Genomic DNA, 288,358 nt, shown 5'->3' with positions numbered 1-288,358 from the left:
TGCTTTCACCTCCATGCCTTGTTCCTGAGATAAGCCTAGACTGTTTGGTATCCTGAAAGATGTTGCAGTATTTTGATTCATGACTAGAATGTGATGCTGTGTTCCTATATTGACTTTCTTCATACAGAAAAATCCAGTCTTCTAGTCCTGAGTTTGCTTCTTTGTTTGGGAGCTAGGACAATTTTAAGGCAATAGAATATGTAGCTTCCAAGTTCAGAGCAGTATACGCCACTGGATATTAGCTCCTGGGCCCAGGAAAGGGCTATTGCACTCATGTCCTGCTTGTGGGCTTTCTGGTGGCATCCTGTTGGCCACTGTGGAAACAGGATGCTGGACTAGACAAGTGTTTGGTCTGACCCAGCAGGGCTATTCTTATGGTTTAATTTTTTTTATCATTATTTTATTTAATAAGATTTATATATTGCTTAATCAAAAAAGCCTCTATGTAGTTTACATAAAGCATTTCCAATATGAGGACCCCACCTTTTAGATACAAATAGTTCCATTCTACTTTCTGGCCAGTCACTTTCCCACTTCTTACCAGCCAAGACTCACCTCTTAACAGGATGGTTTTGATGAAGAACGTTGAGAGGGAAGGGAGTGGACATGCCTTTCCTCACCAGGGATCACTCACTATTTCATGTCTGCTGAGAGGCATTTGACATAGTGGTGGTGATTAAGGGCTATGGAGAAGGACTGCTTAACTCTGCAGCTTCTCTTTCCCCAGACCTTTCTTCTACCACTCCAAGTAGGCTCTTCAGGGCCCTGTAAGCTCAAAGTTACTCCTTCTGTGATAGTAATGGAGCAAGTCTGGCACTAGTGGGTGGACAGATTGGACACCGGCTGAGGACCCTGCAGATGACCAAGGGCCCCTGCCACTGGGGCTGGGAGGGTGGAGCTCCTGCTCTGCATTCCCCACCAGCTTTGAGTCACAGGGCATGATTGCAAATTGCAACTGGAAGGTGGTGCAGATTGCAGAGCGGGAGCTCCACTCTCCCAAGCAACAAAACCCCCGGACATGCATGTAGCTGGCATGTGTTGAATTACACCTGGTCACACCACCTCTTTTGTTGCCACAACATGCCATCACCCAAAATGGCAGGTATGTGCAGTGACATGGCAGTGCAAAAGGTGGTGCAACCAGGTGTATTTAAGCATGCACATGCAGGAGATACCAGGGGCCCATTGTGGTCTGGTGCTGGCCCTGCCATGAAGGGTCAGCTCTGAAGGAAAACATGGCAAAGTAGACCCAAGCTAGGTTCTGGGAGCTGCATGTTTGGACTGACTTTTCTTTCTCTGGCTGCTGCCATGAGCCATGAGCTGACCTCTGACCTTCCTCCAACTCAGCCTGCGTTTCAAATTTCTTAATCCAACTTGGGCCTATATACATCCATATGCTCTCTTTGGACCCTAACTGCATGCCTTTTATCTTTCTTCTCTATTACCTCCATCACCTCCCTACTTTTGGGATGGTAAGAAATGTAGGCCCCATCTGCATGATTCATTTAAAGTATCATACCAGTCATGGCTCTCCCCCCCCCCCGATCCTGGGAACTGTATCTTGTGAAGAGTGCTGAGAGTTGTTAGGAGACTCTTTCTCCCCTCACAGGACTACAATTCCCAGAATGATTTAAAATTCAACTCCTCTTCCCAGTGAACTCTAGGATTGTAGCTCTGTGCAGGGAAAGCTACAGTTTCCAGGATGCTTTGGGGAAAACCATGACTGTTTAAAATGGTACAACACTGCTTTAAATGTATAGTGTAGATGGGGTCCTAGAAAATACATCCCATCAATATCAGAAAACCATAGAACACTATCTCCCCCTTTGCCCCCAGTTGTCAAAAACAGCTACCCAAAGTTTCTGCAGCCGTCCTTGGCTTTCAAGATCAACAGGAGTGCCCATCAGCAAGCTGTTTATTGGCTTCCACAAGGTCAGTGCCTGAGACAAATGCCCAATTTGTCCTATTAACCAATTTGGTCCTGCTCGTCTCATTTCTGAAACATGCAGCATTTGGGACTGTGTGTTCACCCTCATGAAGAGGGCAGCAAAAAGGCTAAGGAGCTTCTGCAAACATTACTAGGATTAGGTATAAACATTTCAGGATTTCATGTTACTGCCACTGGACAGAGTTGCTTCACTTACAATAAGCTGTTCAGCTCTATGGATCATGACATTGTTCCCTGCAAGCAGGACAGTCCTGCAGTTTTGTGTTTCTTAAAGATAAATGTTTCTAAATTTAGAAAATCTGCAGCTGCTAATAAAAATCAATAAAGAGTGTCACAAAGTAATTTTTATCTACTGATTGCAACTTGAATTGAGAACCATGGCACTTTACCCTCGTTTTTCCTTTTATTTCCACAGTATTTCATCAATTAATGGCCTGATTGCACATGTGCTGTTCTGCCCCTGAAACACACACACACCCTGCTAGAACAGCAGCTTCCTTTTCCACTTTATTTCTCTCACTCCCCCCCCTTTTGTATTATCTTAAAGGAAGGTTGCCAAATGTGTTCTTTGTCTTCACTTTCCTTGCCCTTGCACAACACTCCTGCTAAACTAAGCATATTTTCCGAACTCCCTTGCTGCAGCTGATGAAACAAAGCCTAGATGACAAGCTGTGTGTCAGTATATCCTCTTGCTGCATTGTCATTGCAGATAAGGCTGTTAGCTAGTGTGGATGTATGACAAAGATCAAGATCCTTGCAACTCACTGAAATAATAGGAAGGCAATGAGCACAGGGCTTCCTTCAGGCAAACAGAGAGGGTATGTATGGTGAGTACTAAGGCTGCAGTCTTATGCCTATTTACTTAATAGGAATTAGTCCTGGTGAGTTCAGTGGCTTGCAAGTTTTTTTGCAGCACCCATATGACTTCATTCTCATCAAAATGCCATCTCATCTTTCCCCCAACCCCCATTTAATCTGGATTTAGCATTTCCATGTGTTGATGCTGTGAAAAACATGCATGCATGAGCAGCAAGTTCACAACAAGCTGGCGTGTGGAGATTCCCTTACGTAGGAGTCAGTCCTTGTGAGCTCACCCGAAGCTTCATTCTGAGTAAACATGCCTGGGATCAAGCTGTAAGCAAGTGACCCAATCAACTTGATGGTTATGGCTAGTGGTTGATCATTCAGTTTTAAGACAGAATGTGGTTGTTAGACTAGAATGGTTGGCTGCTGGGAGCTAAGAGTTAGAAAACAGTCGGGAATCTGTCCAGGTTTTTGAATTAGATGCCCATCAAAACTTGGAGAAGGTGCCTTTCACCCAGCTAAGAGGAGGAGACAGGTATATGTGAAACAAAGATGGAGAGGCAGGGAGAGGGAGCTGAAGTTGGCTGAGGGAATGTTAGGGGCTTAGGCCTCTCTCCCCATCCCTCCCCCCTTACTCTGAGAATCTGGGGTGGAATAGCACGCCTAATGCCTTGAGAAGACCCTCTTTTTCTCCTCAAGACCACCATCCTGTGTAATGGGGGGTGCTGTGAGGGAGAAGATTTCTTTCCAAACTTCAAATATGGTGAGCAGTGACCTGAACACAAAAGCAAAGGTCTTTGTGTCAAAGCTTCTCAACACTAACGTCAACTAAGCTGCCTGGTATTCCCCAGCCAAAATGGAGCTCTAGCTATCGCAGAATTATCTGGGAGCTTCTTGTTGTGAATTCACTGACCTCTGGATTGGTGCCATCAGCAGTACATTTTTACTACCTCTGGTATCCCATTTTAAACTGTGGCCATCTCAGAGAGTTTTCATTAGAGAGGATAATCTCTTCCTGGCTCTGGCCAAAATACCACTGCCAGGAGAACGGCATCACACAGAAAAAGAGTTGAAGGTACATCTGTGTTGGGAGTGAGGAAGACAACCTTGCTGATCCAATTTTCACAACAACAACAACAAAATAATGCAATCACTGATGACAAGGAAATTGCTCCAAAGTGTGACTAAACTGTGCTTAGGGAGCAGGAAAATCCCAAGGTGCAATCTGTGGCTGAAGCAAAGCATCTCGTATGCCTTGTCTAACTCATTGTTCTTTGCTGGTATGTTGTAACTGCAATTGCTATTGAGAAAGCAATTTATTGTGTTCAGGGCAGAGTAACCTCATATGTTTGGAGACCTGCGTTGTTGAATGAACATTGAAAGTCGGTGAGGATGACAAATGGGGAAACTGTGGTTTAAACTAAGTGGCAAGGCATTTCAAATAGTTTGGCTAGCTTGCGGTTGCTCAGTTTGTAGTCGTTAAACGAAGCTATTCTCCGGGCCAAACTACTGGGCTCCTTCTGGGAGGAAGGGAAGGATATAAATAAAATAAAATAAAAATAAATAAATTGAAACGTTACATACAGTCGTGTGTTTCTTTATCTCAACAGTTGTCTTTTTACTGGAAAGCATCCTCAGAGGCTTCAGCTGAGAGCGGCAGAGGAAGAAGGGTTGTGTAACCCTTTCCTTGCCTTCCATTTGTCAAAATCACTGCTTCCTGAAGCAACTTCTTCCCCATCCCACTGGCTGGAAAAAAGATACAGCATCATGTCTATTTTTCATCATGGTCATCATCAAAAACAGCCGGGGGAAAGAAACCCCAAACATGTAGTTGGCACTCATTTGGAATCTTAGTCCTGCAAATGCCAGTGTGAGATGGCAGGGTTAGGTCTGATAGGGCTAATTTTAATAAAAGTACCTTTTGCAGAAAAATATGCATGGAAGTGTAAAACCAACTTCCATAAAAAGGTGTTTTTGATCACAGTGAGGTAATACAGGGACCTACATAGTTACAACTGATGCTGATGCACTTATTTTTAAGTTTTAAGGTCTTATTTTTAAGTTTCAGTTTTTAAAAATGTCAACAGATTTCAGGGGAGATCCTGCAAAAAGCATAGGCAGTGTCATCTGAAAAGTGAACAACCAGAGAAGATGTTGATGGGACATTTTAATGATCAGCAGACTGGATTCATGTAGTTAGTCACATCTCCCCAGGTTCCCATACTGCTCTCAGCCCACCAATTCCTTGCACCAACAGAGGGGTTCAGATGGATGCAAAGCACACAGGCTAGCACCGCACACAATGCCGAAGAACATAAAAAAGCCCTGCTGGATCAGCCCAATGACCTACCTAGTAAAGCATCCTGTTCTTAGAGTGGCCAACCAGATGTCAATGGCCAACTCACAAGTTCCTGAGCACAACAGCTCTCTCCCCACTTGCCTCCAATAGTAGAGGCAGAACATAGCCATCGTGGCTAGTGGCCATTGATATGCATTCTAGTGGCCATTGATAGCCTTATCCTTTATGAAGTTATCTAATCTTCTTAAAATCATCCAAGTTAGGAGCCATCATTGCCTCTTGTGAGAGCAAGTTCCACAGTTCAACTATGCACTGTGTGAAGAAATACTTTCTTTTGTCTGTCCCAAATCTTTCATTAGTCAGCTTGATTGGATGCCCGAGTTCTAGAGTTACGACAGAGCAAGAACAACTTTATCCATATTCTGCGTAATGTGCATAGTTGTATACACCTCTGTTGTGTGTCCCCATATCTTTTTTCTAAACTAAAGCATAGCAGTTATGTCACTCACCATCCGCTTGTACAGCTGTCCTATGAAGGGGCGCTATGCACATGTATGGAGCGCCTCCATGCAAGAGGGGACTCCAACTAGGTCAGGGTCTTCTCACATTGAGGCGTTCTACATGTGTTCACTGATATATGCATTTATATGCTGACTGAACAAACAGATGGTGAAGAAGTTAGTGCCTGTGGCCTTGCAACCTCCTCACATGATTTAACAGTGCATGGGGGGGGGAAGATCTTCTAAACTTCCCTCATGTCATCATTGCTCCCCAACAATTCTTCTGTCATCATCTCAAACCTGACCTTGGAGCATATGTGGATTGGCCTATTTGCATGAATCATCTTGAGCCATTTCCTCTTTCTACACCATTCCGCAGTGTGTGTTGTACTTTCTGTTCTGAAATAAATCCTATTTCCAGCACCTGGTTTCCCCCCTCTCTTTTTTTGCCTGGACCTCTGTTTGGGACAGACTGTTAGGATTGCACAGGATGATTTGCAGGAAGCTGGTGAAGGGTCCTGCCTTGTGCTGAGCATTTAGTTGGCCTTTTGGACTTTTCCAGCTCTGTGATTCTATGGAATCCAAAATTCTTCAAAACTGATTTTATCACTGAAATAATATGCATGCGTGAGGCGGGGGGGATCTGTCTGTTGTCATGCTTTATTCAGACAGTATTTGCTTGCAAAATTTGTAAAGCTTTTAAAAATGAATAAAGCCCAGAGTTGAAATCTTCTGTTCTCCGATGGATTCCCAGAAGAAGAGGGTTCTTCTTTTTCATTTATCTTGTATACAGTCTCAATCTTTCGTGTAAACTCTTTTAGCAATAGTTAATAATTTTGCAAATCCACAACTTTAAATAAGACCTTCAGGCCTATTGTCCAGAAACATATTGCAAATGCCTACCATAATACCATTGCATCCTTCATGTTCTGACACAAACCTTTCCAGAATGCCTGCATAACATTTAGGCCAAATTCATCACTCAGTATAGCTCCAATGGCCAGTTTAGCTCCACTGTGGCCAGTTTTGTGTGCACATGTGTAGGAGAATTGTAGTCATTGATCTCTCAGTGGATTTGGTCTCATGCACTGTAACACATTTCTTAGGTATTATCAACAGATTGTTCCTTCAGGGGTCTTTCTTTCTCTCTTTCTCTCTTTAAGATGCTTTCTAGGCTGATGTTTTCACATGAGGATTTGGACATTTAATCCAGTTAAAATTAGTAGGAATTGGGCAACCAACTTCCTTAGGTTTGGAAAAAATTTCAGCAATGTACACTGATTGCTATTTAGTTCCACCAAACAACGCACTGTCCTGGAACAGTTGACTCAGTTCATTGAGCTGGAACACTGACTCTCCATTGCTGTCTTGTTTGGACCCCATAATTGGTTAGAAGATTTTTCATTTTAACCAGAGCGCTCATGCAGTACACTTATACTAATCTGTTTTTAAAAATAAATTACCCCCCCAACAACTTATTTTTTGTTTGCTCGATACTCTTTCTCAGTATTGTATATTGGGAGTTTGCATCTACTAAAGATAAGATAAATAAGGAAGATACTGTTGAAGGAGTAACGTCCCACTGTGATGTGCAGAACACCAAGTGTGAAGCCATGGAGTGTCCAGAACATTGTTCTCCTAGAGAGAGGTCTCTTCAGATGGGCCCACGCTTCAGCAACATCACATTGGAGACCAAAGGTAACAACAAAATAAATGACATTTGTGAACTGTGAAAGACCTGAAAGTTGACAGAGGGTTGCTTCCTGCTCTGTGAGTACATGATTAAATATTAAGGGTTGTAGTCAGTTAACATCTACTCAGAGTAGACACACTGAAATTAATGGAACGAACTTGGCCATGGCCATTAATTTCAATAGGTCTACTCTGAGAAAAAGTTAGTTTACCACAATCCTAAATGTTGTTATGTACAAACGTATTATTGATTTGAACACATATATCCCAACCAGTGGTGGCTGGTCTGTTATGTCAAATGGGGCAGTTCCCCACCAATCCCAGTCTGCCCTCATCCAGCCCCCACCTGCCTGCCTTCTTTCTTGCAACCAGTCCTGGGGGATGCTGCTGCCTGTCAACTTCCTCCTCCTTAGTCTTAGAGTTGCCCTTGTAATACTCAGCAAGGGGAAGGATGTGGACAAAACCAGAATTACCTCTCATTCGCTCTGGCAACAATTACTGTTTGGATTCCCTGCCTTCTGCCCCACCAGTCCCAATGGGCACCAGCCACATCTAATCTCAACTTTCTTCAGATTTTTTTTTTTTTAGCATTCAAGGCAGCTAACATATAAACACAAACCACTATATAAAGCAACAATACAAAAATCAATCAAATACGAGAAAGGACCAGCCACCAATCCCTCCCCAAATATATTCCTATAAGTGTCCGGCAACATCTACTTTGTGATCCCCTTGATCCAGGTCCATTTTTTGTTTTGTTATGTAGAAATTGCTATTGTGCCACTACCGGTGGTTATTTTGTCTGTGTGAAACTTTCACTCTCTTAAAGATGTATTAATCCCTGCACCACCTTTGTGAAAATAAGCCTAACACATTGGTTGTAGGAAGAGGCTCCAAACAAAGTTAGGTGATGGTAGAAACCTTTTAGGGTTGTTAAAAAAATATTGGAGGCAAGAGGCTGAGTCTCCCATTTGCATTACATTGCACTGCACTTCTAGTCTTCCAGTCTGTCCCATCTGCTAACATATGTGTTTGCCAGCTGGAGGCTGGTAGTTGGCAGAGCTGGCCCTACTGTTAGTCAGAGTGAGGCAACTGTCTCAGGCAGAAGATGCTGGGTAGGGGTGTGGGGAAAAAGAATGGTGGTGAGAACAGATCTGTGCGTGCCATGTGGCCTGCCTTGCACCCCATAAGCTACACCCAGTGTAGGATGCTGTCCAGTTGCCACTGTTGAAGTAAGGTTCAGCTGCCAGTCCAGTTAGCTTCTCTACGCGGAATGCAGGGAGTAGGGACGGGCCAATCTGTCAATTCTGGTTTCTCTCTGTTTCTTTTTTTTTCAGTCTTAAGTTCAATTCAACACATTTCCACATCAGCTTACGATTTTTTTTTTTACAAAAAGCAAAGCCTCATGAAAATTCATTAGCATTTTAGTGTGAATTTCTCTTAATTTACACATTTTTGTATGCAATTCTGCCTAATATAAGCATTTTTGGAAAGCAATGTTCCCTAATATAGTAGGTTGTTAAATGTTATTGTAACAAATATATGTATTTTTATGCACACTTTACCCTAGTGTATGCATTTGTGTATACGTTATTTGGCTGGAGAACTGCACAGCAAAATTCGGAGAACAATCAATCTTGATGGATGGCTGTGTTTTGGTTTGTATATTGTTTCAGAAAGTGCAAATTAGGTAGGCTCACCTTTAAATGCAAACTGAATCAAATTCCCCCTCATCATTAGCAGCCTTGTACAGCAAAATGTATTGGGCTTACCCTGCAGTGGAATCTGCTTGCTGAAGGGGAACCCCTAGAAAGAGATGGGCAAGGAGAAGGAAGTCAAGAACAGGATGAAAACCATTCCTCCATTCACCCTGCCCCTTCTAACCCCAGTATGAATTCTCACAAGTTTTAGACACAAAATGTATTCTTACTTTAAAATAAAAAAATAAAAAATTGCAATAAGCATAAGAGCAACAACATTTTAAGACGTTTCAAAAGGTCTGTTAAAATGACGTCTGCAACGCCCCCGCCTCTGAACTAATAATTTCTCAGTAGTATGGGTCTTGTGCTGGAAAGGACATTTCCATATTTGGATAGGATGCTTGTTGTTGTACTAAAATCGGTGCTGAAATTGCCCATTTCTTTGCTATACAACAAGAGTAGAGAAGGCGAACCCTTTTCAGCTGAAGGGCCTTGTTCCCATCTGGCGGCCACATGCCAGTGGTGGGCGGGACCAGAAGGAAAGCTGGGCAGAGCAATAAATGTGAACTTTTCCTTTGTACAGTAGGCTAGTTTCTTCACACTCACATGCCCCTTTCTATCCTCCATCCAGATGAGCAAGAAGCATGATCAGAATTCAGTGACACATTCCAGCCAGGCAAAAACAGTCAAGGCAGTTTCAAAGTAGGGCAGCTAATGGGTAAGGCTCAGGAGAATGTGTGGCCTAGGAGGAGTCCTAAGGGATAGATAGACAGGCCTGGAGGGCCGCATCTGGCCCCCAGCCTTTAGGCTCATCTTCCCTACTGCCCAAGTTTATTTCCTCCCTGCCATATCTTAAGAGAGAAGCAGCAGCTCTTTCATCATGAGGAGCTGCTTCTTGTCTTACTATTTCAGTTATATGTCCTAGCAGTCATCTAGGGCAGCCTTTTCCAAGCAGTGTGCCTCCAGATGTTGTTGGACCACAACTCCCATCAGCCTCAGCCAGCGTTGCCAATGGTCAGGAAAGATGGGAATTGTGGTCCAACAACATCTGGAGGCACACTGGTTGGGAAAGGCTGATCTAGGGTCTCAACAAGTCTTAGACCCCTTATTTTTGGGGGAGCAGGGTCCCAGCTGGGTCCCTATGTCTCCAGCGACCTATGAGCCAATCAGCATGAAAGGGGTATGTCAGCCACAGAGAAGAAACATCTAACATTCTTCTTTGTCCTTTCCTGCTGATTGGAGCCAATCAGAGTGAAAGGAGGTAAGTCAGCCACTGAGAAGACTCTGCTCAGTAGCTAACACACTCTTTTCATGCTGATTGGCTGTTGTTGTGGGAGAAGGCATGCATGGGAAGGACTGAGGAATGTGATGATGACAATGGAGAGCAACTGAAGGGACATGGCATGACTATCATGAAGGGACTCTGCATTACTGAAGCTGCCCCTATACTACTCTACCTCACTGATGCTCTGAATATATACAAACTCTGCCGTAATACAAAATCAACAGGGCCTTGTGGCACCTTAAAGATTAAGCACATTTTATTATGGAATAAGCCTTTGTGAACTAGAGTTCACCTCATCAGAAATGCTATATAACAATAAACAACAGTGGCTGTATACTATAGCCAGCATGGATTTTTGGCATTCCACAATGTTAAATTGAAAATACCCCCCACAGAATAGTAGAGTTGGAATCAGCCTATAAGGCTATCAAGTCCAACCCCCTGCTCAATGCAGGAATCCAAATCAAAGCATTCCCAACAGATGGCTGTCCAGATGCCTCTTGAATGCCTCCAGTGTTGGACAGCCCACTACCTCTCTAGGCAATTGGTTCCATTGTCGTATGGCTTTAACAGTTAGGAAGTTTTTCCTGTCCAGTTGAAATCTGGCTTCCTGCAACTTGAGCCCATTATTCTGTGTCCTGCACTCTGGGACAATCGGGAAGAGATCCTGGCCCTCCTCTATGTGACAACCTTTCATGTACTTGAAGAGTGCTATCATATCTCCCCTCAGTCTTCTCTTCTCCAGGCTAGACATGCCCAGTTCTTTCAATCTCTCCTCAGAGGACTTTGTTTCCAGTCCCCTGATCATCCGTGTTGCCCTCTTTGGAAACTGTTCCAGTTTGTCTGCATTCTTGTTGAAGTGCGGAGACCAGAACTGGATGCAGTATTCAAGATGAGGCCTAACCAGTGCTGAAGAGAGGGGAACTAATACTTCACGCGATTTGGAAACTATACTTCTGTTAATGCAGCCTAATACAGCATTTGCCTTTTTTGCAGCCACATCACACTGTTGGCTCATATTCAGCTTGTGATCAACGACAATTCCAAGATCTTTCTCACATGTCAGATTGCTGAGCCAAGTATCCCCCATCTTATAACTGTGCATTTGGTTTCTTTTCCCCAAGTGTAGAACTTTCCATTTATCCCTATTGAATTTCATTCTGTTGTTTTCAGTCCTATGCTCCAGGCTATCAAGGTCCCTTTGAATTTTGTTTCTGTCTTCCATGGTATTAGCTGTGCCCCCCAATTTTGTCTCATCTGCAAATTTGATAAGCATGCTCTGTACCTCCTCATCCAAGTCGTTAATAAAATTGTTGAAGAGCACTGGGCCCAGGACCAAGCCCTGAGGTACCCCACTCACTACTTCTGCCCAGTTTGAAAAGGAACAATTGATATGATAAGCACTCTTTGAGTATGATTCTGGAGCCAACTGTGGATCCACCTGATAGTTGTTCCATCCAGCCCACATTTAGCTAGTTTGCTAATCAGAATATCATGGGGCACTTTGTCAAAAGCTTTGCTGAAGTCGAGATATATTATGCCCACAGCATTCCCACAGTCTACAGGGGAGGTTACCCGATCAAAAAATGAGATAAGATTAGTTTGGCAGGATTTGTTCTTCATAAAGCAATGTTGGCTCATAGTAATCACTGCATTGCTTTCAAGGTGCTTACAGATTGGCTGCTTTATAATCTGATCCAGAGTTAGGCTGACTGGTCTGTAGTTCCCTGCTTCCTCCTTTCTGCCCTTTTTGAAGATAGGGATGTTAGCTCTCCTCCAGTCATCTGACACTTCACCAGTCCTCCACAATTTCGCAAAGATAATAGACAGTGGTTCTAGGAGTTCTTCAGCCAGTTCCTTCAATACTCTAGGATGCAGTTTGTCAGGCCCTGCCGATTTGAACTCATTCAAAGTGATTAGGTATTCCTTGACCGTTTAATCTATCAATCTCAAGCTCCAATCCTGCCCCTTCTACTTCATGTTTCCCGGGAGGGTCATAGACCCTTTTTTGGGAGAAGACTGAGACAAAGTAGGACTTGAGCACTTCTGCCTTTTCTTTGTCATCTGTTATCATTTTGCCATCCTCACTGAGTAGCTGTGCCACCATTTCCTTTCTCTGTCTTTTACTATGGTTGTACCTGAAGAAGGCCTTTTTGTTGCTTTTAGCATCCCTTGCTAACCTCAGCTCATTCTCAGCTTTAGCCTTCCTGACACCATCCCTGAAATTCCGTGATACCTGCCTGTACTGTCCTTTGTGGCCTGGCCTTCTTTCCACTTCCTGTATGTCTCCTTTTTTGTTTTCAGGTCCTCTCTAAGCTTTTTGTGAAGCCACATTGGCTTGTTCTGCTGTTTCCCCCCTTTTTTCCTTGTTGGAATTGCTTGCCATTGCACTTTTAGAACTTCCTTTTTTAGAAACTCCCACCCATCTTGAACTCCATTTCTTATCAGGGTCACTTGCCATGGAACCGTACTTACCATTGTTCTGAGTTTATTATAATCAGCTTTCCTGAAGTCCAGAGTGCGCGTATGGCTACTCTCAGCTTTTGCTTCTGTTAAAATCAAGAATTCAAGTATAGTGTGGTCACTTTCTCCCAGAGTTCCCGTAACTGCCACTTCATCCACCAAATCATCTCTATTGGTTAGAATCAAGTCCAGGATAGCTGATCCCCTGGTTGCTTCCTTCACTTTCTGTAGGAGAAAGTTGTTTCCAACACAATACAGAAATTTCTTGGAGGGGCCGTGTTTGGCAGAATATGTCTCCTAACAGACATCAGGATAATTGAAGTCCCCCATTACTACTAAACAAAGCTTGGAAAAGTTACTATTTTGAACTACAACTCCCATCAGCCCAATCCAGTGGCCATGCTGGTTGGGGCTTATGGGAGTTGTTGTTTTAAAAAGTAACTTTTCCAAGCTCTGCTACTACATCATGTCTCTTTGAAACATTAGCAATTTGCTTTTCAAAAGTTACATTCTTGTCTTCTCCTTGATTGGGTGGTTGGTAGTAGACTCCAAGCACCACGTTCCTTTTATTACTTGCCCTATTAATTTTAATCCAGATACCCTCAGTGGAGCCACCAACCTCGTCTTCCTGTATTTCTGTGCAGGGTTATATATTTTTAATATATAGTGTGACTCCACCTCCCTTTTTATTCCTTCTGTTCTTTTTGAACAAGTTATATCCTTCAATTGCTGTACTGTATTCCAGTTATGGGAGTCATCCCACCAAGTTTCAGTTATACCTATCAAGTCATAATTACCCTCCTGTATTAAGAGTTCAAGTTCGTCCTGCTTGTTTCCCATGCTCTGTGCATTAGTATACAGACATTGAAGACAATGTGATTTGTGGTCTGGCTTCCTTACTACATTTTTCTGAGGACTGTTACTGGGCCCTATTAGAGCCAATCTCTCTGTTCATGTTACTGTGCAGAAGACTTCATCAGTTGTTACCACCAAGTTTACGTCTTGCTCCCCTTTAGCCTTCAGTTTAAAGCCCGCCTGATGAACTTCTCCATGCTGTGGCCAAACACTTTTTTCCTAGTCCTTGTGAGATGCAACCCATCACTTGCCAGCAGTCCATCTTCCAGGAAGCATAGCCCGTGGTCCCAGAATCCAAATCACTCACGTCGGCACCACCTTTGTAGCCATTCATTCACACGGAGTATTTTTCTTTCCCTTTCTACTCCTCTTCTAAGTACTGGAAGGATGGATGAAAAAACTATCTGGACCCCAAAATCCTTGAGTTTCCTCCCAGAGCTTCAAAGTCTGATGTGATTTCTTCATAGCTTTGGCAGTATCATTTGTTCGCACATGGATGAGGAGAAAGGGATACCTGTCAATGGGCTTGATGAGTGATGGCAACCTTTCTGTCACATTTCTAATCTGTCCTCCTGGTAGACAGCATACCTGGTGAGTCTACGGATCTTCTTGGCATACTTGGGTTTCGATCCCACGCAGTAGGGAGTCTCCCACTACTAGTACTCTTCTCTTCTTGTTGTGAGGCATGGTTTCATTGCCCCTGCTTGATCAAGCTTCAGCCTCTTGCTTATTGTTGCACGGGATCTCCTGTAATTTTTCCACCACAGGCTGTCCTCCAGTCTCATCCTTGAGTGGTTGAAAGCGGTTCCATAGTTCCACTGGTGAAGGGTGTGTTATAGCTATTCCATGCTATTCTGCTGTTTCCCATAAGATCATTTCAAAACAAAACCTTACAAAACCTGTAGTCCTGAACTCAGAAACACTTGCTTAACAACCTTTAAGTTTTCACAGCAATACAGAAAACATTCAGAGAGAAGCAAGAGTTCAACGTGTAAAACAAGAAAGAAAAAATCCAGATCTCTGTTGGACTTTTCTCTCTGTGTTCTCAGAATTTGTTGAAATTAATTAAAAATCAGCCATGTTCACAGAGTACCTGTAATCCTATTACTGACCTTGCCCCATACTCTGACCTTCATCTTCTGCAGTTTAAAAGTTTAAAAAATGCCTGGCTGGTTTTTAATTCATTTAAGAAATTTAACATTGGAGTCAGTGATAAGCCTGGGCATGCTCAGTAAGAAATAACTGTCACTGTTCTAAAAGCCAGACTCACAGCTGTTTGGCTTGGCTAATCAGGGAGCTACACCAATGCCAGATTCCACTTGAAACAGTCATGGCTTCCCCCAAAGAATCCTGGGAAGGGGAGTATGTGAAGGGTGCTGAGAGTTGTTAGGAGACTCCTGTTCCCTTGGCAGAGCTCCAGTGGTCAGAGTGGTTCTTCCTTTAGGATGCACACCTTAACTTGGTGAGGGGGTTTGAGAGAGTCGAAGAGGCTGAGATCAATGCTGTCAGGAGTCTAGACCAAGAGGGTAGACTCCTAGCAGGATCAGCCAAGGTAGAATGGTCAAAGCTGTGATACCAGACTAAGATGCATCCAAACTCAGAGGAAGGCAATGGTAAACCACCTCGAATACCTCTTACCATGAAAACCCTATGAACAGAGTATCCAAAAACCAACATGAGATAGTGCTAAAAGATGAGACCCCCAGGTCAGATGGCACTCAACGAGCTACTGGGGAAGTACAACGGACAAGCACAAGTAGCACTGTGACTAATGATGCAACCAGGTCAAAGCCGAGTGGAAGCCCAGAGGCTGATGCGCACAAATGCAAAAGGAGAGTCCGGAGTTGTATGATGTACACAATAGGAACATGGAATGTGAGAAACATGAACCAGGGAAAGTTAGAAATTGTCAAGCAAGAAATGGAACGCATCAACCAATCAATACTTGGCTTGAGTGAGTTAAAATGGGTGGGAATAGGACACTTTCAATCAGGCAACTTCAAAATATTTTATGCAGGAAATGAGAAATTAAGAAGGGGTTGCTTTAATAGTAAGAAGTGATTTAGCAAAAGCAATTAGGAGCTTTAACACAAGGTCTGTGCGAGTGATATCAATGAGATTTAATGGGAAACCTATTAACATAACCATCATCCATGTCTACACTCCAACGGCAAACACAGAAGAAGAGGAATTGGAGAGATCTTACACAAAAGTGCAGGAGGAAATTGATCACACACCAAAACAGGATGTTCTGATAATCATTGGGGACTAGAATGCAAAAGTAGAGAACAGAGAAGAACTAGAAATTGTGGGAAAATGGGGTTTAGGAGACAGAAATGAAGCTGGAGAGAGACTTATTGAATTCTGTGAAGCCAACAATTTGTTTCTTGCAAACACATTTTTTGAGCAACCGAAGTGACAACTGTACATGTGGACATCACCAGATGGCCAACATAGGAATCAAATTGATTATATAATTGGTAGCAGAAGGTGGAGAAGTTCCATACTTTCTGCAAAAACAAGACCAGGAGCAGACTGCGGTACAGATCATGAACTGGTAATATCAAAAATCAGAAGCTAAAGCTAAAGAAGAACAACAAAGCAATCATAATGCCAAAATACAATTTAAATAGCATCCCAGTAGAATATAAAGATCAAATAAGGAACAGATTTGAGGCTTTAAACTTAGTTGATAGAGAACCAGAAGAACTATGGAATGAAGTCAGAGACGTTATCAGGGAAGAATGCAAAAAGACAATACCTCTAGTTAAAAAGAGAGAAAGACCTCAATGGATGACTGATGAAACTCGTAAAATGGTTAAAATAGTTAAAGAGAGAAGGAAAGCAAAAGCAAAAGGAGATAGAAACACGGTCAGAACCCTAAATGCAATAATATGGCAACTAGTATGTAGGGACAAAGAGAACTATTATTTATTTATTTATTTAAAATATTTCTATCCTGCCCTTCTACCCTATAATAGGGCACTCAGGGCAGCTTACAATAAAATCAAGCCCATATATAATAAAATTGTACACAATAAAAATCACAAAAACATTAAAATAAATTAAAATACATAAAATGCAATTGAAATACATAAAATAATATATATACATATACACACATATATGCATACATGGGGATTAGTACTAAAGGGACTACAAAGGTAAAATTTAATGTAGAAGGCATAAAATCAGTGTCAGGCTCTACCTTCAGTCCCTCCCAAAGGCTCTCCGGAACAAGATCATTTTCAGAAGTCTCTGGAAAACCAACAGGAAGGGAGCAGAGCAAACTTCTTGGGGTAGAGTATTCCAAAGCTTGGGGGCCACAGCTGAAAAAGCTCTCTCCCGCGTGCCTGTCGATCTAACATCTTTCACTCCAGGCATGCAAAGGAGACCAGAGGCAGATGATCTTAAATACCGGGCAGGTACATATGGGCGTAAGCAGTCCCTCAGGTACATTGGTCCAAGGCCGTTTAGGGCTTTAATGGTCAGAACCAGCACTTTGAATTGGGCCCGGAAACAAATTGGGAGCCAGTGGAGTTGATAAAGCACAGGGGTGATATGCTCCCTGCGCCATGCTCCAGTTAACATTCTGGCAGCTGCAATTTGAACCAACTGCAATTTCCGAACCATTTTCAAAGGCAGCCCCACATAGAGTGCGTTACAGTAATCAAGCCTCAATGTCACCGATGCATGTGTCACTGTGGCCAAATCAACTGTTTCCAGGAAAGGATGCAGTGGTAGACCAATTTGAGTTGGCCAAAGCACTCCTGGCTACTACAGCCACCTGATATTCAAACAGCAGGGCAGGATCCAGGAGGACTCCCAAACTGCTGGCCTGCTCCTTCAAGGGGAGTGCATCCCCATCCAGAATAAGTTGCAACCCTATCCCTGGCGCAGCTTTCCCCTTGACCAGCAACACTTCCGTCTTGTCTGGATTAAGTTTCCGTTGTTTTGCCCACATCCAGCCCTTCACAGCCTCCAGGCACTGGTTTAGGATGAACACTCCCTCTCTGCAATCAGGTGGTAGGAAGAGATAGAGTTGAGTGTCATCAGCATATTGATGACATTGTACTCCAAATCTCCAGATGACCTCTCCCAGCAGTTTCATTTAAATGTTAAAGAGCATGGGAGACATAATTGAACCCTGCAGTACCCTGTAGGCCTATGATCAGGGGGACGAGCAGTAGTCTCCCAGCACCACTTTCTGGGTCCTGTCCATCAGGTAGGACTGGAGCCACCATAAAACAGTGCCTCCCAATCCCATCCCAGCCAGACAGCCCAGAAGGATATCATGGTCAATTGTATCAAAGGCCGCCGAGATGTCTAGCAGCACCAACAGGGATGCACTCCCCCTGTCTGATGCCTGGCATAAATCATCAAGCAAGGCGACCAAGGCACTCTCTGTCCCATGATTGGGACTGATGCCCAATTGAAAAGGGTCTAGATAGTCCAATTCATCCAGGAAAACTTGGAGCTGATCAGCCACTACCCTCTCATCACCTTGCCCAAAAAGGGGAGATTAGAGACTGGGCGGAAGTTGTTAAGATCCGCAGAGTCTAATGAAGGCTTTTTTAACAAAGGTCTTATCACAGCCTCCTTCAACAATGTTGGCATAGAATGTTAAATAAATATGCCAACCAGTCAACCACTTCCACTCTGGCAGATTTGATTAACCAGGATGGGCAAGGGTCAACAGAACAAGTAGTAGCCCTCGATCCTCCCAGAATCCTGTCCACATCCTCAGGCTTTCAAGCTGAAACATATCCAGAGAAAAATGACCAGAGGAAACCTCAGGGACATCTGGCACACTGTAGTTAGTGAGGAGTCCAAGTCAGTCCGAATACAAGCAATTTTGTCTGCAAAGTGCCTTGCAAACATGTCACAATGAGCAACTGAGGACTCAGGGTCTAATGTAGGGCCAGAACCCAAAGGACCCCGGACCACCCAGAAAAGCATCGCTGGACAACACTGAGCAGACACAATATTGGCAGAGAAGTGCACTTTCTTCACTGCCATCACCGCAGCCATGATAGGCTCGAAAATGAGCTCTAGCCTGTGTTTGATCAGAAGCAGATTGAGTTTTTCTCCATCGTTGCTCTAGCCGTAGTCCCTGCCACTTCATCATGCCCAAGGTTTGAGTAAACCAAGGTGTATTACAAGCCTTCCCTGATGGGAGAGGGCGCTTTCACCAGAGCTTCGGCAGTATGACCAGCCATGCTGGGAATATCCCCCAGAGCATTCAGGAAACCATCTGGATCCATGAGTCTCCAGACCATCTTAATCTGCCCTTCACCCCTGCAATGGTTACTGGGGGCACAAAGTCTAGACCTTGTCAGGTGGTGATCTGTCCATGACAATGGAGTCACTAAGAACCCCTCCACCCTCAGATCACCTTCTTCCTGTCCCAAATGAAACACAAGATCAAGTGTGTGTCCTGCCACATGTGTTGGTCCAGATGATATTAGAGACAGCTCCATGGTTGTTATGGCAGCCATGAAGTCCTGAGCCGGGCCTGTGAGTCTACCCTCAGCATGTATGTTGAAGTCACCCAGGACAATCAGCCTGGGGAACCTCAACACCAATGCCGAGACCAGCTCCACCAGCTCAGGGAGGTAGATTGTTGGGCAACGGGGTGGACAGTACACCAACAGAATCCTCACTCTGTCTCCCTGACCCAACACCAGGCACACACACTCAAAGCTGGAGGTGTTAAGGACAGGGTACCTGACAGGGGAGATAGATTCCCTGCAGACAATTGCGACCCCACCTCTCCGTCCCCTGGATCTAGGCTGCTGGAGTGCCACAAAACCTGGTGGGCAAAGCTAAGAGAGACCTACTCCACTCTAATCATTTAGCCAGGTTTCGGTTATACAAGCAAGGTCAGCGCATTCATCCAGGAATTAAATCCTGAATTAAAGTGGTTTTATTAGTCACTGACCTTGCATTCATCAGCAGAACAGTAAGATCCAGGGAGTTCCCAGCATAGCTACCAGTGTCCCAAGGGTTGGAAGGGGGACCAGAAGGGATGCAAGCACGAAGATGTCTTGTATTCCTTCCCCTGAAACGGCCAGTCTACCTCCCACCGCTATTACAACCCCTGCCCAATATAACCTCAATGGCAGGCCCCCGACTACTCCTACCCTGACACATATTGAAAGCAGCCTGATGCTGAATTTTTTTCTAAAAAAAGTTAAGCAAATGAATAAAACCCTCTTATATAGTTCCCAATAGCAAACCAAATTCCCACCTCCCCTCTCTCTCCTGCCCCCAGAAATTTATGTAACTTCACTTACTATCTTAGTAAACCTCTCAACAGCACTTTGACTATTTCCGTGTCAGTTCTTATAGACAAAAGAGAGTTCCACAACTGACTGCTTTGCTTTGGCCGTGGCAGCTGTTCTCTCCCTCGTTAGCCCAACTAGCTTCAGCCGGCACCCAAGGCCTTGCAGGGAATGGCAGTTGACACCTGAGGAAGCCTGCCGATGGAGTTGTGCAGGAGGCCACAGCAGCAAGGTGTAGGTTCTGCTGGATTTGTCTCACCTTCCTCCAACAATAGTTATTGTATAGAAAGAGAAGAGGACAACAAAAAAGGTAGAACAAGAGCACTATTCCAAAAGATGAGAGAAATGAAAGGGAAACTTTAACCAAGAGTAGGGATGTTGAATAATCAACAGGGAAACACACTGACTGACCGAGATGAAATAAAAGGAAAACGGAAGCAAAACACTAAAGAATTCTATAAAAGAGATGCAAGATACCAGATTCTTCCAAGCTACACAGGAAGTGGATTGGACTGTGAAAGACCAACCCAGCTTGTGTTTGCATTTTTACAAATTTGTAGGGCAGTACAATATCTCAGAGACGAGGTCAGGTCTCCTGCTCCCCTGGTGCATTCACTATACAGTAGCTGCCCAATTTACCTGCTTGTTAAAGTTTGATAGAAATATCTGTTGGCCATAGGTACGGTCTTAAACCGCAATAGTTTTTTTTGCCTTTCAGTGAATTTCTCTGCTTTTGCTGAGAATGGATTGATCATTCGCATGCTTACTGAGTTCAATGGGATTTACTCCCCCTGCAATCATGCTTAGGATAGGTGAAACTGAGCATGGGGGGGAGGAGGGAGGGCAGAGAGAGGGGAGGAGGATGGAGGGCAGGGGGAGGGGAGGAGGATGGAGGGGAGGAGAAAGGGCAGAGGGGAGGATGGGGAGGGTAGCAGGTGGGAGGGGGTGGGGAGGAGGAGGGCAGGTTTGATCATTTGCATGCTTATTGAGTTCAGTGGGATTTACTCCCATGCAATCAAGCACAGGATAGATGAAACTGACCCTGGGGGAGGGGGGAGGGGGGAGGCTGGATTGGTTAGGGGAGGGGGAAGAAGGAAGAGGGAGATAAAAGGAAGAAGGGGAGAGGAGAGGGGAGAGGGGGAAACGGAGGGGAAAGATAGGTCTGATCATTTGCATGCCTATTGTATTCAATGGGATTTACTCCTGTGCAATCATGCTTAGGATCAGAGCTTGGAAAAGTTACTTTTTTGAACTTCAACTCCCATCAGCCCCAGCCAGCATGGCCACTGGATTGGGCTGATGGGCATTGTAGTTCAAAAAAGTAACTTTTCCAAGCTCTGCAGGATGTATCACTATGAAAACTTACAGCGTTGTTAAGCAACCGTTTCTGAGTTCAGTACTATATTTTTTGTAAGATTTTGTTTTGAAATGAGCTTATGGGAAGCAGCAGAATGGCATGAGAGTATTTTCAATTTAACATGGCAGAATGGGAAAAATCCACGCTGGCTATAGTATATAGCCGCTCATGCAGCTATAAAATCACAGTTCAACGACACATTTCAGCCAGTCAAAAGTTCTAGAGGAGGGAGTGGTCCTGTGGCAGTGTGGCCTCAGGAGAGACCCAAGAGGCAGGTGAAAGTTCTGAAGGTTCTTACTGCTGGAACAAATAGGACTGTTGGATCCCCAGCCCAGTATATGCCCACAACAAATGTCCTTGGGCCAATATCTAATCCAAGACCCAGTGCAGGATTGTCCTAGCCCCAGGCTTGTCACAGAGAAGAGATGCTCATCTTTACTGGATCTGGGATTTTTGTTTAGAAATCTGATGCCGTCTGTGGCTTCCTTCTTTCCTTCTATTGACACCTTTGGATGTTATTCTAACTACAAACAGCTGCTGCATTTTGGTTTTGGCATAATATCACACAAGTTGCTCCTCAACTTGTGGCATCCCTTGACAGTGCTGCAAAACAAGCCTCCTGGGTTGTAAAAGAAAAGGAGCATGTCAGCAACAAGGGCATTGACGTAATGCCTTTTCTGCTGTAAGAGGCTCTGAAAATTGCACTGTGATGATATTCCAGAGACTCTCTTATTGTGGTCTATCATGCTGAAGAAGATGAAAAACTGCCTTCCCTTTCTGGAACATCTTCCTCTTTTCCTAGAAATAAGCCCTAAGTCACATGTCCTTGTTTTGCTGCTCTTCAGGAATTCCAGTTCCTACTTTGGATGGATTGTAAACAAGGAAACCTGATCCCTCAAGGACATAAACAGAGAGGGAACAAGATGTCCATAGAAAGATACAGGAGTGGATTCAAAAACCACACTGCTTTGTATTTGTATATACCGTAATTTTGTGCATAGCTGCATTCCTAAATGACTTACAGAGGGAGGGAGGGAGAGTCTTTAAAGCAGAAGACAGAATTCACTTTTCAAGGCACTGAAAATAAATGGTATGCTTCTCTACTCATGCCTTTAAAAATATTTATATATGTATTTTTGCAGGCATAACATAGCTATCACTGCTGCTACAAAAGTTATTTATTTGATTTGGTCAGTTTGTAGCCTGCCTTTCAACACATAAGCAGTTCCATAGCAGCTGACAAACTTAAAAATAACACAGTAATGTTCAAGATCATATCCAAACCGAAGAAAGAACAGGCAAAAACACAACAGATAGAACATAATGGCTGATTAAAAGGACAGGAAAAGTCTTTGCCTGGTGTTGACCCCAGAGTAGGCACAAGGCAAGCCTCTTTCAGGAGGGCTTTCTATAAATGGGAAACAGCAGCTGAAAAGATGCTCTCCCCTTTCCTCAACAGAGCAGACACCAAGAGGAGTGCCTGCAATTAACTCTGTGCCTGAGTGTTTAAGTAGACAACCCCGGTCTTGAGTATGAATGTGTGAGAATTTTAATTCAGTTTGCATTTCAAGCCGAATCTATCAAATTCACACTACCTGAAACAATATGAGAACCGAAGTACAGCCATCCTTGAAAATTTGCACTTATTCAAATTTTGCAATGCGGTTTGCCAACCAACCAATGTTTACAAAAATACATATATCGGGGGGAAAGTGTGCATAAAAATGAATATATGAGTGAAAATGACATGCAAAAATGCATTATATCATGAGAAATGGTTTGCAAATATATGTACATTAGTCAAAACTGCCTGTAGCACTGTGTTTTTTAGGAGAAATTCATACTAAAATGCTGGAGAATTTTCATGATTTTTAAAAAAACGCAAATTCCTGCAGAAATGTGGAGTACCAAATTTTAATACTGGAAAAATGAGAAACGGAGAGAACCAAAATTTTCATCCCTAGGCCCAATCATACCAGCTTTACGTGTAAGCAGACTGGGAGCCAGTGAAACAGTTTGAGCATGGGCACAATATGGTCTCTCACTTCTACTTCCAGTTAGTAGCCTATTAGCTGAATGAACAACCATTACATTTTTGTGGTTCAGTTCTACTTCAGTTTCAGCTGCAACTGAAGTTGTTCCACTTTTCTTTCTAGTTCGGTCAACATAGATTCAGCTACCAAGTCAGCATACAACAACCCACCAGTTCAGTGCCAGTACATCTAAGAACATTTAAACATGAAATTTAAGGCACATTATAATGATCACTTGCATAGTGGGCCTGTGAGAGTGATCAGGTCTAAAAACTATCCCTGCCTCATGCTTCCTAGGCCCAGCCCTCCTAAAGAGGGCAGAAAACAGAAATGGTATAGGTGCCTCTGAGGACATGGAGGCTCCATATGAGGAGGAGGAGGAGGAGGAGGAGGAGGAGACTTCAGTCGCAGTCTCTCACACTCTCTCATATAACAAAATCAGAGACTTTTCCAACAAAACTGTTTTTTTTTTAAAAAAATCAGAAACTTTTGAAACTGAATGCAAATTGTGTCATTGTTAAATGGTAGGAGCCTATCCGAAGAAGGAAGAAAGGATTTGGAGGTAGAAGTGAAGAAGGGATGACTATATGGAAAGAACTCAGTACTACAGGAAATCTAAAGATTGGCATGTCCATAGTTATGTTACAAATTATGGAATATGGTCTCTATGGTCTGCATCTCATTCTCCCTTTAACCTAATATGCCAGAAAGGCTTAAAAGCCTTCTCCCTGTGCACTGTGACCCTGATTCTGCTTGCCTCTCTCCATCGTGGCTATTTACATTTTTAATACTATGCACATGAATTGCTCACATTGCAAATAACATTGCATCTAGTTTGGCCCTGTGAGGATGTCCGGAGGAATGTTGTGTTTCTGACCCCCTTGACACATTCACACACATACAGAGACCATTGTGTGAGTGTTGCTTCACCAGAAGGATGGGATATAAGTATTCCAATAAATGAAATCTATATAAATACAGAAACCACATTGTAGCCAACTGTGCGGGACTTTCCCAGCCCTATACACATACAGTAGCATGGGAGCCACTTCCCCATGGTGTGATCCCATATCACTGGGGTGTATGTGAACATAGAGCAGCCACATTATAAACTGGGTAGCACTTTCAGGTTTCATCCACTGTCCCCAATGGTGTGGAATCACATCATGTGAAAGCAACTTGTGTGTGTGTGTATTTGTGCAGCAGCCCCCTAAACCATGACAAATGTAGTACAGAATGATTCAACTCCAGCATTCCCTAAACCTCTCATAGATCATTTTGCACATCAGTACTTAACTGATACACAACCAACCTTCAAAGAATGTCAGTCACTGTAAAGATACTGCATAACTGATCTTGTACCAGGTCTTCACTGATGCAGAAACAAGGGATATTAGTTTATTTAAAGGGATGCGTATTTAGCAGTCCAAGTTGCAGAGAAAAACATGTAGGCAGTTTGTGCTAAAGGCCTACAAAAACCACAGGAATTCTGGGTGGGTTTTCATGTTTCTGTTGCCCTGTCAATCTATTAAAGTTTACAACACGTTGTGGGATCAAATTTCCTAGACTACAATCCAGTGGCAAGAGTCACATAATGACTACAGTTACCAGGTCTCTGTTTTTCAGCCAGAGTCTCCGGTTTTGGGGGGGGGCTGTGGTTCTCTGGCTAGCACCCCTTAATCTCCAGACTCTCAACTTCAATACAAAAAAATATTAAGTTTCTAGGTGGCCTGATTCCCGAGATATACACCAAAACGTCAACCCCCATGCTACTGTTAAATCTGTTTTACAGATCTTTATAACAGCTCCTAGCTCTAACTTCAACTCCCATCAGCCCAATCCAGTGGCCATGCTGGCTGGGGCTGATGGGAGTTGTAATTTAAAAAAGCTCTGGCTCTAACCCCACCGTTTCAGGATTGTAGCCAATAAATGAAGCCAGGGTTGTGACTTGTTGATCCAGGCATGCCTAGGCTTAATTTCAATGTCAGAAAATGGTGGCTTTGAGATTTTGCAGTTTGCGTATGTAATATGGCTTAACTTTTTTTCTCTCTCTTGTGTGCAAGAGTCAGACCCCCTGGGCTATGAAATATGAAAGTATTTAATCCAATACTTGCTTTCCATGTACCTGGAGTAAACCCCATTGAACTCCATTAGGACTTACTTTTGAGTAGACATGGTTAGGATTGTGCTGTAAATTAATGGGACTTTTGAGTAAACATAGCACAGACTTGTGTTTATGTTGTAAATCTTTCTCTCCCTCTCCAATCCTATTTTTAAAGCAATTAGGCAGGGTTTACCTAGGTATCACAGTTCTTATTATGTAGGAAACTAATACTGATTTTTTTTAAAAAATGTTCCTCAGTGACCAACTGGTTTGACAATAAACTATTATATGGGGTGTATTTTTACACCTGCAAGTGTGTGTGTGTGGGGGGGGGGCTTTCCAACAACCCTGTGAGGTAGGGTTGGTGATTGGAAACCAAGGCAGCTCACAATAAGAAATAAATCCCTTTAAAAACCAATAACCATAAAACAAGTATAAACAGTTGCAAAACAGCTTAAAGTGGCATGATTCCAAATTTTGGGTTGGGTGAATGAAGTTTATTTATTTATTTATTTATTATTTGATTTATATCCCACCTTTCTTCCCAGTAGGAGCTCAAGACAGCAAACAAAAGCACTAAAAACACTTTAAAAATCATAAAACAGACTTTAAAATATATTAAAGCATCTTTAAAAACATTTTTAAAAGCTTTAAAAACATTTTTTTAAAGAAAAGGTTTAAAAACATATTAAAAAGCAATTCCAACACAGACACAGACTGGGATAAGGTCTCAACTTAAAAGGCTTGTTAAAAGAACAAGTTCCTTATCACGTGAGGGTACAGTTTTCCCTGGTTGAGTAAGCCCCATTGAATACATTGGGACTTGCTTCTGAGTAAACAAACATAGGATTGCACTATAAATTTCTTTACAGGTTGTGTAAATAATAAACATATCTGATAGTCATGCTCATATAAATATTTTGTCATACTGTGTCCCAATAAGTATCCGATTTCACATTATGGTTGTACAATACTTCCTCTACATTTTAAGTATGCCTTGGGGTAGTCATGGTTCTCCATTGTTTTCATCCTGAGGGGCAGATAGGCTGAGAGATGGTGAGTAGCCCATGGTCACCCACTACAGTTTATAGCTCATTTCCATTTTGAAAAATTAATTAAAACAATTTACATGCAGGCAAAATTTATTAAGTGGATTCACACAATATATTTAAAGCACATCCAACTCGCATTTAAAGCACACAACTTCCTCTAAAGAATCCTAGGAAGTGTCGTTTCCCCCTCACAGTTATAGTTCTCACCACTCTTAACAAACTGCAGTTCCCATCATTCTGTGGTGGGATTCATGTGCTTCAAATGGGTGTTGAATGTGCTTTAAATGAATGGTGTGGATCTGCCCTAGGTATGATGTGCATTCAAGAGTGAGTTGAAAAGAACAATTTTAAAAGATACTTCTTACTCTTATTCATTTCTCAGACCTCTTTCTGAAGGGTCAAATCTGTAAAGATGTTTAGAGCAGCCATATTAAAAGATAAGGGCAGGGCATTCCAGGCAGGGGGTTGCCAACCCTGCTTGGAGATGGATGTCTTTGCAGAGGATCCCTAGTCAAGGTTTACCAACAGCACAATCCAAACTATATCTACTCAGAAGTCAGTCCTGTTGAGTTCTACGGGGCTTAATCCCTTAGTAAGTGTGTTTAGAATTGTAGCCTTCAGGAGCATCCATCTTTACTCCTGAGTGCTCCCATCTAACATCTCCACAACACTAGGCTCCTTTGTCCCTGCAGTGGCCTTCTGGTGACTGGCCTGGCCTGAAGGCACTTAAACTCTTTTTGCCGTAGGCTAGATTAAATGTTCCCTACCCAGGCTCCATCTTTTAGCTAAGATTTCTATTTTAATTTCCAATCAGATATTTTTTTAATTGTATGCTCCAAGCAACTGTGATTGATGCTTAATGTATCAAGCTTAATGACATCACATGGGCCCACCCCATGACATCATTCAGGCCCACCCATGACATCACTTGGGCCTGCCCCATGACATCACTTGGGCCCGCCTCCATGATATCACTAGGGCCCACCCTCAAATCTCAGGTTTTGGGATGCTTCTGAGCTAGCAACCCTAATAATGACAAATACAAAATTAATATCTAACTTTCCTGTTGAGATTACATTATTTATCACATTTTCTTACATAGACTTAGCCTTACATGATTTCCATATAGAAACTTTAGATCACAGCTGAGAAGCTGGAAAAAAAGCATGGAAGACTAGCGACATTCAGGGGCAAGAATGGAAATCTCTTCCCCATGCCAACCTTATGGAATAATGGCACCTGATAGAATGAAGCTCTGGGACCTTTCTTGCATGGCAGTTGTGTTATGGATATGTGGCAAGACTTCAAGCCACACTGATAACAACTGAGACAGAAAGAAGGGACAGATGATGTGATTACAGTCCAGCGCAAGTGCCACTAGTCCTCCTGGGCTGCTAGAGGCAAAGGACAAAATGCTCTCCCTGTTCCACATATAGAAGGCAACTGGACTGGCAGTGGAATCTTAGTTCAACACTGGCAATGTGACAGTATCCTGTACTGCCTCTGAGGAAAACAGACTGGTTTAGGAGTCACAGAACAGGACATGTGGACAGTGGCCTCCACCCTCTGAAATTCTTTGCCCTATGATCTTCGCCATCCCCTCCCTGCAAAGTTTCCATCAAGCCTTGAAAACCTGGCTATTCAGGCAGGCCTACAAAATCCCTGGGGTAGATTAATCTTTTCTTGCTGCAGTTGTGGGTGGTTTTAGATTAATTTTAGATTGGAGTTGTTGGGTTGTATGTGTATTTTATATGATGTATTAATTGTATTTAATTCTAATTGTACGTCGCCTAGAGTGGCCACTGACCCGGCCAGATAGGCGACCTAGAAATAAAATTTTATTATTATTATTATTATAGTTCTGTCTTCCTCCAACACATCACCACCATTCCCTGTCTTGCAGAATCTCCTGCTTGAGGCACCCGCTTCATCTGTCTAGCGGTAGGGCTGGCCCTGTGCAAGAACTCATGGTATGAATTTAGCAGCGGTTCAGACCTGCCCTCTCAGCCACAGCAAAGAATCTAGCCTCTATAGAGGGTCAATGGAAAGTTTTATGTTGTATATGAATTGTTCACCATTAGTATGATCTCTCCAACATATGACTGTACACCTTTTGCTGGCAAGTGCCCATTTGCCCTTCAGAGTAGGGCTAGATCACTTGAGCTGATTGCTGCAATACAGTTGTGATGGATGATGATGCAACACTGCTGAGTTAAGACATCTGTGAGTTCTTAATTGCCTCGCCTTCCCATCTGGGCCATTATTTTTCTCTGGATCAGGAATTTGTTTTCTGGAGAGCATTTCTTCTGCTCTTTCTGCAACTTCAGTTCATTAGCTGTGTCGGCGCTACCATCCAGATCAGGAGATGAAGACATAGATTTTTGATTACTCAAACACCAGTAATGGAAATAACTTTCTAAACACAGACAGACAAGCCAGGGAAAAGATTTAGGACTTAGTTTTGTACATTTATTTTTAAATATTTTTTCTCTACCTTCAGGATATTGTAGAGCTGGAAAAGGTTCAGATCAAGAGGATGAAGCGACTCCCCTATGAGGAAAGGTTACTTTCCTCAGGGTATGGTGGGAGGTCAGAAGCTGAACAGAAAACCTGGGAGAATGATTTGATCCTGACACCATATATATGTCCCACAAAAAGTGAGTGAACGAAGTGTAGCTATTCTACAGTAAATGCGTTATGCCCTCCAGATGTTGTTCGATGACAACTCCCATCATTCCTGATCACTGGGCATGCTGGCTGGAGTTGATGGGAGCTGTAATCCAACAGCATTTGGAGGGCACCATGTTGACTACCTCAGACTTAGATAGACTCGCTCTCAAACCATGCATTCCCTATTATTGTCCATTTAAATCAAATCAAATGCAGGATTATTGCCGCTCTTGTAACTTCCACCCTCACAGTACAGTTGCAGCACAAACCTTTATGATGTGAACTGGGTAGCAAATTGTCTTGTCTAGTGTTGAGAAGTGACTCATGACCTGCCCATTTGACATGTCTAGTGGTGTGTCCCATAATTCTGCTCTTCTACATTATGTGCCTCCCCACTCATTAACTTAATTGACTCTTCTCTCCATTCTCAGTTTTCTGGTAAAACTGTTGAGGTGGGAGGGGGAAGTTTTGCCAGTTTCACAACTGCCTTGTAACTTTTTAAAAAAAGTTATCACTATGTAGTCCACCACTGATGTGCACATATGCATGTGTGTGTGTGTGTTCAGCATCAAGCAAAAGGGGCGCAGGAGGGCCATTTGGGCTGAGACAAGATCAAAGGGGTCCTGGATTTAGACACTTATTAATTTTTTGGCATTTGATAAATTTTGCAACTTGTTTTTATGCACATTGAACCAAAATATGGCACACACACTGAACCTAGAGCTGCAGATTTAAGCAAATAAGAGATGTGCTTTAGTAACGGACACATTTTTAAACTGACAGATTTTGTTGTATCGAAGAGTTTAAAATTTTCACAAACATTAATAAATTTATCAGTTTTGATGGCATAAGTTTGGACCATGGTGAATATATCTTCCCAGACCAGCTGATTATATAAACCAGAGCTGGGGAACCTTTGGTCCTCCAAATGTTGTTGGACTACAGCTCCCATCATTTGCAACCATTGGCCATGCTGGCTGATGGGGATTGTATTTCAACCTTACCTGGAGAGCCAAATGTTCCCCCAACCTTCATATAAACAAATCACAACTAGTGGTTGTTGCTGGATCTAGTGCCGGTTGAAAGGCAGAAGATTGTTACATTTCAATGTCTTTAGTGCCTACTTTTGTTTTCATATGTCAAAAACGGGAAGCGGCCCAGGACTCTCTGGACCACCGAGAAGGAGGGAATATGTGTGTTTAAAGACTTTCCTCAGCCACCAGCAGCAATGGCACTCAGGAAATAAGTAGATGGCTGCCAAGGTGAAGGGTTGCCTAATCCTCCCTTTCTTCCTCCTGCCCCAGTGGCTGGACTCTGCCAACTACGTCTTTACATGCATGCCTATGGAGATGTAAATCCCAAGCAAGGTAATATAGATTGCAGATTAAATCCCCTTGAACAGAGCAGGACTTTTTTCTGAGTAAACATGTTTAGGATCACACTACAGAAGAGATATTAAGTTCTTGGATACAGCTTTATAGCATAAACATCTAGTTGCCATGGAGGTATATGTGAAGCCAAGCATATAGCAGGAGTGACTGGGGAGGGCAGAAGGGGGATAATTGAGCCAAAGTTAAGCACTTTATAATCCATCTGATTTTTGGTGAGGTAAGCATGTCCCATTGAAATTAATGGGCCTTAAAATGCTTAACTTTGCATCATATCTGAAGCAAGAATAAGCCTGAATTGAGAGAGCCAAATTTAGGCTCTGGAGCAAAACTGGCAAAGTTTGCAGTGTTTGTTTAAAGTCTTGCATGGTATTTCAAGTCTCACTGAAAATATCAAACAACGCGGCAGAAAACTGGAAGAGATTCAAGCAGGTGTTTGACTTGTTCATAAAAGCATGTGGTTGTAATGGAAAAAACATGTACAAAATATGGTAATATTTTAAACTGTAGCTGGCCCTGTAAGCTTTTAATTGCTTTTAGATCATTTTCACAAGACTGCTAAGAATTTGTATTGGCATGTTTGTATGTGTAGCTCTTGGTACAGCCTGTTCTTCTAAGCCTTTATGTGTTGTTGGTGCAGCAAATATTAAGATCAGGCCGTAAGATCATTGGAGGAGGAAAAGCAATGTTTTGAAGTAATTGGTCCATCCCCATTAAGAAGGCCAGAAACTAATGAGGCATTTGAAGGTGTGGAATTTCATTCAAGAAATCTGACTGATGGGCTGATGAAGAGGAGTTAACAGGGTGAAAAGCCGTTGATCAAATTTATAAGTGCAACAGTCTCACACATTCTTTTATCAGAGATCAAATTGCATTTGGCATTAGGAAAGTGCATGAGGCTAGGGCGGGGGCGGATTATGTAAGAATTTAATTTGAATTTGGAAAAGTCATTCAGAATCTGCCATTCTGCAGGGCTGAGTCAGCAAAAGCTTGAGATCGGTGAAGGAAAAGAGGTAACTACCAATGAGTGAGGACTGAAACCTGCAGTGTCCCCACGCCTGGGACCTTAGGGGTGTCCGGCAGGATGTCATCCTGAGTGTTTCTGTATAGTAAACCACAAGAGTTCATTCCAGCTGAAGATTTGTTGTGACGTGGTTAAACTGCCAGAACTCAGGTGGGGAACCATGTCAAGCAAAGCAATTTGTCACACAGAGCTGCCTTCCACACAGTTATATACTCCTGTCCTTGGGAGTCTTGAGAAATACACTTCGCTCTTCACACTTAGGAAACACTCGTGTAAATGTGGTGCACATGCCTGCTGCCCTCAAGTATGTACCATTTCATCTGATAAATTACACATAATAAGCACTAGAAGTCATACATTCAGTGTTGCTGCCCCAAACTCTCGTGGCTGTATAATAAATGCCTTAAATAAATAAATAAGCACTGCTGCTGATAGAGTATTTTTTTAAAACACATGTGTTATGCTGTGCATTGCGTCAGCTGAGCTTGACACTTCAGTGCATTTGTACCTGGAAGTAAGTCACATTATTTACTTCATACTTCTATGCATTTCGATCTGGAAGTCAGTATAAAACATTTTTATATCTCTCTTCATTAAAAATAAATAAATCCAAGGCAGTTTACAACACATAAATACCAATACGATAAAAAAGGCCATTAAATCCAATTCACTAATAGGCAAAAAAGGCCATTATTCCACCATTGTTTTTGGAGGTTTTTTTAGTGTAAATTATGCAAAGTGTTGCTGTACTTCACATATTCACAGAAACAGAAGCAAAAGAAAATGATTTGCTATAGGAAGCTTCACTAAATTGCAAAGTAAATTGCAAAGTATATATAGTGACTGATTTATATCAACTGCAAAAGCAGCAAAACAAGGACATGTGACTTAGGGCTTATTTCTAGGAAAAGAGGAAGTGGTTTCAGAAAGGGAAAGCAATGTTTCATCTTCTTCAGCATGATAGACCATATTAAGAGTGTCTCTGGAATATCATCACAGTGCAATTTTCAGAGCCTCTTACAGCAGAAAAGGCATTACGTCAATGCCCTTGTTGCTGACATGCTCCTTTTCTTTTACAACCAAGAAGGCTTGTTTTGCAGCACTGTCAAGAATTTGCACGGCACTTCGCAGACAAAATCGTTCAGATTCGTTCCGACTTCGATGCTATAGTTGATACAGGCTCAGTGGATGTAACTCTGGCTCCTGCCTGTCCAATAATAATGGATTCTTTTCAACTTGTACAACCTGAGGATGTGGACAGGATCCTTGGAGAGGTGAAGCCCACCACATGTCTGTTAGACCCTTGCCCTTCCTGGCTTATTAAAAGTGCCAGAGGGGGCCTGGCCAAGTGGGTGAAGGAAGTGGTCAATGCCTCCCTACAACAAGGCAGAGTTCCAATGTGCCTAAAGGAGGCACTTGTAAGGCCTTGGCTGAAAAAGCCCTCCCTGGACCCCTCTATTATGGATAACTATCAGCCAGTGTCTAATATCCCATTTCTGGGCAAGGTAATATAGCGTGTGGTGGCCCCTCAGCTACAGGGATTCCTGGATGAAACGGATTATCTAGATCCATTTCAGTCTGGTTTCAGACCTGGTTATGGGATGAAGGTGGCTTTGGTCGCCTTGGTAGATGACCTACGCAGAGAACTGGACAGGGGGAGTGTGTCCCTGTTGGTTCTGTTGGACTTCTCAGCTTTGATACCATCGACCATGGTATCCTTCTGGATCGCCTTGCCGGGATGGGACTTGGGGGCACCGTTTTATGATGGTTCCATTCCTTCCTGGACGGGCAAACCCAGAAGGTGGTGCTGGGGGATTCTTGTTCGACTCCTTGGCCGTTGGCCTGTGGGGTCCCTCAGGGTTCAGTTTGTCCCCCATGCTATTTAATATCTACATGAAACCGCTGGGAGAGGTTGTCTGGAGGTTTGGGGGTCGGTGCCATCAGTATGCAGATGACACCCAACTCTACTTCTCCTTTCCACCTAATTCCAAGGAAACTGTCTTAGTTCTAAACCAGTGGCTGACAGCAGTGGTGGACTGGATGAGGGTGAACAAGCTGAAGCTTAATCCAGACAAGACAGAGGTGCTCCTAGTCAGTCGAAAGGCGGATCAGGGAATAGGGGTTCAGCCTGTGCTGGATGGGGTTAAACTCCCCCTGAAGACGCAGGTTCGCAGTTTGGGTGTGCTCCTGGAATCAGCCTTAAATCTGGAGGCCCAGGTTTCTGCAGTGGCCAGGAGTGCTTTTGCACAGTTAAGACTAGTGCGCCAACTGCGCCCGTTCCTGGAGTCGTCTGATCTGGCCATGGTGACACATGCCTTAGTTACATCCCACTTAGACTACTGTAATGTGCTCTATGTGGGGCTGCCTCTGAAGACTGTTTGGAAACTCCAGTTGGTGCAACGAGCTGCAGCCAGAATGTTAACTGGGGCTGGTTACAGGGACCATACAACTTCCCTGCTGAAACAGCTCCACTGGCTGCCAGTCAGAGCTTGGAAGATTACTTTTAAAAAGTAATAAATTACAGTTACAATTACTTGGCCCAAAAAAGTAGTAATTACTGTTACAATTACAATCGCTCTGAAAGTAACTGATTACTTTGCTTTTTCTCAAAAGTAATCACTACAATTACATTTCAGTTACTTTTTTAAAAAAAATCCTACAAGGTGCTGGCCTTGGCTGCTGCACATCTAAGAAGCCTAAAACAATATTAAAAATAAACACACACACACAGGGGGTAGTAGAATAAAAAAATTTATCCATAAGATTAACATAATGGCATAACAGAATCTCACATCCCCCCAAGCAATGAAGATACCCCAACTCTTGAAATCAAATTTTACACTTGAAATGCTTTTATAATATGTTTCTGTTATGTCTCAAAAGAACAAGATGCTCAAAGAGCATGTCAGACAAGGAATGTCTTTTTACAGTCATTACGTTGCCACCAGTACTGAACAGGCGTTCTACTGCGGCGCTTGAAGGCATGCCTGTGTTGTGCTGCAAAAAACACCGCAGCACACGTGGAAAGCCATGGAGTGATGACACTTCCCTGCTGGGAGACCTCAGGTACCTCACCAGTTCCTCCTCAGCAGTGTCCACTGCTGACTTCTTGCCCTGGGGCAGAAAGTTAAAGAAGTCATCTTCTAAGTCATCTCCTTCCTGGTCTTTATCTGAAGACTGATCACTGTCCTCATTAAGTACACCCATCTTTATTTCAGCTTTCAACAAGGCTTCCATTGTGTATCTAAGAAAGAGAGAGGATATGTTAACACATATATGTTAGGAAACCATCATCTGCTCTTCATTTCCTGATGCTTGTCATGTCCCCTGGTTCAGGGTCCAGCCTGAGCCTGTGGATGATGACATGGAAGGTAGGAAGGTGACCAAGTCACCACACTCATGGGGCAGCACAGCAGACCCTTAAGGATTACCTGCAGCAACCCAAGGTTGTGATGAGGAGCCCCAGGAAGAAAAGGCCCAGCCCCTGCCTACCACCTTAAGCCCTCTGATGCCTCCCTTGAGACAACATTTCCCTTGGAGTAATCCACCCAAAGGGCTTCCCTAATGTTCTTACTTGTTGGTATGGGTGGTGGCCTGACACGATTCCAGCCAATCTAGTTTGAAGCGAGGGTGTACGCAGGCTGCCAGAAGAAGCCTCTTGTCCTCCCAGATAGCTGCAAACCGCTTTCTTAGGGCTTCGCGCACACCTCTCAGCAGATGAAAACAGTATGTGTACCTCTCAGGTTTGTTTTCCAGTCCTTCTAACTTGCGGTCCAGATTGCAGAGCATTGGTAGCAAATACCCCATGAACATGCCGTTCTCCCGTTGCAGGATATCTAGGGACTGGGCTAGTGGCTCCATAATCTCTGTGTATTCCTGTACCACTTCAATCTCAGCAGCTGTGATCCTGGACAGGGAGCAGTGGTCCATTATGGCATGCATTTTTAGTGGCACAGTTGACAGGAGCTCATGTAGTTGCTTCAACGCATCTAAGGTGGAATTCCACCTGGTCTTATTCGGTACCTTCAGATACACACCACATTGCGCACGGATATACTCAGCAATCTGGGCTGACTGGTTCTGCTTGGACCACAACTTGCTGCACTTTCCCAACAAGGAACGAAACTGTTTCTTGAAAGGACCAAGAAGACTACCTTTGGAGGAGTCAGAAAGCATGGCCTCTATGTCTTGTGTTGCCACAAGGTTGAGGGTGTGGCTAGCACATCTCTGGTGTGGTGGTAAAACAAAATCCTCTCCTGAGTCTGCAGCTTCTTCCTCTGCCTCAGGTCCTGTGTCCAGGATCTCACAGATAGGCACAAACTCCACCTCAGCCTCCTCCTCCTCCTGGTTATCACCATCATCGTCACTGGTGCCTGCAGCTTCCACTGGTTCTTTGGCCATGAAAACTCTGAACGCTTTCACAAAGTTGGAGCCATTGTCTGTAGTAGTGCACATAACTTGGTTGTGGATCCTGTACTGCACATGTACATCATGCAGTGCTTTTGAAAGGACATCGTATGTATGGCGCCCCTTCAGACGCTTACAAGCCAAGGCCCCAACCTCACATTTCAGGGTAGTTGGGTTGATCCAGCGGGCTGTTACCCCAAAGTAACTCTTCTTGCCATTGGTCCAACAATCTGCAGTGGTTGCTATATATGCCACAGCACCCATTCAGTTTGCAAGAGTTTCTCTCATGTGGCATGCTCTCTTTTCAATTCTGTCTCTCAGAGTCTTGGCACATATGATGGTGAGATCTTTGGGGAGTCCAATGCGAACCAGATTAATGAATGATGGTTTGTCCACAGTCTGAAGTGGTTATGTCTCCTCTACAATGAAATCAATGATTCTACTGTCGAGATTGCTCTGGGTGACAGGCTCCCTGCCAGATCCCCACCTCTCAAGGGTTGTCTGCTGCTGCTTCAGCATTTTGGGAGGAGGGGTGTCATGCATTGGTTCAGGAAGGCCACGTCTCCTTGCCTTTATTGCTTCTTCAATTGCTCTCAGCTTCTCAGGGTGTGCCCTCTGAGGAAGAAGAACAAAGCATGAATCCAAGAAAAAATGGAAGAGGAACTTCACAATTTAAACATAAATAGACAATGGACACTCTTTGAGGACCAGTATGACAAAGGCTTACCTCAAAATGTTTCTTCACATTGGATGAGGAGGAAACAGCTGATCTCAGATTTTTGATCCTTGGAAGGCAGTAATTGCATCGTACAACAACATTTTTCTCACTCTGGCTCAGAAATGTACAAGCTTTCTCAAAGCCAAACCATGGTACTTGCTGTTCTGCAGATGTGGCTGTGGGCAACTGGCACTGCTTCATGCCCTCCTCCTCCTCGTGCACAGGGCCTCCTTTCTGAACCTCACTTTCTAGTTTTGCCTCCTCAGGATCAACAAGCTGTGACTCAAGTGGCCGCACTAACTGACTGCTGCTCTCAGCAGCAAAACCTGCAACAGGCGTCTCTGTAATAAACAAGAGATAATGCTCCTATATGGGTGAACTTCATCTGTGATGTGCCCCCATCTCTTCCCCATGCTGCAAGATCCCCTAGTCAGAGTGGAAGTAAGCAGGTCAATAACACAATTAAAAGAGATCCTATTTGCATCATTTTTGCTCACTGAATAACCCTGCCTGGGCCAGTCTAACCTACTATCTCACAGGGTTGTTGTGAGAACAAAATGAGACTAGGGTTCAAATCCCCACATAGCCATGAAGCTCACTGTGTGACCTTGGGCCAGTCACTGCCTCTCAGCCTCATGAAAACCCTATTCATAGGGTCACCATAAGTTGGAATCAACTTGAAGGCAGTACATATATTTTTTATTTTGAATATGATGATTATGATAATAAATATGCAGCATTTCAAATTAATTCTGTATGAGAAGCATTCCATGCCAAGCTTGGAAAACCAAGGATGAGGTATAAAATGTAGACAAAAATACTTTTGACAAAATGCCGTTTATCTTTTATATCTATATCTATAATTAGCAATACAGCTGAATGATGTATGTAAAGTATTTTTTCTTTCCCTTTTCTTTTTTATTAATATTTTAGTACTACTGCTAAATTCTGATGAAAGAATAAAGCATTCATTAGCCAAATTCAAATGATTAGAACACATCACATAAATTCCACTGAAGTTGGAGTTTTTGCCATAGAAAATGAAAAAAACATATAACCTATGATAGCCCAATAGACAATCAGAACTAATATAAAACCCTATTGCTTCTCACTTGCAAATCTTGCAAGATCTAAGGTAACTCTAGATCATGTGAGTTCAGGTGATGCATGTTATGTACATTTGTATAGATATTAGCAGAGATTGTCAACAGTCTATCTCTCTCTGGGACTGGGAATCTCTTTCTTTCTCACAGAACATGAGTTTGAGAGCTGGGGGACTGAGAGGAGGAGCTGCAAGGACCCTACTTCTCACCTCATCTCTGCCAAGAACAAAAAAAATCAGCCTTAAGCCATTTATTATACGCCTAATGATTTTTTATTTTTACTATTATTATTATTATTATTATTATTATTATTATTATTATTATTATTATTATTACTGAGACAGTTTTTGTCCCACATACAATTCAGTCTTGTGATTAAACAGGACAAAAATACAAATAAAAAGAAAGATGGAGTTCAAATAAATATACAATAAAAAGCTAGCCGGCATTTTAAAAGGCAGGAGTGCTCTGTCTGGATAAATACAGCACACAGGTATGCATAGGAACAAGGGGGAGAGTTCAAAAAGGGGGGGAAGGAAGAGAAGTAGGCCAGAGCTTGGAAAAGTTACTTTTTTGAACTACAGCTCCCATCAGCCTAATCCAGTGGCCATGTTGCCTAGGGCTGATGGGAGTTGTAGTTCAAAAAAGTAACTTTTCCAACCTCTGAGTAGGCCGAAGTTTCAGAAGTGCCTTGTGATTGATGGGGGGGTGGCAGCAAGGCAAGGAGAGGCAGTGGGAGGGGCAGAAGGGGCCGCAGGGGGTGGGGGGGGCAAAAATGCCACGGGGGCAGAAGGGGCCACGGGGGGGCACACACACACACACACACACACACACACACACACACACACACACAAATCATCGTCACTCACCTCCACAGCTCTTTGCCATTCTGCTGCTGCCTTCTCCTCTGTTGTCCTTGCCCTGGCTTTTTCCTCCGGCGTCCATTTTTTCCTCTCAGACGCTAGCAGGCCCTGCCTATTCACCTCTTCCCTTGTGCCTCCTAACACAGATCACGAGGGAAGAGAGAGTCTGCGCAGAGGTCCAATCAGTGTGAGGCACATGTCTTGTGTTAACCAATCACAGCCAGGAGCTGACTTCCCCTTGTTTCTGCCCCCAAGTAATGTCCAACCTAACGTGGAAACGTTACAGTTGCAGCTGAAAAGTAGGGAAATTACTAGTCGTTCCGTTACTTGCCAAATGTAATGGAATTACCCACTCGTTATTTAAAATTGTAACTAATTACAAGTAACTCATTAAAAATAACGAGTTACTTCCAAGCTCTGCTGCCAGTCTGTTTCCGGACACAATTCAAAGTGCTGGTTATGACCTATAAAGCCCTATACGGCTTAGGTCCAGGCTATTTGTCAGACCGTATCTCCCTATATGAACCTGCCCAGGCCCTGAGATCTTCAGGAGAGACCCTTCTCACGATCCCAACACCTTCACAAGTACGACTGGTTGGGATACGAGATAGGGCCTTTTCGGTGGCTGTCCCTAGGTTCTGGAACTCCCTCCCTAGGGAGGCAAGAATGGCTTCCTCTGTGCAGTCCTTCCGCCGACAGCTAAATACCTTTTCCTTCCGGCAGGTCTTTGGAACTGAAGGCTTTAAGGGTAGTGATTGAAGAGGGTGCTGTATGTTATTGTTTTATTTATATGCTCATAAACTGGGTTGCAGTATTTTTAGTGTATATCTAATTGGTTTTAACATCTCAATAGTTTAATCCTGTTTTAATGCTGATTTTATATGTTTATATGTTTTATATGTTTATATGTTCTTAATGATATGTACTTATTTTTATCTGGAAGCCGCCTTGAGTTCCAGTTTGGAAAAAGGGCGGGGTATAAATAAAGACAACAACAACAACAATAATAATTCTATACTATCTGTAGGAATGGCAAGTGGAACTGAAATCTACAAAGTTGTTAAGTACTGACAGCACAGTGCTTTTGAAGGCAATGTGTGGCAAACCAGGTGTCAAGCAGGAAGCCAAGGATTAAAGTACTCCAGCCACCCTCCGTTTCTGCAAGCCTATAGATGAATATACTTGCATGGAGAAGGCCACCCTGTAAAGACCTGTCTTTCTGCCTGTCAGTATTTCAGGGGTCAGTGATGGAGCTGCAGGAAGAAGAAGAAAAAGGATCAGTAATAAATATGCTGTGAGTGCACTACAGCTTTATTGCTGTAAAGTGGGAACTCTCGGTACTGCATGCTCCACTGCGCATTCTGACAGTAAGTTATTTCTGGGTTGTGGAGCAAGTCCAGATCCCTAAAATGTACTATGGGGAAGCAGTTCCTCTCAATGTAGTCATTAGAGACACTTTGTACCAATTGTAGGATGAATCTAGTTTCTAAATGAAGGATTAATTCCCACTGAGATAGAAAGAAGATATATACTGTATACTACAGGAAAAAGAAAAGATGTGCTGGGGGACTGATCTGCTGTGGTGTAGGCAACAACCTATTTCCACTGTATGCATGAAGGGGACTGGAACAGTGGTCAGTCTGTCCATTTTGGTTTCTTTCCGTTTTGCCTTATTCTACTCTTAAGATCAGTTCTCCACATTTCCATATCAGTTCGTGATGTTTTTTAAAGTCCTCATGAAAATTCATCAGGATTTCAGTGAGAATTTCTTCTAATATACAAGTTTTTGTTTGAAGTTTTGCCTAATAGATATATTTTTGCAAAACAATGTTCCCTTATATAATGCATTTTGTATGCTAATTTCACAAGTATATTATTTCTTATTAATATTTTAATGCAAACTTTAACAAAGTGTATGCATTTTTGTACATATTACTTGGCTGCTCTGCAAAATTCAGGGAAGTGTGAATTTCAAAGGATGGCTATATTTTGGTTTGTGTATTGTTTTGGAAAGTGCAAATTAGGTATTATTGCCTTTAAATGTGAACTGAATTGAATGTTTCTTCCATCCCTAGCCAAGAGTCAGCAGAAAATAAACAGCTTTAAGAAAGGTAAGAACCAAAGACAATAGGAATGCAAAACTCATAGCCTGATAGATGGGCTATACAGGAATTCAGTACATAATATAACCATTTCCTAGAGCACTAGAGTATGACTCAACAAATGCAACAGTAACTAGGAGGCAATTACTTTTGTAGTCGCAAACCAATTAATGAATTCTAGATCAGCTAGGAATGGAAGCATCTATCAATTTCAGTTTTCTCAGTTTCTCATTTTTCAAATCAGTTTTACAGGTTTCTGCAACAATTTGCATTTTTTGTAAAAAAAAATCCACATGGAAATTCTTCAGCATTTTAATGTGAATTTCTATGAATAGACACATTTTTGTATGCAGTTTTGTCTTATACACATTTTTGCAAGCAAATTCTCGTTATACAATGCATTTTATATGTTATGTTCACTTATTCATTTCAATACACATTTCCCCTGATATATGCATTTTTGTAAATATTGTTTGGTTGGAGAAACGCATAGCAAAATCTGTCTATGTGTGAATTCCATAGTTTAACAATGCACTGTGTAAAGTATTTTTAATCTTCCACTATTCAGCTTCATTGGATGACCCTGGGTTCTAGCATTATGAGAGAGGGAGAAAAACTTCTCCCTAGCCACTTTCTCCACACCACACATAATTTTAAACACCTCGGTCATGTCTCCTCTTTCTCACCTTTTTTCTAAACTAAACAAGTTCAAAATGCTGCAACCTTTACTCAAAGGGAAGTCACTCTATCCCCTTGATAATTACAATATCCTTTTTGAGGTGAAGCAACAGAACAGAGCACAGCATTCCATATATGGTTGCAGATCTGAATAACAGCATTAGGATAATATTTTCAATGCCTTTCTTAATTATACATAACAATGAATTTGCCTTTTTTCACAGCTGCCATACACTGGGTAAATATTTTCTTTGAGCTGTCTATCATGACCCCAAGAGTTTCTTCCTGGTCAGTCACTGCCAATTCTCATCCCATTAGTGTGTATGTGAAGTTAGGATTTTTTGCCCCAATATGCATCACTTTACACTTCCTTACATTAAAACACCCATTCACTCAATTTGAAATGATCTTTTTGGAACTTCATTTAACAATAGCTACAACTATACCTGTTATCTTTTAGGTGCCTATTGAAGACCTTCCTCTTTCAACAAGCCTTTTAAATAGAGGCCTTACCCCAGTCTGCGTCTGTGCTGGAATTGCTTTTTAAGATATTTTTAAAGCTTTTTTGAAAAGATGTTTTGTTTAAAGAGGTTTTGTTTGAATATGTTTTAAAGTCTTTTGTTTTTTAAGATTTTTAAAGTGCTTCTAGTGTTTTTGTTTGCTGCCCTGGGCTCCCTCTGGGAGGAAGGGTGGGATATAAATCCAATAAATAAATAAATAAACTAGCATAAGGGGGGTGCGCATTTAAAAGTCAGCCAACAAATAATACTGAATAGCTAATATGCCAGGTATGGGGATGTTTGGCCCTCCAGATGGTGCTGAGCTACACCTCCCATCAGCCCCAACAAGCATGGGCAATGGACAGGGATGATGGGAGTTCAGCAACAACTGGAGGGCCAAACGTTCCCCACACTTGTTATACACTAAGTTAGAAGGCTGCCAAAAGAGAAAAGTCTTTCACTAAGTTGTTATATGCTACTTTCAAAGCCCAACTATGAGATTTAGTCAATGCAGATAGAGTGCTTTCACTTTGTTTTTCTTGGCTTTCCATGACAAAGTCTAGGCCACAATCCAGCATGATGGATCAATGGCGGGCATGACGCTGCAGATATGTGTTTTCAGTTGCCTTGATAAGCCAGTGTTGCAAGATACCCGGTCTTAGCTTGGCATTTGGCGAAGCTATGATTATGAAATTTCCAAAAGCAAAAAGTAAAGGCCATTTTGCAATTGCCACTGGAACTGTCTGCAGAACAGTAATTCTCTAAGTTCATTAACACTGGACACACTGATTCATTTGCAACGGTGGGGTCCGTGGAAAGTTGTTTCTAAATATATCAGCTAGACGTCTGACCCAAAGGTTGGAGCAAAGAAAAAGTGCTTACATGAGGTCTCAAAAATGTGAAGTTTTGGCTATAAGGCTAAGTTTTGTCCTTGGCTAATAAGGATTTTGAAACTGTGGCAAACGACTGGATGGTGGGTAGACAAAGAGTGGCTCTGAAGACTATGTAAGCTTAAAACTGAGCAGACAATTCCAACTGTAACAAGAACAGGACCAGCTGATTAATGATCACTACTCAACTGAGAATTCTTGCTCCAGAGACTTTGCTTGGTGCTGCAAAGCATTCCATGTCAGTACCTTGAGAAGCTATGGTTGCTTTGTGTTATAGATTGCCCATTTAGCATTTTCTAGCATTTCATTCATGCTTTTTAGCTCGTAACAGCAGCACGTGTAGCCTAACATTTCTGGTTGCTGTATAGTGCCATTTTAGTTTCTCTTTCTAACAGGTTCTCTCAGTGATGGCTCCATGTCAGCGGAGCAGTGGAATCCACTCTAGGTTTTAGTCTGAACTTTCAAGGCAATGTCCAAGGTGCTGAAGCACAATTCAGAGACATCACTGGGAACATCATTCCCCAAGGTGGAATCAAAATGTCCCCTGTGAAACAGAGGGTGCAGTTTTGCCACATTATTTTCCACAATTTTCTGGAAATTAAACAAAGTTCCAGTGTCCATGCTATTCCAGTTGAACTTTCAACTGTGCGCCCATGTGCAGCACAACACATAGAGGAGGGTCGTAGCTCAGTGGGTAGAGCATCTGCCTTGCATACAGAAGGTTCCAGGTTCGATTCTTGGCATCTCCAGGTAGAGCTGGGAAAGACTCTCTGTCTGAAGCCCTGGAGAGCCACTGCTAGTCATTGCAGACAACACTGTGGTAGACAGACCAATGGTCTGACTTGGTACAAGGCAGCTTCCTTCATTAGTTAATGTATTACATTTATATCCTGTGCCACCCTCCAAAGAAGCACTTAATGAAAATAATATCATTGTGTTAATGGCATAATTGTCCCATCCCACAACATAATAATATGAACCAGTTGCTATCTTATATCTGTCTCTCAGAACCCCAGTTGTAATTCCCCAGGAACCTAACAGGGGACTACATAATAAAATGGAAATGATTGCTATGTCTCCATTTTCACATCTGAATGGCTTAATTTCAAGGGCATCATCATGTATCAAAATGCAAAGCTGGGATAGTGCAATGGCCATGAGATGGAAGCTTACCACACGTTGTTGTTGTTATGTACCTTCAAGTTGATTATGACTTATGGCTACCCTATGAAACAGCAACCTCCAGCAGCATCTGTCATGAACCACCCTGTTCAGATCTTGTGTGTTCAGGTCTGTGGCTTCCTTTATGGAATCAATCCATCTCTTGTTTGGCCTTCCTCTTTTTCTACTCCCTTCTGTTTTTCCCAGCATTATGGTCTTTTCTAGTGAATCATGTCTTCTCATTATGTGTCCAAAGTATGATAACCTCAGTTTCATCACTTTAGCTTCTAGTGATAGTTCTGGTTGAATTTGTTCTAACACCCAATTATTTGTCTTTTTTGCAATCCATGGTATGCGCAAAGCTCTCCTCCAATACCACATTTCAAATGATACATAAACACCTAGATTTCATACATTCCATCCCAAACTGCAGCTGGAATGCCTCTTTTGAACAGCGTTATTTCCTTCCTTGGTCCTGAGGTAGTATGTATTTTATCTATTACATTTGTATCATGAACTTTCCTCGAGGGAACTCAAAATGGCTTGCACTAGCAATCTCAGGCAATCTCCCATTCAGATTATGAACAGAGCCAGACCTGCATAGTTTCAGAAAGATTGTTCCATCATCCGCCATCCTTGCCCTATCCTTGCCCTATCAGATCCTTGCCCTATCAGTGAACCCACAATACATTTGTGGGCAGGGCACTGCATGAACCTATGCAGGTCTAGCAAGCCATCAATATCTCTGAGTTTTCAGTCTTCATACCAGGTATGCTGCAGACAGATCACTAGTTCCGTCTTCCCTGTTCAGATGATACAAACCATTCCCTTCTTGCAGCATTTCAGAAGTAGAAACTTTATTTTGCTTTGGGAGCAAGAAGAAGATAGTACTGTCGTAATCCCAAACTCTCTCTCTCTCTCTCTCTCTCTCTCTCTCTCTCTCTCTCTCCCCCATTTCTTTCTTTCTTTCTTTCTTTCTTTCTTTCTTTCTTTCTTTCTTTCTTTCTTTCTTTCTTTCTTTCTTTCTTCAAGTGCCTTTGTGCCTTAGAGAAATCTGCGACAACTCAAAAAACAGCAATAAAATACTTCATATAAAATATACCACACAATAGTTTACAACCACAATCAAAGAGTTGAACTAAAACACATGTCTTTTTTCCTCTGTGATTGGGTGACAGATCCACATTTAAACCTACAGCCATCATGACAAAGATGAGTCTGACTTTCAGATACAGTCCTTTCCCAGAATAGTGAGATTCAAACATTTTCTTTGCATCTTGTTGAGCAGATTCATTCTGGTTGCGTTGATGTTCACTGGTCTTTGCCCTTTGTAAGTGATGTATTAGTTTTGGTAGGAACCCAAGGTCAAAGCCATATGTGAAATGCTCAAGCAGCTCTAGATGGACTTTACATCTCACACAAATAGTGGGATGGCCTGCTGTGGGATACTGTGTTAAATGCTGAACATAGCATGACCATTATGAACATTTAAATCTGATGCATAGAAAACATCCCAGTAGAACCCATAATGCATTTTCCCCCTTGCAATGGGCCTGGAGATTTTCTGGTTGCTTCACCTCAAAAAAGATATTATAAAGTTGGAAAATGTTCCAAAAAGGGCAATCAAAATGAACAAGGCGATGGAGTGACTCCCCTACGAGGAAATGTTATAGCATTTGGGGCTTTTTACTTTAGAGAAAAGATGAGTAAGAAGTGACATGACATTATGTGTGGCGTGGAGAAAGAAGTTAGAGAAAATCTTTTCTCCCTCTCTGATAACACTAGAACTTGTGGACATCAAATGAAGCTGAATATTGGAAGATTCAGGACAGACAAAAGAAATAGCGCACAGTTAAACTATGGGATTCACTCCCACAAGAGGCAGTGATAGCCACCAACTTGGATGGCTTTAAAAGAGGATTAGAAAAATTCATGAAGGATAAGGCTATCAATGGCTACTAGCCATGATGACTTTGCTCTGTCTCAGTCAGAGGCAGTATGTTTCCAAATACCAGTTGCTGGAAAATGCAGGAGGGGAGAGTGCTTTTGCACTCAGGTGTTGCTTATGGGCTTCCCATGGGCAACTGGTTGGCTACTGTTAAGAACAGCATGCTGGACTAGATGGGCCATTGGCCTGACCCAGCAGGCTCTTCTTAGGGTAGAGATCATGATAGGGCAATTCCTGCTACTAGCATACAGAAGGTTCCAGGTTTGATCTCTGGCATCTCCAGGTAGAGCTGGGATGTAAAAGAGGAACGAGCTTACACATCTTTAATGGTCATGCAGAAGAGGGAATTTCAGTGGGTGTAGCTTGTCACACTAGAACTTATCTCACTGGTTCTTCAGTATCTTCAGCAGTTACCTGTTTGCTTCTGCTAGTACTTAAGATTCACAGCCTTGAAGTACCTGAAGAAACACCTGCTGTCATTCGTACTGTCTTGCCTGTGCACTAAGATCATCATTAAGATTCTCCTGTGGGTACTCCCATCTTCTGAGGTGTAGTAGGAAGTGCTCAGGGAGAGCATCTTCCCCCCTGGAATTCTCTCCCTAGAGAGGCTCACCTGGTGGCCTACTTTTTTTGAGGACCCAGGTGAAGTCCTTTTTATTCCCCAAGACTTTTTATTTTTAAGCTGTAATTTTTTAAAACTGGTGATGTTTTTACAGTTTATAATTTTTAGACCATTTGTGGTTATTTTAATGTTTTCTACTGGTTATATTATATTATTTTTAGTACATTTGTATCCCACCTTTCTTCCAACTGATCCAGCTTGGTATACATGACTCTCCCCACTCTCCATGTTATTCTTGGAACAATGGTGCAGGTTAGGCTGAGAGTCTGTGACTGGCCCAAGGCCACCCAGTGAATTTCATAGCTAAGGGAGGACTTGAACTCTGGTCTCTCAGGTCCTAGTCCAACATTCTAAACACTACATCAAACTGGTTCTCTTTGTGAGCTGCCCTAGGAATATTTATATTGAAAGGCAGCAGAGAAATGAATATAAATAAATAACTCTTTCCAGTTTTGTAGCTGACCAAGGATTTCACTGCACCAGCTGTTCCAGTGGGAGCACCCACCTAATGGATGAACTTAAGTTTCACACGGACAATGAGCAGTTTGTTAAGAGGCACCAGGGATTTCCAGTGGCAGCCAGTTACAGAAAGTGATTGATCACACTGCTTCTATGCCTTCTTTAACTTAAAAACAATATTTCTGTTCCAGAGAAGGAGTCTCTAAGGCCCCATATAGATTATTTTGTGCTTCTGCAGCCACAGTGTCTAGCTGAGAAGATGTGGTAAAGTGGCAGCCTCAAGCACTGGAACAGAGCAACGCTTTGTATTTTAGCGGACATCAGGCCACTCTTGCCTCCATGTCAGAAGACTCAGGAGATATGACCCTTGGTTAGGCCCTGCTGTACGTAGAGGGAGTGTATCTCTGGATGTTATGTGGACTCTACAACCAGTAACAACAGACAAATAAATAATTTCAAAAGAACTTGACCCAAAGGGAACAAAAAAAACACAAAACAGCCTCTTGCAAAGGCTGATACTCCTCACACGTAGACGGGTGTCTGCCACTTCACTTGAACTGGCAAGGCAGAATCCCAGAAGGCAGTTTAAACTAACTTGCGTAAGGCCTTGGCTGCTCTACTGTAGGAATACAGGGCCTCTTCTCTGAATCTTAGCCACAGCTGCTTAAGATTTTGAAGGAATTATCTGTGGTTCTGTGAAACATCAGCTTAACAAGCAAATTAAGAGAATAAAGAAAGCCTTTCAGTGCACACAAGTTACTGTAACTGAAGGAGACAGAGACAGGATTTATCAGGCAGTCTTTGGAAACATTAAGTTACAGTGCAATCCTTCCTGTGCAGGTCTATTCAGAAGTAATTCCCACTGAGTTCCATGGGACTTACTCCTAAGCAAGTGTTTAAAGCAGGGATTTGTGTGCAAAGCAACAGATGCTGTTGGAGTCCAGCTCCCATCAGCCCCAGCCAGCATGGCCAATGGCCAGGGATGATGGGGGAGATCAACAACACTGGAAGGCCACAGGTTTCCCCATCCCTGGTTGCATCTTTAATATGTCTTTTGTGACTTTGACTGGCAAACTGATTGTCATGATGAGCATTCCAAAAATCAAAGGTTTGAGCCTTTCCAAGCATGAATAGAACCAGTCTGGCATCTCTCACCTGTCTCGGTTGCTGGGGCAACAGCTCACCAACACATGCCTAAAGATCTCAAAAGGAGGAACCCAAGGAATCACATATCTATAAATCTAATGGCCAGGATGTGACAATCATGTGGGTGCACAGAATATGTACAGCTCAATCATTGCTAGGACAGTGAGCTGAGATGTCATTTACAGGTCACTTGCCTGGTTCGAGTGGGATCCACTTCTCATGAAAATAGCTCCTGCCTATATGGCTTGAGTACTGTTTAGACAACTAGTACTCAAGCAGGGCTGATAATGTGTGGCTCTTTCCCATTCATGATGGGATGCCAATTTTGTGCTCAAGGACCAGTGAGAACAGCCCCCCATGCATATCATTTGGTCATATGTTCTCCTACCTATGTGAGAGCTGCTGGGCAGAAAAGTGTCCCCAACAAAGAATGTTTAAAGGGCCTCTCAGTCTGTGCTATTGTACTTATAGAATAAACAAATTCATAATAATGCTTTGCATTTGTATAAGGCTTTCAAGTGTTCAAAGTGCTTCATGTGCATTATCTGGTTATAACATAACTGAAACATAATTTCAGTTTTCTGACACTTTTATAGAGTGGAGAGGGTGGCTTACGGGCTTCCCTTGGTGAATTCTGACTTTTATACTGTGTTTATGTATATGGATATGTATATGGATATTGTTTATGTATTTTGCTTTGTAAATTAATTTGATTTTATTGTACCTTGTGTATTCTGTTGTAAACTGCTTTGAGATCTTTTAGATAGTAAGCGGTCTATAAATGGAAATAATAATAATAATAATCCTTTCAACAATTCTATAAGATAAGTAAGGCTGTAAAACAATAACAAAACTTTTGTAACCTAACTGATTGTCTATTTGGCCTCAGTATCAGATTTGTCAAGCGCTTTTTATAACTGTAGAAGAATTAAGCCCTTGTCTGTATTTATGATACAATATATATTCCTCTCATAATACTGGAACCAGAGAGCATCAAATGAATCTGAATGTTGAGGGATTCAGTACAGACAAAAGGAGACACAACACATAAACTATGGAATTTGCTACCACAAGATGTTATAAACCCACCAACTTGAATGGCTTTAAAAGGGGATTAGACCAATCCATGGAGGAGAAATCTGTCAGTGGCTATTAGTTACCATGGCTATATATTACCTCCAGGATCAGAGGCAGTGTGCCTCTGAATACCGGTTGCTGGGAATCACAAGTGGGGAGAATGCTGTTGCACTCAAGTCTTGCTCGTAGGCTTTCCAAAGGCATCTGTCTGACAACTGTGAAAACAGGATCTATTCTAGATGGGCCTTTAATCTGATCTAGGGCTATTCTTATGTTAACAGCTGAAATGTTCTGTCTGTTCTGACTCATCTCCATCCCACAGTATGTAATAGTTTTGGGGGGTGGGTAATAATAGTGACATATCCACAGAAATTTATTTATTTATTTATTACATTTATTTACCACCTTTCCTCCAAGGAGCTCAAAGTAGTGCGCATGGTTCTCTCTCTCTCCATTTCATCCTCGCAAGTACCCTGTCAGCTAGGTTAGATTGAGAGATGGTGACTGGCCCAAGAACACCCAGTGAGCTTCATGGCTGCATGGGGATTCGAACCCTGGTCTCCCAGGTCATAGTCCAACATTCTAACCATTATACCATAGTGGCTCTCAAATGAGATGAAAGAAACATTGATTGGGCATTGAGAAGAAGACTATTCTGTAATGTGTTTCTTCTCATTCTCTTCCTCTTCTTCCTCAGGGGCAGTCTGTCCACATAGGCAAACTACACGGGCACCTAGGGTGCCAAGTCAAAGGGGGACACCAAATTTGAGGTAAAAAATACAAATTAAAAATATAAATAAAATAATGAAGATGTCATTATTTCAACTCTATGTAGCACTAATGAGATTGCTCTGTCAGCACAAACATTTCTGCTTGCCTGACAGAGCTATCTCCTCTCTCCTCCCTGATGCGCTGTGGGGCTGATTGTGGGGGCGCAAGGGGAGGAGAAGGGTCATGTTCTACTAGCAGGAATCTTTTGCAGTGGTTCCTGCTAGTGGGACGGTTAGTTGAATCTGTCATTATTTCAATTCCTGTGCACATACAGAGGGAATTTGAATTATAATTATAAAAATAAGGTGGTCCATAAAAGAAAAGTAACAGTGTTAACCAGGGCCTTTTTAGGGGGGGCACAGAGGGCAATTGCCCCAAGCCTCACATATAAGGGGGGGCTTACACATGGAGGGGGCCATATGAATGTTGGCATTGCTTCATCATTGCCCACTCTTCTTTCAGAATCCCACTAACTCAAGCACCATAAACCCAATAGAAAAAAATCACAAAACAGACTCTATGGGTGGTAGTGTCCTTTCGTCATAACAGCATGAGCAAGATGGTTGCAGCCATCAGTGCTAATAGTAGCAACTCAGCCCAACCATTGTCCGGTTTATTAAAATTAGTATATTTATATCATGCCTTTTTTCCTCCAAGAAACCCAAGGCGGCTTACATGATCCTCCTTCTCCTTTCCAACAACAACCTGTGAAGTAGGTTAGGCTGAGAGTCAGTGACTGGCCCAAAGTCACCCAGTGAGTTTCATGGCTAAGCAGGGAATAGAACCTGGATTTTCCCAGTCCAACCACTACACCACACTGACCCCACATACAGTACAAGCCCAGGGTCCTAATGCAGAGCCTAAAGGCACCTGTGTACTCATAGAGACCTATCAGAGTGCCCTCCAAGGTCTCTGCTCCCTTCATTGCATAATTACATACAACTTATAATGACCACCAGCTTTTCTTAATTCTCACTGACACAGTTGTCTTATTTATTTAAAATATTTCTATCCTGCCCTTGTACCCTATAATAGGGCACTCAGGGCAGCTTACAAAAATAAAATCAAACATGTACATAATAAAATTGTAAACAGTAAAATCACAAAAACATTAATACACACACACACACACACACACACACAGGGATTAGTACTAAAGGGACTACAAAGGTAAAATTTAATGTAGAAGGCATAAAATCAGTGTCAGGCTCTACCTTCAGTCCCTCCCAAAGGCTCTCCGGAACAAGATCATTTTCAGAAGTCTCCGGAAAACCAACAGGAAGGGAGCAGAGTGAACTTCTTGGGGTAGAGTATTCCAAAGCTTGGGGGCCACAGCTGAAAAAGCTCTCTCCCGCGTGCCTGTCAATCTAACATCTTTCACTCCAGGCATGCAAAGGAGACCAGAGGCAGATGATCTTAAATACCGGGCAGGTACATATGGTTGTAAGCAGTCCCTCAGGTACATTGGTCCAAGGCCGTTTAGGGCTTTAATGGTCAGAACCAGCACTTTGAGTTGGGCCCAGAAACAAACTGGGAGCCAGTAAAGTCAATAAAGCACAGGGGTGATATGCTCCCTGCGCCGTGCTCCAGTTAACATTCTGGCAGCTGCATTTTGAACCAACTGCAATTTCCGAACCATTTTCAAAGGCAGCCCCACATAGAGTGTGTTACAGTAATCAAGCCTCGATGTCACCAATGCATGTGTCACTGTGGCCAAGTCAACTGCCTCCAGGAACAGACGCAGCTGGTAGACCACTTTGAGTTGGCCCAAAGCACTCCTGGCTACTACAGCCACCTGATATTCAAACAGCAGGGCAGGATCCAGGAGGACTCCCAAACTGCAGCCCTGCTCCTTCAAGAGGAGTGCATCCCCATCCAGAACAGGTTGCAACCCCGTCCCTGATGCAGTTTTCCCCTTGACCAACAACACTTCTGTCTTGTCTCGATTAAGTTTCAGTTTGTTAGCCCACATCCAGCCCTTCACAGCCTCCAGGCACCGGTTTAGGATGAGCACTCCCTCCCTGCAATCAGGTGGTAGGGAGAGATAGAGCTGAGTGTCATCAGCATACCTTAGGTCCTCTACCAAAACTGTTCCCTTTCTTCCCCAACGAGAACACTAATTAGAACCGAGAGAAGAGTTCTAATTGTACAAGACCTGCAGAGAGGAGAAAATAGTTTTAACCGGACACTATCAGAGGGACAGTATGTGGATTCCAAGGAAAGGAGAGGAGTGGACATAGCCAGTGAGCAGCTGTACTTATGCCTCAGTGGAAGAAGGAAAGGTAGTTACTGTGGGGGGAGAAAAAATGGAGGATCTAGGCTAGGGGCTGGGGGGATGAAGAAAAAATGGAAGACCCAGAGCCTGTGTGGGAGAGAAAAGGTGTGCACGTGCGTATGGGTGATTATGAGGAAATGACTTGCCTTCTGTGAAATGGATGTTATGGTGGAGCTGAAGGCGGTAGATTCAAAGGAGTGGCTTTATGTTTGGGGCTCATATGCCCCACCTCAGCCTTTTACTAAGGTTCTTGGGCAAGTTACTTGTCTTTAGGCCCTCTGTGAAATGAATATTTTGTTTGCAGTAGTAAATATTGGGATTGTTCACACCCCCATGGCAGCGATTTTGTGCCTGGCCCTGCCCTGCCTATGGCAGCATTCACACAGTCAAGACAACTTAAGAAAAAATCCATTCCTGAAGAATGAAGTTTGTCAAAATAAACTCACAGTTACCCAAAGATTTTTATAGCTCTACGGATTCTTTTAACTTCCAGTTTCCATAGCTAGTGGGGAATGTAGCTTCTCAAAGTTAAAACTGATAAAAACATATCTGCACTCAACAATGATGCAAGAGTTAGACTTGCCACAACGCCAATGGAACACGAAATAGTTGGACAACTGGAACTAAAAGAACTAATGACTGAATTTTCAAAGGTTCAAGCAAGAAAAGTCATGTTTTAAAAGTGTTTTTGATCCAGGGCTTATCAACACAGTGGTTTACTGTGTGTACTCACATCTCCTTTAAATTTGCATGGTTCACATGACATTACTGACAAACAGAAGCTATCACACAGTTTCCTCCCTGTAAGTCCATACTAACTCAATCCACTGATAATGTGTATAGGGGAGAAAAATATGTGTCAGCTTTGCTTCCCTCCTTCATGTAGGCACTTTGCTTTGCTTTTTTAGGTGGGTGTGTCAATCGTTCCCCTCTCCATGCCCACTATCTCCTCCTCCCTTCTTTCATTTTCTTTCCTGTGGGCTGACAAGCAACTTCCAGCCGCTCTCCTCCGTTCTGCTGGCCTTTTTTATTCTGCTGCAAATGGTGCCTGTATTTTCTTTTCCCCCTAACTCGTGTGCAAAAGCGTAACACTGCTCAAACAAATATTTTTATTTCCGTTGTATCCTATCAACCATAGGCAGGGAAAACAGATATTTGCACTTCTGGTGTTTTTATTAAAAGGAACCTACTGTAGCTGGTAGAACAGACTGAGCATGCTTAGTCACCTGGCAACCAGAGGGAGTGGAAATGTATAATTAGAGGACAGGGCCGCAAGGAAACAGTGAGACTAATTCTTCCCAGAGGAATGCTAATTTTTGTGAATGGGAAAAACCAATTGGAAACTATCATTGAGCAGGAACTGCGGACCTGGCCAATCAATAACGAAGGTAAAAGCAGTGGTTACAAAGAAATGCTCCCATGTAGATGAGCCCCTAGAGTATTTTTAATTATAGGTTAAAGTTCACTGAAGAGTTTTCTTAGTTCTTCCGACATTGGATAGAGCGATAGCAGCAGTTAAAGTAGGATAGTGTAATAGAAAATTTTGGATTTGTAATAGTAAAAATTATAATCAACATTTTAATGCATTTTTATTTGAAATGGGACTGAAATATCTAGCAGTTGTGTACAAATCTATTCTGAAATTTTCATATCTCTGTTTTATCTGATCTCAGAAACATTGGTTGGACAGACGGATGGATGGACAAACCAAATAATTATGCTTAAAAACATTAAATGGAGTATAGGGGCAATATGTAACCCAGTTTACCAAAAACCTCAGCCTAGATCTGCCCTTAAGATTTGGGGTGAGCATTAATTGCATGGTTTGCCTAGGGCATCTGTTGCTGGCAGCTAGTCTAGGATCACCCCTGTTCCTCCTCCTTCTTGAAGTGGAGAAGTGGAATATGTTCTCCTGTGTCTTCTTGAGCTGTTTATCCACTCCTCTTTTTGAAAGTTAGCTTAAATGACGCAGCTACTCTTTTTTATTTATATATATATATATATAATCAAAGATAAACAACTGAGATTGCCAAATCAGATCTCTGTGTGCCAAGGGGTAACTGACGTTCAAGGCACCTCTCCCTGAGATAGCAACTTCAGCTACATTTCTTCTGAACAAAATGACCTCATGTGATATCCAGAAGCATGATCCAGCAGAAAGAAAAGCCCATGCACAAAGCTTGGTGTACGTGTAGAGTCATTTAGCCTTGAACCTCCTTCCTCCTGCCATGAGTGGTATTTGACAAACGAGTTTTAAAGAAAACAATTGTTTCATATTTAGCTGAGATATATCAGACTATTCCCCTACCCCACCCCAGATCCAGGTATCCGAGCACAGTCCACCAGATCCCTTACTAGATTTGAAATTGTAATATTAAATCTAATTTCAAGTAGTAAAGGCCTGGTCTCAGAAATTTAGAAGGAGCTACTGAAATTGCAGCAGGACCCTTTGTGGCTTTGAACACTGCCTGAGAGATAGACATTGGTTGTGAAGCTGATGAAATAAATTGCAGAAATCTGTGGAGTAATAAAGCAGCAAAGTCAATTTCTGCTTATATAAGGGAGAATACCCTCATGGCTTGTCACAGATTATAAAGATTATAGACCTCCAGTCTTCCAGCTTTACCCCAGACTGTTGGCGGGGTTATGGTAATTGGGCTTTGTGCTACCACCTCCGGTGGGACTGCCCATTTGTAAGAGATTTTTAGACTGTAGCTTTCCAGGAAATTTCTATTATACAATATCCCATGCAATTATACCACAATTGTCATGATTGATTGTTTTTGGATATAAATATGGCTATTAAATCCAAAGGATTTGTTAATTTTTTTCTCTAACTACTGCAAGACTGTCAATTGCACAGAAATGAAAAACTTTACAGGGAAGTCTTTCTCTTTGATATAGTAACATCTGAAGCATTGCCATTTCTGACATTACACATCAACTACGAGTCTTACAAGATATTGAAACATTAGAAGCTTTCCATGCTCTTTGATGGAACTTTATTACATATGTTAATAGTGCCAATCTGCAAAATCAGTCACCAGCAACATCTTTTGAAATCTGAAATTCTTGAAAACCTAGTTAGACAAACTGAGTTAGTATAACATATTGTTGTGCGCCATCCCAGTCTCCGAGTGGTAAGAAATCTCCAGGGGTCCCTGCACTTGCCTAGGGTTTGGTTTCCTTGGAAAGAAGGTCAGCGGAGACTGTGGTGTCTTTTAGGAGATACAGTTTTGATATACACATATTCCAACCTAGGCTTAAGATGGAGGGGTTCAAAGCATTAGAAGTCCAATAGATCTTGCTTTTCCATCAAGCTTACAGGAGGAATCCTGAAGCCATGGTGTAGGGAACCAGCTTCTCTGCGTGTCTCCAGTTCCCAGCCTTTCTTCAGACTCTAAAAACACAAGCCTCTCTTTTGCACTGGGGGGGGGCATTGAAGAGTTTCAATAACAATAGGATCTGCCCCATTTGCCAGTTAATGGGCACTTGATAGACACATTAGCCCACCTGGCTCCTCTATTAGACTAACAAAAGAGACTCATCTGACCAACAGAGCAGGTTTCTCAGCTGCACAGCCCACTTTCAGGTGCTGGGTCCCAAATCAGAGGCTGTAAAGGGGACTCACAGAAATCTTCTATCTCAACCCCAAATCCCAAACAATATGATGGAATATGGAGACATTACTTTCTTGTGGTTTGATAACATATTCAAACAGAACATCTTTAAAAACCTTTTTTTAAAAAAACAACAACAGCTTTTAAAACATCTTAAAATGTAATTCAAATCCATAGGCAGACTGGAATAAGGTCTGTACCTAAAAGGCTTGTTGAAAGAGGAAGGTTTTCAGTAAGCTTTTTCAGTAGCAGCAAAAAAAGAAGTGTCAGTACTCTGTACCAGTGAGCACTATTGTACTCTTGATACCTGGAAGTTCGTTTGTTTGTAATTTTCCTTATGCACCCATCAGTGTAAGGTCCCAGAGTGGGCTGAAGGTGGTGGCTGGTGGCTTCATGTCAGCAGGGCAGTGGAATCCACTTTGGGTTTTAGTCAGAAGTTTCAAGGTGTCCAAGGAGCTGTCCAGTTTGGACTAAAACCTGGAGCGGATTTCACTGCCTCACTGACATGGAGCCACCAGCCATCACTTGTATGAATTGATTCATAGCAAGCTGTCTTTTATTGAGCTAGACCATTAGTTTATCTAGCTCAGTGTTGCCTACACTGACTGGAAGCAACTCTCCCGGGTTTCAAGCAGAGGTCTCTCCCAGCCCTATCCAGAAATGCTGGGAATTGAACCTGGGACCTTCACTGAAAACTACTATATTTGAGGTATATAAACATTTTTTATTTGTGGCATTATATATCTGTGAAGACCTACTCATAAATTTATTGTATTTATTATTTTGTTTAACAAAATGTATATACTTCTTGCAGTAATAAAACCTCAACGCGTTTTACAAAAAATAAAACAATAAATTGCATACATTAAAATTTAATAATGTTAAAATAAAACATTAAAAATAGCAATAAAAGACAGTTAAAACCAGTATTTAAAAACATTCAAAAATTAATTAAAATCAACAACAAGCTAAAAACAGATTAAAACACATGTAACTTCTACATGTCTAGATAGATTAATCAGAAATGCTCTTCATCGCCAAATACTTCAGTCATCAAGTGATGAATGAGCCAGTAGGAACTGAACCAGGTCTTGCTGACTGGCCACTGAATGTTTGGCATGACTCCACTAGACAACTTTGTGCTTGAGAAGAGGTCAAACAACAGTTCCTTTCACACATTACAACATGAAGGGGCATTTTGCAAAGAATAAGGGGCTTTGGGGGCTAGTTGCTGGCCCCACCCCAGAGGTGGTGTGACTTGCCCTTAAGGATGGGTTTCATTCAGCTTGGTTCGTACTTCCCAGAACAAAATGTGAATCAAAACACACCTATCCTTTAAAATTTGCACTTCTCTGAACAACTGCAGCACTAGGGGACTGAAGAAGACTTGCCCTGGGAGTATCTGAGCATCTGGGTGCTTGCTGCTTGCTCCTTTGGGGTGCTGTCTCTCAAGACAGCTGAAGTTCATGGTAAGTGCTGCAAGGACTGGGACCCCCTGCCTGACCCTGGCTCCAGAGAGAGGCTGCAGTTAATCTTGCAGCCTCTTGCATCAGCGGCTGGCTGGGTCAGGAGGCATAAAAGCCCAGCTGCCCTTGGGCGGTGGGTCTGCCACTGGCGGGGTTGTCTCCTGGGGAGCCCCATAGGGAGTCCCGAGGGTGAGGGCACTACCCCCCTTCTATTACCTTTCTTTCTGTTTGCTTTAATTTTCTTTTAAACCAATCTAGAGAAGATTGGTGGTGGGGAGGGCGTGTGGTGTAGGCTTGCCAGGTCTCCGGCAATCTACCGGAGAGTCCGGCAAAAGGGGGCCGTGTCCGGCCTCCAGCTATACTTCAATTTAAAAGGTGGATCTCCAGCTTTTTATTGGCCCCCTCAGCCACGCATGCGCGATTGACCACGCATATGTTGGGCTGCGGCTGGCCGACTTCCGCTCTTTACAATTTCAGGCAGGCAGGCCGCAGGCAGGACTTGAGCAGCCGACACAGTGAGGGAGGGACTCCTCCAGCAGCAGCCCCTGCCCGCTCCCGCCACCACCCACAGAGAGAACATACAGGTGGCCGGGGCCCGGGCGTGTGAGGGTGATCTGATGGCCCATGGGTGGGTGGAGGCGAGTGGTGGCAGCAGCGGAGGCTAGGCTGGGCCGGCCTGGCTCCGTCTTTCTTAGCCCCGGCCGGCCCGGAGCCAGTTCCCCGCCCTGGGGCTCAGGCTGCTGAAGTCTCTGGTGGGGGGGGGATCACGATCGCGGCCGCGGCCGCAGCCGCTGCCGTGGGTGGACTGAGGCGAGTGGTGGGGTGGCAGTGGAGCCCAGGCTGGGCCGGCTCCCTCTTAGCCCCGGCCAAGACGGGGGCCGGGGCCCATCCCATGCGGCTTGCGGCCTGCCTGGCAGCCTCAGCGCAGGAGCCATGGAGGGCAGGCCGGGGCGGCTCCTCCTCCTTAGTCCAGCCGGTTCTCCGGCTCCAGAAAGGACGGCCGGCCGCTTCACCCCTCCTGCTGTTGGCACCGCTGGGGGGGGCATCGTGGCCGCTGCCGACCAGGGGCGCCCACAGCAGGAGGGGTGAAGCCGGCGGCCGTCCTTTCCAGAGCAGAGGAACCGGCTCCGGGGCTAAAAAGGAGGCGGCCCGGCCTGCCCTCCACGGCTCCTGCTGAGGCTGACAAGCCGCGTCGGATCCGTCTCCTAGCAACCGCTGCCGACGCGGCCTGCAGGCTCAGCAGGAGGCTCCGGAAAGGACGGCCGCCGGCTTCACCCCTCCTGCTGTGGGTGCCGCTGGGTGGCAGCGGCCGCGATGGGCCCCCCCAGCGGCGTCAACAGCAGGAGGGGTGAAGCGGTCGGCCGTCCTTTCCGGAGCAGGAAGAACTGGCTGGACTAAGGAGGAGGAGCCGGCCCGGCCTGCCCTCCACGGCTCTATACCATGCTCCACTTGCAAATTGCAACCCAGCCAGAGATCCGTCTCCAAAGGAAGAAAATGGGCACCCCCGTTTAGCCGCCTTGCTTCCTCCACCTCATTCTCCACCCGCCCAACCTTCAGTACGTCGTGGGGGGGGAGAGGAGGAGGAGAGTGGGGGGGCACCGGGAAGACAGCCCCCCTCCCTCTCCGCTCCAGACCGGCTGCAAAAGCATGCATTAAATTGGCAACCACACCAAAACGCCCCCCCACCCCGCACTCTCTCCCCCCTTTCTTGCAACCTTAGCCTGAAACTGACGCGCATTTGCAAAAAGGGGAGCGGGGAGAAAAGCATGCACCGTTGCCACGGGGGGGGAGGGAGGGGGAAATACATTGGCAATCTGTCCCCTTCCTTCTCTTCCCCCTCCCCAAGTAGCCCCCCCTCTCCGGTCCCTGCTTTGAAGTGGCCTGAGAGTGCAAGCTTGCTCGTAACCATAATAATTGGAATAATACACACCTTAAATTGCAGAGATTTTTTGAAACGTGGGGTGCTTTTTATGCAAATAGACATGAGGAGAAAAATTATATTATATATATGCACTAAAAAAAAATACCCACTCAAATTTATCTGGGAGGGGAGGAAAAAAAAGCAGTGTCTCCTCCACCCCCCCTAAACAAACCCCCCTCCCTATCAGGGCGCTCGTGGGATGCTCTGTCTGTCTAGCTTGGGCTTTTTCTTTCTTTTTTCTCTCTCCCTTCCCCCCCCCCTTTGCTGGGTGGTTATAAAGCTCAGTTCAAATCTTCCGGGTCGTCCTGCAGTTCACTTCTGGTTTTTGCACACACCACAGCACAGCCAGAGGATTGCTTTCTATGAGAGCCAGTAGAGTAACACAACGGCGGACCCGGGTGGGGGCATTCTCCTTTCCAACAGAGGCTCCCGTCCACCTCCAGAAATAAACCATTAAAAAGGTTCTCCTGCTGAGGCTGACAAGCCGGGTCGGATCCGTCTCCTAGCAACTGCTGCCGACGCGGCCTGCAGGCTCAGCAGGAGGCTCCGGAAAGAACGGCTGCCGGCTTCACCCCTCCTGCAATCTTTTCTTCCATGGTCAGCTATAAGGGGTTGATGAAGCACAGTGCTCTGTCCCTCCTTCACCACCCTGATTGGCTTCCATACTGGCCATGGAATAAGATAGCGCTCCTCCATCACTAGCTCATTTGGGAATCTCTTCTGCATTGCATTTCCTTTCTGGGCATTGGCAGACAGCTATTTTCTCAGCACACAGTGAGAAATCCAAACTGACAAACTGGAGTGTGTGGTGTATGTAGCCCCATCCACTTTGCCCTCAGGGAATTTGGCCCAAGTGTAGCTGAAGCTGTACAATGCAGGCACCAGGGACAAGTTTGCACAGCCTCTAAGCTGTTTCACACATTCCAAGAGCAATACCAGGTTGGCCACCAGGTAAAGGTGCTTTTCCTTTGCTTTTGCAAAAGAAAACCAAAGTTGGAGGAAAAGTTGTCCTTTGAACCAGTAGTACGCTAAGGCCACAATGTGATATACTGGCCACAGCCTAGACCAGTTTGAGTATGGCTGCATCCATGCTAAGCATGATATGTGTGAATGTTTCATGGGCGTGGTGAAAAACGTTCAATGTTCGTTTGCAGGTGCCCTGTTTATTCACTCTGATTTGTTTGTGGGGAGGTTAGACAATGTGTCATGCAAGCGTTATTCCACTTTCCTTACTGCAAAAAGACTGATCTTTTGGGGAAGCAGGCTTGTTGTGGAAGACCTACAAAACAATTTGCACTGCATAATCTGAGTTTGCCTTGATGTGATTGGATCCCACCTGAAAACAATGACAATCTGGAAGCATCCCCAGTCCAAGGTTTACCATTAATTGATTATGCTAGTATTTTTCCCTTCGTATAGCTGTCCCAACCTTTTAGTTGGTGTTAAAACCCAGCCTGCTTTAAACAATTAAAATCATGTACTAGCCCAGTTGTAAAAATCACAAGGATTGACAAGTTGCTGCCATATCAGAGTGCAACTTGAATGACAGCTGTTGGGACAACAGGCTGCTGTAAACCTGTTTTGGCCTAGGTGTATTTAAAAAGCAGACAGAATGTATTAATCAAGCAGTGAGGGAATGTGAAGCTTTGGGTAGAGTAAGAGGAGCCAGGAGACGATGTGGCTACAAATGATGGGCTTAGGTATTTTGGCAACTCAGTACAACACTGACACCATCACCCTTTTCTTTGGTGTAGTAGCAATTTTTTCCTTAATGAATGGAAACCGAAGGCAAGAAAAGAGCACCTCCTCTGGAATATTCTCCCACAAAAGCAGAATAAAGCCATCTTTGCAAGTCCATGCATTTAAAATGGTGTATACTTCTGTGATAGCAGTTTGCTTTTTTCATGTATCCACAATGAGAGTACACATACTACTAGCCACATGTACTTGAAATCAACCCTGATACTCAGGAATGACAGTTCACGTACATTTTGGCATTCAGTTCATAATGTGACACCCACCTGCTTCACAACAAAGTATAACATGATTATGGTGCAGAATGCAACCCTTCAACTCCCCGATTGTTGATCATGCCCCCCCCCAATGCATACAGAGGTAGAGATGTCTTCCTTTTTTGTATGCAGCATGTCTCAGGTTCAACCCTTCTCATTTCCAGTTAACAGGATTTCAGATGGGAAATACCATTGCCTGAAACCAAACAGAGTTGCTGCCAGTCAGAGTAGATACACTCAGTTTGACTGTGTATAATTCAGCTTCAAACATTAGGGACAAGATATGAGTAAAGATTTGAAGCTTCAGTAAAGGAACACACTATCCTATCTCTTGGCACCAGCTGCAAGTTGCTGTATAAACATTTATCATAGCATTACAGCAAATAAAAAGTATTTATTACTGAAACAATAAGGAACAAGAGACCAAAACTTATCCCAAAAAGTAATTTTTTTTAAAAAAAGAATTACATCCCACCTTTCTTTATAAAATAATCTAAACCAACTAACATATCAATCATCAATCATTTATTATTACTGTCTGGCCATAGGCCTCAAACAGGAAATACATTTAGTACAAACAAATATTTTCAATGTTACATTTAAAATCATAAAAAAAATGTTTAAAATCAAAATAGCAGGAAGAGTTATCTAACTAGTATATCCTAGCTCCAGTAAACGTTATATACATGTATATGAGAAACCTGGCAGCATCTGAAAGTGAATGGATGCATGGAAACTATTAATGAAATAAAATGTTGGCTGTTGAGAAGCTGCCTCTTTCAAAATTGAATATCTATTTTGCCAGGTGCCCTACTTCCTAGTGGAGACTGTTTTCTTTGTACTAACTAAAACCTGAACCACTATTTCTATCAGGAAATGTGATCCTCTTTGGAGAGCCTGATTCTCTTTGAAGTTATCTAATAATCCAATTTACAGAGCATACATACTTGAGGCTCTGATGTTCTTTTGTCCCTGGAGGTTTGCAGCTCAACTACACCAGACAACTTGATACAAGTTTCTGTGGGACCCATTAAAATGGATGAAGTATCCCCTGTTTCAACATTCCTTTATGGAATCATATGGCTTCATTTATGGAATCAATCCATGTCTTGTTTGGCCTTCCTCTTTTTCTACTCCCTGCTATTTTCCCAAGCATTATAAAAGATTATTCTTATTTCGTATAATCTTTTATAAGATGTTTCATCTTGATGCAATTTAAAACCATTCAATGGCTTCAGCAGGCAAAGCAGTCATTAAGTGGTCTGCCAAGACCCTCAGTAATGCTCAAGTAGTGGTGGTGGTGAGTTTGCAAATCCTTGGTCTATCGCCTTGCTTTCTGGTTGTGAACTTACAGGATGCATTTGACCGGCCAGGGTTGGATGCTGGGTTTGAGGAACATAAGGAGAGCCCTGTCAGTTAATGTAGAATGCTGCAGCAAGGTTTCTGACATGAGTGAGATCCTATCAGCACATGATACCTCTGCTCTGAAATCTTGTTGTGGTTGGTATGGTATTGCATTTAGGAAAGCATCACTGTCTTGTTTTTTTCATTTTCTGTTTGCATTTCATGTACCTTTGACCCTCCTCCCTTACATCCATAGAAGCAACAACAGTGGTTCCATGTGGTCAACTAAACCCCTAAAACCCATTGATGATGTGCCTTGTTGGTTGCATGATTTTTTGTTTTTTGCCCACTAATGGTAAAAGAGAATTCACATATTTGAAAGTGTGGCTGCAGTTGTTGTTCCCAAGCTGCTGCCTGTGAAGGTAGACCAAACCACGGGTGTTTTTTCTCTGTCAATTATTACTCACTGGAATTGGATTGGCTGTCCAAGTGAGTTTATAGCACCCCACAGAATAGACAGAAAGGGTAGAGAATCTTCTTTCTCTTACACATTTTTCAGACCTCTTTCTGAAGTGAAGGGTCAAATCTGTAAAGAAGTTTGGAGCAGCCACATTAAAAGATAAGGGCAGGGCATTCCAGGCAGGGGGTTGTCAACCCTGCTTGGATATGGATGTCTTTGCAGAGGATCCCTAGTCAAGCATTACTAACAGCACAATCCAAACTATCTACTCAGAAGTAAGTCCTGTTGAGTTCTATGGGGCTTAGTTCCTCAATAAGCATGTTTATAATTGCTGCCTTCAGGAGCATCCATCTGTGCTCCCATCTAACATCTCTGCAACACTAGGCTCCTTTCTTCCAATAATGGCCTGGCCTGAGGGTACGTAAACCCTTCTTGCCAGAAGCAAGGAAGCTAGATTAAATGTTCCCTAAAGGTGTTGAACTGTGACTTGGGAGACCAGGGTTCAAATCCCCACACAGCCATGAAGCTCACTGGGTGACCTTGGGCCAGTCACTGCCTCTCAGACTCAGAGGAAGGCAATAGTAAACCACCTCTGTCTGAATACTGCTTACCATGAAGACCCTATCTGGGATCAACTTGAAGGCAGTCCATTTCCATTTTGCATCACCCTAAGCTTGTGAGAAAGAATGACCTTATTTTACACCCTATTTTAGGTAAGATTTCTATTTTAATCTCCAGAGAATTTTTTTGAATGGCATGCTCCAAGCAACTGTGGTTGATACAATGTATCATGCTTAATGATATCACTAGGGCCCGCCCCGTGATGTCACTAGGGCCCGCCCCATGATGTCACTAGGGCCCGCCCCGTGACGTCACTAGGGCCCACCCCATGATGTCACTAGGGCCCGCCCCGTGGTGTCACTAGGGCCCGCCCCGTGACGTCACTAGGGCCTGCCCCGTGACATCACTAGGGCCCGCCCCCATTTTCTCAGGTTTTTGGATGGCTCCGACCTGGCAACCCTAGTGTGGTGCATGTGTAGTACCTGGACAGGGTGAGAGACTGTGTAGTGAACTGAATGGTAGGAGAAAGTCGCCAGATGCCTTCAGAGTGAGAGTCTGTAACTGGCAGGAGGATGGCCCTCCCTGGGTGTGAGACAGGAGGGGGAGTAGATGGGCCCTGTGTGAAAAAGTTTGAATGGATATGACTGTTCCTAATTCTCATAGAGGCCTTCTGGGATAATTGGCTCCGGCAGGCTTTGTTGGTGGGCTTGTGTTGGGTCCATATCAGGTGTTTAGGAGGAGTCTTAGTACGGAGGAACACGGGTGATGCTACCCCAATTTCAATTATCACGGGCAGAGGGAAATATAGCCATGGGGATGTGGTGAATTACCGTAGAAGACAAGGACAAGGCTATCTGTGCCTTGTTCCTTGCTGCCACTCCTCTCATGGATGGGTTCCTCGTTGCTCATCTGCTGTGCCCACTGGCCTGTGTGTGTTGTTGTTTAACGCCAGATTGGTACACAATAAGACCACACTCATGTATGATTTGATTGTGGATGAAGGTGCTGATTTGGTGTGCATTACTGAGACCTGGGTGGGTGAGCTGAGAGGAGTTGATCTGTCCCAGCTTTGCCCTCCTGGATACTCGGTGCAACACCAGCACAGGCTGCAGGGATGGGGGGGGGAGTTGCTGTGGTCTACAGAACTTCCATCTCGGTCTGCAGGAAATCACTCTGTCTTGGAGCTGGCTCTTAGGGCCTGCACCTGGTGTTGGGCCAAGGAGACAGGAAACTAGGGTTGCTGCTGGTGTACGATCCACCCTGCTGCCCAGCAGCTTCTCTGACTGAGCTGGCGGAGGCCTTCTTGGCTGTGGTGTTGGAGGAGCCCAGAAAGATAGTCCTGGGTGATTTCAATGTACATGCTGAGGTTGCTCTAGTGTTCCGGCTCGGGACTTCATGGCCTCCATGATGACCACGGGATTGTCTCAAGTCGTCACTGGCCCAGCGCATAAGGCAGGGCACACCCTCAACCTGGTTTTTGCTCCAGATGGAGGAAGGGGTGGTCTGGAGATAGGGTGGGTGGATGTCATGGTCAGACCACTTCCTGGTGAAGTTTAGACTTATGGCTCTGATCCTTCCCTGCAGGGGTGGTGGACAGATTAAGATGGTCTGCCCCCGGAGCCTAATGGAATCCACTGGATTCCTGAATGCTCTGGGGGAGTTTCCAGTAGATAGATCAGGTGACCCTGTTGAAGCCTTTGTCACACTGTGGAACAGTGAGGCGCATCGGGCTCTTGACATGGTTGCCCCCAAGCACCCTCTCCAGCATTGTGGAGCCCGGTCTGCAACTTGGTACACCAGTGAGCTAAACGCAATGAAACAGGCTAGAGTGCAAGTGGCGAAAGACGTGCTGTGAGGCTGATCAGGCACAAGTAAAACATCATAACCATGCCTACTGTGTGGCAGTGAGGGCAGCAAAGAAGGCCCACTTCTCTGCCTCCATCGCATCCTCAAGTAGCCATCTGGTGGAGCTTTTCCATATTGTCAGGAGTCTGTTGATATCAACTCCAGGCAATGGAGTTTTAGACCCTTTGGAGGCCCACTGTGAATTCTTTGCAAGGCACTTTGAGGGTAAAGTTGCTTGCCTCCGTAGCAGTCTTGATGCCCCATTCACATCTACTGTAGTCCCCAGTGAGGTGCCCAGTGCAATGTCTGTTGCAACTCCTTCGGAATGGTTTCAGTTGATGCAGCCTGATGACGTAGACAAGGTGCTTGCAATGATGCGGCCAGCAACGTGTCCTCTCGACCTTTGCCCTTCTTCACTTATTAAAGCTTGCCAAGGGGGTTTGACTGAGTGGATCCAAGGTGTTGTCAATGCATCATTGCGGGAGGGAGTGGTTCCAGCCACCTTGAAAGAGGCGGTGATCTGACCACTCCTGAAAAAGCCCACCCTGGACCCATTGGTTTGTGACAACTACTGACCGGTTGCAAATACCCCCTTCTTAGGGAAGGTGATTGAGAGGGTTGTGGTGCAGCAATTGCAAGTACTCTTGGATGAAACAGATTATCTTGACCCATCCCAGTCTGGGTTCAGGCCTGGTTATGGGACTGAATCGACCTTGGTTGCCCTGATGGATGACCTTTATCGGGAGAAGGACAGGGGGAGCGTGACCCTGTTATTCTTAGTTGATTTCCCTGCGGCTTTTAATACCATTAACCATGGTATCCTTCTGGGCCAACTTGGTGAGATGGGTATTGGAGGCACTGTTTTACAGTGGTTCTGATCCTATCTCCAAGGTTGCTCTTAGAGAATTGCATTGGGTGACTGTCTTTCGGCCCCCTGGCAGTTGTGCTCTGAGGTGCTGCAGGGTACCATCTTGTCCCCCATGCTGTTTAACATCTATATGAAGCCCTTGGGAGCAGTCATCAGGAGATTTGGGGTAAGCTGTTAGCAGTATGCTGACGATACCCAGCTCTATTTCTCCATAACATCTGAATTGGGAGAGGCCGTGCAAGCCCTGAACCACTGCCTGGACTCGGTGGTGTGCTGGATGAGGGCCAGTTAACTGAGTCTGAATCCTAGCAAGATGGAGGCGCTGTGGGTTGGTGGTTCCCGAGTTCGAATAATTGGTCAGTTGCCTGCTTTGGATGGGGTCATACTCCCTCTGAAAGAGCAGGTCTGTAGTCTGGGGGTGCTCCTAGATCCATCTTTGTTGCTAGAGGCCCAGGTGACCTCAGTGGCTAGGAGTGCTTTTCACCAGCTTTGGCTGATAAGACAGCTGTGGCAGTTTCTGGACAGGGATAGCCTGACCACTGTTGTCCATGCACTGGTAACCTCCAGGCTGGATTGCTGTAATGCACTCTATGTGGGGCTGCCCTTGAGGTGCAGAAGGTGCAGCTGGTGCAAAATGCAGTGGCGAGATTGTTCACTGGGGCAGGGTATTGCCAACATTTCATCCCACTGCTGAAAGAATTGCACTGGGTGCCCATTTGCTACCGGGCCAAGTTCAAGGTTCTAGTTTTGGTGTACAAAGCCCTATACAGCTTGGGACCAGGATACCTGAAAGACCCTCTTACCCCTTATATACCCAGCCGATCACTGTGCTCTGCAGGTGAGGGCCTCCTGCAGATACCATCTTATCAGGAGGTTCGTTCTGCACAATATAGGAAATGGACCTTTAGTGTGGCGGCACCTACCCTGTGGAATTCCCTCCCTTTGAATAGGCAGGCACCATCTCTGCTATCTTTTCGTCGCCTTTTGAAGACTTTCCTCTTCCAACAAGCCTTTTAAGTTGAGACCTATCCCAGTCTGCGTCTGTGTTAGAATTCCTTTTAATGTGTTTTCTTTAATATGTTTTTAACCTTTTTTAAAAAGATGTTCTTAAAGCTTTTTAGAAAAATGTTTTTAACGTTGTTTTGTTTTAATGTATTTTAAGGTTTTTTATGATGTTTTAAAGTGTTTTTAGTGTTTCTGTTTGCCGCCCTAGGCTCGTACTGGGAGGAAGGGCGGGATATAAATCAAATGATAAATAAATAAAAATAAATAAATTTTGGGATGCAGTTCTCCAACAGCAACAACAAATGTATATAAAATGCATATAGAAAGTATGCACAAAAATGCATTTATTATTGAAAATAATACAAAATAATACATTATACAATTTTGTATAATGTATTATACAAAATACATTATATTAGGGAAAACTGCTAGCACAATTTAAGGAAAATTGCATACTAAAATGTGCATATTAGAAAAAAGCGCACTGAACTACGGACAAATTTTTTGTGAGGATTTTTTTTTTAAATTGCAAGCTGATATGTCTGTGTGAAGTGAATGAAGGTTAGAAAAATGAGAAAATATCAAGTCAGATTCATTCATCCCTATTTCACCCTTGAACTGTGACTTCATAGTGGAAGATTTATTTATTTTTTAATTATGTTCCTCTTTGAAATGTGGTTTGGGAAGCTGGATACGGCTGTCTGTGTGACAGTGCAATCCTATACATGTCTATGCAGAGCTAAGTCTCATTACATTCAGTGGAGCTGTGTTTTTCAGCAGATCTATCATTACCTTTTTACAATTACATAATATGGAACTAAAGTAAATGCTCATATTTCTTCCTCTCCAGAGATCAAGCACAGGGGACGGGGGACAAAGCAAGAAGTCAGCAAAAATGTCAAGAGTAAATTGTGCAAGTTCTTGGCAGTGAGTGTACATGGCATGAGTTTTTCTAGCTTTGGAGGCGGGTGCTATTGCCTGACAAGGTCAGAGGATATATCCTTGATTTGGATTAGGAAAAGGGTCAGCTGCAAGGCCATTCCTGGCGCTGCCAGTATAGCCTCTGGAGCAATGGGATGAAGAAAATATCTATGAGACTTGATTGCTTTCCTTATGCGTTACCTATGACCATCCGTATAAAAGTTATGGGGAATGGATGGGCTCTATGTACTTCTGCCTTATCATTTGCGTACATACGAGAGATCGGGGTGGGCAGAAGACAGATCGGGATCTACTGGTAGATCTCTGGATCATTTGAAGTAGATTGGCAATATTTTGTGTAGCTACTTCTAGCTGAGAACAGGGATTGGAGGCAACAGGACACAGAGCTATGCACAGTACTGAAGTCCTGTCCCTTGAGCACTTAGAGTAGCAAATCCAGCTTATCTGCATATAGTTTCAAGCTTATTTGTATAGCGCTATCTAGTGTTTTGCTTTTGTTCTTTTTTTAAAAAAGAAAGGTGAAATTTTGCTGAATTCTAGATATGCCTGCATGAAAAAACCACAGGTTGAGCAATTATTTTCATATAATCGCTGACAGTGGCTGATAGTGACTCACACCATGCCACTGAACGAGGGGCCCTTTAAAAGTACTCCCCTGAGTGTTTTATAACTGAATGTGATCTTAAGACTTTTCCATGGAATTGGCTCCCTCCAACTGGCAGAGTGCTAATTCCATGATTAGGACCTGCACAGTTGACCCCCAATTAGGTGGTTGGGTTCGTTAAGTATTGCTTCAACCTTGAGGGATCTCCTCATGGGAAAGTGAATGCTGGATAACATTTCAAGGGTCCTTGAGACTGTGGGTGAAATCCAGCATAACACTAAAGAGAACATTTTTTCAGTGCATGGATTTCTGCTTGTGCAATGGAATGTTCTCCCCTTCTCCTCCCACCACATGCCCCCTAAATCTGTTCTAGGGGGTCCCTCAACCCCCTGGAGAACATTTGAGGAGGGTGCAGGGCATGCATGCAGGGAGATGGGGAAAAGTCCTGTTGTGTAAGCAGAAATCATTGCACTGACGGGAAGCTTTAGCAAAGTACCATCCTGTATACATAGCTGTAAAGAGATTTCCAGATGGGATTCCCAGGTCCAGTTGTAAGAGTATCCTAGGTCCAGCAGCAACTTGCTGACCTGTAGATCACATTGGTGCTGGCTACAGTGACATGCCTAATGATGTGTCCTACAGCAAAGGGAAGGCTGTTGGCGAGAATGCCTGTTTTCCCCCTTGACTTCCTAAGACAAAGAGAACAAACCTAAAACTAGTCAGAGCAATTTGAGAAAGTGCTCTGTACGTACTTGGGCATCAGTTTACAAGTGCTGTATCCAACATTTTAGATTGGGCATAATATCATCACAACACATTCTGGGAATCCCAATCCCATTTCCTTGGAAGGAATTTGAGTGGTACTAGAACCCCAAAAATATTTGGAAATGGAAGCCCACACGTGCTTTAAAGTTTGATCCATTGCACATGCACATGTAATGCTTCTTTCTTCTTTCCCTTGCTTAGTAGTGGAGACACATTTATTACAATGATAACAGTTATTATTACCTAAAGGCAAATCAAGTGTGATCGTGGTTTGCCCTTGAGATGTTTCACATTTTAATGACAATATGCAAGCTTCTGGAAGCAGGCAAATCTTTGTGGCTAGAATCACAGTGTTGTTATGATGGGAGTAGGACACGATAACTGGATTATCTGGAAATAGTGGCAGATAGTACTTCTAAATTCACTTGGTCAATTGTAGACTTAGGCTGCAATCCTAACCCCACTTCAGGGCCGGCGCCAAAGGGCAGCCAGGTGGGGCCCTGACCAAAGGTGGGGGAGTAGCACTCCCCTTCCGCAATCCGCAACAGGGTCCCTGCAGGATCACAGGGAGAGAGCTGCCCACCAGCTTGCTCGCCCTCCCCCTGCCTGCTCACTCGCCCTCACCCCACTTGTGCACTCTCCCCCTGCCCACTCGCTTGCCCTCCCTCCCCCTGCCCACCTGCCCACCCTCCCCGTCCTCTCGTTCACCTGCCCTTCCTCCACTCACTCACCCTCCCCCCCACTCACCCACTCTTTCACTCACCTGCCCACTCACCCACTGTCCCACCCCCTGGCACACTTGCTTGCTCTCCTGCCGTCCTGCCTCCCCACCCCCGCCTGCTCAGTAGGTAGGTGGGGTGTTCGTGCATGCAAGTGCCAGGGCCCAGGGCAGGCTGGTGGCCAAGGGCCTCGGCATACCTGGTGCCAGCCCTGCCCCACTTATATGTGAGTAAGCCCCATTGAATTCAACAGGACTTACTTCTGAGTAGACATGGCTAGGCTTGCTATATTACTCTAGTGTTAGCAGCAGACCCAACACAATATATATTCTAGAGATTTTTAGAGCATCCTGGAACATTTTCTGAGGACTGGAAGGAGAAGGTGTTAGGCCCATAGCAAATCCCCTTGCACCATCAGCAGTATTCCATGATATGGTTTGTTCTACAACTTACAGAGAGCAATTTTAATGTGTCACTGCTGCTGCCGAGGCTCTGTGGAGTGCTTGAGTTACCACTGCACCTGCACCCTGGCCACTCATGATAGCAGTGATAGAAGCTGGGGGGCAGGCAAATCAGACATGATTCCTGCACCAGCTTCAGGCTGGTACAGTGATTAGACCCGGAATAGGCCCTACGCTGGTTGATGATGACAGTGAGAGCAGCTTGGGATCCAGCAGATCTCAGGCCAGCTCAACCCCACTCTCAGAATGCCTTGTGTCAGGGCCTTCTGCCAGACTCCACTGTGGGGATGTGGATATCACCAATAACCCCCCCCACCCACACATATGGCGGGAAGATGGGGGAGATTTGCACTGGCAGAGTGATACAACCATCCTCCATTGGCAGTGGCTGGCAGGAGGTTGGCTGAGTGACCTGAAGTGAGCGGAGAAAAGTCTCCACTCCATCGAAACCCCCCCCCCCATAGCCTGTTGTAAGGGTGGTTTGGATCACAGCCTGAGTGCAAGTGCCAGCATACAAACACACAAAGTTATCTTATACTGAATCAGACACTGTCTTTATCAGCTGGCCTTCTGTGTTTCACAGGGCAGGAAATGGCTGCAACCATTGAACAGGTCCTTTTCACAGAGCCAAATAAAGTAAAATTGAGGTCCAGAAGCATTGTTCTTTCTCTGAAGAAGCTTCCTGACAGTGACATACAGCCAATGAGATTCGGCTACACAGTGACACTTGCTCTGAATGGGCAAACATTTAAAATAATTTTGCAGCCAAACAGGGAGGAGGTCCATTTTGCAGGTGTGTGTAAAGGTTCAGAAAAATGCTCCTCCCCCATTTCAGCGCAACCTTACTTATAAACTGTTACGATTCTGATTTAGCAACGTTCCACTTACGCCATCAGATGCAGAAAAGGAATGATATGTGATCATGTAATGAATACTTTTGACATATGTCAAGAATGTGATGCAAGACCCAAGCAACCTCAAGCAGAGCAAAGCTGGAGCAAGTTAGGAGAATCACTATGAAGGAAGGTAACTATGTAATAAAGCCTACCCAAGATTGCAAATGCTGAGAAACAATTGCCTTGTCTTTCAAGCCCCTGTGTGCACACAAACACACATACTTTTGTACATGTTTATGCATGCAATATATGCAGGTTTATCCCAAACTTTTGCGACATGTAGTTATGCCAGACTAACATATTATACCATGGGAGGGAGGAGGGCAGATTCTCTGTCTCTGTTAGAAAGGGTTTTATTGAAGATATTTTCCTTGAGTTCAGTGGAAGGAGGTGTGACAGAAGTAGCACCTAAGTGATGGAACTCTTTCCCCTGGGAGATCTGTATTGCCCCCCCACTGCACATCTTTCTAGGGCTTTTGTGAAACAGTGTTTTGTTTTACCAGATCCAGAGTTTAAAGTGATTTTAAAGGCTAATTCTTTACACATTACACTGTTGATTTGTCCAGCTCAGCTCTTGTGAACACAGGTACACAGACTATACACTTACTGAATGTTACATGTGAATCACTCTACAAGTGTACAGCACAACTATTTATGTACACAGGTACAGATATTGTACACTCATTGAATGTAACACTATCTGGTTTGCTGTTGGAAAGTTGTTGCTGTGACTTGCTTCTGCTGCTGCTCTGCCTTTATAAATGTAATATGTATTGTGTATTTGTATTGTGTATTTTTAATGTGAATTTTAAAATTTGATTTCATGTTTTTATCCGATTAGCTGCATTGAAGGCCTTTGGTGGGGAAGTGGCTTAATATAGTGATTTTTTTAAAAAAAATAAAAAATGAGGTGCCAGTATTCATATATTGATAAAAGTGCCATGAGTGATAGCACAAAATGGTTGCCATGGGAAGCAAAAAAAGAGGTTACAGCTCTCCACACTGGTGACTGCTATCCCAAAAAAGCACTGCATATATGTGTGTGAGTATATGTTACATGGAGAGCCAGTGTGGCATAGTGGTTAGAGTGTTGGACTACGACCTGGGAGACCAGGGTTCAAATCCCCATATCGCCATGAAGCTTATTGGGTGTCCCTGGGTCAGTCACTGGCTCTCAGCCCCAGAGGAAGGCAATGGTAAACCCCCTCTGAATACCGCTTACCATGAAAACCCTATTCATAAGGTTGCCATAAGTCGGGATCGACTTGAAGGCAGTCCAATTCCATTTTCATATGTTACATGAGAATTCAAAGGGGTGATGAAAAAGGGCTGGCAGAGTAACAGGAAAGGAACAGCTCCACTGAAAATATGGTCCAGTGCAGCGTTCTTCAACCTTGGGTGCCCAGATGTTGTGGGACTACAACTCCCATCATCCCTGACCATTGACTAAGCGCTCTGGGGATGATAGGAATAGCAGTCCAACAAAATCTGGGGACCCAAGGTTGAAGAGCATTGGCCTAGTGCATGCACATTTGCCTGACCTTATTCTTGAACTCAGCATACAACAGAGAGTTTCCTCCCACCCAACTCGCACTGAATATTTTTCCACGTTAGCAATACTGCTTTAATGCAGTTATACCTGTGGCTTTATTAAAGTATAAGCCCAACATTCTCTGAGGGACCTTCCACCAAATTGTCAATGATATCATCTGAAGCTAATATGAGTGCCCATAATTCTACCTCTCAAGCTAGCATACTGGGGACCTATGTAGTGAATCAGGAACACATTTGTACAACATCTTGGCAGTGGGTCAGTGTGTATCGTGTGTCTTCCCAGGTGGGGGCAGGATACTGCAAGGAGAGAACTGAGGAACCTACCACAAGCAGAAAATGGTGCCAGCTGAAAGCCGAATCTTGGTGCTGCCAAACCACAGCCCTTGGAGAGATGGAACAAATGTGAGAGATTTGAAAGTTGAGTTTCCTCTCATGTTATCTCTAACCTACATAAAAAACAATGTACATTAAAAAGATATGTTGCACACTACAATCTGCTTTTCACATGCATTTGGAAACCCTAACTATTAAGTAAGACAGAATTCAATTCTATTTAACAGGGATAGTGATGAAACAAGCAACATAAACCAGAAGCCTTTATTGAAAAAGTTACTTTTTTAATATGCTGAAAACAAAGGCCATGTAAAAATTGTGGGTTTCAGCTTACAACACTGAAAAGATACGCCTTGTCTAGTCATAGCAATCACATACTATCTAATTTCTAAGTTTCTAAAATTACTCTCTAGCTTTGCTGATATAAGGACTACTGCATTTTTCTGTGCTTAGGCTATCTGCCTTAATTACAAGGGATCTGTGAAATCTGATTAGAGTTAGAGGCAGATGGTTTCTGTATTTCCAGATAACTACTGATTTCTGTATAGCCAAAAGGGAAATCTTCTGTTTGCTTCTCGGGCCCAGCAGCATGCCTCTGTCACCCTAATTAATTTGCAAAGCATCTCAACAACAAAACAAACAGCAGACAGTCCTTAATCTTACAGTGCTTGAAGATCTAGTCTGGAAAAGAGTTTGGGGCAACTAAAAAGGTTTTATACCAACATTGTGAACTATTGTTGGTCCTAATACAAATGTTTGACAGAGAAGGTGGCTTTTGAGGAGGAAAAGAGTTTGGTGGCAATACATAGGTCTTCTGGGGAAAGTTCCAGACGAAAGAGACTAAAAGCTCAGTGATACAGGATATTATCTGCATGTAGAATTTAAGTCCTCGTAATCTCTAGAAGGAACATTCTCACACAAGAGTCCTGAATTCTATCTGAGAGCTTGGAAAGGCCACTGTCAGTCACAGTAGACAATACTTGACTAGATAGACCCAATGGTCCGATTCAGTATAAGGAACACAGGTAGTGACCTTACACTGGGACAGACTATTGGGCCATCTAGCTAAGTATTGTTGGCATTGACAAGCAGTAGCGGCTCTTCAAGGTTTCAGGCGGGTTCTTTGGAGATGCTGGGGGATTGAACCTTTTCTATTGAAAGCATGTGTTCTACCACTAAGTTATTGCCCTTCTCCTGAATAATGTAGTTTCTTACGTTCAAGAAGTAGCAAGGAGTTATTTTACAGAGCAGACTTCCGCTGAGGGTGATAGAGGAGAGAAAGTCATGGGCAAGTCTGCAGAACAAGAGTGGTGAACCTGTGGCCCTCCAGGTGTTCATGGGCTCCAGCTCCCATCATCCCCAACCAGCATAGCTAATGGTGAGGGATGATGGGAGGTGGAGTCCATCAACATCAGAAGGACCAGATCAGGAGGACCAACAATATATAGAGGACCTCATCCCTTGCGTACAACTTGAAAAAACTAGTCCCATCTTTTTAAAAGTGTTGAAAGAACTATGGGAACACTTAGATGTGGATTGCAGTGTTGACTGGCAAAATCCAAATCCATGTCCTAGAAGATCATAAATGAGAGCAGAATTTCATATGCAATTACCCAGTATATAAATGTAGAAGGGCCTGTTGAAATGGAGACTGAGTCATTGTAACCTTGCTTGATCATGACAGAAATGAAAATGGCCTTCATCAGCTAGCAAACAAAAGTTCAGGAATCCTCAGAACTATTTGCTTAACCTTGTGTTTGAGGGAGATCTGTTGAAAGTGAAGCATTGTAAACATTTCAGCAGACTGAGGTCACTTTGCTTCATTCTCACCTCCTTCTCTGAAACCCTGTGCTGCTTTTCAGCTGTGTCACAAAGTTTTAGTGTTCCATTTAGCTTGTCAGTAATAACACATATTTGGACAAACAGTTATTATGTGCCAAGATAATAAGAGCAGGTAAGCAACTAATGGAAAGAGGTCTGGATGTGGGTGGATAATCAATCCAGGATGACACAATAATCCCTTCCCACCTTAATTTCATATAACAATCTATGAACATTATGTACTGTCTAGTCTTACCTTTACCTTGCACAACCTAGAATCCCATCAAGCAGCCTTTAGCTCATAAGCAGCTAACATCTGAGCATCGTTTGAGAGCCCCTGGAAAATCTTGAATCTTCTACACATTCACACCAAATACATGCAAATTATTTTATCAGGAAGAAATAACATTTTATGGCTTTAGGAAAGTGTCAGCATTCCAAATTATGATTGTTCAGTTCTGCTAAACAAACATAGCTACCATCACATCAAATATATTGCGGCAAGTTTGGCTGGATGTAGGCCAGAATGAAGTTCACCACACACATTATGTGGAGATACCAGGTACAGAGCCTGGGACCTTGGGCATGTAAAGTGTGTATCACTGAGTTATGGCTCCTGCCCAAAAAGAAGATTGATGGATGACCCCAATTACGAATCTGTCAAAACCTGTGGAGTTTGGCATGACCAAGACTCATAGGGCCAGTTCACATGGAAATGATTTTCAGATTAAAATAAAATGAGGAGGCAGAGAACCATTGGGGGTGCCAGGTCAGAAGCATCACAAACCAAATTTCAGGGACAGGCCCAGGAGCTGGCTGCATCCCAGGAGGGGGGTGAGCATGAACTTCCTCCTCCTCCCCCCAGATTGAATGCAGCCAGTTCCAAAGCTGGGGGGCACATCAATGGGCCTAAATCTCCCTGGGGAAGGAAGATTTGGGCCCACTGTCACCCTCCCAGTCTCAGAGCCGGTTGCATTTGATTGGGGAGGGAGGAATGCATTTGAATGCCATTTGAATGCAGCATCTCCAAAGCTGGAGGGCATGTCAAACAGCCTAAATCTCCCTGGGGAAGGGAGATTTGAGGCAGTTGTTGTGTTCCCTGGCTGACCAGAAACCTGGAGATTGGGGTCACTTGCCCAGAGACCCAGGAAGGACCCCCAAAAACTGGAGTCTCTGGGTGAAAACTGGAGACCTGAAAATGCTAAGAACTATGTATTGCACCTTGAGCTCCTTGGTGGAAATTTGGGATATAAATCTAAGAAAGAAATAAGTGAGAACTGCAGCTATCAAGGGGAAGTTAGGTTGTGAGATTAGTTGTCCCCAGACCTTTAATTGTCTGGGCCATCAATGGAAGAAAGCTTAGGAAATGATAAGTTTGTCACTAGATCTCTATTACCTCCAACTGAATGTGTGGATTGCCCCATAGTCAAACCACAATATGGTCATACACTGCCTATGCCTAGTTTTCTTAATCTTTAGGGTGGAGATGAATGCAGAAGTTCCACTAGTATTACCACATGGTTTATGATGGTACCAGGATGATATTTAAAGAGTAGTTTGTAAAATACTATGAGAGTGTCAGATGAAAGGTGCAATAGTATTGTAACCTCAATGACCACATGGAGGTTACCTCATTATATATTTAATACAGCCCTTCTTGATTATAAAGTCAGCATTGTGTTGCTAAACCCATATTACTGCATAACCAAAGTACAAAAGGGTGTGTTCATGATCTGTTCCCACATGATGGATCGCACTCTGCAGCAAATAACCATTCATTGTTTCTCTTAACCTCTTTCATATATTGTTTCCCATTTATCTGATGATGACGATGCACATCTTTATGGTAAATGTTTCATAGGATTTTATTGCTATAATCCACTAACCTTGTAAGTATAATTATTTGTCATGTTTTGCAGATGGGGGATGGGGGCTCAGGCCATCTACATGTGTTGATGGCACAGGTCAGATTCAAACCTAAGACATCTCAATGAATGAATACTATCCCATACTACACCAGCTCTGCCAAAGAACAACTTGAAAAGGAAGTTTTTTCTTTGTTCTTTGGGTATAGATCTTCTTATAAATACATTTTATTTATTTATTACATTATATCCCACCTTCCTCTGCAGAACTCAGGTGTACATGGTTCTCCTTCCCATCCCTATTCAGTCTCATAATAACCCTGCGAGGTAGAGTTTGATGGCAACTGGCCCAAGGTTATACAGTGAACTTTGTGGCTGAGTGGGAATTTGAGCCTGGTTCATTTCCAAACATTTCATCACTCCAGCTTTCAAGCTGAAATCATTCTGACCTATATATGAGAAAAGAAGTAACATTTGAGTATGATTTCAATATTGTGAATTGTTCAAATACGTAGGCATTTTGAAAAATACATTGAAAATTGTTTTGGATATAGAAGTTAAATGAGAAACTCAGAACCCAGTGGTGAAGAGAAAGTCTTTATATATTTGAAATATTATATACCACCTTTCATTAAACAAACCAGGATGGTTTATAGCGATAGAAATACAACTCAATCCCCGTATAATTCAAATAAGACACATCAGGCGTACACTAGAATAAAATGTGCAATAAAATACAGCAGCACCACAGTAAGTAAGACAATATCTCTATGGTTTGGTGTCAAGAAAAGCCTGTATAAACAAATGTTTTCAGGAGGTACCAAAAACAAGAGAGTTGGTGCCTACCTTATTTCAAGGAGGAGATGATTCCACATTAGGCATCAAGGCAGAATGGACTCACTTGGGAGGTCCCATCCTGAGATCTTAATAACTTGAAAATGGAAATGGACTGCCTTCAAGTCGATTCCGACTTATGGCGACCCTCTGAATAGGGTTTTCAAGGCAAGTGGTATTCAGAGGAGGTTTTACCATTGCCTTCTTCTGAGGCTGAGAGGCAGTGACTGGCCCAAGGTCACCCAGTGAGCTTCATGGCTATGTGGGGATTTGAACCCTGGTCTCCCAGGTCGTAGTCCAACACCTTAACCACTACACCACACTGGCTCTCCTTAATAACTTAAGAGGTTCATATTTTAGTTCAACATAGGAAGCTGTGTTGTATTGAGTCAGAACGTTGGTGTGACTAGCTCTGAATTGTCTACTCTGACTGGCAGCAGCTCTTCAGGGGGCTTTCCTAGCCTTTGTGGTGATTCTAGGAATTGAACCTGGGACCTTCTGCATGCAAAGCAGATGCTCTTCCACTGAGCTGCAGCTCTTCCCCAGTTGTACCTGTCTTAAGCTTTCATGTGCGGTCAGGAGGTTCCCTTTCCAGACAATGGGGTGAGGTGCTCTAGAACAGGCTTTCCCAGCCTTTAGGTCCCCAGATGTTGCTGCACTACAGTTCCCATGATTCCTGACCATTGGCCATGCTAGCTGGGCTGATGGAGTTGCAGTCCAGCAACATCTGGGGACCCAAAGGTTGGGAAAGGCAGCTCTAGAACGTCTATAGACGCAACTGCCATCAGCATTCCATGAGTTCTGGAAACTCTCTGCTCCTTATCAGACTCTTTTGGGCCTCTCTTGGAATGTACAGCTTTACATAATTCTGCATACCTAGGGAGGCCCTTCCCGAGAATGTAGAAACCTTCTACATTGGGTATGTTTGTTTCACTCCCAGACTGATAGGCACTCAGCCACCCAAGCTTGCTCTTAAAGGGAATGATTCAGTGAATCGTGCAGTATATAGTGGCTCATGTGTTGGGTAGGGATGCAGAAAACCCTCACTGATGACACTGAGGGCTCCTGAGTCAGTCGCTCTCTTTCTCCCTAAACCAGTTCACATGGTATTGTTGTAAGGAGATACAGTAATTTCATGTATTGTACACCATGAGCCCCGGGAGAAGAGGATGGGTCATAGCTCAGTGGTAGGACACACACACTTACATTTAAAAAGCCAGGTAGGGTGGGAATGTCTTCTGCCTCAAACCCTGGAGAGCCACTGCCACTCGGTATCAACTATATGGTGCTAGATGAACCAATGGTCTGACTCAGTTTAAGGCAGCTTCCTATGTTGACAGGATACAAACGTGTTGTGCATTTGTGCTTGGGAGCATCATGGTCCCACAGTAAACACGCCCATTAGGATGTAAAGGAGGCACATTTCTTTGACGCTGATACACTAACAATAAAAATAAAATAAGGAGACCATAAAATGTTATTGGAAGCACCACAGAGTTTTATTCCTCTCAACCTACAGCACAGCTGCTTATCTTCAGAACTACCATCAGACTATTTTTAAAGCAACAGCACTGATTTCTCTTCCACTAGAGCTTCAGCTGTGAAGAAATTTTAGGCAGAGTTCTTTTTTATTTGTCAGGCATGGCAGCCTGCTAATACTACTGATACAGGACTATCCTCTCCACACATATGCCTTATGTGTCATAACGTTGAAACATAGAGTTGTACTCACGTCCTACTCAACCTGCACCCACTGAAATTAATGAACCTAAGTTAGGCATCTCCATTAACTTCAAGCAGGACTTCTGAGTAGGACTAGCACTGAATACCACCCATGGAAAACAGGGCTGGCACCAGGCTGCCATGGATCCTCAGCAGCAGCAGTAGTGGTGGTAGCGGTGGCACTACCACCACTCCTGGGGGCTTAAATAGGCCTAACAGCGCTGATGTGGCACTTTGACACCACAGGACATTGCACAGCCAGCCCGCACAGCCAGTGGTGGTGGGGTTGCGTTAGAGGGTTGCTGCAGTTCCACAATCCGCGCCAGCACTGAGTCATGGGGTGCACGCTCTGTGACCCGATGCTCACATGGATTGTGGAGCAGGAGCTACACCCACCCAGCCCCAGCAGCGGGGGCCGCTCTCTGCACCAGGGGCCTTCAGCTCAACCTGGCCCCCCACTGGAACCTGGCCTGATGAGGAACTACCTTCTAGTATTGTTGACACTGACCAGAGTTTGAGGCAGCAGTCTTTTCCAGCCTTACCTGGAGACACCACAGACTGCGTTGGCAACCTTTTTCATGCAAAGCTACGGCCATTGTCCATGTAATGTATATCTGATCTTTATGACCTCCTGATCCAGCAGATGATGCTTGGTCGACTAGTTAGTTTGTGAGCCTTCCTGAGTGTCCTATTGTAGGGTAGAAGGGCAGAATAGAAATATTTTAAAGAAGAAGAAGAAGAGCTGATGCCATGGCAGTATCCACATGTCATTCTACACTGTAGTCCATCTTTTCTACAATGGCATGGACCTCTCTTGCTGTTGTTTTGACACTTGCACCTAAATGTGTTAAGCAGCTCTGGAACAAGCAGCTCATGGTAACATGTCTGCTGTTACAGGGTATATATTCTGATTTTTTGACATTGCCCATCCATAATCTTCAAAGCTCTTGCCCCACCCAGCATTGTATTTGATAATACACACATCAGCTGTACTACATGGTAGATGCTGTGGTTGGAGGGGGTCTGTGGACTTGTACCAATGATGTACTTCCAGAAATGCTTTCACAAATGTTTCAATAGCCAGCTGCCCACCAGGTTAGGCAAACAGCTAAGAATGTAAGAAGAGTTGTCTGGATCAGGCCAATGGCCCTTCTAGGCCAGCATCCTGTTCTCATGGTGACCGGCCATGACTAGCCCAAAAGCAGGGCTTGAGCGCAATAGCATTCAACCCACTTGTGATTCCCAGCAACTGGTATTCAGGGGCATACTGCCTGCGACAGTGGAGGTAGAACACAGCCATCAATAGCCTTATACTTCATGTTCTGCGTGTACACCTGCTTTGAAGGTTTATTTGTTAGTTACTTCATCACAGAAAATGTTTGATTGGCTGATGAAGTGGACACTATTTCGTTTTTACAGAAGCCAGACACACAAGAGGTCCTATCACACCATCCTATCACATGTGCAACTGGTAGACAGAGAATAGTGGTTAAGGTGTTGGGGTAGGATTGGTGAGGCCTGAGTTCAAAGCCCTATGGATCTATGAAGATGACTGGGTGGCCTTGGGTCCGTCACTGTCTCTCAGCTTCACCTACTGCACAGGGTTGTTGTGAAGATAAAATGGGAGAAGGAACCACCCACACCACGGTGAGCTTCCTAGATAAATAAATATATTCAGTAAAGTCTAGAAATACCTGGATCTCATTTGCAAATTCATAGCATTCCAACGAAATGATGTTGGAACACAAAACTTTCTCACTTTAGCCACTGGCTTACTCTAGTCCTTAAAATATTGTTGGAGGCACAAAATTATGACTTTGCATTCTGTCTTTTTGGTCTTGCAGCAGTACCAAGATAAATGTTTCTACCTGGTGAAGAAGCCTTTTTAAAGCCAAAAACATTGTCCTACTACTTTAGATGTGTAGGGTGCAGGTGTTAATTGTGATTCTCTCATAGTGTATTTATGAATTCTGCACACCCTCCAATTTTTCTTTTAAAAACCATGTGCTGTTTATAAATGAAGGCTGTTGTGCTGGTTGTTTTCCTCCATGAAATGCAGCTTGAATCAGTTATTTGTTTTCTGGAAAATATTTGTGTGTTCTGAGAGGCCACTGAGTCACAGATATCCATAAGGACTGGCAGAAATAACAAGCAAATTCTTCTCTTTCATGCTGCTAAGTGCTTAATAAATCCTATAAACATGTACTGTGCTAAAACAGAGGAACATAAATAGACTTTATGAAGGCTCAATGCTCATTTACATTTCAAAGCTGCTCCGGTAGCCAGAAGGGAGCTTACATTTTATTTCCTGAAATCAAGATATCCCTTGATAGGGAGGCTTCTTAGGCTACACGTTTTTGGTATAAATGAGAACCAGACTCATACTTTTTAAAAGCAGGCAGCTAGACAACAAGGGATGTGTCATTTCTGTAACATCAGTGTAATTCTTGAATAACAAATAGCAGTCAAGTCAGTTCTGGGTATACTTGCCGTGATGGCTGTGGGAGGTTTTATTATATTCAAGGGGTTCATTATAAACTTGTGATTGGAAGGAGGTACTTCTCAAGTAGCAAAAGAAAGGGGTATGTGAAGCACAAGCAACTTGCAAAGTGTAACAGTCAAGGCTGGGCCACGAGCAGCAACTAGAGGTGAGCCATAGGACAGTAAGCAGGACCAAAGAAGAAGTCAAAACAAAAGGACAAGCTAAGAGGCAGAAATGAGGAGCAAGCTGGAACCGAAGAGCAAGAAGATACAGGGACACATGTGAGCTGAAAAAGACCTTGTTACTCAAGGAAGGTACAACTGGAACAAGAAGCCCTCTTATACCCTGTCCAGGATGATCCAATGGCCAGCCTGGGTGGGTGGAGTCAGTCCAGGGTCTGAGGGTACTTCACTAAAAAAGAAGAAAAAAAGCCACCTATAGTTCAGTAACTCACCACACAGGATAGCTGTCCAAGGATCCCTGATGCTCCTGACAGTAATAATGGGATAAGCATGCTATTTATTAATTAGCAGTAGTGAGTTAAGGAAAAATAACAATACTATTTAATATTAATAATATTCACTGTGGTTAGCAATTGGAAATAATGTAATTATTATTATATTATATTATATTATATTATATTATATTATATTATATTATATTATATTATATTATAATAATAATAATAATAATTATTATTATTATTATATCGCACCCTTCCTCCCAGTGGGAGCCCAGAGCATTAAACAAATACATTGAAACACTGTAAAACATCATAAAAACTCAGACATTAAAATATAGTAAAACAAAACATCTTTACAACAAAAGCTTTAGAAACATCTTAAAAAGCAATTCCAACACAGATGCAGACTGGGATAAAGTCTCTATGCAGTGAGGTGCATGAGCTCCAGATGTGGTGACAGTTCATGCAGCTTATCATGGAGGAGAGGTGTGAGCTCTCTCTTTGGATGTTATGCCAGAAATGTGAAAAGATATGCTAATTACTTGTGTACCTCCTTTCCTCACTGTTCTGAAATGTTGAAAACACCTCCAATATTTAATTATATATACATACATTTATATGTGACTTTTCAGCCCCATATGAAGCATCAAGTTTGGCACACATATGCAACAAAATTGATAAAAGCAGCTTATTATGGCAGTCTGTTTCCCATTGTTCACTCAAACCATGGCCACATGAAGCTTTCTTCTGCCCATTGCTTATTTATTCAGGATATTTTTACTCAGGCCATTGGATCATCCTGGACAGGATATAAGAGGGCTTCTTGTTCCAGTTGTACCTTCCTTAACAAGGACTTTTTCAGTTCAGATGTGTTCCTGTATCCTTGCTTGCTCCCTCCTTGTTTATCCTCTTGCTCTTCGGTTCCGGCTTGCTCCTCATTCCTTCCTCTTAGTTTGTCCTTCAATTCTGCACAAAATTCACAAAGCAGCTTCCAACAGTAAAACACACACACTCAATCAATCAGTCAGTCAATCAGTCAGTCAGTCTGTTTAGAGTATTAGTATCAAACTGAAAGTTCAGGAAAAATACCTTCAACATCCCATATGTCCTATATTTGCCTAAGAATTCCATCATATTGGAAGGGCAGACCTCACCTCCATGGAAAGGTGGAAGGGGAGGAGCCAAGCTGAGGTGTGGCGTCTGAACTATGTATGTGGATACTCTGACAATACTGAGATCCTCTTCTGCCCCGGGGAAGCAGTGAGGACACAGAGGGACAGTGAGAGGGGGAAAGTGGTTGTTTAAAACAACAGGAGAGGTCTGTGGTACCTATGTTAGTTTTTTGGTGTTAGCTTCTGTGTTGTAAGCATCTCTGCTATTTCTCCTTGGCTTTTAAAAAAAATTAAAACCAAGCCTTCAGTGTTCCTTCCTGCTCAATCTATTTGAACATCAAAAGCTAACATGGGTACACCAGAGCCTTTTCCAACTCCCTTCTTGTTGCATTCAATCCTCTCCAGTTGTTTAAAACCAATACTTTCCCCCTCTCATGTTCCTCCATCCTTGCTTTGCTCAAACCTTTCCTGTTGTTTAAAACCAACACTTTCCCCCTCAGTGTCCCCCCATCCCTGCTTGAGTTCATCCTCTCCCATTGTTTAAAAAGGTACGTGTGTGCAAACGGGGCCGCGGAACAGAAGGAGAAGGAAGGGAAATGGAGGAGGTCTGTGTGGAAGGGGAAGTTGAGTAAAGGAGGTAAAAGAAGGGAAATAAAAGAGATGAAGGGGAAAATTAGGGGCGGCAAATGGGGTTTGCAACAAAGGAGGGAGTAGGGGGCATTGCAATGGAGTGAAGATTAAAACAGGGGTCCAAAATGGGCTGAAGAATAGTGGTGGCTTGAAATTTGGGCAGAAGGTGAAAAGGGTGCTTAGTAATGCAACGTGGGAGGAGGCAGATGCAGGGTGGTCTGTGTGCAAGGGGCTTGCAGAAAAGAACATAAGAACATAAGAACATAAGAAGAGCCTGCTGGATCAGGCCAGTGGCCCATCTAGTCCAGCATCCTGTTCTCACAGTGGCCAACCAGGTGCCTGGGGGAAGCCCGCAAGCAGGACCCGAGTGCAAGAACACTCTCCCCTCCTGAGGCTTCCGGCAACTGGTTTTCAGAAGCATGCTGCCTCTGACTAGGGTGGCAGAGCACAGCCATCACGGCTAGTAGCCATTGATAGCCCTGTCCTCCATGAATTTGTCTAATCTTCTTTTAAAGCCATCCAAGCTGGTGGCCATTACTGCATCTTGTGGGAGCAAATTCCATAGTTTAACTATGCGTTGAGTAAAGAAGTACTTCCTTTTGTCTGTCCTGAATCTTCCAACATTCAGCTTCTTTGAATGTCCACGAGTTCTAGTATTATGAGAGAGGGAGAAGAACTTTTCTCTATCCACTTTCTCAATGCCATGCATAATTTTATACACTTCTATCATCTCTCCTCTGACCCGCCATTTCTCTAAACTAAAAAGCCCCAAATGCTGCAACCTTTCCTCGTAAGGGAGTCGCTCCATCCCCTTGATCATTCTGGTTTATTTATTTATTTATTTATTTATTTCATTCCATTTCTATACCGCCCTTAGCCTATGGCTCTCTGGGCGGTTCACAGCAAGGAATAAAATACAATACAGTAAAATAAAAATCAGGTAAAATCACTAAAAACATACAGCTTGAGCATGTAACACTTGGTATAAAATTAACTTAATAATAAACATTAGACATTAAAATTCTGTTAAAAATAGAAGAGAAAAACCAGACATAATAAAACACTGAAACTTGTGCTTCAGTACAAGAAAGATAAAAGAGAAGCCAATATACAAGATGTGTAGGTGTTGGCAACTGTCATTTCATAAATTGTGAACAGCTATTCAGTGTAGATACTGGCCCAATAAATGTTAAAAGTAAATCCTATTGTGGCTTACTCCTAAAGAAGTACATAGTATATAGTGGTTGCCCTCTTCTGAACCTTTTCCAACTCTAGAATATCCTTTTTGAGATGAGGCGACCAGAACTGTATACAGTATTCCAAATGTGGCCGCACCATAGATTTATACAACGGCATTATGATATCGGCTGTTTTATTTTCAATACCTTTCCTAATTATTGCTAGCATGGAATTTGCCTTTTTCACAGCTGCCGCACACTGGGTCGACATTTTCATCGTGCTGTCCACTACAACCCCGAGGTCTCTCTCCTGGTCGGTCACCGCCAGTTCAGACCCCATGAGCGTATATGTGAAATTAAGATTTTTTGCTCCAATATGCATAATTTTACACTTGTTTATATTGAACTGCATTTGCCATTTTTCCGCCCATTCACTCAGTTTGGAGAGGTCTTTTTGGAGCTCTTCGCAATCCCTTTTTGTTTTAACAACCCTGAACAATTTAGTGTCGTCAGCAAACTTGGCCACTTCACTGCTCACTCCTAATTCTAGGTCATTAATGAACAAGTTGAAAAGTACAGGTCCCAATACCGATCCTTGAGGGACTCCACTTTCTACAGCCCTCCATTGGGAGAACTGTCCGTTTATTCCTACTCTCTGCTTTCTGCTTCTTAACCAATTCCTTATCCACAAGAGGACCTCTCCTCTTATTCCATGACTGCTAAGCTTCCTCAGAAGCCTTTGGTGAGGTATCTTGTCAAACGCTTTTTGAAAGTCTAAGTACACTATGTCCACTGGATCACCTCTATCTATATGCTTGTTGACACTCTCAAAGAATTCTAATAGGTTACTGAGACAGGACTTTCCCTTGCAGAAGCCATGCTGGCTCTGCTTCAGCAAGGCTTGTTCTTCTATGTGCTTAGTTAATCTAGCTTTAATCATACTTTCTACCAGTTTTCCAGGGACAGAAGTTAAGCTAACTGGCCTGTAATTTCCGGGATCCCCTCTGGATCCCTTTTTGAAGATTGGCGTTACATTTGCCACTTTCCAGTCCTCAGGCACGGAGGAGGACCCGAGGGACAAGTTACATATTTTAGTTAGCAGATCAGCAATTTCACCTTTGAGTTCTTTGAGAACTCTCGGGTGGATGCCATCCGGGCCCGGTGATTTGTCAGTTTTTATATTGTCCATTAAGCTTAGAACTTCCTCTCTCGTTACCACTATTCGTCTTAGTTCCTCAGGATCCCTTCCTGCAAATGTTAGTTCAGGTTCAGGGATCTGCCCTATATCTTCCACTGTGAAGACAGATGCAAAGAATTCATTTAGCTTCTCTGCAATCTCCTTATCGTTCTTTAGGACACCTTTGACTCCCTTATCATCCAAGGGTCCAATCGTCTCCCTAGATGGTCTCCTGCTTTGAATGTATTTATAGAATTTTTTGTTGTTGGTTTTTATGTTCTTAGCAATGTGCTCCTCAAATTCTTTTTTAGCATCCCTTATTGTCTTCTTGCATTTCTTTTGCTAGAGTTTGTGTTCTTTTTTATTTTCTTCATTCGGACAAGACTTCCATTTTCTGAAGGAAGACTTTTTGCCTCTAAGAGCTTCCTTGACTTTGCTCGTTAACCATGTTGGCATCTTCTTGGCCCTGGCGGTACCTTTTCTGATCTGCGGTATGCACTCCAGTTGAGCTTCTAATATAGTGTTTTTAAACAACTTCCAAGCATTTTCGAGTGATGTGACCCTCTGGACTTTGTTTTTCAGCTTTCTTTTTACTAATCCCCTCATTTTTGTGAAGTTTCCTCTTTTGAAGTCAAATGTGACCGTGTTGGATTTTCTTGGCAATTGGCCAGTTACATGTATGTTTAATTTAATAGCACTGTGGTCACTGCTCCCAATCAGTTCAACAACACTTACATCTCGCACCAGGTCCCGGTCCCCACTGAGGATTAAGTCCAGGGTTGCCATCCCTCTGGTCGGTTCCATGACCAACTGATCTAGGGAATAGTCATTTAGAATATCTAGAAACTTTGCTTCTTTGTCATGACTGGAACACATATGCAGCCAGTCTATGTCCGGGTAGTTGAAGTCACTCATTACTACCACATTTCCTAGTTTGGATGCTTCCTCAATTTCATATCTCATCTCAAGGTCTCCCTGAGCATTTTGATCAGGGGGACGATAGATCGTTCTCAGTATTAAGTCCCTCCTGGGGCACGGTATCACCACCCACAACGATTCTGTGGAGGAGTCTGCCTCTTTTGGGGTTTCGAGCTTGCTGGATTCAATGCCTTCTTTCACATATAGAGCGACTCCGCCACCAATACGTCCTTCCCTGTCCTTCCGATATAGTTTAAAGGAGGAGGAGGAGGCATGGACATGGGGTAAAGGTGAAAATAGGGGTGCAAAATGGGGCTGCAGAACAGAAGAAAGAAGTGGCTTCAAAAATGGGGTTGGGAATGTGAAAAGACAGCTTCGTAGTTGCATGGGGTGGGAAGAGGAAGCTCAAGGGGATTATCATGGTGGGAGTGGTGGCGTTGGCAAGAGGAGCAAGCAGGGACACAGCCCCTTGTGTGTATGTGTGTGGGGGAGAGAAAGGGGGCAGTGTGGTATAGTGGTTAGAGTGTTAGACCAGGCCATGGAAGACCAGGTTTTGAATCCCAACTCAGCCATGAAACTTACTAGCTGACCTAGAGCCAGTTATCGTCTGTCAACCTAACCTGCCTCATAGGGCTATTGTGAGGATAAAATGGAGAGGAAGAGAGAAGGGGTATAAATGTAATGATAAATAAATAAATAATATTTGTGCGATGGCTGTGATGTGGCAGTGTGAATAAAGGAACATGGAAATGTAATGTTTGGCCACATTTGTGTATTTTTTGAAATGAGAGAAATTCTGATTTTTAAAAAAGCACAAGGAGAAAAACCATGCAAATATTCACAGTCTCTGGGCCAGAGTGCCAGTCTACAAGGCATACTGCAAACTGTCACTTCCTTTCCTCTACCTTGTCTATGTGTCATATACACCACCTCTCTAGTATAGAGACTGTGAGGTCACACACTGCAAAAGCATTGTTGCAGTGTATTTTCTTTGCTGGTATCCCTGACAGGCTCTGAATGGGCCTTTGAGAAGATTCCAACTGCCCTCCCCCTGAAGCAAAGATCTTTACTCAGTTTCAGAGGGCCTTTTGAAAATGCAAGCACTTTTGTTTTACACATATATCCAATCCAAATATTGTTGAATCCGTGGTGCTTCCTTACGTCAAAGGGATTGTTTGTTTTTTCAAAATTACAGAATGTACTTTTAGGCTGCTTGAAATTTACACTCTTTTTTAAAAAAATGCATGCATGTTCTTTTCTTAACTCATAGGCATGTAGGAAAATTGTGGAGTAATGAATTTAGCTTGCCATCAGACTGTTGACAACCAGCCAAATGGTGATCTCAGTTCCACTGGTTTCGTTAAGGCTATTCTGGATTTACACTGGTTTTGCTGAAGTCAAAATAGAGATTTCTGGCATTCAATACTTGATCACATTGCTATTTTTAAGCAAGATTACAGGCATCTTACACTTTGTCCTAGTTGAGTAATAAAAGATAGGTCAGTCCATGAGGTTTGGATCCCTTTGATTCAGGGTTTCAAATACTCAGCCTACTGCCTCAAAGCTGGCATCTACTAGACCTGGTTCCAACTAGAGATGGACAACTCTGTCAATTTCAGTTTCTCTCAATTTCTTGTTTTTCCAGTCTTAAATTTGCCTCATCGGAGTCTAAAAAAAGAGGTCTGCATGAAAATTTAAGTGCATTTCCATGCACATCTCTCCCACTGTTCACATTTTTGTACACAGTTTTGCCTAGCATAAGCATTTTTGCAAGCAATTTCTCCCTAAGATACATTTGTGTATGTTGTTTTCACTAATATACACATTTTTGTATACATTTTTTTAGTTGGAGAACTGTATCACAAGATTCAAAGAAGTGTAAATTTCAAAGGAGAGCTGTTTCAGTTTGCATATTGGTTCAGGAAGTGTGACTTTGGGAAGTTCACATTAAAATGCGAACCAACAAACAAAAAAAATCATCCCTAGTTCTAACTGGAGCTGCAACCTGATTAAATAAAATTTAACCATTTTATCATATGAGTTTAAGCTGACTGGTGATCAATAAATGTATTAAATTTATATACAGGTAAAACAGCATTTTTGAAGCAAGAAACATACTTTTTTTTAAAGGATGCATACCAAGCATTACCTCACAAGAGGTAATCATTCTGCGTGTGAGACAGACAGGAGAATGCTATTTTTAGTATGATATTTATATCTGCGGATGAGGGATAATTTTGATTCAGTTCACATTTAAAGCCAAATCTATCAAATTCACACTTTCCAAATCAATTTGAGAACCAAAACACAGCCATCCTTTGACATTCACACTCATTCAAAATTTTCAATACCATTCTCCTGTCAGTATTAGTAGAAAAGACCTTATATACATTTTAGTGAAAATAACATACGAAAATGCATTATATTAGGAGAAAGTGCTTGTAAATGTGCACATGATTCAAAACTAGATACAAAAATGTGTTTGTTAGCAGAAATTCACACTAAAATACTGAAGAATTTTCATAAGGATTTTTTTTTTAATTGCAAATTGCTCCAAAAATATGGAGAACAGAATTTAAGACAGGGAAAATGAGAAGCTGAGAGAACCAAATATGACAGATCCTTATTTATATCTCCTATTTATATCTCACCTTTCCTCTAAGGAGTTCAAGATGGCATACATGGTTCTCCTCCTCCCTATTTTATCTTCACAACAACTCTGTGAGGTAGGTTAGGCTGAAAGACAATGACTGGCTCAAGGTCACCCATTATTTTTGTTATTATTTACATTTATTAGTCATCTATTTACTTGGTCTTCTAGGCGACATACAACAGTATGTCAACAACAAGTAAAACACAAATCAAATAATACAATAAAATATCAAATTGGATAAAATACGACATCAACACACAAAAAACCAAGTACGTAAAAAGGGCTGCCGTAATCCCACAGGAGTAAAAATAGTGGGTTGTATCCAGCAAAGACATTTTCAAAACTCTGATTTTCGGGAATCTTCTCCAGATTTCCAGGTGAGTCACCCCAATCTCTAGACTCTTAGCTTTCATTTTCTAGGTGGTCTAGTTCAAGAGATATACACCAAAATGTCAGCCTCCCCCCCCCAATTTCTGTTAGTACTGGCTGCTGTAATCCACACCCTTTCAGGTTTTTAGCGAATAAATGAAGTCAGAGTTGTGACTGTCAAGAGATTTGTTGATCTCCAAGCAACAACAAAACCCCATTGCAAGTTCTGAAAAGAGTTTTCTTTTCTTGCTTGTCTGCACATCAGGAAATTTATAGCTTTCAGTAGGATAAAGACTACTTTCTCTGTGAAGGAAATGTGAATGTGATTTGCTTCTGAGTAAACCTGCATAGGATTGCACTAGAACAGAAGATCACAACAGGATCTTAGTAGGCATGCACAGTAAACAATTTCAATTATGATTATAGTAAAAGTGTACATGCAGTATTTTTTAATTACTTGCAAAAACAGCATATTTAAAAAAGTGGACATGCTGCAGCTTATGATGTCATTACAGTGTGTTATACTTTTCTAATTATAAGAAATTTAACTCATTGTTGATTTTATTATTTAAAGCACATTCAACATACATTTGAAACACATGAATCCCAACACAGAATCATGGGAATTGTAGTTTGTTAAGGGTGGTGGGAATTATAACTGTGAGGGGGAAACTACACTTCCCAGGATTCTTTGGGGGAAGTAATGCACTTTAAATGCGGGTTGGATGTGCTTTAAATGTATTATGTAGATCTTCATTATTTCATAAACTTTGCCTGCACATAAATCATTTTAATTAAGTTTTAAATTTGAAATAAGCTACAAAGTTTACTGGGTGAGCATGGGCTCTGCACCATCTTTCAGCCTAATCTGCCCCTCAGGGTGAAAACAATAGAGGGGGACCATGACCACCCCAAGAAAGAAATGCACATTTAAAATTTAGAGGAAATAATAATGTACAACAATAGTGTGAAATCAGACACATATCGAGACACGGTATGAAGAAATATTTATATAAGCATGAATGTCAAATATGTTTGTTATTTATGCAATCTGTTCCTTATCACTGAATTGCAGTCCTGCACATGCTTCTCTGTTTGAACACTCATCCACCCCAATATTCAGAATCATGCCACTTTAAGCTGTTTTGCAACTGTTTTATACTTGTTTTATGGTTATTGGATTTTAAATGGCTTTATTTCTTGTGAGCTGCGTTGGTTTCCAACCCTGCCTCACAGGGTTGTTGGAAAGATTCCATACACACACACACTGGAGATGTAAAAATACATGCACCCCATATAATAGTTTATTGTCAAAACCAGCTGGCCACTACAGAACTTTGTATTTAAAGTATTAGTTTCCTGCCAAATAAAAGCAGTGACACCTAAGTAAGCCCTGCCTAACTGCTTTAAAAAAAAGGATTGGAGGGGGAGAGAACACAATCCTTTTCTATGTTCACTCAAAAATCCCATTGATTTGCAGCACAATTCTATCCATGTCTACTCAAAAGTAAGCCCTACTGAATTCAATAGAGTTAACTCTCAGGTACAGTATGTGGAACTAACACTGCAGCTTTACTCCCATAAAAGCTTCATATTGGGAAGGTTTCAAAACAGGTTATGAATAAGACAAATAAACTGCCCTCTTCAACAGTCCAGTAAAATCTAAACTTGTTTGACTCCTTAATTAGAGTACAACACTGCAGCATGTACAGTTCTTAAAACTTCTGTTCAAAAATTATTTGAAATATAAAATGTGTAATATGCCATTTTTGCAAGTACACTTTTATTATAACTGAAATTGTTTACTGTGTATGCCCACCAAGATCCTGCTGTGATCTTCTGTTGTAGTGCAATCCTATGCATGTTTACTCAGAAGCAAGTCCCAATCCTGTATAGAGAAAGTACTCCATCTGTTGCTGAAAGCTATATTTTTACTGAATTCCTGATTGAGACAAGCAGGAAAAGAAAGCTGTTCTCAGAACTTGAAATGGGGTTTAGGTATTGACTGGGGGTCAACAAATCTTGTCAATTACAACCCTGAGTTCACTTATTGGCTAAAAACCTGAAAAGGCAGGAATCAGAGCAGCTAGTACTAACAGAAGTTGTGGGGGTGGCTTAAAAACTTACTTTTTTTAAAAAAAATGAAAGCTAAGACTCCAGAGAGTAAGATGACTCACCCGGAGAGGACCCCCAGAGTCTCCAGGTGAAGGGGCTGGCAACCCTAGTCCAGTGCATTATTCTGCCCACTTTGGCATCAGGGCCCACCATGGGCATGTGGCCCCTGAAGGAATATGGCCCTTGAGCTGAAAATGGTTCCCCCCTCCCACCACAGGCCTTCTGTGTCATGTTGCTCGCTACCTCTCTGGCAACAATGTGGTGTGCATGTGGATGCAGCTACTGAACTTCATTCCCTTGGAGACTCATTGGGTCCTAACCAGAGGATCATTCAGAAATGTGTGACTTCCATTTTTGGGCTGAGCCTGGATGACTGGAACTAATCCAAAAGAAGGCTGAGCGTATTCTTTTAGATTCTAGGGAACCCTAAGGAATAAGTGGCTGGCTGGGCTTCATTACATGAGTTTGCATGTTGTGGTTAAATACATCCTTAAGTCTATCTGGAGCAGGATAGTGGAGAAATTCAATTCAGTTCGCATTTAAAGACAAGCTTACCAAATTTGCACTTTTTGAAACAACATATGAACCAAAACAGATCATCCTTTGAAATTCACATTTCTCCAGATTTTGTAATTTTCCAAGTAATATACAAAACAGTACAAAACTGAGCATAAAAATGCATATATCAATGAAAATAACATACAGAAATGTAGTATAGTAGGGGAAATATGCTGGGAGGAAGGGCGGGATATAAATAAAATAATAAATAAATAAATAAATAAAATTGCTTATAAAATGTGTATATTAATCAAAGCTGCATACAAAAATATGTTTATTAGGAGAAATTTGCACTAAAATGCTGATGAATTTCAGTAAGTATTTAAAAAATAATAATTTGCAAATTGTTGCAGAAATATGGAGAACTGAAAACTAGAAACTTATACAACTGAAATTGACAGATCTGTCCATCCCTAATCTAGAACCCTAACTCCTGGTCTTCAGCATTTCTGTAGAATCTTCCTCCACTCTAGCTGTGTGGAATGGAGCTCATTTTATAAATGTCCCTATGCTAACCTATAAGATTTTGTCTTCATTTTGCCCTTGAGGCTGCTTCCAACCTTCATTTCATCAGGCAGCTTATAAAATCTTGTAATTGAATTAGTGTGCACAGAGTGAACCCCCCCTTCTCCTGCACCCCATATCACGGTTTCATTTGACGATGGCTTCATTGCACATTGCTGTTGCTTATACAGTCCCAATGTGGGCCAAGGTTTTTGGGGAGAAAGGGGGGGGGAAGACAAGCTTCAGCAGAAAGGAACTATATTTATTGTCAATCAGCCAAGACAACCCCAGTGGACAGGAGAGCCAGCATTAAACCTTTAAATCTTAATGACTATATAAATCATTTTGAACAGCTGCAAGAGTGAATGTTGATGCAGTTTTGTCAGAGGGGAGCCCAAGTGACAGAAGCGTGAATGAAGATCCTAAGCACAATGCCCATTCCTTGTATTATGGAGCATCTATTACTTTATTTTAATTTGGATTTTGCCATTGAGCAGCGGCTTGCACTTGATGGCCCTTTCGACCCCTTTCAGCTCTACAGTTCTATGATTCTATTATTCTACCACTTGATAGGAAAATCTTATGATTTGTCATAGGAGCATTTTATAGCTTTGCATAATATGTGCACGCTGGGAAGTCAGCATTGGCCATAGATGCTTCTGTTTGCCTTTACATATAAATATATTCCTGCTGTAATTATTCCTGTGAAGTTAAGTATACTGTTTCAGAAAAAAGAATTTTTTTAAAGCGTGCTGCACATTTAGCTGAAAGCAATACATCTTGGAAGAGATTCAGACCTTGGTTGTGGTGCAGTAAATCCAGAGCAGCTTTGTGGAACTCAATGGAACTGATAATTTTAGATTTACACTACTGTCAAAGATAGCTTCTGGAGCCATGTCGGCAAGAGCATCGCAATTAATCTTAGATGTTTTTAGGACTCAATATATGCTTCTTCTTATCCAACCACGAGAGTCGCTGTATACTATAGCTAGCATGGATTTTTCACATTCTGCAATGTTAAATTGAAAATACCCCCATGCTATTTTGCTGCTTCCCATAAACTTAATTCAAAACAAAACTTATAGTCCTGAACTCAGAAACAATTGCTTAACAAACTGCTAAGTTTTCATGTCGATACACAAAACAGTCAGAGAGAATAGAGTTCAAAGATAAAAAGAGAAAAAAATCCAGACCCTTGTTGGACTTTTTTCTGTCAGTGGTCTCATAATGTGTTGAAATTAATTACAAATCAGCCAAGTTCACATTTGATATTTTAAAAAATGTATGTGAAATAGGAATAGTTTTGTGGTCCTATTACTTAGCAGAGATATGAATGCAAGCAGCAGGATGAGAATCAACCAGTCCACTCTTTCCCTCAGACACAAATAATTACAGACACAATCTTCTTAAGTAAAAGATAAAGAATGTTTACTCATGACCTGTCATATGTTCAGGAAACATAGGCTCTAGCTTAGATGGAAAAATAGAAGTCTCAATCCATGATAATGGTCATCTTGGAAGAGAAACCATGTGGTTGCTTCTCTCTCCTTAAGCTTAATAGAGAATATGCAAAAATCTACCAGACAAAGGAGGAGGAGGAAAAAGCCAGGTAACCTCACCCTTTAGGAAGTTACATCACTGGTAAACAGGTACATGGGATATTTCCCAAATATCCCTTAAAGGGAACATGCAAGTTTGCTTATTCTAACAGTACACAGAGTGTCTATAATCCTATTACTGACCATGCCCCATACTCTGACCTTCATCTTCTGCAGTTTAAAAGTTAAATAAAATGTGTGGCTGATTTTTAAATAATTGAAGAAATTTAACATTTGAGTCAATGATAAGTGTGGGCATGCTCAGTAAGAACCAACTCTCAGTGTTTGGCTTGGCTAATCAGGGACCACACCCATTCCAGACATGTATTCCACTTTAAACAGTCATGGCTTCCTCCAAAGAATCCTGGGAAGTGTAGTTTATGAAGGGTGTTAAGAGTTGTGAGGAGACTTCTGTTCCCCTGACAGAGCCCCAATGGCCAGAGTGGTTTAGCAGTTAGCCCCTCTTCTGGGGATTGTAGCTCTGTGAGGGGAATAGGGCCTCTCCTAGCAACTCTCAGCACCCTTCACAAACTATACTTCCCAGGATTCTTTGAGGGAAGCCATGACTGCTTAAAGTGCAATGACTGTCTGGTGTGGATGTGGCCAGGGATAGCTTTCGTTTAAAAAGGTGGGGGAAACCCCGAAAAACAATGATACTGTCAACAATGTTTTCCTTTTGGAAATAAAAGAGGCTTTCCCTCTGCCCAGTGCCCACCCACACAATCTCTTCCTCTTCTCACCCCTTCCCCCTCCTCCCACTCCATTCCCCTCTTCCTCCCCCTCTCCTTCCTTCCCTTCACTCACCTCCCCCTCCTTCCTGATCCTCCTACAGGTCAGTTTCACCTATTCTAGCATGATTGCACAGGAGTAAATCCCACTTAACTCAATAAGCATGCAAATAAGAGCATAAGAACATAAGAAGAGCCTGCTGGATCAGGCCAGTGGCCCATCTAGTCCAGCATCCTGTTCTCACAGTGGCCAACCAGGTGCCTGGGGGAAGCCCGCAAGCAGGACCCGAGTGCAAGAACACTCTCCCCTCCTGAGGCTTCCGGCAACTGGTTTTCAGAAGCATGCTGCCTCTGACTAGGGTGACAGAGCACAGCCATCACGGCTAGTAGCCATTGATAGCCCTGTCCTCCATGAATTTGTCTAATCTTCTTTTAAAGCCATCCAAGCTGGTGGCCATTACTGCATCTTGTGGGAGCAAATTCCATAGTTTAACTATGCACTGAGTAAAGAAGTACTTCCTTTTGTCTGTCCTGAATCTTCCAACATTCAGCTTCTTTGAATGTCCACGAGTTCTAGTATTATGAGAGAGGGAGAAGAACTTTTCTTTATCCATTTTCTCAATGCCATGCATAATTTTATACACTTCTATCATGTCTCCTCTGACCCGCCTTTTTTCTAAACTAAAAAGCCCCAAATGCTGCAACCTTTCCTCGTAAGGGAGTCGCTCCATCCCCTTGATCATTCTGGTTGCCCTCTTCTGAACCTTTTCCAACTCTAGAATATCCTTTTTGAGATGAGGCGACCAGAACTGTACACAGTATTCCATATGCGGCCGCACCATAGATTTATACAACGCCATTATGATATCGGCTGTTTTATTTTCAATACCTTTCCTAATTATCGCTAGCATGGAATTTGCCTTTTTCACAGCTGCTGCACACTGGGTCGACATTTTCATCGTGCTGTCCACTACAACTCCGAGGTCTCTCTCCTGGTCGGTCACCGCCAGTTCAGACCCCATGAGCGTATATGTGAAATTAAGATTTTTTGCTCCAATATGCATAGTTTTACACTTGTTTATGTTGAATTGCATTTGCCATTTTTCTGCCCATTCACTCAGTTTGGAGAGGTCTTTTTGGAGCTCTTCGCAATCCCTTTTTGTTTTAACAACCCTGAACAATTTAGTGTCGTCAGCAAACTTGGCCACTTCACTGCTCACTCCTAATTCTAGGTCATTAATGAACAAGTTGAAAAGTACAGGTTCCAATACCGATCCTTGAGGGACTCCACTTTCTACAGCCCTCCATTGGGAGAACTGTCCGTTTATTCCTACTCTCTGCTTTCTGCTTCTTAACCAATTCCTTATCCACAAAAGGACCTCTCCTCTTATTCCATGACGGCTAAGCTTCCTCACAAGCCTTTGGTGAGGTATCTTGTCAAACGCTTTTTGAAAGTCTAAGTACACTATGTCCACTGGATCACCTCTATCTATATGCTTGTTGACACTCTCAAAGAATTCTAATAGGTTACTGAGACAGGACTTTACCTTGCAGAAGCCATGCTGGCTCTGCTTCAGCAAGGCTTGTTCTTCTATGTGCTTAGTTAATCTAGCTTTAATCATACTTTCTACCAGTTTTCCAGGGACAGAAGTTAAGCTAACTGGCCTGTAATTTCCAGGATCCCCTCTGGATCCCTTTTTGAATATTGGCGTTACATTTGCCACTTTCCAGTCCTCAGGCACGGAGGAGGACCCGAGGGACAAATTACATATTTTAGTTAGCAGATCAGCAATTTCACCTTTGAGTTCTTTGAGAACTCTCGGGTGGATGCCATCCAGGCCCGGTGATTTGTCAGTTTTTATATTGTCCATTAAGCCTAGAACTTCCTCTCTCGTTACCACTATTTGTCTCAGTTCCTCAGAATCCCTTCCTGCAAATGTTAGTTCACACTTCCCCTCCCCTCCCCCTCCCCCCTCCTTCCCCTCACCTCTCCCCTTCTAATTTCCTCCCCCTCCTTCCTCTCCCCTCATCCATTTCTCTTCCCTCCTTCCCTCTTCTCCTTCTCCTCCATGATCACTTTCACCTATCCTAAGCATGATTGCATGGGAGTAAATCCCACTGAATACAATAAGCATGCAACTGATCAGATCTGCCTTTCCCTTTATTTCAAAGGTCTGGTGTGGATGTGGCCAGTGACAGCTTTGGTTTAAATTTGGGTGGGAGACTACATGTGCTTGCTGTAGAATAAAAAGGTGGGGGAAACCCTGAAAAATACTGATACTGTGCACAAAGTTTTTATTTTGGAAAAGAAAGGGTCTTTCCCTCTGCCCAGTGCCCACCTATGCAATATCTTCCTTTTCTCACCCCCTTCCCCCTCCTCCCCCTCCCTGCCCCTCCCCAGGTTAGTTTCACCTATCCTAAGCATAGGATATTGTACAGGAGTAAATCCCACCTAACTCAAAAAATCATGCAAATTATCAAACCTGCCCTCCCCTCCTCTTCCCTCCCTTTTGCCCCTCCCCTCCCCTTCGTTTGCTCCTCTCCCCTTCCAGTCCCATCCTTCCTCCTTCCCCTCCCTTCCTCCTTTCCTTTCCTCTCCCCCCTCCTCCTCCATGGTCAGTTTTACGTATTCTAAGCATGGTTATGCAGGAGTAAATCCTACTGAACTCAATAAGCATACAAATGCCTTTCTCCTCCCCCTCTCCTATCCTTCCCCCTCTCCTGTCCCTCCCCTCCTTCCCCTCTCCTCTCTTCCTTCTCACTTTTCCTCCCCTCCCCTCTTCTTTCTTCCTCATTCCATGCCCACTTGAGCCCTCCCTCCCTCTCCTCCTCCTTCCCCATGGTTAGTTTTACCTATCCTAAGCATGATTGCATGGGAGTAAATCCCACTGAACTCAATAAGCATGTAAATTATCAAACCTGCCCTCCTCTCGCCTGCTCCCATCCCTCTCCTCCCCTCTGCCCTTCCTCCCCTCTCCCTCCCCCCTCCCCCTGCCCTTCTTCCTCCTCCCCTCCACATCCCCCGATGGCCAGTTTCACTTATCCTAAGCATGATTGCAGAGGAGTAAATTCCATAGAACTCAATAAGCATGCAGATGTTCAATCCATTCTCAGCAAACTTGCACAGGATCCCATTTCTTACCTCCTGGATTAAAAAGCAGAGAAATTCACTAATAGGGAAAAAAACATTGCAGTTTAAGAATGTACCAATTTGTTGTTGTTGTTATATGCGTTCAAGTCGATTATGACTTATGGCGACCCTATGAATCAGTGACCTCCAAGAGTATCTGCCATGAACCACCCTGTTCAGATCTTGTAAGTTCGGGTCTGTGGCTTCCTTTATGGAATCAATCCATCTCTTGTTTGGCCTTCCTCTTTTTCTACTCCCTTCTGTTTTTCCCAGCATTATTGTCTTTTCCTAGTGAATCATGTCTTCTCATGTGTCCAAAGTATGATAACCTCAGTTTCACCATTTTAGCTTCTAGCGACAGTCTGGTTTAATTTGTTCTAACACCCAATTATTTGTCTTTTTCTCAGTCCATGGTATCTGCAAAGCTCTCCTCCAACACCACATTTCAAATGAGTTGATTTTTCTCTTATCCGCTTTTTTCACTGTCCACAGGAAGTGGATTGGACTGTGAAAGACCAACCCAAATTGTTTCTGCATTTTTACAAATTTGTAGGACAGTACAATATCTCAGAGAGGAGGTCAGGTCTCCTGCTTCCCTGGTGCATTCACTATAACCACCCAATTTCCCTGCTTTTTAAAGTTTGATAGAAATATCTGTTGGCTATAGGTACATTCTTAAATCACTAGGGTGGTTTTTTTGCATATTAGTGAATAACAAGGAGAGGAGCTTGCCGTGCTCAGGATAATTTTTGCTGAAACATGAAAAGTTAGAATTTGTGTCAAATGTTGCAGATATATTAATTCAGACTACAGATTAGAGTACTGTATAGCAGCTGATTTTGTGTGCAATGGGGGGTGGATATGAGGAATGTGTCTTCACAATTTATTGGTGTGCAAATCTGGTTGAAGCAGCTACAAATCTCTACAGAGCCAGTCGACTACTCCCAAATCAATTTGTACAGATCTGTAGCTCAAAGTGTCTAATGAACTCAGAGAGGGTGTCTTTGAAATGGAGCTGGTACAACATCATGTACAGAAAACACCAGCATGGGGAAAGAGGGAGGAAGGCTAGAATGACTCCACCCAACACTCTCAATCACAATGCTTGGAAAGGGTGCAGTCTTAAAATGCAGAAATCGTTTGTAAGTTCTGTTTCATAGTAATGTTTGGTGAGGGTTTGGTGGCATTTGTTCAGATTGTGTATGTTTTGAATTCTTTCCCAATCAGTCCCAGTCCCAACCTTATTTACATTTTTTTAAAGTTTGCTGTCTGTGTTGTTTATTAATTATTTGATTTATATCCCGCCCTTCCTCCCAGCAGGAGCCCAAGGCGATTCTCATTGTTAAGAATTATTATTAAACCTTGTGGGCATATTCGACCACAGCTTTCTGAATTCAACAACATTAGTTTCTTGTTGCTACCCACAAATAGTAAGAAGCAGCCAGTGTATCTGATTACACATTTTATTATTACTAGGGGGCTCTGCTTCCCTGCTCGCTCTGTTTGCCAACCCCTGCTCACCCTGCTCATCCACCCCATCCCTTGCCAACCCTTCACTCCCCCCAGCATCACCCCAACCCTCCACCCCTAGGCACCCCCACTTCCCTCACCAACCTGCTTGCCTCACCTGTTCCTCCACTGCCATTGCCCCATGCCACCACTGCCCCACACCACCCCAGACAAACATTGCCACCAAGTAGTGCACCAAGGCCACACATTGGCCTCCTGCTACCTGCCCAGGTTGCCTTTGCCTAGGCCATGCACTAGGCCACATGCCAGCCTCCCACCCACCATGCCCACCTACATACCCAGGCCTCAAGTGGCTCACTTGCCCACCTTGCTTCCTTACTTGTGCCTCATCTGCCTACCTCACCCACCCCACACCCCCTGCCCACCTTGGTCTTTTTGCCTGCCCCATGCCCACCTGCTTTGCTTGCCTCACTTTCCCCACCCTACATCTGCCTACCTCACTCACCCCTCAAGCCCTCGCCTCACACCCAGCACATCCCATGGTTGCACCGTCCTTAGAAGACACTGTGACAGCTTACAAGAATATTATAAATAGATAAGCAGATTATTATTAGCCAGCCAGTCAATTAATTGTTGTGGGCATATTAGCCAGGATTCTGAAATAATAATAATAATAATAATAATATACTGTTGTTGTTGTTATTTCCAATTGCTAAACACAGTGAATATTATTAATATTAAATAGTATTGTTATCTTTCCTTAACTCACTACTGCTGTTCGCAGTCTGCCCTCTATATGACACAGTCTTCTTTTTTTAAAAAAAGGTGTAAAGGTTTTTCTTTTAAAGGTGGTTAACATTGAAACCCCTGGAGCAACCCACCTGAAATTTAGCAGGGCCAATCCCCTCTATAAGGGCTACAAACCCCTCAAATTTCATGTCCTTATAGTGCTGCCAGCCAGTGTCTGCCTAGTGCTACTTACTCATATTGCAAACCTAATTAAAAAAAACTCTTTTTTCCCAAACTCTTGAAGAAATGAACAGGGGAAACACAGGAGCATGAGAATTGGCATGACTGAGCACTCAGTCTTCTTAAACATTTTTTTGGAAAAAGTGAACTTTAAAAGTGGTTAGTATGAAAACTGGAACTACCCACCTGAAATTTGGCAGGGTTAATTCATTCTGTAGGGGCTACCATGTTGCCAAATTTCATGACCCTGTGAGAAAAAAACAAAACTGCTATCATAGAATAGTAGAGTTGAAAGGGGTCTATGAGGCCATCAAGTCCAACCCCCTGCTCAATGCAGGAATCTCAAGTTAAAGTATACCTGCCAGGTGTCTGTCCAGCTGCCCTTGAATGCCTCCAGTGTTGGAGAGCCCACCTTATGTCCATTTTAATTTTAAAACATTTTAAACTTTAAAAGTAGGTAACATGAAAGCCCCTGGAGCTATCCACTTGCAGCAGTTTTAATCCTTTGTACGTCAGCTACCATGTCTCCAAATTCCATGTCCCTTGGTCAAAAAACAAGAAAGTTATGTTGGCTTTGGTTTTGCAATGTAAATCAATGGGATTTCTGGAGATTTGTAGTAATCCTAATTGTGATCCAGATTCAGATCTGGATTGGGTCTGATCTGTATTTATAAATCAGAGCCACTAATTGGATCAAGGGGTCCATGCAATGTCTTATTGTGTATGCTGTTAAACATAGTCCCCTGAAATATGAAATTGTGCCCTTGCTGTATGTTTGAGTGGTCCAGGGTATTATTATTATCATCATTATCATTATCATTATTGTTGTTGTTGTTGTTATTATTATAAATGTGTGAGTGAAACAATTGCACTTGAAACCAACCTTTTAATTTAACATGTCAGTTTATTTCACCAATCTATGGAAAAATTATCTTTGCGATATAATATATCTGGGGAAAGCATGAATGTTTGCCCTCTGATTGAGGATTTAAAAATGACATTAATCCCATTTATAAAATAGAGTTCCATTTCCTGTGGACATTGAGTATCAACAACTGAAAACAAAGGGCCAAAGCTGAAGCCTACTGTATCCATATCTGTATCCGAAAAAGGTTGCCTCAATGTTCCTCACTGTTGATCAGAAGAAGGGAGGTGATCAGATCCATCCAGACAAATTGGCACTCTGTACCACAAGAATGACTTGCAGATTAATATTTGGAAAAGTTAAGGGAAGTTAATTATAAAATGGCATAGCTAGCAAAGGAAAGAAGTTGAAAACAATTAACTCACAAATCAGTAAATGTCAGAAAACTTTGCTTTCTTTTATCCTGTAGGTCCAGCTGCATATACTCGAAAAGTCTTTATGGCTTTCTGGCTATCAGAAAAGACAATGTGGTTTGCATATTTAAGCATAAAGGAGCCACTTCCTGTAAGTGTCTTAGTTTTTGGGTGGTTGGCTGTGAATCTTGGATTCTCAGGAATGAGGAAGGACATGTGTTTCTTGGCAAATTCAAATTTAGTCACAAAGCAAAATAAATAAATAATAAACCCTGCTGTGTGTAAATGTCTTGCACTGGAAAGCAGATGTGAGAATTCCAGTGCTGTGTGGAACAGTTTATATAGCCATCTGACCACATTTTCCCCTTAGGCCCTGATATAGCAACCAGTTAACTAACTATATGCATAGACATGTCCAGTTCATATAACTTGTCAAGATGGGGTGTCTGAATGCTCATCTTTATACTTGGAGAAACAGCACAATCTGGCTTAACTGAAATGGGTTGGTGGACTATTTTGCCTTGTGTTATTTTTAGATGGGGTAGTAGAATAGCAACCTACAGAGAATTTGAGGACCAGGAGACTTAGCTTTTATGCATTCAGTTAACAGTAATAAGGGTGCACAAAACCATCCTCTGTTCTGATTCAAATCATTGTGTGGTAGTGCAAAGGTAGTCAAAATGTCACCATCCATACATGAGAGAAGTGTAATCAGACTCAGGGTAACCCTAAAATTTGCAGGGGTTTGATTCATTTTGAAAAATATAAAAGTGGATTTTTTAAAAGAAAAAACCTACCCTTCCCCTCCTGAAAAAAAAACAGCCCATTAAGGACTCAGCCACAGAACACTGATTGACTGGCAAATGGATTGGAGCAGAGGATGGAATGGAATGGCTGGAAAATCAGATTAAAAAGAGACAATTAAGCCTTCTTCAGGTGCTCAGAGAAAACACATGTAAGCAATTGGTCAGAAAATAGCAGACATAACAGAGGTGCTCCTAGGTAAGAAACCTACCAAACTGTCGACAAATTGGTCCGGCTTTTTTTGTGCCAGCCACCTTGAACATTGATTTTGGAGAGGAAAAATAAGAATTCGCTTTCCTTCCACATATCAGTGAAACTGGAAAATCATTCCTTCTGAATACAAGCTTGATCTGTTGGTCACAATGAAACGTTCCTTCTTTTCCCACCATAACATTTGTTCCACCTCCACCTCTGGATGGAAAGATCTGTCAATTTCTGTTCTCTCTCTTTCTTATTTTTCCAACGTTAAATTCAGTTCTCTAAATTTCTGCAGCAATCTGCTATTTTTTTTTTTAATCCTCATGAAAATTCTCCACCATTTTAGTGCGAGTTTCTCCAAATAAACACATTTTATAGGCAGTTTGGACAAAGGTACACATTTTTGCAACCCATTTCTCATCACTTCATGCCTTTTTGCATGTTATTTTCATTCATGTGTTCATTTTTATGCGCACTTTCCCCTAATATATGCATTTTTGTAAATATTGTTTACTTGGCGAACTATATTCCAAAATTCTAATAAATGCAAATTTCAAAGAATGGCTCTGTTTCGAGTCTCATATTGTTTCAGAAACTGCACATTTGATAAATTCTGCTTGAAATGCGAACAGAATCGAAATTCTCACCGATCCCTACCTCCATCCATGTGTTTTCCTTACCTAGCAAGGTTAGACAAATTCTGTTTTGTCTACAGTGGGATTGTTGTCTTTTTGGTGTCCAAATTACTGAGTTACCAAGAAGTGCTGGGGGGGGGCTCTGCTTTGAATTGGGGTGCTATGTAAAGATCCCACTTCAGCTCAGACAAGCCCAGAATCCCACTTCTTCTTAGGATTTGGAATCTGTCGGAAGCTGCTGCACACCCCTAGAGCAAACCATTGTTTTAGAATGCTGATAATTCTGTGGTTAAAAGATTTCTAGCCCTATTATAAGAACTCCAAGGATTCCTTGGTTGGTACCCTTAATGGTTAAAACTGGCTTAGATTTATATTATAGGCATGCCTATATTATGCTGCCCTCAGCATAAACATGTATTGCTTAGCAAAATCATAAATAATCATTCTGAGTATAATTTGTGGTGTCTCAGATTGTTTTGAAACCAAAATAGTCACTCCAGTGAACTATCTAGCCATCTATTAGTACAATATTTATATCCTGCCTTTCAGCCCCTCATCTATGTGTCTGCCAGAACATGAATGAGATATGTAGTATGTCCAGTAACAGTAATAATCGGCTGTTTGGGGGAATAAAAACACATGCATGGATGGCATTTTTACTGATGTCCCAGCTGCTCCCACATTTTTAAAGAAGTAAATTTGAAAGGACCTTGTAGATAACAAAATGTCTTACATTAGAGACAAATTTGTAAACAGAGAAAAAGTTATTTTCTATGATCCCGAGGTATGCATTAATATATAAAGGAATAAGCAAACTTTGAAATTCCTACTTCATTTCCTAAATATTTATTTATTATTATGTATTTATTTATTAAATTTATATCCTGCCCTTCCTCCCAGCAGGAACCCAGGGCAGCAAACAAAACGCTAAAAACACTCTAAATTAGCATCATAAAAACAAACTTTAAACATATTAAAACAAAACATATTTAAAAACATCTTTTTTAAAAAAGCTTTAAAAACATCTTAAAAAGCAATTCGAATGCAGACTGGGGTAAGGTCTCTACTTAAAAGGCTTGTTGAAAGAGGAAGGCCTTCAGTAGGTGGGGGAAAGATAACAGAGATGGTGCTTGTCTATTATTTAACGGGAGGGAATTCCAAAGGGTAGGTGCCACAGCGCTAAAGGTCCGCTTCCTATGTTGTGCGGAATGGACCTCCTGATGAGATGGCATCTGCAGGACGCCCTGACCTGCAGAGCATAGTGACTGACTAGGTACAAGGGGTAAGTTGATCTTTCAGGTATCGTGGTCCCAAGCTGCATAGGACTTTGTACACCAAAAGCAGAACCTTGAACTTAGCCTATACCTACTCACAAGCACATTGGGTTTTTTTGGTGGTTTTTTTGTTTTTAAAGTACAGCCGGATCTGGGAAGCTTCTCTGTTAATGCACAAAAGCTATTAAGTGGGAGAGAGCACAATGAGAGCTCGACTATCTTAAGAAGCCAGTATTCAAATACTAAATCAGCCACTAGGCTATGCTGCTTCTCCTTCTTCATGCAATGTCTAGAGGCCACTTATGAGGATGTGCATCCTCATCCACAGCAAGACTGTGGATAGATAAGCATTGCTGTGGGTGCATCCACTATGAGAGCCTGCTTCAATTATTTCCCTTTCTAGGTCAGTGCATTTGCATTTACCTGTCAAGGAGTCCACTGTCTTGAGGGAAAGAAATGAAGCACTGTGCAGACAATGTGCAGAGATAGTTGTGCAGAGATCTGGAATAAGCAGAAAAGCAGGGAAGAGCTTGCTGGGAACACAGTACATGTGGCTCTTTCTAGCTTCTTAAAATCATAGAATTTTAGAGGTGAAAGTGACCTTGGAGGGCCTAAGCTGTCTGCTCAATGCAGAGTAATATAGCATCTCTGCCAGATGACCATTCAGCTTCTGCTTAAATACCTCCAGTAGACGGTTCTGAAGTTGACACCTCCAAAGGCTCTTTTACTTATTTAACTAATGGGGGTGCAAGCACAATTGATTTTGCATTGGTTTCCCACTCTTTGCTATCAGATGTCCTAGGATTTGTTGTTGATACCAGGACGGAAAGTGACCACTTTCCTCTCCTGCTAAATCTGAGCCTTCCATTTTCGACTCTCCCTCAATTCTTGCCGCCTATGGAGGGATCAGTAGTTGCAGAATGGAGAGTACGTTGGTCTACTAATTTGTCCCTCTCTATAGTAAATCTCTTTGAGGGTAATACCCTCCAATCCCTTCGTCAAGGGGCTTTGAACTCTGAGGTGGACCCCTTGAAAGCCTACCAGACCATTCTGTTCTATTTAAAACCTAGATTGGTCCAGAAAAGACATCCTACGGCCAACAGGTGTTCCGGTAATACCTGGTTTGTCCAAGATTGTAAGTTCGCCAAGAGAAAACTGACGCGCTACCTTCGCCTGACAGCTAGCTGCCCGGAGAATTACTCCCACGGTTTCTTCGTGGATTTGAGAACCTCATACAAGCACCTTTTGAAACAAAAAAGGCTGCTTTCGCGGAATCTCAATGGCGACAATTAGCCATGACGGTGGTAGAAGGAAAAGAACGCCAGTTTTGGGACCTTGTTGCGGCCGGTATGGGCACAACTAGGCACTTAATTATAGGCCAGATATCAGCGTCAACCTGGCACTCACATTTCAGTAGGCTCTACACACCACTGTCAGTCTCTTTTGCGGCACCCTTTGACCTCGAAGTAATGTCCACACCTCATTGGCCTTCGGTTACGCCAACTCAAATTAAGTCCCTCATCACCTCCCTCAGAACCGGTAAGGCCCCTGGTGAGGATATGTTGCCTCCTGAAATCTACAAACATTTCCCAGACTGGTGGGCCCCTATTCTAGCTAAGCTTTTTTCACAGATTAATGGTTCGGGCACAATCCCTGAGGGTTGGCGGCAAAGTATAGTTGTCCCTATTTATAAAAAAGGTGACAGGCAGGATCCCAATAATTACCCCCCAATCAGCCTCCTAAACGTAGCCTCTAAGCTTTATAGTAAGTACCTCCTCTATAAGCTGGAAGATTGGGAAGCTGAAAATCAAATTATTTTTCCGGAGCAAGCGGGGTTTAGAAAAGGCTTGAGCCCTATTGACCACTGCTTGACCCTTTACTATCTGGCCAGACAAAGTATTGCTGGGCCTACTAAACATCTATATGTCGCATTTGTTGATTTGGCAGCTGCTTTTGATTCCATAGACAGGAATCTTCTGTGGAACAAATTGGCCAGCTCTAATATCGATAGGTGCCTCTTGTTTCTGTTAAAGGTATTGCATACCAACACAACCGCACGTGTGAGGGTGGGAACCTCCGGCTCCCTAACAGATCCTATTGCGGTAGGAAAAGGGGTAAAGCAGGGTTGCCTTCTGGCCCCGCTGCTTTTTAACCTCTACCTGAATGACATTGTTTCTGAACTATCTGGCCCAGAATTCCCCCCCCCCTCCATTGGAAGTAGGAAAATCTCTATTCTTTTATATGCAGACGATATGATTTTACTTTCTATTACTCGTATCGGTTTACGGAGAATTTTACGAAAACTTGAGGACTATTGTATTAAGGAAAAGTTACAGATTAACTATGAGAAGACAAAAGTGCTGGTATTTGGTAAAAGGTATCTTAAGTCAAAATGGGCAATAGCTGAACACCAACTTGAACAATGTTGATCCTTTAAATATCTGGGAGTACATTTTTCTGATACACTTTCCTGGAAAAAGCATTTAGAAATGACCAAAGCATTAGCAGCAAGAACTTGCGGGGCTATCCTTAAATTTTATCATACGGTGGGTGGTAACCTAATTGAGCCTGCTTTAAAAATTTTCCAGAGTAAGGTTATTCCCCAGATCACTTATGGAGCAGCAGTTTGGGGCTAGGACGAAATCGGTCCTGCTAGCCTGGAGGTCATTCAAAATAACTTCTTGAGAAGACTTCTGGCATTACCCCCTGGTACTCCAGCTGCGTCGCTCCTAGCAGAAGTGGGGCTCCGTATACATAATATTCTTGTTAATCTACGGAGATCCATAAAAGAAACACCAGCCAAAATATTTCTAAATCTCTGTTTTGATCAGGCTGCTGGTGTAAGGCTATGGAGTACAAGAATAGACAACCTACTCCAAGTTTATCATATACCACCTCAGGATCCTTCCCTTCTAGCTAATAAAACGAAGCTACGTGATGCTATTTACCGACATTGTGCCTATTTAGACAGATTGACTTTCATTAATTCTAGAGCCTCTCGCTGGTACAGGCTTTTTAAACTTGATCATGCCAGAGCAGCATATTTGACTCTGCCCATCCCTGTAATTCTCAGGCAGGCATTTACGGCGCTTCGCTTTTACACCATGCCAAATGCGGTAAGGGAAGGTCGTTTTTCAGGGATACCATGGGCTCAGAGACTCTGCGTATGCGGAACGTTGGAGGTGGAGGATCTTGCCCACTATCTGCTGTCTTGTCCTATTTACTTGAATCCACGTGTAAAGTATCTGAAGGGCTTGCTGGCAAGTCTATACCTGGTCTCAGATTGTGAAAAAATATGTTACCAACCTGATGTCTGATGTAGAAGCTTACATAACGCATAGAGTGTCCTTATTTGTCCTGGCAGCTCAAAAACTATGAGCAAACTATATATCGAACTGACACCTCTGGGGGCCCTACGTGGTAACAGTAATCTCCATAAGGTCTTTTTTTTAGTCTATAAGGATCCTTTACCGTGAACTGTATTACTCTTTCTTAATTTTAAATTGACTGTTTTGGCCTTTTAATATTAACTGTTTTAGCTCTGTTCATTTTAAAACTGAATGTGTGTTGGACTTGTGCGATGGCCTATGGCTCTGCAAATAAAGTGAAATGCAAATACAAATACCTCCAGTGAAGGAGAGCCCACCACCTTCTGAGGTATTCTATTCCAGTGTCAAACAGCTCAAACCAAACAGGTCAAACTTTCTCCAAGTTATTTTGCTGAAATCTGCTTCCCTGAAATTTCTAGAGCAATAGAGGAACATGCCTGCTCCATCTTCTGTGTGATGACCCTTCAGATATTTGAAGATAGCTATCATCCCCCCTTAATCCTCCCTTTCCTAGGCTAAACAGACACAGTTCTTTCAACCATTCATCACAGGATCCTCTCCAGCCCCCTCATGGCTTTCATTAGATAATATTCCTCACCCTTTTTGTACTCCTTTTGGAAACACCTACAAGATTTGGAAACAGGAAGTCAGATCTGGTGTGTAATCATCACAGAAATATTGGTTTCTTTCTGGGGCCTTGTCCCCCTCACTTGCACTAATCTTTCATTGGAGTGAACTGGATTAAAAAGCATCAGGAACTGAAAAAAACACCCAAATTATTTGAAACTGTTCTTAAGGCTACAAATCATATATATGAAGGAAGGCAAAGATCTGGCTGAAGATCCCTGGGATGTTTTCGATTAAGCTTGATTTTCTTCTAAGAAGGCACTGGGATAGTATATAAGGACACTGCCTTTTTTCTAACAATATCTCACTATGTATGTAATTTTTTAAAAAATTAAGATTTTTTTTGAAAACTGCCATTAATTTAAAACCCTTTACTAGAGAGAAAGCCTGAATCAATTAGCTTTCATTTTATTTCATTTTAATGTTGCGCTGCCTTGCAAAGCTGTTGAAAATGACAGAAAAGAATTTGACGCCCACCCCAAAAAGGTCAATGGACATGAACATTGTTTATAATAAATTAATCAGTTAACCCCTGTAGCTATATTTCATCAAAAGTAAACCAAAGTATGCAATCTACCTGAAAACCTACCACATAATTTGCTTCACTGTATTAAATTAGAATCTTATCCTAGCTATATATAATGAAACCAATCCAGTTCCTAATGCATGCAATGCTTACCAATACCTCCGCTGCTGACAGGGGCAGGAGGAGGAGGAGGAAGAAGAGAATGGGGATCCACACTAAGAGCTTTGGAGTCCCAGAAAGAAAGTTACAAAAGCTCCCCTGTGTAGTCATTTATCTAGCCACTTTTCTAGATGTCTCAAGCCCTGTTATGACAAAGGATATATGGTAACACCTTTCAGGCCCCACCTATTTTCTCCATATCTCTAACATGCCAGTGATGACTTGTGTCTCCAGGCAGCCCATCTAGGGATCATTAATCCTTGTGTAAAGCCTGGAGTGACCCTTGAGTGTCAGCGCAACTCATAAACTGGGCAGCTGCTTCAGACCTAAAGTTCTGAAAATTACAACGTTGTTTTGTTAGTTCTATCAAATTCTGTTAGTTAATTCTCTACAGAACCCCTAAATAGCATCATCTTTTGAAATGGGGGAATCCACAAGTGCCTATTTATGACGTACAATGTTTTGGGGTTTTTTGAATGAACGAAACAGGGATAAAGTATATCCTTTGGATCTTTCTTTATTTATATCTAATCCTCTGTATTATCTAGTCCCAAACTCCAATTTTTGGAAAGTTTGCTTTCCCTGCAAATGAGGCTTTCATTTCTGTGTCTCTTTCTCAGAGCACTTTAGCATTTCCTTAGAATTTTGGTGGGAGTGGGGTTGAACTTACCTTACTATTGTGAGGTGGCCGTGAGTGGTATGCATTTTTCTTTCCTTTAAACATTGCTGCCTGCACTTCCTGATGTGTAAAAGGCCCATGGAAGTTATTACCTCCTTACATCTTCCCTTGAGCTTCAGCTGAAGCACAGGAAGCCAGGGAGGCTGGCTACCTGAGTATGTTAGATGGTGCTGTCACTGACTTTGTTTTTAAGGGAAGTCTTTCCTTTTAACTGGAAACTATATATATTTCCCCACTGATTTCTTCAAAGGAAAAGACTTCACTTAAACAAAACCAAAGTAGGCAGCCTTCCCCTCTCACCTTTTTCAGGATACACAGGCACCCGTAGGAAGGCTGCAGAGTGCAGATAGAAAGATGATTTGTAAAATGGGAAAAAAGAACACTCACAAACACCTCCGGCCACCTTGACAGTAAGTAAGCACAGCAAAAACTCTGCATCCCAACATGAGAATTTCACCAACAGATCTTTTCCACTTTCATAAGTTTTGAATGCATTTTCTTCTCTCACAAACTGAGGGAGAATGCTTGGGGGGGAAAACACAGGAAGAAACCTTGGCACAGCACTGGTATTATCCTTGAGAGCCAGAATTGTTTTCTGGAAGGACAATTCTGCTGTGTAGAATTAATCATATAAAACATAAAAAGAGCCCTGTTGGATCAGACCAACGGTCCATCTAATCCAACATTCCGTTCCCACAGTGGCCAACCATATGCCTATGGAAAGCCCATTATTAAAATGGGACTTTTAAAGAGCCGTTGCAGCATAATCCCTCTTATGTTTACTCATAAGTAAGTCCCATTGGGTTATTTGTAACTGAAGCTGTAATTTTATATACATTTACTTGGGAATAATTAACATTGGACGCAGTGGGTCTTACTTCTAAGCAAACATGCATAGGACTGTGCTGTTATTTCTAGATATGCTTTCTTAGGACTACAGCCTTAGAAAACAAGCACAAAACATTTGAATGGATCTAAAGTACAACAAAACACAGTGCTTTTCTTGTCTCGGATAAAATTCACGTTTCCCTTTAGGAGTAGTTAGGATTGTGTTATCTAGTTAACCTGGAATGATGCACCCGGATTCACTCTCAAGTAACCTTATGTTATTTATTCAATATGAACACAGAGGTAATGCAGTATAACAATGATTGTATTTTATATTGACAAAAATATATACATGAATATATATTTATATATACATATATATATATACGTAATTGTGATAAACAAAACAGAGGTTTTTATTGTAATACCAAAACATTTCAGCTTCTGCCATCATCAGCTGCTAACATACAAATGCTGTTCCCAAAGTGGCAGTTATAGAGCTTTGAGGATGGAATGCTCAGAGGGGCTTCATTTTCAGAAACTAAGTAGTGCTGGCACTGTCCTCCAGGTTCAGGCCATGTGGTGCCAATGTGTCCAGAGAGTATATCCAAAAGTTCTCCCTTTTAGTCAATGCTGCTGGATCTGTTGGCATCTCTATAGCTGTTATAGAAAAGTCCAACAGACTGTGACTCTCAATGTTGAAATGTTTTGCAACTGGTTGCTCCACTTTTTTTTGTTAAGATTGCCGATTTGTGGCTTCTGAAGCATGTGCGTAGGTCAGTTGTGGTTTTTCCTACGTATTGCATATGACATCCTGGTCTTTTGCATTCAATGGCATAAATTATATTGTAGGAGCTGCAGGTGATGTTCTGTTTGATGTAATATGTCCTGCCTGTCCTAGTACTTGTGAAAGTAGCTGTCTCCCTGAGGTACTCACAGGTGATAGAGCATTTGGATTGACAAGGATGAGACCCAGGACTGGTGATAGGTGGCTTAAGCACAGCTCTCACTAACAGTCTGCGCAGATTAGGAGGCTGGCGAAATGCTACAACAGAAGGCCTGCTGACGGCTCTAGCAAGATGTCCAGAGCTTGCCAGCAATGGGTAGCTCTCCCTGATTGCTTGGTGATAGTTAGGAGATGCTGGATGGAAATCTACCACAAATGGAATAGCATTTGTATGTTAGCAGCTGATGAAGGCGGAAGCCGAGACATTTTGGTATTACAATAAAAACCTCTGTTTTGTTAATCACAGTTACGTATATATATATTTAGGTGATTAACGGAATCCTTTTAGGGATCCAGAGCAAGCTTGGGTGAAGTTCTGTTTGTTGCTTTCAAAACTGTCTCTCTCTATATATATACACACTTCACAAACTATCACATGCGGTTTCCATCACATGCTAATTGGTGTTCTCTATAAATAGCTCTGTACCTTTATATAAAAGAGTTTTAAAATAGCCTATCATAACTCTCACAGTATGTTGGCAAACAGCACCTTTTGGCAGTCTCCCTAGGATGACTGTTGTAAAAAAACAAAAACACAAGTCATCTGTTTGTCTATATTCTATCAAACATTATCATTTTATCATCAGTGAAACCTGGAGCACCTCCAAGTAGATCTCTCTGATTACATGTTTCAAGCCCAGTCAGCCAACAATTCACTAATAGGCAAAAAACCCCTTGTACCTATGTTTTTACCTTGTAAAAATGTACCTATAGGCCAGAGTGGCAAATAAATGATAAAGCACTAAAAACATCTTAAAAACAAAACACTTTACAAACATCTGTAAAAGCATCTTAAAAAACAATTCCAGTACAGATGTAGACTGGGATAAAGTATCTATTTAAAAGGCTTGTTGAAAGAGGAAGGTTTTAGTAGGCACCAAAAAGACAACAGAGATGGCACCTGAATCCATTGTCACCTGGATATTCTCCTAGAACTTATTACTTGAACCCATCCCTGACTGGCTACTGATGAATGGCTTGGATGTCATCACCAAACCAACCAACCACATATTCACCATTGCAAGCTAGTAGCAGTTTTGTAAATGTTATTGTCAGATCAGCTGGGAGAAGTGGGGGAGAGAGCAGTGGCTTAATTGTGCAAGCTGATGGCAATAAGAACTTCATTGATTCCTTCTGTTGAATGGGGGTCATTGATGCAAAAAAAAGAAAAGAAATTTAAGCCAGTTGAATCACAGAGATGGAAGACACCTTGGAGGTCATCTGTTCCAAGCCCCAGCTTAATTGCACATGCAACTGGCAACAAGGAGATTCAGTACTATCTCTGTTTTCCAGTGTGAGACATAAAGGACAGTTGTGGATAATAAAATGCCTGCAGTGTGCAGCAATAGTTTGGACACATTTATTGGAAATCATACATCTGTTTTTCTGGATAACTATCCTGAACATATGATGCCAGAGGGAGGGAGGATGAAAATATCCATGAAAACAAAAGGGCAGTTTTCACAGCTCACTGCAACCAGCCACCACCTTGCCACTGCCCATATTTTCTTTAATCTTGATTACATCTTAAAACTTGAAAGTGTTTCTTGCTCCGAACCCAACTCGCAGATACAACCAAATCCTGTTAAGCCCAAAGTTCTATAACCACTAGGGATGGGTGAGAATGTCGATTCAGTTCACATTTCAAGCAGAATTTATCAAATTCGCAATTTCCAAAACAATATGAGAACAGAAACACAGCCATCCTTCGAAATTCACATTTATTAGAATTTTGGGATGCAGTTCACCAACTTAACAACATTTACAAAAATGCATATATTAGGGGAAAGTGTGCATAAAAGTATATACATGAGTGAAAATAAAATGCAAAAAGGCATGAAATGATGAGAAATGGGTTGCAAAAATGTGTACCTTTGTCAAAACTGCCTACAAAAACGTGTTTATTTGGAGAAACTCGCACTAAAATGGTGGAGAATTTTTATGAGGATTTCTTTTTTAAAAAAATCACAGATCACTGTAGAAATGTAGAGAACTGAATTTAACATTGGAAAAATGAGAAACGGAGAGAACTGAAACAGGCAGATCTTTCCATCCCTAATAACCACTTTCTTTTTGGCATTGATTCTGCAAATCAGTTCACATCCAATTCCCCATTTACCCTGCAATTCCCACATAATGCAAACAGAATTTTGAAGGTGATAATAAACAATCCCTTTTCCAGCATTGTATGTTTAGCACAGGATGCCAAGTACACATAGTGCCAGAAGTATTAGTGGGTGCCACTGAAATGTTCTCTATTCCAGTGGTGTTCGATATGAAGTGCAGCATGTTCCACTACCTTTGGCTCGGCGTTTGCTTAGTAAAGCTTGTTAGTAACAGAACCGAAAATGTGAGATTGATGCCAAGTTCTTTATGGGGTTCAAGCTTTTCTCCAGCATGCATTTACTTTAATGCAGCAATTGCCAATAATAGTCCCATTGGTGAGACTAATTATGGGTTTCTTCATGTGGGCCAGCTCTTTTGTAATCCTTTCTGATTTTGTCCCTTGGAAAATGGTAGCCAGAGCCGAGCATGATGCTAGCATTTCCCACTGGTGTGCATATTTACTCACATTTTATCAGCATTCCCAATAGAATGGTTATCTTAGTTTCGATCAAAGCCACACTCCATAAGCTTAGGGGGCCATCTTTGAATCCATCAACTGCGCTGGAGAGACAAGTTATTCCAGTGCTGAAATTATTGCGTTAGTGACTCCTGCCTTCATGTACATTCAGAAATACAGATTATTATATATTTTTTAAAAATTATACTGCTTATAATAAATGTGTGTTAGGGCTGTTTTAGAGTTGACTTTTTTCCAACCTGCAAACCCCATGTGGCTCTTCAGCTGTGATTATTTTGCATGTATCAGTTGCAGTCAGTGCTGGACCATAAGCTACTGAGCACATGTAAGTTGAGTCATGAGCTGACATCATAGGATAGAGACATAAGAAGGTGGAGCACTGGGGAAGAGTCACATGTTGAGCCCAGGATGGAGTCAGAGGTAATTGCTAGCAAGGCTCTGGAATGCAGTGACTCCAATGACAATGGAGTCATTGAAAGCCAAGCGTGAGGAATCACAGTGCCTGCATTCCTGACTGAAACATGTAGCAGAGGCTACATCTAGTCTGAATTAAGGATGAGATACTGATTCAAAAGCATTCAACAGGCTCATGTCAATTCGAGTTAGTTCTTTGTCTGCCAATTGCTGCTTTTACTGATCCGTTTTTTTCTGTTGGAAAAAATATTGATATCAATATAGGTATTTTTAAAGCAAATATTGATATTTTGAAAAGAAATGTTGATAAAGGAAATATCAATACATTGAAGGAAATATCAATAAAATATCGATACTAATATCAATATTTTAGACAGGTTTTTTAAAAAAAAAAAATTCCCAAAAATTGCAGTGGAAAATCACTACATAAAAATCTAGTCTGCAATTATAGTGTATAAGCAAGTTGATGAATAGTTTGGTACCAAATCTGAATTGGAAGAAATTCTAGCACATTCCTAGTATGACTACAGCAAGCAATACTAGGGAGAAACCAGAGCCAAAATCAAGGAGAATGGAGGTCAAGAGCCAGATAGAGAAAAATAGGAAGCAGGGAATGGGAAACAGAGCCAAAGCTTGAGGTGCCCAGGACCAAGTAGTCCATGGGCCCACCAATCTCAGTCTGCCCCAGCCAGCCCTCATCCGCCTGCCTTCCTACTTACAACCAGTCCATGGTCTGGCACTGCCTGCCAGCTTCTTCCTTCTTAGTCCCAGTGTTGTACTGCCATGGCTAAAGCAAAAACATCAGCCTGTCCTGGAAGTACTTAAAGGCAGGGACAAAGCAGGAGGAAGCTGGTGATACTCCTTTAAGAGGTTTGTTATGTTTTGGAAGGAAACCTCTGGGAGGTTTATGTAGGAAAGTGGAGTCTCAGCCAGGAGCAGACTGCAAGTGGGAGCTGTGTGTGAGGCAGCTAGCTTGGAACAGGACTGTGATAAAGTAAATGCTAAAACTACCCTCCAGTTGTTAAATAAATGAGATGACATTACATTGAAGAAATCTGATCTCTCTTTTTATTGGTGCATTTGAAAGAACATCACAGAACTAATGTCTTCTTTCTTCCTCTGTGGGGCAACCTAAAGTGGCTTATCACAACAGGCACTACCATGCAAACCAGGTGTCTCCACAGTTTGGATCCCAGTCAATCATGTCACTGTTTCATTGGGTATACACAGAAGGTGTACATATGCTGGAATCTGTGCTTCCCAGTGCATCCACTCACAGCAAAATAGATACCACTGTGATCATCCTATGTATGTGAGACAATTCATCTGCTATTTTTATACTTCTTCCTACACTGGAGTTGTTTCCAGGTAGATAAAGTGTAATACTTTAAGTGTCCCCCAGAACACTATTTCCCCATCCCACCCCTATTGACATAATCAGAACAAACCCCACTAGGAGGTTTCTGGCAAATGAAGCTGGGGATAATTTTCTGCAAGCTCTCTCACATTTCCACATCTATTATAGGCCACAGGCATCACATCTGAGAATATTATCTATAAAATCCCAAAATTACAATACTCTTGCGACTAGAGGCCACTTAATTCTCATTCTCCCCCCCCCACACACACACACACAAAACCTGTCTGAGTTTGACAAAGTACTTGGTGTGAGTTTCCAATTGGAACCATCTTACATTCTGGAGAAGTCCCTTGCATAACTAACAGATGGATCTGGAGCTGAGTGTGATTTGTCTTCTGAAAATAAAATGATAGAATAAAAAAAGTGGGGGGACCCCGTGATTTCCAAACCAAAATGTTTAAAATGGTCCATGACAGTTGTGTTCTAGTCGTAAAGAATTTGAGGAGCACATTGCTAAGAACATAAAAACCAACAACAAAAAATTCTATAAATACATTCAAAGCAGGAGACCATCTAGGGAGACAATTGGACCCTTGGATGATAAGGGAGTCAAAGGTGTACTAAAGAACGATAAGGAGATTGCAGAGAAGCTAAATGAATTCTTTGCATCTGTCTTCACAGTGGAAGATATAGGGCAGATCCCTGAACCTGAACTAACATTTGCAGGAAGGGATTCTGAGGAACTGAGACAAATAGTGGTAACGAGAGAGGAAGTTCTAAGCTTAATGGACAATATAAAAACTGACAAATCACCGGGCCCAGATGGCATCCACCCGAGAGTTCTCAAAGAACTCAAAGGTGAAATTGCTGATCTGCTAACTTAACTATGTAACTTGTCCCTCGGGTCCTCCTCCGTGCCTGAGGACTGGAAAGTGGCAAATGTAATGCCAATCTTCAAAAAGGGATCCAGAGGGGATCCTGGAAATTACAGGCCAGTTAGCTTAACTTCTGTCCCTGGAAAACTGGTAGAAAGTATGATTAAAGCTAGATTAACTAAGCACATAGAAGAACAAGCCTTGCTGAAGCAGAGCCAGCATGGCTTCTGCAAGGGAAAGTCCTGTCTCAGTAACCTATCAGAATTCTTTGAGAGTGTCAACAAGCATATAGATAGAGGTGATCCAGTGGACATAGTGTACTTAGACTTTCAAAAAGCGTTTGACAAGGTACCTCACCAAAGGCTTCTGAGGAAGCTTAGCAGTCATGGAATAAGAGGAGAGGTCCTCTTGTGGATAAGGAATTGGTTAAGAAGCAGAAAGCAGAGAGTAGGAATAAACGGACAGTTCTCCCAATGGAGGGCTGTAGAAAGTGGAGTCCCTCAAGGATCGGTATTGGGACCTGTACTTTTCAACTTGTTCATTAATGACCTAGAATTAGGAGTGAGCAGTGAAGTGGCCAGGTTTGCTGACGACACTAAATTGTTCAGGGTTGTTAAAACAAAAAGGGATTGCGAAGAGCTCCAAAAAGACCTCTCCAAACTGAGTGAATGGGCAGAAAAATGGCAAATGCAATTCAATATAAACAAGTGTAAAATTATGCATATTGGAGCAAAAAATCTGAATTTCACATATACGCTCATGTGGTCTGAACTGGCGGTGACCGACCAGGAGAGAGACCTCGCGGTTGTAGTGGACAGCACGATGAAAATGTCGACCCAGTGTGCGGCAGCTGTGAAAAAGGCAAATTCCATGCTAGCGATAATTAGGAAAGGTATTGAAAATAAAACAGCCGATATCATAATGCCATTGTATAAATCTATGGTGCGGCCGCATTTGGAATACTGTGTACAGTTCTGGTCGCCTCATCTCAAAAAGGATATTCTAGAGTTGGAAAAGGTTCAGAAGAGGGCAACCAGAATGATCAAGGGGATGGAGCGACTCCCTTACGAGGAAAGGTTGCAGCGTTTGGGGCTTTTTAGTTTAGAGAAAAGGCGGGTCAGAGGAGACATGATAGAAGTGTATAAAATTATGCATGGCATTGAGAAAGTGGATAGAGAAAAGTTCTTCTCCCTCTCTCATAATACTAGAACTCGTGGACATTCAAAGAAGCTGAATGTTGGAAGATTCAGGACAGACAAAAGGAAGTACTTCTTTACTCAGCGCATAGTTAAACTATGGAATTTGCTCCCACAAGATGCAGTAATGGCCACCAGCTTGGACGGCTTTAAAAGAAGATTAGACAAATTCATGGAGGACAGGGCTATCAATGGCTACTAGCCATGATGGCTGTGCTGTGCCACCCTAGTCAGAGGCAGCATGCTTCTGAAAACCAGTTGCCGGAAGCCTCAGGAGGGGAGAGTGTTCTTGCACTCGGGTCCTGCTTGCGGGCTTCCCCCAGGCATCTGGTTGGCCACTGTGAGAACAGGATGCTGGACTAGATGGGCCACTGGCCTGATCCAGCAGGCTCTTCTTATGTTCTTATGTTAGAGTCATGCTCAGAGCCAGTTACTATTTTGTCCATGCACATAAACTGGATTTCTGTATGGGTAGTGTCTATAAGAGAGTCTTTTTATGAGCGTATTATGCACATAATCTGTTCTGTGATTTCCCCCCCCGTGCATGCATCCAGAGAAATCATCCCTAAAGCCATCTTCTGAATACAGAAGATTATGTTAGAATTGGCTTCTCAGACACTAATGCAGGAGTGGGGAAACTTTTTCAACTCAAGGGCCACATTCTCTTTCTGGCAGCCGTTGGAGGGCCACATACCAGTGCTGGGCAGGACCAGAGGCAAATGTGGGTGACAGAATGAATGCAAATTTTACCTTTGTACACTGGGCTAGTTTCAAGCAGAAGGCATTATCAGAGTTCAAAAGCACATTTCAGCCAGGCAAAATTACACTGTACACTGCAGGACTAGTGAGAGATGCAGCCTTGGGAGCGGGGTTCCAAGGGCTAGATACAGAGGCCTGGCAGGCCATATTCTGACCCGGTGCCAGAGGTTCCCCATTCCTGCACTATAGGAAAACAACCCATAGGCTCTGAAAAGCCTTTCTGATGAGAGCAGCTATTGGTCATGGCATTACATGCAGAATCCCCAAGGGGGGAAAGTCTACTTACAGTGCAGAATCTCCATCTCACACACAACATTTGAAAATAATGGTTTCTTGTTTACAAGTGCAGGTAGCATTGAGCCAACACTGGATTAATATTTGGTAGGGCTACTGAGATCATGCATCAGTTTGCTTCATGGGCTGCACTCAGTCTATGGGATACTGGTGAGTCATCCCTGCCTTTGAGATCACAAGAAATAATGGTATAATGGTACTGCTCTGTTGTGTTTGGGCCAGATTTCACCTACATTACTGTCTTCTGTTCAGGCCACCACAGTTTAAGAAGGATGTTGACACACTGGAACATATCCAAAGAAGGGCAACAAAGAGTGTAGTGGGCTATAAGACCAATGAGGAAGGGTTGAAGGAGTTGGGTACATTCAGCCTGGAGAAGAGGCAATATAATAGCTGTCTTCAAATATTTGAAGGGCTGCACACAGATGATGGAATAAGAGGAGAGGTCCTCTTGTGGATAAGGAATTGGTTAAGAAGCAGAAAGCAGAGAGTAGGAATAAACGGACAGTTCTCCCAATGGAGGGCTGTAGAAAGTGGAGTCCCTCAAGGATCGGTATTGGGACCTGTACTTTTCAACTTGTTCATTAATGACCTAGAATTAGGAGTGAGCAGTGAAGTGGCCAAGTTTGCTGACGACACTAAATTGTTCAGGGTTGTTAAAACAAAAAGGGATTGCGAAGAGCTCCAAAAAGACCTCTCCAAACTGAGTGAATGGGTGGAAAAATGGCAAATGCAATTCAATATAAACAAGTGTAAAATTATGCATATTGGAGCAAAATATCTGAATTTCACATATACGCTCATGGGGTCTGAACTGGCGGTGACCGACCAGGAGAGAGACCTCGGGGTTGTAGTGGACAGCACGATGAAAATGTCGACCCAGTGTGCGGCAGCTGTGAAAAAGGCAAATTCCATGCTAGCGATAATTAGGAAAGGTATTGAAAATAAAACAGCCGATATCATAATGCCATTGTATAAATCTATGGTGCGGCCGCATTTGGAATACTGTGTACAGTTCTGGTCGCCTCATCTCAAAAAGGATATTCTAGAGTTGGAAAAGGTTCAGAAGAGGGCAACCAGAATGATCAAGGGGATGGAGCGACTCCCTTACGAGGAAAGGTTGCAGCGTTTGGGGCTTTTTAGTTTAGAGAAAAGGCGGGTCAGAGGAGACATGATAGAAGTGTATAAAATTATGCATGGCATTGAGAAAGTGGATAGAGAAAAGTTCTTCTCCCTCTCTCATAATACTAGAACTCGTGGACATTCAAAGAAGCTGAATGTTGGAAGATTCAGGACAGACAAAAGGAAGTACTTCTTTACTCAGCGCATAGTTAAACTATGGAATTTGCTCCCACAAGATGCAGTAATGGCCACCAGCTTGGACGGCTTTAAAAGAAGATTAGACAAATTCATGGAGGACAGGGCTATCAATGGCTACTAGCCATGATGGCTGTGCTGTGCCACCCTAGTCAGAGGCAGCATGCTTCTGAAAACCAGTTGCCGGAAGCCTCAGGAGGGGAGAGTGTTCTTGCACTCGGGTCCTGCTTGCGGGCTTCCCCCAGGCACCTGGTTGGCCACTGTGAGAACAGGATGCTGGACTAGATGGGCCACTGGCCTGATCCAGCAGGCTCTTCTTATGTTCTTATGTTCTTATGGAGCACATTTGTTTTCTTATGTTGACAGAGGGACTGGCCCAGTAGGTTTGAGTTGCAAGAAAGGAGATGTCTGCTAAATCCCCAGTGGGTTTGAGTTGCAAGAAAGGAGATGTCTGCTAGATGTCTTCCTAATGAGGAAGAGCATTCTGATGCTAGAAGCTGTTCGACAGCAGAGCAGACTGTCTTGGAAGGTGGTGGACTCTCCTTTGTTAGCAGTTTTCCAGCAGAGGCTGGACGGCCCGCTATCAGGGATGCTTTTGCAATGGGTTTCCTGTATTGGCAGAGAACTGGAGTACATGGCCTTTGATATCCCTTCTCCCTTTATAATTCTATGAGTAGTAAAAAACTGGATGCTTCCACCAAAAAAGGTCTGCCTTGTTATACAGCCACAAGAGTTATACAGGCATTCTGGGGCCCTTGGGCACCAGCTTCCCCCAGGTCCCAGCATGTGCATGTGTGCATGCATGCATGCATGCACACATGCATGCACGCACACATGCACAGTCACGTGCATGCCCCACCTACCAGTCTCCTGTCTTTTGCGGCTATGTGGGCTGCGCACACAGCACTAACATTAACTAAGATGGTGGCTAAGGTTTTCCTAAGGAGCTGAAGCCTCCTCTGCCATCTTGGTTGTTGGCACTCATGCGTGCTACACGCGCGCATCTCTGCCATCAACCAAGATGGCGGCAGGGGCATCAGCACCTTAGGGAAACCTCAGCCACCGTCTTGGTAAACAACAGCCGCAAAAGAAGTCAGCAGAGAAAAGTAGGTGGAGCGAGGGAATGGCGGGTGGCTCGGAAGCTCTGCAGATCATGGAAGGGGAGCAGAGGGCCCCCTCAGGGGCCATTGTAGCTCCAGGGGCCTTTGGTCAAGGCCCCACCTAGCCGCCCTTTGGAGCCAGTCCTGATAGCCAGCATGGATTTTTTGCATTCCACAATGTTAAATTGAAAATACCCCCGTGCCATTCTGATGCTTCCCATAAGCTCATTCCAAAACAAAATCTTACAAAACTTATAGTCCTAAATTCAGAAATGCTTGCTTAACAACCCTCTCAATTTTCATGGCGACACACAAAACAGTCAGAGAGAATTGAGAGTTCAACTTGTAAAAAGAGAGAGAGAAAAAGCAGACCCCTTTTGGACTTTTTTCTGTCAGTGTTGTCATAATTTGTTGAAATTCATTAAAAATCATCCATGTTCACAGAGTACCTATAATCCTATTACTGACCTTGCCCCCATACTCTGACCTTCATCTTTTGCAGTTTAAAAGCTAAAAAAATGCCTGGCTGATATTTAATTAAATTAAGAAATTTAGCATTGAACTCAATGATATGTGCGAGCATGCTCAGTAAGAACCAACTGTCAGTGTTCTAAAAGCCAGACTCACAGCTGTTGTGCTGGGCTAATTGGGGGGCTACACCCACAACAGAACTTGATTTCTGAGGTGCTAAGAGGACACTCCTATTCCACTGACAGAGCTCCAGTGGTCAGACTGGTTTAACAGTCAGCCACTCCGATTGAAGCTCTGTGAGGGGAACAGTGCATCTGCTAGCAAATCTCAGCACCCTTCACTAACTACACTTCCCAGGATTCTTTGGGAGAAGCCATGACTGTCTAAAATGAAATAAAGGTCTGGTGTCGATGTGGTCAGTGACAGCTTTGGTTTAAATTTGGAAGGGAGGCTACATATGCCTGCTGTAGAATAAAAAGGTAGGGGAAACCTTGAAAAAGAATGATACTGTTCACAATGTTTTCCTTTTGAAAAGGAAAGGGGCTTCCTGTCTGCCCAGGGCCCATCCATACAATCTCCTCCCCTCCCCTTCCTCCCTTCTTCCCCCATTCCTGCCCTCCTCCTCCCCTCCCTGCCCCTCTCCCAGGTCAGTTTCACCTATCGTAAGCATGATTGCACAGGATTAAATCCCACTGAACTCAAAAAACATGCAAATGATCAAACCTGCCCTCCTCTCCTATCCCCTCCCTATTGCCCCTTCCCTCCCCCTTCCTTCACCCCTCCGCCCTCCCTTTCCAATCCCCTCCTTCCCCCTCCCCCTACTTCTCCTTCCCTCTGCAACACCTGCAATCAGCCCAAATAACAGAAACAAGACATGTGCTATGCTGATCTTGTTTTAGCAGGGAGGAAGCAACAATATTAAAACAGTTGATATAGTTCAGATAGTCACTTTGAATATGTTTGATTTACTTTGCAATTTTAGTGAAGTTTCCTATAGTAAATCATTTTATTTTGCTTCTGCTTCTGTGAATATGTGAAGTACAGCAACACTTTGCATAATTTACACCAAAAAAAGCTCCAAAACAATTGTGGAATAATGGCACTGACTATTCTGCAGAACAGTCTCCCATGGACATGAGGAGTGTCTCAGTTTGCACAAGATAAAACAGTGGGAGGTTAAATATATTCTAGCAAAATTATAGGGGTGCTCTATGTTTTTAATTGACCATTTAACCCACTTGACCATGATCTAGTTAAGTGGAGTAGTTTAAGCATAGAAGGCTGAAAACATGCATCTTGCGCAGGCCAAGTTTGTTTTTTCCAACAGCTAGAGTCATTGCTTAAGTGGCAACTTATTGTAATCAGTCTGATATTACATCAACTGTTAATGCACCCAAAATAGAAATAGATCATAACCTCCAGTTTGAAACACAACAGGCTGTCATCACCATCATATGACATTGGCCAATAAGAAGGCTTTGGAACTAATAAAAATAAATTTGACACAGATTTCTAGGATGAATAATGAAAGAAATATAATTTTCTAGGTTAGATTCTCTGTAGAAACAGTAGTAACACAGAAAAGCAAAGTAAGAAGAACATCAAAAAACATACAAAAATGTAATTCTCCATCTTTGGAGATGGCCGATGTTGCTAACACTCACCACATGCTCAGACGCACATGTTACCAAATTCTTCCAAGCTACACAGGAAGTGGATTGGATTGTGAAAGACCAAACCAAATTGTTTTTGCATTTTGACCAATTTGTAGGGCAGTACAATATCTCAGAGAGGTCAGGTCTCTTGCTTCCCTGGTGCAATCACTATAGCTGCCCAATTACCCTGCTTTTTAAAGTTTGATAGAAATATCTGTTGGCTATAGGTATGTTCTTAAACTGCAAGGTTTTTTGCCTATTAGTGAATAAAATATCAGCTTACCAAAGTTTATGTCATTATAGCCTGGGCCCAAGACTTCTGCACACATTTGCCTGAAGTTGACACCCGCTAGATCAGAGATCCCATTGTCTACTCTGACTGACAGCAGCATCAAGGTCTCAGAGAAAGCCCTGCTGCCTATGATGCTCCAGTTGGAACTTCTGGGACCTTTAGCTGAACATGCAGATCCAGAGGCTTTGGGTTCGTAGCAATTAAAATGGAATATATTGACATCAGGCAGGTGCTTTGTGCGAGTGCTTAAAATTTTTCTGTTTAGGCAAGCCTTTCCAGACACACAGCTGTTGATCTGTTTTAATCTTTTTTGTTAGCAGCTGTTTTAATTTATTTATTTATTGCACTTGTATACCGCCCCATAGCCAAAGCTCTCTGGGTGGTTTACAGCAATCAAAAACATTAAAACAAATATAGAATTTAAAACACATATTTTAAAAACAATTTAAAACATAATTTTAAAATTTAAAACAATATAAAACCAATTTCAAACACATGCTAAAATGCCTGGGAGAAGAGGAAAATCTTGACCTGGCGCCGAAAAGATAACAGTGTTGGCGCCAGGTGCACCTCGTCAGGAAGATCATTCCATAATTTGGGGGCCACCACTGAGAAGGCCCTCTCCCTTGTTGCCACCCTCCAAGCTTCCCTTGGAGTAGGCACCCGGAGGAGGGCCTTTGATCTTGAACGTAGTGTACGGGTGGGTTCATATTGGGAGAGGCGTTCCATCAGGTATTGTGGTCCCAAGCCATTGTTTTACATATCTTTTAATTGCTTGTTTTAACTGTTTTATTGATTATTTTACTGTTTTTGTAAACCACTTAGAGGTCTTTACATTCAAGCCGTATATAAATTTTGTTAAATAAATAAATAAATAAATAGTATGTATCTCTCTCTATATATATACAGATATACGTACATAAATACACACACACAAATACACACATACACCAGGGAAGGGGAACCTGTTCCAGCAACCATTTGGGAGCCACGTGTCAGTGGTGGGCGGGGCCTGAGACAAAAGTGGGCAGAGCAACTCAGGTGAATGTTACCGTTGTGCAGCCATCTCATTTCTGCACATACCTCTGTCTGTCCTCCATCCAAACAAGCAGGAAACATTATTATGAGTTCAAAGGCATAGTTCAGTCAGGCAAAAACAATCAAGGAAGGTGTAAAGGAGGGCTGGTGAGGGGTGTAGTCTAGGGAGAGGGTGTGTCATTGGGGAGGGGGTGTACCCCTGGGAGAGTTTCAAGGGCCAAACAGAGAGTCTTTGAGGACTGCCTTTGGCCCCCGCGTCTGAGATTCCATAACTCTGGAATATACGACTGTGGCAGCAGCACAGGCCACAAAACGGTGCTCTTCCAAATGACAAGGAAATGGTCAGTGTCACTGCAGTGGTTTCAGTGATGATAAATAAGAATATACAAATCCATCTTGATGAATGAATGAGAATGACTTCGACCACTGGTCTATCTAGCTGAATATTGTCTACACTGACTTCAGTAACTCTCCAGGTTTTCAGACAGGGGTCTTTCCCAGCTCTACCTGGAGATGCCATGGATTGAATCTGGGACCCTTTGCATCTAAGCACGTGCTCAACCACTGACCTATGGTCCTTTCCCATTGGACATGCCAGTACAAATGCTTACATTCACAGTGCCCCTTTGACTAAATTAGTTGACCAGCAACTAAAGAGTAGCTTGAATAGCTGCTTTGTGCAATTCTCTTGCCAAGGGATCATCTGGGAAACCAGCCAGGAGTAACTTACACTAAGTACGGTGCAAGATACCCTGTACAAATGTGAAAATGGGGTGGGATGTTTGGACTGGGAAACCTTTATCCTGGGTACATGTCCAAACTGCATGGCAGCCACGTTTAAGTAGAAGCCATTTGGAGATGCCAGGGCTTTTGTGCAGAGCTACATTAACCTGATAAAGAAACATGTTGCTCTTGGGTCAATTAAGACAGTTGGATCAGGACTGGGATGCATATCTTAAAAGTTTCCAAGCAATAAAACACGGTTTTGGCTTCCTTTTGTTCTTCTCAGTTGCCTGGGGAGTTCTGAGAAGCCAAGACAACATCAAGCAAGAGGATAGGGAATATGTGTTGCCTAAAACCAGCAAGGAGTTTTGATTTATCGCGGAGACCCTTTTCACAGTTTATCTTGGAAACAGCTAGTCTATTTTCGGAGCACCATTTCCATGACATCAAGAAGCTGTTTTCATGAAAATTGAGCAGGATGAAGGTGCATTGAGGAAAATAAAGCTTTGGCCCAGTCCTTACATAAAGCTGGCAGAAAGAGCTGGCATGTTTGCTTTCAAATTCCAACTAGGCCCAACTGGTTATAATCTGGATCAATGGGCACTTAACCAATTTTGTCAATTTCACCTATTCTTAGCCAAAGGAAGGTAGCTCTTCACAGGACTTCCTACAGACAATATATGTGTGGCATCATATTTCTTTTTGAGTATGCACTTTTTTATCAGCTTGGAAAAAATACATATTTGTGGGTTATTTTAACAAACATTTCCATTATCATGGACTTAAAGTAAAATAAAAATTGAAGTGTATTTGCCAGTTTCTACCTACTTTAGTGAAAAAAAATGAGGGAAGCAAAGATTGCAGAAGGAACTCTGATAAGAAGACCAGCGAAATATCTCAAAATTTTGTCTTTGCACCCTATCATTTAATTAAAGTGTAATGGTGACCTTATATTAAAGCAAAGCACAAGAAAATGTCCATTGATGAAGGAGGAGGTAGAAATTACAGCTGACAGTGATACTTGTTGAAAGTACATAAGAGAGTCAAACAAACCCTGGGCTGCATACATAACATGAATGGGAAACAGAGATAGGCCAGGAGGCAGAGGGGCAGAAGAAGAAAATATGGGATGTGTGTGTTTCTTGAACTAATGATAAAAGTATATTTTTGTAGGACAAGGACTCCTATTTTTTTCTCCATAACCACTAAAAGCCCTCAATAGAAGCCCCATTGGGAGCCAACTATGTGGAGGCAACCACAATGTACTGTAGCAAAAACAAGCATTCCCCTTTAGAAACTGTTACATTTTCTGTGTCTCTCAGCAATACCAACACTGTCGATGTGATTCTCTCCATCGTTTAATATTCTTCACATAAAGACTCTACTGAGCTGGGCCAAAGGTAAATTTGGGAACATTGTGCACTGAACAGAGCATTTCTAACATCAAGGATGGTATTTGTCAATACATTATATGGTTTTTATACTTAGTATCCCACACGGTGTGGGCTCATGGCCCAGCAGCCATGCCATTCATACTTTTCCATTGATTCACTGTTTATCTGTGCGGTGGGGAGTGTTGGAAGAAGAGGACATGCTAAATTGGGTACAGCAAAAAAAGAAGAAAAAGAAATAATGGACAATGTTTAGAAGTAAAAGTCTGGTTAAGTAAGTTCAACTTGGCACAAACGTTTTGAGATGAGCCATTCGCACAATGGTGAAATGTTTGCTTTCACAAGCAACCAAATCCCAACCCCACTCGCCATCTCCTGTTATTCACATCTGAACTGAAGTAACTATTATTTCTCTGAGGGTGCATTTGCAGAATATTTAATATGGAAAGTAGTAACTGCCTAGCACACTTTAAGCTATTTGCACAAGTAAGGTAATTACAAAAGTGACAGAGGATGGATTTTTCTCAGTCACTCAAAGAGCACTTAAAGGTTGGACTGTTGATTGTAGTCTCTGTTATTTATTTACTTCTATTTATTTTATTATATTTTATTCCACTTTTCAGACAAATACTGTCCCCCAAAGAAGTTCACATCAATAAAAGCAACATTTAGAAAAAGTAGAGAAGGGAGGTCAGTTTTTGACGATACCAGAACAAACCAGGTGGGTCCCAGGCTGATCTTCCCTTGGTGGTGGTCTTGCTTGGATTGGATAGAGGTGGTACAACTGACCCAGAAGCCCTTGTTCCTCTGGCCAGTGACAAAGACCAGAGTGTGCTTTCCCTCAGCCTGAGAATTACCAATCAGCAAAAAGGAAAAGAAAAGCCAAAAAGAGACACAGAAGGCTAAACTCAGTTACAATAAGAGCATCTTGATTCAGCATTTTGATTCAGCATTTAAATAGCAGTGTGGGGGAGGAGAGAGATAACCATGGATAAAGAACTACACAATACGGGTGTCACCACAGAGAAGACCCTGTCCCAACTACCCACCTGCCATAGCTCAGCCAATAATGAGATGCAGAGCCTCTTTTGAAAGTCTGATCTGAGATTGGAGTGGATTCATAGCGGAGGATGTGATCCCTAAAATCACAGAATCATAGAATCATAGAATAGTAGAGTTGGAAGGGGCCTCAATGCAGGAATTCAAATCAAAGCATTCCCGACAGATGGCTGTCCAGCTGCCCTTGAATGTTTCCAGTGTCGGAGAGCTGACTACCTCTCTAGGTAATAAGCAAGCCCAAAATATTTGGGCTTTAAAGGTCAAAGCTAGCACTTTCAACTGAGCAGATTGGCAGCCAGTGAAAATGATATAATACATCCATGGAGTCCATTACAGTAATTTAATCTGGTTGTGACCAAGGAATCTGTAAAACTGGTCAGATCTATCTTTTCGAGGAAAATATGCAGCTGGCAAAAGCATTCCTGGCCATAGCTGCTACTTGTCCTCAACATGCTAGAGCAACACTGGGTCTTGAAGCACTTTTAAGCTCTGAACCTGATCCTTAAGGGCCGCTCAAATAGGCTGTACATCCAATCCACTAGCCAGCAGTACCTTATTTTGTCTGAATTAAGCTTCAGTTCTTCACTGCTCCCATGACTTCCATGGTCTCCCTGAGAGCTACTGAAAAGGACAGAACTGGGTGTATCATCTACATAGTAGTGACACTGCACTCCAGATGTTGACAACTTTCCTTAGTAGTTCATATTGATGTTAGAGTATGTAGAGAGAGATCCCTCATCTTTGTTCTGCCTTCAACAATAAACTGAGTCACCTTTGTCTCCCATAAAGTCTTCCCCACTGTTGGGGTAATAGCATTATTTAGGAGGAACAATAATAGATGTTACACAAGAACATTGCACTCTTCTACTCCAAACTTCAGTTTAGATGCCCATGTTAGTGCCCTATTATGCCATAAGAACAAGAAGTCTTGGATCGGGCCAAGGATCCATCTAGTCTAGCTTCTGCTCCCAGTAATGGCAAGGCAGAAGGCTCTGAGGATCATACAAGCAGGACATGAAGACAAGGTGTCTACTGATGTTTATCCCCAGGATCTGTCATTCAGAGCATAATGTCTCTGAACATGGCAGTTCCAAGGACTAATAGCCATTGATAGATATGTCATCCATTAGTTTGTCTACTCCTTAAAAAATCTATCTAAGGCAATGGATATCTTGTGGTAGTGAGTGTGATGAACATACAACATACAACAGGTGATAGACTATTTCACTGATATTTTGGGGACAGGAGGCGGGTAGCAGAAAATCTGTATTTGAGTTGTATTGTGTGTTGTGATTTTTATCATATTGTTCTATTTATCGTATTGAGTTTTGCTTGGTATGCTTTTGTATTGTTATCTTTATTCTGCATATGTTTTTGAGATTATTTTTGTAAGTCGCTTCGAGTTTCATTTTGGAAAAAAGCGACTAATAAATATCATTAATAAATAAACAAAAAAAATTTTTTTTCTTTATTTGTTTGCAGGGCCAAAGGCCAACGCAAATTAAAACAGTACATATACAATAATTTAAAATCAGATGAAGACATTTAAAAGAAACATTTAAAGGGGGATCTCATGCAGGAGAACTTGCCTATGTAATATCTCGTAGAGCAATGTAATTGACCCTAAGTTTTCTTGCTGCTATTACAAAAAGAGCTACTTTGTGGGTTACTTCCAAATTATGATCGGACATTAAAAAGATGATTTTTTCATCGAGTGAATAAAGCTGAGGAGTTTCTAACCATTTACTAAGAAATCTATTTCTGGGCTGGGTATAAATTGGGCTATAGAACAAAACATGGGGAAGGTCTTCTGCCGAGGGTAAGCCACAGACACTATTCCTTTGGACCTTAGGAACACCAGCTAGTCATCCATCCCTGTCTGCATTTGGTAGGGAGAAAAAACGTAGGGCTGTAAACGCCCGTCTAAGAGCAAGAGGTATTAGATGAAGGAGATAAGTAGAGCAGTGGGGGTCAAGCTTAAATCGCCAGTACCAGGGAGATATCTTTGAGTTAATGGAGGATAGCCTATCCAGGTTCATAGAGTGGAGAAATATGTGTTCACATAGAGATTTATTATTTGGCATTGCATTAAAAACCTGCGCTGAAAGATGATAAGTTGATAACAATTTATTTAATTTAGAGCACCATAAGATAGTGGCGAATGGGTGGTCAAAACATAATTGTAATAATCACCCATTGAGTGATCTCAAAAATTTCAGAAGGGTAAAATGTATGAAAGCTATCAGTGGCGGGGAGCCCGTCTCAAATCGAGTCATCGCAGCAGAGGTTCCCGCAGGAAGAGATAACAAGCGCCTGAGAAAACTATTTTGTATAGTTTCCAGGGCTGTTACGATATTATAATCCCAGCCCCAGACGGCTACTCTATATAGGATTTGTGGGATCACCTTTGCTTTAAAAATCTTTAAAGTAGGGTGGATCTGACCGCCCCCGACAGATCGAGAAAATTTTAAAATTGTCCCTATTGTCTTAACCGCATGCGATTTAATGTATTGTCTATGATAATGCCAAGAAAGGGTATCCAAGAAATAAATACCCAGGTACTTAAATTCTCGAGGTTGTTCTAACAGATGGTCAGCTATATGCCAGCGATGTCCTTTATATCTTTTCCCAAAAACTAGAACTTTGGTTTTATCATAGTTGATATTGAGATTTTCCTTGGAACGATAGGACTGTAGGGATCTCAACATCTTTCTAAGTCCGATTGGAGCTAAGGAAAGAAGGACCATATCGTCGGCATAGAGAAGTGTCGGTACTTTCCTTTGGCCAATAGAGGGGGAGAAAAATTGAGGTCCAGATAAAAAAGGAATAATATCATTTAGAAACAAATTAAAAAGCAGGGGAGCTAAGAGGCAGCTTAACAAAATAAACAAAATAAAAATATGTATTATTTATCACAGTGACCTCCATTAGTTTTATACATTGTGTGCAGAAGTCTAGTGGCAAATTCAGAACCACAGGGTCCCTTCATAATAATCACAGCCATGCCCCCTCACAGCCACATCCCCTTCTAAGATTATACAACTTTCTAAGATTACAGAATAATCTGGCCAGGCTTGAATACTGCTTTCTGCTTCTCTATCACTGTCACCATTTGATTGTCCTTTCTCACTGTCAGAGATATTGCTTGAATTATTTAATTCAGTGTCTATACGTTTATCTCCTGCTGCTGCCAAACTGCTTGATGATGTAGATGGGATGCACTTCTTCTGCACTTACAGAATTCTCACTCTCCACAGCTTGGCTTTTTGAAGTAGGAACTAATAAGAACCCGTTTCATTCTTTTTGGCTCCAATCAAGAGGAAACAACAAAGAAGCAAGTTAGAAGACTGGTCTTAGTGACTAACGCACTCCTCAGGGACCCTGCTGGGATCTGGCTCCCAAAAAAGTAAGGGGTCTAAGGCACTCCAAGACCCTGGATGACTACAACCCTGATTGTGTGGAACAATGCTTCTTTTTGTCTGCCTTGACTCTACTACCAATGATTTTCATCTGGTGACCCCAAGTTATGGTATTATGAGAGAAGCTGGAAAAATCTCCCCCCCTCTCTCTCTGTGCACTCTGTAATATTCATAATTTTATAAATTCTATCTTCTCTCACCCCTATCCCTTAGTCATCTTTCCCTCTCTAAATGAAGTAACCCTAAATGCATTTGCCTTTCTTAGTACAGAAAGTGGTCCCAACCCCTTGGCCATTTTGGTTGCCCTCATCTCTGTTAATACATTGATGGCTGATAATAAAAATAAGTATTAGGGGCAGTGTTTTGCTTCTCTGTCAGAGTGCTGGTTGTCCTGGTCTCTTGGTGGCTTTTTCATTTGTGTTTCTAAATATCTAATGCATCTGATTTGTGTGACATGCCCACATTGTTAATGAGTGCTGTGAAAGAAAAAAAAGGAAATGGAAAATTCCCTAGAACACACTGGAACATTAGTTTCAGATGCTGACAGTATGTTCTCTCCACTCCACCCGCACCCCCAGGCATGCTTCAACTCTGCTTCACAGCTGATGTCTATGTTTGCTTCATAATCACCTTTTTTTTGTTCTGCAGACACATGCACAATAAATTCCTAGCATCTCTGCTATTTCCTTCTCTTCTGTCTCCAATTCCACTCTTTCACACTTAACGCAAAACATAATTTCTTCCATCATATGAAGTGTGCGCATGCACACGCACTCACATAAAAACTACGCTTAAGTACTCAAGATGTTTCCTGTGGCAGGCAGCTAATATTAATTTTACTGGTTCTCTGCTGTATTTACTCTTTATTTTTCCCCTTTCAGCTTTATATAAATGACGCACAGTGGGGTATCTCGCCATTTCTTAGAACCTCGGTAGACCTGTGCTAAGGAACACCTCAAGAATAGAAGCTGTTCAGCAGCTGAGCCCCTCCCAAGCTCTTGAATTGCACTTTTCCAAAAGATCTCATTGCCACCCCGTATCAGTGGTGTGCAAGAATTAGCTTTTGTTTCAAGATGTTACTTTTCATCTCTGAAAGCCTTTCTAATGCTCATGTTAAATCTGCCACAGTCCCATTCTTTCAACACTCGCCTGCCAGCATTCTTCTTAATTCAGTGCTTACATTTGTCTTTAGCTTCTTTCTTTCCTTTTTTAAAAAATTAAAAGTATGTTTTGCTGCCACTGTTGGTGACAGTCAATGGAGGAGCTTACTTCTGCAGCTGCTTCTGATTGCTGCCATTTTGCTTTTGCCAGAATGCCCCAGAGAAGAAGAAACCAGCCTCTCTTGCCACTGGTGACACATTACGCAAGCAGAAGGCCGATCAACCAATCTCTTTCTCCTTTTCTCTCATCCCCGGTGTAGCTTCTTCATATTCCTGCAACATCTCTCCAGAGGATCAGATGGACCTACCAAATAAATTGTCGCTGTGTCAGGTAGAGGAAAGTTTCTTGATTCTGGGCAATTCCCTCCTCCCACTACAGCCTCATAAGGCACAGCCTGCAATGTTCAGCAGGTCTCCTCAACCCTCTGGAGAGGCTTTGAAGGTGGCTGCAGGAAACTGGAGGGGGAGGAAAACGGTTGCATGAGCTGCCCTCTACTGCACAATGCTGGATATAGCCCAGTAAAAAAGAATGTGGAAGCAACAGTTCCTGCTGCCCGTGTGGCAGGAGAGAGGAAGCCCCCCATCTCCAGAAAAGTGGGGGTGAAAAGTGATTAAAAAAAGAAAAGGCTGGAAGGGCACTGTAAGGTACATGTAACAGAAACCAATGGAGAGAGTAGCGAGGAGGTCTTGGCTTCATTAAGTATTGTTTGTGTACCACATAGGGACGCTGGAGAAGCCCATCAGAAATGGAAATGGGAGACTTCCCGGAAGTGAGTGCTCTGCTGGTGTTGCCTCTGAGAGAGCTCTGTCTCAGAGGAAGCTTTTTTCAGTTAAAAACCAGTCAAGAGGAATTTTTGACTGGCGTAAATGTTCTCCAAGACAAAGGTGAACCGAAGAGATTATCCACGGAACTTCATTGAGCTGTAGATAGCTGGAATTGATCAGGAATCCCCTGAGATAAGAAGGCTTATCTAGCAGCGGAAGACGAAGTCAGGACTTCCAGCAAGCTGTGCTGAAAAAAAGCGATACTTTTTTTTTCTTAAAAACGTTCTATAACGAGCGAACCTCCTTCTGTCTAAATCTTATCATTTGGTTTAAATTACTACAGTAAAAGAGACTTGTCTACAAATCAGCAATTGAGAAGCCTGGGTGAGTCACACTTTTTTCCTTTTATATAAAATTAAAGAAGAAAGAAAATTTAAAGAACAATTTTTAGCTTAATGACAAAAAGCTGGCTTGAATTTGGAATTATAAAGATTACAACGGATGAGAGGCAACTTATCCGATAAGATGATTTGATTATTTGAAGGAAATATATCTGGGACTATTTTTTTCTTTTTTTTTGGACTATTCTCTTTGGACGAATCTGCTGTTCGTGTATGTTACTGACGGCTGGACGCTGTGAACCAAACTTGTTTTGCATTCCTGGATGTGCAGGAGATAAGAACTGTTGCTGGCTAGATCATATTAACAGGCCTGGAATATTAACTCTTTTGTTGTTGGGGGAAAAAAAGAAACAGACTGCCTCTAGGTTTGGGAACATTGGTTAATAGTAGAAACTAAAGGTTTTTTTTTTTCAAGAATGACAACTAGGAAAGCAGCTAAGGCCCTGGAGCAAAGAGGTTCAACTGATGCACAGGAAGGGGCTGTCTCCCCAGACATGTTCCAGAAAATAATGGATGGGATTAATGATCTTAAACAAGATCTCAAACAAGAGATGAAACAGGATAGACAAGAAATAAAAGATGAATTTGATAAAATGAAGATGGAATTGAAAGATACAAAAGATTATATCAAAACAGAATTGGATGAGATTAAAGGCACAATTGGGCAAGTAACACAGGAGGTAAAAAATGTTAAAGGAAAGGTGCAAATCTTGGAGAATAGAACAGATATATTAAATCTGGAATTGGAAAAAAACTTGGACCATATCACTGTGATGGAATTGAGAGATAAAGAATATTGTTTGAGATTTCGTGCAATTCCTGAAGAAACAGGTGAAGATATCAGAGATAAAATGGTTAATGCTCTGGTAAAGAATATTGTTTGAGATTTCGTGCAATTCCTGAAGAAACAGGTGAAGATATCAGAGATAAAATGGTTAATGCTCTGGTAATGGTTAATGCTTTTGGATTGGAATGAAGATCTGATGGAATTTGAAATAGGTAAAGTTTATAGAATTAATTCAAGATATGCAACAATGAAAAAAATCCCACGAGATGTGCTTGTGCATTTTGTAAAAAAGAGAACCAGAGATATGGTATTACAACAACACTTCAATAATATCTTTAAAATTGATGGCAAGGAAATACTGGTGATGAAAGAAATCCCTATTAGACTTTTACGCAAGAGAAAAGAATATGCTTTCTTTACAGAAAAACTTAAACAATGTAAAATTCAATTTAGGTGGGATGTTCCAGAAGGAGTGATTTTTACATTCAGACAACAAAAATATCGATTGAATACTGTTCAAAAAGCAAGGGACTTTCTGAGAAAAGCATCAAAAGACATGGAAGAAGATAAATTCAAAGACATGGATATAATTCCTGAGAAACAAAGTCAACAGGAACATGAAGAGGAGGGAAAGGAAGATGATGGATTAAGGGAGCATCAGGTACTTTTTAAAATATATGCTTAAAGATGGATTACAAATATCTAACTTGGAATATAAATGGAGCCAATACGTCGCAGAAGAGAAAGAAAGTGTTTCATTATTTGAAAAAATTAAAATTGGATATAATTTGTTTACAAGAAACTCATATCAAGAAGAAAGATTCCAAATATTTGATTTGTAAAAATTTGGGTGAAGAATTTATTTCGGCTGGATCAAAAAAAAAGTATGGTGTTGTTCTTTATATTAATCCACAATTGTTTCCTAAATTGATATTATTGGACGATAGTGGTAGATTTGTGGGGGTTGAAATTACTTTACAGGGTACAAAAATTTTGATAGTGGGCATTTATGCCCCCAATGAAGATAAAACAAGGTTTTACACAAGACTTATGGAAAAATTGTCAGAGTTTTCATATGATCATTGGTGTGTTATGGGTGATTGGAATGGAGTAATTTTACCAAAAATGGACAGACTTTCTGAGAAAAATATTAAAGAAACACAGGGTAAATTAACGAAGATTTGTTTTGAATTGATGGAAAATCTAGAATTGGTGGATGCCTGGAGATATATAAATGACAATGCAAAGGAATTTACTTATTTTTCAGAAACACATAAAACATTATCGAGGATTGATATGATTTGGATGTCTAAAAACCTAGTGAAAGACATTTCCAAAATGGATATATTACCAAAAACCTTTTCGGATCACAATCCAGTGATATTGACTTTCAAAAAAAAAAATCTTGGATTTAGATGGAGACTAAATGAATCTTTATTACAGAATGATAAAATAGTGCAAGAATGTAAGAAGAAATTAAAAGAGTTTTTTGAACACAATTTACATAAAGGAACAGATGAAAATATTGTTTGGGATACAAGTAAAGCATTTATGAGGGGATATTTTATTAAATGTAATTTTGAATTAAAAAAGAAGAAACAACAGAAAATGCAATTAATTTTGGAAGAAATAAAACAAAAAGAGGAAGAATTGAAAAAGAACCCAACTAAAGTTTCTATTGTAAATCAAATTAAAATGTTACAGAAACAAGTGTCAATGTTGACAGTTAGAGAAATTGAAAGGAAATTAAATTTTGCTAAACAAAGGACTTTTGAATTTGCAAATACACCGGGGAAATGGTTAGCATATAAATTAAGAAAAGAACGACAAAAAAATCTTATTTTAAAGATACAAGAAGGAGATGAGATGTTGACAGACAATGTAAAAATCCAAAGGGTTTTTCATCAATATTATTCAACTTTGTGCAAGTGTCAGGAAATTCCATCTGAAAAAATAGAAGAGTATATATTTAAACAGAATTTGCCTAAAATTACAGATTTTCAGAGACAAGCTATTAATGGTCCTATTACGTCAAGAGAAATATCTGAAGCTATAAGTAAAATTAAATTAGGAAAGGTGCCAGGACCGGATGGACTATCAGCAGTGTATTACAAATGTTTGGGGGAGGAACTCTTATTACCTTTACAGTATACAATGAATTCTATTTTGCAAGAGGGTAAGATACCGGACAGTTGGAAAAATGCCAATATAACATTAATACCTAAAGAGGAGCAGGACCTAACCAAAACAAAAAATTATCGGCCGATATCTCTATTGAATAATGACTATAAATTTTTACAACGATTTTGGCAGAAAGAATGAAAATAATATTGCAACAATTTATTCAGGAAGATCAAGCGGGGTTTCTACCTAAAAGACAATTACGTGACAATGTCAGGAATGTTTTGAATGTGTTGGAATACTTAGAACAACGAAATGATAAACAAGCAGCTTTGATCTTTTTAGATGCTGAGAAAGCATTTGACAATTTGAATTGGAAATTTTTGTTTAAGGTCTTGAAACAAATGGATTTTGGAGATAATTTTATAAAATGGATTAGATCTATTTATACATCTCAGAAGGCACAGATAATTGTTAATGGGGGGTTAACGGACTCATGTGAAATACAAAAGGGTACAAGACAGGGATGTCCATTATCTCCTCTTTTATTTATCTTGGTCTTGGAAGTGCTGCTTAGAGATATAAGGCAAGATAAAAGGATCTCGGGAATAAAGATAAAAAAAGAGGAATACAAATTGAGAGCATTTGCTGATGATTTGATAATCGTATTAGAAAACTCTTTGGAAGGAATTAATGTATTGATGGACAAATTAAAAGAATTTGGACCGTTAGCAGGATTTAAGATCAACAATCAAAAAACAAAGATGTTGGTGAAAAATTTATCTTCAAGGGAACAAAAAGAGTTGATGGACAAGACAGATTTTAAAATAGAGGAAAAGTTGAAATATTTAGGTATTATTATGACAAATATAAATTCAAAGTTGTTTCATAACAATTATGAAAAACTATGGACAGAGATTAAGAAAGACTTGTTAAGCTGGGATAAATTACAATTGTCATTAATGGGCAGAATATCCGTGATAAAAATGAATGTATTGCTGAGAATGATGTTTTTGTTTCAAACAATACCTGTAATATCCTCTGATTTACCTTTTAAACAATGGCAAAAAGATATTTCTAAATTTGTTTGGCAGGGAAAAAAACCAAGAGTTAAATTTAAATTATTACAAGATGCCAAAGAAAGAGGAGGACTGGGATTACCAAATTTGAGACTTTATTATGCTGCCTGTTGTTTAGTCTGGATAAAGGAATGGTTATTATTGAGGAATAAAAGACTATTGGATTTGGAGGGCCATAATCTGAAGTGGGGATGGCATGGATATCTATGGTATGATAAAGTAAAAGTTAATGTGGATTTTAATAATCATTTTATAAGACGTCCTCTGTTGAAAATATGGAATAGATATAAACCAAGGTTTTATTCGAAAATACCACTATGTGTCTCAAGTCAAGAAGCATTTTATAGAAGAGAAATGGCTGGAAAAGAGAAATGGTTAACTTATCAAGAACTTTTAGAAAATGTACATGGAGAATATATAATGAAAGAGAGAGAACAACTGATAAAGGATATAGTTCTCAATGGTTTGCCTATTTACAATTGTTAGAGAGAGATATAAATGGATAAGAAAATGTATGGGTTTGAAATAAGTAAATCTGATTTTGAAATAGGTTTGTGTACAAATGATGAAAATATAATTGCGAAAATGTATAAACTCTTGCTGAAAATGGATATGGAAGAAGAACAAGTAAAAGAGTGTATGGTAAAGTGGGCAAAAAACTTTGGTTATAATATACAAATGGATCAATGGGAAAATATGTGGAAAAAAGGCTTGAGATTTACATTATGCTATAATCTTAAAGAAAATTTCTATAAAATGATGTATCGTTGGTACATGACTCCAGAAAAGTTGTCAAAAATGTATAGTAATGTTTCTAATATTTGTTGGAAATGTAAACAACAAGAAGGATCATTTTATCATATGTGGTGGTTGTGTAAACAGGCAAAATTATTTTGGGCACAGATAGGTAGGATGATGCAAAAAATTCTAAAGATAAATATACAGTCAAAACCAGAATTTTTTTTATTGGGTTTTATGGATAAACAATTAGAAAAGAAATATGGAAGAATAATATTATATATGATTACGGCAGCAAGATTACTATATGCACAAAAGTGGACAATGGAATCAACACCAACAACGGAAGAATGGCTATTGAAATTAATGGACTTAGTAGAGATGAATAAATTGACATGTTTACTTAGAGAAAAATCGACAGATACATTTCTTAAGGAATGGAAGCCTCTCTTAGACTTTTTGTTGAAAGATAAAAATGAAATGATGATAATGGGATTTGACGATTAATTAAGATAGACTATGGAGAAAAGTGATTTTGTATGTATTAAGGGACAGGTTTGATATATATTATATATTTATAGCTGATCTGTGACAAGTCGGAAGTCAATTTTTTTATTTTTATTTTTATTGTGTTATGTTTTTGATTTTGTTTTGTTTGTTTTATGAAAATTTGAATAAAAAATTATTGTAAAAAAAAAGAAAGAAATGGAAATGGGAGCAGAAATTGCTGCAATGTTTATATTCGATGGAAGTCAAGCACAGAAATCACACAAGTGAATATGAGTGGTAGTCACTCTTTCTTTTTTAGTCTCCAAAAGTTTAGTCTCCAGATAATTATATTTTAATTACAATAATTACATTATTGTTTTTGAAGTTTCCCTTCCATTGAAATGCCTTTAAATTAATTACATACTTATTTATTTATTTTATTATTTAATTTATATCCCGCCCTTCCTCCTGGAAGGAGCCCAGCACAGTTTAATTATGTTAGTTTCGGCCACAGCGGATAGCAAGATGAACAACACAGGCTTTAGCAGAAGCTGAATGGGAATGAAACAGAAACAGCGCTGGTTGCGATAAGCACAGGAGGGGACAGAAATAGTTGCCTCCTTACATCCCTATGTACAAGCTTCTTGTAAAAGGAAAAGAAGGAAAGAACTCATATGTGTAACACCCACAGAAGAGTGCTCAAGATAGAATTAAAGATGGGCTTGACTATATCTGTTATTCCTCACAAAGGGTTTTCAAAAAGTTCCAACAATATGCATTTAAATGAAACAGATATTATGCTGAAAATGTACACAGAAGAAAAGTTAATTCCACTGGGTGTGTGCATGGCAGCAGTACAGTATAATGGTCAGAGTCATAACCTAGCTCTGTGTTGTCCCCCCAAAGGGACCAGCACTATTAGGATGACACTGATTAAAGAATAATCATTTGGACTGGAAACCTATCAACATTTTACAAGTACACCCAAAGATCGGCTTGCAAGAACAGCTGACAGAACTCTTCTTGTCTCATGCCAGTCCAGTTTTTGAACAGAGCATTGGACTACTGAGGAATATATTCTGCTAGCAGGCAATGATATATTTATAACTACTCAGGTGGCAAAATTTGTTCTAGCTGCAGGAAAAATAAGAGTCAGATATCAAAAACACCTTGTGGGGTGAGTGGGATGTGTCCCGGTGCTATTATGACTGTAGTATTTATATACTAAGGCATGGAGTGGGTCAGGGTATCTTTCACTCAGCAGAGGAAATTTTATTTGAAATGTATTGTTGTTGTTCCTTTACTATATATTGTTGAGTTGTTGTAATATGACCTGTATTTTAATATGTATTTGGTATTTTCCTTTACATGTGTTTAATTGTGGTAGCCTATGGCTCAGAGCAATAAATATTCATTTCATTTTTCACAGAGCTTGGAAGTAACTCGTTATTTTTAACGAGTTACTTTTAATTCGTTACAATTTTAAATAACGAGTGGGTAATTCCATTACATTTGGCAAGTAACGGAATGAATAGTAATTTCCCTACTTTTCAGCTGCAACTTTAACGTTTCCACGTTAGGTTGGACGTTACTTGAGGGCGGGAACAAGGGGAAGTCAGCTCCTGGCTGTGATTGGTTAACACAAGACATGTGCCTCACACTGATTGGACCTCTGCGCAGACTGTCTCTTCCCTCGTGATCTGTGTTAGGAGGCACGAGGGAAGAGATGAATAGGCAGGGGGAGCCTGCTAGCGTCTGACTCTGAGAGGAAAAAATGGACGCCGGAGGAAAAAGCCAGGGCAAGGACAACAACGGAGGAGAAGGCTGCAGCAGAATGGCGAAGAGCTGTGGAGGTGAGTGATGATGATTTGTGTGTGTGTGAGCCCCGGTGTGTGTGTTTTCGGCTGGAGTCTCTGGTTTTGGTGGGGGCTCCGGCTCTCTGGCTACCACCCCTTACTCTCTGGACTCTCCGCTTCAATTTAAAAAAAAAATTAAGTTTCTAGGTGGTCTAATTCCCGAGATATACACCAAAACGTAAACCCCCCTGCACAACTTTTTTTTAAACAGATCATGCTCTAGCTACAACTCCCATCAGCCCAATCCAGTGGCCATGCTGGCTGGGGCTGATGGGAGTTGTAGTTTAAAGTAACTTTTCAAAGCTCTGGCTGCAACCCCGCCCTTTCATGATTGTGAGTAAAGTGCAGACTTGTGTTTGTGTTGTAAATCTCTCTCCCTCCAACCCTATTTTTAAAGAAATTAGGCAGGGTTTATCACAGTTTTTATTATGTAGGAAACTAATACTCATTTTTTTAAAAAATGAATGAAGTTTATTTATTTATTTTTATTATTTTATTTATATCCCACTCTTCCTCCCAGTAGGAGCCCAGGGCAGCAAACAAAAGCACTAAAAACACTTTAAAAATCATAAAAACAGACTTTAAAATATATTAAAACAAAACATCTTTAAAAACATTTTTAAAAGCTTTAAAAACATTTTTTTTAAGAAAAAGTTTAAAAACATATTAAAAAGCAATTTCAACACAGACGCAGACTGGGATAAGCTCTCAACTTAAAGGACTTGTTAAAAGAACAAGTTCCTTATCACTTGAGGCTGCAGTTTTCCCTGGTTGAGTAAGCCCCATTGAATACATTGGGACTTGCTTCTGAGTAAACAAACATAGGATTGCACTATAAATATCTTTACAGGTTATATAAATAAACATATTTGATAGTCATGCTTATATAAATATTTTCATAGAATCATAGAATAGTAGAGTTGGAAGGGGCCTATAAGGCCATCAAGTCCAACCCCCTGCTCAATGCAGGAATCCAAATCAAAGCATTCCCGACAGATGTCTGTCCAGCTGCCTCTTGAATGCCTCCAGTGTCGGAGATCCCACTACCTCTCTAGTAATTAGTTCCATTGTTGTATGGCTCTAACAGTTAGGAAGCTTTTCCTGATGTCCAGTCGAAATCTGGCTTCTTGCAACTTGAGCCCATTATTCTGTGTCCTGCACTCTGGGATCATTGAGAAGAGATCCCAGCCCTCCTCTGTGTAGCAACCTTTCAAGTACTTGAAGAGTGCTATCATATCTCCCCTCAGTCTTCTCTTCTCCAGGTTAAATATGCCCAGTTCCTTCAGTCTCTCCTCATAGGGCGTTGTTTCCAGTCCCCTGATCATCCTTGTTGCCCTCTTTTGAACCTGTTCCAGTTTGTCTGCATCCTTCTTGAAGTGCAGAGACCAGAACTGGACACAGCACTCAAGATGAGGCCTAACCAGTGCTGAATAGAGGGGAACTAATACTTCACATGATTTGGAAACTATACTTCTGTTAATGCAGCCTGATATAGCATTTCCCTTTTTTGCAGCCACATCACACTGTTGGCTCATATTCAGCTTGTGATCAACAACAATTCCAAGATCCTTCTTGCATGTCGTACTGCTGAGCCAAGTATCCCCCATCTTATAACTGTGCATTTGGTTTCTTTTTCCTAAGTGTAGAACTTTTACTTCCACCCAGTTTTGTCATGCTGTGTCCCTATAAGTATCCAATTGCATCCTATGGTTGTACAATACTTCCTTTACATTTTAAGTATGCCTTGGGGTAGTCATGGTTCTCCATTGTTTTCATCCTGAGGGGCAGATAGGCTGAGAAATGGTGAGTAGCCCATGGTCACCCACTACACTTTATAGCTTATTTTCATTTTGAAAAATTAATTAAAACAATTTACATGCAGGCAAAATTTATTAAGCGGATTCACACAATATGTGTAAAGCACATCCAACTCGCATTTAAAGCGCATGACTTCCCCTAAAGAATTCTGGGAAGTGTCATTTCCCCCTCACAGTTATAGTTCTCACCACTCTTAACAAACTGCAGTTCCCATGATTCTGTGGTGGGATTCATGTGCTTCAAATGGGTGTTGAATGTGCTTTAAAGAAATGGTGTGGATCTGCCCTAGGTATGATGTTCATTCAAGAGTGAATTGAAAAGAACAATTTTAAAAGATACTTCTTACTCTTACTCATTTTTCAGACCTCTTTCTGAAGTAAAGGGTCAAATCTGTAAAAACATTTGGAGCAGCCACATTAAAAGATAAGGGCAAGGTATTCCAGGCAGGGGGTTGCCAACCCTGCTTGGATATGGATGTCTTTGCAGAAGAACCCTAGTCAAGGTTTACCAACAGCACAGTCCAAACTATATCTACTTAGAAGTCAGTCCTGTTGAGTTCTATGGGGCTTAATCCCTTAGTAAGTGTGTTTAGAATTGCAGCCTTCAGGAGCCTCCATCTTTACTCCCCAAAGCTCCCATCTAACATCTCCACAACACTAGGCTCCTTTGTCTCTGCTGTGGCCTTCTGGTGACTGCCCTAGCCTGAAGGCACTTAACCCTTCTTGCTGAAAGCAAGTAGGCTAGATTAAATGTTCCGTACCCAGGTTCATATATATAAAATATAAACGGCATTTTGTCAAAAGTATTTTTGTCTACATTTTATTCCTCATCCTTGGTTTTCCAAGCTTGGCATGGAATGCTTCTCATACAGAATTAATTTGAAATGCTGCATATTTATTATCATAATCATCATATTCAAAATAAAAAATATATGTACCGCCTTCAAGTTGATTCCAACTTATGGTGACCCTATGAATAGGGTTTTCATGAGGCTGAGAGGCAGTGACTGGCCCAAGGTCACCCAGTGAGCTTCATGGCTATGTGGGGATTTGAACCCTAGTCTCATTTTGTTCTCACAACAACCCTGTGAGATAGTAGGTTAGACTGGCCCAGGCAGGGTTATTCAGTGAGCAAAAATGATGCAAATAGGATCTCTTTTAATTGTGCTATTGACCTGCTTACTTCCACTCTGACTAGGGGATCTTGCAGCATGGGGAAGAGATGGGGGCACATCACAGCTGAAGTTCACCCACATAGGAGCATTATCTCTTGTTTATTACAGAGACGCCTGTTGCAGGTTTTGCTGCTGAGAGCAGCAGTCAGTTAGTGCGGCCACTTGAGTCACAGCTTGTTGATCCTGAGGAGGCAAAACTAGAAAGTGAGGTTCAGAAAGGAGGCCCTGTGCACGAGGAGGAGGAGGGCATGAAGCAGTGCCAGTTGCCCACAGCCACATCTGCAGAACAGCAAGTACCATGGTTTGACTTTGAGAAAGCTTGTACATTTGTGAGCCAGAGTGGGGAAAATGTTGTTGTACGATGCAATTACTGCCTTCCAAGGATCAAAAATCTGAGATCAGCTGTTTCCCCCTCATCCAATGTGAAGAAACATTTTGAGGTAAGCCTTTGTCATGCTGGTCCTCAAAGAGTGTCCATTGTCTATTTATGTTTAAATTGTGAAGTTCCTCTTCCATTTTTTCTTGGATTCATGCTTTGTTCTTCTTCCTCAGAGGGCACACCCTGAGAAGCTGAGAGCAATTGAAGAAGCAATAAAGGCAAGGAGACGTGGCCTTCCTGAACCAATGCATGACACCCCTCCTCCCAAAATGCTGAAGCAGCAGCAGACAACCCTTGAGAGGTGGGGATCTGGCAGGGATCTGCTTCTTCTGGCAGCCTGCGTACACCCTCGCTTCAAACTAGATTGGCTGGAATCGTGTCAGGCCACCACCCATACCAACAAGTAAGAACATTAGGGAAGCCCTTTGGGTGGATTACTCCAAGGGAAATGTTGTCTCAAGGGAGGCATCAGAGGGCTTAAGGTGGTAGGCAGGGGCTGGGCCTTTTCTTCCTGGGGCTCCTCATCACAACCTTGGGTTGCTGCAGGTAATCCTTAAGGGTCTGCTGTGCTGCCCCATGAGTGTGGTGACTTGGTCACCTTCCTACCTTCCATGTCATCATCCACAGGCTCAGGCTGGACCCTGAACCAGGGGACATGACAAGCATCAGGAAATGAAGAGCAGATGATGGTTTCCTAACATATATGTGTTAACATATCCTCTCTCTTTCTTAGATACACAATGGAAGCCTTGTTGAAAGCTGAAATAAAGATGGGTGTACTTAATGAGGACAGTGATCAGTCTTCAGATAAAGACCAGGAAGGAGATGACTTAGAAGATGACTTCTTTAACTTTCTGCCCCAGGGCAAGAAGTCAGCAGTGGACACTGCTGAGGAGGAACTGGTGAGGTACCTGAGGTCTCCCAGCAGGGAAGTGTCATCACTCCATGGCTTTCCACGTGTGCTGCGGTGTTTTTTGCAGCACAACACAGGCATGCCTTCAAGCGCCGCAGTAGAACGCCTGTTCAGTACTGGTGGCAACGTAATGACTGTAAAAAGACATTCCTTGTCTGACATGCTCTTTGAGCATCTTGTTCTTTTGAGACATAACAGAAACATATTATAAAAGCATTTCAAGTGTAAAATTTGATTTCAAGAGTTGGGGTATCTTCATTGCTTGGGGGGATGTGAGATTCTGTTATGCCATTATGTTAATCTTATGGATAAAATTTTTTATTCTACTACCCCCTGTGTGTGTGTGTTTATTTTTAATATTGTTTTAGGCTTCTTAGATGTGCAGCAGCCAAGGCCAGCACCTTGTAGGAGTTTTTTTTAAAAAGTAACTGAAATGTAATTGTAGTGATTACTTTTGAGAAAAAGCAAAGTAATCAGTTACTTTCAGAGCAATTGCAATTGTAACGGTAATTACTACTTTTTGGGCCAAGTAATTGTAACTGTAATTTATTACTTTTTAAAAGTAATCTTCCAAGCTCTGATTTTTCACTGAGGAATATTAAGGCAAAACCCACATTCCTGAAAGTCTTGAGGGTTCCACTTACTATCAGAGAGACAGTGGTGAATGAACTGGATAGATCAGAAGGAATGGGCATACTGACTAAAGCAGATTGGAATGAGTGGGAACACCTTCTGTTCCTGTTACGATTTTAAGGTGACCATTAATTCAGTACTGATAAAAGAATACTACTATTTGCTTCAAATTGAGGATATTTTCTGATCATTAGCCAGAGCAGAAAAAGTTAGCAACGTGGACCTGGCACAGGTTTATCTCCAGCTGGAAGTAGAGAAAAAAAAATCAAGGAAGTCTCTGACCATCAACAATGAAAAGGAATTGTTCCAGTCAGTTGGTATTTGGTGTCTTCACCTGCACTTCCTCAGAGGGCCATGAACCAGACATTAGATGCCAAAGGACTACATAAGTCATCTGAAAAAAACAGAAGCTATCTTGAGTCCCCCCCCCAAAAATAGCACAGGTTTATTATTATTATTTTATTTTTTCGATTTATATCCCGCTCTTTCTCCCAGTAGGTTTGTACAATTGTTGGCAGCATCTTATCTCTGAACTTCATGTTTTTGCAAAGCTTATAGATACAAACCATCCACAGTCCATGTATCAGTGTAGCCCTCTTCCTTCCACCTCATTCCCCTATAGCCCTTTAAGAATACGTAGTGTCAGGCAGATGGCAACAAACCTGGACATTACCTTCAGTATTCATCTCCCATCAGTAGACGAACCAGCTGTCCTGCTCCTGCCCAAGGCCTGCTGGGGAGAGGGAGGGTGGGAAAAGGGCTTCATGGGGCTTCCCCTCCCTCATCTGCAACTTTTGCCCAGGCAGAGATGCATCATTTCATTTAGAATGTATTACTTTTGATATATGTATTATGCAAAGTTTTTACAAACAAGAACAACAAATTATTTTAATCCCATTGCTGTATTAACATGTTATCTATTCCAGGGGTTGCCAACCTTTTTGGGCTTCTGGGCAGATTTGCAAACTAGAGAAACTTGTGGGCAATGTTATCTTCCTCCCACCACCACTGCAACCTATACTATATTGGCTACAATAGAATGCTCATTTCAAGCCTAATTTTAGCAGAGGTAAGGAGATTCTCTGGGCACTAGGGTGACCCCAGTGTATATGGTACTTTGTACTATAAAACAGTGTTTTTAAAGGGATCAAATCTAGATAAAGTCTTCAGTTTGATTATTATACAGCCACAAGAGGGCTGTCATTCCGCAATGTTAAATTGAAAACACTCCCCCATGCCATTCTAATGCTTCCCATAAATTCATTTCAAAACAAAACCTTACAAAATGTATAGTCCTGAACTCAGAAACACTTCTTTAACAACCCTCTAAGTTTTCATGGTGATACACAAAACAGTCAGAGAGAATCGAAAGTTCAAAGTGTAAAAAATGAGAGAGAAAAATCCAGACCCCTTTTGGACTTTTTTCTCTGTGTTCTCATAATTTGTTGAAATTAATTAAAAATCAGCCATGTTCACAAAATGCCTGTAATCCTATTACTGACCTTGCCCCGTATTCTGATCTTCATCTACTGCAGTTTAAAAGTTAAAAAATGCCTAGCTGATTTTTAATTAATATATGAAATTTAACATTAAAGTCAACTATAAGCCCTGGCATGATCAGTAAGAACCAACTGTCAGTGTTATAAATGCCAGACTCACAGCTGCTGGGCTTGCCTAATCAGGCGGCCACACCCACAGCAGACTTTGATTTCACTTTAAACAGTCATGGCTTCCCCCAAAGAATCCTGGGAAGTGTAGTTTGTGAAGGGTGCTGAGAGGAGTCTCCTATTCGCCTGACAGAGCTCCAATGGCCAGAGTGGTTTAACAGTGAACCGCTCTGACTGAAGCTCTGTGAGGGGAACAGGGCACCTGCTAGCAACTCACAGCACACTTCATTAATTATAATTCTCAGGATTCTTTGGGAGAAGCCATGACTGTCTAAAGGGAAATAATGGTCTGGTGTGGATGTGGCCAGTGACAGCTTTGGTTTAAATTTGGGTGGGAGACTACATGTGCCTACTGTAGAATAAAAAGATGGGGGAAACCCTGAAAAACAATTATACTGTTCACAATGTTTGCTTTTGGAAAGGAAAGGGTCTTCATTTCTGCCCAGTGCACACTCATCCAAACTCCTCCCCTCCACCTCCCTCCACCTCCCCTTCCTGCCCTCCTCTTCCCCTCCCTCCCTCTTCCCCCCTCCCTGTCCCTCCCCCAGGTCAGTTTCACCTATCCTAAGATCATGAAAAACTATGGAGATCATATTGCAAACATACATTGGATAATGGAACGGACCAAGGAATTTCAGAAGGTGCTTTATAGATTACAGCAAAGCCTTTGACTGTGTAGATCATGAAAAACTATGGAATGCTTTAAAGGAAATGGGGGTGCCACAGCATCTGATTGTCCTGATGCACAACCTATGCTCTATACAAGAGGCTACTGTAAGGACAGAATATGGAGAAACCGATTGGTTCCCAATAGGAAAGGGTGTGAGACAGGGGTCTATTTTATCACTCTATTTGTTTAATCTGTATGCAGAACATATCATACGGAAAGCAGGATTGGACCAAGATGAAGGAGGTGTACACAGCAGTCATTAACCAAAATGAAAACAATAGTCAAGAAATCAGAAGAAAGCTAGGACTGGGGACGGCAGCTATGAGAGAACTAGAAAAAGTCCTCAAATGCAAAAATGTATCACTGAACACTAAAATCAGGATCATTCAAACTATGGTATTCCCAATCTCTATGTATGGATGGGAAAGTTGGACAGTGAAAAAAGTGGATAAGAGAAAAATCAACTCATTTGAAATGTGGTGTTGGAGAAGAGCTTTCTGCATACCATGGACTGCGAAAAAGACAAATAATTGGGTGTCAGAACAAATTAAACCAGTACTGTCTCTAGAAGCTAAAATGATGAAACTGAGGTTATACTTTGGACACATCATGAGAAGACATGATTCACTAGAAAAGACCATAATACTGGGAAAAACAGAAGGCAGTAGAAAAAGAGGAAGGCCAAACAAGAGATGGATTGATTCCATAAAGGAAGCCACAGACCTGAACTTACAAGATCTGAACAGGGTGGTTCATGACAGATGTTCTTGGAGGTCGCTGATTCATAGGGTCGCCATAAGTCATAATCTACTTGAAGGCACATAACAACAAAAGCATGATTGCATAGGAGTAAATTTCATTAATCTCAAAAAGCATGCAAATGATCAAACCTACCCTCCCCTCCTCCTTCTTCCTATCCCCTCCCGCTTGCCCCTCCCCCCTTCCTTTGCCCCTCCCCCTTCCTTTGCCCCTCCCTCCCCATCCCCATCCCCTTCCAATCTCCTCCTTCCCCCCTCCTCCTTCCCCTTTCTTCTCCCCCATCCTCCTTCCCCATGGCCAGTTTTACCTATCTTAAGCAAGATTGCATGGGAGTAAACCAATTGAACTCAATAAGCATGTAAATGATCAAACCTGCCCTCACCTCCTCCTCCCTCCCATCACCTCCCTTTTGCCCCTTCCCTCCTCCTTCCTTCAACCCTCTCCCCTCCCCTTCCAATCCCTTCCTTTCCCTCTCCTCTCCCCTTCCCCTCTGCATGGTCAGTTTTACCTATCCCAACCATGATTGCACAGGAGTAAATCCCATTGAACTCAATATGCATGCAAATGCCTGTCTTTCTCTCCTTCCCCTCTCTTTTCCCTTCTTCCCCCGTTCTTCCTCCAACCCTGCCCACTTCAGCCCTCCCTCCCTCCCCCCATGGTCAGATTTACATATGCTAAGCATGATTGCACGGGAATAAATACCACTGAACTGAATAAGCATGCAAATAATCAAACCTGCCCTCCTCCTCCCCTCCCCCTCCTGCCTGCTCCCATCCCACCTCCTCCCCTCTGCTCTTTCTCCTCTTCCTACTCCTTCCGACCCCTGCACTTCCTCTTCCTCCCCTCTCCATCCCTTGTGGTCAGTTTCACCTATCCTAAGCATGATTGCAGGAGAGTAATCCCACTGAACTCAATAAGCATGCCCATGATGAATCTATTCTCTGCAAACTTGCACAGGATCCCATTTCTTACCTCCTAGATTATAAAGCAGAGAAATTCACTAATAGGCAAAACAAAATCTTGCGGTTTAAGAATGTACCTATAGCCTACAGATATTTCTATCAAACTTTTAAAAGCTGGGAAATTGGACAGCTGTAGTAAATGCACCAGGGGAGCAGGAGACCTGACCTCCTCTCTGAGATATTGTACTGCCCTACAAATTTGTAAAAATGCAAACACAAGTTGGGTTGGTCTTTCACAGTACAATCCACTCCTGTGTAGCTTGGAAGAATTTGGTAGCATGTGCCTCTGAGCATATGGTGAGTGCTGGCAAGACCTGCAATCAGCCTAAATAGCAGAAACAAGACATGTGCTGTGTTAATCTTGTTTTAGCAGGGAGGAAGCAACAATATTAAAACAGTTGATATAGTTCAGATAGTCACATTAAATATGTTTGATTTACTTTGCAATTTTAGTGAAGTGTCCTGTAGTAAATAATTTTCTTTTGCTTCTGTTTCTGTGAATATGTGAAGTACAGCAACACTTGGCAACACTAAAAAAATGCTAAAAACAACTGTGGAATAATGGCACTGACTATTCTGCAGAACAGTCTCCCATGGACATGAGGAGTGTCTCAGTTTGCACAAGATAAAACAGTGGGAGGTTAAATATATTCTAGCAAAATTCTAGGGGTGCTCTATGTTTTAAATTGACCAACATGTATCTTGGGCAGGCCAAGTTTGTTTTTCCAACAGCTAGAGTCATTGCTTAAGTAGCAACATGTTGTAAACACGTTGTAATGTGCTGCCCTGGACTCCTGCTGGGAGGAAGGGCGGAATATAAATCAAATAATAAATCAAATAAATAAAGAATCAATCTAATTTTACATCAGACTGTAGTTTCAGATTCAACTACTTATGGCACCCAAAATAGAAATAGAACATAACATCCAGTCTGGAATACAAAAGGCTGTCTTCACCATCATATGACATTGACCAATAAAAAGGCTTTGAAACTAATAAAAATAAATTTGACACAGGTTTCTAGGATGAATTATGAGAGAAATATAATGTTCTAGATTAGATTCTCTGTAGAAACAGTAGTAACACAGGAAAGGAGCAAAGTAAGAACGCCAACAAACATACAAAAATGTAATTCTCCATCTTTGGAGATGGCATGTGTTGCCACCACTCCCCATATGCTCAGAGGCACATGTTACCAAATTCTTCCAAGCTACACAGGAAGTGGATTAGACTGTGAAAGACCAACCCAAATTATGTTTGCATTTTTACAAATTTGTAGGGCAGTCCAATATCTCAGAGAAGAGGTCCAGTCTCCTGCTCCCCTGGTGCATTCACTATAGCTGTCCAATTTCCCTGCTTCTTAAAGTTTGATAGCAATATCTGTTGGCTATAGATACGTTCTTAAACTGCAAGGGGTTTTTTTTGCCTATTAGTGAATATATGTACAGACACATACAATTATATGCTGCTATAATTTTGTCACTTCTGCAAGAATATACAGATGAACTCAGATCAGGGGACTGGAAACAAAGCCCTATAAGGAGAGACTGAAAGAACTGGGCATGTTTAGACTTGAGAAGAGAAGATTGGGGGGAGGTGTGATAGCACTCTTCAAGTACTTGGAAGGTTGTCACACAGAGGAGGGCCAGGATCTCTTCTCAATCATCCCAGAGTGCAGGATATGGAATAATGGCCTCATGTTGCAGGAAGCGAGATTCCAACTGAACGTTAGGAAAAACTTCCCTACTGTTAGAGCAGTACAACAATGGAATCAATTACCTAGGGAGGTGGTGGGCTCTCCAAATCCAGAGGCATTATACAGGCAGCCACCTGTCAGGTATGCTCTAATTTGGATTCCTGCACTGAGGAAAGGCTGGACTCAATGGCCTTATAGGCCCCTTCCAGCTCTGATGTTCTATGATTCTGTGATTCTAAGTGCAAGTGCACATGCAGTGCGACTTAGCAGTATATACAGCTCTTTGCTTATCTCTGGTCATTATTCTACATGGCCATTTATTTCAGTAGTGTGGGAGGTGTGTCTAAACAAGGGACCTTGCAGCTCCCTGTTCAATATTTCAATAAATGCAATGGAAGAAACAGCAAGGAAATATTTGGCCAACACAGCAAATCATTTTGGCTCCTCTCAAATACAAAAAAGCCAATTTAATTGTATAGAGGGCTGTGTTCTATGATGAATGCTTTTCATAGAACATTTTGTTTTCTTATGAGCAGATCAAAAATGTCCTTTGTTTTTTAATGATCTTTTTATTGCATTTTCCCCAAAGAAATGATATAAACTAAACAAAATGAAAACGTAAATCCAAAAAAGAGCAGAAAATACAATAGCCGAAACCAAACTGTCATTAACTAAAACAAATCTTAATTGAATCATCATACAAAATTCATGCAATAATCAAGTCCTTCCAAAAAGATCTGTGCTCACTTGAAAAATACTGCATTGAAGAGTTATTGTTTATACAGGAAAGAAACATGGACCATCTATTAGTAAACAACTCTGATTCTGTCTGTCCTTCAGATGTCTGAATTTGGTCAGTCATTAAGGCTAAATCCCATCTACCACCAAATGGGCATAAACAGATTATTATTCTTCAGTCTATGAGCACTTTCTAACTTTGTTACCAACAGCCCAAAAATGGAATGGCCTATAGCTCAGTGCCCCCTTTACGATACACACCTTAACATGGTGAGGGGGTTTGAGAGTGTTGAAGAAGCTGAGAGCAATGTCATCAGGAGTCTAGAGCAAAAGGCTAGACTCCTAGCAGGGGCACCCAAGGCAGAATGATCAAAGCTGAGACACCAGACTAAGATGCATCCAAACTCAGAGGAAGGCAATGGTAAACCGCCTCTGAATACCTCTTACCACGAAAACCCTATGAACAGAGTATCTAAAATGCAACATGAAATAGTGCTGGAAGATGAGACCTCCAGGTCAGAAAGCACTCACCGAGCTACTGGGGAAGAACAAAGGACATGTACGAGTAGCGCTGTGACTAATGATGCAGCTGGGTCAAAGCCAAAAGGAAGCCCAGAGGCTGATGCGCACAGATGTGAAAGGAGAGTCCGGAGTTGTTTGACGCACACAAGAGGAACATGGAATGTGAGAAGGATGAACCAGGGAAAGTTAGAAATTGTCAAGCAAGAAATGGAACATATCAACATTACAATACTTGGTGTGAATAAATTAAAATGGACAGGAATGGGACATTTTCAATTGGCAATTACAAAATATTTTATGCAGGAAATGAGAAATTAAGAAGAAATGGGGTTGCTTTAATAACTAGGAGCTACAGCCCAAGGTCTGAGTGATAACAATGAAATTAAACGGAAAACCTATTAACATAACCATCATCCAAGTCTATGCTCCAACAGCAAATGCAGAAGAAGACTTGGAGAGATTTTACGCAGAAGTACAGGCAGGAATTGATCACACACCAAAACAAGATGCACTGATAATCATGCAGGAGTGGAATGCAAAAGTAGGGAACAGAGAAGAACTAGGAATTGTGGGAAAATGGGGCTTAGGAGATAGAAATGAAGCAGGAGAAAGACTTATTGAATTCTGTGAAGCCAATAATTTGTTTCTTGCGAACACATTTTTTGAGCAACCGAAAAGACAACTGTACATGAGGACATCACCAAATGGTCAATATAGGAATCAAATTGATTATATACTTGACAGCAGAAGATGAAGAAGTTCCATACTTTCTGCAAAAACAAGACCAGGAGCAGACTGTGGTACAGATCATGAACTGGTCGTATCAAAAAATCAGAGTAAAGCTAAAGAACAACAACAAAGCAATCATAATGTCAAAATACAATTTATCCCAGAAGAATATAAAGATCAAATAAGGAACAGATTTGAGGCTTTAAACTTAGTTTACAAAGAACCAGAACTATGGACTGAAGTCAGAGACATTATCAGGGAAGAATGCAAAAAGACAATACCTCTAGTTAAAAAGAGAGAAAGACCATCAATGAATGAGTGAAGAAACTCTTAAAATGGTTAAAGAGAGAAGGAAAGCAAAAGCAAGAGGAGATAGAAGCACGGTCAGAACCCTAAATGCAACAATACAGCACCTAGTACATAGGGACAAAGAGAACTATTACAATAGTTATTGTATAGAAATAGAAGAGGACAACAAAAAGAGAAGAACAAGAGCCCTATTCCAAAAGATGAGAGAAATGAAAGGGAAATTTAAACCAAGAGTAGGGATGTTAATCAACAGGGGAACACACTGACTGACCGAGATAAAATAAAAGGAAGATGGAAGCAATACACTGAAGAACTCTATAAAAGAGATGCCAGGATGACAGATTCATTCACAGAGGAACCGTATGATGAAGAACCAGAAATTTTAGAATGTAAGATGAAAGCTGCTCTTAAGATACTTGGAAGAAACAAATCACCAGGAATAGATGGCATACCAATAGAGTTGCTACAAGCTACTGAGACTGAATCTGTCCAAACTTTAAAATTTGTCAACAAATATGGAAAACTAAACAGTGGCCCACAGACTGGAAGCATTCCATATACATCCCAATTCCAAAGAAAGGGGATCCCAGGGAATGCAGTAATTATCCAACGATTGCCTTAATATCCCATGAAAGTAAAGTAATGCTCAAGATTCTACAACAAAGGCTCTTACCATATATGGAGCGAGAAATGCCAGCCATCCAAGCTGGATTTAGAAAGGGAAGAGGTACCAGAGCAGGGCCAACTCCAGGCATGCTGGGGCCCTTGGGCACCAGTCTGACCCAGGCCCCTCCGCTCCCCTTCCCTATCCATGGCAGGAGCGTGGCTCACAGGACAGGAGCTTCTGAGCTGCCCGCCATCCCCCCGCTTCACCTACCTTTCTCTGCTGTTTTTTGCAGCTGCGCCCAGTATACACACAGGGTTGCCATCAATCAAGATGGCGGCTGATGTTTCTTTAAGGGGCTGAAACCTCTGCCTCCATCTTGGTTGATGGCGCGCATGTGTGCTCATTGCTGCCATCAACCAAGATGGCGCCAGAGGCTTCAGCCCCTTATGGAAACCTTGGCAGCCATCTTGATTGATGGCAACCCTGTGCGCACTGCAAAAAACAGCAGAGAGAAAGGTAGGTGAAGCGGGGGGATGGTGGGCGGCTCAGAAGCTCCTCCTGTCCTGAGATCTGCGGCTCCCACCGTGGATTGCGAAAGGGGAGCAGAGGGTCCCCTCAGGGACCTCTATAGCTCCAGGGGCCCTTGGGCCAGTGCCCTACCTGGCCGCCCTTTAGAACTGGCCCTGCACCAGAGATCATATTGCAAACTTACGTTGGATAATGGAACGGACCAAGGAATTTCAGAAGAAAATTACCCTGTGCTTTATAGATTAGAGCAAAGCCTTTGACTGTGTAGATCATGAAAAACGATGGAATGCTTTAAAAGAAATGGGGGTGCCACAGCATCTGATTGTCCTGATGCGCAACCTATACTCTGCACAAGAGGCTACTGTAAGGACAGAATATGGAGAAACCGATTGGTTCCCCATTGGAAAGGGTGTGAGATGGGTGTATTTTATCACCCTATTTGTTTAATCTATACGCAGAACATATCATACGGAAAACGGGATTGGATCAAGATGAAGGAGATGTGAAAATTGGAGGGAGAAATAGCAATAATTTAAGGTATGCAGACGATACCATACTACTAGCAGAAACCAGTAATGATTTGAAACGAATGCTGATGAAAGTTAAAGAGGAAAGCACAAAAGCAGGACTACAGCTGAACGTCAAAAAGACTAAAGTAATGACAACAGAAGATTTATGTAAGTTGACAATGAGGACATTGAACTTGTCAAGGATTATCAATATCTTGGCACAGTCATTAACCAAAATGGAGACAATAGTCAAGAAATCAGAAGAAGGCTAGGACTGGGGAGGGCAGCTATGGGAGAACTAGAAACGGTCCTCAAATGCAAAGATGTATCACTGAACACCAAAGTCAGGATCATTCAGACCATGGCATTCCCAATCTCTATGTATGGATGTGAAAATTGGACAGTGAAAAAAGCGGGTAAGAGAAAAATCAACTCATTTGAAATGTGGTGTTGGAGGAGTGCCTTGTGCATACCATGGACTGCAAAAAAGACAAATAATTGGGTTTTAGAACAAATTAAACCAGAACTGTCACTAGAAGCTAAATGATGAAACTGAGGTTATCATACTTTGGACACATCATGAGAAGACATGATTCACTAGAAAAGACCATAATGCTGGGAAAAACAGAAGGGAGTAGAAAAAGACGAAGGCCAAGCAAGTGATGGATTGATTCCATAAAGGAAGCCACAGACCTGAACTTACAAGATCTGAACAGGGTGGTTCATGGCAGATGCTCTTGGCAATCACTGATTCATAAGGTCACCATAAGTTGTAATTGACTTGAAGGCACATAACAACAAATAGCTCAGTGGGTGGTGCATATCTGTTTCAAATGTAAGGTCCCAGACTCGCTCCAACCACATGCTTATCAAGATAAATGATCCCTGGGGCTGGGAAAGATCTCTGCTTGGGATCTTGGAAAACAGCTACCACATAGAGATGACAATACTGGACTAGATGAACTAATAGTCATACTCAGTATGAGGGCAGCTTTATATGCGTATTTGATTTTTGCTGTCTATGAAACCATACAAGAAATCAAATATGGCTCAATTACAATGTTAAGTTTGAAATGATTCCAGCACAGATTGATGCAGTTGGAAACCGTGAGATCATATATTTTGCCCCACAAAAGCTACTAATTATTTTGGAAGTTTTTTTTTTTTTTAAAGGAGCAACATGTGCAATAGTTTAAGGCTGGGGAATGTGAAGTCAAGATAAAACAGCACACAACACTTGCTTTTCATGTACAATTCGTAAGTAAACAACAAATGTTGAAAGTATTACATTTTGGAAAGTTTTCCCAGGTTTTCAAAGATGTGAAGATTCTCAGGCCCCTTCCTGTGGTCACCGCCTTGTCACGGTCCCACCTCAGGGTCCTGGTCTCTTAATGTTTCTCTCACTGGCTCTAGCAAAGATCTCTCAAGATCCCATTGCTAGGCAGCACCATCAGACACTCCCTGTAAACAATATTGCCTTGAGACTGTGCCTTTGTCTCCTTCTGGCTTATTGATACTTTGTGTCTGGATGCACTTGCAGGCCACAACCCCCCTGTATCTTTATGCCTATAAAGAATACAGCCTTGGGTTGCTCTGGATACCTGATGATGTTACACTATCTCTTGGAAGGAAGGACACATCACCAAGGAAGAGTACCGACGAGTGGCTCGGGCTTGCAGGAATAGCGTAAGGAAAGCTAAAACCCAGAATGAGCTGAGGCTGGCGAGGGAAGTGAGGAACAACAAAAAGGGGGTTTTCAGATATGTTCGAAGCAAGAGAAAGACCAAGGAAATGGTGGGACTGCTGCTCAGTGAGGATGGCAAAATGTTGACAGATAACAAGGAAAAGGCAGAACTGCTCAATGCCTATTTTGCCTCCCTTTTCTCCCCAAAAGGGAACAGTGTACAACCTTGCATCGGTAGCAATCTCAGTAAGGGGTCGGGATTGCAGTTCGAGATTGATAAGGAGATAGTCAGGAAATACCTAGTTAACCTAAATGAGTTCAAATCTCCAGGGCCTGATGAACTGCATCCCAGAGTATTGAAGGAACTTGCTGATGTACTCTCGGAACCTCTTGCCATCATCTTTGAGAAATCCTGGAGAACGGAAGAGGTGCCGGAGGATTGGAGATGAGCAAACGTCGTCCCGCTCTTTAAAAAGGGTAAAAAAGAAGATCCGGGGAATTACAGGCCGGTCAGTCTGACTTCAATACCGGGAAAGATATTAGAACAGATAATAAAAGAGTCCATTGGCAACTATCTAGATGACAATGCTGTGATTAGTAGGAGCCAGCATGGGTTTGTCAAGAAAAAATCCTGTCAGACTAATCTCATCTCTTTTTTTGATTGGGTCACTAGCTTAGTAGATGGTGGAAATGCTGTAGATGTCATCTATCTAGATTTCAGCAAAGCATTTGACAAAGTCCCCCACGACCTTTTGATTAGCAAACTGGTCAAATGCGGACTAGATGGAAATACTGTCAGGTGGATTCACAACTGGTTGGAAACCGTACTCAAAGAGTGGTCGTCAGTGGCTCTGCTTTGGACTGGGAGGAGGTTTCGAGTAGATTGCCACAGGGTTCTGTCCTGGGGCCGATAGTCTTCAACATTTTTATCAATGACTTAGATGACAGGGTGGAGGGAAGCCGTATGAAGTTTGTGGATGATACGAAACTGGGAGGGATAGCTAACACAATGGAAGACAGGAATAAAATCCAAAGGGACCTGGATAGACTAGAAAATTGGGCTGAAATTAATAAAATGACATTCAATAAAGACAAATGCAAGATTCTGCATTTAGGCCACAAAAACAAAATGCACGGGTACAGCATGGGAAATGCCCGGCTTAGCAGTAGTGCGTGTGAGAAGGACCTTGGAATTGTAGTGGATCGCAAGTTGAACATGACCCAGCAGTGTGATGCTGTGGCAAAAAAGGCAAATATGGTTTTGAGCTGCATAAACAGAGCTATAGTTTCCAGGTTGAGGGAAGTAATAGTCCCACTATATTCTGCATTAGTCAGGCCTCATCTGGAATACTGCGTTCAGTTCTGGGCACCTCATTTTCAGAAAGATATAGTCAAGTTGGAGCTGGTTCAGAAGAGGGCGATGAGGATGATAGCCGGTACGGAGAACAAGTCTTATGAGGAAAGGTTGAAGGAACTTGGCATGTTCAGTCTGGTGAAGAGAAGGCTGAGGGGTGACATGATTGCACTCTTTAAGTACCTGAAGGGCTGTCACATAGAGGAGGGTACAGATTTGTTCTCTGCTGCCCCAGAGGGTAGGACTAGGTCTAATGGTTTTAAGTTGCAGGAGCGTAGATTCAGATTGGACATTAGAAGGAACTTCTTGACAGTAAGGGCAGTTCGGCAAAGGAACCGACTGCCTAGGGAGGTGGTGGGATCCCCTTCGCTGGATGTCTTCAAGCAGAGGCTGGACAGCTATCTGCGGGAGATGCTCTAGCTGTGGATTTCCTGCTGTGAGCAGGGGTTGGACTCAATGGCCTACAAGGCCCCTTCCAACTCTATGATTCTATGATTCACCGCTGCCACCATTGATACTGTTTCCCAGCCTTGGTATACGCCCTGCCCACCCTTCTGGTCTGTGTAAACCCAGCCAAGGATCAGGCATTCTGGTAAACCAAGAAATATTTATTTATATACACGGGAATAACAAGATTACTTAAAGGTATAGTCAACAAGCATGTGGTTTCATAAGATGCGTTACTTTTTATGTTTCTAGTCATCAATAATCTGCCTCACTACCCACCTAATCCAATCCACCCAGCAAAAGCCTCCCAAAACCAACCAACCAACGAACTCTGCTCCAACTGTCATCCTCTCATTTATACCTTCAGACACTCAAGCGCTCAGCCAATCATAATACAACACTCATCAACATTCCAACCCATGTACTTCTTCCCACTCTCACTCAGTCTACTTACCACATATACTCTAATAAACCTGCACTTACCATATTTACAGTATTATATATATACAGGGACATCACAAAGATCTTGCACTTTTTTCTCTTATAACTGTCTTAAACCATTAATCTGTCCCTATTATTTCAAGTTGGCCCTGTGATAGGATAGTTCAGCTGGAAATTAGATTGTTATAGAGTATTCTGGTCTTGGGAACATACAAAGGCTTCAGATGCAGAATGTAGTGCTAAGCAGACCAACAAAGGCTTTTTGTTGCTAAAGTCTTTCAACATCCCTTTGCTGAAAACTAATGGAATATGCTGGGCATCTTGTATTATGTTCCACAAGGGTCCCCATTCTCTTATTAAAGTGAAAAACATTTCAGATCCTGTTTCCATACTGCTCTGCTCTTTCTCTTCTCCCTTAACTAGTGTCCACCAGTGTCCACTATATTAGATATGACAACTTAGAATGTGTATTCAGTATCAACAGAATATCCCACAAGAAACCATGTATGAGCATTCAGGATTTAGGATGTATCAATTCCCCTTCCATTTAAAAGAGATACACAAATGAAATAAGCATTATAAAGATATTGTCCAGGCACTACCATATCTTCACATTTAAAAAGTTGTTTTTTAAAAATATGAAAACTGAGATTCTCTCAATGGGGCATCTCACTGAAAGAAAGCACAACAGAGTTAAGATCACCAGTTTTTGATGCTAGTTTTACCTGCCACCAGCTATATATTCTTTTTATCCAGGCTGAAAGCTACTGAGTGTAAGGAAGGGCCAGAAATTAGATTTAGTTTGCATTTCAAGCCAAATCAATCAAATTCACACTTTCCAAAACAATATGAGAACCGAAACACAGCCATCCTTCAAAATTTGCACTTATTCAAATTTTGCAATGCTGTTTGTCACAAAAATGCTAATCTTAGGGGAAAGTGTGTATAGAAATGAATATATGAGGGAAAATAATATACAAAAGATGAATTATAAAAAAAGAAATTGCTTGTAAAATGTGTAAATTAGTCAAAACAGTCTATAAAAATGTGTTTATTTGGAGAAATTTGCACTAAAATGCTGGACAATTTTCATGAGGATTTGTTTTTAAAATCCACAAATTGCTGCAGGAATGTGGAGAATTGAATTTAAGATTGGAAAAATGAGAAACTGAGAGAACCGAAATTGATAGATCTTTGCATCTCTAACAAAGACTAATAAGCAATTCCAATACAAGTAGAAATAAATAAATAAAAAGGAGTAGAGACTATGGACGGGAAGGACACTCCAGTGGTGCTGGCCTGCAAGGTGTATGCAATGTTTGTTTTCTTGCCTGAGAATGACAGGGTGCACACGTGCAACAAGTGCCAGCTGGTGACGCAGTTGCAAGCAGGTGGCCACACTCAAGAGTATAAGAGGAGACGAAGAGTTCTTAGACAGAACGCTGGAACAACAGAAAAGAGAAGTACAGGAAGTAGAAGAACAGCAGCATGTTGAAGCAGAAGAGGAGATTATTGTGGGGAGGAACAACAAAGTGGAGAAACTCAATGGAAATAGGTGACAGTTAGGAACAGAACAGCAAGAAGACACCCTTCTCCAGTGGAATTATTGAACCACTTTCAGGCACTTGGGGATGAGACTAGAGGACAGTCTGCAAAGGAAAAATTACAGGAAACCCCATCTGACAGCGAGCAAGAGGCCGATGCTCATTCAAGAAGAGGCAATGAAACCACACCCGAAGACAAGAAGAGGAGTAGGAGGAGTAGGAGTGGGAGTCTCCCTAATGTGTGGGATTGAAACCCAAGTATGCTGAGAAGACTCATGGACCCGTCAGAGTTGCTGTCTCCCTGGAGGATGGCTTAGAGATGTGACAGAAGAGTTATTAACACTCCTAAAGCCCACTGACACATCCCTTTCTTCTCATCCATGTGGGAACCAATTATGCTGCCAAGCAGAGCTACGAAGAAATCACATCAGACTTTGAAGCTCTGGGAAGGAAACTCAAGGACTTTCAGGCCCAGATAGTTTTTTCATCCATCCTTCTGGTACTTATAAGCAGGGGTGTAGTGGTTCAGGGTCTTGGGGAGTCTTAGACCCCTTACTTTTTTGGGAGCAGGGTCCCAATGTCTCTAGCGTCCTATAAGCCAATCAGCATGAAAGAGGAGTGTGTTAGTCACTGAGAAGTAATAATAATAATAATAATAATAAAATTTTATTTCTAGGCCGCCTATCTGGCCGAATTAACGGCCACTCTAGGCGGCGTACATAGACTAAAATATAACATAGAGTAAAATATAACATATAATACAAAACAAAACCCCAGTAGTCTATAGACATCCCGAGCAGCAGGTTCACGCACACATACACACACACGGTCTCTGGCCCTTTCAGCAGTTGCTGCTTTTGTAGCTGGAGAGAGACAGGGCCCCGCCCTTCCAGGCCAGGTGGAAATCAGCCAGAAATGCAGGGAGCAGGTCTTGCAGAAACTCACACAGGTAGATGGTCTCTGGCCCCTTCAGCAGTTGCTGCTTTTGTAGCTGGAGAGAGACAGGGCCCCGCCCTTCCAGGCCAGGTGGAAATCAGCCAGAAATGCAGGGAGCAGGTCTTGCAGAAACTCACACAGGTAGATGGTAGAATCTTCTTACATGGTTCCTTGTCCTTTCCTACTGATTGGAACCAATCAGAGTGAAAGAAGGTGAGCCAGCCACTGAGTAGCTAACACACATGCTGATTGGCTCCTAGGGACATGTATTGTTCTGGGAGAAGGTGCACATGGAAAGGACTAAGGAGTATGGAGATGATGACTGAAAGCAAGTGAGTGAAGGAACGTGGCTATGAGGGGGCGTGGCATGACTATCATGAAAGGACCCTGCACTTCTGAATTTGTCACTATGCTGCTGCTTATAAAAGGAGCAGAAAGGGAAAGAAAAATACTCCAGGTGAATGACTGACTATAAAGGTGGTGCAGACACAAGACATTTGGATTCTGGGACCATGGGCTATGCTTCCTGGAAGACGGACTGCTGGCAAGTGATGGGTTGCACCTCACAAGGACTGGGAAGAATGTGTTTGGCCACAGCATGGAGAAATTCATCAGGAGAGCTTTAAACTGAATCTGAAGGGGGAGAGAGACATAAACTTGGCAGTAATGAGTGACAAAGTCTTAAGAGCAGTAAGAGGAACTGAGTGAATGGCTCTAATGGGGCCCAGTAATAGTCTTCATAAAAATGTAGGACGGAATCCAGGCCATAAATCACATGGTCTTCAATGTCTGCATACTAATGCCCAGAGTATGGGAAACAAACCAGACGAATTTGAGCTCTTAATACAGCACAGTAAATACAACTTGAGAGGTGTAACTGAAACTTGGTGGGATGACTCCCATGACTGGAATACAGTACTTTAAGGATATAACTTGCTCAAAAAGATCAGAAGGAATAGAAAGGAAGGCAGAGTATGCTATATGTTAAAAATATATATCCCTGCCCAGAAATACAGAAGGATGAGCTTGGCAGCCCCACCAAGAGTATCTGGAATAAAATAAATGGGGCAGAGAATAAGATGAACATGGTGGTTGGAGTCTATTATCGATCATCCAATCAAGAAGAAGTTGAGGATGCAACTTTTGAAAAGCAAATTGCCACTATTTCAGTGCTTGGCTGCGACAATGGACTGGATGAGTGCTAATAAACTGAGGCTCAATCGAGACAAGACTGAGATGCTGCTAGTGGGTGGTTCTTCTGACCAGATGGTGGATGTTCAACCTGTCCTGGAAGGGGTTGCACTCCCCCTGAAGGAGCAGGTTCGTAGCTTGGGGGTTCTCCTAGAACCATCTCTGTCACTTGAGGCTCAGGTAGCCTCAGTGGCCCAGAGTGCTTTCTACCAACTTTGGTTGGTGGCCCAGTTACGCCCCTATCTGGACAGGGATAACCTGGCTTCAGTTGTCCATGCTCTGGTAACCTCCAAGTTAGATTACTGCAATGCGCTGTATGTGGGGCTGCCTTTGAAGATGGTTCAGAAACTGCAGCTTGTGCAAAATGCAGCGGCCAGATTGGTAACAGGAACCAGATGGTTTGAACATATAAAACCGATTCTGGTCCACTTGCATTGACTGCCTGTATGTTTCTGAGCTCGATTCAAGGTGCTGGTTTTAACCTATAAAGCCTTACACAGCTTGGGACCACAATACCTGATGGAACGCCTCTCCCGATACGAACCCACCCATACACTATGCTCAACATCCAAGGCCCTCCAGGTGCCTACTCAGAGGGAAGCTGGGAGACTGGCAACTAGGGAGAGGGCCTTCTCCTTGGTGGCCCCCAAATTATGGAATTATTTTGCAGACGAGGTGCACCTGGCGCCAACACTGTTATCTATTTGGTGCCGGGTCAAGACTTTCCTCTTCTCCCAGGCATTTTAGCATGTGTTTTAAATAGTTTTAAATTGTGTTTGAAATTGTTTTTAAAAGATGTGTTTTTAAATTTGTATATTTGTTTTTAATGCTTTTAGTTATTGTAAACCGCCAAGAGAGCTTTGGCTATGGGATGGTATATAAATACAATAAATAAATAAATAAATATTTCAAGGAGACATGATGCCTTAGTAATCAGGGACGTCAATTATCTAGATATCTTTTGGGAGACAAATTCAAGAAATTCCTGACTTGTGCTGGAGATAACTTTCTCCTACAGAAAGTGGAGAAAGGAAATAGAGAATCAGCTAAAAAAGGCTACAGCTGAGAATGAGCTGAGGCTAGCAAGAGATGCTAAAAGCAACAAAAAAGCTTTCTTCAGGTACATCCATAGTAAAAGACAGAGAAAAGAAATGGTGATACAGCTACTCACTGTGGATGGCAATATGATAACAGATGACAAAGAAAAGGCAAAAGTGGTCAAGTCCTACTTTGGCTCAGACTTTTCCCAAAAGAGGGTCTATGGCCCTTCTGGCAAATGTAAGGTTGAAGGGACAGAACTGCAGTTTGAGATTGAGAGACAAATGGTCAAGGAATACATAATCACTTTGAATGAGTTCAGATCTGCAAGGCCCAATGAACTGCATCCTAGAGTACTGAAGAAACTAGCTGAAGAACTCTCGAAACCACTGTCTATTATCTTTGCAAAATCGTGGAAGATGGGTGAAGTATTGAATGACTGGAGGAGAGCTAATGTTGTCCCTATCTTCAAAAAGGGCAAAAAGGAGGAACCTGGGAACTATAGACCAATCAGCCTGACGTCGATCCCTGGAAAATTCTGGAGCAGATTTTAAAGGTAAATCTGCAAGGGTCTTGAAAACAATGCAGTGATTAATGAAGCCCCACTTACCTGCGCAGCATGGATAAGCGGGGCATAGTTGCGAGGAGGGAGCAATGCTGCCGAGGCCATCTTCGTTAAGGGCAACGTCGTGTGTCACAGCGTTATGTGTGCATGACGTGCGGCAGGGAGGGGAGGGGCCATGGGCCTATTTAAGGCCAGGCCGCCCCTCCTAACTCCTCTTTCAACGAGCGATGAGAGGACGATGAGGGACATAGCAGAGAAAGCTGCAGGACAGTCGGCGTTGGTTGGGCCTATTAGGCCTAATTGGTTACCCCCAGAGGGGGTTTGGGGAGCCCCAACAGCTGTGGGTGGTAGCGTTGCGGCATGGCTGCGACTGGGGCAGGCCTCGTAAAGGGGCCTGACCATTGGGCCTCGTAGTGGGGCCTAGCAGCGGCACGTCCGATACTCCCCCACCTAGCAGTTGTGGAGGGGTTGATTGAGGCTTTTTATTGAGCAGCGCGACGTTAGTGCTGCTTCTGGTTAAAAGAAAAACACAGGAAGTTTAAAAATAAATGAAACTATACTGGATATACAAACAAAATTAAATATAGTCATGCTAATACACTGGTTAAAGACAGACTCATGCACATAAAGGGAAATTAATAAATCAGAATAAAAGGGACGAACAAAAGAAATTGTGTCTAATTCTTCTAGTTTAAGTTCCCTCTGAGCACTCTCCCCCCAACAGGTTCAGCTTAGCACCCCCTGATGATATACACAGGTTGGTTCTTTATTATATTATTATAGGGTGGACGCATGATGTGATGGCAGACCCCTTTCATGAGGCTTATGACTTCTTGCTAGGCCCAGGCATAGGTACAACTTCTTGCTAGGCCTGGGCATGTATGAGGTTTGAAGTACTTAATTATATGATTATTATACTACATACTAGTATATTGGTGGGGCGTAGTGAGCCTTTTTAGCCTTTGGGCCTTTCATAGTTATATGATAACAAGGTAGGGTTGCCATATTCCAGTTCCACAAATCCGGGCAGGCTAATTTGCATATTAGGCAAATTATTTGCATATTAGGCAAATTATTTGCATATTAATATTTGGATTGTCCAGTTGTTTTGTTTTTGTGCCTAGGAATTACCACCAAAAACTGGGGAAAGATGTGAGAAATCTTTTTTTTAAAAGCAACATTTTCAGCCTTAAATGCCTAGACTCTAGTTTCCAACACTATGGAATACTGATTGATTGATTAAGAGGATTTATATCCTGCCCTTCTGCTGTTAAAAACAGAGCTCAGCACAGCTTACAAATATAATAAAAACAATAAAAATACACAATCAATATAAAAACATAATAAAAACACAAAATAGCAACAAACATAAAGTAAGTCAGGACAGCAGTACGGTTAACCATATACGATATATTTCAAAGATGTGGTGGGTGGAGAAAAACAAGAAGCCAAAATGTTAGGAAAAGGAGTCTTTCACACCACATGCTCAGTTCTAAATACCGTTGCAGCAAGTTTTACAAGTTCCTCCAGTATTCCACTGGTGCAGGCACTCAGACATTCAAAGTATCTGTATGTTGCTTAGGTTTTATAAAAGCAGAGCTTTGCTTAACTCAAAATTTCTTCTCCCTTTGATCAACCACATCTACACAGGTTCCACCTCCATACTCAAAATGAAACTGGGCCTGGAAGTGTGCAACAACCCCACACATACCTTGCTAATTAGATTAACAATGCCAGGATGTCTGTCTTATCGACTACTCTCCTGCTCCCCCCGCCCCCAGGCATCATGAAAGACCCAGTCCTGGGTTCAGAAAGAAAATAAATATCTGGTCGTCTTCAAAGTATTGATAAGCCTCTTGTTTTAATTGAAATAATAATTATAAATTCTTGCTCTTATCACTAATGGGAGTTAATTATCTTGCATATGCTGCTGTTGCTTCTGTGGCTGTAACGGAGTGAGGTTAAAGATAAGTGAAATGCAAATAGGAAAAAAAACAACACGAAAGGCAGTATCACTTTCCTAAATGTAATACCATACCAACCACAAGATTCCTATGAGTAAGGCAGAAAACTAAGCATCTCACAACCAGTCAGGATTCCTAACCAAAAATATGATAAATGAAGAAATATTTATATAAGCATGACTATCAAATATATTTATTATTTACACAAACTGTAAAGATATTTATAGTGTAATCCTAGGTTTATTTATTCAGAAGCAAGTCCCAGCGTATTCAGTGGGGCCTACTCAAACAGGGACAGAAATGCAACCTCAAGTGATAAGCAACATATGGGATTAGCATTACTTTTACAAAAAGCAAGTATTGGGAAGGTTTTCAAAACACTGCCCAAGATCTGACTCCTGCACACAAGAGGAAAAGAAACTGAAATGTATATACTTACCCAATTTATGAGATTTTCAGATAAACAGGAAGGGGGGAACCACCATTTTGTTTTCTAGACACTGCCTCAGGTCAATGAAACTGAAACAATTCTGGCTTCTCTGATTGGCTGCAATGCTGAACGGGAGGGGTTAAAGCTACGAAGTGCTATAGTACTGTATACAGTACTGTTTAAAGAAAGATTTAACAGTTGGGGGGGCGGCTGACGTTTTTCTGTATATCTCCAGAACCGGACCACCTAGAAACTTAATTTTTTTTAAAAATTAAAGGTGAGAATCCGGGCCACCTAAGGGGCTAGCCGGGTGCTGGGTAGCATGCAAAGAATCCGGGTAAAATCCGGCTAACCGGGCAATATGGCAACCCTATAATAAGGGCGGAGATAACAGTTTGCTATAAAATGTCTAAATCGCTGTATCTTAAGTGAGCGGTCCTTTTGCATTCCAAGTGTTAATTTCAGGCTATTTGTTCACTCTGAGACAGAAGAGGCATTTACCTGAATTTAGTTAGGAATGGAAAGTTTAGCAGATGGTAATCATATTGATTGGGGAACAGGAATAAAGAGGAAAGCCCGATTTGCCTAATAGAGATCCCTCATATTACAGGATCTTAGACTCTTATTGACATAGGGCTGCCTTTTAAGGTCCAGGCAGACTCTTCCCCCCTTTACTGAGGATTGTGGCACCAACAACGAAACATCATTACCTGAAATTACATTTTAGTTAGGACTTCTGATATCATTACCTGGAATTACACATAGCGTGCAACTGTTGCATTGGCTCATCTATTTATTTATTTATTTATTTTATTTTATTTATATACCGCCCTAAGCCCGAAGGCTCTCTGGGCGGTGTACATAAAAGATAAAACAAGTACAGTGTATAAGTACAATAAATACAATAAATCAAGAACCAAAAACAAACAAACAATAAAAGAACCAAACAACCTCCAAAATACAAGATAATAGTGAAATACTGTTAAAATACACTTTAAAATGCCTGGGAGTATAAAAAGGTTTTCACCTGGCGCCGAAAAGATAGTAGCGTCAGCGCCAGGCGCACCTCATCGGAAAGACTGTTCCACAGTTCGGGGGCCACCACTGAAAAGGCCCTAGTTCTAGTCACCACCCTCCGAGCTTCTCGATGGGATGGCACTCGGAGGAGGGCCTTAGATGTTGAGCGCAGTGTCCGGGTAGGTTCATATTGGGAGAGGCGTTCCACCAGGTATTGCAGTCCCATGCCGTGTAGGGCTTTATAGGTCAAAACCAGCACTTTGAGTCTAGCCCGGAAACAAATAGGAAGCCAGTGCAGACAGGCCAGAACAGGTGTTATATGAGCGGACCTTCTGGTCCGCATCAGCAATCTGGCCGCTGCATTCTGGACTAGCTGTAGTTTCCGAACAGTCTTCAAGGGCAGCCCAACGTAGAGCGCATTGCAGTAGTCCAATCTAGAAGTTACCAGAGCATATTTAGATATGTGTTGGAAAACCTGCTATAGTGCAGCCACATATTGGTGACAGCAACACATCCTCAGCATCTGCTGCTCTTGGATTTATGATATCATTTACTAGAAAGGGATATAGGATGTTAATTTTGCATTTTGGACATCTGTTATGATTAGGGTTGCCAGGTCAGAACAATCCAAAAACCTGAGAAAATGGGGGCGGGCCCTAGTGATGTCACGGGGTGGGCCCTAGTGACGTCATGGGGTGGGCCCTAGTGATGTCATGGGGTGGGCCCTAGTGACGTCACGGGGTGGGCCCTAGTGACATCACGGGGTGGGCCCTAGTGACATCATTAAACATGATACATTGTATCAACCACAGTTGCTTGGAGCATACCATTCAAAAAAAATTCTCTGGAGATTAAAATAGAAATCTTACCTAAAATAGGGTTCCTAGGTCCATCTGAAGTGACAAGGTCATTCTTTCTCACAAGCTTAGGGTGATGCAAAATGGAAATGGACTGCCTTCAAGTTGATCCCAGATAGGGTCTTCATGGTAAGCAGTATTCAGACAGAGGTGGTTTACTATTGCTTTCCTCTGAGTCTGAGAGGCAGTGACTGGCCCAAGGTCACCCAGGCAGCCTCATGGCTGTGTGGGGATTCAAACCCTGGTCTCCCAGGTCACAGTTCAACACCTTTAGGGAACATTTAATCTAGCTTACTTGCTTCTGGCAAGAAGGGTTTACGTGCCCTCAGGCCAAGCCATTATTGGAAGAAAGGAGCTTAGTGTTGCAGAGATGTTAGATGGGAGCACAGATGGATGCCCCTGAAGGCAGCAATTATAAACATGCTTATTAAGGAACTAAGCCCCATAGAACTCAACAGGATTTACTTCTGAGTAGATATAGTTTGGATTGTGCTGTTAGTAAAGCTTGACTAGGGATCCTCTGCAAAGACATCCATATCCATGAAGGGTTGGCAACCCCCTGCCTGGAATGCCCTGCCCTTATCTTTTAACGTGGCTGCTCCAAACTTCTTTACAGATTTGACCCTTCACTTCAGAAAGAGGTCTGAGAAATGAGTAAGAGAAAGAAGATTCTCTACCCTTTCTGTCTACCCTGTGGGGTGCTATAAACTCACTTTGACAGCCAATCCAATTCCAGTGAGTAATAATTGACAGAGAGAAAACACACATGGTTTGGTCTACCTTCACAGGCAGCAGCTTGGGAACAACAACTGCAGCCACACTTTCAAATATGTGAATTTTCTTTTACCATTAGTGGGCAAAAAACAAACCATCATGCAACCAACAAGGCACATCATCAATGGGTTTTAGGGGGTTGAGCTGACCACATGGAACCACTGTTGTTGCTTCTATGGATGTAAGGGAGGAGGGTCAAAGGTACATGAAATGCAAACAGAAAATGAAAAAACTAGACAGTGATGCTTTCCTAAATGCAATACCATACCAACCACAACAAGATTTCAGAGCAGAGGTATCATGTGCTGATAGGATCTCACTCATGTCAGAAATCGTGCTGCAGCATTCTACATTAACTGACAGGTTGCCAGGATTTTTTTAGTTTTGGTTTTCGGTTATGAATCCTGACTAGTTGTGGGATGCTGAGTTGTCTGCCTTACTCATAGGAATCTTGTTGTGGTTGGTATGGTATTGCGTTGACATCTGCATTGGTTGCTGATTTGCTAACAGGCCAAGTTCAAAGTGTGCTTTCCATGTTATGGGTGCCATAGCAGTACTACAGTGTAACATTTATTACCCGAATTCAACCACAGCAACACAGACCAAAGGGCCAGCGTAACCCTTCAACTTGTGGGTAGAACTCTTACTAATACATTAGGGACATTTCTTGGGAGGTGCAGTTTTGATGCCTTCAGAAAAGAAGTGTCTCAGTCTTTCCTGGCCCATGGAGGGTTCTTGCCGTCTTGGGCACCGCAGAGGAAGAGGAAATTTTAAGAGAACGGCAAAAGATGTTATCTGGAAGTAGGGACTGAATCAACCAACCCTGGCTTCCTCTGCGTCATTCAGCTTTCCTCCACTTGCTAAGACTCAGGCCACATTCACACCAGACATTTAATCCACTATTATTCCACTTTAAACAGCCATGGCTTTCCTCAACAAATCCTGGAAAGTGTAGTTTGCAAAGGGTGCTGAAAGCTGTTAGAGGACCCCTGTTGCCCTAACAGAGCTACAATCACAGAAATCTCTGGGAAGAGAGGCTGTCTGTTGAATCACTATGGCAAACTGTAGCTCTGTGAGAACAGGGGTCTCCTACGTTGCTGTAACTTGAGCCCATTATTTCGTGTCCTGCACTCTGGGATAACTGAGAAGAGATCATGTACTGAGAATGCTTCATGGCTATATTGGCTTGTGCTCCTCTATTGTGATCTTTGATTTTGCTAACAACAACAGCTGCAAAGTGAGTTTTTAATCAACATTTACTTAAGACATATGTTTGTTGTTCATTGGGTCAAGGCTGAGTAAACTGCTACATCAGACAATAATTTGCATTAATTAACTTATTTTGTAGAACCCAAACTTTCTTGTAGGCCTGTAGGAGTTTCATAGGCACTAATGCAGGGGCCTAGTGGGTAATCCAGCCCTGCACACAAGTATGCCACAATGCTGCTGGAGGAGCCCTGTTGGATCAGAGTAAAGGCCCTTCATATCACAAGCTATATGGCTCTGTGTAACATTTGCTGGGAATCACAAGTGGGGACAGCGCTGCTGCACTGGGTTCCTGCTTGTGGGCTTCCCACATGCATCTAGGTGGTCACTGTGCAAACAAGATGCTGGACTAAATGGGCCTTTGGCTGATCCATCAGGGCTGTCCTTATGTTCTTCAAACCCAGCATCCAACCCTGGCCAGTCAAATGCATCCTGTAAGCTCACAACCAGACAGCAAGGCGATAGACCAGGGATTTGCAAACTCATCACCACCACTACTTGAACATTACTGAGAGTCTTGGCAGACCACTTAATGACTTTTTGCCTGCTGAAGCAATTGAATGGTTTTTAATTGCATCAAGATGAAACGTCTTATAAAAGATTATACAAAATAAAAATAATATTTTATAATGCTTGGGAAAATAGCAGGGAGTAGAAAAATAGGAAGGCCAAACAAGACATGGATTGATTCCATAAAGGAAGCCATATGATTCCATAAAGTCATGTAAAGATGTATCACTGAACACCAAAGTCAGGATCATTCAGACCATGGCATTCCCAATCTCTATGTATGGATGTGAAAATTGGACAGTGAAAAAAGTGGATAAGAGAAAAATCAACTCATTTGAAATGTGGTGTTGGAGGAGAGCTTTGTGCATACCATGGACTGCAAAAAAGACAAATAATTGGGTGTCAGAACAAATTAAACCAGAACTAACACTAGAAGCTAAAATGATGAAACTGAGGTTATCATACTTCGGACACATCATGAGAAGACATGATTCACTAGAAAAGACAATAATGCTGCGAAAAACAGAAGGGAATAGAAAAAGAGGAAGGCCAAACAAGAGATGGATTGATTCCATAAAGGAAGCCACACACCTGAACCTGAAAGATCTGAACAGGGTGGCTCATGACAGATGCTCTTGGAGGTCACTGATTCATAGGGTCGCCATAAGTTATAATCGACTTGAAGGCACATAACAACAACAACATTTCAATTAAGGAAACTCCTGTTGAGATTATGATGGTGATGATGATCTAACATTTTAACAGTGAAATCCTGTATATGTCTACTTTTCTGGTGCCAGGATTGTTCTTGGTCATTTTTTGTCAGGACAATTGCATTATTTTCTGTTTAAACACACCCCTTGGTATTTGACAACCACAGTTTTGAGATAGGGTCAGCTTCCTACTGCAGTGCAGCTACCACATGCTGAGACTGTTCTATGAATGCCAGCACTGTGCATATTCCCAGTTTGAATTGGCTTTTTGCATGCTACTCATGCAGGGTTAAAAAAAATCATTGCACAAAAAGCGGTATGCAATACTGGAATTTAGACAACTGCCTTAGCAGACAGATGTGCAGCTTAACATGTGGAAGTCAACACTCATATCAAAAGTTAAAGGCTGCAGGCTTTGGACCAGGGGATGGGGAACCTGTGGCCCTCCAGGAGTTGGCAGGACTACAGCTCCCTAACCATTGGCTATATGGGCTGGAACTGATGGGAATTAGAGTCCAGCACTATCTGGAGGGCTACAGGTTCTCCACCCTTGCTTTGGGCCACTGAGCCTACATCCAGCAGTAGTGTGGGTGACACCCTGCTGTATAATCTGGGTAGAATAGATCCACGTTCATTCAAAAGGTCTGTGGCTTCTTTCATATGTACCAATCTACAATCTATGAACCCATCCTATCTTTTTCTTCTTCTAGTCATGTTTTAATTAATAAAGAACCTGGACCACAGAAGGAGAATTATGTATGCAGAATTATGTATGCTAAATAACCAAACATATGTCATTTTATTTAATTTGCAACATTTATATTGCACCACAGAATTTGTATTTATTTGGCACAGACATTGAGTTCACTTAGAGACAAATCTTGACATTTTGAGTGCAGAGGATACGCAAAGTGCCTTTTCTGTTCTGTGTCAGCTGCCTACAGTTGCGGTTGCTAGGAGACGGCGTCCGAGCGGCCTGCCAGCCTCAGCAGGAGTGGAGGCTGGCCAGGGCCGGCTCCTTCTTAGCCCCGGAGCCGGTTCCCCTGCTCCAGAAAGGATGGCCGGCCGCTTCACCTGTCATGCTGTGGGCGCCGCTGGGTTGCAGCAGCCGCGATGGGCCCCCCCAGCCAGAGACTGGTGAGCCCCATCACAGCTGCCGCCGCCCAGCAGCACCCACGGCAGGAGGGGTGAAGCGGTTGGGCCGGGGCTACGAAGGGCTGTGCAAGGCCTCTCTGGCCTACGAAGTGCTGTGCAAGGCCTCTCTGGCCTATGCAGGGCTGTGCAAGGCCTCTCTGGCCTATGAAGGGCTGTGCAAGGCCTCCCTCTCTCTCTCTCTCTCTCTCTCTCAGCGAGGGCCTACCACACCAAGAGGCCTGTTTACCAGGAACCAATTCCCCTCTGCGCGATGACGGCCGAGCGAGGGCCTGGCTACCAACGAGCCGGGCCGCCCTCTCACCGGCTCCTGCGACCGAGAGGCCTTCTTACCACACAGCAGATTCGATGAGGTGCTCTACTCGTTGCTGTCTGCCAACGCCTCAAGTTCCCCTCCTCTCTCTCCAGCCACAGTCCCCGCCTCAATGAGAAAGGGAGGGAAGGCGGCCAGCCACATATGTCAATCACGCATGCGTGGGTGGGGGGAATGCTCAAAAGCCGGAGATTGACGTCTTAAAAGAACCTATGGCCGGAGGCTGGAGACGGCCCCCTTTTGCCGGAGACTCCGGCAGAAAACCGGAGATCTGGCAACCCTAGTTATGATATGTGTTTGGAAGCCTACAAGGGGGAGGCCGCTGCAGTTGGCCAAATATGGGTGGCAGCGCCATATCTCCAGTATCTGCTTTGGGGAACTGGGTTAGCTGCACTAAAATGGTGGCTGGTAAAGTGTGCTTACTCATAAATTACTTCCTTTCTTTATGTGAAACAGGGAAATATGAGGCCAGTGGCCCTCACAGCAGTGAGGAGAAGCACCCAGCAGTAGCTGCTCAAGGAAAGCGTTCCTCCCCTGTTAAGCTCGAGGTACTGGGACCTTGCTTGCAGACTGCCCAGTTCCTGGGGAGGTTTGTTTTGTTACGGGGTTTTCTTTCAGTTTCTAGATCCCATATTGTAGTCTCAGGGCTTGCCTTAAGGGACTGCACTCTTACATTTGTCTTGGGCATAGACGCAATGGCAATCAGTAATGGCTTCCTACCAGTTAATTAATGCACTGCCTATGGGAAAGTATGACATCTAATCTATTTTTTCATCTACTGTGGGGATACAAGGGGATTTATAGCTGCTGGGTTTTTGCCTTTTCAGTCAATTCTATGAGGTAGAGCATTACATATAGGCTGCTCTATTCTCACATGGAGCGCTTCAGCTCCTTCCTCGAAGGGGCTGTTGGGATGAGAGGGTAAAAAAAGAAATTGGATGCATGTTAACACCTGATGTCACAGATTATGGAATGGCTATGTAACTGGTTTATCTTAATGGCTGTGTCAATGGACCATCCTGCCCGGTGTTAACCTTCCTGGGCATACCACCTAATTTACCACCAATCATACTCATGTGGTCAGTAAGGGTTTCATGACAGTTAGGCCAAGAAAGTGTTTCTTGTCTGCCCTCCAGGTATTAGAGGTCTTTTCCGGTGGTTTATGAGGTCATAGCAGGGCTTCCACAGCCTTACTACAGGTTCAGGTTTGTGCCTGTATAATAATTTAATGCTTGTTGTGATCAAATATTGATCAAGAAATTAGAGCCAAACTGCAGGTTACATTTTATATTCTTGCCCAAATCATTTGGTCTAGTTTTCCCACACTCCTGGGGAAGAACTAACTAACTTGCTGTAGAATTATGTGACATAGCTCTGGGCTAGAGCCTCTGAACTGCAGGCTGAAGGTCCATAGCATCTCTAGCTAGGGCTGGGAGGTAGAACTGGAAGTCCATGGATGCGTCGGGGGTTTTGTGCTGGCTGCAGGCTTGGACTTATAGGCAGTGAGGCTTGGGAACTCTCCCGTCCATTTTAGGTAGGGTTATGGCCCTTGCCTGTTCCTTTGTTCTCTAGTGCCCAGATTTTAATGTTTTCTTTTGGGGCATGGTAAGGTAGACTCAGGTGGAGCAGTTCAGCTGTGCTGTGCAACTGCACAATGGGAGATTGAGGAGCAGAGTCAAAGATGGCCATAAGCCGGTCTGTCGCCCCAGCATGCTCAACAGCTATCAGAATGCAGGAGGGGTTTTTCTCAGGACTTCTGGGCCGGCAAGGGCTATGCACCAGAGTGGCCTATTCATTGAGTCACCTGTTGGGATTGCCTAGTGAATGGCTGGAGACTAGGCCTCTCAGTCCAAGCACTTCGAGGTAAAGTCTGATGATTTTCCCACTTATTCCAGGGACTTCAGCATCCGGCATATGTTAGCTGGGTGGGCTAGAGAACACCTTGCCACCCTCGATCCCCGTTGCCCTTTCTCACGGGACATTTTATTGAGTATGGTGGGCCAGTGAAAAACAGTATGCTTCTCAAGCTATGAAGCCAGACTATTCCAGGCGGCAGCCCTTATGCTGGTTTTTGGAGCTTTTAGGATAGGTGAGGTAGTGGCCGGATCCAAGGGAGATTTTTCTCGACGGGCCCTCCAGCAATCAGATGTCTCCATGGAAGGGAGTTGTACCTGTATAACATTGATGGACCGGCAATGTTGCTGGACAGGGATGGAGCAGCTGCGCACCCTATCCTGGGCTTACAGTTAGGCCTCAGTCAATGGGCTGCAGTGTGGTGGCTTGGCTGGCGAGAAATACTTTGGGACGGGCTCCTACCCACTTTGTCCCAGCTTGGTTCAGTGCAGACATCTCCGCATGTGGTGGTCATTCCCAACTCAATATTTGAGGCAAGGCCCTCAGGTGGCGGGCATGTGCAGACATGCAGTTCGGGACGCAACGATGGCCTTGGTTACCTAAGGGCATGGTCAGTTTGGCAGGCATGTGCGGACATGCAGTTTGCGAGGCAACGGAAGGGTATGACCCTCAGTTTGGCAGGCATGTGCGGACATGCAGTTCAGGAGGCAACGGAAGGGCATGGCCCTCAGTTTGGCAGGCTTGTGCGGACATGCAGTTCAGGAGGCAGCGGAAGGGCATGGCCCTCAGTTTGGCAGGCATGTGTGGACATGCAGTTCAGGAGGCAACGGAAGGGCATGGCCCTCAGTTTGGCAGGCATGTGCGGACATGCAGTTCAGGAGGCAACGATGGCCTCAGTTACTTAAGGGCATGGCCCTCAGTTTGGCAGGCATGTGCGGACATGCAGTTGGTGAGGCAACGGAAGGGCATGGCCCTCAGTTTGGCAGGCATGTGCGGACATGCAGTTCAGGAGGCAATGGAAGGGCATGGTCCTCAGTTTGGCAGGCATGTGTGGACATGCAGTTCAGGAGGCAACGATGGCCTCGGTTACTTAAGGGCATGGCCCTCAGTTGCAACGAAAGGGCATGGCCCTCAGTTTGGCAGGCATACATGGCATGCAGTTAATAAGGCAATGTCGGCCTTGGGTACGTCTGCTTTGGTCAGACATACTCCCGTGAAGGGTTTGGCGTGGTGTCTGGAGCCCGATAGGGATGGACCAAGCACAAAAGAAGGTCAACCAGCAAATTTGGTTGGCTATTCTGGGGCAGGGGGTGTTGGCTATTTCACACCCTGCATTCAGCATTGGATGGGTGAACTGTACAGGGCCGATGGCATTCACCTGTCTGACGCAGGTAATGTCTTTTTGGCAGACCTGCAGAGGTGTCTGCGAGAGGTGCTTCTTGGCAGTGGGTAAAAGGGGACTAAATAGAGATTTGTCCCCTTTTGTGGCGGGAAGGTGCAGAAAGGGAAATAGGTAAGGACAGCTCGGTGGCCCCCTTAGGCACCTTTGGAGGTGATTGGCGGTTCCAGAGGCCTGTCTGTCAGAGCTTTGCGGCTTGAGGGCAGGATATGGGCTGCTTTTGGGGCCAACTTAACTCATCCACCCGAGGGTTGTGCGGCCATGGGGGGTGGTGACCTGAGAAGGCCCCCCTACTCACCTACTGGGTGTGGCTGGCGGAAGGGGTAAGCAGATGGGGCTTGCCCTTGTCCCAAGCAGGGGCTGGTCGCCCGTGAGCTGTATGGCAAGATGCTTGCTTATAGATAGTTCCGCACCTAGGTTTCCCTCTGCAGGTCACTTTAAAAGGTGTTTTTGTATAGTTTAATAAAGTGGCCCTTGTTCAACCAAAGCTGATGTGTCCTTGTCTTATTTCGCCCCTTCACTCGCAACTAGATGCCAACATGGATTTATCAAGAACAAATCCTGCCAGACTAATCTTATCTCATTATTTTATCAGGTAACCTCCATGGTAGACTGGGAATGCGGTGGACATAATATATCTCGACTTCAGCAAAGTGTTTGACAAAGTGCCCCATGAAACCTCATGATATTCTGATTAGCAAATTAGCTAAATGTGGGCTGGATGGAACAATTATCAGGTGGATCCACAGTTGGCTACAGAATCATACTCAAAGAGTGCTTATCAATGGTTCCTTCTCAAACTGAGGGGGGAGGTAATAAGAGGGGTATGAAAGGGCTTGGTCCTGGGCCCAATGCTCTTTAAAAAAATTATTAATAACTTGGATGAAGAGGTGCAGAGAACGCTTATCAAATTTGCAGATGATACAAAATGGGGAGGGATAGCTAATACCCTGGAGGGCAGAAACAAAATTCAAAGTGATCTCGACAGGCTGGAGCTGAAAACAACAGAATGAAATTTAACAGGGATAAGTACAAAGTTTTATACCTAGGAAAAAGAAACCACATGCACAGTTATAAAATGGGGGATACTTGGCTCAGCAATACTACATGCAAGAAGGATCTTGGAATTGTTGTTGATCACAAGCTGAATATGAGTCAACAGTGTGAGGTGGCTACAAAAAAGGCTCCTGCTGGGAGGAAGGGCGGGATATAAATCAAATAATAAATAAATAAATAAATGCTATTTTAGTTTTCAAATTGTATAGTTTTCAAATCGTGTCAAGTACTAGTTCCCGTCTACTTGGCACTGGTTAGGCCTCATCTTGAGTACTGCATCCAGTTCTTGACTCCGCACTTTAAAAAGGATGCAGACAAACTGGAAAGTGTTCAGAGGAGCGCAACGAGGATGATCAGTGGACTGGAAACAAAGCCCTCTGAGGAGAGACTGAAAAAATTGGGCATGTTTAGCCTTGAGAAGAGAAGACTGAGGGGAGATATGATAGCACTGTTCAAGTACTTGAGTGGTTGTCATACAGAGGGGGGTCAGGATCTCTTCTCAATCATCCCAGGGAGCAGGACACAGAATAATGGGCTCAAGTTACATGAAGCCAGATTTTGACTGAACATCAGTAAAAACTTTCTGTTAGAGCGATACAACAGTGGAACCAATTACCTAGGGAGATGGTGGGCTCTCAACACTGGAGACATTCAAGAGGCAGCTGGACAGCCATCTGTCGGGAATGCTTTAAGTTGGATTTCTGCATTGAGCAGGGGGTTGGACTTGATGGCCTTATAGGCCCCTTCCAACTACTATTCTATGATCTAAGAGCAATCTGGGACTGACATGAGGATTAAGCAGAGAATGGATGGTTACAGAGCCAGATTCTGTCTGTGATTTTGGAGTTCTGTATTTCTGGCATGGTTTCCGGATTGTAGTTTGGTAAGGCATTTTCAAATCAGATTTTAGGGAAGTAGTTTCTTACAGTTTTTTACCCCACACTTTTTTTAAAAAAAAGTTAAAAGGTGCAGTGGTGAACTGATGAACTGTTGTGATAATGAAGTTGTGCAATCACACAATTGATTTGAAATCAATAGGGAGAGTGGAATATGCTGCAGTCCTGGAAGCATCTGGTGGGTCACAAAAGAACTGTCTTCCTGAAGACACAGGTCTTTAGCAGAGAGTTGCTTTTTGCTTCCCACCAGGCACTTTGACGATGTAGCCTCTTCTGATGTCTCTTTGATTTTGATGGAGATAGCCACACAATTGGGGCCAAGTTTTTTTTAATTAAAAATAATGTTTAGTTTTTTATTTTGTTCTTAAAGAAATGGCACATGCACTGAATTCTGCCATCTATAGGCTCAAATCCAGATTTCCAATTGGAATTATACCAGGGACCAACCAACTGGGAATTCCAGTAGCCACTTACAGTTTTATGGTGCAGTCCAAACACACACATCCCCACTGGCAGGGCTCTCTGGAGCCCAGCTGCTCACTGTGGCTGCGGTGGAAAGTGGAGGTAGGTAGAATAATTGGGCCTGATCCCTGTGCCTGCTCTAATTTGGTGCAACAATCAGAAATGAATTGGGTCCAGTGCTGTAATACAATGACAGCAAGACCAGAGTTGGATCCAGTAGATCCCAGACTGGTTCAGCTCTGCACTTGGAACCCCTCATTTTTGAGCTTTCCACTGGGCTCCTCTGCAAAGAAGGGGGAGGCCGGTACCAATGGCAGACGGCCTGCTCACTTCCACTCAGTCCACCCCCAGCCAGGTGTATTGGATTACTCTGCCAATCAGTAATATATTCATCCAGTAATGTCAAACTGTATATCCCATCCACTGGACGCTTCTCAAGGGTTCCTCAATAAGAATACCAGTGTTAGCCAACATACTTCCTGGAAAGGCAGCTTGCCCATCATAATCAATCTTCCCCTGCAATGTGCAGCTACAAATTACTAAATTTTACTTGGCTTTTCTGTATTTTCCATTGTTGTTGTTGTTATGTGCCTTCAAGTCAACTACAACTTATGGCGACCCTATGAATCAGTGACCTCCAAGATCATATGTCGTGAACCACCCTGTTCAGATCTTGTAAGTTCAGGTCTGTGGCTTCCTTTATGGAATCAATCCATCACTTGTTTGGCCTTCCTCTTTTTCTACTCCCTTCTGTTTTTCCCAGCATTATGGTCTTTTCTGGTGAATCATGTCTTCTCATGATGTGTCCAAAGTATGATAACCTCAGTTTCATCATTTTAGCTTCTAGTGACAGTTCTGGTTTAATTTGTTCTAACACCCAATTATTTGTCTTTTTTGCAGTCCATGGTATGCACAAAGCTCTCCTCCAACACCACATTTCAAATGAGTTGATTTTTCTCTTATCCACTTATTTCACTGTCCAATTTTCACATCCATACATAGAGATTGGGAATGCCATGGTCTGAATGATCCTGACTTTGGTGTTCAGTGATACATCTTTGCATTTGAGGACCTTTTCTAGTTCCCTCACAACTGCCCTCCCCAGTCCTAACCTTCTTCTGATTTCGTGACTATTGTCTCCATTTTGGTTAATGACTGTGCCGAGGTATTGATAATCCTTGACAAGTTCAATGTCCTTATTGTCAACTTTAAAGTTACATAAATCTTCTGTTGTCATTACTTTAGTCTTTTTGACGTTCAGCTGTAATCCTGTTTTTGTGCTTTCCTCTTTAACTTTCATCAGCATTCGTTTCAAATCATTACTGGTTTCTGCTAGTAGTATGGTATCGTCTGCATATCTTAACTTATTGATATTTCTCCCTCCAATTTTCACATCTCCTTCATCTTGATCCAATCCCACTTTCCGTATGATATGTTCTGCATATATATTAAACAAATAGGGTGATAAAATGCATCCCTGTCTCACACCCTTTCCGATGGGGAACCAATCGGTTTCTCCATATTCTGTCCTTACAGTAGCCTCTTGTGCAGAGTATAGGTTGCGCATCAGGACAATCAGATGCTGTGGCACCCCCATTTCTTTTAAAGCATTCCATCGTTTTTCATGATCTACACAGTCAAAGGCTTTGCTGTAATATATAAAGCACAGGGTGATTTTCTTCTGAAATTCCTTGGTCCGTTCCATTATCCAATGTATGCTTGCAATATGATCTCTGGTGCCTCTTCCCTTTCTAAATCCAGCTTGGATGTCTGGCATTTCTCGCTCCATATATGGTAAGAGCCTTTGATGTAGACTCTTGAGCATTACTTGACTTGCATGGAATATTAAGGCAATTGTTCGATAATTACTGCATTCCCTGGGATCCCCTTTCTTTGGAATTGGGATGCAAATTGAACACTTCCAGTCTGTGGGCCATTGTTTAGTTTTCCATATTTCTTGACATATTTTTGTCAACATTTGGACAGATTCAGTCTCAGTAGCTTGTAGCAACTTTATTGGTATGCCATCTGTTCCTGGTGCTTTGTTTCTTCCAAGTATTTTAAGAGCGGCTTTCACCTCACATTCTAGAATTTCTGGTTCTTCATCATACGGTTCCTCGATGAATGAGTCTGTCATCCTGGCATCTCTTTTATAGAGTTTTTCAGTGTATTGTTTCCATCTTCCTTTTATTTCATTTTGGTCAGTCAGTGTGTTCCCCTGTTGATTATTCAACATCCCTACTCTCGGTTTAAATTTCCCTTTCATTTTTCTCATCTTTTGGAATAGGGCTCTTGTTCTTCCCTTTTTGATGTCCTCTTCTATTTCTATACAATCACTATTGTAATAGTCCCTATGTAGTAGTTGCTGTATTGTTACATTTAGGGTTCTGACTGTGTTTCTATCTCCTCTTGCTTTTGCTTTTCCTCTCTCTTTAACCATTTTAAGAGTTTCTTCAGTCATCCATTGAGGTCCTTCTCTCTTTTTAACTAGAGGTATTGTCTTTTTGCATTCTTCCCTGATAATGTCTCTGACTTCACTCCATAGTTCTTCTGGTTCTCTGTCAATTAAGTTTAAAGCCTCAAACCTGTTCCTTATTTGATCTTTATATTCTTCTGGGATGTTATTCAAATTGTATAAGAAGCTCTTTATTTATTCTGGAGGGATCCACAACATATGCAAAGGCAAATAATATCTAAGACTCATTCATCAAGCAATATCCTTTCTTGACCACATATGAATATATGGATTCTACACATAAAAGCCATAATAAAACAATCAACATTAGATTAGTGTTCACTTAAAGTTCTCTCTCTTCCAGACTGTTGCTTTTACTGGGTTCACTCTCAGTTCCAAAAACCTCTTTTGCAGCTTAATCTCATTGGCCACAATAAATAAAAGTTGTCTTTCATTCACTCACTGCAGTTCCAAAGCGGTCTCCTCAAAATGGCTGCCAATAGCACCATAAAGGAAAACGAAACTTCCAGGCCCTTTGTTAAGCAAAATAGCATAGCCAGACAAGAAACTTATGATTTGGGGAAAGTTCTCAGCTCCTTTTAAACTTGTAAAGAAAGTAAACTTTTACAGAAAGGAGGTAGCTACAGGCATTCCTCTTGTCTATCCCCCACTTTCTAACTGCACTGAGGATGACATCATATTTGTGTCTCACTACCGATTAGGGCTGTGCATGGATCCCCTGATCTGATTTGTAGCTCTGATTTATAAATCCAGATCTGGTATGATCCGGTCTGTTCAGATTCAGATCCTTTCGAACTAGGGTTGCCAGGTTCATGGCCTGAGACTGATCCTGTATCTTTAGGAGAAGAGAAAGGCAGCCAAGTACAGGTATTCTTGCAATGCTGTAATGAGAAAAACTACAAGGTGGACATCTCCCTTGCACAACTTTTAAAGATACAGAAGACCTCTTGGAGGCCGGACCTGGCAACACCTGGCAAGAACACCTGCACTTGGCTGACTTTCTCTTCTCCTAAAGATACAGGATCAGTCTCAGGCCATAAACGCTTTTGCACTCGACGTCATCAGGACGACCAAAAAATAATGAGAACACAAAGCAGTCATGTCACACATTATACAGTCGTCTGGATGAGCCCTCTATCTGGATCCTAATCCAGATCATGATCTGGATATTACAAATCTCTAGAAATCCCATTGACTTGCATTGCAAAACCAAAATGCCCATAACTTTCTTGTTTGATGACATAGGGACATGAAATTTGGGGAAATGATAGCCCCTATAGAAGGGAATGTCCTTACCAAATTTCAAGTGGATAGTTCCAGGAGTTTTCAGGCTAGCTTCCTTTAAATTATAAGATGTTTCAAAGTTAAAACAGAGATAGGTTTCTTGTTGTTTGACACAGGAACATAAAACGTGGGGACATGGTAGCCCCTACAGAGGTGAATAACCCTGCTAAACATAAAGTGGGTAGCTTCAGGGGTTTAAATGTTAGCCACCTTTCAGTTTTGCTTTTTTTAAAAAAGATGTTTGTTAAAAGAAAAGACTCAGTGCTCAATCATTGGGATTCTCATGCTCCTGTGTTTATCCTGTTCATTTCTTCAAGAACTTGAAAAATAATTGAGTTTTTTTAAAAATTAGGTCTGCAATTCTAGCCACAGGTAGGTAGCATCAGTTAGAATAGCTAAAGCTTAATTAACTTAAATGTTTAAATAACAGAACAGCTAATGGGGGTTGAAATAAAATGAACTGCAGTAAAGATTAGGAAAAATCACCAACACACACCAACACACACACACACCCCAGGGCCAAAAGTTGGGGGGGGGATGGGAACATGACACAGCTTAGTCTATCTAACTATATAATATTTCTAAGCTGTCATGCCATCACACAGTGTCAGGTGGGGGTGGGGTGCAGAACAGCAGCAAGGCAGCTAACAAGGTGAGAGGGCGTGAGGGAAGCAAGGACGGCTGGGGGGGCAGGCGACCAAGCAAGCGTGGCAGCTGGGTATAGGGTGAGCGAGGCAAGTGGGCAGCTGTGAGGCAGGCAGGGGAGGGATGGAGACAAGTGTGGAAAGAGCAGGGAAGTGGTGGGGGGAGGGAGAGCACGGGGACAAGTGATGGTGGTAGTGGCAGCAGCAGCAGCAGCCTTGGCGGGACACAGGTAAATGCCCTAGATAGGGAGGGGGCCTAGGTGCCTTGTGCAAAGCTGAATGGCAATGCCATGTGTTGAGGGGGAGGTGGCAGTGTGGGGCAGTGATGGGGCAGTGTCAGTGGGCTCATGGTGGCCAGTGCATGTGAATGCCTGGAGGCACCAGGGAGAATGGCAAGGGGAGCGGACAAGGGGAATGGGGTGCTTGTGAGTGCCTGTGGGGCACATTTCTGAGTGTGTGTGTTTCGGAGTTCATGTGTGTGTGTGTGCACATGTGTGCGTATTTGGGAGTGCCTGGGGTGTGTCAGTGTGTGTGTGTGTGTGTTTGGGGTGGCAGGGGTGGTGAGTGAAGTAAGTAGGCAGACCCCCACTAATTAACTAATCAAATTATTTTAAAAGCCCACAAATAAACAATTAAAAAGGAAGAAGAAGAGGAAAGAGGAAATACAAAATAGGCTAGAAGAGAACAGCTAGCCTCACAAGCACTTTGACTTCCCTCTGCATTTGCAGGAATACCTGTCAATAAAATGAAACCGTCCCTCCTACCCCACATGGTTTGTGGAATTTATAGCCTCTAGCTACTTGCTTTTTTAATACCAAATTGCCCTGCGTTGGTAAAGGAAGCTCTGAGAATGGGCTCTCCGCCCTGTACGAGGAAGGGGCCAATGCAGCCCACCTTGTACGATTTCAAATAACTCCAGAGACACACCAGTTTGGCTATGGGCTCACCAAATATGGTGCACAGACCTACTACAGATGTCCTACCCACAATGGTGGCTGCTCCGTTATTTCAGCTCTCTCCTGAACATGTGCAAAATATTCCCTCTCCATATTCTTAAAGGAACATACACAAGTGGGTTATGCAAGGGTATTTTGGGTATATAGGGATGGGCTCCACTGGTGGTAACTGATCTAATCCAAATTCGGTGGACTGGCAGACTGTTCTGTCCCATGTCTGCTCATTTCTGCCCACTTCTTCCTATATCCGATTCTATTCCCCCACCCTGCAAGGATAGGAGGACATTTTATGGTTAATACTACAGAGATTAAAACCCAAGCCTAGAGAGCCTCCTCAACTTTTCTAGACTTGCCAATTAATCTCTGTTCTATTAACCTTTAAAATGCTGTCCACCAGAATCATCAGCAGCCATATATCCAGGTGGCTCTGGGGAGAGAAGGTGGAGGAGGAGGCATGTACATGTGATCCCCACAACAGTAAGTTGGCTCGATCACAGCTCCTGAGTCCTGAGCTGACCTGCAGATGGAAGAGGAGGAGGAGATGGAAGACGAGGTGCCACCCTGGGTAGAAGAATTTAGCGGGGCAGTGGCTGCTGCAGCAGCTCCTACAAGCCAGGCTAGATTGCTGGGGAGGAGGAAGAGGAGGCATCCTTTTGTGGGGCAACTGACAGTCACTTGATGACAGCGGGGGGGGCTCCAGAGCCATGGCAGGAGCACCCCCAATGCACTAGCAGGCCTGTGAGCAGAGGTTTGCCTTGGCTGAGTGGACCTGCGCCAGGAAGGGAATCATGCCCAGTGGTGTGGGAGGAGGCAGCTGCAAGCAGGGCTTGCACACCATGCAGTCCATTGTCAGGGAAATCTGATGTCAGTAAAAAATCTACTGAGGTAACAGCAAGAATGCTTGCTTTGCACACAGAGCAAAGTGTGAACTGCTGAAAATTCTAGTTAAATATGCGAAGTAAGCTGAATTCTCCCCCATCCCTAGTGTGCAAGGAGTCTAGGGCACACTCTCACTTTTATGATGGTAAAGACCAACAAGCATAGGCAGTGCTTTCAAGAACAGACTGAAACTTAAAACATGTTCCAGATCAGTGTGTTGCTAGGTCTTTGAAAGATATGGGCCACTCTACTTGAATCTTGCTAAATGATGATTATTAAAGTCCTCAAAATATAATCTCACTGCTAAGGATAGCTTCTTTGAGAACAACTTGAAAAGTGTGATACTAAATGGAGGGGGATCTTTCTGATCTCCTGCCTCTTAAGATGTAACGATAAAGGAAGAGGCGAATCCTGAATTTCCATTCAGAGCCTTTAAAAACAATACACCCTTATGATACAAAGTGCATAAAATGAATTCTTCAGCTGTCATAAGATATCTACTCAGCTGTTCACTCCAAATCTTGGTGTACAGTTTGTTCAATAAGTTGTGATAGTCCTTTTCAAATATCTATGGATTCAGCACAGACATTTTCATAGCTTCTTTCCTGGAAGGATTAGTCTCACTGAGTGACCAACAATTTGTTTTTGTTAGTAATGTACTATTTGGCTGGTATCAATTCATTAGTTGTAGAAGACATAGCTACCTCCAGAGAAACAGATTTTGCACAATCAAAGAAAGGAAATTATGGAAAAGGCAATATGTGGCTGGGGAATGGGGGAAGAGTACAGACCTGAAATGTATGCCCAGCCTCATGAAATCAAATATTGCGAGAAATCAGTTAATGAACACATTTCTCCAGAGGTGGGGGAAAGAGTGGTATTCCAGTAGAGAGCATGAAATAAGTTCATCTGTCCCATGCAGTGGAAAAGCCGGACAGATATAAATTCTTAGACATCTAGGAATTGGATTCTTTTATCACACGCAATATGCACAGTATAGCCTTTTCCAGTTCTAAACACAGTGTTTAGAACTACATGTCCATTTGCATTTATTTATTTATTAGATTTATATCCCTCCTGTTCTCCCAGTAGGAGCCCAGGGCAGCAAACAAAAGCACTAAAAACACTTTAACACGTCATAAAAACAGACTTTAAAATATATTTAAACAAAACAACAATTAAAAACATATTAAAACATCTTTTAAAACATTTTTTTTAAAAGCTTTAAAAACATCTATTTTTAAAAAAAAGGTTTAAAAACATATTAAAAAGCAATTCCAACGCAGATGCAGACTGGGACTTATAAGACACATACTTATATATATATATAAGTGGACAGTGCAATTATTTCCTTGCACAACTGAAAAAAAATATATTTCCCAGGCCTTCTGTTTAGAGATAATCGAATTTCATAACATTCTGAGAGCCATAACACAATGGGTCCTTCTAATAAGCATTGGGTTGTTTTTGTACCAAGATTCCAGTGGGAGCTATATTCTATAGCAGCAATGCTAAGTGCTCAGTTTGGAGATAAATTAATATCATATGGGAAACCTGTTTTTACTTAAACAAGGGGGAATGGAAATCAGCCAGAAAGAAGTTGAAACGTCCTGTATTCTGCTAACACTAAAAGGAACAGCCTCATTGCATTATTATTTTCATTAGTGCCATAGCTGGTTGGTTTAGGAAAATATAAACTCCACTATTATTGCCAGTTAGGGATAGTTTGATTCCAGCTTTTAGATTTCCATACAAAGGGCTTTTTAAATGTCTAAATTAGGATTTTGAAGATCAAGACCATGATAAATTGCACAGAGAGAAGACGTGGATTTTTTTGGGTGTACGGGCAATCCTAGCTGAATGGAGTTACATGAAATCCTTTTTACACCTTTTTACATACCTGGTGTGTATTACGGAGACCTGGCTGGATGAGGCCTCAGCTCCCATTCTTGAGGCCATGTGTCCGACAGGTTTCCATTATGCGCAGCAACCGAGGGTAGGAAGGCGGGGAGGGGGAGTGGCAGTCATCTATCGGGAGTCTTTGACTTTCACCAGGCCTCCGCTCCCAAGGACCAAGTTTGTTGATTGCATGTACTGGAGGTTGGGCCCGAAGGGCAGTTTGGGGATCCTGCTTGCGTACCGCCCACCCCGCTGCACGGCAGACTCCCTGACCGAGGTGCTGGAGGTGGTCTCGGATGTATGAATGTTGACCCCAGAACTATTAGTATTGGGGGATTTTAACATGCATGCTGAGACCACTCTCACCGGAGCCCCTCGGGATTTCCTGGAAACCATGGCTTCCTGGGAACTGCACCTTAGTAACACTGAGCCCACCCATGTAGCCGGTCATGCCCTCTACCTTGTATTTGTCCTGGGGGTGGTGGGGAGTGATCTGAAGCTGGGGGCTATTTCCTTTACCCCTGTGTCATGGTCAGATCACTATCTGGTGAATTTTGACTTCTCGATGCCACACACCCTCCGCAGGGGTAAAGGACCTATTAGAATGGTCCGCCCCAGGCGCCTGATGGATCCGGATGGATTCCTAACTGCACTGGGGAAATTGGAGCCTGCTGAAGGTCGCCCGGTCGAAACCCTGGTGATGGAGTGGAACGAGGGAATCACCAGGGCATTAGACCGGGTGGCTCTGAAATGTCCTCTCCCCCTGAATAGAACTCAGACAGCACCGTGGTATACACCCCGGTTGCGAAGTCTGAGACAGGAGGTGAGACGACTAGAACGCCGGTGGCGGAAATCCCGCTCTGAAGATGTTCGGACACAGGTTAGAGCAGCAATAGCTGCCTACCAGGTGGCAATAAAGGCAACAAAAAAGGATTTCTTTGCTGCCTCTATTGCATCCGCAGAGTGCTGTCCCAGGAAGCTGTTCCAAGTGGTCCGAAGCCTGGTTGGTCCAGTTGCTCAGGAACCCTTGGAACATTCTAAGGCTTCCTGTGACAAATTGGCAAGGCACTTTGCCGATAAAATCGAACACCTGAAGAACTCGATTCCGTACACTGTGGATGCAGTAGAAGATCCAGAGTTGACCAGCTGCAATCCGGTTCAATGGGATCGGTTCCAGCCTCTTCCATCTGAGGATGTGGACAAGGTACTTTCAACGGTGAAGCCTACCACCTGTCTGATTGATCCTTGCCCATCATGGTTCCTTATGAACTGCAAGGAGGAATTGGGCGAAGGGATCAGGGCGGTGGTAAATGCATCCTTGAAGGAGGGTGTAATGCCACCGGCCCTCAAGGAGGCAATTATAAAACCTATCTTAAAGAAGTCCTCCTTGGATCCCCAAGTCTTGAACAATTTTCGCCCCATTTCGAATTTGCCATTTTTGGGCAAGATCATTGAGCAAGTGGTGGCTAGCCAGTTGTTAGCACACTTGGATGAAACGGATTATTTGGATCCATACCAATCGGGTTTCAGGACTGGACATGGTACTGAAACAGCCTTGGTCGCTCTGGTCGATGATATGAGGAGGGCATTAGACAGGGGAGAATTCACCTTTCCTGTCCTTTTGATACCGTTGACCACGGTATCCTGTTAGATCGTCTGGAGGGATTGGGAATAGGAGGCACTGTTTTACAGTGGTCCCATTCCTTTCTCTCTGACAGGCATCAACAAGTAGCATTGGAGGATGAGGTTTCAGACCCTTGGCCCCTTACTTGTGGGGTGCCACAGGGTTCTATCCTCTCTCCCATGCTATTTAACATCTATATAAAACCGCTGGGAGCCATCATCAGGAGTTATGGGCTGCGGTGTCACCAATATGCTGATGACACGCAGCTCTATCTCTCTTTTAAATCTTCACCGGAGTTGGCTGTGGAGACCTTGTCCAAGTGCCTGGAATCCGTGAGTGGATGGATGGGAAGGAACAGGCTGAAGCTTAATCCTGATAAAACCGAGGTGCTGCTTGTGGGTGACAGGGGAAGATTGGGTATTGTTGACCTGAAGCTTAATGGGGTGAGACTACCCCTGAAGGATCAGGTCCGCAGCCTTGGGGTTGTTCTTGATTCCAAGCTGTCCATGGAGGCTCAGATTTCAGCAGTGAGCCGGGCAGCTTGGTATCAACTACGCCTCATACGGAGGCTGCAACCCTATCTCCCTATTCATCAGCTCCCACTGGTAGTACATGCCCTGGTCACCTCTCGATTAGACTACTGCAATGCGCTCTACATGGGGCTACCCTTGAAAACGGTCCGGAAACTACAACTGGTGCAGAATGCGGCGGCTCGTTTACTTACAAACAGCCGCCGCCGTGATCACATCACGCCAGTGCTATTTCATCTACATTGGCTCCCAGTTGTTTTCCGGGCCCAATTCAAGGTGTTGGTATTAACCTTTAAAGCCCTATACGGTCTTGGTCCAGTTTACATGAAGGAGCACCTCCAGCACCACCAATTAAGCCGCCCGACTAGATCAGCCACGCAGGGCCTTCTCTCAGTCCCACCAACAAAAACAGCTAGGTTGGTGGGGACTAGAGAGAGGGCTTTTTCAGTGGCAGCCCCCACTCTCTGGAACTCCCTCCCGTTCGATCTCCGCCATGCCCCTTCCCTAGATACATTTCGCCGAGCCTTAAAAACTTGGCTCTTTGGACAGGCCTTTGGGATCTCCGGGATGGGCTAATTTTTTATGAGTGTTAATTGTTTATTGATTGCCCTACATTGTCTTATACTGCCGCTATTTTAAAATGATCCTTCTTGACTGCATTGTATTTTATTTTGTATTGTATTGTATTGAATTTTAATGTGTACGTTGTCTAGAGTGGCTTCGGCCAGATAGGCGACACAAAAATTAAATTTTACTTACTTACTTTTACTTACAAATCTCAGTAAGGCCCCTCAGAATGCAATGGAGTTTTGGGATTATTGAGGACTGCTACATTTTATTATTAGTTTTACTTGATACTGACTAATATTAGGTGTGACTATCACTACACATCCTACAGTAACTAAAGGTGGGAACATGGCTGATACTGTGAAGTCCAAAAGCAGGAAGTGTTTGGCTTTCAAATATATTGCTTTGTCATAATTCAGCTGTCCTTTGTGACTGACTGGCTTTGCCTCAAAACATACTATAACAAGCATTTTTGTCTTCTGCGTAATCTTCTCTGTCTTACCATAGTAACCAACCACAATCCAAAATGGCTTCCTAGAGCATGCCTTAGTATGTGCCTAAGTGTGTGCCTACAAACCAAGTAAGTTAGCATAAGAAGAGTCCTGCTGGATGGGACCACAGGCTGATGTAGTCCAGTATCCTGTTCTCACAATGGCCAACCAGATGCCTATGGAAAGCCCCCACAGAAAAAACCTGAGCACAACAGCTCTCTCCTGCTCAAGCTCTACAGCAACTGGCATTCAGAACCATACTGTCTCAGACACTGGAAGTAGTATGTATGTAAATATGGGCACAATCCTAACCTACTCCTCCCCCCAGCTGTCAGAGCTTTGTGGCAGCTGCAGTGGAAGGCTGGCACAAAGATCGGCTTTGATTGGACACAATGGTGTGAGACTGGCTCGGGATCCTGGGTCAGCTCAGCCTTGAGCCTCAGAATGCTCCACTTAGGGGCCTTCTGCTAGTTCCAGCCAACGGGGATCCTGCCAACAGGCCTCCTACATATTTGCACATTCAGCAGCCAGCTTAGCCAGAAGAGCTGGGCAGAGAAACACCCCCACCTAATCCATCCCCCAGCCCCAGCCCAGTGTAAGGGAGGGTTGATTACTCTGTATTAGGGATGGCCAAGAAGTTTGATTCAGTTCACATTTCAAGCTGAATCTATAAAATTTGCACTTTCTGAAACAATAGTGCTTTTGTTTGCTGCCCAGTGCTCCTCCTGGGAGGAAGGGCAGGATATAAATCTAATAAATAAATAAATAAAATGAGAGAACTGAAACAGCCATCCTTCAAAATTCACACATATCTGAATTTTGCAATGCAGTTCACCAACCAGTCTTTACAAAAATGCATACGGTAGGGGAAAGTGTGCTTAAAATGACTATATGAGTGAAAATAACATACAAAATGCATTATACAATGCGAACTTGCTGGCAAAGATGTGTACATTAGTCAAAACTGCCTACAAAAATGTGTTTACTAGGAGAAATTTGCACTAAAATACTGAAGAATTTTCATGAGGATTTTTTTTTAAAAAAAGTGCACATTGCTGCAGAAATGTGGAGAACAGAATTCAAGACTGAAAAAGTGAGAAACCAAGACAACTGAAATTGACAGAACTTTCTATCCCTACTGTGTATGTGTATGTGGAGTGTCCATTTATCGTAACAAACACTGCTGTCGCAAGAAGAGGAACTTATGAATTTTATTCCCTTTTATTTATACATAAATGATTGGTTGTTTTGGGGAATGGTGGAGAAATTTGACTCAATTCACATTTAAAACAATCTATCAAATTCACACTTGTATGTATATGTGTGTGTGTGTAGATAGATAGATAGATAGATAGATAGATAGATAGATAGATAGATAGATAGATAGATAGATAGATAGATAGATAGATAGATAGATAGATAGATAGATAGATAGATAGATAGATAGATAGATAGATAGATAGATCCCACCCTTCCTCCCAGTAGGAGCCCAGGGCAGCAACAAAAGCACTAAAAACATCATAAAAACAGACTGTAAAATATATTAAAACAAAACATCTTTAAAAACATTTTTTAAAAAGCTTTAAAAACATTTTTAAAAAGCTTTAAAAACATTTTTAAAAAGCTTTAAAAACATATTAAAAAGCAATTCCATCACAGACGCAGACTGCGATAAGGTCTCAACTTAAAAGGCTTGTTGAAAGAGGAAGGTGTTCAGCAGGCACTGAAAAGATAACAGAGATAGCGCCTATATATATAAATAAGACCAAGCTATACCAAAGTGAGAAAGTGAAAGATACTTTCAAAATTATAACTAAAAAACATATTCTAAATTAAGGTTACACATAAGTTTAAAGATAACAAAGATGGCACCTATACAAATTTGAGAAAGAGAAAGATACTTTCAAAATTATAATTAAAAAAAATTCTAAATCAAGTTATTTACCAAATTGCTACTGTGTAAGTAAAAGTAAATAAATAATATGGATGAATTCTTTCTCTTATTCTTTCATTCTAAAAGTTAACAGATAAAGCCCATTTCTCATTGAACTGATTACACAGTTAATATTTTAATTCTCCTTTTTGGTAGGTCAGTTTAACCATCTGGGCTACTTCCCATCTTTTTCTTAACCAGCCGATCAAAGTTGGACAGTTTTTGTTTCACCAAAACTGGGCAATACCAATTCTGGTGGTAGTCAGTAGAGTTGAGAACATTTGTAATAGATTTATAGTCTCTGCCTCTTCTTTTAATATGCAAAGTACTATTATTTATTTATTTGACAAAATTTATATATCACCTGAATGTAAAGACCTTTAGGTGGTTTACAAAAAAAATAATATTATCAATAAAACAGTTAAAAGCAAGTAATTAAAACATGTTTAAAACAGTTAAAACAGCTACTAACTAAAAAAGATAAAAACAGATCAATGTCTATGTGTCTGGATAGGCTTGCCTTAACAAAAAAGTTTTATGGAAACGCCAAAAAGGAATACACCGAAGGCGCCTGCCTGATGTCAATAGATGGGGAGTTCCAAAGAGCAGGAGCTGCCACACTAAAAGAACGATTTCTTATAAGTGTTGAATGAGCATTATGTGACACCTGTAACAGTCCCAGTTCTGCAGAATGAAGTGGGCACATGTGAGTAAGGCGGTCTCGCAAATAAACTGGTCCCAAGCTGTTAAGGGCTTTATATACCAGTAGTAACACCTTGAACTTGGCCCAGTAACAAATTGGCAACCAGTACAGATTTCTGAGCAGAGGTAAATGCTGACCAGGTCTCATGCCCATCAGCAATCTGGCTGCAGCATTCTGCACTAATTGCAGTTTCTGGGTCAAGTGCGAGGCAAGGGAAGCCCCACATAGAGTGCACTGAAGTCCAGTCTTGAAATCACCAATGCCTGAACTCCTGGTCCAGGGATGGACATATTTTATTTTATTTGTTCATATATTACATTTATATCCCATCTTTTCTCGAAGGAGCTCAAAGCAGTACTGTATACAAATATAGTTCTCCCTCTTCTGATTTTGTCCTTACAACAACAAGGTAAGTTAAGCTGGGAGGTCACCCAGTGAGCTTCATGGCCAAATGGGGATTTGAACCCTGGACTCCCAGGTCCCAGTATGACACTCTAACCACTATACCACACTTGTTTCACTAGGCACAGCTGATAAAAGGCACTTCTGGCCACTGAAACTGCTTGGGCATCCAGTGGCAGAGATGGATCCAGAAGCACCCCTCAAACTGTGTACCTGCTCCATCAGAAGGATTGCAACCCCATTGAGAGCAGGCAATCAACCAATTTCTTGGACACAGGAACCACTCACCCACAGAGTAAGAGACAGCAATATGATTTTAGGGTTCTTTTTATGTTACCTTTCGAGAAGGATATTGTGCCTACTTTTTCACTATCAGAAATCCTTGCCTTTTAACCTGCAAGGGTGCAGTTGAGATCAGGTCCAAACATAATTTTAGCATGAAAAGCAACAAATGAAAAGCAGGAAAAAATGAAATATAAAGAAAGGCAACACACCAGGAAAATATCCACTTGAGTTTTGGGCATATTTCTCCAGACAATAAGAGTCCTGGATTACTGATGCCCAGGTCTCAATGTGGAAAAGATGGAAAGACAGATACACAGGAAAGATGGCATTTTAAAAATATTGTTTTCTCATTTTCCCACAGTTTCTTAAGGCTTTTATGTATATTTAGCTCTTATGTTTCTCTTTTGTCTTTGGAAAACCTGGTTTGCCCAGGACCATTAGAATAGGAACAATTTTCTCATGTTAATTCAGTTTGGCTTGAAAAGTCCCAAAATGAAATGCCCTTTTGTTTCACTTCCCTAAACCTGAATTGCTCATGGAGACCAGGAGTGGCAAAGGCTGACTCCAGTTAATCAGAGGCTTCTCTGTGGTTTCAAAGGCTTGTTTTTCAGCTTTAGCATGCTTTCCAACTCATTTCTTAGTTCTTTGTTGCTGGTACAAAAATCCTTCTGCCAGGGTTGTCAGCCAGTACAAAATGTGGACAGTGGACTCCAGACAACTTCATCCAAAATTTGCAGGTAATTATAAAGTAATAAGTAGGCGACTTCCTCCATCCTTGGGACTTGAGATTTTTACTATCACCATCCAAAGTGTTGCTGACACAATGAAGTCTGAAAACAAAACAATAAATGTACTCAAGGCAGAGAGTGAAAAAAACCCTCTTTCTAGTCATCAGTGGCTAGTTGGTTGCAATATGTTTCTCAGTACAGAGCCTGGCCATAGGCTTCATGGTGTACAAACTAGAACTTTTCTAGAGATCTGGAATCAATTGCATAGTGCTATCATCATCCACCAGAAGCATGCAGTGACTACAATATTCACCTTGTAACTGTAATGTTTGGAAGTAGTCCAGTCTGTTTCAGATCTGCTCTGTCATTCCAATTCAATTTGTCATGTGGGTCCAAATCTGTTATATTAAATCCAAAGCTCTATTTCACCCCTATTGACTATAATGGGGAAGCTAAAAATAGCTAACTTTTTCACATACGTGATGCAATTTGCAGGAACAGGAGCCTATCCAGAGTGGATTAAGCCAGGGGTATAGTGATGGGGGGGCAAATGAGGGCATTGCTCCCCCAAATGATACGTCAGTGCCCCAAAATGCAATTTTCAGTCCCCAAATTTTTAGCATTTCAGTAACTTAAAACTTCGGTTGAGGTTTTAGAAATACAGTTTAGGCAACCAAAGAGAGGCTCAGGGCAGACACAGGAAATGCAAACACAGTGTTATATCTGAGTTTTAAGACATTTGTCTTGAGCAGGGCCCAGTAGTTGAGGGGAGGAGCTGGGAGGAGAGGAAAATGGGCAGGAGGGATTAGCCCAAGAATGTAAATGGATGTGATCAATGAAGTTCTACTCAAGAATCCACAGTGTCTCCTGGATAAAAGGGGTTAGATACCAAACATAACAAATATAAGAGTTGAAAGTGTGAATGAAGTGAACATGAATCTTGATAGATGTGAGAGGGAGTTGGCAAACCTAAGGGTTTGCAGTTGGAGGGCCAAGCAGGAAGGACAGTATTGTTATGCTTCACAGAGCATCTCCCCCATTGTTGCCAATTTAATGATTTTCCCACTAAAATTTAGTGTATTTAGGCACATGTCTGGTGGCAAGTTTTGCTGCCTAGTGGGAAATCTAGTTGATGTCAAACATTTTATGGTCAGAATCTGGTGGTTTTTACGAATACTTCAATTTCATTTTCCTCCCCCCCCCCATTATGTATTTCATGAAACTGTAGCCAAAATCTAGCCTTTTTTAAAAAAATCAACTTTCAGATATTTTCTTGTATTTTTCATTGTTTGCATTTCTGTTCATATGTACCATCTCTAAAGTGCTACTTGACTATTGTTTCATTTCTGCTATAAGCCATGGCTAGTTGGCTACCCCTTTGAAAGGATACCAGAGTAATTTACCGAACACAACACAATGAGCCAGTGACAAAAAGAATGACTTTTAAGCCAAGTCTCCAGATCCTCTGGTGTGCTTGTTTTTTAAAGGTATAAAGGCAAGGAGTTTCTTGCCAATTGGCTGACTGAGAAGGAAAATGTGCCCGCAATATTATATCCAATCAAAGTGTGACACAGCCTAAGCACCACCAAAGAAGACATGATGGTTAAGAACTATAAGCCTCAGAAATAAGTGGCCTGATTATGCACAGAGTACACTTGCCTCATCAATGAGGAACCTCTGTTTGTATGTAATAAGGTGGTTCCATAATGCATATCCTTTGTATCAACAGTACATCTTATAATCATCACAGGAAGAGCTTGCTGGATCAGGCAAAGACCCATCTAATCCATCATGCTGTTCTCAGAGTAGCCAACCACACACACACATACACACACAGAGAGAGCATCTTTTAAACCTAAAAAAATCCAGGAACGTAAAATCTCCATACTTCTCTTAAGGCTTATCCACACGGGAGCATTACTTCGTACTAGGATGTTGTTTTTACCTCCGTTTTCTATTTGCACCATCCACAGAAAGGGCTCAATGCCAGCTGCAAGCATGGTGTTTTCTATTCACACTAAGGGGAAGGATCAATCACACAGTTTCCTAATGACGACACCCTCTAATTTAACATTTTCACTCCCTCTGGTTACCTGGCAATTGAGCATGCTCAGTTTGTTCTACCAGCTGCAGTAGGTTTCATTTAAAAAAGCAACAACCCAGAAATGCAATTATTTGTATTTTCACTAATACATACTTAAGCTCCAGGTGAATCAAGCGAGGTATCCAGAGCACAGCCTTGTCCTGATTTCTTGGATGAGTTTCAGTTGGTACAGCTTGAGGACGTTGACAAGGTGCTTGGACAGGTTTGTGCAACCACTTCTGTGCTGGATCCTTGCCCTTCTTGGCTAATAAAAGCTAGCAGGGATGGAATAGCCGGCTGGGCCAGGGAAGTGATTCTTGCCTCTCTGTGAGAGGGGGTAGTCCCTGGCTGCCTGAAAGAGGCGGTAGTGAGACCACTCCTGAAGAGACCCTCCCTGGACCCAGAAAATCTTAATAATTATAGGCCGGTGGCAAATGTTCCATTCCTGGGCAAGGTCCTTGAACGAGTGGTGACAGGCCCACTCCAGACACTCTTGGATGAGACCAATTATCTGGATCCATTTCAGTCGGGTTTCAGCCTTGTTTTGGCACAGAAATAGCCTCGGTCACCCTGTATGATGACCCCTGTCGGGAGAGAGACAAGGGGAGTGTTACTCTGTTGATTCTCCTTGATCTCTCAGTGGCTTTCGATACCATTGACCATGGTATCCTTCTGGAACGACTAGCTGAGTTGGGAGTGGGAGGGACTGCATGGCAGAGGTTCCGCTCCTACTTGGCGGGTCAGCTCCAGAAGGCGGTGCTTGGGGAACATTGCTCGGCACCCTAGACTCTCCAATATGGCATTCCGCAGGGGTCAGTTCTGTCCTCCATGCTGTTCAACATCTACATGAAACCATTGGGTGCAGTGGCGTCACTAGGGTTGGTGTCACCCGGTGCGGTAACTCATGGTGTCACCCCCATGGACCTCCTCCCGTGTCAGACCATACAGAATCCTTAGTAATGTTTTTTGTACTAATGTTACTCGTAAATCATAATTCCCATATATCACTGAATGTAATGGCAATAGTAGTGACATAAACAACTAGCAAAATTAAAATTACACCTTTAAATTACAATATCATACGCACAGCTCAAATTCTTGCTGTTATTACTAATGGGAGTAATTATTAATTATCTTGCATATGCCCATAGTAAATTTTCAGATACTTTCAGACCCTCAGCAATTTTCAAGTGGTCTATGTAGAAGAAAGGTTTGGGAACCCCTGGAATAAGACACCTGCTTCTGTCCCTATGCTGCTCTCTCCCCTCATTTAGGTGCCTGGGATGCATGCGTGTGGACACACCTCCTTACAATTATGGAAAGTGATTCTTAATAATAAGTCTCCAGACACAAAGTTACATAGGTATTTATCAGTTGTTTAGTAGAAAATTCAGAGCTGCAGGGTCCCTTCATGATAGTTACAGCCACATACATCCTTTTTTGCTCCTGGATTAAGAATGAGATCTTTGTTAATGCATTCTCTCACAACAACAAACATCTCTAGGAGCCAATCAGCATGAAAGTGGAGAGCGTTAGCAACTGAGAAGAGTCTTCTCAGTGGCTGACTCACCTCCTTTCACTCTGATTGGCTCCAATCTGCAGAAAAGGCAAGGAAGCATATTAGAAGACTCTTCTCAGTGACTAACACACTCCCTTTTCATGCTGACTATAGGATGCTTGGAGACATAGGGACCCTGCTCCCAAAAAAGCAGAGGGACTAAGATCCCCTGGGCAACTACCCTCCTGGTGCTTATGGACATGACCGTAATATATTTTGTGACGTGCAAGTTCGACATTATTTATTAAGTGTGTTTAGGATTACACTGATGGCATTCCCAAATATGTACTTTCACACAGACTTTGGTTTTCCATAACACAATGTTTGTCCAAGCCTCCACACTGGGGGGGGCACTACTTGCACACCCCTTCCATAAGCACATCAAAGTTGGATACACACCTGAACCAAGACCCAGACAAAAGGGCACTCAAAACAAAAAGGTAATTACAGTGGCTGAGTAGATCTTGTACACTGGTTATACTGACTGGGCAGCCACTGTCCTTCACATTTTACAAAATACTTTTTCCTATACAAAGATTAAATTTCTGTGTATGAAAAAGTAATATATGAAGTGGTCTCAATAGTGAGAAAAGTAAACAAGTGAATGGTGATCCAAATGTTTTTCATTCTCACGTTATGAAGCTAGCTGCCAGATGATGTATCACCTTCCCTACGCATGCAGCGTAGACTGAAAAAACAGCACCCAAGCCACCATTCAATACGTGCACGTGTTCTTTCCAACATGAATCTACAGGTCTCAAAAAGTTATGTGTGACAAAGCCCTCAAACACTTTATAACAAGCCTCAAACATGGTCTCTTGTTCTACCAGCATGTCTTCACACCATCACTTTGCCAAAACATAAGGATAGGTAAATTGCTTTTAGGGAGGTTCACAATTATGATTTCCTATTTATTTAATCTAAAAATATTTAAAATACATAAAAACAGCCAGGGGAAGATATTGGAGAAATATAAAATAAATACAAATTTAAAAAATGGTGGGGGAGGTGAAAAGACCTAAAATGTGCTACTCACCATCTCTCAGCCTATCCTCCCCTCAGGATGAAAACAACAGAGAACCATGACCACCCCCAGGAAAAAGGCACACTTAAAATGTAGAGGAAAAAATCATTTACAACCATAGTGTGAAATCAAATACTTATTGGGACACAGTATGAAGAAATATTTATATAAACATGACTCTCAAATATGTTTATGAATTACACAATCTGTAAATATATTTATAGTGCAATCCAATGTTTGTTTACTCAGAAGCAAGTCCCAATGTATTCAATGGGGCTTACTCAAACTGGGAAGTGTGCAGAGAACTACAGCCTCAAGTGATAAGGAACTTGTTCTTTTAACTTGTTCTTTTAAGTTGAGACCATATCCAAGTCTGAGTCTGTGTTGGAATTGCTTTTTAATATGTTTTTAAGCCTTTTCTTTGTTTTTTAAAAAATGTCTTTTTAAAGCTTTTAAAAAATATTTTCAAAAATGTTTTAATATATTTTAATGTCTGTTTTTATGATGTTTTAAAGTGCTTTTAGTGCTTTTGTTTGCCACCCTGGGCTCCTACTGGGAGGAAGGGCGGGATATAAATCAAATAATAAATAAATAAACTTCATTCACCCAACCCAAAATTCAGAATCATGCCTCTTTAGGCTGTTTTCCAACTGTTTATTCATGCTTTACAGTTATTGGATTTTAAATGGCTTTATTTCTTGTTGTGAGCTGCCTTGGTTTCCAACCCTACCTCACAGGGTTGTTGGAAAGACTACACACACACACTGCAGATGTATAAATACATACAGCCCATATAAGAGTTTATTGTCAAACCAGTTGGTCATTGCAGAAAAATCTGTATTAGTTTTAAAAAAATCAGTATTCGTTTCCTACAGAATAAAAACTGCAATACCTAAGTAAGCCCTGCCTACTTGCTTTAAAATAGGACTGGAGGAGGGGGGAAAAGAAAGACAACACAAACACAATTCTTTTTTACATTCACTCCAAAGTCCCATTGATTTTCAGCAAATTCATAACCATGTCTACTCAAAAGTAAATCCTATTGAATTCAATAGGATTTACTCTGGACATATGGAATTAGCAATGCTTTTACCGCCACAAAAGCAAGTATTGGGAAGGTTTTGAAAACGCTGCCCAGGATCTGACTCCTACACACAAGAGGGGAAAAAACTGAAATATATATACTTACCCAATTTATGAGATTTTCAGATAAACGGGGGGGGGAACCACCATTTTCTGGCCTTGCAATGAGGTTTACTAGACACTGCCACAGGTCAAACAAACACTTCACTGATTGGCTGCAATCCTGAACGGGTGGGGTTAAAGCTACGAAGTGCTATACAGTAGTTTAAAAAAAGATTTAACAGGGTGGCTGACATTTTTATGTATATCTCAAGAACCGGACCACTTAGAAACTTAATTTTTTTAAAAATTAAAGCTGAGAGTCACCCCCCTCTGATGGTGTCACCTGGTGCAGTCCACACACCCCGCACCCCCGTAGTGACGCCCCTGATTGGGTGCGGTCATCCAGAGCTTTGGCGTGCGCTGCCATCGGTATGCTGATGACACACAGCTCTATTTCTCCTTTTCATCTTCTTCAGGTGAGCCTGTCAATGTGCTGAACCAGTGTCTGGCTGTGACAATGGACTGGATGGGGGCTAATAAACTGAGGCTCAATCCAGACAAGACTGAGATGCTGCTAGTGGGTGGTTCTTCTGACCGGATGGTGGATGTTCAACCTGTCCTGGATAGGGTTGCACTCCCTCTGAAGGAGCAGGTTTGTAGCTTAGGGGTTCTAGAACCATCTCTGTCACTTGAGGCACAGGTAGCCTTGGTGGCACGGAGTGCCTTCTACCAGCTTCTGTTGGTGACCCAGCTATGCGCCTATCTGGACAGGGATAACCTGGCTTCAGTGGTCCATGCTCTGGTAACCTCCAAGTTAGATTACTTCAATGCACTCTTTGTGGGACTGCCTTTGAAGACGGTTCAGAAAATGCAGCTTGTGCAAAATGCAGCGGCCAGATTGGTAACAGGGACCAGACAGTTCAAACATATAAAACTGATTCTGACCTGCTTGCATTGGCTGCCTATAAGTTTCTGAGTTCAATTCAAAGTACTGGTTTTAACCTATAAAGCCTTACACTGCTTGGGAACACAATACCTGATGGAACGCCTCTGCCGACATGAACCCACCTGTCCACTACGCTCAACATCCAAGGCCCTCCTCCAGGTGCCTACTCGGAGGGAAGCTGGGAGTCTGGCAACAAGGGAGAGGGCCTTCTCAGTGGTGGCCCCCAATTTATGGCATGATCTCATTGATGAGGTGCACCTGGTGCCAACACTGTTATCTTTTCAGCGCCAGGTCAAGACTTTCCTTGTCTCCCAGGCATTTGAGCATATGTTTTAAAATTGTCTTTTTAAAATGTGTTTTTAAATGTGTATATTTGTATTTTTGTTTTTAATGTTTTTAATTGTTGTAAACTGCCCAGAGAGCCTTGGCTATGGAGCAGTATACAAATGTTGTTGTTGTTGTTGTTATTAATAATAATAATAATAATACAATACAGCTGAAATACAAATCTTTGTTTGAGCAGTGTTATGTCTTTGAGCACTTTATTTATTTATTTATTTATTATTTGATTTATATCCCGCCCTTCCTCCCAGCAGGAGCCCAGGGCAGCAAACAAAAGCACTAAAAGCACTTTAAGATATCATAAAAACAGACTTTAAAATACATTTAAACAAAACAACTTTAAAAACATTTTTAAAAAAATATAAGGGGGAAAAGAAAAATAAGGCAACATTTGCAGCAACAGGCCACCAGAATGGAGAAGAGCAGCTGGAAGTTGCTTGTCAACCTACAGGAAATGAAATGAAAGAAGGGAGGAGGAGGGAGTGGGTGTGGAGAGGGGAACGATTGACACACCCACCTAAAAGCATTGGAGCAAAGCATCTGCAACCACTAGAGATACGGAGTGAAGACTTTTTCCCTTTTTCGTATTATCATTAGATTGGGTTAATACAGATTTACAGGGGGAAAACTGCATGAATGTCATGTGAACCATGTGAATTAAAAGGAGATGTGAGTTGCACCAAACACACAGTAAGCTGTTGTGTAGATGAGCCCTCAGATCTAAAAGACACACACACACACACATTTATATCTGCAGTTCCAAACTTAAATACAACACATTGATGGTTGCTAGTACTTTAAAATTCTATCATCCACCTTATTAAGCAATTCCTCATAACAGTATTTCACAATAACGCAAACATTTTATCAAACATGGTGTCTAGTTGATTAAGGTCAGATTTTGGAAGATTTGGGGTGTGGGTCTGGTGGGGAAAAGGTCTGGTGGGGAAAAAAATCTTGTTGGCAACACTGATATCTCCCTCCCCTGTAGTGCTCGGGCAGCTTATGTAGGCGTTGGCTGCTATTAGCACATCTGGTGGGTGTGCAGCAGCCTAGCCTAGTCCAGGGCAGGACCTGAAAAGAAGCAAAGAGGTGAGTGAGCCAGCTTTCCAAAACCCAAGAAACCTAATGAGACCTCACTAACTAAGCCCAGGCAATGGAGAGTTGGAATATTGTGTGTGCATGCGTGTCTGGGGGGGCATTTCTTCCCTAGTTTGTTAAAAATTTGGAAGAGATAGCCTTTCAATCCTTTCAAGCTGGTTCCATTTCAAAATGGTTTTGAATAGTATAATGTGGCTAGAGCCTTAGTTGCAACAGTTTTAAACTTCCACTCAACTATGCAAATCATTACAAATAATTCACCTTATTTAACTTTTCTCATGCGAACTTATGTACTACCAAAATAGGGTGAGTGAGATTTGCTGGCACAGCCATCAAAAGCAGTGTTAGCTGGCTGGCCCAGGGCCTTTCTGTAAAATAGAGATTGTGTGCTTGTACAGTTGATTCTAGCACCTGTAGTTTGGAGGGACATATAGTTGCTATGTGACATGCTGTCAGGCATTTCCTTATGAAAAGTAATGCTTATAGGTATTAATTTAATTTTTAAAGTGAAACTTCTCTTAATTGCTTTCCTGGCAAAGGAGACCAGGGTAGCCAGTTCCGGGAAGGAGCTGCCTCAGGAGAACTGAACTCTCATTTCATGAGCTTACTAAAACATTGTACCTGTACAAGGAAGCCTTTCCACACATGTACACTTTGTATGCTGCAGGACTCACCTTTGGTGCATCTATAGCTGTGTGTGAAAAATTCATTCTCAACTTTGACACGTGCTGACACCATACAGGCATTCAGTGCTTCATCAGAGAAAAGAAAACTTAGTAACCTTGGCTTTTGAAAGTAACGTATTTGAAAGAATTTCAAGTGAACAGTTCCTCTGCAAGTTTGTAGAGAAATCACAATGCATTAGACTTTATTAACAGTTCAGATCATTGTGGTAGGATGGCTTGCATGATCTATATTTACTTCCTAGTCACTGTTATTTAGTTTACGCAACTATTTCACATGTGGAAAATATTGTTTTTAAATTGATTTGCTTTTTTGTAAACTTCATAAATCATAGTTCCTAATTAAAATGCATAAATTGGTAAGGGTTGTCATTACCTATGAAAACTTTCCCCAGAAACGGGCGTCACTAGGGGGGTGTGGGGGGTGAGGACTGCACCAGGTGAAACCATTAGAGGGGGGTGACTCTCAGCTTTAATTTAGTAAAAAGGTAAGTTTCTAGGTCGTCCAGTTCTCGAGATATACATAAAAACATCAGCCACCCCCCAGTGGTGTCACTACGAAAGTTCTGTCAATTTCAGTTGTCTTGGTTTCTCACTTTTTCAGTCTTGAATTCTGTTCTCCACATTTCTGCAGCAATATGCACTTTTTAAAAAAAAAAATCCTCATGAAAATTCTTCAGTATTTTAGTGCAAATTTCTCCTAGTAAACACATTTTTGTAGGCAGTTTTGACTAATGTACACATCTTTGCCAGCAAGTTCGCATTGTATAATGCATTTTGTATGTTATTTTCACTCATATAATCATTTTAAGCACACTTTCCCCTACCGTATGCATTTTTGTAAAGACTGGTTGGTGAACTGCATTGCAAAATTCAGATATGTGTGAATTTTGAAGGATGGCTGTTTCAGTTCTCTCATTTTATTTATTTATTTATTAGATTTATATCCTGCCCTTCCTCCCAGGAGGAGCACTGGGCAGCAAACAAAAGCACTACTGTTTCAGAAAGTGCAAATTTTATAGATTCAGCTTGAAATGTGAACTGAATCAAACTTCTTGGCCATCCCTAATACAGAGTAATCAACCCTCCCTTACATTGGGCTGGGGCTGGGGGATGGATTAGGTGGGGGTGTTCCTCTGCCCAGCTCTTCTGGCTAAGCTGGCTGCTGAATGTGCAAATATGTAGGAGGCCTGTTGGCAGGATCCCCGTTGGCTGGAACTAGCAGAAGGCCCCTAAGTGGAGCATTCTGAGGCTCAAGGCTGAGCTGACCCAGGATCCCGAGCCAGTCTCACACCATTGTGTCCAATCAAAGCCGATCTTTGTGCCAGCCTTCCACTGCAGCTGCCACAAAGCTCTGACAGCTGGGGGGAGGAGTAGGTTAGGATTGTGCCCATATTTACATACATACTACTTCCAGTGTCTGAGACAGTATGGTTCTGAATACCAGTTGCTGTAGAGCTTGAGCAGGAGAGAGCTGTTGTGCTCAGGTTTTTTCTGTGGGGGCTTTCCATAGGCATCTGGTTGGCCATTGTGAGAACAGGATACTGGACTACATCAGCCTGTGGTCCCATCCAGCAGGACTCTTCTTATGCTAACTTACTTGGTTTGTAGGCACACACTTAGGCACATACTAAGGCATGCTCTAGGAAGCCATTTTGGATTGTGGTTGGTTACTGTGGTAAGACAGAGAAGATTACGCAGAAGACAAAAGTGCTTGTTATAGTATGTTTTCTCGAGATATACATAAAAACATCAGCCCCCCCGTTAAATCTTTTTTTAAATTACTGTATAGCACTTCGTAGGTTTAACCCCACCCATTCAGGATTGCAGCCAATCAGCGAAGTGTTTGTTTGACCTGTGGCAGTGTCTAGTAAACCTCATTGCAAGGCCAGAAAATGGTGGTTCCCCCCCCCCCGTTTATCTGAAAATCTCATAAATTGGGTAAGTATATATATTTCAATTTTTTCCCCTCTTGTGTGTAGGAGTCAGATCCTGGGCAGCGTTTTCAAAACCTTCCCAATACTTGCTTTTGTGGGGGTAAAAGCATTGCTAATCCCATATGTCCAGAGTAAATCCCATTGAATTCAATAGGATTTACTTTTGAGTAGACATGGTTATGAATGTGCTGAAAATCAATGGGACTTTGGAGTGAATGTAAAAAAGAATTGTGCTTGTGTTCTCTTTCTGTCCCTCCCCCTCCAGTCCTATTTTAAAGCAAGTAGGCAGGGTTTACTTAGGTATTACAGTTTTTATTCTGTAGGAAACTAATACTGATTTTATTAAAACTAATACTGATTGTTTCTTATAAGTGACAATAAACTATTATATGGTTTGACAATAAACTATTATATGGGCTGTATGTATTTATATATCTGCAGTGTGTGTGTGTGTGTGTGTGTATGTGTGTGTGTGTGTGTGTGTGTGTGTGTGTGTGTGTGTGTGCAGTCTTTCCAACAACTCTGTGAGGTAGGGCTGGAAACCAAGGCAGCTCACAACAAGAAATAAAGCCATTTAAAATCCAATAACCATAAAAACAAGTATAAACAGTTGCAAAACATCGTAAAGTGGCATGATTCAGAATTTTGGGTTGTGTGAATGAAGTTGCTTATCACTTGAGGTTACAGTTCTGTCCCTGTTTGAGTAAGTTCCACTGAATACACTGGGACTTGCTTCTGAATAAATAAACCTAGGATTGCACTATAAATATCTTTACAGTTTGTGTAAATAATAAATATATTTGATAGTCATGCTTATATAAATATTTCTTCATTTATCATGTTTTTGGTTAGGAATCCTAACTGGTTGTGAGATGCTTAGTTTTCTGCCTTACTCATAGGAATCTTGTTGTGGTTGGTATGGTATTACATTTAGGAAAGTGTTACTGCCTTCTGTGTTTTTTTTCCTATTTGCATTTCACTTATCTTTAACCTCACTTCTTTACAGCCATAGAAGCAACAGCAGCATATGCAAGATAATTAACTCCCATAAGTGATAAGAGCAAGAACTTATAATTGTTATTTTAATTAAAACAAGAGGCTTATCAGTACTTTGAAGAGGACCAGATATTTATTTTCTTTCTGAGCCCAGGACTGGGTCTTTCATGATGCCTGGTGGGGGGGACAGGGGAGTAGTCGATAAGACAGACATCCTGGCATTGTTAATCTAATTAGCAAGGTATGTGTGGGGTTGTTGCACACTTCCAGGCCCAGTTTCATTTTGAGTATGGAGGTGGAACCTGTGTAGATGTGGTTGATCAAAGGGAGAAGAAATTTTGAGCTAAGAAAAGCTCTGCTTTTATAAAACCTAAGCAACATACAGATACTTTGAATGTCTGAGTGCCTGCACCAGTGGAATACTGGAGGAACTTGTAAAACTTGCTGCAACAGTATTTAGAACTGAGCATGTGGTGTGAAAGACTCCTTTTCCTAACATTTTGGCTTCTTGTTTTTCTCCACCCACCACATCTCTGAAATATATCATATATGTAATGGTTAACCATACTAAAAAATGTAAATAAGTTTATTTCGGTCAATGACCAGCAAAGGTTAACCATACTGCTGACCTGACTTACTTTATGTTTGTTGCTATTTTGTGTTTTTATTATGTTTTTATATTGATTGTGTATTTTTATTGTTCTTATTATATTTGTAAGCTGTGCTGAGCTCTGTTTGTAACAGCAGAAGGGCAGGATATAAATCCTCTTAATCAATCAATCAACATTCCATAGTGTTGGAAACTAGAGTCTAGGCATTTAAGGCTGAAAATGTTAAGTTTTTTTAAAAAAAGATTTCTCACATCTTTCCCCAGTTTTTGGTGGTAATTCCTAGGCACAAAAACAAAACAACTGGACAATCCAAATATTAATTTGCAAATATTTGCATAATATGCAAATAATATGCATAATATGCAAAATAGCTTGCACGGATTTGTGGAACTGGAATATGGCAACCCTAAGTAAGAGAAAGTTTTCTCCTGCCTTACTTCATGCACAATTAGCCAATCAGGCAAGTTGCTTAGCAGCAGCTGCAACGCTTACATTCATACTCAGATCCATTCATTCTGAGATCTTACTGCTCTGTTGGGATAAAAGAACAAGACTAAAAGATGTGTAAAAGAGGTGTTGGAACAGAACTTGGCCTTTCCCAGTGGATTATCTGATCCAGAAAACATAATTGGGAATCCATACTTTGTTACTGACTGGCTAGGGGAGGGGGAGAGTTTGCCTCAGTTCAATGAGTATCCTGAATTTAAAATTTGAATCCCGCCTTTTCAAAATCAGAATTGTGAGGAGTGGCTTAAAAACCTGAGCTTTGTCATGAGCATTTAAAGCCTCAAAAGCATTGCTGGATCTTAATTTGCCTTCAAAATTCAGAATACATTACCTAAGTACTAGGATGAAACTGCTACTCAAGTGGTCAATCATTTCATAAATTACAAGGTAATACTCCCCCTCCATTCAATTGTGCTAGAAACAAAAAAGAATGGATAAAGAACCCCTTCACAGTGTGAAACATGTTCTGCTTTCTCTGACAGTGCTAGAACATAGCAGTTCATGTAATTGGAATAGAGCAGTAACTCTGCAGAGTGTGTCCCTGTTCTCTGCTTCTAGAGAAATTTGTTTCCATGAAAGATGGAAGGACAGATGAGAGTCAAGAGAAATTGTGCAATTAGTTTGGAATTATAATCTGGAGGGGGAAAGAGTGAAACCACAGAGTTCATGAATCAAATCAGAGTTACTCAAATCCATGTCATAATAACTCAAAAGTGTGTCACCATTTTTTTTTTTTACAGAATGATAAAGATCAGAGCTTGGAAAAGTTACTTTTTTGAACTACAACTCCCATCAGCCCAATTCAGTGGCCATGCTGGCTGGGGCTGATGGGAGTTGTAGTTCAAAAAAGTAACTTTTCCAAGCTCTGATAAAGATCTAGTAATGCTGTTTTAATAAAGACTGGCTCACACTGAATGTACATCGTAGCACTAATACCTAAAGATGCAATTCTCTTCTAATACTACTATTTAAAAAATGAAATATACCATTAAAGTGGCATTAAGTTAAATAGGTCAGGTGTTATGCAGTGCAAGCCTATGTATGTCTACTTGGAAGTAAGCTCCACTGAGTTCAATGTGACGAACATATGTCTGTATAGAACTGCAGCCTAAAAACACTAGGATTGGGACTGATTATTTTAATTGTTTTTATATATTAAATTGTTTTAATTGTTTTTATATTTGAAATTGTTTAAAATGTTTTTGGGATGGATGGATGGATGGATGGATGGATATGTGTGTTATATTGTTGATGTTTTTACTGTTAAATAGATCTGAGATGTTTCTTCAAAAGTGCTTCATAAATGGAATGAGATAAATGAAATAAATAATAATAGAATCAGGGGTGGGGAACCTCCTGCCTGAAGGCCAATTTTGGCTTCTAGGAGTCCTAATTTTATCAGTGCAGCTATTTTTCCCCAGCAACGGCCATCTGCCCCAAGTCTGACATCCAAGGAACAATGAAAAGCCAGAGAGAGCAACCTTCACTGGGATTGGCCCCATGTGGGAGATCATTACTGAAGCCCCTAAGTGGAGCTGATCCCTGCTGAAAGGGGGGCTTGCATTCTGTGATAAATTTAAATTAAATTCAAGCCAGGGCTACAAAGAAGGAAAGGAATAATAGGGAGCACACATAGAATGCATTCCCAATTCTTCCTTGGAATTTAAACACCTGACATCATATGCCTAACATCATATGATTGGCAGATGGGTGGCTCCGCCCACCTGTCAAAAGTGGCCCATGGAGGGTAGGCCTGTTCTGGATCTGGCCTGCCATTTGGATCCAGTTCACCACCCTGATATAAATTATATCCAAGGAAAATTACCTCTACACAGTACGATTGCTAGGGGGCTAAACAGCATCTTGCTATGAAACATTTGTTGTTACTATTAGGAGGAGGAGAGAGAAAAAGTATGATATCACCCAGAGATGGGTAGTTTGCAGACCATTAAAATACAAAATACAATACAAAATTTAAATAAAAGTTATGGTGATAATAATGGTGATGATTATGTATTGTTTATTTATTATTTGGTTTATATCCTGCCCTTCTTCCCAGTACGAGCGCAGGGCAGCATGCAAAAGCTCTAAAAACACTTTAAAAATCATAAAAACAGACTTTAAAATGTATGAAAACAAAACTTCTTTAAAAACGTTTTTTAAAAAGCTTTAAAAACATCTTTTTTAAAAAAAGTATAAAACCATAAATGGTTTTTAAAAGGTTTAAAAGCATTAAAAAGCAATTCCAATACAGATGCAGACTGGGATAAGGTCTCAACTTACAAAGCTTGTTGAAAGCGGAAGGTCTTCAGTTGGCGCTGAAAAAATAACAGAGATGGCGCCTGTCTCCTATTTAAGGGGAGGAAATTCCAAGGGTTGGCGCCACTACACTAAAGGTCCATTTCCTGTGTTGTACAGAACAGACCTCCTGATAAGATGGTATCTACAGGAGACCCTCACTTGTACAGTGCAGTGATCGACTGTGTATATAAGGGGAATAATGGTCTTTCAGGTATTCTCCCAAGCGGTATAGGGCTTTGTACACCAAAACTAGAACCTTCAACTTAGCCCTGTAGCTAATAGACAGCCAGTGCAATTCTTTCAATAGCAGGGTGACATGTTGGCAATACACTGCCCCAGAGAGCAGTCTTGCCGCCACATTTTGCACCAGCTGCAGCTTCCAGACCTCAAGGGCAGCCCCACATAGAGTGCATTATAATAATCCAACCTGGAGGTTACCAGTGTATGGACAACAGTAGTCAGGCTATCCCAGTCCAGAAATAGCCGCAGCTGTCTTACCAGCCAAAGCTGGTAAAAGGCACTCCTAGCAACAAACATGGATTCAGGAGCACCCCCAGACTACGGACCTGCTCTTTCAGAGGGAGTACAACCCTATCCAAAGCAGGCAACTGACTAATTATCCAAACTCAGGAACCACCAACCCACATCATATCTGTCTTGCTAGGATTCAGACTCAGTTTATTGGCCCTCATCCAGCCCACCACCAAGTCCAGGCAGCGGTCCAGCACTTGCACGGTCTCTCTCGATTCAGATGTTACAAAGAAATAGAGCTGGGTATTGTCAGCGTACTACTGACACCTCACCCCAAATCTCTGATGACTGGTCCCAAGGGCTTCATATAGATGTTAAACAGCATGGGGGACAAGATGGTATCCTGCGGCACCCCACAGCACAACTGCCAGGGGGCCGAAAGACAATCACCCAATGCTATTCTCAGAAAACGACCCTGGAGATAGGATCGGAACCAATGTAAAACAGTGCCTCAAATATCCAAGGTGAGACCACCTTGACTGTGAGGTGTTCTTTAGGGGCTTCTGTTTGGGTACAAATTTAATTCTGCTGGTCAATTTTTTGTTTTCCTGTTTATGCTTCTGTATTTTATTGTTGGATCTTATTAGGAATTATAAGGATTATCAATTTATTGTACATTTCTTAAGATGTTTTTATTAACTTATTGACTATTTGAATTTATTTTCTAACAGTGAATTGTGTAACTTTTTTTTTCATGTTGTGAGCCGCCTCGAGCATAGATTGCTATGGAAAGGCGGCATACAAATAAACAGTGATGCTGCTGCTCTTGCTGATCTCACCAAGTCTGCCCAGAAGGATACCATGGTCAATGGCATCAAAAACTGCTGAGAGATCAAGTAAAAGTAACAGGGTCGCATTCCCCTGTCTTTCTCATGATAAAGGTCTTCCATCAGGGCAACCAAGGCCAATTCAGTCCCATAACCAGGCCTGAACTCAGACTGGGATTGGTCAAGATAATCTGTTTCATTCAAGAGTACTTGCGATTGCTGCACCACAACCCTCTCAATCACCTTTCCTAAGAAGGCGGTATTTGTGACCGGTCAGTAATTGTCTCAAACCAATGGGTCCAGGGTGGGCTTTTTCAGAAGTGTTTAGATCACTGCCTCTTTCAGGGAGGCTGGAACCACTCCCTCCCACAATGATGTGTTGACCATACCCTGGATCCACTCAGTCAAACCCCTTGACAAGCTTTAATAAGCCAAGAAGGGCAAGGGTCGAGAGGGCATGTTGTTGGCCACATCATTGCAAGCACCTTGTCCACATCATCAGGCCGCATCAACTGAAATCTTTCCCAAGAAGTTGCAGCAGACATTGGACTGGACACCTCACTGGGAACTATAGCAGATGTGGATGGGGCATCAAGATTGCTATGGAGGCGAGCAACTTTACCCTCAAAGTGCCTTGCAAACAATTCACAGTGCGCCTCTGAAGGGTTTAAAACTCCATTTCCTGGAGTTGATGTCAACAGTCCCTGACAATATGGAAAAGTTCCACTGGATGGCTACTTGAGGATGTGATGGTGGTAGAGAAGTGGGCCTTCTTCACCACCCTCACTGCTGCACATTAGGCACAGTTATGATGCTTCACTCATGCCCAATCAGCCTTACAGCATGGCTTTCACCACTTGTGCTCTAGCCGTCATCCAACCTGCTTCATTGCCCTTAGCTCACTGGTATACCAGGTGCAAACCAGACTCCACAATGCTGAAGAGGGCACTCAGGGGCAACTGTGTCAAGAGCCTGATGTGCCTCGCTGTTCCACAGTGTGACAAGGGCTTCAACAGGGTCACCTGCTCTATCTACTGGGAACTCTCGCAGGGCATTCAGGAATCCTGTAGATTCCATTAGTCCCTGGGGGCGGACCATCTTAATCTGTCCACTACCCTTGCAGGGAAGGATTGGAGCCATAAGTCTAAATTTCACCAGGAGGTGGTCTGACCATGACAATGGGGTGACATCCACCCCCTATCTCCAGACCACCCCTTTCTCCATCTGGAGCAAAAATAAAGTTGAGGGTATGCCCTGCCCTATGCATTGGGCCAGTGACAACTTGAGACAGCCCTATGGTCATTATGGAGGCCATGAAGTCCCAAGCTGGAACACTACTGGCAGCCTCAGCATGGACATCGAAATCATCCAGGACTATCATTCTGGGCTCCTCCAATACCATAGCCAATATGGTCTCCAACAGCTCAGTCAGAGTAGGTGACTGGCAGCAGGGTGGACGGTACACCAGCAAAAAATGTAGTTTCCTGTCTCCTTGGGCTGACACCAGGTGCAGGCCCTCGCAGCCAGCTCCAAGACAGAGTGGTTTCCTGGTGACAGAGATGGACGTTCTGTAGACCACAGCAACCCCTCCTCCCCGTCCCTGCAGCCTGTGCTGGTGTTGCACCGAGTATCCAGGTGGGCAAAGCTGGGTCAGATCAACTTCTCTCAGATCACCCATCCAGATCTTGGTAATGCACACCAAATTGGCACCGTCATCCATGATCAAATCATGAATGAGTGTGGTCTTATTGTGTACCGATCTGATGTTAAACAGCACTCAACAGGCCAGTGGGCACAGCGGATCAGCAACAAGGAACCCATCCATAAGAGGAGTGGGAGCGAGGAACAAGGCGTGGATAGCCTTGCCCTCATCTTCTATGGTAGTTCACCACCTCCCCATGGCTATACTTCTCCCTGCCTGTGACCACTGAAGTTGGGGTGGCATCACCCATGTTCCTCTTTACTAAGACTCCTCCTAAACACCTGATATGGACCCAACAAGAGCCCACCAACAAAACCTACCTGAACGAGTTATCTAAGTAGGCCTTTGAGATAATTGGGAACACTTAATATTTTTCACACAGGGCACATCTACTACTCCTCTGTCTCACACCCAGGGAGGGCCAGCCTTCTGCCAGTTGCAGAAGGCTGGCATCTGGCAACTTTCTCCTATCATTCAGTTCACTGCACAGGCTCTCACCCTGCACAGGAACTACACGTGTGCCATATGCCCTCTGCACTACCAGTCTCCTCTAGACTGGTTTTAAAAAAAAGAAATCAAAGGGGGTAGCATGCTCATGACTTCCCAAGAGGTGATGCCCTTTGGTGTCACTCCTTTGATGGCAGATCCACCACCCAAGGGCAGCCAGGCTTTTATGCCCCCTGACCCAGTCAGTAGCTGATGCAAGAGGCTGCAAGATTAACTGCAGCCTCCCTGTGGAGCCAGGGTCAGGCAGAGGGTCCCAGTCCTTTCAGCACTTACCATGAACTTCAGCTGTCTCAAGAGACAGCAACCCAGAGGAGCGAGCAAGCAAGCACCCAGAAGCTCAAATACTCACTCCCAGGGCAGGCCATCTCCAGTCCCCCAGTGCTGCAGCTGTTCATGATAATGCTAATAATAATATAAATAAATTACAAATAAATGCATTATAAAGTACTGTAGTTAAATACATTGTAAATTAAAAAATTAAATAATCATAATTTAATAATAATTTTACCTGCTGATATCCCACGTTTGCTTTTCTGTATCATGGTGGCACAGTTTATCGCTAATGGTGCAGGTGAAATCCTTACTGATGGAAATGTGTCACAGTTAGGGTCCTATAGCATCTACCCACTTGTCCAAATGGGGCTCTGTTCTACAGCTATTGTTGCATTTGTGCCTGACAGTAGGGTCAAATGCAAGCAACCACATTACAAGTAAGTCTATTTAGTTCTGTAGAACTGAAGCAATATACTAGAAATCTATAGGAACTTTACATTGGTGTTCTTGTGAAATCCTCATTCATCTCAATGAAGTTTCATCTTGACTCACAAATGGATTTTCCTTTTCCTAGAGAAGTAGTACTGGCGTGAGTTGGAGCTGCACAAGAGCACACCCTGAATGAGACTGTAACGGGAAAGTCAGCGGGCAGCCAGGTCAGGCACTGACAGAGGGCCCCTATGGCTGAGAGGGGCCCTTGTGGCTGGGGCTGAGAGGGTGGATCACAAACCATGCCCCGTGACCTGATGCTGGCCTGGATCATGGTGTGGAAGCTCCACAGTCCCAGGCAACACCTCCCCTATTTAGCCGACATCGCCTTGAATAGGCCCTGCTGTGTAACATCCCATGTTGCTGCACCCAGCATATTGGCATGCTAACGTGCTGTCGTGGTGATGGTGGAGGTTGTACAACCAGACCTGTTCATGCCTGTGTGGGCATGAGCATGAACATGAACATGAACATGGGGGGGGGACCTGAAGGCCAATTGCAGTCTGGTGCCAGCCCTGATGCTTTGGTCCTGATCCCCCCCTCCCAGGCTATGCTATTTGCTCAGTGAAATGAACAAATGAAAATCAGTGAAAAACAGCTTTGCAAGAGCAAACTATATGAAAAATGTCATGTCTTATTTGGCCCTCAGACCGTGGGTATTTTTTCCAGTTGGTTCCTAATCTTTTCCAACTTCTTCCCCTGTTTTCAATTCCCAATAAAAGGAATAAAAAATATGAAACTTGCCAGTTATAGCAGCCAATAAAAGAAATATATGTATAGCAGGCCCCAAACCCATTTGCAGACAATTAGGCACTAATGAGAAGGTGAATTTTCCAAACCTTGAGGAATTCATTTGTAAGACTGGCTAGCGTTGCTGGAAAACAATCTTTCTTTTACGTACAATGTAAAGTGTCCCATTTTGGTTGTGATGGTACTGATAAGGGAGAGTAGCTCCAGCACTGTAGTGGGGCAAGTGGTGACAGTTGTCTCAGGTAGCAAGCATGAAGGGAGCAGAGAACTGGCACCTCCTAGCATCCCCACTCATTTGCCTTATTATTTCCTAGATCCTATTATTGGTGCTGGACACCCACCCTCCCAGAAAGGCTCTCCTCCACCCCCACCACCTCCTACCTCCCTTGCTCTAGCCTCTGAAGAAGGGTCACAAGGTTCTTTCCTCAAAGCAAGGGTGAGGTGACCAGGACCACCACTGTGTTTTGCCATGGCAGCAAGAAATGCTGTTTAAACTCACCTCACCCAGAATGCATCATTCTGAGAAAGGACCCTGCCCCCAGCTGTCCCGGAAGCAGGGATGAGGGAATGAAAGCACCAGCAGGGGAAGAGACGGCAGAATGGGAGCAGCAGCAGCAGCAGATAAAAAGAGGTGGAGCCAGGGCCGGTTCTAAAAGGCGGCCAGGTGGGGCACTGGCCTGACAGCCCCTGGAGCTACAGGGGGCTCCTCAGCCACCCATCTGCGATCCATGGCCCCCCCACACACCCCACCTACCTGTCTGCTGTCTTTTACCATTGCCCTTAACGAAGATGGCAGCCGCAGTTTCCTTAAGGTACTGAAGCCCCTGCCGCCATCTTAGCTGATGGCAAAGATGCGCGTGCATAGCACGCACACGTGCCATCAACAAAAATGGCGGCGGAGGCTTCATCCCCTTAGGGAAACCACGGCTGCCATCTTCGTTAAGGGCAATGGTAAAAGACAGCAGACAGGTAGGGGGCGTGGGGGGGCTGCATGTGTGCATGCATGCACACACACGCACGCACACACACACCGGGGCCCAGGGCAAGCTGATGTCCAAGGGCCCCGGCATTCCTGGAGCTGGCCCTGGGTGGAGCCGTGGGCAGAAACAGCAACAACATCAGATGGGGAGAGAGGAAAGGAGTTGTGGTGCAATCTCTTGCACTGGACCTGAAGGAGAGCAAACACCTGATCATTCAAATAAAAGCATAGCACACCTAGCCTAATGATGGTTGTGGATGAAAAATTGTATCCTGAAACTGAAGAAAGGTCCTTTAAAAAAAAAAGCATTCTGGAGAAAATCTTTTTACATAGGGGGTTGTAAAATAACTCTAAACAGGTTTAAACACAGGCACAACTCTCAAAGCAGCAGGGATTCAGTACTAAGTATTTAAGCTATGTTCTTCAACCTGCCTCTCAAACTGATGAGGAATTATTCTCATCTGACAAGTAAATGGAGATAATTATGTAAAAAATGTGGCTGCCATGGTCAGAATACTTCCCCAAAATCAAAAAGTATCGGCTTCCTTTCTTAATCACTTGTAGTGGCAAGTGAGGAATGTACGGATCCAGTAGATCCTCCCATTATGAGGGTGGAGAATTGTACTGGTGAACTTCAAACATCATGGTCCTCTCTCCCTTACTCCTTCATGGCATGCATTGGACTCTAGCAAGGCAAATATATGTATGTATTGTAAGCATTTATAGATCTCTTTTTTAAAATATCAAAATCAAAGTAGTTCACAGCATACAAAATGAAATAAATCATATAAAATCAACAATAAATATAATTAAAAAACCTAATACAGTAGGGCCCTGCTTACCGGCGCTTCGCTTCCCGGCGTTCCACTAATGCGGTGGCTTTCATTCCCCGTTTTAAAGCCGATTTTGCGGCATTTTCGTGGCATTTTTGCACGACGTACCCCATTATACTCAATGGGGTTCTGCTTTACGGCGGGGGTCTAGAACGGAACGTGCCGTATAAGCGGGGCCCGCCTGTGAACAAGTGTGTAAATACATTTTGCAACCTTTCCTCAAAGAAAGCAAAGGTGAACAGAAGCAGATCAGTAGTCAGTGCTGCTGACAAAAGGTTGGGTGGGGTGGTCACAACATTTTGTATCAGCTGGAGATTCCAAGTCAACTTCAAGGGCAGCCCCATGTAGAAGGCAAGATGGTAGCCAAGACAGGATGTTCCAAAGGCATGGATCTCAGTGTGGAAAGAACTTGATCATCCAAGAGGAGATGCATATTGATTCCTTTTTTGCTGTGATAGATTAACTATAATATTTCATTGTTGCCAACAAGGAACATCCTTAGTTTGGATACTGAAGCTGCAATCCTAAACACACTTACTAGGGTGTAAGCCCCAGTGAATACAGTGGGACTTACTTCTGAGTAAACATGTATTGGAAAAACAGCAAAGAAACATGTGGCACCTTTATTTATTTATTTATTTTATTTATTTATTAAATTTATATACCGCCCGACTAGCAATAGCTCTCTGGGCGGTGAACATAAAATAGCATAAAAATACAATGAATAACAAAATAATACTAAAATACAATCAACAATCCAATACAATAAACATTTTTAAAATTAAATCAGTGTAACTTAAAATGCTTCAGAGAATAGGAAGGTTTTGACCTGGCGCCGGAAGGAGAGCAGAGTCAGCGCCAGGCGTACTTCCTCAGGGAGACTGTTCCATAGTTCGGGGGCCACCACTGAGAAGGCCCTAGATCTTGTCATCACCCTCCGGGCCTCCCTGTGAGTTGGAACCCGGAGGAGGGCCTTCGTAGCAGAACGTAGTGCACGGGCCGGTTCATATCGGAAGAGGCGTTCCGCAAGGTATCGTGGTCCCGCACCGTATAAGGCTTTATAGGTTAATACCAACACTTTGAATCTAGCCCGGAAACATATTGGCAACCAGTGCAAGCTGGCCAGAACAGGTGTTATATGCTCGGACCGCTTGGTCCTTGTCAGCAATCTGGCCGCCGCATTTTGCACTAGCTGTAGCTTCCGAACTGTCTTCAAAGGTAGCCCTACGTAAAGCGCATTACAGTAATCCAAACGTGAGGTTACCAGAGCATGTACCACTGATGTAAGGTCCTCTTTACTCAAATAGGGACGTAGCTGGGCTACCAACCGAAGTTGGTAAAACGCATTCCTAACCACCGAGGCTACTTGAGCCTCAAGTGAGAGGGAAGAGTCTAAAAAGACTCCCAGACTACAAACCCGGTCCTTTAGGGGGAGTGTAACCCCGTCCAGGACAGGGTATATATCCACCATCCGATCAGAGAACCCGTCCACCAACAGCATCTCAGTCTTGTCTGGATTGAGCTTCAGTTTGTTAACTCTCATCCAGTCCATTGTCGAGGCCAGGCAACGGTTCAGCAAATCGACAGCCTCACCTGAAGAAGATGAAAAGGAGAAGTAGAGCTGCGTGTCATCAGCATTAAAGCCTTAAAGACACATATTAATTATGCGATAAGCTTTTCTCAAGATTGCCTATGGGATAGTTTCAACCCATCTGGTTCAGTAAATAAATTATAAATTTGTCGATTTTATATACATACCATTCCATGGTTGCTGTGTTTAAAAGATTGTTGGGGGAGTGGAAATTCACAAAAGGTGCAAGAATGAAATAAAGTTGTTAAAGTGCATTTTGAGTAACCATGTCTCGGAAAGTTTGCATTCACTAGAAGGCAGTCCAGGTGCATATTAAACTGGTCAACCACTGATTTTGGCCCTAAGCAAAATCACCCTTTATCATGAATGTTCTTCCTTCAGCACACTTTTTTCCTGTTGTTCACTCCATGTGCCAGATTTAGATTTTTCAGATATTATGAGAGTGTCTGTCTTGATGTCTCTGATGTAGTGTAGTATTGTGTCTGTCTATGAGTGTGCATGCATGCACGGCAATGCAATTTGATCTGACACATCACGTTTGTTCAGCAGAGCAATTACAATACTCAAATCCTACCAAAAAAGAAAAAGAAATTCCCAAGAGAAGAATGAGCATTCATATGCATGAGTAAAACTTTTTTTGAATGTTATCACAAAAATTTGAACATCTGTAACATCCCAAGGGAAACATAGATTATTATTGGTTAGAATGGTGTGGGCTGGAATTTACTTTCTCCCCTCCTTCCCGCAACCCAGCTGGCTGAAACTCTGGGACATTGCCAGGAATGTTTTACATTTCCCTTTTGCTCAGCTGCTGTTTCCAACCTCGGCAGTCAATGTCCCTATTACATTTACTTGCTTGAAACTCTGGTTCCAGGCTTTGGCATTTACCAAAGTTATTCTACTTCTCTTCTAACTCGTTAGGCGCCTTCCCCTCTCCAAATCACTGGCATGAGATCAGGAGAGACATATAAAAGACAAGCTGTAAACTCCAGCTAGGTAGACATAAGTCAATATGCGCTCATGACATGTAGTGAGAAGGATGATTGACAAATATATCTCTTCAGCGGTTTCCGACTTACTAGAGTCAGCCATGGATGCTTTCCCTCTCAATCTAGAAACTTTGCCCCTAGTCAGGAGCTTCGATTCATTGACAGAACTGTTGCACAAGCAAATTCCAGGTGCTACAGGGTTTGAAAGGCTCAGGGAGGGGGGAAGAGGAATTCCCTTCAGTTTGATCTTAATGTGAACCTGCCTAATATATTATTTGTTTGTTTGTTTGTTTGTTTGTTAGATTTATATCCTGCTGTTCCTCCCAGTAGGAGCCCTGGGTGGCAAACAAAAGCACTAAAAACAATTTAAAACATCATAAAGACAGACTTTAAAATATGTTAAAACAAAACAACCATTAAAAACATATTAAAACAAAACATCTTTAAAAACATGTTTAAAAAAGCTTTAACAACATTTTTTAAAAAGAAGCTCTAAATATACAGTATATTAAAAAGCAATTCCAACACAGACGCAGACTTTACACTTCCCAAAACAATACACAATCCAAAATGTAGCTCTCCTGCCAAATTTGCATTTCTCTGGATATTGCAGTGCACTTGTCCAACCAAATGTGTACACAAACGTGTATATTAGGGGAAAGTGTGCATAAAAATGCATGTTAGAGAAATAACATACAAGAATGCATTGTATTAGGGGAAATTGCTTGCAAAAATGTGTATATTATGTAAAATTGCATAGAACAATGTGTGTATTGAGAGAGATTTGCATAACAATGCAAAAAAACCCAAACTCGTGGAAATGTGGAGAACTGAGCTTCAGATTGCAAAAAAATGAGAAAAACTGAAAGTGACAGATTTGTCCATCCTCACTTTGGACTTAATGGACTTATGCCCACCCCCACCCCGCTGCTCAGGATGTTATGGTTGGTCTTACAGGATAGAAGGATGCTATTTAGATGATAATGTGTATTACTTCACTAACTTCAAAATGTACAGTATAATCCACCCCTGCTGTGTTGGAGTGTCCTCTGCTTGTTCTGGACATCTGCCCTACACTGGACATCTGCCCCAAAGTCTTGTCCTAATGCCACCACTGTCTGAAAACCAGACATGAGCTCCTTAAATACTGCACAGATGGATGGTTGACGGAACTACACAGCAGGCACTTTGGATTTCCAAGAGGCTCTTCCAAATGGCAGGGAGGAGCTAATATCACAGTAGTGCTGCTGTCCCTGCACCACGTTTGGGGGAGGGGGTAAGCCTGGCCTTGCTACATGAAAGACTTAAACACACTGTAAACACTAATCACCATATCAAAGTGTTTCTATTAGCCATACCTGGAGGGGCAAAGGATTGATCTGCCGATAAGTTGTGAAATCTCTTTGAAGCTGATTTTAAAAAAAAAAAAAGCTCTCAAGCCGCTCCCACCAGGTTTTACAGTAAAAAGTGGCAGGTGTGACTAGCATTGTGTGCAACCCCCCCCCCATTTTCAGAAGAGAGAGATGGAGATGCACTGGAACCAACAGAACAGTGAGTGTGTTTCTACCTGAAGAAGCAACCATATTCTCCATTAGGCCATCCTATTCACCCTCTTTCCCCCCAGTAAATGCATACACCTCTCTAGAAGTGGAGTGCACACATAATAGCAACATTTAAAAAAGACAAAAATACGTTTTCATTTACAGCTTCTGGATGAGGAAGTCACTTTTGTAGCTTGACATGGTTGTGGTAGTGGAGGAAGAGGTGGTGGTGTGGGGCTCTGTTGGGAAGTTTGTGGTTCTCGTCTGAAATAATCCATGTGGCTTTTAAATTATGATGCAGCGTTTTACAAGAGTTTTCCCGTTTGGCCCAGGAGACAAATGGAACATTGACAAAAGAACACTGCCTGATTTGTGCTTGGGAGACTGGATTTTGAGGGGGGCTGTACTGATACTGTTTTGGAACTAACATTTCCAACGTTTGCTGCTGCATCCCTGTTTTTCTTTAACAGCTCACACTTTTGTAAATAAGCAACTGTGTATTTGTTTACAAGACACAGTTCTTCTCCAGGGCTTTCCTCCAAAACAAGAGAATAACAATCAAAATATCTCCTGAGCTTTTTGATGTTCAAAGGAAGAGGGAGCAAGACAATACTGAGGCCAGCTTCAGCCTTTGGGGACAAAGCTGCCTTACAGAATTAGGCAAGTGCTAAACATTTCAATTTTTTAAAAGCTTACTGGGTTGGAACATTCTGTGCTTCAGAAACACCTAAGCTGACTTCACTATTTTGCAGGATCAGATTTGGCAAAGCTACTGAGTTACTAACATGAACCAGGCTTCTTTGGGCATGCTCCAAGAAGCAAAATGCAAATAGATTGGATTTCTTCCATGTGATAATTAGCTACTGGACATGTACATGTAATACTTTTTAAATGATAATTTCTCAGTGTGCTTACCTTCCTAGTAAGAGCTTGGTGTCCCCATGGAGGAGAATGGGGTATGTCAGAGGATGGATTTAAATAAACATTCCAAAGGGACTGTGATAATTACTCTCAGAATTAAATCTCAGAAACAATTTCTCAACAAAATAAACCCCTTATCCCTTCAAGTTTAACTTGCTGAATGCAGAGAGGTTTTTTTATGTACTGTCTTTTTCTTTCAAAGAAAACCAGTTGTTCGTGGTTTAAAAGTCAGCACTTTTAAATGTGGATCAAGCTTTAGATTTTGAGAAACATTCAAACCACTTTTGACCACATTACAGTGTCTGGCACTGTGTCTTATTGTTCAATTGTTTCTCTCTTGCCAACTTAATGCCTCAGCTAGCCTATAGTGGTGTGATCCTTAGCCAAGAGAGGCCTTTGGTCTGCTGAAAATAATTTTGCAATCTAGAATCGACCAGCTTTCTTAGATAGCAGCCTGATATTATTTATACTCTTGGAAAAAATGCCCTTGTGAGCCAGGTTTTCTCTGCCATTCACATTGGGCTCACAAGCACAAGATCTTACAGACAGGTGAAGATGACTTGCATCCATCTTATAATGCAGGGGTCACCAACCTTTTTGAACCAGTAGGCACATTTCAAATTTTGAGAGGGTGCTGTGGATGCCAGTCACAAACTGGTTGCCAGAGGAGGGGCATGGCATAACACAAAAGTAGAGAGCAGCTATGGTGAAGCTTTTCCCATAATTGTATTCCCATTAGGGATGGGATTCGCTCCCAGCCACTGATCCGCTCCGCCCCACTCACCTCTAGCATTACGGAGAAGGAGGCAGCCTCCATTTAAAGAATGACAGCTTGTTTTAAGAATGGGAGCAATTTCAGAATAGGGCCTTCTGAAAAATCCCAAGGCAGGGCAAGGGCAGAACAAAAGCCTCATCTGGGAGAGACCCCAAAAGTCTGCTCACTCAAGACTTTCCCTGACTCTGGGTGGATTGATTGTGATCACAATCACCCTATAACAGGGGTGGTCCACGAGCTTCATTCAGGTGGTCCACGGCATGTCTATAAAAATACAAGTAAAAGTTATACAGCATCTAGCACAGCACAGACAAAGAGGGCCAGCTCCAAAGGGTGGCCAGGTGCGGTCCTGGCCAAGGGCCCCTCCGCTCTCCCATGATTCGTGGTAGGATCACTGCCGCGTATCACAGAGCAGGAGCTTCGGAGCCCCCACCATTCCCTCATTCAACCTATTTCTTGGCTGTGTTTTGCTGCTGCGTGCACAGCATGTGCAGGCCTACCCTTAACCAAGATGGCAGGTGAGATTTCCCTAAGGGGCTGAAGCCCCTCTGCCACCATCTTGGTTGATGGCACGCATGCTGTTGCTTTAGATTTATTGCCATAATGGTAGCATTGCCTCCAGTGCCACTTCTGCTAGTCTATTTGGGCTAGTAGTGATCAGCACAAGGATCAACTCTCCCCCAACAACACGTGCATTGCTAGTGAATGACACTTCATCTCACAGTTCTGCCCCCCTCCAAAATGTGATGTGTGGAAGATCTTGAAGGCCTGCGTGTACTGCATCCAATAATTTGTAATCCACCAAGCCAAGTATGTTTCCTATCTTTTTTTTTCACCCTGTGTACCAGGTACAGAGAAAGTGGTAGTCATCAAGCACCTTGCAGGCCGCAAAACATGACTAATGGTCCGCATTTAGTTTGGTAAGCCGCAAGCTGAGCTTGCCTGAACTAGATGGTCTATTGGTCGTCTTATCCAACTCTGTGACCCATGAATGGTTTCCCAGTGCAGTTTGTTTCTGGCTATAGCTTGCATTGCTTTAACATAGGTTGTTCTTGACTGTGAGAAAGCACAAATGGAAACACATTTGCTAGCAATATGGCTGGAAAGCTGAATAATGTTGCTTGTTCTGCTCTTCAGCCAGAACTTGACATTTAGCTTTAAGCAAGAATGCATGCTGAACACAGCCTTTTTGCCCTCTTACCTCCTCAATGACTAGACATCTGTGTTTATATATCAACTATATGCTCATCGCTTAACACATATGGCAGACTTATGTACAAGTCTTTGGAGGCTTTTATGGCTCGCATCTGAAGACACTTTAGATGATGGATGGGTAGGGTGCAACATTTACTCAAGTTAATATTGCTTACATTTTAAGTGCCTTTTCATTGGGATTGTTTATTCAACATGTCTTGCTCAATCGCTTTGATAATAGAAGACTTAATAACCTAGAACTGTGAAGAACATGGAGTGTTGAGGATTTGTTTTCCCTGGAAGCAAGGAACAACAGCAATGTGACTGGGTGTCGCCATTGTTAGTTACCATGAAAATGCAGTAATAACAAAAGTAGTAGTCAAAAAGTGTCAGCTCTGACATGGAACACCATTTACACAAATGTAACCTTGTATGGGGGAATGTGTTTTGTGTCCCGGAGAGGCAGAATATCTACCTTTTCATACAGGCTGGTTCTAAAGAGAGAACAAACCAGTTTTTGAGGATGTGGTGTTCTACACAATGCATTACAGTTGTGGTCTCCATTAAGGCAGAATAAGATGTTTTCAAATATTTTATTATTTATTTAAGAAATTTATACCCCGTTTTTCGGTATATGTCTCAAAGTAGCTTACAGAAAGGGGTAAACATACAATAGTTGGAATTTGAAACATAAGTTAAAACATTAGGACAACATCTGTAGTGCAAAGGCTCCTGAAATAAACCTCCTTTATAACATCTAGTAATTAGTAAAGATATGTGATGTGATGTCATTGTGCTCCCAATTTCCTCATTGCATTGACTGCTGCGCCTCTTTCAGGAGGCAAGAAGTGATAGCCTGTGATGAAGAACTGACATACTTGAGATGTATTGGGCAGAACAGTAAGAACATACGAAGTGCCCTGCTGAATCAGAGCAAAGGTCTACCTAGTCCAGAATCCTGTTTTCCACAGTGGTCAATCAGATGCCTCTAGGATGCCCAGAAACAGCACATGAAGACAATCGCCATCTCCTGCTAGAAAACTGGAGGGCCTTTGTAAATAAACAGGACCGTTTTTCAACACTTCTTGAAGTTTTGCCTCATGAAAATATGAAGCTATCTTATTCTGAGTCTGTCAAGCCCAGCATGGAAAACTCTAATCTGCAGGTGGTTCTTCAAGGTCTCAGTGGTTTTCCTATCATCTCTTACCTAATTAATTTAGGTGGAAATGTCAAGTTTTTAATCTGGGCCCTGTTCCATGCAAAGCATGTGCTCTGGTGCTGATGATTTCTTTTAAACATCATCCCAGTATGTGGAAGTGACTGGACTGCACAGCTCCTTGGAAAACATCCCCTATGTAAAGTAGCAGATGCCGTGGTGGGATGGTGGCACTCCCCTAACCTCCAGTCACTCGGATTGTTGCTACTTACAAGGAGGTAGAGGAGGAAGGGTGAAGTTGGCGTGGTACAAATGCACTGCTGGATTGGTTCCACTGGTGCGTTTGCGCCACACCAACTTTGCCACTACCTCGGCGATCCCCATCTAGAGCCTCAACATAATTGACCCATTGGAGGCTGGTGGCTCTATGTCAGTGGGGTAATGGAATCCACTCTGAGTGTCAGTTTGAACTTTCAAGGAGCTGTCCAAGGTGCAGGAGCTCCTTGAAAGTTCACACTAAAACCCAGAGTGGATTCTATTGCTCCACTGATATAGAGCCACCACTGAATTGACTGGAGGTCAGATGAGCAGCAGTGCCCCATCATGCTGTCTGCTTCCTCCTATGTAGCTCATATACTATTTAAGGGCCCCAATAGTTGCCCCATATTTAGCTCTGTAAACCATAAATCCACAGTTCCCAGAGCCCCTAATCTTTCAAAAAATGTAATCCCAGCTCATCACTAACCTACCTTTGAGCAGACAACATGCTTTATGGTCAAGTGGTACACAGGTTAAATATAGAGACAGACTGGAAAGAACTGGCCCTGTTTTTCAGGCCGCTCACAGCAGCTGAATAACCCAGCATCATGTAAACACCCTGGTAAAATGTTTGACATTTCTATTCTTCCAAACATTTCCGAAAAGGGACGCAATACCGTGATTAGGTCAAACCTTGCCCTTTGTGGTGCATTTTGTTAGTTTATTCATGATATGCTTGAATTAAAAATATAACATTTGGTTTTCAAAGACCAGCACTTTTCTTCTCATCGATTTTGTGGGAAAGGATCAGAGAAGTGTGTACTTGCTTAAGCAAATATTTTAATCTTTCTGGGCTTTCTTTCTCCAGTAGATTTTTGTAACACACACACACACACACACACACACACACAGATACACGAACACACACACACACACACACAAGTGTACCTTCTTCTGTACTTTGGAAAACAGTGCAAGGCTGCTTTGGCTGGAAAAAGCAAAGCATTGGATTAACATTTAGCACATTTGAGTAGCACAGAGATCTCTCTTCTGTGAAAGACAGGATTGTATTATGTAACAGCCACACTGCCAAATACTTACGCTGGCATCACTCAGCTTTCTATGCACCATTGACAAGAAAACCAGGCAAGATTTGATCCAGAGACAGGATCTGAAAGAACGTCTTGTGTGTGTTTTCTTCCCTCTCTTCAATCTTTACAAACAGAACTTTAAAAAAAAACACATAAAGAAGATACAGAGTCTTGTTTGATAAATGAGGGAGAAAATTAGTGGTTTTCTCCCAAGTTTGGGTTGTTTATTTCTTTAAGAGCAATTGCTTAGAACAAACAGTTTCTATTTACAGTGTTTATCGCATCATCTAACTTTACAGGAGGGATAGAGCCAGCAATGGAGTCAATGCCTGTGTGTGTTCTGGATTTTATGACAGTTCACCTTACGAATACAGATTCCTCACATTCATAATGGCATATTACATCTTATGTACACACAGAACAAATATTAACTGTCTCACAGCAACAAGGTGACTAGCCACCTTGTAAGAACACATAAGGTCACAGGGTGGGACACAGAGTGTGAAACCTAGTGACACTAACATCAATGGGAGTTTTGCTATTGGCTTCAAGAAGTATGCAGATCCCCCCCCCCATTGATCACTGGCTTGCGCTTTTTGCACTAAGTCCTAGACCTGTCCTGATAAAAAAAAAAATGGGACATTGGGTAATATCCAATGTTACTCATACTCAAAATAAACCAACAGATTTGGTTGGTTTAAAAGTAACAGATGCTAATCTTCACCCCCCCCCTAAATTGGCATCTAGATCCATGTCAATTGTGCTTTATGCAGATGACGTGGTCCTTCTGTCCTTGATATGCATAGGGCTGAGGTGTCTTTTAAGAGCCTGAGACTCCTATTGCAAAAATGAACTGTTGTCTATCAACTATACTAAGACCAAGGTACTTGTTTTCACTAAGGAGAGAAATAAGCACAGATGGCAGATATGTGAACATACAATTGAACAGGTTACATCCTATAGGTACTTGGGAATAACCTTTCATTCATCAGGCTCCTGGAATGCTCAAATAAATAATGCTATTATGAATGCACAGAGGAGTGCAAAGGCACTACTCTCCATTTTTACCAGAGGGGGTCAATATGTACTCTCAGCTATTCAGGTGTTTGCAGCTAAGATCATAGCCCAGATGTTATATAGCTCACAGTTATGTGTTTATAGAAAATTTGCTCCATTTGAAGTAATACAAACCGAATTCCTGAGAGCTATCCTGGGAGTCCCATGCTGCGTACCTAATGTAATTCTTCATTTAGGGGCAAGGCAAATTTCTATAGAGGCCTGTGCATGGATTCGGATTTGTTAGGCACTGGGGAACATTTTGGGACAAGCCGGGCCTGTACAAAAGGGACGGGCTCCACTTGAACCAGAATGGAACCAGACTGCTGGCACTTAAAATTAAAAAGGTGGCAGAGCAGCTTTTAAACTGACTGAGGGGGGAAACCCGACAGGAGCTGAGAAAGGTCCGGTTCGGAATAAACCTCCCCCCTGGGATAAAAACCAAAGAAATGATGAAATTTTAAAAGGGGTAGGCCTAGAAGTAGGCATTGTGAGAGCAGGGGCACAGGATATAAATTCAGAAGAGCAAAATTACCACAGGCCTAACCACAAGTGCCAAAGACACTTGAAGAGAGACACTGCTTACAAGTGCCTGTACGCTAATGCTAGGAGCCTGCGAACCAAGATGGGAGAACTGGAGTGCTTGGTATTAGAGGAGAGCATTGATATAGTGAGCATAACGGAGACCTGGTGGAATGGAGAAAACCAGTGGGATACGGTTATCCCTGGATATAAACTATATCAGAAGGACAGGGAAGAACGTATTGGTGGCGGAGTCGCTCTATACGTGAAAGAAGGCATTGAATCCAGCAAGCTCGAAACCCCAAAAGAGGCGGACTCCTCCACAGAATCGTTGTGGGTGGTGATACCATGCCCCAGGAGGGACTTAATACTGGGAACGATCTATCGTCCCCCTGATCAAAATGCTCAGGGAGACCTTGAGATGAGATATGAAATTGAGGAAGCATCCAAACTAGGAAATGTGGTAGTAATGGGTGACTTCAACTACCCGGACATAGATTGGCCACATATGTGTTCCAGTCATGACAAAGAAGCAAAGTTTCTAGATATTCTAAATGACTATTCCCTAGACCAGTTGGTCATGGAACCGACCAGAGAGACAGCAACCCTGGACTTAATCCTCAGTGGGGACCGGGACCTGGTGCAAGATGTAAGTGTTGTTGAACCGATTGGGAGCAGTGACCACAGTGCTATTAAATTAAACATACATGTAAATGGCCAATTGCCAAGAAAATCCAACACGGTCACATTTGACTTCAAAAGAGGAAACGTCACAAAAATGAGGGGATTGGTAAAAAGAAAGCTGAAAAACAAAGTCCAGAGGGTCACATCACTCGAAAATGCTTGGAAGTTGTTTAAAAACACTATATTAGAAGCTCAACTGGAGTGCATACCGCAGATCAGAAAAGGTACCGCCAGGGCCAAGTAGATGCCAGCATGGTTAACGAGCAAAGTCAAGGAAGCTCTTAGAGGCAAAAAGTCTTCCTTCAAAAAATGGAAGTCTTGTCCAAATGAAGAAAATAAAAAAGAACACAAACTCTGGCAAAAGAAATGCAAGAAGACAATAAGGGATGCTAAAAAAGAATTTGAGGAGCACATTGCTAAGAACATAAAAACCAACAACAAAAAATTCTATAAATACATTCAAAGCAGGAGACCATCTAGGGAGACAATTGGACCCTTGGATGATAAGGGAGTCAAAGGTGTACTAAAGAACTATAAGGAGATTGCAGAGAAGCTAAATGAATTCTTTGCATCTGTCTTCACAGTGGAAGATATAGGGCAGATCCCTGAACCTGAACTAACATTTGCAGGAAGGGATTCTGAGGAACTGAGACAAAGAGTGGTAACGAGAGAGGAAGTTCTAAGCTTAATGGACAATATAAAAACTGACAAATCACCGGGCCCGGATGGCATCCACCCGAGAGTTCTCAAAGAACTCAAAAGTGAAATTGCTGATCTGCTAACTAAAATATGTAACTTGTCCCTTGGGTCCTCCTCCGTGCCTGAGGACTGGAAAGTGGCAAATGTAATGCCAATCTTCAAAAAGGGATCCAGAGGGGATCCCGGAAATTACAGGCCAGTTAGCTTAACTTCTGTCCCTGGAAAACTGGTAGAAAGTATTATTAAAGCTAGATTAACTAAGCACATAGAAGAACAAGCCTTGCTGAAGCAGAGCCAGCATGGCTTCTGCAAGGGAAAGTCCTGTCTCAGTAACCTATTAGAATTCTTTGAGAGTGTCAACAAGCATATAGATAGAGGTGATCCAGTGGACATAGTGTACTTAGACTTTCAAAAAGCGTTTGACAAGGTACCTCACCAAAGGCTTCTGAGGAAGCTTAGCAGTCATGGAATAAGAGGAGAGGTCCTCTTGTGGATAAGAACTTGGTTAAGAAGCAGAAAGCAGAGAGTAGGAATAAACGGACAGTTCTCCCAATGGAGGGCTGTAGAAAGTGGAGTCCCTCAAGGATCGGTATTGGGACCTGTACTTTTCAACTTGTTCATTAATGACCTAGAATTAGGAGTGAGCAGTGAAGTGGCCAAGTTTGCTGATGACACTAAATTGTTCAGGGTTGTTAAAACAAAAAGGGATTGCGAAGAGCTCCAAAAAGACCTCTCCAAACTGAGTGAATGGGCAGAAAAATGGCAAATGCAATTCAATATAAACAAGTGTAAAATTATGCATATTGGAGCAAAAAATCTTAATTTCACATATACGCTCATGGGGTCTGAACTGGCGGTGACCGACCAGGAGAGAGACCTCGGGGTTGTAGTGGACAGCACGATGAAAATGTCGACCCAGTGTGCAGCAGCTGTGAAAAAGGCAAATTCCATGCTAGCAATAATTAGGAAAGGTATTGAAAATAAAACAGCCGATATCATAATGCCATTGTATAAATCTATGGTGCGGCCGCATTTGGAATACTGTGTACAGTTCTGGTCGCCTCATCTCAAAAAGGATATTCTAGAGTTGGAAAAGGTTCAGAAGAGGGCAACCAGAATGATCAAGGGGATGGAGCGACTCCCTTACGAGGAAAGGTTGCAGCATTTGGGGCTTTTTAGTTTAGAGAAAAGGCGGGTCAGAGGAGACATGATAGAAGTGTATAAAATTATGCATGGCATTGAGAAAGTGGATAGAGAAAAGTTCTTCTCCCTCTCTCATAATACTAGAACTCATGGACATTCAAAGAAGCTGAATGTTGGAAGATTCAGGACAGACAAAAGGAAGTACTTCTTTACTCAGCGCATAGTTAAACTATGGAATTTGCTCCCACAAGATGCAGTAATGGCCACCAGCTTGGACGGCTTTAAAAGAAGATTAGACAAATTCATGGAGGACAGGGCTATCAATGGCTACTAGCCATGATGGCTGTGCTCTGCCACCCTAGTCAGAGGCAGCATGCTTCTGAAAACCAGTTGCCGGAAGCCTCAGGAGGGGAGAGTGTTCTTGCACTCGGGTCCTGCTTGCGGGCTTCCCCCAGGCACCTGGTTGGCCACTGTGAGAACAGGATGCTGGACTAGATGGGCCACTGGCCTGATCCAGCAGGCTCTTCTTATGTTCTTATGATTCTTAAGATGAATGATTGGCTGAAGATGTTGTTTTGTCCAGTGGGTTTAGCTGGGTTTTTCTCCCGATGCTATATTGGCTTTAGGATGCACTAAAGCCAAAGCAGTTATAAAGCAGCGTATTAGGGACACTGAACTCCAAGAACACTTAGGGTTGGCCACACTTTACCCAGACTTTAGGGATAATATGGCAGCATTTGCACCCACAAATTATTTAATAAAACTGACTGTTCCTAAATATAGGAAAGCTTTTACACTAGCCAAGTTCAATGTTCTACCTTCCACTTTCCTGGAAGGCAGATATTAGAGAGTACCTTATTGAGAGAGTCTGTGCCCTTGTGGTTGAGGAGAGGTGGAGACAATTGCCCTTGTGTTACTCTATTGTTCTTTTTATCATTATTTTAGAGCTATTTTTATTACTACGCTATTAACAAAAACTCTCAGCAGATCTGATTTATTTTATCTGGAATACTTCTTCTCCGACCGGAACCCTAAGGTCACCAGGAAAGTGGCCAGCTTCCTTGCAGCTTCTATTGATTGTCAGAGAGCAAGGATTAAATAATATTTTTGTAATTTTAATCTTTAACACTTTTATGCTTTACAAGGAAAGCAGTTTGCTTGGTTTATTATGTACAAGAGTTACATTATTTTACTTTTTTATACTTTGCACTTGTACAATTTTGTATAGACTGGTCTATGACCATAATAAAAATAATCAAAATAAACCCATAAAAATCAATGAAGTTAAGTCCACTAATTTCAATTAGTCTACTCTGAATATGTCTTACTTGGATATCACATATTGCTGGAAAGCCTTCAGACATTAGTCAAACAAATGTTTCAGGGTCTCAAACCTGCAATAGTTTTCTAGAAAAATTGTACGATCAAAGACTCATATAAGCAAACCGCAACTTGGTTAGCATGAATGGCCAGATGAAGTTAAAATGAGAGTTTAAATCTGATGTTGGAGTAATAGGTCCAAGGGTGAATAATTGTTGTTAATATTATTTCCTCTCTGAGATGGTCAGTGAGTGGAGATTAAAACTGCCCTGAGGTTAGTACAAGAATTTACTCAATCTATGTTCCCACCTTCCCTTCCATAATGTCATAAGAACATAGGGTTGCCAGGTTCAGGGCCTGAGACCGGGCCTGGCAACCAAGAGGTCTTCTGTATCTTTAAAAGTTGTGCAGGGGGAAGGGAGAATTCCACCTTGTGGTTTTTCCCATTACAGTGTTGCAAAAACACCTGCACTTGGCTGACTTTCTCTTCTCCTAAAGATACAGGATCAGTAAGAACATAAGAACATAAGAAGAGCCTGCTGGATCAGGCCAGTGGCCCATCTAGTCCAGCATCCTGTTCTCACAGTGGCCAACCAGGTGCCTGGGGGAAGCCCACAAGCAGGACCAGAGTGCAAGAACACTCTCCCCTCCTGAGGCTTCCGGCAACTGGTTTTCAGAAGCATGCTGCCTCTGACTAGGGTGACAGAGCACAGCCATCACGGCTAGTAGCCATTGATAGCCTTGTCCTCCATGAATTTGTCTAATCTTCTTTTAAAGCCATCCAAGCTGGTAGCCATTACTGCATCTTGTGGGAGCAAATTCCATAGTTTGACTATGCGCTGACTAAAGAAGTACTTCCTTTTGTCTGTCCTGAATCTTCCAGCATTCAGCTTCTTTGAACGTCCACGAGTTCTAGTATTATGATAGAGGGAGAAGAACTTTTCTCTATCCACTTTCTCAATGCCATGCATAATTTTATACACTTCTATCATGTCTCCTCTGACCCGCCTTTTCTCTAAACTAAAAAGCCCCAAATGCTGCAACCTTTCCTCGTAAGGGAGTCGCTCCATCCCCTTGATCATTCTGGTTGCCCTCTTCTGAACCTTTTCCAACTCTAGAATATCCTTTTTGAGATGAGGCGACCAGAACTGTACACAGTATTCCAAATGCGGCCACACCATAGATTTATACAACGGCATTATGATATCGGCTGTTTTATTTTCAATACCTTTCCTAATTATCGCTAGCATGGTATTTGCCTTTTTCACAGCTGCCGCACACTGGGTCAACATTTTCATCGTGCTGTCCACTACAACCCCAAGGTCTCTCTCCTGGTCGGTCACCGCCAGTTCAGACCCCATGAGTTTATATGTGAAATTAAGATTTTTTGCTCCAATATGCATAATTTTACACTTGTTTATATTTACACTTTGTATATATTGTTTATATTGAACAGGCACTGAGCCTGGCAACCCTATAAGAACATGAGAAGAGCCCTGAGAACATGAGACCAAAGGCCCATCTAGTCCAGCATTCTTTTTCCCTGGGAAGAGGGATTAGATGTTAAGCCATTCTTCTGAACCATGTGTTGATACATATGGGGGGAAATTAGTGCAAATTCCAGTCTGAATTCTTGAAAGTGGCTCAGGCTGCAATCGTATCCTCACTTACCTGAGAGTAAGTCCCACTGAACTCTGAGATTTATTTCTGAGTAGACATATCTAGGGCTGCACTGTTAAATAGATTAGCTATAGAAATAAATGATATGCACTAAATGCAGTTCAACTCACCAAGGGCCATGTGCTATTGAATGTTTTCTGTGAGATGTACGTTATTTTTCAGCCTATCAAAAACATCACTGTAGTATACTTCTGTTTATTTATTTATTTACAGCACCTCACCTGTTTCTTTCACATCCATCTATCTTCTGAAGACAACTCCAAACATCTGAAAAAGCAGGATGGAACCAAACAATTGCTTTAAAATGCATTATATATATAAAGTGATTTATTTATTTATTTATTATTTGATTTATATCCCGCCCTTCCAGCAGGAGCCCAGGACAGCAAACAGAAGCGCTAAAAACACTTTAAAACATCATAAAAACAGACCTTAAAATACGTTAAAACAAAACAACATTAAAAACATTTTTAAAAGCTTTAAAAACATCTTTTAAAAAGGGTTTAAAACATTAAAAAAACATATTAACAAGCAATTCTAACACAGACTCAGACTAGGATAGGTCTTAAAAGGCTTGTTGAAAGAGGAAAGTCTTCAAAAGGTGCTGAAAATATAGCAGAGATGGCACCTGCCTAATATTCAAGGGGAAGGAATTCCACAGGGTAGGTGCCGCCACACTAAAAATCCGTTTCCTATATTGTGCAGAACGAACCTCCTGATAAGATGGTATCTGCAGGAGGCCCTCACCTGCAGAGCGCAGTGATCGACTGGGTATATAAGGGGTAAGAAAGTATTTCAGGTATCCTAGTCTTGAGCTGTATAGGGCTTTATACACCAAAACTAGAACCTTGAACTTGGCCCAGTAGCAAATGGGCAGCCAGTGCAATTCTTTCAGCAGCGGGGTGACATGTTGGCGATACCCTGCCCCAGTCAACCGTCTCACCGCCACATTTTGCACCAGCTGCAGCTTCCGGATCAACCTCAAGGGCAGCCCCACATAGAGCGCATTACAGTAATCCAGCCTGGAGGTTACCAGTGCGTGGACAACAGTGGTCAGGCTATCCCAGTCCAGAAACAGCTGCAGCTGTCTTCCCAGCCAAAGCTGGTAAAAGGCATCCTAGCCACGGAGGTCACCTGGACCTCTAGCAACAAAGATGGATCCAGGAGCACCCCCAGACTACAGACCTGCTCTTTCAGAGGGAGTACAACCCCATCCAAAGCAGGCAACTGACCAATTATATGAACTTGGGAACCACCAACCCACAGTGCCTCGGTCTTGCTAGGATTCAAACTCAGTTTATTTGCCCTCAACCAGCCCACCACCAAGTCCAGGCAGCGGTCCAGCGCTTGCATGCTGACATCTCACCCCAAAGCTCCTGATGACTGCTCCCAAGGGCTTCATATAGATATTAAACAGCATGGGGGACAAGATAGTACCCTGCGGCACCCCACAGCACAACTGCTAGAGGGCTGAAAGACAGTCACCCAATGCTATTCTCTGAGAGCGACCCTGGAGATAGGATCGGAACCACTATAAAACAGTTCCTCCAATACCCATCTCACCAAGTCAGCCCAAAAGGATACCATAGTCAATGGTATCAAAAGACACTGAGAGATCAAGTAAGAATAACAGGGTCGCACTCCCCCTGTCCTTGCCCTGATAAAGGTCATCCATCAGGGCAACCAAGGCCAATTCAGTCCCATAACCAGGCCTGGACCCAGACTGGGATTGGTCAAGATAATCTGTTTCATCCAAGAGTATTTGCAATTGCTGGGCCACAACCCTCTCAATCACCTTCCCTAAAAAGGGGGTATTTCCAACCGGTCGGTAGTTGTCACAAACCAATGGGTCCAGGGTGGGCTTTTTCAGGAGTGGTCGGATCACCCCCTCTTTCAAGGTGGTTGGAACCACTCCCTCCCATAATGATGCATTGACCGCACCCTGGATCCACTCGGTCAGACCCCCTCGGCAAGCTTTAATAAGCCAAGAAGGGCAAGAGTCGACACGTTGCTGGACGCACCATTGCAAGCACCTTGTCTACATCATCAGGCTGTATCAACTGAAACCGTTCCCAAGAAGTTGCAGCAAATGTTGCACTGGACACTTCATTGGGGACTACAGTAGATGTGAATGGGGCATCAAGACTGCTATGGAGGCGAGCAACTTTACCCTCAAAGTGCCTTGCAAACAATTCACAGTGGGCCTCTGAAGGGTCTAAAACTGCATTTCCTGGAGTTGATGTCAACAGACCCCTGACAATACGGATAAGCTCCACCGGATGGCTACTTGAGGATGCAGTGAAGGCAGAGAAGTGGGTTTTCTTTGCTGCCCTCACCGCCACACAGTAGGCACAGTTATAATGTTTTACTCGTGCCCGATCAGCCTCACAGCATGTCTCTTGCCACTTGCACTTTAGCTGTCGTCCAGCCTGTTTCATTGCCCTTAGCTCACTGGTGTACCAAGGTGCAAGCCTACCTCCACAATGCCAAAGAGGGCGCTCGGGGACAACCATGTCAAGAGCCCGACGCACCTTGCTGTTCTATAGCATGACAAGGGCTTCAGCAGGGTCACCTGCTCTATCTACTGGGAACTCCCCCAGGGCATTCAGGAATCCTATGGATTCCATTAGGCTCCGGGGGCAGACCATCTTAATCTGTCCACCACCCCTGCAGGGAAGGATCAGAGCCATAAGTCTAAACTTCACCAGGAAGTGTTCTCTTGCTGTTTCTCTCCTTGGAGTCCACACATGGATCAAACACAGCCTTCCGTGAAGGCTATAAACATCCAGATTTACCTTGGGATCCTGGTTTGCTCTAGACTTCTAGTGTTCTAATATGGTGGGTGTTTCATTTATGATATAACAACACATGCCTGGCATCAGCAGCACACAGGGAAATGCCAGGGCCCCCGTAGGATCAGCAAGGCCCACTGCTGCTGATACCTGCTGGTGAACTAGGCTGAGAACTCAGTACACCTTATGCCAGTGGTGCCCAGCATAAATACCCCCAACCGGCACAGGAACATAGGAAGCTATTTTAATCAGACCATTGGCCCATTGAACTCAGCATTGCCCACACTGACTGGCAGTGGCCGTCCCAGATTTCAGACTGGGGACGTTCCCAGCTTGGAGATGCCGGAGATTGAAAATGGGACCTTCTACATGCAAAGCATGTACTCTACTACTGAGCTATGTCCGTTCTTACTCCCTTGGCCAGCCAAACCTTGTTACGCCTTTTGTTGATCAGAAGCAAATGGGGGATGAGCACGCACACCACAATCAGAAATTCTTTTTCGAACCCACCTTCAGCTCTCTAAATAAAAACTTGCCTCCAGGCTAGAATTTCCAAACAACTCTGAAGAATAATGAAAATTTATTTACAAAGCATATCAACAATCACAATGGTTTGGCAAGTCTGTTTAGGCTATTCTTAGTAACTGCATTTGGAACAGATGCTTTGTACCATCTCTTGCTATACATGAACCAAGGAGATGAGTTCCAGTCCTGTGACCAGATCTTACTAGGTCAATCCTGTTTTAGGCCGTGCCCACCTCTTGCTTGACAAGGCAACATTTGTACACAGAAACTCCAAGGCCCCATCGCTACTACAAATTATACCACGTTAAACAGTCATGGCTCCCCCCCCCAGGAATCCTGGGAAGTGTAGTTTGTGAAGGGTGATGAGAGTTGTTAGGAGATGCCCTATTCCCCTCACAGAGTTACAATTCCAGAATTCCTTGGGAAGAGGTAGTGAATGTTAAACTACTCTGATAAGTGTAGCTCTGTGAGTGGAATAGGGGTCTTCTCTCAGCACCCTTCGCAAACTACACTTCCCAGAATTTTTGGGGGGAAGCCATGGTATAATACTGCTTTAAATGTGTAGTGCAGCTGAGGCCCACATCTACTGTGGCAGAGCAAAAGCTAGTGGAGAAAGGGAAGGGAAAGGATCAGAATAGCTAACTCCCTTCTGTTCCATGTATTTCTGTTCCAAATGTTTTACAACAGAGTTTGTGTGTGTAGTAGACATCTTGACTGGATTCTCCCATTCTAGCTCAGAGACAGCCAAACACTGACAGGGCTGCTCATATGTGTTATTTCTTTGTTTTCTAAAAAATACAAATGTTATGATGGAGATGAAAAAGGATATTGGCATGAGGCTCTGGAAGCTATCAGTCCGTTGTTCCATCATTCCTTGACTTCCAGGACCTCTATGGGTTATCCTGGGCTTGGAGAAATTGAAAGGGAAAGCTATCTGAATTGGCAAGGCTCCAATGGTAGGCAGGCTTGGCTGAGAATACCAGCACATTGGCCTCAAACTGTGCCCATTTTCCAGAACAGGTTGTTTGCCTGGGTGTTTGCTTTGTTCTACCCTCTTTGGACACTCTGGTCCTGTTGAGGAAGCCAAAACTAACATAATGTTCATTTTTCACTGGGTTATGCTTGGCTGACATTTCCTGAAGGGAAGAACCCCTTGATATATATTGGGCAGGATGATAATAAAATTAAAAACTCATTCAATTTAGTAATTAAAATCTCCCCATATTTCCGACATTGAATTGTGAGAAATATGTTTTTGAACATATGAGGCCAGAGAACCTAGGGTGGGGTTTGGTGGAGGATTAAATCTCCTAGTATCAAATGGAATACTGTGGCTCTATCTTTGGGAACAATTCTTATTTTTATTTCCATACATAAAAGTTTTATTGTGTAATACAAGGGGGAAGAAAAACTCCTATTGTATGATTTCATGTGTCCAATCCTCCAGGGTTTAGGGTGCAGTTTTAATGTCATTGTGGAATATATGGTGGAGCCAGGGCCGGTTCCAAGGGGCAGCCAGGTGGGGCACTGGCCCGAGGGCTCCTGAGGCTACAGGAGCCCCTGGGGCCCCCCCTCTGCTTCCCTTCCGTGATTCGCACAGGATCACTGTGCGCTCGCATCCCTGCCATGAACCAAGATGGTGGCAGAGGCTTCAGCTCCTTAGGGAAACCTCAGCTGCCATCTTTCTTAAGGGCACCGCTGCGTGCGCAACTGCAGAACAAGGTAAGTTAAGGAAGGGAATGGCAGAGCCCCGAAGCTCTCGCCGTGTATGAGTCGCGGAAGAGGAGCACTGGGGCCTGGGGCAGGCTTTTGACCAATGGCTCCGGCGTGTCTGGGGCTGGCCATGGACGTGCTCACGCATGTATGTGTGCGTGCGCACATGCGTGCCAGGGCCCAGGGCAAGCTGGTGCCCAAGGGCCCCGGCATGTCTGGGGCCGGCCCTGGGTGGAGCCACTACAAGTCTGCTCAAACTAGCATCTTCTGAAGCACTCTAAATATGTGCACAGATGTACTGTAAAAATGGGACTTGGTATTCTTTTTTTCCTTCCCTGGCGTGAGCTCAGCTTCTCTCTGGAAAGGACATATACAGATACCAGTGTTTTCAAGACTGATTTAGTCCTCAGCCTTAACCTGGTGCTGATTACTTTTTTCTTATTTTTAAAAACATTTTATAGCCAGGCAGCTAGCTGTGTATGCATATGGTTACAGCTTATATTTTATACAGAGCTTGGAAAAGTTACTTTTTTTAAACTACAACTCTCATCAGCCCCAGCCAGCATGGCCACTGGATTGGACTGATGGGAGTTGTAGTTCAAAAAAATAACTTTTCCAAACTCTGATTTTATATTATATTTTCTTAAAATATTCATATATTGACCTTTTATACAGTAAAATGGTGTTATTCTCAAGTAAATGCGTTTAGCATCAGGGTAGCAGAAGCAGCCATCAGTTTATTCCCATGGTCATAATGGTGCTGTGATTCGAGTTTTTTAACTGAGAAACTCCACTTCTTCTTCTTCTTCTTCTTAAACAAGGTTGGCAAATTGTTGTTTTTATTTAATTGTTTTTGCTCTAACACATCAAAAAAGTAGAAGCACTTGTTAAGCATGGAATGGGGGGAGGTAGAGAAGAGAAATGTTAATTGGGTGCTTCACAACAAAAGCCACATGGCCATCAAAAGGGTGGTCCCCATAAGACTATTACATCTCACATTATCTAGCTGCATCACTGTGTACACTGCTTTGAGGTTGATTGAGAGACAGTTTAATGAATTAATTTATAATTCATTAAATACATTAATTAATCCCAGCGATGATGGTTCCAGACATGTGGAAAACTCTCCAGATTTTTCCCCTCTCCACTTTCACCTCCGTTCTAATGAGGAGATGATCTCTAATGCTCCACTTATAAATTAGAATCATCTCAGTTCCTCTTCTCTGATGCCTCAGTGTGCAATATACAGTCCCAGAGTAGCTGAGGATGGGAGCCATGCTGCTGGTTGCAGCAATAGGGAAGAAGGGATGGGGTACCAGCAGATATCATACCAACAAAAGCAAAGACCTAGGGGATCACACTAGACATGACAATATTTGTGTGAATGCAATGGGACCATAGTGGATAGGTGGGAAGGGTTTTGTCCCAAGCGCACAATCCCAATGAAAATCCCCCCATCCCTCAGAGCTGAGAAAGAAGCCTCCAAGGAACTATTAACTCTTTGAGGGCTAATAGCAGCTCCTGGGAAGGGGAGCATTTTTATCAGAATCGTCACATAGGAGAAAGAGGTATAAACATCTCTCCCTGCCCACCCAGCATGGTCCTGATCCTGCTCAAACTCTCTCACTGCAGCTATTTTCATAATCTTCTTTTGAAATTGCATTTATTTGTTTCTCATAATCAAGGTCACATCTGAGGAATCCCCCTGCAGTGTCAACTCTGTGCATTCTGCCCTGAATTGGCAGTACGGACAACGTACACAAAGCAAGGAGAACCTTCCTCCCCAATGATTGCTGGAGTAAATGATGCATTTGCTTGCTTGTTTTAAACGTGGACATCCTGCTCTTTAGCCATGTTTCTGGGGCCGTAGGCATGGCGGGGGTGGGGAAGCAATATACAAATGGAGATGTATATTTGTTTATTAGATTTAGATTTAGATTTAGATTTAGATTTAGTCAGAGGCAGCATGCTTCTGAAAACCAGTTGCCGGAAGCCTCAGGAGGGGAGAGTGTTCTTGCACTCGGGTCCTGCTTGCGGGCTTCCCCCAGGCATCTGGTTGGCCACTGTGAGAACAGGATGCTGGACTAGATGGGCCACTGGCCTGATCCAGCAGGCTCTTCTTATGTTCTTATGTTCTTATGTTAGATCCCGCACTTTCTTCCAGTAGGAGCCCAGAGGAGGCAAACAAAAGCCCTAAAAACACTTTAAAACGTCATAAAAACAGACTTTAAAATATATTAAAACAAAATAATGATTTACCTCATTTTAAACAAGGCATATGGGGAAGGGCCGTAGCTTAGTGGTATGGCATCTGCTTTTCCTGCAGAAGGTCCCAAGTTCAATCCCCAGCATCTCTAGGTAGGGCAGGGAGAGAATCCTGCCTGAAACCATGCAGAGCTGCTGCCAGTCTGATTTAGCATGCAGCTTCCTATGTTCCTATGATGAATTTGCATGAGGATTTTTTTTTTTTAATGCAAATTGCTGCAGAAATGTGGAGGACTGAATTTAAGACTGGAAAAATGAGAAACCGAAACCAACAGATTTGTCCACCCCTAGCTCCTATGGGAATGGGCATTCCCCAGGTGCCTAGGTCCCAAGCTGGGTTTTACCACTGTTTGAGAGTGTAAGTATAAACCTGCCCATCAAAATACACACCATTCTATTCTACCAGCTATTAGGGGCGTTGTTCTTCATTTCTGCTGGAATTTTTGACAGACTGCTAATGGCATAGCCTACTGCTCATGGCTTTAAAGCTATGAATACTTAATTATGGTGTTTCTCCTCCCACCCATTTTTTGAACTGCTTTCAATACACTTTAGAATCTTTTTTGCAGAAGAAAGAAAGAAAGAAAGAAAGAAAGAAAGAAAGAAAGAAAGAAAGAAAGAAAGAAAGAAAGAAAGAAAGAAAGAAAGAAAGAAAGAAAGAAAGAAAGAAAGAAAGAAAGAAAGAAAGAAAGAAAGAAAGAAAGAAAAAGAAAGAAAGAACAGGAAAATTACCACTGACTGCATAAGATTTGCAGGAAAAATGACATTTGGGCACTGAGCAGCCATAGGAGACGGATGACCATCAGCTGCTTAGCATCTGGGAGGGGGGGACCACTGAGCACACAGAAAAATGGCCCTTGGGTGTGTACCAGTTATTATTATTATTATTATTTATTTCATTTGTGTACCACCCCATAGCTGAAGCTCTCTGGGCGGTTTACAACAATTAAAAACATTAAAAACAAATATACAAATTTAAAAACACTTAAAAAAATTAAAAACACATGCTAAAGTTGCTGTTGGATAAATGCTGTTAGAATGAGTTTGTTGTGTGAACTACCAATAAGCACAAAAATGGGATTTTAGCATTCTGCCTCAAACGCATGAAAAAGCTGTCACTTGACTTGACTGCCTTACAAATATGTCATTGATAATATCTTAACACCCGAACGAAACAGATGCATTCCATATGGCTAATCCCACCAACTGCCAGAGCTTGGAACTGCAGCGTCCAGAGCCCTGGGATTCCCAATATCACTACTGTGAGAGTCAGTAAATTGCAAACGCTTGGCAAAAGCAGACGTTCTTCCCCCTAGAAGATATAGCTGGCACTATATTCCCTGGCTAGGGAGAACATTTAATGGAGTGCAGATGCTGTGGACTAATCTTTTGTATAAGAGCTTAATTTACTGGCCAAGTTTTGATTTCTGTTTTTTGTGGGGTTTTGTTTTCCAGGGGTGTGTGTGTAGCATTCTCTAAATGAACATAAAAAAGATTACAAAATTTGTGAATGCAATCAGTCTCCTGGAAATTCTGGCAATTGGCTCAGCCTTGGCCTTTCTTGGTGTTAAGGTAATTAAAAACACAGAGGTGGAGAATCCTGGACATCCAATTGGAGCTTGCCCAGACTGAATCTCAGAACTCCATCAGCAACACCTTATGACACTTGCCTCGTATGAAGAGGAAAAGGACACCATAAAGACATTTCTTCTGAAAATGAAAACAGTTTCCCCGAAATGAGTAGGGAGGCTGGCTCCCTTGCAAACAAGCAGATTTAGCTCCCTGACGTATACTCTAATTAAATTAATACCTCATCATGGGAATACCGGAATTAGGCACAAGAAAGAGCACAATTCAATACAGAAGAACCTGACAAATCAAAACCATTTACAGGACATCCAAATGGCCCAGATTCATGGTTAATTGGAAGATTCATAAAAACACCTTTGTGTGGTAGGCATCCCCAACTTCCAACCCAGAACATACACATGCAAAATGTATGCTTTGCATAGGTTTTAAAATTTCTCCCTATGAAATGACTTCAAAGTGCTTAACTTTGGGCTAAATCACACCTAAAACATTGCATAAAATAACCTGTAACATACATATTTGCTTTATAACAGAAAGCTTAGATGCTTGAGTATCGACAAGAGTGGCATCCAAGCAGGGCTACTGATGCTGTGTACACACCATACATTTAAAGCACATTGCTTACTCCAAAGAATCTTGGGAACTGTAGTTTACCCATTACCAAGCTACAAGTCCCAGAATTCCTTAACAAACTTCAATTCCCAGAATTCTTTATGAGAAATCCTGTATTTTAAATGTATGGTGTGTATGCAATCCAAGAAACAAGAGGGAAATGTTAGCACTTTTAGGTGAACATATACAGAAGTGCAAAGCATAAACTTTTTTTTTTAAAAGTGACACTCTCGCACATACACAAAACCAGGGATGTAGTCATCCAGGGTCTCGGGGGGGGTGTCTTAGACCCCTTACTTTTTTTGGAAGTAGGGTTCCAGCAGGGTCTCTGTGTCTCCAGCATCCTATGAGCCAATCAGCATGAAAGGAAATGCTAGCCACTGAGAAGTGTCTTCTAACATGCTTCCTTGTCCTTTCCTGCTGACTGGAGCCAATCAGAATGAAAGGAGATGAGTCAGCCACTGAGAAGACTCTTTTCAGTAGCTAACACTCTCATGCTGATTGGGTTCCTATGGATGTTGTGGGAGAAGGCATTAACAAGGATCTCATTCTCCACCCAGCAGCAAAAAAACACGGGGCTGGGGTGGGGCATGGCAGTGACTATCATGAAGAGACCCTGCACTTCTGAATTTGGCACTACAGTACTGCACAAAACAACCAAATACAGACCAAGTGTGCTCAGTGGCCTCCAAAAGTCACAAAATGTTGAATATTAATTGGAAAAGAAAAGCAGAAAAAGTATGTATGTGTGTGTGGGGGAGAATTGGCTGCCTTGAGTTATAGGAGGACAGGGAAACCTGTGGTCTTCCAGATATTGCTGGACTCCAGCTTCCATGAGCCCTAGCTGGCATGGCCAGTTACCAGGGATGATGGGGGTTGTAGTCCAGCAACATCTGGAGGGCCACAGGTTCCCCAGTCTTGATTTATAGCATCATGGAAGTGTGCATGGCTGGCTGGCACTCTGAAGAGGAGTATTCCTACTAGGGGATGAAGATATACTGCAACCTATATTTTTTTCAGGCCTCATGTGTTTTATTTATCTCCAACATTTATATCTCACCTTTCTGAAATATAAACTAGATGGCATCTTGTAATATAACATATAAAAAAAGGGATAGCCATGACACTCTGTTGCAGCAAAATCAACATAGTGCCTTATGGCTCCTTAAAGACTAACACATTACATTATCTATGCATGTAATGTATATGATTTGATAGTATAAAAGATAATATCAATACACTGAAGTTGAGATTATACGCTAGACATTACTTGTTGGATGTACATTTAATAAAGCCCCCCTCTTTTTAAGAAAAAGAAAAAATAAGAATTAAAGAGAGGTAGTGGAAAAACATTTTCTCCACCTATGGCTGATGGCAGGTAGATCTTCTCTGTAGGGGGGGCCATGTGTCCTACTTTACAGATAACAATCCTCTATTTGAAAGCCTTTTCTGTTTGAAGGACTGTTTGCTCCAAGTCAGGTTTAAATATAAAGACAATGTCTTTTCACTGGTAGCCCTGTCACTGCTGTACTGTGGGATGGGTGAGAAATTTGATTTAGTTTGCATTTAAAGCCAAATCAATCAAATTTGCACTTTCCGAAACACTATGAGAACTGAATCACAGACATTTCAAAATTCACATTTATTTGAATTTTGCAGTGCAGTTTGCCAACCAAACCAATATAGCACACTCAGTGAAGCAATAAAAGCTTATACTTTGTTCTACACTTTGATTCAGGATCTGGACCAGACCAGCAAGTCTTTAATCAAGTTCTTCTGTAGTAAAGTGTCTGTCCAGTATATATAGCATCTCGCTACAATTTATATTGCTAAGAATTGTTTTAGTTAAGCAGCCAACAAAACACAGAGGAGGACCCAAAGAGGAAAGGGATACAATTAGAGGAAGAAAAGGTGGGATTAATAAGGAGGGGTCAAAGATAACATCAGAACCTAAGAAGAGCCTGATGGAGTAGGCCAGTGGCCCATCTAGTCCAACATCCTGTTCTCACAGTGGCCAATCAGATGCCTATGGGAAGCCCACAAGTAGGACCTGAATGCAAGAGCACTCTCTCTTCCTGTTGTCTCCAGCAACTGGTATTCAGTACTGTCTACTTCCTCTGACAGTGGTCTGGAGCCAGCTGTGTAATGATTTACCAGGAAAGACATCTTGGAGTCATGGTGGAAAGCTCAATTAAATCCATTCAACTCAGCATTGTCTACTCTTCCTGGCAGCGGCTCTCCAAGGTTTCAGGCAGGAGCTTTTGCCAGCCTGGAGACACTAGGGACTGAGCCTGGGGCTTTCTGCCTGCTCCAAGACTGAGCTATGGATTAGGCAAATTCAGTGACTACTAGTCAAGTTGACTATATTCAACCTTTAGACTCAAAGAGGCAATATGACACTGTATACCAGTTGCTAGGGAGCAATAGCAGGAGAAAGCTATTGCCTTCATGCCCTGCTTACAGGGTTTCTAGATGCATCTATTTGGCCACTGTGGGAAACAGGATGTTAGGCTACTTAGACCTCTGATCTTATCCAGCAGGGCTCCTCTTGTTGTCTTAACCATCATAGCTGTGTATTGTGAGTGAATCTCAAACCTTGAACACGTCTTGATATGGAATGACTACAAATCAGGTCAAAAGCAGAAAACAAAATGGCTGCTTCATCAGGTGGTAACATTTCTAAACCAAAGCAGTCTCGTGTGTAGATATTTTGCCTTAGGCCAGGAATACATTATTTCAAATCACAGCATAATAAAAATTTCACACTCTCAAACATGGAAATCTTTAGAAAATCTGAATTTGGCTTTATGGTACAGAAATGTCTGGAAGTTGGCAATAGCAGAAATGTTGGGTTGTTAAGAGGTGTAGGGAAGCCTTTCAGTGTGACATATGTTTATTTCTTGTATTAATAATACAGAAATACAAAATCCTGTGTCAAAGGCTGCAATAAATATCTATAGAAAATTGAAATGCTGTCTTTATAGTAAATGTAAGACATTATCTGTTGTTGCTTTCTGTCACATAACAGTTATGATATGTAACCTTTCCCTTTTGTGAACCGTGGCTTCTCCCTGTTTATAAAAATCCAGAAAACTGTAATTCACCCACGACATATGTGAAATTATTTAATTACAGTGTATATAATGCTATGTAATTATTTGCTATATTGAAAAGTGTTATATGTTTAAAAATCTATTTTTTTAAAGAAAAGTTCACATTCAAATATTGAGAAATGTTAGCATTTGAATTTTTCCACATGAACAGACATACAGCTTAGGAGTTACCATATCCTTGTTGATCTTAAATTTTCTGGCTTATATCAGAGGCCTTCTTGCTGCTTCAAAACTCTCATTTGGACTTTAAAATCAAACCAAAACCATTTTGTGGCTCTTGGAATTGATGTTAGGTGTCCCATTACAGATTTCCCTTTTATATAGTATTCAAATTAATGATGAAATGGTGTCCACAGAAACAGAAAGCTGCCAAATCAACATCTGGGCTGCAACGTGGAGAGCAATAGGGATAAACGGATACTGGAATTTCTTTAAACTCTATTTGTAAGTGGCCTGGTTTTTAGAGGCAGATGTTCAGTGTTCATAGTTACCCTTTGCCTGGATGAGAACTAATTTAGCTTTGGCATCTGAAAACCAGATCATCTGTTGTCCTCATCAGTATGACTTCCGTAATTAGCTACCGCTTTTTAGAATATCCTCCCAAAGGGTTTATAAAACATTGCTATAGGCCTGTTTGAGGATCACTTCAGAGACCACTAATTCAGAAAAGGATCATCAATCATCAATATGATGAATTGAGTGAGATTAATTCAGAGATCACAAATTAAAATATACTCCAAAACACACAGTTGAACAATACCTTTATTAGGACCAGCCAAAATGTCACAAAATAGTGGCAGTTTTTGAGTTTGCCAGAACTCTTCGGCTCCTTCCAGATGACCTGTTTATTCCGCATTCATCCTGATTTGGTTTCACAAAGCTTACATGGGGGAGGAGGATTAGATTACATCCAGTCTTTATCGGGCATTTGTTCTGTTTGTGGGAAGGTTATATAACAATGAATACTCATCCTGCATTCATCCCATTAATCACTGGTTCATTCCACACTCTTCAGTGCATTTCCTAACTGCAAAAAGTTAGTTTCTTTTTTAAAGTGGATTTGTTGCTCTAGAGCACTGTTCTTCAAGCTTGGGTCCCCAGATGTTGTTGAACTACAACTCCCGTTAACCCTAGCCAGTTTAGCCGATGGCCAAGGATGATGAAAGTTATAGTCAAACAACGTCTGGGGACCAAAGGTTGAAGAACAGTGCTCTAGAGCAGCCTTTCCCAACCAGTGTGCCCCCAGATGTTGTTGGACCACAACTCCCATCAGCCTCAGCCAGAATTGCCAATGGTCAGGAAAGATGGGAATTGTGGTCCAACAACATCTGGGGGCACACTGGTTGGGAAAGGCTGCTCTAGAGTCTCTTAAGCAGAGACCTTATCTTATCCCAGTCTGTGTCTGTGTTGGAATTGCTTTTTAAGATGTTTTTAAAGATGTTTTAACATGTTTCTAAATATTAATATTGTTGTGAGCAAGGAATGGATGATTTCCATGGGTCACCTTTCCAGCCTCTGATTTGGAATCCTATGCCCTGGGGGCTGGCTCTGCTAGGCAGATGAATCTCCTTTGTTAATCAAATAGAGTGGCCAGGTAAGATGATGGGCCTATATAGTTGCCCCGGCAATTGGTGAAATGGGCCAGGAAGATCCTTTTGTTATTGAAACTCTTCAGGAGAGCATTCCCCCCCCTCCTGGAGCCTAGGAGAGTTTTTGGTGCTTGTAGCTTAGAGTGTGTTCTAGAGAATGGCTGGGGCTGCAGGCACGCAGAGAGGCTATCCCTCTGCATCATGGCTATAGGATGCCCCTGCACTCAGATGGAAAAGCTGGATATTAGACTGCTGATGCATTGAACCCCTCCATTCTTGAGCTCAGGTTGGAACGTGTGTAAATAAATAAACCATATTTCATAAAGACACCACAGTCTCCACTGACCTTCTTCCCAAAGGAAACCAAACCCTGGAGAAGTGCAGGGACCCCCGAAATCTCACCGCTCAGAGATTGGGGGAGGCGTGCAACAATATCAATATTTTGAGGAAAATATCGATATTTTTTAAAAATCTATGAAAAAATATTTTTTGGGGGGGGAAAAACCCACCCAAATTGGTATTTATTGCAAATAGCAAACATTGATCCCTTACAAAGTGGTACTGGAAGGAAGTCCTCCTTGGATCCCCAAGTCTTGAACAACTTTTGCCCTATTTCGGATTTGCCATTTTTGGGCAAGATCATTGAGCGAGTGGTGGCTAGCCAGTTGTCAGCACACTTGGATGAAACGGATTATTTGGATCCATACCAATCGGGTTTCAGGACTGGACATGGTACTGAAACAGCCTTGGTCGCTCTGGTCGATGATATGAGGAGGGCATTAGATAGGGGAGAATTCACCTTTCTTGTCCTCCTGGATCTCTCAGCGGCTTTTGATACCGTTGACCACGGTATCCTGTTAGATCGCCTGGAGGGATTGGGAATAGGAGGCACTGTTTTACAGTGGTTCCGATCCTTTCTCTCTGACAGGCATCAACAGGTAGCATTGGGGGATGAGGTTTCAGACCCTTGGCCCCTCATTTGTGGAGTGCCACAGGGCTCTATCCTCTCTCCCATGCTATTTAACATCTATGTAAAACCGCTGGGAGCCATCATCAGGAGTTTTGGGCTGCGGTGTCACCAATATGCTGATGACACGCAGCTCTATCTCTCTTTTAAATCGTCACCAGAGTTGGCTGTGGAAACCTTGTCCAAGTGCCTGGAATCCGTGAGTGGGTGGATGGGAAGGAACAGGCTGAAGCTCAATCCTGATAAGACCGAGGCGCTGCTTGTGGGTGACAGGGGAAGGTTAGGTGTTGTTGACCTGAAGCTTAATGGGGTGAGACTACCCCTGAAGGATCAGGTCCGCAGCCTCGGGTTTATTCTTGATTCCAAGCTGTCCATGGAGGCTCAGATTTCAGCAGTGAGCCAGGCAGCTTGGTATCAGCTACACCTTATACGGAGGCTGCAACCCTACCTTCCTATTCATCAGCTCCCACTGGTAGTACATGCTCTGGTCACCTCTTGATTAGACTACTGCAATGTGCTCTACGTGGGGTTACCCTTGAAAACGGTCCAGAAATTACAACTGGTGCAGAATGCGGCGGCTCGTCTGCTCACAAACAGCCGCCGCCGTGATCACATTACGCCAGTATTATTTCATCTACATTGGCTCCCAGTTGTTTTCCGGGCCCAATTCAAGGTGTTGGTGTTAACCTTTAAATCCCTATACGGTCTCGGCCCAGTTTACCTGAAGGAGCACCTCCAGTACCACCAACTAAGCCGCCTGACTAGATCAGCCACGCAGGGCCTTCTCTCAGTCCCACCGACGAAAACAGCTAGGTTGGTGGGGACTAGAGAGAGGGCATTTTCAGTGGTGGCCCCCACTCTGTGGAACTCCCTCCCGTTCAATCTTCACCATGCCCCTTCCCTGGATATATTTCGCCGAGCCTTAAAAACTTGGCTCTTTGGACAGGCCTTTGGGATCTCCGGGATGGGCTAAAATTGTTTAAAATTGTCTATTGATTGCCCTACATTGTTTTATACTGCTGCTATTTAAAATGGTTATTGTTGACTGCATTGTATTTTATGCTGTATTTATATTGTATTTTATTGTATTTTAACGTGTACATCGCCTAGAGTGGCTTCGGCCAGATAGGCGACACAAAAATTAAATTTATTATTATTATTATTACTATTATTAAATGGAGCGAAAATCAAACCGGCACCAAAATGTGGATTCCATCCCTAGTCTGCATGAGCCCTTCCTCAGGCAAAATGTTATGCAAAATGTAGAAGAGGAGAATGACACAAGGAAAATTTTTAAAAACCAAGAACACCCCCACAAAATTTAGGTGAAATGTAGCCATAAAACCAGCTTTTAGAGACTCAGTTCCAGGATGGAGACTGCAGACAGATTAAATTTAGATGTACAGATATCAGGCTACATGCTTATTTTATTGTTGTTGTTGTTGTTACATTTATACCCCACCTTTCCTCCAAGAAACTTAGGTTTTGAGGATAAAGAAGCATGGCTGCCTGCTCCCCACTTTTGAAAACAGAAAGCCCAGATCTTACCCAGATCTGTGCTGTGCCTTAGACAAGCACACAAGTTCCTGGTTAGGCAGAAAGCAGAAATAAAGGGAACCATGGCATTCTCTATGACTGATATTCAAGTAACTCATTCTCCCTATGCACACCCTGTGCCCTCCCAAATCTGCTCTGGAGGGTTGGGTAATCCTCAAAACAGATTTAGGAGATGAGAGGAGAGAGGGGGAGGTTCCTTGCACAAATGGAAGTCCTTGTGCTGATGACATTAATTAGTTGGATACCGCCCTATATTAAAATATAGGATTTCTGTTATGATTAGGGCTACTTCAAATTTTACTCCTAAATTAATCTTGTTTAATCTGATTGAGGGTGATACTTGTATGGATTTGAAATCATTGGTTTCAATTTTATTGATAACAGCAAAAAGTGTGTGGGTTAGGTAATGGAAATGTCAACAAATCCCAACAGACTGGGCATGGTTATCAAAATGCCTTGAACTAGCAAAGATGGGTAAACCAACTGTCCTAGATCAAAGGAGAAGACATTACAAGAACAATAATCTGGCTGACAGATTGACTTGTTTTGTTAATTACTAGAATGCAAGGTATGGTAATGTAAGACTGGAAATAAATTTTTATTTTTTATTTTTTTATTGTCTTACATTTGTTTCATCAAGGAACTCATGGCAATATACATGTGGTTCCCTGGTGGTCTTCCAGTCAGGCACTGACCAGACCCAGACCTGCTTAGATTCAGCAAGTGGGGGAGGGGTCATGTGACTTCTAACCAAAGGGACAAAACCAGAAATATCTTAGTTATCAAAAAAGGTTCATAGGTCTCTGCCCTGAGGAATTAACAGTCCAGATGTAGGTCAGGTATGAGGAAGCTATGATCCTCAAGGTGCTGCTGGACTACAACTCCCATCATCCCTGACTATTGAATATGCAGGCTGGGGCTTATGGGAGCTGAAGTCCAACAACATCTGGATGGCCACAGGTTCCATTTCCTTGATTTAGATAGTGAGGGAGACACCAGCAGGAGGGAATGACATCACCATGTGATGTTGTTACATTAGTGAACATCATTCTAGAAATCAGATGGGTCAAAAGGGCAAATGATAGACTGCTTACCCCAGTTTGTCATAGAATCATTTCATAATTATGTGAAGACAGTGATGGCTGCACAATTAGAAGTACATATGAATATGTACAAACATTTTGAGAAGGCTATTGAACAATGCTGCTGAAAGAATTGCACTCGCTGCCAAATAGCTACTGGGCTAAGGTTAGGATTAGGTGATGGTACTGGTATAGAAAGCCCTATACAGCTTGGGACCAGATACCCAGAAGATCACCTCAGCCCCTACGTACCCAACTGATCACTGAATTTTGCAGGATAGGGCATCCTGCAGATACCATCTTATCAGGAAGTCCATTTCACACGATGTCAAAATTGGACCTTTAGTGTGGTGGCACCCACCCTTTGGAACTCCCTCCTATTGCATAGCAGACAGGTGCCTTCTCTATTGTGAAGATATTCCTCTGCTAAAGATATTCCTCTTTCAACAAGCCTTCTAAATTGTTTATCCCAAGAGCAAAACCTGTCTTGGATTTGAATTTATTTTATGTATGCTGTTGTTGATTTAAACTGGTTTTATAGGTATAATTCTTGATTGTTTTTTCAGTTGTTTTAACTCTTTTTATATATTTAACTGTTTTATATACGTTAAGATATTGTAAATCACTTCAGGGTGCCTCATCGGAAGCAATTCATAAATGAAATTAGCAACAACAACAACATTAATAACAACAACAATGCTGAAAACAGCCGTTTTCAACAAAAGCAAAAAAGAAACCAAATATCAGGGAGTGGTTTCAAACCAGCCCTAATCTTAAAATGAGGTAGAATAATTACATTATCATTATTGCAAGGTGATGTCATATAAAGAGGTCAACATTCCTGTATAATCAGTGATGCACACAGCTTCTTAAGATGTTTTCAAAATGAGCAAGCCCTCAGCCATAAAATCATTATGTCATCTTTGTCCAAATATGTACAGTCTACAACAAGGCTTCTAGAATTTGCCCTGGGTCTCTTGTTTACCTTGAGCGATATCAGTTTATAAAATGGTTTCAGCTATTTCCATTCCACGATCAAATCCTCCATGGAGGGGGGGGGAGGCAAGAGAGAGGTAACTGAATTATAAACATTTTCAAGTTTAAACAAATATTAATACTGAAAATCTGCATTGGGCTCTCATACAGAACCGGCAAGGGGGAAAAGGCAGTAGCATTTTTTTAAAATGTACCTTATGTATGATGCAGACAAGTTTTAATGTCATTTCCTGTTTCTTTTTTCATATTTAGAAACAGTGGATGCTACTGTTTCAGCACACACATGACATTCTCCAGATATATGACAGCTTTTTGAATGGCTGACTGTGTATTTGAAATTAGTGTTCCATGAGCGTCTTGCTTTTTGCAATGCCCCATGTAACAAACCTGAGGGACGAGTTGTGCGTCACTTCTCCTAGCTTTATTCCATTGACTTCAGAGCAGCTCCTGCATCAGGAATGAATTTAGAAGTCTTCTGCTTTGGAAAATATGTTTGGGGAAAGATGGGGGCAATTAACTGCAAATGACACAGTTCTGGCCCTATGAGAATAAGTCTCATTCATATGGGCCAATTATAAAATCATAAAATGTTTTGGGCTAGAAAGTACATAAAAAACAACATTTGGTCCATCCTTGGTCTCAAAAGAAGGACTAATGGTGCCCAAACTATTTTTGACAAATAGTTGTTGTTTAACACGATTATTCTGAAAAGGTAGATGAGCTCATGGACTGGGCCTCTGTCACTCAATCTGGGGCTATTGACTGCCATGCCAGAGCCAAGTACCTGAAGGATCAGGAGTTGGTTTTGCCATAGAGATTCAGTAGCCACTGACGATAGAAACAAGTTGTTAGTGAGAACAGGATGCCCCAAATTGTGTTGTTCACCTCACTGGGTGTAGTCAAAGCTGCCATAACAGTCTGAATGAGGCAGGATGGAGGAAGACAGGTAGGAGAACATACAAGAAAACAAGCAGGCTGGAAGCAGAATGTAAGGCAGGTGTGGGGAATCTGTGGCCTTCATCTCTAGCCATTAGCCATGCTTGCTAGGGCAGCTGGGAGTTGAAGTTCAGCAACATCTGGAGGGCCAAAGGTTCCCCACCACTGGTCTAAGGAGACAGCAGTCCAGACAGGGAAGGCCTAAATGTTTCCCAGGCAAAAGGTCCAGCTCTGGCATGGCAGCATGTATAGCCAGGCCAGCTCAGAGAGATAGCTAGACAGCAGTCTAGGGGATAGAGCCATGCTGGAGACTAAGGAGAAGAGTACCACCCCCTTTCCCCTCCACTCCACAGCTTCAAGTGGCTCACCACAATCAAGAATGCAGATCAGGAAATGTTCAAGTCCTGGGTGAGCCTGGCACCTCCCTCACCCATAGGGTTGCCAATTCTTAGGGATCCCACTGCAGACTCAGGGATCGCTGTTGCTGTTCTGACCTCCAATTAGACTCACCCGCATGTCCCTGAATCTCCAGCTTTTGTGGATGCCCACCCAGCCACGCATGCGTGTCCTAGCTTCCAGACACGCATATGCTAATTCCCCCCTTGCTTCTACCTGCTTCAACACCTCCTTCCTTTGCCTCTCTCTCTCTCTCTTTTGCATGCACGTGCATTGCTCCCCCCCCCCGGCAGCACAACAACCCACCAAGCCGGGGACGGGGAAGACTCCATTCGCCTTCCCAACAAGCACCACCCCGCATTCTCATTGGCTGCCCCTGAGGCCCAATGAGAGCCCAGGCTTCCTCAGCAGCGGCACAATCGGAGAGAGAAAGTGAGGGAGGAACTTATACCAGGTGCGGCGTGAGTTGGCTGGCTGGCGTGCTGGCTGGCTGGGTCGCTGGGAAGGGCCCCAGCTTTGGGGTTTTTACCTGGATTAGACCTGATACCCAGCGCCTGCTTAGTTACTGGGTGACCTTGGGCCAGTCACTGCCTCTCAGCCTCAGAGGGAGGCAATGGTAAACCCCCTCTGAATACTGCTTACCATGAAAACCCTATTCATAGGGTTGTCATAAGTCTGGATTGACTTGAAGGCAGTCCATTTCCATTTTGCATCCATGCTCCCTAAGACGGTGAGAAGGAATGACCTTGTCACTTCAGCTGGACTTGGGAACACCCTCTTTTAGGTAAGATTTCTATCTTAATTTCCAATCAGAGAATTTTTTTTTTATTGGTATGCTCCAAGCAACTGTGGTTGATAATGTATCATGCTTAATGACATCACTAGGGCCCGCCCCTATGATGTCACTAGGGCCTGTCCTGTGAAAACACTGGGGTCTGCCCTGTGACATCACTGGGGTCTGCCCCATGACCCCACCCCATGATGTCACTAGGGCCCCCGTGACATCACTAGGGCCCACCCCAATTTTCTCAGGTTTTTGTATGGTTCCGACCTGGCAACCCTACTCACCCAAGTACCTACTGTAAACATTATGGGCCTGGACACAACAGCAAGCTGCTGTGCTCGGCCTCTGTTCTTCGTTTCACTACAGAATCACTCTACAAAATGTACATATATACGTCACGTTTACTTTCATGGATAAATAGCAATGGCTTTTTCATATCCAATTTGGAAGGACACACATTTTATATTGCAGAGCTATCAAAGGATTAAAGGACTGATCAACTGGTTTGGTGTTTTTGTTTTTGTTTTTTTAAAAAAATGATATTACCTAACTCAGGGGTTGCCAACCTTTTTGAATTTTTTATTGTTGTTGTTGTTGTTGTTACCTGCCCTTTACCCAGAGGTCCCAGAGTGGGTTACAACAGTTTTAAAACACACAATTAAAACAGTCAAAAACAACCTAAACAACATCACAGAAAATAGAATGGGTCCTAAAAATACACCTCTGGTGTCGAAGGGTTAGGGTAAAGAGGTGCATCTTCAGCTTTGGCTGAAAGTTGTACAACGAAGTTGCCAGACACACCTCGGTAAGGAGGGAGTTTCACAGCTTACGGACTGCCACAGAGAATGCCCTCTCCTGGGCCACCACTACCCTGAGCTTCAGAGGGTGGTGGAACTACCAAAAGGATCCCCTTTGCTGATCTCAACATCCAGGAGGGTCTGTAGGGAAGGAGGGGGTCTTTCAGATATTTGGGACCTAAGTCATTTAGGTCTTTAAACACTAATGTGAGCACCTTGAACTGTGTCCAGAAACAAACTGTCAACCAATGCAGCTGTTTTCAAACAGAGGTTATACAAATTCTAAAAGGAACCCCCCCCCAGTAATCTGGTTGGTGCATTTTGGACCAGTTGAAGTTTCTGAGTCATCTTCAAGGGCAGCCCCACGTAGAGCGCATTGCAATAATCCAGTCTGGAAGTTACCAGAGCATGGAGCATTGTGGCCAAGTCCTCTCTGTCAAAAGGGGGCAGAGCTGGAGAATCAGCCAGAGATGGGAAAAAGGAACTCCTTCAAGGAAAGAGAAACCCCATTCAGAACAGGTCATCTCCCCACCTCTTGGACATGAGAAATCCAGACACATAACACCTCTGTCTTTTCAGGATTCAGCCTCAGTTTATTGGCCCACATCCAGTACATCACTGCCCCCAAGCATTGTTTAACACCTCAACTGCCTCTCCTGATTCAGATGGAACAAAGAGGTAGAGCTGGGTGTCATCTGCATATTGATAACACCTCACAACAAATTTCCTGAGGACAGCTCCCAGTGGTTTCATATAGATGTTAAATTGCATGCGGGACAAGATGGAACCTTATGGAACACCTCAGGGTAATTCCCATGGTGCTGAACAGTAGCTTTCCATAACTACTTTTTGGAAACAGCTCTGGAGGTATGAGTGGAACCACTGAAGCACAGTGCACCCAACCCCCACCTCCTTGAGATGTTCCAGAAGGATACCATGGTCAACAGGCTGCAGGGACGGGGGGGGGGAGTTGCTGTGGTCTACAGAACTTCCATCTGTGTCACCAGGAAACCACTCGGTCTTGGAACTGGCTGTGAGGGCCTGCACCTGGTGTCAGGCCAAGGAGAAAGGAAACTACGGTTGCTGCTGGTGTACCATCCACCCTGCTGCCTGGCAGCTTCTCTGACCAAGCTGGCAGAGGCTGTCTCAGCTGTGGTAATGGAGGAGCCCAGAACGATAGTCCTGGGTGATTTCAATATCCATGCGGAGGCTGCCTTTAGTGTTCCAGCTCAGCACTTCATGGCCTCCATGAAGACCATGGGGGTGTCTCAAGTTGTCAGCGGCCCAATACATAGGACAGGGCACACCCTCAACTTGGTTTTTGCTCCAGATAGAGGAAGGGGTGGTCTGGAGATAGGGGGGATGGATGTCTCCCCATTGTCATGGTCAGACCACTTCCTGGTGAAGTTTAGACTTATGGCTCTGATTCTCCCCTGCAGGGGAGGTGGACAGATTAAGATGGTCTGCCCCTGGAGACTAATGGAATCTACAGGATTCCTGAGTTCCTTGTAGAGAGAGCAGGTGACCCTGTTGAAAACTTTGTCATGCTGTGGAACAGCGAGGTATGTTGTGATCTTGACACAGTTGCCCCCGAGTGCCCTCTCCAGCATTGTGGAGCCCACTTTGTACCTTGGTACACCACTGAGCAGAGGACAATGAAGCAGGCTGGATGACGGCTAGAGCGCAAGTGGTGAAAGACATGCTGTGAGGCTGATCAGGCACACGTAAAACATCATAACTGTGCCTACTGTGCGGCAGTGAGGGTGGCAAAGAAGGCCCACTTCTCTGCCACCATAGAATCTTCAAGTAGCCATCCAGTGGAGCTTTTCTGTATTGTCAGGTGTCTGTTGACATCAACTCCAGGAAATGCAGTTTTAGACCCTTCAGAGGCCCACTGTGAATTGTTTGCAAGGCACTTTGAGGGTAAAGTTGCTCGCCTCCGTAGCAGTCTTGATGCCCCATTCACATCTACTGTAGTCCCCAGTGAGGTGTCCAGTGCAATGTCTGCTGCAGCTTCTTGGGAAAGATTTCAGTTGATGCAGCCTGATGATGTGGACAAGGTGCTTGCAATAATGTGGCCAGCAACATGTCCTCTCGACCCTTGCCCTCCTTGGCTTATTAAAGCTTGCCGAAGGGGTTTGACCGAGTGGATCCAGGATGTGGTCAATGCAACATTGTGGGAGGGAGTGGTTCGAGCAGCCCTGAAAGAGGTGGTGATCTGACCACTCCTGAAAAAGCCCACCCTGGTCCCATTGGTTTACGACAACTCCCAACCGGTCGCAAATACCCCTTCTTAGGGAAGGTGATTGAGAGGGTTGTGGTGCAGCAATTGCAAGTACTCTTGGATTAAATAGATTATCTTGACCCATTCCAATCTGGATTTAGGCTTTGTTATGGGTCCGAATCGGCTTTAGTCACCCTGATGGATGACCTTTATCGGGAGAAGGACAGGGGGAGTACGACCTTGTTATTCTTACTTGATCTCTTGGTGGCTTTTGATACCATTGACCATGGTATCCTTCTGGGCCAACTTGGTTAGATGGGTATTGGAGGCACTGTTTTACAGTGGTTCTGATCCTATCTCCAAGGTTGTTTCAGAGAATAGCATTGGGTGGTTGTCTTTTGGCCCCCTGGCAGTTGTGCTGTGCGGTGCCACAGGGTACTATCTTGTCCCCCATGCTGTTTAACATCTATATGAAGCCCTTGGAAGTGGTCATCAGGAACTTTGGGATGAGGTGTCAGCAGTATGCTGATGATACCCAGCTCTATTTCTCTGTACTATCTGAGTCGGGAGAGGCCTTTCAAGCCCTAGGAGCCAACACAGATTTATGAAGAACAAATCCTGCCAAACTAATCTTATCTCGTTTTTTGATTGAATAACCTCCCTTGTAGACTGTGGGAATGCTGTGGACATAATATATCTTGACTTCAGCAAAGCTTTTGACAAAGTGCCCCATGATATTCTGGTTAGCAAGCTAGCTAAATGTGGGCTGGATGGAACAACTATCAGGTGGGTCCACAGCTGGCTCCAGAATCGTAGTCAAAGAGTGCTTATCAATGGTTCCACAGGACTTGGTCCTGGGCCCAGTGCTCTTCAACATTTTTATTAACTACTTGGATGAGGAGGTACAGAGCATGCTTATCAAATTTGCAGATGATACAAAATTGGGGGGCACAGCTAATACCATGGAAGACAGAAACAAAATTCAAAGGGACCTTGACAGGCTGGAGCATTGGGCTGAAAACAACAGAATGAAATTCAACAGGGAAAAATGCAAAGTTCGACACTTAGGAAAAAGAAACCAAATGCACAGTTATAAGATGGGGGATACTTGGCTCAGCCATACGACATGTGAGAAGGATCTTGGAATTGTCATTGATCACAAGCTGAATATTAGCCAACAGTGTGATGTGGCTGCAAAAAAGGCAAACGCTATATTAGGCTGCATTAACAGAAGTATAGTTTCCAAATTGCATGAAGTATTAGTTCCCCTCTATTCAGCACTGGTTAGGCCTCATCTTGAATACTGCATCCAGTTCTGGTCTCCGCACTTCAAGAAGGATGCAGACAAACTGGAACAGGTTCAGAGGAGGGCAACAAGGATGATCAGGGGGCTAGAAACCAAGCCCTATGAGGGGAGACTGAAAGAGCTGGGCATGTTTAGCCTGGAGAAGAGAAGACTGAGGGGAGATATGATAGCACTCTTCAAGTACACGAAAAGTTGTCACACAGAGGAGGGCCGGGATCTCTTCTCAATCATCCCAGAGTGCAGGACATGGAATAATGGGCTGAAGTTGCAGGAAGCCAGATTTTGACTGGACATCAGGAAAAACCTCCGAACTGGAAGCAATGGTAGGGGGCTCTCCGACACTGAAAGCATTCAAGAGGCAGCTGGACAGCAATCTGTCGGGAATGCTTTGATTTGGATTCCTGCATTGAGCAGGGGGTTGGACTTGATGACCTTATAGGCCCCTTCCAACTCTACTATTCTATGATTCTATGGACCGCTGCCTGGACTTGGTGGTGGGCTGGATGAGGGCCAATAAACTGAGTCTGAATCCTAGCAAGACTCTGTGGGTTGGTGGTTCCCAAGTTCACATAATTGGTCAGTTGCCTGCTATGGATGGGGTCGTACTCCCTCTGAAAGAGCAGGTCCATAGTGTGGAAGTGATCCTGGATCCATCTTTTTCACTAGAGGCCCAGGTGACCTCAGTGGCTAGGAGTGCCTTTTACCAGCTTCAGCTGTTAAGAGAGCTACGGCCATTTCTGCACTGGGATAGCCTGACCGCTGTTGACCACAGGGGCGTCACTAGGGGGTGTGGGGGTGCGGACCACACCAGGTGACACCATCAGAGGGGGGTGACTCTCAGCTTTAATTTTTAAAAAAATTAAGTTTCTAGGTGGTCCAGTTCTCGAGATATACATAAAAACGTCAGCTGCCCCTCAGTGGCGTCACTATGGGGGTGCAGGGGGTGCGGACCACACCAGGTAACACCATCAGAGGGGGGTGATTCTCAGCTTTAATTAAAAAAAAATAAGTTTCTAAGTGGTCCGGTTCTCGAGATATACATAAAAACGTCAGCCACCCCGTTAAATCTTTTTTTAAACTACTGTATAGCACTTCGTAGCTTTAACCCCACACGTTCAGGATTGCAGCCAATCAGTGAAGTGTTTGTTTGACCTGTGGCAGTGTCTAGTAAACCTCATTGCAAGGCCAGAAAATTGTGTTCCCCCCCCCCCCCGTTTATCTGAAAATCTCATAAATTGGGTAAGTATATATATTTCAGTTTTTTCCCCTCTTGTGTGTAGGAGTCAGATCCGGGGCAGCATTTTCAAAACCTTCCCAATACTTGCTTTTGTGGGGGTAAAAGCATTGCTAATCCCATATCTCCAGAGTAAATCCCATTGAATTCAATAGGATTTACTTTTGAGTAGACATGGTTATGAATGTGCTGAAAATCAATGGGAATTGGAGTGAATGTAAAAAAGAATTGTGTTTGTGTTGTCTTTCTGTCCCCCCCTCCTCCAGTCCTATTTTAAAGCAAGTAGGCAGGGCTTACTTAGGTATTGCAGTTTTTATTCTGTAGGAAACGAATACTGATTTTTTTAAAACTAATACTGATTTTTCTGCAATGACCAACTGGTTTGACAATAAACTCTTATATGGGCTGTATGTATTTATACATCTGCAGTGTGTGTGTGTAGTCTTTCCAACAACCCTGTGAGGTAGGGTTGGAAACCAAGGCAGCTCACAACAAGAAATAAAGCCATTTAAAATCCAATAACCATAAAGCAAGAATAAACAGTTGGAAAACTGCCTAAAGAGGCATGATTCTGAATTTTGGGTTGGGTGAATGAAGTTTATTTATTTATTATTTGATTTATATCCCGCCCTTCCTCCCAGTAGGAGCCCTGGGTGGCAAACAAAAGCACTAAAAGCACTTTAAAACATGATAAAAACAGACTTTAAAATATATTAAGACATCTTTGAAAATATTTTTTAAAAGCTTTAAAAAGACATTTTTTAAAAAACAAAGAAAAGTCTTAAAAACATATTAAAAAGCAATTCCAACACAGACTCAGACTTGGATATGGTCTCAACTTAAAAGAACAAGTTGAAAGAACAAGTTCCTTATCACTTGAGGCTGTAGTTCTCTACACACTTCCCAGTTTGAGTAAGCCCCATTGAATACATTGGGACTTGCTTCTGAGTAAACAAACATTGGATTGCACTATAAATATATTTAAAGATTGTGTAATTCATAAACATATTTGATAGTCATGTTTATATAAATATTTCTTCATACTGTGTCCCAATAAGTATTTGATTTCACACTATGGTTGTAGATGATTTTTTCCTCTACATTTTAAGTGTGCCGTTCTTCCTGGGGGTGGTCACGGTTCTCCGTTGTTTTCATCCTGAGGGGAGGATAGGCTGAGAGATGGTGAGTAGCACATTTAAGGTCTTTTCACCTCCCCCCCCTTTTTTAAATTTGTATTTATTTTATATTTCTCCAATATCTTCCCCTGGCTGTTTTTATGTATTTTAAATATTTTTAGATTAAATAAATAGGAAATCATAATTGTGAACCTCCCTAAAAGCAATTTACCTATCCTTATGTTTTGGCAAAGTGATGGTGTGAAGGCATGCTAGTAGAACAAGAGACCATGTTTGAGGCTTCTTATAAAGTGTTTGAGGACTTTGTCACACATAATTTTTTGAGACCTGTAGATTCATGTTGGAAAGAACACATGCACGTATTGAATGGTGGCTTGGGTGCTGTTTTTTCAGTCTACGCTGCATGCGTAGTGAAGGTGATACATCATCTGGCAGCTAGCTTCATAACGTGAGAATGAAAAACATTTGGATCACCATTCACTTGTTTACTTTTCTCACTGTTGAGACCACTTCATATATTACTTTTTCATACACAGAAATTTAATCTTTGTATAGGAAAAAGTATTTTGTAAAATGTGAAGGACAGTGGCTGCCCAGTCAGTATAATCAGTGTACAAGATCTACTCAGCCACTGTAATTACCTTTTTGTTTTGAGTGCCCTTTTGTCTGGGTCTTGGTTCAGGTGTGTATCCAACTTTGATGTGCTTATGGAAGGGGTGTGCAAGTAGTGCCCCCCCCCAATGTGGAGGCTTGGACAAACATTGTGTTATGGAAAACCAAAGTCTGTGTGAAAGTACATATTTGGGAATGCCATCAGTGTAATCCTAAACACACTTAATAAATAATGTCGAACTTGCACGTCACAAAATATATTACGGTCATGTCCATAAGCACCAGGAGGGTAGTTGCCCAGGGGATCTTAGTCCCTCTGCTTTTTTGGGAGCAGGGTCCCTATGTCTCCAAGCATCCTATAGTCAGCATGAAAAGGGAGTGTGTTAGTCACTGAGAAGAGTCTTCTAATATGCTTCCTTGCCTTTTCTGCAGATTGGAGCCAATCAGAGTGAAAGGAGGTGAGTCAGCCACTGGGAAGACTCTTCTCAGTTGCTAACGCTCTCCACTTTCATGCTGATTGGCTCCTAGAGATGTTTGTTGTTGTGAGAGAATGCATTAACAAAGATCTCATTCTTAATCCAGGAGCAAAAAAGGATGTATGTGGCTGTAACTATCATGAAGGGACCCTGCAGCTCTGAATTTTCTACTAAACAACTGATAAATACCTATGTAACTTTGTGTCTGGAGACTTATTATTAAGAATCACTTTCCATAATTGTAAGGAGGTGTGTCCACACGCATGCATCCCAGGCACCTAAATGAGGGGAGAGAGCAGCATAGGGACATAAGCAGGTGTCTTATTCCAGGGGTTCCCAAACCTTTCTTCTACATAGACCACTTGAAAATTGCTGAGGGTCTGAAAGTATCTGAAAATTTACTATGGGCATATGCAAGATAATTAACTCCCATTAGTAATAAGAGCAAGAATTTGAGCTGTGCGTATGATATTGTAATTTAAAGGTGTAATTTTAATTTTGCTAGTTGTTTATGTCACTACTATTGCCATTACATTCAGTGATATATGGGAATTACGATTTACGAGTAACATTAGTACAAAAAACATTACTAAGGATTCTGTATGGTCTGATACGGGAGGAGGTTCATGGGGGTGACACCATGAGTTACCGCACCGGGTGACACCAACCCTAGTGACGCCACTGGTTGACCATGCACTGATAACCTCCAGGGTGGATTGCTGTAATGCTCTCTATGTGGGGTTGGTCCGGAAGCTGCAGCTGGTGCAAAATGTGGCGGCGAGACTGTTCATTCGGGCAGGGTATCACCAGCATGTCACCCTGCTTCTGAAAGAATTGCACTGGCTACCTATTAGCTACAGCCCTATGTTCAAGGTTCTAGTTTTGGTGTACAAAGCCCTATACAGCTTGGTACCAGGATACCTGAAAGACTGTCTTATCCCTTATATATCCAGTTGATCAGTGTGCTCTGCAGGTGAGGGCCTCCTCCAGTTACCATCTTATCAGGAGGTCCTTTCCACACAACATAGGAAATGGACCTTTAGTGCAGTGGCACCTATCCTGTGGAATTCCCTCCCCTTAAAAATTAGACAGGTGCCATCTCTGTTATCTTTTTGGTGCCTACTGAACACTTTCCATAAAGTTCCATAAAGAAAGCCACAGACCTGAACTTACAAGATCTGAACAGGGTGGTTCATGACAGATGCTCTTGGAGGTCACTGATTCATAGGGTACCATAAGTCGTAATAGACTTGAAGGCACATAACAACAACAACAATTAACTTTTAAAGCTATTTATTTATGTATTGTATTTATATACCGCCCCATAGCCGAAGCTCTCTGGGCTATAAATGGCTTGAGTTACCTGAAGGATCACCTCTTTCCAAATATACCCACCTGGACCTTGAGATCTTCATCAAGGGCTCTTCTACAGGTTCTTCCACCTAAAGAGGTGAGGCTGCAGGTAGTTACTAAGGAGAGGGCCTTTTCAGTGCTGGCAACCACAGGTATGGAATGCCTCACCCACGAGACTCACCTGTTACCTACATGAAGATCCTTTCAGTGCTTTTCATTATCCCAGGCCTTTTAGAACAGTGTTTTTTGCCCTTGGAAGAGAGCTTGCACTGGTTTTTTCACAGGAAATTCAACTGATGAAATTTTAAAAAGTTTTAGTATTTTAATTTTAATTGCATATTATTTGAACTCTGTGTGAACTGCCCTGAGGAAATTGCTGACTGAGCAGTGTGCAAATGTTCTAAATAAGTAAATAAACATTAACAAAGTTACCATTTATTGTTAGAAGAAAAAGCCATCTGTTTGTTCCCAACTACTACATATTAAAACTGCCTAACAGAGTACTCACATCTCATTTGAATAATTTTTTCAAACAATTAAGATTGGCCCATAATTATTAATCAATTAAAGCTTTGATCTTCCACTTAAATTGATGAAGGCTGCAATACATCCTTACTTGGGACTTCTGAGTAGACATGTATAGGATAAGTGTCACTGAATTCAATCAGACTGACTTCCAAATAAGTATTGTATGAGATTGCAACCTAAAGCGTTATCTATATAAAACTAAAGTGCTTTATCTTTATTTTTTGTTGCATAATTTATATATTTATTTATTAAATGTATACCCCACTCTTCCAAAATCCAGGTTGCTCCAACACAATATTTTTTGTGTATTTTGCTCCACAAGCATTCCCCTTTTTATTTTTAGCTACCATTTTGGTATCTGTTACTGATTTGTGGGTTTTGTTCTGTTTTTTATTAATTGCAAGTAAACTTGAGTGTGTCACATTGCAGCAGAAAGAGGGAATACAAATAAAGAAAATGAATGAAGAAAAAAACAGTATGTCAGAATTAATTTCCCCTGTGTCCAAGAAGTCAGAAAATTATCATTATGGGCAGTTAGAATTATTGATGTCTGTCTGTCTATGTGTCAGATTTATATACCACCCCTCAACAAACGGTTTGCAAAATATCTCAGATTTTAGACACTGTGTCTGTGTTTGCACATCTCATAAGAACATAAGAAGAGCCTGCTGGATCAGGCCAGTGGCCCATCTAGTCCAGCATCCTGTTCTCACAGTGGCCAACCAGGTGCCTGGGGGAAGCCCGCAAGCAGGACCCGAGTGCAAGAACACTCTCCCCTCCTGAGGCTTCCGGCAACTGGTTTTCAGAAGCATGCTGCCTCTGACTAGGGTGGCAGAGCACAGCCATCACGGTTAGTAGCCGTTGATAGCCCTGTCCTCCATGAATTTGTCTAATCTTCTTTTAAAGCCATCCAAGCTGGTGGCCATTACTGCATCTTGTGGGAGCAAATTCCATAGTTTAACTATGCGCTGAGTAAAGAAGTACTTCCTTTTGTCTGTCCTGAATCTTCCAACATTCAGCTTCTTTGAATGTCCACGAGTTCTAGTATTATGAGAGAGGGAGAAGAACTTTTCTCTATCCACTTTCTCAATGCCATGCATAATTTTATACACTTCTATCATGTCTCCTCTGACCCGCCTTTTCTCTAAACTAAAAAGCCCCAAATGCTGCAACCTTTCCTTGTAAGGGAGTCGCTCCATCCCCTTGATCATTCTGGTTGCCCTCTTCTGAACCTTTTCCAACTCTAGAATATCCTTTTTGAGATGAGGCGACCAGAACTGTACACAGTATTCCAAATGCGGCCGCACCATAGATTTATACAACGGCATTATGATATCGGCTGTTTTATTTTCAATACCTTTCCTAATTATTGCTAGCATGGAATTTGCCTTTTTCACAGCTGCCGCACACTGGGTCGACATTTTCATCGTGCTGTCCACTACAACCCCCAGGTCTCTCTCCTGGTCGGTCACCGCCAGTTCAGACCCCATGAGCGTATATGTGAAATTCAGATTTTTTGCTCCAATATGCATAATTTTACACTTGTTTATATTGAATTGCATTTGCCATTTTTCCGCCCATTCACTCAGTTTGCAGAGGTCTTTTTGGAGCTCTTCGCAATCCCTTTTTGTTTTAACAGCCCTGAACAATTTAGTGTCGTCAGCAAACTTGGCCACTTCACTGCTCACTCCTAATTCTAGGTCATTAATGAACAAGTTGAAAAGTACAGGTCCCAATACCGATCCTTGAGGGACTCTACTTTCTACAGCCCTCCATTGGGAGAACTGTCCGTTTATTCCTACTCTCTGCTTTCTGCTTCTTAACCAATTCCTTATCCACAAGATAAGGAATCTCGATAAATCATGGTTTATTGTGACATGCATGAGCCACAGTGAGCCTTGAGCTTGCATATTCTGGACATCCCTTCTCTTCTTCCCATGTGTTCAACTGGAGAAATGGGGAAGATTTTGCTTCTGCTTTTAATTAGCTGCAGCTTCCTGTGACATCTGAATTGAACTAGGCACTGTGGTTAATACTAACTATGGGTAGTTTCAACAAGCCCACGTCAAAACCTGTGGTTTAAAATTGGATTTTTTGAAACTAACCATAGTTAGTGTTAGCTACAGTCTGTCAGAGAGATGGGAATAAGGAGAGGAGAGGCCAAACACGTGTACATGACTCTAAGGCTCATTGTAGTTCATGCTCATCCTGATAAGCTATGGTTTATTGTGATGTGTGAAAGCAGCCTGTAAGCTGCTTGAAATAGGACAGTGATTCTTAAACTATAGCTCAGCATCCCCCATAGTTGTTGAACAATGACTTCCTTCAGCCCCTACCAACATGGTACTGATGTTAGCTGGGACTGATGGGAGTTGTACTCTCTCTCTCACTCACACACACCCACACACAGGGCCGGCATTTGCAAATGCAGGGCCTGATTGGGAACCTTATGGTGGGCGCCAATTTCTGTGAAGCAGCAGAAACAGAAACAAGTGCTGCCACTTGAGGGCAAACGCCAGGCCCGATTGGGAACCTTATGGTGGGCGCTGATTTCCATGAAGCAGCGGAAACGGAAACAAGTGCTGCCGCTCAAGGGTTAAAAAAGGCACAATTCCCCCATGAGCATGGGGCTCCCACTAAGCACGGGGCCCGATTGGCCCAAATCGGTATTTTGCTGGCCCTGCCCACACACCCACACATACATCTGTACAAATGAATCTAGATTCAGAGCAGGGGTGGGGAAACCTTTTTCAGCCCAAGGGCCCCATTCCCTTCTGGGCAACCTTCCAGGGGTCACTTGCCAGTGGTGGGTGGGTCCAAAGGCAAAAGTGGGTGGAGCAACAAATGTAAATCTTACCTTTGCACAGTAGGTGGGTTTCTACACACACTCACATCAGCTGCTCTGTCCTCCATCCAGGCAAGTAAAAGGCAATCCCAGAGTTCAAGGACACTTTCCAGCCAAGCGAAGAGACTCAAGGAGGGCCAGTGATGGATGTGGTCTTGAGAGAGGACTTGTGACTGGGGAGGGCATGTGGTGTGCTTGCACTTCTCGGTAAATCATAGTTTATTGTGATGTGCATGAGCCGCAATGAGCCTTGAGCTTGGACCAGATAGAGATGCCTGAAGGGCCATATTTGGCCCTGGTCCTGAGGCTTCCCATCCCTGATTTACAGTATAAGACAAGGACACCCTGCCACCAAGTATGGAAAGATAGAAAAAGGAGCATATATAATAAGATTTGTGGCTTGGAAACCAAATCTGATTTATTTTTTATTCAGGACACTACTTTTTCCCTAAGATGAAGCTCTTCCTAACAGCAATAAGCTTTGGGGGAGATTGTGATTTTCAGGGTGTTAAGATATGTTCAGCAATCAAAATTCAAAACAGCTTCTATACAGCTACCCAACCGAGCCTTTGTCTCATTCTACTTCACAGGAAAATAAGCCAAAGTTATATGACTAAATGCAAGAGAACAGGCTGTACTTAAAGTCAGTTGCTATACTTGAACACCTCTTGCCAAATGGGAGTAATTTTCTGCTGTTCCATCCAAAGTGAGGGGTTTTTTCCCTTCTGAATCTCTCCAAGGACTTCTGGAGATCTGTAAGTCCCCCATTAGACATGACAGTAAAATCACAAGGAACTCCTCCCTCTGTTTTTCCTGCTCTTCTATAATGTTTGAACCAGTTGTCATTCAATCATCACTTGACTGAGTTGTCAGTAAATTTTGTCTCATCACAACTGGCAGCTATCCAACAGTGAGGGCCAAAATGAGAGGTGGTAAAGCTATCACGTGTTCAAATTCCAAAGGCCCCTCCAGAGAGGTTTTTCCTCCTCCAGGTATATTCTGCAACACGTCATTGACACAATAATAGTGCATTAGTGATGGATTTGTATTGGACTGTCCACACATCATTCCACTTCATTAGATATTCTGCAATACTTCCCCAATGTTACAGCATTGTTACCGTCTGGAGGAGCTATAGCACAACAAAACCAACACACACACAAATAGAAACATTTGTGGAATTAAAAGTTTCAGGGTTCCAAACAGGGATCTATCCAATTGGAAGTAAAATAGTATGCCTGCCCCAAAAAGTTTACAGGTGCAAACAGTATTAAAAGTGGGATTGTATATAATTGTCCTGATACCATCACAGCACATATGGGCTTCTCTGATGTTTTAAAATTTTCTGATGTTCTGACTTCAAATTTCTGAGGTTTTAAATGGTTGCCGTTTTAAATGTGTTAAATTTTGTACATTGTACATTTTTATTGTTGTAAGCTGCTTTGAAACTTACATGATGAAAAGCAGGATATACAATAAATTTTAAAATCATCATGAACACATAAAAAGGATATCTTCAGGAGTGTGATGCTCTACTCCTCTGGCCTCACATCTCAGGCAAGTGTTGTGCCTTAGCAGACAGCAGCTGCACCTGATCCACATGCGGTGTGTGGTTCAGGAGATAAAAGGGGTGCTAGTATTCTTCACTCAGGGAAAGATTCTTACCAACAGGAAGACCATAAATATTTCTACATCAGTATTGGGGGGGGGAGTTTTCACTTCCTGTTCAGCTGAGAGCTGTCCTGCTTCCAATTTCAGGACACTGTGGAATAGGAAGATCATTGTCACTGGTGCTGTCAGCACGTGTTTTGGGGGGCAGAAGTCCAGGGCTCCACTGGACAGTATGAACAGGAGCCCTCACATTCACCAGGGTTGGCTTACCATGTTTTGAAATAATACACATTACCATCAAAAGAGCCCACCCTTATAAGACCATTACGGCATTGGTCCCAGGTAAATGTGTAGAGGGTTGCAGCCTAAACCACATTATACATGGGTGGGGAGCTGTGAGCTCTCCAGACCTTACCGAACTTCAACTCCCAGCCCCAGCCAGCATAGCCAATCAGGGGTGGTGGGTCCAGCAACATCTAGAGAGACAGAATGCTTTGTAACAGTGATATTCATAAGAGGGATCAATGAGGATAGGCTGCGCAATGCAATATAACATGTGGACATAAGTATTGTTGTTGTTACGTGCCTCCAAGTCGACTATGACTTATGGCGACCCTATGAATCAGTGACCTCCAAGAGCATCTGTCATGAACCACCCTGTTCAGATCTTGTAAGTTCAGGTCTGTGGCTTCCTTTATGGAATCAATCCATCTCTTGTTTGGCCTTCCTCTTTTTCTACTTCCTTCTGTTTTTCCCAGCATTATTATCTTTTCTAATGAATCATGTCTTCTCATTATGTGTCCAAAGTATGATAACCTCAGTTTCATCATTTTAGCTTCTAGTGACAGTTCTGGTTTAATTTGTTCTAACACTCAATTATTTGTCTTTTTTGCAGTCCATGGTATCCGCAAAGCTCTTCTCCAACACCACATTTCAAATGCGTTGATTTTTCTCTTATCCGCTTTTTTCACTGTCCAACTTTCACATCCATACATAGAGATCAGAAATACCATGGTCTGAATGATCCTGACTTTAGTGTTCAGTGATACATCTTTACATTTGAGGACCTTTTCTAGTTCTCTCACAGCTGCCCTCCCCAGTCCTAGCCTTCTTCTGATTTCTTGACTATTGCCTCCATTTTGGTTAATGATTGTGCCAAGATATTGATAATCCTTGACAAGTTCATTGTCCTCATTGTCAACTGTAAACTTGCATAAATCTTCTGTTGTCATTACTTTAGTCTTTTTGACGTTCAGCTGTAATCCTGCTTTTGTGCTTTCCTCTTTAACTTTCATCAGCATTCATTTCAAATCATTACTGGTTTCTGCTAGTAGTATGGTATCGTCTGCATATCTTAACTTATTGATATTTCTTCCTCCAATTTTCACACCTCCTTCTTCTTGGTCCAATCCTGCTTTCCATATGATATGTTCTGCATATAGATTAAATAAATAGGATGATAAAATACACCCCTGTCTCACACCCTTTCCGATGGTTTCTCCATATTCTGTCCTTACTTTAGCAAAAAAGATAGGAGTAATATACAATAATGTGCACAATGTCCCTTAGAAACGGAAGCACAGAATGTTATGGCCGAGAAGTCAAAACTAGAGCAAGGACTGAGTTCACAAGCAGCACAACTCTATACAATGTGTAGTCTGAAGTATACCTCATTGCATTCAATGGACTTATACCAAGAAAGTATGCTTTTTAATATGTTTTTAAACCTTTTTTTAAAAAAACAATATATTTTAACCTTTTTTTTTAAGATGTCTTGAAAGCTTTTTGAAAATGTTTTTAAATTTTTTTAATCTATTTTAAAGTCTGATTTCATGATGTTTTAAAGTGTTTTTAGTGCTTTTGCTGACCTGGGTTCCTGCTGGGAGTAAGGGCAGGATATAAATCAAATAATATATAAATAATAATAATAATAATAATAAAAAAAGAAAGTGTGCTTGCAGCCTAAGCTTTTCGGGGTCCATGCAGTCACAATGTGAATGGACTGGAATATACCCAACATCTGCAATCCTCCCTCTTCAGTCTGAGTCGGTGGCTCTTTTCATCTACCATTTCTTCCCAGGAGATCTGCCTTCACTGCAGCGTGCCTTTGTGAAACCAATCTCCCTGTTCAACAGCGGCAGCCTTTCCTTTGTGTTTTATCTTTTGCTTGGGAATGCAGAGCTATGCAATCAAGGGGAAAATACTCCATGAAAAGCACTGAAAAGCAAAGGGGGTCAAGGATCTGAAGTTACCCACCCTATTAATGACAAGCCAGCAGCTGCGCCATGGCAACAGGGAGAAGGATGCTTAGCGTAGAAGCCATGAGCAGTGGAGGGCTTTGAGAGAACACAACAGGGAAATGAATGGAAATAACATGATGTTCTAGTTCTTCTCTGCCAGGACAGACATGTACAGCTTAATCCCCTAGTGGCTGAGATCCCAGGATTTCCAATAAAAGGAAGGAGGAAGCAGATGGGGGGAGAGGTGGGATGAGACTGAAGGTGTGCTGGCAACACAACGATAAAGAGTTTTCTGTTCAGTGGTATCTCTTTGTCTGGATTCTGCTCTGGGAAACCATCTGGGGGAAAGAAAGAGAGGGAGCAGTCACAATTTAGCTAAACCATATCAGAATAAGGCCCCCTCCAGACTCTCTCTCTCTCCCTCTCCCTCTCCCTCCCTCTCTCTCTCTCTCTCTGTGTGTATTGTGGGTATATCCAGCAAAACATCATTGATGCAACAATCATGCATTAGTGGTGGATTTATACTGGACCATCCACACATCATTCCTCTCTGTTAATTAGTCTTCTAACGTTATGGCATTATTGCCACCTGGAGGAGCACTTGCGCATTATAGTGCAACAAAAGTGGGACAAAAAAAATAAACTGGAACATTTGTGATCAGCAGGAATTTATGGGACATGCACCAACTGGAAATGAAGTAATATGTCAACCAGCTTTTGCAGGCACGTGATTGCGTATAATTGCCCCGATACCATCATGGGCACAGATCATCATGAATGCACAATAGAAAGGACCTCTGGAGGGACTCTAAGACTCTTAAGCTGCTTCTTTGCTGAAGCAACAGCTGTTATCCTGACCTGAGGAAAGAGGCAAAGGTATGTGTTAAATCAAGCGGGCAACTGATGGCCCTCCAGAGATTGTTGGGACTCCAACGCCCATCAGTCCCAGCCAGCATTGCCAATGGTTAGGGATGACAGAAGTTATAGTCCAACACATCTGGAAGGCTCCTGGTGTCCCACTGGTAGGTCATGTATAGCCCCGTTTTTACAGTCAGCAAAAACAGATTTATCAAAGACTTATCCTGATGGGTCCTGCTTGGGGTTGACCACTGTGAGAACAGGATGCTGGACTGGATGAGCCTTTGGTCTCATCAGTTTGTTCTTCTCTTTACTTGCACATGCATTACCTATGACGTAACTTTTGAACTAGTGATGAGCAAATCTGTCCGTTTTGGTTTCTCTCAGTTTGTCATTTTTCCAGTCCTGCGTTCAGTTCTCCATATGTCCACAAATATTTGTAATTAAAAAAACAACCTTGTGGAAATTCACCAACGTTTTAGTGCAAATTTCTAATATATACCCATTATTGTATGTACTTTTTAAATTGCTTTTTAAAAATGTGTTTTTAAATTTGTATATTTGTCTTTAATTGTTGCAAACCACCCAGAGAGCTTCGGCTATGGGGCAGTATACAAATGCAATAAATAAATAAATAAATCATTTTGCCTAATCATACTATATTATATTTCCTTAAGTGTCACGCTACCTATGAATGCTTCTGCATGGGTGCGTGCCTGTGCTGAAGCGTTCACATACAACATGACACTTATAGGCAAGGAGAGCAAGGGGAGGCAAACTTTGGCTGTGATGGCACGACAAGGAGGAGGAGGATGCAACGATGATGAGAGGGGTGGCAGGGGGGCCTAGTGGGTGGGGCCTAGCCAGGGCCTAGCAGGCGGGCAAGTGAGTGAATGAGCAGCAGCAGCAGCAGCAAGGCCATAAGGTAAGAGGGGAGTAGGGGGGAGGTTTGGAGACCTGGGGAGGGGAAAGGTTTTGAGTCCTGTGGAGAGGGAGAGGGAGGCTTAGAGACCTACAGAGGGAGCAGGGGGAGGTTTGGAGACCCATGGAGAGGGAGGGGGAAGTTTGGAGATCTGTGGAGATGGAGGTGGGAGGTTTGGAATCCTGTGGGGGGTGGGAAGAGGTCTAGAGACCAGTGGAAGGGGCAGGAGGAGGCTTGGAGACCCATGGAGGGGGTGTGGGGAGGTTTGGAAACTCTTGGAGAGGGAGGGAGAGGCTTGGAGAACCTTGGAGGGGGAGGGGAAATGTTTGGAGACCCATGGGGGTGGGGAGAGGTCTAGAGAACCATGGAGGAGGAGGGGGCACATTTGGAGACCCATGGACGGGAAACCTTAGGGAAGGAGAGGGGTGAATCAATGGTCTCATTTTTCTACATCTTTTGCTCACCAGCTTTAAAGCAAGGAGCAGGAACTGGGAAGAGAAAAGGGAAAGTCCAATGCTCAGATGATAAAGTTGGATTGTCTTTTTCAAACCACCTAGAGGCCTTTTGTTTGAGTAAGTGTGGTATAGGTCACTTACAGACCCGCTGCTAAAGACCTTGCCCTGGAAGACAATCTTACTCGGCCACGAGTGATTGCCAATGATGAATGAATGAACGATTTTAGATGCCATGTTAGGGATTTATAAGCAGTGTGTCTTCCTTTTGTCAGGAGCTGATTAGGCCAGATTCTCAAGCACTGCTTTCTGAAGAGGTCATTTTCACCACATCCATTTCAGTGGTGAATATTTCATTTGCATTGTACTCATTTGGTGAGATCTGGTATTTGCCACACGGGTGGAATTTTTTTAAAAAAACTGATCTCATGATAAGTTAACAGTTCTCTTCACATGTGAGAAAAGTCAGATAGGGGACCTGTCCAAACTCACCCAGATAATCCACATTTTCCCTATTTGCTTTATGCTTGGATAGTCCCCACTTCGGCTGTTTGTTCTCTTTTTTCAAGGTAAAGAAATCTGCTGTTTTTGTGCCCACACATTAAACATATAATTTTCAGTTTTCCCCAAAGCCCCACCCCACTCCACCCCTGTGAGGCAATTGGTCCGCAAAATATGATGTGTGCTCTCCCCCCTTGCACCAAAGCACACTAACGTGCAGGCGCTTGGACGCAAGAGCGCGACATTTTGCTGTTGGTTGCAGTTGGGGCAGACTGATGCTCAGGAAGCCCATGCCCACATTGCCCACCCCGGCAGGGCTGCAGACGGAGTGGGCCGCCAGCAGGTTGCCCTGGATTGCTGGGGAACGCAGATGCCTCTCACACCATCCAACACCACGATTCCCCACCCACTGAGCCTCCAGCAAAGCCCAGGGCATCCTTGTGGAAACTGCTGCCAGCGTACGCAGCTTGTGCCTTCCTTGCCGCTCGCCACTCCGGAGCGGGCCGGCTGGGAGGGGGGTTCTCCAGGTGCCCCTGACTTTCCAGGGGGGTTGTGGGCAGTGCAAGGGATCAGCGCTTGTAATCCCTGGGCGAATCATCCCCATATTCCCTGGGCTCATTCACTGCAGGGTTCAGCTCCGGAGCGTTGTGCGGCTCGGCTGCAGGTATGCTGCCCCTGAGGGAAGCAAACAGCCCCCCAGCGGGTGGTCGCTCTGGACTTGGGCAGAGAATGCTGGCAAACAGCCGTGCGCTGCTGTGTCAATCTGCACTGAAGCACCCAGCACAGGCTTTGCAGTGTTCCCTCTGATAAAGAAACATGCCAATAATTCCTGTATTTTTGTTTGCTTGTATTTGCGATATTTTGCAAAAGCGAATGTATGTGTTTTTGCCTTTATGCATATTAAACTCTCTGGAGATATACACGGCTGGCAATTCCAAATATTTCTCCAGAACTGGACGTGTCATGTCTAGCAAGGTAGACCACCAGTCTCTATGGTTGTGGGTGGCTGAGACGCTGTAGCAAAAAATGTGCGGTTTGTCAATAGGACGCTGAGCACTTCTCCCTCCCAGTGAGAGAGGAAAACCATTCCAAAATTGTTCTTGGTGAAGCTGCACCAGCAACAAAAATAGTTGCTGGCTCTGGCAAGGAGCTCCCTTTCTCTGAAGAACAGGGATGTGCCTGAACAGGGACTTTGGTCTCTTTAATTCTGGGCTGCTTGCTAAAGAGGGAAGCAATGCCTTACAGTGGCATGCGTAAGGGGAGATATTGGCGCACTGAGGAGCTGCTATTACATGCTTCTTTTGTAAAGAATGGCAGGAAAGCTGAGCGTTTAATGGGGAGCACCCCCCTTCTTACAGCACCAACTTTTCCTGGGGTGGCATGGCAGCTTTGTGACTCTGGGTATTTGCACACACACACCCAGGTGCGTTCTTGATTCAAATGACTAAAAGCTGATTTCTTCTAAGTTGTCCTTATACCTTTGACCCCCCCCCCCAAATGTCCAATAAATCGAATACCATGCAGGAATGCCAGCTGGGACCTCTGGCTCCACTGCAAGGTTCCTGACCCCCAACATCCGGAGAGACAAGCCCTTGCTGTTCCATCCTCTGTTTCTTGAATTGGCTTTCCCTGTCTCTCTGTCCCTAAGGAGGCTCGCTGGGGTGGACACAAGGCTGGTTGCCCCTCTCCCACTTGCCATCAATGGCAGAGGGTAAATGCTGAGCTTTTCTCTCTTGCTCTGCCTGCCTCTCGCTCTCCGCGTATCGTGCATAGGCAGCTCTGCTGCAGGAGCAGCAGCGGCGGCGGCAGCAGCACCTTCAGAAAAGAGCCACCCTCCCCAGCAGCTTCCTAACCACTTTGGGGGAAACTTGATGCTCCGTTGCCTTCCCCCCCTCCTTCTCCCTTTCCTTCCCGTGGCCCTTTGCAAAGCACCACGCTCTCGCTTTTCCACGCCGTGTGTGCCTGTGCGTGTCTGTCTGTCTCCGAGCGAGCAGGAAAGAGCAAAGTGAGCTCCCTGCACCAACCAGCTGCACTTGAGCGAGACCAGCCAGGAAAAGGGGGGCTTTACAAACAACCACAATTGCAGATCTCACCCGGAGCGGCAGTCCAGTTCGTAGGCTGGCAAAAAATTAACGGCTGTAGCTGCTTCTGCTCAAATGCACATTTTTGCAAATGCGCAGTAGAAGTTGCAGAGCCCCCTAACACCACCCCGTTGCTCTGATTGTTTCAGTTTTCCCGGGCTTTTCCCGGACATTAGCGCACATGCGCAAAAGTGGAAATACATGATTGGCTGGGAATGAGGGAAGGGGTATGGGGAAATGCCCATGGACTGCCCACAGCGCTAAAGTCCGAGGTATTGCATCCAAGCAACTTAAGGTACAGTGGATGATTCCCGATTTTAAAAAGCATATTGCATTTTTCGCGGTACTACAAATGCGGATTTAACCGCGCGAAAATGCGCAAAAATGGACGACATCATATGGACCACTGAGAATTAATGAATACACAAAGCGATCATATTGCACATTATACAGTCGTTTGGACGAGCCCAAAGTGTTCTATATGCAAAAGGGAGCCAGTAATTCAGCTTACAATTATCTGGATACACAAGAAACAAACCTTGGGCCTTATAGTCCTGTATTTAGAGAAGACAGAATCCCTGTTTAGGCATTTAGAGACGGAGAGATCATGTGAGGGGAGAGAGATGTGTACACAACCAGATACACAACACATTGCAGTTTACTTGAACTCTTATATTTGCTGATATATTTGCAACCCTAGCCCTGTCCAGGCATTTAAAGACACGTGATGAAGCAGAGGTGGGGAATCTGTTGCTCTCCAGTTACTGTTGGACTGCAACTCCTATCAGCCAAAGGCAGCATGACCAAGCACCAGGAAGGATGGGAACTGTTGTCCAGGAACATCTGCAGGCCACAGGTTCCCAACCACTGTGATAGAGATTGTGTGAGGGGTGGAGCAGGGATGTGTCCATTGACCCCCCCCTTCATCGTGTCACTTTGCCCCACTCTGTAGCCCTCAACATGCTGCAGAGTAAACATCTGCAGTGGAGAGACTGTTATAGCCAGGAGTGGTTAGCGTGCAGCCCTCCAGATGCTGCTAAACTACAATTCCGATCAGGCGCATCCAGTATTGGATGGGAGTTGTAGTTCAGCATCATATGGAGGGCCACATGTTAGCCGCCGCTGGCATAGGCTCTCAGCAAAGTTTAGAACTCCGCATGATCAAGGTTCTCAATCACACAAGAAGTCTATACATGTTTGACAGACTCTCCACCACTGCCATTTGTCTTGCAACACATGGAGGGCTATAGATCTGGGCAAGGAGATGCAACAAAGAGGGCAGACCCAGTGGGTTCATCCCTACTCCCCTCCCCCAGTCTCTAGTACTTGCCTTTAAATGCCTGAATAGGGCTAGGATTGCAAACATACAGTAGTTTATATTTTTTTTAAAAAAAGCTCATATGAGTTCCAGTAAACTGCGATTTGTTATGTAACGATCATGTACACAACTGTGATGACTGGTGATTATTTCCTTTTCCATCAACTGCTGTTTTCCACTAAGGTTTTGTAACCCAGCACAGGCTAGTTGAATTTGAATGAAACTGCTCAGTTCTATTCTATATACCAGATGGGAACCAAAATGTTGCTTCAAATGGAACAACATTTACAATATTTATTGCCCAGGACTGATTTCCAGGTTCCAGTTTTAACAGACACAGCAAGTTCCAAATGATGTTATAGACAAAGGCATTTTTAAACCCTGACAGCTGTAAGGGAAAGCAGCTTCAAGAAGGGGGATTTTAAGCAAGTAGCAGAGGCGGAGAGAGTTCTTAATTCAGCCTTCCCCAACCTGGTGTCCTTCACATGTTTTAAACTACAACTCCCATGATTCTTGACAATTAGTCACACACCTAATTAGCTACACCAGTTGGGGCTCATGGGAGTTGTAATCCAAAACCTGTGGAGGACACCATGTTGGGAAAGGCTAGCTTAGCCCTTCCCCTTCCCACTACTTTTCTGCTGAAAATTAAATTACCACCAGTTGCTTTCCCCCTGAAAAGTTCCATATAAAGGTGTATACAATGGGTATTGAACATCACCGAGGGAGGGGGGGAGCAAGTAGCAGTGGGAGTGGCAGGAGGGAGCAGCAAGTAGGTGCCATATCATTTCCTTACAATGTGTAGTATTGCCCTTAAGACTCAGTAATTTAAACAAAACCAAAGGGAGAGACACACTTGTGGTTTTGATGGCTTCAGTGCACTTCTATCCCTGTTTTCTGAACGCAGGGACACATGACATCTGGCAAACTCCCCCGCTATTACTCCAGAACTTTGGAAGTTGCTGCTCCAGTGTACTTTTCCTTGAAATCAGCTTCACACAGACTTCAAAACTGATTGGCCATCAACCTTAATGCCATTCCAGGTGTATCCAATGCAAATGCGTTGATGTAGACTCAGGCAGTGATTGGCCCAACATTGTGCTGTGGGCAGTCCTAATCAGCAGTGGGGAAGGGGGATGTGCCCAGCCGTAGGCAGAGAAATTTCAAAATGCAGCCAAAGAAAATGGTCTGGCTGCATTTGAAGCAACAAGTGTGTCTGCAACCCAGGGGCGTCACTAGGGGGGTGTGGGGTGTGCGGACCACACCAGGTGACACCATCAGAGGGAGGTGACTCTCAGCTTTAATTAAAAAAAATTAAGTTTCTAGGTGGTCCGGTTCTCGAGATATACATAAAAACGTCAGCTGCCCCCCAGTGGTGTCACTACGGGGGTGCGGGGGGTGAGGACCACACCAGGTGACACCATCAGAGGGGGGTGATTCTCAGCTTTAATTTTTAAAAAAATTAAGTTTCTAACTGGTCTGATTCTCGAGATATACATAAAAACGTCAGCCACCCCGTTAAATCTTTTTTTAAACTACTGTATAGCACTTCGTAGCTTTAACCCCACCCATTCAGGATTGCAGCCAATCAGTGAAGTGTTTGTTTGACCTGTGGCAGTGTCTAGTAAACCTCATTGCAAGGCCAGAAAATGGTGGTTCCCCCCCCCCCGTTTATCTGAAAATCTCATAAATTGGGTAAGTATATATATTTCAGTTTTTTCCCCTCTTGTGTGTAGGAGTCAGATCCTGGGCAGCGTTTTCAAAACCTTCCCAATACTTGCTTTTGTGGGGGTAAAAGCATTGCTAATCCCATATCTCCAGAGTAAATCCCATTGAATTCAATAGGATTTACTTTTGAGTAGACATGGTTATGAATGTGCTGAAAATCAATGGGACTTTGGAGTGAATGTAAAAAAGAATTGTGTTTGTGTTGTCTTTCTGTCCCCCCCTCCTCCAGTCCTATTTTAAAGCAAGTAGGCAGGGCTTACTTAGGTATTACAGTTTTTATTCTGTAGGAAACGAATACTGATTTTTTTAAAACTAATACTGATTTTTCTGCAATAAAAACCAACTGGTTTGACAATAAACTCTTATATGGGCTGTATGTATTTATACATCTGCAGTGTGTGTGTGTGTAGTCTTTCCAACAACCCTGTGAGGTAGGGTTGGAAACCAAGGCAGTTCACAACAAGAAATAAAGCCATTTAAAATCCAATAACCATAAAGCAAGAATAAACAGTTGGAAAACTGCCTAAAGAGGCATGATTCTGAATTTTGGGTTGGGTGAATGAAGTTTATTTATCTATTATTTGATTTATATCCCGCCCTTCCTCCCAGTAGGAGCCCAGGGCGGCAAACAAAAGCACTAAAAGCACTTTAAAACATCATAAAGACAGACTTTAAAATATATTAAAACATCTTTGAAAATATTTTTAAAAGCTTTAAAAAGACATTTTTTAAAAAACAAAGAAAAGGCTTAAAAACATATTAAAAAGCAATTCCAACACAGACTCAGACTTGGATATATATTACGGTCATGTCCATAAGCACCAGGAGGGTAGTTGCCCAGGGGATCTTAGTCCCTCTGCTTTTTTGGGAGCAGGGTCCCTATGTCTCCAAGCATCCTACAGTCAGCATGAAAAGGGAGTGTGTTAGTCACTGAGAAGAGTCTTCTAATATGCTTCCTTGCCTTTTCTGCAGATTGGAGCCAATCAGAGTGAAAGGAGGTGAGTCAGCCACTGGGAAGACTCTTCTCAGTTGCTAACGCTCTCCACTTTCATGCTGATTGGCTCCTAGAGATGTTTGTTGTTGTGAGAGAATGTATTAACAAAGATCTCATTCTTAATCCAGGAGCAAAAAAGGATGTATGTGGCTGTAACTATCATGAAGGGACCCTGCAGCTCTGAATTTTCTACTAAACAACTGATAAATACCTATGTAACTTTGTGTCTGGAGACTTATTATTAAGAATCACTTTCCATAATTGTAAGGAGGTGTGTCCACACGCATGCATCCCAGGCACCTAAATGAGGGGAGAGAGCAGCATAGGGACATAAGCAGGTGTCTTATTCCAGGGGTTCCCAAACCTTTCTTCTACATAGACCACTTGAAAATTGCTGAGGGTCTGAAAGTATCTGAAAATTTACTATGGGCATATGCAAGATAATTAACTCCCATTAGTAATAAGAGCAAGAATTTGAGCTGTGCGTATGATATTGTAATTTAAAGGTGTAATTTTAATTTTGCTAGTTGTTTATGTCACTACTATTGCCATTACATTCAGTGATATATGGGAATTACGATTTACGAGTAACATTAGTACAAAAAACATTACTAAGGATTCTGTATGGTCTGATACGGGAGGAGGTCCATGGGGGTGACACCATGAGTTAGCGCACCGGGTGACACCAACCCTAGTGACGCCACTGCTGCAACCCAGGGTTTCACTCCTTTACACTTAGGTTTATTCTATAGAAAGGGTTTTCTTTTGCATGGGATAACTCAAATGACAGGGCAGTCCTTGGAGTGCTAGTGTAATGTCAAGCAACACCAAATACAGAGAGAGGAGAAAACAGAAAGTCAAATCACCTCTCACTTTCCTGATGAGCGGTAATAGCAGTCTCTGTGTGGTGTCAAACTCCTAGGAACAGATCTCCAGGACTTTGGGGACTAGGACACATGACAGATTATTTACAGATTGGCCCATCTTCCCAGGACAGCTTATTCCCGAATTTCCATAGCCATCCTGGCACCTAGAGAACTTTAGAAATGTCGCTGGCCTTGTGCAACACTTTCTGTAAAAAGAACACTCATGTATGCGGAAGCAGCAAGTGCAGAATTTTAAGATTTCAAAGTCACAAGGTATATATAGTTTTATATCAGGTTCTTATAAGGGAATCTAGAACTAAATCTCCTGTGAAAGATTCATGCGGACATACACACACACACTGGTGACGTTAGTCAAATTCTGCAAGTGCTGTAATAAATACTCTGATGTTGTTTACACCATGATGCAATTTTGGTTCACAGCCAGGAAAACATCATTACATTGGAGGCAGCATGGAGATATAGTTTCCTTACCTTTGAGACACTCTATGCAGAACAGGCAAGGCATCTCCATGTGATTCATCGCTTTTAGTGAACTGGCATCTTCCAGATACTTTTCCCATTGTAATTACGGATCATGTCTAGCAAAAACAAACCTGCAGCCAAGTGTAGAGAAATCTGGGATTATCCATCCCACAGGTCAGCAATGCTTTATGCTTTGTGCTATGGAATGCTTTAAAAGAAATGGGGGTGCCACAGCATCAGATTGTCCTGATGTGCAACCTGTACTCTGGACACAGAGCCTTTTAAGCAGAGACCTTATCCCAGTCTGTCTCTGTGTTGGAATTGCTTTTTAATGTTTTTAAAACTTTTAAAGAAGATGTTTTTAAAGCTTTTTTTAAAAGACGTTTTTAAAGATGCTTCGCTTTAATATATTTTCAAGGATGTTTTGTTGTAATATATTTTAAATTCTGTTTTTATGATGTTTTAAAGTGTTTGTAGTGCTTTTGTTTGCCACCCTGAGCTCTTACTAGGAGGAAGGGCAGGATATAAATCTAATAAATAAATAAATAATAAAGAAAATAAAAATCCTTGACCATTCAGGGGGTTCTCTCCCCCTCCCCTACTAAATTTTGGGCTATTTGATCAATACCTGGGATCCTTATCTTTCAAGGCCTCACAGTTCTGGAAAGAAGGTGTCAGCCCAGAACTTTTCACCAAGCTGGAGATGGCCTGCAATACAGCAATAAGAATAGGTGTATTTACCAGAATCATGCTTTTTAACAAGATCCATGCACAGCACAGACCTTTTCATTTTGCATCATTTCAATTCCACTTCAGATTGTTGGGAATCTAGTTAACTGACATAAGAAGAGCCCTTCTGGATTAGTCCAAAGGCCCATTCAGTCCAGCATCCTATTCTTACAGTGGCAACCAGATGTCTATGGGAACCCCAAAGCAGGCAACAGCATTTTCCTTACTTGTAATGCCCAGGAGCTGGTATTCAGATTTATACATGTGATCCTGAGAATAAAGATTAGCATTTTCACATCACCTTGCAGTCTGGTTGTTATCTACAGTGCCAACTATTTTCCCCTTGTTTGGCTCTTAGCCATCAAATTCAGGTACTGTACGCAAGAAAAATGATAAGTCATTGACAAGGAGAGCTTTCCCTCTTAAAGCTCCATAATCTGCTGCTCTTTGCCAGCTGTCCTGACTCCCAAGCAAAGTGTGGTGCTGTTTGCCTGCCATATAGTTTTGCAAAGACCTCTGTTTTGCTTGATGCCAAAAAATACCACAGCAAGCACTATCTGTTTCCATTAGCAAATAACTTACTTAAATAACTTGCAGTATTAAACCATTTCAGAGCTTGAGTCTAAACATTGTTCCATGGAGGAATGTACCGGATGGCATAGTTTACATTTTTTTAGGTTGATGGAAAGTCAAAGCACACATGCATCCATGTGATTTAGTGAGTATTAGTTAAACGTTTTTGGGCAAAGTGTGACATCTCTCTTTTTACTAAGGCCTTTTTCAGGCCTGGAGCTCCCGGAGCCTGTTAGAAATGTTAAGAGATGCCAAAATAAGGGATTTTATCTGCTCAAGAATCTCAGGATTTGGCTGAGCTGAGTTTGTTCTGAACTCCTAGTAACTGAAGAAGAAGGGAGAGAATGGTTGCAATATATAACTTTGTGAAGCTCAGGGAGTCGTTAGTTGTAGGAATTCACCCCATATGGGCAATATGGACAGAACTTAATGGAAATTCACAAAGCTAGTGGGTTAGAAATATGAAGAATCCTACTGGATCAGGCTGATGGGAGTTGGAGTCCAATAACATCTGGAGGGCCAAAGCTTCCCCATCCCAGTTCTATATGCTTTCAGGTTAGGACTGAATGTGGGAACTTGGAAGGAAGTTTCCATGGTGCTGCTGATGGTGGTGGAATTCCTTTTTCAGGACAAGACTTGGAGATTCTTTGCAATGCTGCAACCCCTGGAGATGGAAAGTTCTCATAAAAAATAAGGTTTGCGTATCAATTTCCAGCTGAATAACATAAATGACCTATTATGAACAGCCAAACAATTGAAGGATGGATTCATGTGACCTTGACTTATTCCCCCAATAATTCAGTTTCACCATCAGTTACTTCCAGACAGATTCAGGACAGGCAAAAGGAAGAGCTTCTTCATGCAATGCTGTCCCGTCCAGAGTCGGAACCATGAAACTGAGACATGGGTGCAATTAAATCTCATTTTATTAAAGTAACAGAAACATCAAAAGAAGTGCGCTTCATAGAAAACCCTACAATAACTCACTAGAAATCCCTAACTATTCTCTAGTCATGCTCTGCGACGTAAAGGGAAAGTTGACTCAACGCCCCCTCTCAAACGCAGCAGACTTAAATAGGGAAAGTCGGAGCGCAATCTCTCACTCCTTCGTACCCCCGCCCTCTGCCCGGTACGCTTTTCCTGCCATCGGGAGCATGGTGAGGGGGGGGCGAGCCTCCACGGGCTCATCTGACAAAACAGGGTCCTTATCAACATACAAGGAAGTAGAGGGCTGGGAAGCGTCAGGTGTCTCTAAGTTACTGCGGGTCGAAGGGGGAGTTACTGCTCTCTCGGAATCCTCCCTTAATGACTCCGTGGTGGTGCTTGAAGGCTGAGCGTTGTCCCCAAGGGGGGCTGGGCCATCTGTGGGAATTGGCAGGGTGACTAAATCGCGCTCTTCCTCAAGGTCTGGATTAGACACAACAACAGCTGGATCTTCCGCGCCTTCGGGCAGTTGAGGTGCCTGCAACTCATGCCTTCCCCCTCCCTGCCCTTCGAGGGAGAGCTGGGGCTCAACAAATGCACAATTAACTCGTGGAATTCACTGCCACAAGATGTCATGATGGTCAACAGCTTTCTTGCTTAATTTTTTCCATTTCATTTTTTTACTCCCATCCAAAGGCCTTGGGGCAGTGTACATGGTTCTCCCATCTCATCTTATCCTCAGACCAACCTCATGTGGTAGATTAGGCTGAGAAATAGGCACTGGTCCAAGGCCATCTAGTGAGCATTATGGCCAAATGGAGATTTGAACTTGGGCATCACCACTCCACATATCGTGGTTATCATCTATATGCCTTGGGGTACCAGTTGCTAGGGACCACCAACAAGGGAGGGCTATTCTCTTCATGTCCATCTTGTGGGCTTCTGGCAAGCATCTCATTGGCCATTGTGGAAAACAGAATGCCAGATTAGATAGACCTTTGGTCTTATCCAGCAGGGCTTTTCTTATGTTCTTATCTTCTTATGGTCACCTTATGGCAGAAGTCTTCATAGAACCTGTTCTTGTAAATCAGCCGTCCACAACCTGGTACCCTCCAGATGTTGTTTTACTACAACTTCCATCATCAGCGAGTGTTTGTTGCATCTAGGGCTGTGTAAGACCAGCCCCGCCTCCATTGTGCTCCATACTAGGAAAGATCTTGCTGTGTGGGATTGTGCTGCTGTACTGGGTAAAGAAGCCTCTTCCCAGAGACAGTACATTAGCTGGATCTGGGCTGGTGCTCACCAGTCATTTCTGATATTTTGAATTACAGGTTTTGAACTGTATTCATTGTTTGCTGAATTTGTTTGTTTTTGCCTTAATTATAGCGCTCTTTGGTAGAAATGTTTGCTAATTTTTAATACCATTGTTATTATTGTGAAATGCTTCGAGCTCAACACTGTTGTGGGAAAAGCGAAATACAAATATTAAATCTAAATCTAATCCCTGACCATTTGCCTTATTGGTTGGGACTGAATCCTAACAACATCTGTAGAACCACCAGGTTGAGGGAGGCTGTTGTAAATAGATTTGCCACAGGGAGTGGACCATCATATCTTGGGGCATATAGTGATCCTGTTTATACAATAGATTGATTCCATATACAGTTGAAAGCCGCTTCACTATGAAATGATAAAACCTGTGGATTGGCCTTTCGTTTCTTTTTTGGAATGCTTGAAATATTTGGTCCTGCCTCTCTTCACTCTTACACAAATTGTACGGTGTTATAGCTGCACTCTCCTGGCATTCTAGTTTCCCCGGCAAATAGTCTAAAATTATCCTAGAAACAATGATTAATCTTCCTTTTTATTCTCTCGGAGGCTTTGCCTATGATCTCAGTCATAATTGACATACTACCCATGCCATGCTGAATTCACAAACTTAATGTGCATTCCTATTCGCTCTGGTGTTGCCAAGCACAGCATGTTCCTTGAGTGTCACAGTGCAACCTAAACAGTAGCTCTGTTAACTGTTCAGTGATGACCTGAGAGCTTATGAATTGACTGAAAGACAGCTGCAGCAGCCCAGAGGCAGTTTCATGCTCCAGCTGCAGAGCTGTGCATCCCATTGCAGTGCAGTGACATTTATGGTGACCACAGCTATGGACTCTGAATTCCAGCACTTCCCCCCTTGAGTGCCTGCTGAACACACACCAGTTATATTGGCACAAGCCAGCAGCCTTTTCCCCACCTTCCTTCCTTTATTCCTTCTTTTTATATTGACAGTAGGCTTGTTCAGACACTACACTGAACAAAGATACATGCTGTGCATGTTCAAGTATTTGTGTGAAACAATGTTCACTCATTCCTTTGCATAGCTCAACCAATCTCAACAAGTGTACACAGACTGTTCACTCATTGAATAATACATGTGAATAAATGTGCAAGCGTACTGCTCAGCTGTTTGTGTACACAAGTACACAGATTGTACGCTCATTGAATGTAAACTGTGAACACCTCTATACCAGTATATACACGTGCTGCAGTGTAAACTTGCCATTCAGGGTGAGGAACAGATCTCATCTCCCACCGCAATCCCCTACAACAGCCTTCTCCAATCTGGTGCCCTCCAGGCAATTGTAATACTCATCACCTATAATCAGTGGCCATGCTGACTGGGGCTGATGGGAATTGCAGTTCTAAATGTCTAGAGGGCATCAGATTGAGGAAGCCGCCTTTCAACCATCAGCTGAATGCCTCTCTCATTGTCCCTTCTTTTGTGGAGGGGCCATAGATCAGTGGCAGAGCACATGTTTGGCACGTGGAAGGTCCTAGGTTTAAATCTCTGGCATCTCCATCTGAAATGATTGGGTGATGTAAAAGGCCTCTACCTGAGGTCCTGGACAGCTGTTGTCAGTCTGAGTGAACATTCTCGGGGCGGGGTGCATGTGTTGCTAGGATGTGACATAAGCACAGATGATCAGACCCATAGGTATGTCCAACCACATAAGCATGAGGTTTTAATAACAGACATGCAGTGATTGTGACTTGCACTGATAAACAGGAGAAATACTTACTTCGCCTCAGAAATAACAGATGGGCAAGAAGTTCTGTTCTGTCACATTCAGAGTTTCTGAGCAAGAGATCAGTTCTTGCATTTCCTCCACAATTTCTCTTTCTATTGTACAGCCTCCAAGAAAGTATTCTGGATGTTTTTAATGTCACTATCACTGTATGCATATTATTAGCCAGCTGATCACAAGATCACGAGGCTCCACGAGCTAGAGGGAGCCCCAGCTGACAAAGCGTCAAGGCGAGTTAAGCAGCAGAGCGAGTTCGGCAGCAGGGCGAGGAGGCCAGGGCTCCCCACTCTGCCCGTCTGTTCCCTGACCTCAACGAAACCGCAGTCTCCAACCCATTGACGTAATAAACCTTAAACAAAACTATGCAGGTAAGAAGCCAGCAGGGGTGTGGGGGCTTTCCAGTGTTTTGCACCGCCTGCAGCATGTATGACTATCTGCCTGTTGGACAGAAGTCGTGGGTGTGCTCTCGGTGCAATGAGCTCCTGGCTCTCC

Source organism: Rhineura floridana, chromosome 3, assembly GCF_030035675.1.
Source record: "Rhineura floridana isolate rRhiFlo1 chromosome 3, rRhiFlo1.hap2, whole genome shotgun sequence".
NCBI lineage: Eukaryota > Metazoa > Chordata > Lepidosauria > Squamata > Rhineuridae > Rhineura > Rhineura floridana.
Note: the sequence above shows the minus strand (reverse complement) of the source record.